Genomic DNA, 280,717 nt, shown 5'->3' with positions numbered 1-280,717 from the left:
ATCTGGGGTACTGATTCTGAAGAGTGTTGGTTGGTGGAGGACAGCACTAACTTAGCAAAAAGATAAAGCACGCTGCAAAGAACTCCCATTTCTCTATGAAGCCTTCTCTAGATCTACACAGCACCTTCCAGAGCCCAGATTACACAGGCATTTCTCTTGAAGCCGTTCTCTTCTACTGTCTTTGCAGTAAAGAGCGAGTAAGTACATTGATGTATTTTGTTTGTTTGAATACTAGTCTCTTCAATGAGCCTGAAGAGTCTATAACCAATCCATTGGAGGGCCATACTGAGTCTCAGTTATGATGACACAGTCCATTCACACCACATTTCAGGGAATCCTCATTTTCACACTGCAGATGGGTCAGTCAAACAAGTAGTGCTGGTTTGCGTGACAGGATCCCATATTCAAGTATATCACTATGTGGTAAAAAAACATAGGTGCTTACATACAGACAGCACCAGCTATTCTCTTGACAGATTGAATGAGGTAGCCATAAACATCGAACTATCCTTCTATATATCTTTCTCTGTAGCATCCTGTACATGTATTAAACATTCCTTGTTTGTGTGAACTGAAAGTTCCCTGAAGAAATGGACACATTCCTAACCGGTGACTTGACCTAACCCCATAAGGTTGGCATTGTTCATTTAGGAATGTGTTCATAACCACTTGGTTAGGTGCTGAACATGTTGTGTTCATGTAATCCAGGAATTACACAGCTGATCAAGATGCCATGATAATGATGCCCTAGTAATTTGGATCTAAAGTCCTCAAACCCTTAAATGATAGTGACTAATGCTATGACTATAGTGTTTCTTTGAGAATATAACAATACTTTCCAATAAATCCCATTGTTAGAGCTGACAGCTCGTCTTTAAACTTCTGAATATTTATGGCTTAGTTGAGTTTGGCTTGTCTGCTTTTAGCACTGTGTCATTTTCCAGGGACTTTTGCACATGATTAACAATTAACTCTGTTTGCTACCCATTGGGATGATTAATGTTCTTATATGAAACAAATTTCTGCAGAGCAAAACACCTTGTGTTTTTGCTAGGCCAAAATACAGAATGTGTGTTTGTTACAAAATGATTTATTATTGAACTTTCATCAGTGGGTTTGCTCTCTGATATTGTATCTCCCCCCATGCACACATCATCTCCTGTTATTGATTAAAACTGAATGTTGCCTACCTCACTGTTACAATGCTACTTTCCACATTTATTATCAAAAAGTACACAATTCATAGGGGATATGTTGAAGTATTTGAAATTATGTAGCATAAGAGAACGGTAGGTAATAGACAAATAAACAGGATTTTGAATAGCCTTGTAAATAACTCCAGAGAAGTCACAAGCCTGAAAAAATTATGACTATCCTGTCAGAAGCAAGAAGCCGACATTTTCATGCTGGACCATGCATGGAAATAATTTCAGATTGGTAGCTCCTGAGAAAGTTGCCACTATCAGTCGTTCTTGATAAAAAAAATTATATGCCCCAATCAAGAGACCCTTTTATGCTCAGATGTACGCACAGATCATCTGCATGTGCCAGTTGCCCAGTTGCCTTGTTCCATTAGAGGGTTCTGGTCTCGATTGTTGTGTCAACTCACACCCTGCACTTCCTCAAGGCACTTAGGGACCATGTATGGTGGCCATTTATATTTAATGGTTCTTTAACTTGTTTGGCTCTATTGTTTAGGCTGAAGTAAGTTCTCGGTGCAGTGCATACTAAAAAGAGCATGTAAAGGTCATCAGTAAAGATTTTACTCTAGGAGCTCAGCCAAGACTAGTATGAAAACTCATTTGTTCATGGATTTGGCAGCAAAGACTGACATGAGCATTTAACCATGGAGATTGTGTACATTCCTTACAGTGTGCTAAATCTCAACATACAATGCCATTCAATAGCATATTTTGTTCAATTAAGTGGATCCTTGACACTTAGTTTAATGAATGCCTTTTTATGTGTATCCAGTTATTTTTTTGATATGTTTTCCCCTTTTGCTGCAAGTTGTTAAAGCTTTGCTATGCTCAGTTCTTTTCTCTACTTCAACCCCATACCCTTCTTAAGGTTACATATATTTATTTCTAATCACAAATCTTACATCTTTAATATTAATTGTCTCTTGCTAGCTATCCTGTCCTGGAATCCCTGGGCTTGGGCATCACCAACGCAGCAGCCAAAAGAAGAGCCTGGATTTTACATACACAGTAGTATACCATGTGACACAAGAGGTCAGTAGGAACTAACCTGACAGCTGTTCTTTAGCAAGAAGGCCAAATTATCACTGCCAAAGTCTCGACATACATGCATGCTTACCCATCTGCCTATCCTGCTTCATCTCACATAGCTTTCCTCCTTAGTAGCTACTGGCCTTTTGCCTTGATTGTGTGCAGACCATCACTGCCCCCTACATGGTCTTCCAGCCATGGTCCTGTGTTCAGGCTTTCCATAGGCATAGAATGCTGAACTAGATGGGTCATTGGACTGATTCAACTGGCCATTACATTTTAATGTTGGGTTTTCCATTGGGGTTTGGGGTTGTGATGTGGTTGGGAGGATAAATATATATTCTGAGCCCAAAACAGGTGGATTCTGCATCCTGCACATTTACATATTCATAATTTATTCTGCTGCATCCAATTATGAAAAAAGGTCAAGGAGTTCTGCAGATCACTGATGTTCCCCCAAACCAGTGGAGATCTTTATTCATGATTCTTTAGCTTTCCTGATGCCTAGCTCCATAAGCCATCAAACCTACAAAGGTGTTTTGTTTTATAAACCATGTGCTCACTGGAAGGACAGATTGTGAAGCTGAGGCTCCAATACTTTGGCCACCTCATGAGAAGAGAAGACTCCCTGGAAAAGACCCTGATGTTGGGAAAGATCAGGGGACAAGAAGAAGGGGACGACAGAGGACGAGATGGTTGGACAGTGTTCTCGAAGCTACAATCATGAGTCTGACCAAACTGCGGGAGGCAGTGGAAGACAGAAGTGCCTGGCATGCTCTGGTCCATGGGGTCACGAAGAGTCGGACATGACTAAATGACTAAACAACAACAACAACCAATCAATAGCGTGCAGGATTTTCATGCTAAGGATTGCATTTGGTTCTTTTTTTCCCATGTACTTGCAAAAAATGTTGGAATACATACGACCCTCCTAAATGGGGTTCTCTGAGCATGGAACTGTCAAATATTGTAGCATTCCTATCATTTCCTTGTGCAATCATAGCAATAATGCATTTTAGTCTATAAAGCTCATGCAAGTTATATTGCCACAGATATCTAAGTGTTGCTTATCATGTTTCCTTCTGATTATTTATCAACAGTAGAGCAGTGGGTAGCAATGTCTTTTGCATTGGTAACATTAGGAATTGGAACAGAACCATTATTTTAAGCTAGGCGCGCAAACACAGTTTTGTTAAATGTGTCTATTAACTCTGCCCTGAGATAACAAGTATCCAGCTTAGGCATGACATCATTGACTGGAAAAGCAAAACCCAGACTTTCAATACAAGCTGGTCTGCAATATAAATCCTTGAAACATTCATCCTGTAGGTGATATTTTATCCTGCATGCAACCTGGATTTGTAAGGCTAGCCATCCCTTCTTGAGTCACTTCTGTACAATTTGAAAGCACTGGTGCACAGCTAACTGCTAGTGCATTGTGTTCAGTTCCAGCAGCCAGTGAATGATTTCCAGGAGTTGATTATTCTTGGATGAATTGTTTTCTGACAAAAAGTATGTGCAGGATTGCCAAACTGTATTTTGTATTTGCTGTTACAAATGTGTAACTGTTAACCAACTGTTATACTCCATTGATAAATTAGTCTACATTGGTGGACTTCATTTTGTACATTCCACTGGCTATGTTCTTTGATATTTAACAATACAGTCTTCACACTTAAATGATAGATGTGCTCTTGAAGTATTTGAATGGGGAAGGGGAGTCAGCTTGGTCAACAGGGGCAGCAGCCTCCCAAGAATCCTAGGACCCCCCCCCCCAGATCCCTGAATCTAGAAATACCCAGCCTCTCTCTTGCCCCCCACCCCACATAGTCATTAACTTTTTGCCCACTTAAGACAATCTCTCAGGGGAGACTTCTCTGTAGCTCAGAGTATCTTGCCTGCCAGCCCTTCAACCAGAACCCATAAGCCAGCACTCTCTTTCTCTCTCGCTCTATCCCTCACACACAAAATATCACTCAGATCGATCCAGTCTTTTTTCAGTCTCTGTCTCTGATGGCCAATCAGCTGCAAGTCTGGAACATATGCACCTGATGAGCTATTGTGCTGATATACCTACCAGCAGCATAGTGCTGTGGGAAAAAAATAGAATAAAATAAGTTATTGCGTTTCCCCCATCTATTCTATTGCAATTAATGAGGAAATAAACCACATTCAAAATTATCAAAGTGGAGAGAAAATGTTGCTAAATTCTCAATTTTGTTGCACTTACCTTACTTTCATGTCGTTGGGGCTGAATTTCTATATTTTGAACTAACAAGCTCATCTTCATAGCCAATAACAAAGGGTCACTTATTACTCTTCAAAATCTTCTGTATGGCACAGCCCAATAGGTACAGTTATGAGGAAGTAATGTGTGAGCTGGCTGGACATGGTTCATGGGGTGGCTAAAACGGTGCTCCTGCAATCCTGTGAGTCATTGCTGGGAACTCAGGTGACAATGTGGAATCATACAAAGAGGATAATTTATCAAGATTGCTGCTTCATGTGGAGGATTTTAGATAACATTGTTACCTTTTAGCCCGGGAAATGATTGGCAGTTTTGCCATTTGCTATATCAATGGGGCAATATAATTTGGACGTCAAGAAGCCTTCTGCCGACACAGTGTAAGCATAAGAGCCAAGTCACATTATTTGATTCATTTACAATCCTATATGTGTCTACTCAGAATGAAGTCCCATTTAACTCAATGAGGCTCACTTCTAAGTAGACATGTAGAATTTCACTGCTGGTGGTTGAATGTGGAATTGGAAAACAGATCACCTTTGACTGATGCCTTTAAGTCCTCTTACTGTCCTATACATCATTTTCTGTTCTCAGGATGGGTATATCACTATATTTTTCACATCCCCACACAACAACTTACTTTTATTATTTTTAAGCATACTTATATTTTTGTTTTCCACCTCAAAAGACTTCCTTTTTTTACTCAAAGGCATAGCTTTGAAACTTGATTGAAATTTGTTGATACATGCAATTTCCTGCCTTTATGAAACCATAGACAAACTCTGTCTGAAACAATTTTACCACTTTTTGTAGACACAGCTAAAAAAATATTAAAAATGAGAAAGGGGTTATAATCCGGAATTTAGATGGCATGAACTGGCCTGCATTAAAGAAAAACTTCAGGAAATGTGAAAATGAACCAGAACCAAGACAAAAATGGCAGATCCAAATTCCCAGTGTCAAGGGCAGAAACTATGCCTAAAGTAGGGTGTGTTCTGTTCCTAATGGGAATTTGGCAGATCTGGTATATATGTGCAAATCCATGAATTTTCATTTTATCAGTAGCCATAATGAGCACATTTGTTATTAGTTATTTTTGAATAGTATCTTATAACAAATCTTTACGGTTTTTTTTAACTGAAACAGAAATGTTCTCATATCAGATCATTTTATTTCAAAATTATGTTAACTGTTTACACCCCGGAAATTGCATAATCTTAAGCCATTTCCTTTGTGGGGGTCGACTTTCTAATTCCCATTATGAAACCATGAAGACGCAGGGTAGGCCTAAACAAATCTGGGGAGTAGGCCTACAAAGAAGGAAATACCTGCCCTTTTTTGAGATTGTTCTCATGGAAAGAAAAGTAATATATACAGAAAGATACCACAATGCAGCCAGTTAAAACAATTAGAGGCGAAAATAATTAGTTGTAGGGTTAAGGATCTTTTATTCATTGCTTTCCACATCACAGTTCAGAACAAGATGTAAATGCAGCCAAGTACAATATTGTGATTTGCACATTTATATTAATGCAAAAATGGTCATAGCTTTGCATGATGTTGATTTAATGCTCATGACACCACTGCAAGTGAAAATAAACAGCATTGTGCTCATCCTACAGAGTGAAACAGGAGAAATGAGGAGCTTTTTCCCTAGGAAGATTGAAACTCATTCCAGTAGTGACTTCTACAAAACTGCCTTCCGTTCTCTTGTGGCCTGCTCATATTCTCAGCCTGAAAACAGTTGTGGTTCTCATAATCAGGACATGTGGGAAACCAGACTGTTCCAAATAAATAATGAGTTGCCAAAATGAGCTTGGTCTTTCCCCAAATTAGGATAATGCATTTCCTGGTAGGATGATCTCCACCTGGAAATGGGTCCAATAGACCTGCAGAGTATATGGTAAGGACCCTGTGTGGGAAGGGCAATATCTTAGTGGTACAGCATCTGCTTTGCACCCAGAAGGTCCCAGGTTCAGTCTCCAGCATCTCCAAGTAAGGGCTAGAAAAAACATCTAGCTGAAGCCCTGGTGAGCTGCTGTTGGTCAAGGTCAGGCATCCCCAAACTCGGCCCTCCAGATGTTTTGGGACTACAATTCTCTGACCACTGGTTCTGTTAGCTAGGGGTGATGGGAGTTATAGTCCCAAAACATCTGGAGGGCCGAGTTTGGGGGTGCCTGGTTAAGGTAGACAATACTGAGCATGATGGTCCAATGTTCTGACAGGCAGTTTCCTATTTTCCTAGAATGGTCTGGTCAACAGCTGCTTGGTCAGTGACATAGTCCGTCTCTCAAAGGCTCTATGCACCCAATTCAAATAGTGACTCTTAGACATATTCTGCTCACTCCAAGGGAACAAAATTGTGAGGCAGTTAAGATGATAACTGGAGTGGAAATGTTAGGACACTTCTGGTAAATCTAATCAAAAAGTCTATGATGTGGTGGTATAAGAAGGTCAAGGTGTTATTTTCTCTTACCATTGTATTGTTGGTGTGTCAACTATATCTCTTCTAGGTGGTGGATGTGGTTGTTACTGCTTTCCCATTCATATCCTGAGAATGAATCATCGACAGGTCATTGTGAACATTGCTTGCCAGTCATCTGGCTGATAAAATCATCCCTATCTTGGATGCCACAATTAAGAATGAGTCCATATGTCTGGAGTGTCAGTAATGTCTGCGTTATCGTTTCTTTAGCTGATGAATTTCAGTCCTTTGCTGTCAAAGACGCGGACAGGATGCAATATGGAAGACCATATGAAGATTTTATCCATGTTTCTGTCTGTTGACTGAAGTTTCTGGAAGGACCTGCAGGACATGGTGGGTTTTTATTATTATTCAGGAAGTGTAGGATACTAGTGCTATTCACTGGAATTTAAGCTATTCTTGGTTTTCAGAAGGAATATCTTAGCTCAGGCTTCCCTAACCTGGTGCCTTCCAGGTGTTTTGGACTACAACTCCCATCATCCTTGACCATTAGCCATGGTAGCAACATCTGGAGATCAGCAGGTTGGGGAAGGCTCCCTTAGCTGCATGTTTGGTGTTCCGACTACAGTTGAAATAAAACTGAAGTGACCGTACTCATTCAGAATCTTAATTTGTATATTCAGAGTCTCATGTTTCATATGTATTCATGTTCTAGCTACAAAATTTGGGCTGGCAGCTCTTCTTACTGCCAGTCCAAATGAAGCCAGGTCATGTCTTCATCTGGACACAGCCATCTTGTGCTTGCTATGCCATGTTTGCTACACAGAAAATAATTTATAGCCATCATTTGGCTCCTGTTCAAAAATTCCCCAATGTTGGAAGACACCAAATTCTGGCTTGGAGGAACTTAGCTGCAGTCTGGCTCCTTCTTCATCAGATCATAGGCAAGCGAAAACTTGCAGGGAAAGAGTTACTCATTTAAGTGTGGTTCTCCATCTCCCGCTGATTTCGCTGGAATCCCTGTGGCAAGTATTTTTTTTCAGTCCTTAAAAGTGCTTACAATATGAATCAGCAGCAACATGCTGAGCATCTACATACTGGCAAGGGCTACAAACATCCCATGGGGTGTGGAGACTCTCCATGTGATGACGGTGCTCTCTGTGGCAAGCCTGTCTACAAGATGGGGCTCACTCACCATGAGAAGCAGGAGTCCCACTGCTTGGGTAATGAGTTTATGAGCCCTATTAATGGAGCAATGCAAGGGTTCATAGACTTCGTGCTCATCTTATTTAGTAGTTATGCTGTTTCATGCTCAATTCAAAGTAGCACACACATTCCATTGACTCCCCAGTTATAGATTCCAGGAGTAAATAAAATAGCATTATTAGCACTTAATTAGGTTCTTGCTGCACAGTGATTTATGGTGAGTGTAGCAACCTATTTGCTTCTAAGCCAGGTACAAGATTCTGGCTGCTACTATGCCAGACTCAAGGTATGTGTACTGACATCCAAAGACTTAAAAGAGCTTGGGACCCAGATACTTGGCAGAGTGCCTGCTCCTATATAGACTTGCCCCAAGTTGCTCTCTTGGCAGTGTCACCCTGTCCTCAAATTCATTAATACAGCTATGCAGGCAAGGGCATTCTCAGTGCAAACATTCCTCATGAATTTCCTTCCCCTCTCAAATAAGGCTGGCACTGACCATTATGTGCTTCGGGGTCCAGTTACAAACACTCCAATATAAACACCGACAACATTGCCCTGCAAGCACTCCAACTGGAGGTGTCATGGGCTTTGAAGACACTCAAACTCAGGACGAAAGGGAGAAATGCGCTAAGAGGAAGGCACGCTTGGCAAACCCTCACCATGTCCCGACTGTGGAAGGACGTGTGGATCCAGAATTGGCCTCCACAGGCATTTACGGACTCACTGTTAAAACCGTGATCATGGAAGACAATCTTACTTGGCTACGAGTGACCGCTAAAGAACACACACGCCAACATTTGTCAGATGAAAATGGGACATTTCTCACTCCCCCCACCCACTGACCCTCCTCAAACCCGCCCCCCATTTTTCTCTCCCCCAGCAGAGACTTTTCTATCAGAAGGAGAAGGTCAAGTGCCAGCACCATTACACCAACAGGACACAGCACACATGTCATCCTGAGAGAACCTCTTAATCCTGATATTATTTTGCTTTTTGGTAGATTGGCAAAGCAGCAAGAGTAGATGCGGAAACACAAAGCATTTTTAAAAATAAAAATCAAGACTCATTATGTTCTGCTCTGCTCTCCCTTTCTTCCCTCCCAGGGTAGCCCTGTCCTCTGCCTGCCCCTCAGAGTAGCGCATCACACGGGGCTGGGCCTCAGTGGCAGCAGCCTCTGCTCATCATCAAAGCAGGAGCCCAGCAGCAGCGGACATGGAGAGGCAATGGGATGCTTCCTTGCACCCTCCTCCCTGAGCTTGGCAACGGCAGCACTGGTGGGGGAACTAGGGGCAAATCACAAACAAGGATGGTTTTCCAAATTCCAGGACTGTCCCTGGAAGATTGGGACACTTGCGGGGGTATGCAGTTAAAACCCACCTATTTGGTCAGGCTTTTGCTCTGATGAAATTTTATTGGTTTTGTTGCTGCACATGTTATTTTATTGTTGTCTTTGAAGGATTTAATGCTGCAGCTCACGGTGGGTTGCCTTTTCAGTAATGAAGAGTGGGCTATAAATATTTTAAATAAATAAAAACCCTTTACTGCTTTTACAGAAACACAATGAATTCAATAGTTTTCACCCAATGCTACAAGACAGCTCAAGTAGCTTTTCATTATACTTCTGCATAGAAGCTGTGTATGACCATGTTGGATCTAGTTGAAACATAATTTTTCAATTCATTACTACAGGCGGTGTAAATAATATCTGGTATATGGTTTTCACATTCATAGCAGAAATGAGCAATGGAGATATTTACTGTTGCTATTCCCTTGAGCATTTTCCTCCCATATATGTGTACTTTCTCACAGTAGCCTGTCTGCACTTTATATATAAAGTGCCTCCCCAGTGTAAGGCAGGACGCAGTCATTCCCCCCCCCCCCCCACGCTGAGGTGGGAAGCTTGGTGGCTCGCCCAGAACACATCCCCACAAAGAGGTGCCCACGCCGATGTGAACCACAAGCCAAGGAATTAAGAAGAAAGTCTTGGTTTTGGGTGTGAGAAAGACCAACTGTCTTCTCAATCCTAAAGCCTACTGGTGGGCTTTGGGTAAGCTACTCTTTCTATATCCAGTCCCAATTCATCTAACCTAGGGAATTCTTGAAAGAGTAAAGGGTAGAGTCCAACACAGAACAGTAGAGACTGAAATTGTGCATTAATTTGTGGCACTAGCCTTTAAATAAAGATCTAAAACTTGGCAATGTGACTTCCTTTGTTATGCTTTCGCTTACTACACATTTTACTAATGTTTGCTTGAGAATGTAATGGAGATTGCACAACATACAGATTTTCTGATAATACTAAAAGCTGGTGCAGGATCAACTTTGCTCTATTTTAAGGCAAAGAGTATATTCTCTAATTCTGCTGATACTGAGGGATACATCTCTTCATGTGCCGAACAATGAAAGCAACTGCAAAAATGGGGCTAGTTTGTTGCATTCAAACATATGAGAGTGAGGTCACTTCTGCTCATATTTGATTTTCTGTGCTTTTTCCATGTGGCTCTAATATAGACATCTATGTAGATAATTTAATATTTGCTTTATGAGGAGAGTGTGATACTTTGATTCTCTTTTCACACATCTAGAAACATTTCATCATATTGTTACCTTTTACAAAGATACTTCCTTGACACAGCAAGTCATCTGTGAGTTCCCTGTCTCACATTATTTGAAATAAAACATATTGAGGATTTATATATTTGGTTTACAGTATAGTTTCCTTCTTATTCACAACTCTTTCAGCACATTTACACTTTTTATTAAAACATGTTAAAGCACTTCCATTATTAAACAGTGCTTGAGGGAACCAGTGAATGATAACAAAACTGGCATAAATCCCAGCGTGTTCTGGGGAGACGAAGGGCTAAGGATGCTAACTACCAAACAGAATGACAGTAATTAAAATTAATGAAAAAAATTACCACATAACACACACGGTTTTGACATACTTCCCTAGGTTATTCAATACTTTTCAGAATCTCAAGAGATAGCCATCATAGGTGAAGTTTGGGAACATCTCAACACATTTTATAAACAAAATCATAGCTAAATTAATATGTCAATAAAAACTGAGGTAAAAGTAGCTTTTTAAAAACATTAGAAAATCTGTAATTGTGAGATTGTGAAATCTCACAATCTCTTAGCCAACTAAGTTCTACGCAAAGTAGACTATTAACTTTGGTGAGTCCAGTTTGTGTAGGACTAGCATTGGATACAACCCTAAGACTACATTTGAGGCAGTGAGCTCAGTTGTTTTAGTATGTTCTAAGCTCAAACTGAAGCTGAGGCTCCAATACTTTGGCCACCTCACGAGAAGAGAAGACTCCCTGGAAAAGACCCTGATGTTGGGACGACAAGGAGAAGGAGAAGGAGACGACAGAGGACGAGATGGTTGGATAGTGTTCTCGAAGCTACCAGCATGAGTTTGACCAAACTGCGGGAGGCAGTGGAAGACAGGAGTGCCTGGCGTGCTCTGGTCCATGGGGTCATGAAGTGTTGGACATGAGTAAACGACTAAACAACAACAAAGCTCAAACATACATGCCAAGGAAGCCCGCGTAAGAACAATTTATAAAATGCCTGTGGTAGGGTTGTTAATACTACAATTCCATTCCCTCTTCCCATTAACTACAAGGAATCCAGACTTTGGGGAAAGAGATGGACACTCTTTGAGCTTGCCTTTGCCAACACACTTCCAGCCACAAGTGATCCAGGACCAATGAAGCCAAATGATGGAGGACAGATAAAAGAAAGTAGTACTTCATGCAGCACATAACTAAGTTATGGAGGCAATGGTGGCTTGGACTGCTCAGGGGAAAAGACTCAACAAATTCAGGGAGGACAAGGCTATCCATGGTACTAGTCACAATGGCTATGTTCTACCTCCACTGTCAGAGGCCTTATGCCTCTGAATAACAGATGCTGGGAATCACAGGTGGGCAGAATGCTGGAGTCCAGCTTGCAGGCTTCCCAAAGGCATCTGGTCAGTCAGTGTGAGAACAGGATGCTGGTCTAGATGGGCCATTGCCTGATCCAGCAGGTTCTTTTTATGTCTCCTTGTGAGTCAACAACAAAGACAAGACTATTGTTACCTACATTTGTCCCAGAAATCTCCAGTTAAATTGATATGCCTTGGAAGGCTTGAACATCTGTTTAATAAACATGAGGAATATAATAAAGATAGTTTCCCTTTTCCTAAGCAGATAGAGGTAGGTCTGTTTTTTTCAAAATATTAAGTTGTCTTGTAAAGGGAAAAAGGGATGCGGGTGGCGCTGTGGACTTGAGCCTAGGACTTGCTGATCAGAGCCTAGGACTTGCTGATCAGAAAGTCAGCGGTTCAAATCCCCACGATGGGATGAGCTCCCGTTGCTCGGTCCCTCCTCCTGCCAACCTAGCAGTTCGAAAGCACATCAAAAGTGCAAGTAGATAAATAGGTACCGCTCCGGTGGGAAGGTAAATGGCGTTTCTGTGCGCTGCTCTGGTTCGCCAGAAGCGGCTTAGTCATGCTGGCCACATGACCTGGAAGCTGTATGCCAGCTGCCTCAGCCAATAAAGCGAGATGAGCGCCACAACCCCAGAGTCGGTCACGACTGGACCTAATGGTCAGGGGTCCCTTTACCTTTACTGTAAAGAGAAACTGTTCTCTTGTTCAATATTACAAAAAAAAAAAAATCGGAGCACGATTTCTGTTCTCATCCTGAAGTAAAGTTCTTAACCTGAGATACTATTTATGGGTTAGCGGAGTCTGTAACCTGAAGTGTATGTAACCTGAAGCGTATGTAATCTGAGGTACCACTGTAGAGTGTTTTTGTTGTTTGGTCTCTATTTAACCAACACCTTTGGTTTCAGAAGACATGTTGGATGCCTTAAATGTTAAGGATCTATAGATTAGTAGCATTGTTGTGTCATGATTTTGTAGCTGGGATATCGCAGAACAGGTCAAGACAGTGGCATAAAATATTCTGACAACCTAAGAACGTTGCATATAAATATTGGGCATACTTTCTTAAAGAGAAACATAGAACCTAAATAGCATTAACTCATATATTTGTTTCTTATCGAGTGTCAGACATTCTTGAGGACTTGGCAGAGTTCCCTAATCCCTCAAGCTCTGGATGATTTATTGCTCTCCATAATGTTCAGTGAAGTAATGATATGCCAGCTGCACAGCCTGCTCACTGGTGGCAGTTCTCCTACTCCCTAATCCAAATCTATATGCACAGAGAGAAGATCCATGCCAGCAGCTCCATAATTATAAGTTTGTGTAAGGCTTTTATCCCTCTGAATAATGTCCTGCAGCCGGACACACACTGATCTATAGGCAGACTCCCCTTTTACACCAAAAAGAACTTGTGTATCCCTTCCTCTTCTGTGCTGGTTTTTCTAAAATGGCCTGTCCAGCCAGATTTACCTGTTTCATTGAATTATTGTTGTGTCCTGTTGTATATTTGTGCTTGCAATTCCCTGTGATAGCTACTTCACAGAAGACAGGTGGAATGTGTTTCAGGGTTTCTGGTGTTAATGGCTCTGTGGGATGTTTTTATTTCCAAATATCTGCAGCACTTGCCATTTATGTGTGAATTTAATGTGACACAATCCTATGTTACAACAGAAGAAAGATGCATAATAACACTTTCCTCCCAACATGAACTGCAGACCCACCCCAACATGGCACTTTATCATTTGGCCTTCATCATGAATGCATGGAGATGGTAGGATCAAGATCAAAAGTACCAGTTAGCATTGCTTCAAAACGTCAGAAGTGCAGGAAGACATAATCTGCATTCCTAGATATTCTCTTAACTCCCACTGGAATGCCTATTTGACTGAGGCTATACCATTTTGTAACTGTATAGTTGAGTTATTTACTATATGTCTTAAAGAGATGTCTTGGGGTGTGCAGCTATGTGTATTTTAATTGCAGCCACATGAAATTAAATACCATTAAAGTGAATTTAATTTGAATGATGCATTTGCAATTAAGCTATAGTTTAAATAATTATAGATTCATTCTAGAAATATTAGCAGAGGTAAACTGCAGACTGTAAAAGATGGCGCACATTGTAGAGAAGATAATAAAGGAAAATGAGCACTTGATAACCAAAGCCCTCATTTTCCTATTTTCTAAGTAAGTCCACAGGAACAATTAATTTTTCTCTTTCAAAGCCAGTGTGGTGTAGTGGTTAAGAGTGGTAGTCTCGTAATCTGGGGAACCGGGTTCGTGTCTCCACTCCTCCACATGCAGCTGCTGGGTGACCTTGGGCCAGTCACACTTCTTTGAAGTCTCTCAGCCCCACTCACCTCACAGAGTGTTTGTTGTGGGGGAGGAAGGGAAAGGAGATTGTTAGCTGCTTTGAGACTCCTGAAGGGGAGTGAAAGGCGGGATATCAAGTCCAAACTCTTCTTCTTCTTCAAAATTAACAACAGAACTAGCAATTCCAGTAGTTGCACACATGATCAGCCAGTCTTGTGAATGGTTCAACACAAGTTCAAAGCACGCCAGAACATGTTCTGAAAAAATGTTTTAAAAGTACAGTATTCCATGCAAGGACACCTTGTTTTGCAAACAATGCTGAACCACTGACAAGACTTCCATTGCAAATCTGAGAAAGTGCAAGGGTTTTATGAACTGGACCTAAGGAGCAAACTATGTGTGACAGATGTTATAGGACTGGGCTGAAATGACCCTCCATGCTAACTGGGTTGTGAAACAGGAAGGACCATTCAAGGTGGGGAGAACATTTCAGGGGCTGCTTATCTTTCTGACTGTCCTTTTTTCTAAGTACTCCAAGGTAGTGCTAAAGCACTCTCTCCTCACACTCTTGCGGGAGAGGGGGGCTGCCACCTTCCATTTTATTTACCCCAAAAGGAAGAGGCCCTATGTACTGCTTCTTCTGTTGTCTTCAGGAGGAAAAGCAGGTGGTGACAGCCAACAACCCTCTCTTTCAGTCTCCAGAAGAGGGTGGGGTGATTTTAATACTCTCTCTTGGGCTGCTTTCAAAAAGCTGCTAGGTAAGCCCCATGTTCTCAAAAAAGTTTCAGCCATTTCCCCTGTCCTCAAAAACATCCTTCCTTTTGATGACTATTTTGGCTCACCCCTACATTAGGCGCTTTGTTGAATTAAGTTAAATTCATGTTTGGTGGTTGACAAAGCAGCTGCAGAGAACCATCAGGACTGGAGTCATTGCACCAGGGAGAGAGGAGTTGAACCCTTCCCCACAGGCAGAGTGAGAGAGACAGAGAGAAACTAGTTCACAACTTGATCCAGTGAAGATCTCCACTATCAAAATAAAAGGGAAGGCATTTTTGTTGATAGCTCCTCCTCCTCCCTGAAGCCTCTAGCACCTCAAAAAAATCATCTCCAAAGAGCTGAGGGCCCTTCAAAGTAACATAAGAACAACCCTGCTGGATCAAGCCAGAGGCCTATCTAGTCCATCATTTTGTTCTCGCAATGGGAAGCCCAAAATAATGACCTGAGTGCAACAACCACTCTTCCACCATGTGATTCCTAGCAACTGACATTCAGAGGCATACTATCTATTACAGTGGCACCTTGGGTTACATGCGCTTCAGGTTACATACGCTTCAGGTTACATACGCTTCAGGTTACAGACTCCGCTAACCCAGAAATAGTCCAAATAATGACATGCACAGGTTGATGTTGTCAGGCAACTTTTTACAGATTAACTGATGCAGTACAACCACACAGTACTGCTTCACTACATTAATATATTCTAGCCTACAAAGGGACTAATTAATTTTGATTGCTGGCAGGCAGCTGCCGGAACTCCACCTTTCTGCAGAAGCCCCAGTGACAGTTTATATCTCGTTACTGGGCATATGTTGTTAATTTCACAACAGAGGAGTGTGAAGCCTTGGGGGAAGTGTTTTGGTGTTGCTTCGAAGATCTCATTTGCATTTCAGGGATTTCTGATGCCACTTATGCAATGTTTGCCCCTAACCTCTCCTCTGTTTGCAAAGGCCTTAAATGTACTGCTTAATAGGCTGTATGCCAAGTCGCTTGGTTTCAGTGGTTTCTGAAAACTCGTCTAAAGACCAACAGAGAGAAATAGCAAGTCACAGTTTTTCTTGTTCAGAGAAGTAAACATAAAAGCAATGTAGCGAATAATAACACAACAAGCTACCCTTAAATATTCTAGTGAAAAACGAGAGTTCAGAACTGTTCACTGTTGTGCTTATTGTGCTTATAGAGCCAGTCCTGACAGACCTGAATAATTGGCCAATACTGTATTAAAAACAGGGCCGGATCCCACTTTCAGGGGGCCCTGGCCAAAGTGTCCTCTGATGGGACCTCTCCTACATCAGTGGGTCCCCTTGGGCTTACCTGGCAGCAGTAACAGCACTCTAAAGGTGCCTGGGAGATGCCCTTTCTTTTCCTTCCACAGTGCCCAGGGCACCCAAAGTAGTGTCAGTCTGGAGTATTGTGGGAAAATTACAATTGACACTAGCAGATCTAGTCACATGGAGGCCTGAGGCAAGTGTCAGCACTGATGGGCCCCAGCAGCTGCCTTAGGAAGCCTGGAGCTGACCCCAGGCCTGATTAGGATTGGACCAAAGGACTACCTGGTCCAATATTTTGCTCCCATCAGTAGACAGGCAGGTGCTTTTAGGAGACTTACAAAGCAAGGCATGTTGAAGATAATCATCCTCTACCCTTGTCCCTGACATCTGGTAAGATGTAATCAGAGTTGTACTGCCTCTGCACATGAAACCTCCATTTTTGTCCCTCTCTTATTCAAATATTTATTTGACAAAATATTCCATAAACAACATTCTACAGATATCAAGAGTGGGATAATGATCTAAGTTCCGGAAAGAATTAGTTAATGAATAAGGCGTATGCATTTTCATGTGGATTTCTTGTGCAATCCTGTGCATGTCTACTCAGAAGCAAGTTTCCTTGAGTTCAGCGGGACTAAGTTCCAGGCTAAATGTGCATAGGGTTGCAGCCTTAGTGTGTTCAGAATCTCAGGTTTTCATCTGTCTTCTGATGTACTGAGTTGCTTGAAACTTAAATGGGAGAGTAGGGGAGAGAGATTGCAGGCCTTTAAGAGCCTGCCCTTCCAACCACACTTTCAACACCTGGCTGAGGAAGGCTTTGGTGTAACAAAGGTTGATGACAGATCCTTATGCTGACATTCTGTGTGGTGCTGCCTGTCTGTCTGTTAGCACACCGCTACTTTGTAAAAGCAGAAGCACTTTATAGCTTGCTTGTTTTGAGAACTAGAAACACATCCTTTTGAACTTAAACCCATAAACTGCAGCCTCATATTAGTCACCTTGTGACAATGAGTTTGGGAAGCAAACGATATGTTCCAAAGATAAAACAAGACTTGCAATCCTGTCATTCTCCATGAAACTGTTTTTGGACAAAAGTCTTTTTCCCCTCTCACCTTTGTAGCCTTAGAAATTTGAGGGTGAATGGGTTCAAATTCGTGATCTTTATTCACTTAAAATATAGTTAAGCAATTAGCTTAGTAGGAAACATACCCTCCAATTTTATCCAAGAGTGACTCATCTGGTTGGGCAAAGCTGCTATTCTAGGCTCATGGCAGGTGGAAGAGGCAAATGGGGAGATACTATATTGGTTCAACCACACCTAGCGAGCCATTTCTAATTTAACAGGAATGTAGTCTGTTTTACACTGGATGTAACATACGTGGTAGCTTGGATGTTCATAATGGCTTGTATTCAACATAGTGTGACGCAGTTTGTTCCAGTAGTGCAAGGATGTCCCCTTACACAGTGGAATGATGGTATAAACCCCTCGCACTAGCACTAATCCTTGCACTAGCAAGAAATGTAGTTGAATACTGCCCTATATCTATTTATTTCTACATAGGACGGTGAGCTAAGTTATACATCACCCCAAGAGAGAGAAAGCATCATCAAAAAGGGGTGGTAGTGGCTAAAGTGGAAATAGGTTTGCACAGAATTTGCCTGCGCTAGTGTATTTGCATAGCCTCGGTTTCATAGTTCTAAAAAGTGCAAGATTAAGGGATTAGACAGGGATGACACAATGCTAAAATATGCAAGTTTATGACATATAGATGTATATAGATATATGACTCCTGAATGATAGGGAAATGCATGGAACTAACTTGAGCCTCCAGAAACAACAGAACTTGCTTGCTTTCAAATCTACTGTGAAGAGCTCCTCTCTGGCATAATATAAAGAAAATTTGCCTGGTTTCATTAATGAAAAGCTGTGTGCAGGGTTGCGGATGGGGAATAACAGTACACTCCTAAACAGGTCTACTCAGAAGTAAGGCCCATCAAGTTCAATGGCTCTTACTTCCAGGTAAATGGTATAGGATTGCAGACTTAATTGACTCCTTCACAGGAATTCATACATTTATTGTCTGTGGATTATTATTGGTATTATTACTACTGCAAGAAAAAAATTATTTATAGATGGTTGAATAAATGAGATTTTCCGTTTTTATTCACCTATCTTTACTGTTTGTTTTGATTTCTTCCTCTCATGGGAGTGGTCCTTTTGTGTGAACAGTGTAGCAGGTGAGCTTAGAATCCCTCCCATATTAAAAGTATCGCCTTCCTTTATCTGAAGTTGTCCTCTGTTTGAAGGGCTGCACAATCTAGACTAAGAGCCACAAGAAGGGAGAATAGCAGGGGCCTTGATATTGCATACCCCCCAGCATCTTGAGTCCCAAAACAAGAATGCACCTCTTCCCAACCGTGTTCATGCGTGAGTCTTGTGGCCCACATGAGATTGTGGAATCCAAAAGACGCACTTTTGGGGGGGGAGGCTGTGCTCACACAGTGGATTATGTCAGCGATCAAACTAGGATATAAGGTGGTCCTTAAGATATCCTGGACCCAAGTCATTGAGATGTTGCATGTGTTACAGAGGTGTTGTATGCTGTTGGCCCTCTGCTCCCATCAGCAGCCTAGCTGCTTCATTCTGTACTTCTGGAGCTTATCAGTCAGGTCCGAGAGCAGCCCTACCTTGGCTACATGATACTAATCCAGTCACAAGGTCACCAATGCATGGATGGCCTTAGTAGACCATTTGTACCTCAGTAGGGACCCGGGTGGCACTGTGGTCTAAACCACAGAGCCTAGGGCTTGCCAATCAGAAGGTCGCGGTTCGGATCCCCACGACGGGGTGATCTCTCATTGCTTGGTCCCTGCTCCTGCCAACCTCGCAGTTCGAAAGCACGTCAAAGTGCAAGTAGATAAATAGGTACCGCTCCAGCGGGAAGGTAAACAGCACTTCTGTGCGCTGCTCTGGTTCGCCAGAAGTGGCTTAGTCATGCTGGCCACATGACCCGGAAGCTGTATGTCAGCTCCCTCGGCCAGTAAAGCGAGATGAGCACCGCAACCCCAGAGTTGTCCACGACTGGACCTAACAGTCAGGGGTCCCTTTACCTTTAGGTACAAATAATATTTTTTTATTATTATTAGTCCATAGATGCTTTCTTTTGATCATACTACTCCATGTTTCTGGAAAAGTTATCCCTCCTCTCATTTTTTAAATATCTCCTCCAAACCCCCTTTTTGCTAAACCTTTCCTTAGTCACCATATCATAACATGTCAATCCCAAAGTCTTGAAAGCCAGCATTTTGTAATGGTTAGAGTGTTGAACTTGGACTCGGGATCCACTTATCTTTGAAGCTCACTAAGGGACCTTGGGCCAATCACTACATCTCAACCTAAACTACCATTTTGTGGATAAAATGCGTAGGAAGAGAACCGTGTGCACCACATTCAACTTTTTGGAGGAAACATGGACTATATAAATTAATAAATAATGTAAATTACATTATTTGAAGTTTTATGTAACTAAACAATGCCCTCTGTTGCATGGTCCTTGTAGAAATGCCATCCCTACCTATGTGTGCAAAGTAGGGACAGCATCAAATTTTTTGCAGATTTGGTCAGAGTAACCCTATAGTGTAAAGAACTAAATGGAAAAAATGAGAGGATTGGCCAGTGGATCCAAGGTCTGTTTTATATTAATTCTAGTGTACCTGAAATCTTTTTGCCAAATTATAGACAAGACTTCAGCTTGTCTGAACTGAAGCTGCATACATTAGAGAAGATGTTCATTAAAATCTGGTTCCAGTGAGTTGTTTCATTCACGCTCTTCCTGCTGTACAATATAATGAATTCTTTAGACTTTGAAAGTGAGTTGTTGTGGCCTAAAGTAACAAATCAGTTTTGGAATGCATGCTGTCTGTTGTAAATGATTTGGGGGTAATAAATTTTCTGTTACAAAGCAATAGGCAGAGTTTTCATAATGCTGAACAGTTTGGACTTGTCTTGAAGTGAACAATGTCACTAAAGCAATGCATCGGTTCCAACTATTTGTTATTATAAAAGGTGAATTTTTTTTTTGTCCTTAAGGTAGAATCCTCATCAAATTTCATTCTTTGCTGTAACATGTTTTATTTCATATGTAGAACAAATAAAAAAATATATCTGAGTGTATTGGGTATCTGTTGCATTCTTCAATGTAAACCACCTCTGGCTACTTTGTAAAATATATTTCTTATTAATTAACAGAGAAATGTTTAATATGAGCCCTAAATCTGTTGAACGGTCCTCAAGATTACATACATTTCTAACTATACAATATAGGTAGTTTATGGCTATATGTAATAATAAGAGATTCTTCCAACGTATTTCCTCAAATTAACTTTATAATGATTTATTGGACATCTTATTTTATTTCAGTTATTTAGCACCTCTTTTAAAAATACATTTTCCCAAAGCAGCTTACAAGGAAAAGCAAAGTGACCAGAACACAAAGATTAAAAATAAATTAAAGAGAATAAATGCAAATCATAAATATATGGCCATTTTTACTGTTTGATTTAATTTCCTTTCAGAAAATGATTCTCTGCCCTAAAACTTGAAGTGTCTTTAAGAATTACAAATATTCACATGGTTTTGCTGGTACCCTCACATCACTGCTCAATCCACTCTGCTTTCCCCTTTCTTTTCTATTTGTTTGAAATGTGTGAACCACATTCACTAGAATCAATTCAGCTTGGTTTTAGGTATGCAACCACACACATGAAGGATAAGGACATAATATATGTGTAAACAGCCAGCATTATTGAAACAGCAAAAGTTGTGAGTTAAGAGGAAAGGAGAATTCTTCAACAACCTTCAAGCACCTGAACTAGTCACATTCCTTTACTGACATTTGTTTCCCAGCAAGCCCTAATACTTCAGGGCAAGTCAGCCTAGAGGAAGAAGTCAGTATACCTCTTAATTATAAACAAGACAGAATGTCTCTTTAAACTTCTTTGTCAGAGTACATCCATGCAGGTTCTTCGGGTTATTTCTGGTCAACGGGGACGGCAGCAAGTGGTCTAATTGCTAACATCTGTAAATGTATTGCAGATAATGTATTATTTTTTCACTCGTTTTGAAAAGAAAGTTATTTACATGTCAGAGATCCCACCTTCCAACAGAACTTATTTATCCAGAGGTCTTGGCTGTTTCTCACTGACAGGAAGGAATACATTAAAATATTCTCTGTCAATTGCTCTTTTGAATGTCAGTAAGATACCAAAGTTGAATCTGGAATTTTGACAGTTTCTCACCATCATTACCAGTCGCTTATTTGTGAACAATCATGTGGTGCAGGGTATAAGACTTCCCTTCACAATACCTTTAAGGCAGGATTGCCTAACCTGTAGCTCTGCAGGTGTTGCTGAGCTAAAACTCCCCAGATATCTGGCCGTGCTGCCTGGGGCTGATGGGAGTTGGAAATCCCACATCATCTTGAGAGCCACAGATTAGTCGCCCCTGCTTTAATGTGCAGCAATTGGTATTGCGTGATGGATAAGGGTTTGTCTGTGTGTGCAAACACTAGAGAGGGAGAGAAGTAACAGGTTTAGTGGCTGAGTTGAATTGCAAATAGAAAGGTTCATCACCATAAGCTCAAAGCTCCATTGCCCTCTGGCCATATCCTGAACCTTGCCTTCATCTCTCTCACCCCATGACAGAGCTACAATTCCCAGAGTTCCTTGTGAAGGAATATTTTTTGTTAAACCATCTGGGAATTGTAGCTCTGTGAGGGGAGTAGGGTCTCCTACCAACTTCAGCTCCAGCACATCGTCTGAATATTCTTTATTTTGACTTCTGCCTGACTCTTACACACTTTCTGTCTATCCTGGCCACCAAAGTTTGTGCTTTTTGTCAAATAAGCCTTGCCAACTCAGGCTAGAAATGTTCTTGTGGATTATCTCTGTGGTCAAACTGGGATACAGTGGAACCTTGGCTGTCAAACGTAATCTGTTTCAGAACACCGTTCGACTTCCAAAAGTTTCAACAACCGAGGCGCAATTGCCGGTCAGCAAAATCCATTGAAAAAATGGAGAAACACACCTTGGAAGCTGTTCAACTTCCAAGGTGCATTCTAAAATGGAAGCATTCGCTTCTGGGTTGTCGGTATTTGAAAGCCGAAACGTTTGACTTCTGAAGTGTTTGACAACCGAGGTTCCACTGTATAAGGGTTCAGGCAGTCCCCAAGGTACCCTGGACCTAAGTTGTTTGGGGCTTTGTAAATGAATGCACGGGGACACGGGTGGCGCTGTGGTCTAAACCACTGAGCCTAGGGCTTGCCGATCGGAAGGTCAGCGGTTCGAATCCCCACGACAGAGTGAGCTCCCGTTGCTCAGTCCCAGCTCCTGCCAACCTAGCAGTTCACAAGCTCATAAAAGTGCAAGTAGATAAATAGATACTGCTCCAGCGGGAAGGTAAACAGCATTTCCGTGCGCTGGTCTGGTTTTGCCAGAAGCGGCTTAGTCATGCTGGACACATGACCTGGAAAAGCAGTCTGTGGACAAATGTTGGCTCCCTCGGCCAGTAAAGCAAGATGAGCACTGCAACCCCAGAGTCGTTCGTGACTGGACATAACTGTCAGGGGTCCTTTACCTTTTTTAATTAATGCAAGGACTTTGGAAGTGGCTTGGTAATAGATGAGCAGCCAGTGCAGAGGTTTTAACAATTGTGTCACATGTTGTCGGTCATAGGTTCAGTCACTTGTTCACAACTGTCAAGCATACAGGACTCAACCTTGTCCACATCTTCAGGTTCCAAAGACAACACTTGTTTACTACAGCCAATGACCGGGTTGAAAAAGCAGCTTGTCCCTTCTGCTAGCTAATCCCTCCTCCTCAGTGGTTACAGTTGTTTAGGCTTCCCCCCACCCCACCTGCACAATGACTGCCTAACTCTGCAACCATTGTAAGCAATGGCCCAGAAAGAAAATCCCATACATTCACAGAACTCCATTTGCCATGATTATCTATTAAGTCCCATACCAGCATGTGCTCTGGATCACAGCCTGTGCATTGGGGGATTAACCCCATATCACAAAGACATGGGTTGTACTCTTGTACTCTAGACAGGGAGGATCCTAGTTCCCAGTATGCCTCCTGAAATTTGCCTGGTGAGACATGCTTCATAAATTTCGTACATGCCCATCCCAGCTGCTGTGACATAATAGTGATATTTAGGGAGAGCCTCAAGGACGTAATGTGATACAGGGAAAGGCAATTAAAATATATTAGCCTTTTACTACTGTGTTTTGGTATAACCAGACAGAATATTGGTGGCAGTCCTCTGGTGCTTGACCAAGCAAAAGCAAAGTGAATACAACTTTTAGAAGGCAGATGCTTAGGGCTCTTTGTGTGTGTGTGTGTGTGTGTGTGTGTGTGTATGTGTGTGTGTTTGTTGTTGGTGTTACTAAGGCATTGCTGATGAACTTCTGAATGCTGTAAGTCTATCATGCAGCCTTCCATTTCAAGATTCAAATTTGGCAGCTCCTTTCAGTTCTCAATGGGAATTGCTTAAGGTGATAGCAGCGCATCCACCTACATAATCAAACAACATCAAAGCTGGTGATATATACTTTATAAAAACACAAATCACTGAATGCGTAACACTCACCTGACAGCCAAAATATTTCCCTAATTATGATATTAAATTTAAAATGCCAATTAAGATTAATTAGATTAATTAGGGTATATTGTAGTATGTGTGGAAATAATAATAGTGTGGAATGTTGAAGGATTAGTCACTTAAATTGCTTACATTTTAGATCTACCAAAATAGCAAATTGAAAACTTTGTTGCATAACGTAGTCATAACGATTGCCGTTGCAGGACAATAATTTTAGGAAGTGGGGTCAGGGAGTGATTTATGAAGACCCTTTCCCTCTCCCCCTTTTGACAAGCTTTTGGAAATTGCTGTGTTCAACTGGCTCAGGAGGAATTTGTTTGTCCTCAACTTTTCAGATTGGTTAGGTTTACTCATTGGACCAAGAAATATCAGCCTCACTATAGATCAAGGATATAGAATGAATATGAACACCGAATGAAGATCCTATAATCTTCATTCATCCATTCCTCAATGATGCAGCATGCAGCCAAATCTGAGTAGCTACACAGTGTCACTGAGATTATCACATGCACTACTTAACTATAATTAGCTGATGTCACAACTAGGGAAGTCTTAACGGGGGGGGGGCAGTGTGTGGAATAGAAATATCCTGCTCACACCAAACCTCTGTGCATGAGCAGCTGCTTACACAAACGCTTCCTTTTTCAGATCTCTGCCCTGAACCTGCCAAAATCAGGGGCAGCACAGCAATAAGGATAAGTCTTATGTGTAGTTTGCCCAGAACTTCTTCCATACCTTCATGCTGCTCCTTTCTGAGGCTTAAATACTAAACTGACAACTTTCTCTTTCCTCACAAAGCTGGACTCCAAACTATTTGCTACCTTAACAACTGAACAATCTTTTTGCAACCAAACCAACTCAGTCAGTGCTTCCAGCTTTATAGCTCCAAATGAAATACAATATCAATGGTATTCGGTGATCTCACCTGTTAAGATGCTGTTTGTCATTGGTACAACCAATAATTTGGGGATAAGATTTGAATACTCGCTGTTCTGCTTCTTACAGGATTTGAGAACAAAATAGATAGGAAAGGGTGAATATTGTTTCAAGAGCCCTTATGAGGGATGCAGGTGGCGCTGTGGGTTAAACCACAGAGCCTAGGACTTGCCGATCAGAAGGTTGGCGGTTCGAATCCCCGCGACGGGGTGAGCTCCCGTTGCTCGGTTCCAGCTCCTGCTAACCTAGCAGTTCAAAAGCACGTCAAAGTGCAAGTAGATAAATAGGTACCGCTCCAGCGGGAAGGTAAACGGCGTTTCCGTGCGCTGCTCTGGTTCACCAGAAGCTGCTTAGTCATGCTGGCCACATGACCCAGAAGCTGTACGCCGGCTCCCTTGGCCAATAAAGCGAGATGAGCACTGCAACCCCAGAGTCGTCCGCAACTGGACCTAATGGCCAGGGGTCCCTTTACCTTTACCTTTTATGTGGTAATATCTGAAACTTTTAAAAGACCACATTAGGTAAGAAATATATACTTTTAGTAGGAATTAAAAAGAGGGGGAAAGATTCCTCCCTTTATAATTTATATTTTAGTACAGGCCAATAGAAAACGCTTTCCATCCAATATGTCTGACCTACATTCATTTTTAAAATGGACTTTAGAGCCTTTTTTGAATGAGAAAAAGCAGAAACCAGGATGTCACGTTGGCATTTTTGTTTCCACGTTTTCTTTATCGCCAACTGAAGAATGTGTTTTTCATTTATACCTACCTGGTACTTTACTGCAGCCTAACAAACACTTCACTGCATTTAAAGAAAAGAAGTGTCATGCTAATGATATGTTACTTTCCCCCACATGTGTGTGTGCACGCACACACATCACTTGAAGGGTAATTTAAATTGTCTTCTCAAGGCATGGTTTGCATTATTGTGCTAAAATGTGCAAGTTAAGTACTGTAAATGGGTAGTGTGGGAGGAAAAGAGTCCCCCCCAATAAGATTTAGTGGTGAATTTTTTTCCTGTTCTGTATTGAAATATAATTGCTGTCTCTCTGCTAAATCTTAAAGAATGTGTCCTGCTTTTATTAACACAGCTTTTCATATTCAAATTGAATTCTCAGCACTTCAGAATTGCTTTTTAAGAAAGTAAAGCTGAAATTATTTCTGTAATTGTTTATAGTTTGTAGCTCTTCATGAAAGCAATCCTTAATGCATTTACTAGGGAATGAGCCCTAGTGAACTCAATGGGTTCCTGAGTGAACGTGTGTATTTCATTTTTGTCATTTCCAGTGCTGGGATTTATCGCAGTGTATTTGCCCATCATATGCATTTCTTAGGATTAAAAGGCTCTAGAGCAGTCTAGGAATTAGAGGCTTTTTGGAACATTTATTTGTCTTAAATAAACTGAATTTGCTTTGTTGCAAATATGCTGAACTGTGGTCCCTAAAATGGTGTGTGTAACTGTAATGGTTATAGGGGTTGCTCGTGCGTAAGTTGCCGCCACTCCTGGCTAGGTTGCCTGGTTAAACCTTTTCTGTCTGGACAGCCCTTCACTTCGTGGCTGCTGCAGTCGCTAGCAGAATCCGTCAGTGGGCGTTTCTTGAACCTCTTCCAGCATAGAAGTTCTTTGACGCCAAGTCTCCGCCTACTCTCCCTGCGCGGAAGTCTTCTGCGCAGGGTGGGTGTGGGCAGCGGAGGACCCGTGCTCTCCCCGCTGGTCTCCGGCGAGGAGTCCTGGAGCCCTCTCGCCGATTCCCCCATCTGCCCCCTTTTCTCCCTGGTGTCACACTGATTTCCTTCCCCAGCCGATGAGCTGCCTCTCTCCCTGCTGGGCCCTTCTCCAGCATCGCTTTGGAGCCTTGCCTCCACCTCTAGCTCCGATGGCAGTTCCCTGACAGTAACTGAGGTCATAATCATGAAGTTGCTGGTTTTGAAGAACAGACATTGACTTCAGCTTGAAATTAGTCAATTAAATACTGGTACCCCATAGATGAGTGGGTTAATGGTATCGATTCTGCATTTTGAAGGAAGGTAGAAACGAAAAAGTAAGGGCACAAAAGAAGGCCAGAAGGAGGAACAGCATGAGAATCCTTTTTGGCTAGCTAGAATGTATGTGCCTCTTTAATGTGGTGCAAGCTTTACTATGAGAAAACTGAGAAACTGAGCATGGATTTGCAAAAGGTGGATTGTAAGCAGTGGTGACTGCAATTAGTCATCATGGCCAAGGAACATTTCCAGTGGAGAAAGAACATTTCCAGTGGAGCAAGAATCACAGCAATGGCCTCCTTTTTTTTTGCTTGTAAAAAAACCGGTGTATTTGAAGAGCACTTGTTAAGGATATTTCATAAAGAATATGGGAGGAAGGTTTGCCTGCATTCTCCTCAAATGGTGTTGCTGCTGCTCCTTGCCTTGTTTTCAGTAGCAGGTCCAGAAGAACGTGGCACTTTGTGGGACCATATTTCATCACTCTGTGATACATGGAAGAGAAAAGAAACAAAACAGGATTTTAAAACTAAAATAAAAACTGAGCAGTATGTTGATTTATATAGATAATCCTATACTTTCATCTCACCTTTCCTGAAAGCCGGGTAAATGTTGAGGGAAAAGATCAGGTGGGCTTGTTTTTTACTAAAACCCTTTTATTTCTTCATAAACATGAAGCCACTTGACAGGGGCTTTTAAAAGTAAACTATCTGCACATCGGCAACTGGACACTTGAGTGGCATTTCTAACCTGCACGGATGTAGCACACTGCACGGCAGACCACTTTTTGTTGTCAAAATAGGGCACTGAAGCTTTAGAAGGACACAATATTGTTAATTACTATTGAAGTGAGAGTCCACTGGCCATCAGCACTTATTTGATCCACTGAAAGGAACTGATGAAAGACTTGTTGAACCCTCTTAAGTTCTGCGTGTTTCGCTTATGATGCAATGTTTCCTTTCCAGCTGTTACTTAAAAGTCACTAAGCACACACACTTATGTGGAAGACTAAAATGTATAGGGTTATTTATATATTTGCTTTACATTGCGCAGTCCAGGGGCAAAGAAGGAAGGGGGAAATATGCCATCGCATTGCCTGTGTATTCTGTGAGGAGGCTGTATTCCTTACTGAGTATTGCGAGTAATTTCAAAATTTTATATCTGGAACTACCAAAAGGATGTCACAGGTTTGTCTCCCGTGCTGTGTCCATCGCTGGAAAAACAATGGTAGTAAATTCAGACTGACCATCTGTCCAAACACATAAGCTTTTTGTGTCTGAAGGCTATTTTACTATTTACTTCATTTGTTACTGAATATTTGTCTGTGCACCTGCAGGTTACACAGAATAGTTTTCTTTATATAAATATTTACATAGCAAGTACTTGCCCTCAGTCTCTCTTCATTTCCACGGTAGCAAAAAAAAGGGATAATGCCATTACAATGTAAAGTGACACGAGATGTATGCAGCATCTGCAACAGGTTCCTAATGGCAATGTGTTCTTCATTACCCACCACAGAAGTTGGCTTTAGGCTAATAACTTACTGCATTGAAGTTTGGCCACCGTAGAAACACACGATGGGAATGGCTTGAATTATTTCCTGCCATGATGTGGGGGGAGGGGGCGGCGGCAATGAACTCATTTAATTATCCTGGAAATCTGCAATGCTTTCTACAAAGTTACCTCCGCCCTCTCACAAAATTTTCTAATATGTTTATGATGTACTGCAGTCCTTTCCACATCTCAGCATGGTATATATCTATTTACAGAGTACTTGTTTTGAGGTCAGAAAGCTTTGTGCCCACACTGACTGAATCTGAGCAATTGTGTGTTTCCTGTAATTTTTCTACATTTTCATTCAGTAAGAAGCAGTGTTTTCAAGGACTAGTCCATTGCTTGTTCAGTATTGTGAGGATTCAGAAGTAAACTAGGCCCAAAGAAAAGCTAAGTGTTGTTTTATATTGTATTCGTCTAAGGTTTTTAGCGTGCTGTTGTTGTCTGCAGTCTATCTGAAAATTAGATCACAATCCTGTTTACAACTGGGCTTCTTTAGCCCTATTGAAATCCGTGGGGTTTATGATGTCCAACTGTAGTGCAAAACTGAAATCAAGTTCTCCACTCATAGTATAGCTCTGATAGTATAGCTTTCTCACACTTTTTCATTTTATGAATTTAGCTATTGCCTCTGACTTTGTGAAAGTAACAGGTAAATATTACATATCTTTTTATATACTGAAATAGTCTTCCACTCCAGCAAATCAGTTACAGAACTGTGTGACAGGAGTATAAAATATATTTTAACCTATATGATTTAGTGATCATATAATTGAAGTAAATTTTACTCATAATTATTTATTTTGTTAACATTTAATGCTGCACTTCTTCAATTTCACAGGATTATCAGAGCAGCTCACCATACAAAATAAATGGTCACACCAACTATGACTAGAATCCTGTTGCTTACTCTTCTCGACTAATTCTAAATGCATACTGTCCATGTTTCAATATACCTCTTTTATTCATATAAAGGTGAGACTTTCCTATTGTATTAAAACTGTCAACCTCTGACTGCCATTTTACCTTCCATTCTCTGCAATTTGTTTATAGATGATCCTTAATCTTCCCTTTTCCTCTTCCCTGTCATCTCCTCCTTATAGTGATTAGAAACCTTCCTCACCCTTGAGGAATGGCATGTCACAAACAATATATCCAGATGAAAGGGAAATACTTGACCAACATGTCTTGTCAGCTCTTTGATCTCCTTGTGGAAGGTCTGTGCATCTTCCAACATTTCCTTTTGTAAGGCGAACAAATGAAACACTGTCTTGTTTGGACAGAGAGATCTGCATGTTTTACACAGAAGGAAACACTGATCTCTTGCCACTCGCCTTATGGGAAGAAAAATTCTGAGCCTTGAGAAATGAAAGATGTGCTTGGAACAAACACTTCCAGGCAAGGGGACCAAACTGATTGCATGCTGTTTTTTACATCACCTTCTAACAAAGTATTCTAATGTTGTTATTGTCTGCTTGCTGGGACATTCCAGATATTTTAAATGTACCATATTCTCAGACTCTCTCTCTCTCTTTAATTCATTTGGAAATGCTTCAGTATGACGGCTAATGTGGTACAATAGCTAGAGAATTTGTTTGTGCTGCTACGGACAGTCTGAAGGAGGAATTTGGACTGAAAAGGAAAAGTCTCCCAAGCAGGGCAGGAATATGAGGACGATCACTCATAGTCTTTCTCTTTTCCCATCTAACAAGTGAATACCACTTATCCTGTAAGGCAGGGATTGGCAGGCTGTGGTCCTCAGATGCTGTTGACTTCCAACTCCCTGGATCTGCTGCCCGTCCCAACTGTTCCCCAATCTGCAGAGTGAGGCAACTGCCTCATGGTACCCTATGTGCAGGCCAGCCCTGCCTACCCCACACTTGATGTCATCTCTGATGTCAGGTGTAGAGCAGGTGAGCATGACTTAACTGAAATGACCTTGCAAGGCCAAGTGGGAAGGCCCAGAGGCCCTAACTAGACCCATGAGCCAAAGGTTCCCCACCATTGGTCTGGGACCAGGGTATAAAAATATGCTAGTTTAGCCCACCATCTCCAGCTATTCTTACAGAAGGGAATCCTTCCTGACATTCTTCCTAATCTTGCTGCAACACAAACCAGCAAAGATGTTCCCTGAGGGCTTCTAGTAAACTACTGATCTCTCTCTGTTTATGTTATATGAAACTCAGTCCCATTACTCTTTCTGCCTTCAGGCTAAACATACTCAGCCTTTCCACATAAGTCACTTATCCCGAACTTTAATGATCTCTATTGTTGTCTCGCTGTATCTTCCTTGAAATGGCCACCATACTTCAGGCCTAACCTGCTCCAAACAGGCATACAGCATTACCTCTTCTCTTGGTTCCCCTTTGGTTGATATGGCTGCTGCCATCTTCATAACTGTTCCCAGGAATAACTCTGAGGAAGGTGCGGTTAGGCTTTCTTGGGTGTTTACATATCACCACACCAGTTCTCCAAAGTGAGCAGCCTTTGTGGATATATGAACATGCAAGGAAGCCAAACCACAGGAGCAGAAGTTTCCATATTATTTGCAAAGTAATATGGGATCTGCAGTGAAGATGATGACCACCAGATAAGTGTGAAGGGGACTTATACAATTCCTTCCATCATAAAGCTCAAAACAGCATTTGTCATGAAGTAACATAATTACATTAATTAGGGCTATTGCAATCTCCAGGTCTTTCTCAAGACTAACAGCAATCCCTTATTCTATAGCCATACCTTTCTGTTTTCTTTTTCATTTTGTTGTTCACAGTGATACTGAATGCCACAGATTAAATTATAAATTGCTTTCATGATAAACATGGCATCAAAGTTCAGCAATAGCAGACTGAGTCTCTGAATGCTGTGTTACTTATTGTTATAGATCACTGCTGTAATACAGGAGGACAAAAAACCGAGTATAGGTTTAAGACAACCAACAAGTTCTGAAATATGAGAGAGATAAATCTTTAAAGAAGATCCGGAGGGAAATGATAGTAATAAGACATGTTAAACCCCAAAGCTGTCAGCAACTGCCAGTAATTCCCCCCGCTCTAAAAATGAAGTTAGTTAAATGTAAAATTCATTTTCGTGTTTTACTTACTGCAGTTTCATTACTAAAGAAATTGAGTTCATCTGAAAGACAAGAGCACATAATTGACAAGAATATCCCTGGCTCACACATGTTGTGGCAAGCTTTACACAACTCTGTTGTGGTAATTATGGTATCCTGCTGATCAAGAATAATTATCATTGCTATAGCAACCTCTTATGGAAGAAACTATTGGGGAGAAGGCTTGAAGAAAATAAAAAAAAAATAAGAGCACAGTTCCTGGAGAACACTGCACAGCATGTCTATTATTTTGTTTAGGAAAGCATTAAATGCTTTCCTACACTATTCACTAGTAAAAAAAATGTATTGAATCTCTCATCCATCTTGTGCTGTACATATTATTGTATGTGTTCTTAGTGCTTAAAAGAACAAGGCTGGATCACCTCCATTCTCCAGAACCACAAGTTGACTCAAGCATTAATTATTTGGCAGTAGGAGTTCTGTTCAGCAAGCTGGTGTGAGGTCTTACAGAGAATTCTGATCTCTGGGCACAGTTCAGAAGAAGTTAAGCTCACCTAAGTCGCGATGAAATCTACAGGAATTAAGCACTTAATTGCACACTTGATTTCAATGGAACTTAGGCACACCTTCCTTTTTCTGGGTTGTACCTTCCTATCTTACTGCGTTTTGACTCTTTAAAAGTTTTATATATTATTGTTGTTATTTAGTCGTTTAGTCATGTCCGACTCTTCATGACCCCATGGACCAGAGCACGCCAGGCATTCCTGTCTTATATATAGAGATATATGTAAAAAAAAAACCTTTATAAACTGATGTTTAAAAATGTATGTATGTGTGATGAGGAAACATAAACATAAGCACACAAGAACGTTTCTGCAGGAGCACCTTCTACACCCAGGGGCGGGGGAAGGGGGGCAGTGGGGGCAGATCTCTCCAGGTGTCTTTACTGGGGGGGTGACATTTGGCAGTCGCGGGCGGGTGGCGTGCCAAATGTCCATCAGCGGCTCGCTCCGCCCTGGTGGGCGGTTTGCTCCGCCCCCAGCTGCAGGGCGCGCATGCCGTTCTATGCACCAGAACGGCTATCCCGCGCCTGGGAGGGCACCCTCTGTGCCCCACCTCCCTCGGGAGTGTGCCCACCCTGGGTAGCACGGGCATATGCTCCACTGCTGCCTACACCCCAGGTGTAGTTTGTTTTTTGTTAGCACTAATTTCAAATGACTTTAGGCCCATAGATTTAAATGGGTCTACACTGAGTATGACTGAGTCAGGTACCACCCAGAGAAAATCACCAGGATCCCAAGATGCCCTTCCCTGCATGCACGGGAGGCATGCTAATTTTCATTCTGTCAGCCCCTCTAACTATGCCATTAAAATGATGCCTTAAATTTTAGGGGTGGCTTTGGATTGGGGAAAGGCATTAGTAGAAAGAGGGGTTGGAAAACTACTGTGTGCAGACAGTAGACCACATGCAGCTCTTTGGATCCCCTCCTATGTTCTTTTGCTCAGAACTGATTTATTTACGCTCTGCATCTATCTTTCTTTTCTATTCCTTTTTGCATGAACTGTAGAGCATCCCATTGTAAATATTTATTCCTTCACTTCATGACTTTAACAATAGTGCCCAGTGCTTCGGTTTGGAGAAGTGAGATAGAAATGTGTTTTTAAAGAATTAACTTAGTGAATAAATGCCTTCTTAAGAGTGAGGATGCATGATTTAATCATCACAGGTAGGATGCATGTTAGTCCTATCCTAGGGAGTATTCCATGGAACAGTGTATAATGCTTGCAGTTCAGCATGTGCAAAAATATTTGTAGCATCAAGGATGCCTCTCTTGACTCTTAAGAATGTCAAAGCAAAGACAGTTTTCATCAGAACGCTCTCTTTCCTTCATGTATGGCTATCCAGCTTCTCTTTAGTTAAACATTAACTAGTTTTTTTAAGGGACGTGGAGCCTATTTTTATAAGTGGAAGTCCCCTGTCACTTTCTGTCTTTCATTTTCCTTGTACTTAAACCTAATTCGTGGTTGATGTATGGCATGATTCACACATGCAGTTCTGTTTGTGGTTGGCTACTTGAATTGCAGCACTTCATACCTAGCTTAACAGTTCAACTTGGCAAGCTGTTTAAGCAGAGTTGCAGTGATCTCTGCTAAAGTAGGCAATGACCTGCAGCCAAGTTGTGTAGCTGCTTAATAGAAAAGTGGCTTGCTATGGTGAGCTACAGGCACGTAGCTGCAAGTCACTACAGACAGGTGGCTGTGTGTGTGAATTGGATCTGAATTTAAATATTCCCCCAAAGAAAGTAGCATTATTATGATTTTGACTTAAAATCTGAAAGGCCCCAGGTATGAATCTTGGGTAAGCTCTACTTGCCAAGAGGATTCAAGAAGTGAGCCCTGTACATTAGAGGCTCTGGGGGCATCGGTCAGTGATTCATATGCTACATGATTTGCATGAAGAACCAGTGGAATGGTCAAGGAGCTGGTGAAGAGATAGCCTCTGCTGGAGACCCACTGCCTACAATAATACTGGGCTGGACAGATGAATTATCTGACTCATTATAAGATAGCGTCACATGTCCATAAGTCAGAAGCGGGTTTAGGGTAGGTGACTGGTTCAGCTCCACAGGGCGCCACACTGCAGGGGGCAGCACAACAATGCTGTAAAATGGAGCACAAGAGGCAAGGGGTGCTGAATTTTAGCATTGCACAGAGCACTGCTGAAATTTGAGAGCCCAAAGTCTGCCACTGAATAGATCTACCTCCTATTTTCTCTGGGCTTTTCCTTTTTTAAGTTACTGATTCTGAAAAGCTCTTAGGGCTGTATCTAACCAATTTGTCCTGTTTGCACAAGTGCTTCTGCTTGCAAAGTGGAACTTCTCCTCCCCTGTGCACTCTGAAATCTGTTCTGAGGGTTCCCCCAACCCTATGGAGCAGGTGGGTGTGTAGAGAGGAGGGCATGAGAATTGGAAAGGGGGGAAGTCGCATTGAACAACTAGAAGCCCTTGGGCAAATGAGATGACTTCATTGGATACAATCCACAATACTTTTGATTAAGCTTACACTGAAGGGAAAATTTAAGTAAACTAGAAAGGACAAAATATGTGACCTCAGCTTCTGTTAGACTTACTATGGGCTGCAAGACTAATGTGCGCACTGCAGTCTTAAGGTGCTCCATTAACCATGTCTACTCAACAAAGGTCCGTATAGTTAAAGCTATGGTTTTCCCAGTAGTGATGTATGGAAGTGAAGGCTGATCGCCGAAGAATTGATGCCTTTGAATTATGGTGCTGGAGGAGACTCTTGAGAGTCCCATGAAGAAGATCAAACCTATCCATTCTTAAGGAAATCAGCCCTGAGTGCTCACTGGAAGGACAGATCATGAAGCTGAGGCTCCAATACTTTGACCACCTCATGAGAAGAGAAGACTCCCTGGAAAAGACCCTGATGTTGGGAAAGATGGAGGGCACAAGGAGAAGGGGACGACAGAGGACGAGATGGTTGGATAGTGTTCTCGAAGCTACCAGCATGAGTTTGACCAAACTGCGGGAGGCCGTGGAAGACAGAAGTGCCTGGCGTGCTCTGGTCCATGGGGTCATGAAGAGTCAGACACGACTAAAGGACTAAACAAAAACAAACTCAAAAGCAGGCCCAAATGAATTCTTGACTTACTCCTTAGGAAGAATCTTTTGGACTGCAACTTTCAGTTGGCATGACTATAAATGCGAGAGATGGAACCCATCCCTCTCCATTTTTGAAATTTTAAAATGTGGGAGAGTTAAGTGCTTCGCCCTGCTCTGGTTGTTCCTTCAGCCTTATCCTTAGTCCTTCACTCATACGTGAAAGCTGGCACATGGATATTAATATTTGTAGATGGTATTCCTACATGTGTGCCAACAGCAGATATATTTAAGGCGCTTCAAATTGCCATGCTTCAGGCTAAACAGTAAATTAGAACATTACTTTTTAAATTATCATTTGTATCTGAGCTTTCTGGCAAAGAAGGTAATTAAGAAACTGGTTGTGAGTTAATTAATACATTTTGCTAAGTGTTTTAAGCAATTATTAGATCATAACTCAAATCTAAAGTTTTGCAAGGTAGGTGTTTTTGTGTGTGTTGGAAGCCGCTGTAGTTGGAACCAGAAACCTTTAGATCTATGCTGAGCTTTCTCCTATGGTGTGTTAGTCAGGGCTGCAGAAATGGTAAGTTCTGTTGTCTGAGCAGAACTTGCTCCACAAATGCAATAAATGTTGGACTCAACCAAATAAAATTATCAATAAAGCACAGAAAAAATCTGCAAAACTTAAAAAAAGTCTACAAAATAATTATCAACAAAACACAGATAAAAGCAGTAAAACATTTAGAAGAAAATATAGAAAATAAAAATGGATGCCAAAATAGTAGAATTTTCAGCCAGCATATAAAACAACAGGGCACTATATTGTTGCATAATTTTAGATTTTGAACATGCACAGTAGGGCCTTTCTATACGTTATGTGCTTTATAAACAATGAATGTTGTTGTTGTTGTTGTGGTTATACATCAAAAAATGAGAAGAACAGCAAAGATGATTGCATTGTTTCTCACTTGGGTTTTTTCTTTTTTGTTTTTTTAATAGACAGAAGCAAAAATCTTCAAAATCCAAAACTGAAAACAGTGTTGATTGGTCTGTATTGATATATACATGTTCCAAATGTCGTCTCAGTTGTGAAAAACTGCAAGGGCCCAGGAAAGGTGAAACACATCGAGTAATGAATCACATTCATGCAATTTGACAGAAGTATGCATTATATAAATTGTACAAATAAATGTTTAGTCCCAATATACCAATTTCATCTGCTCAGCATAAAAATAAAGACATTATCATAGACATTGGTCATGCACATATATTATTTGTGTGCACTTAAACTGGGCAGATGGGATAATGAATGTGGTATATACCAGATGTTACATTTCCTGAAAATAGATATGTTAAAGGAGCTCACAAGTGGTTGTCAATGCCCCTTTCATTAGCCCATCAGTCTAAATTTATCCATTTGAAATCAACACATTACTTGGTCTGAACTACAGGTCTCACCTTAGAACCTTCTGTCACTGTACTATCAATTAACAGAAAGGAAGTACAAAGTGGCATTGTGTAAATATTGTGTAGTAACTGAGAATTTTCTGACAGGTTTAAAAGAAATTTAGTCCTGAGTAAACAGATAAAGGCAGTTTAAAACAACAGCAAAAGTCTGTATGTGGAGGATTAAATAAATATAGGGTTTCACTTTTAATGTTGTGCACATGGAAACAGCAACATCCCTAAATATAAGTTCACAGAAAATAGCCATTTATGCATTCAAATAGATAATGGATTTGGGGTATGAACCCGTGAGTCGCACAGAAAGCGGAATAATTTCCTGGGGACCATTTCATAGACCATGCTGCCTTTTGCTTCTTGCGCATTGTATGCTGAGGCAATCTCTGGGTCAGTTGGCTAGCATAATGTGCGGTGAACCACTTGAGGCTGCAAACCTCATATTCATGGGTAGGTAAACTAAGGCCCGTGGGCCAGATTAGGCCCAATTGCCTTCTGGATCCAGCCTGTAGGTGGTCTGGGAATCGCCACGTGGATCACCAGCGCACACGTTATTTCTCCCTCCCTCTCCCTCACACAGTGGCGGTGCCTCCTCCCTCCCTCCCTCCCTCCCTCCTCCTGGCTTCTCCCCGCCCTGCCTAGAGGAGGAAGGGGGCTGGGCTTTGTTGGTGCCAGCAGCAGCAGTGCTCGAGCGGCTGCCATTTAAAGCAGCCCCTCTCCAGAGCCCTTTCGTGCACTGCTCATCGTCCCACCGCCGCTGCCAGCCCCTGCCACTCGCAAGACACAGGTAAGCAGCCACTGGGGCTTGTGGTGCTCTTGCACCATTCCTCCCAAAAAAATATAGTCCGGCCCCCCACAAGGTCTGAGGGACAGTGGACCTGCTGAAGAAGTTTGCTGACCCCTGCTCTTATGAGACACACTGGTATTATTCCATCTAAGTAATTTAAAACCAGAAGACAATTGAATTTCATTTTTTTAATAATGGTCCTGTCCCCCCAATATAATTTTTTTCCTGAAATGAACTGTTTTCTTCTTGTGGTGGAATTACTATCATGGTGCTAAAATTGTGCTTAGTGGCCCTTACAGGCATATGTTTTTCTTTCTTCTACTGACAAGCATTTGAGGAGCTTTTCTCTTTTTTTAACATTAGTCAACAAGCAGCAGTTATGCATTGCCACCACTTGAAAGCACCACGAGGACTCATTGATTGTGTGGCAGGATAAACATGCACATAGGAGGCATCCTTGTCCCTTGTTTTCAGAAGACAACGAGATGAGAGGAATGCTCCGTCAAAGTTGGGAGCGGGCTATTTAAGTAAAGAGGGCTTTGAGAAGAAATGTATTTGGAGCCTAAGGAATGCACTTGTCAGCAGTTGCTTTTGTGCCAATAAGTTAGATAAGTATTACTGTTTACATACCGATTCATAGTGTTATTCAATAATCTGCATTGTAACCAGGACAACCTTGCCATCACATGGCACATTCATTATGACTGAGATATGTATCTTCAAAAAGAAAATGCACACCTACAAGGCACATCGACACCTAGAGGATCACCTGTGTTGTTTTCGGCTGCCAATCGGTTTGCAGAAAAATAAAACACAACTGTGCTGAATTTTAGGGCCGCATGCTAAGATCACTAGAATACTCAAGGGTGCTTTATTTGACTTTGGCGATTATGGGAAGAAGTTCACTGGTCCCAGGCAATAAACCAAACACTTGGGTCTGACTCAGTTACTTACATTACTATGAGTCAGAGGCTGATATGTCTAAGCAGCAGGTATCCAGGGTGATAGGGGTATCTGGCTGGCAATGTATTTTCTTCCATCCCAAACTGACAATATGGCACAAAACTGCAAGTTCAGGTTATAAGGCAAATATACATTCCTGTGGCTTGTATAAATCAGATGTGCTGAATAAAAGTATCCAGATTCTGAAAGGAGGGGAACCCTGATTATCCGTAAAGCAATGCATTAATTGACTCCATGAAGCATTTATGGAGCATAAAAGATAATCATATCACATATAAAGAGAATCAGAAGTGATTCTTGTTACGATGATGGCTGGAAAATGTGTCAGGGTTTTTTTTATGAAAATGGAAGTTGGAAAGCTTCTGCTGTATCCATGGACAACCCAGATCACACGTGACATTCTCCATGAGAATGTGTCATTGGGAATATTTGGGATGCATCAAGTGGAAAAGATTCTGAATATCTGAACTAGTCCAAAGTTTATTAAAAAAGAAGTTTCAGATAATGAATGATGATTGTAATTATGAATTTGATTGAATCCAGGGTTCCCCTAATGACCCCCGTCAGCAGAACCCCTATGCAAGGATATCTGTTTGCACAAGAAGGCTTCCTCCCTCTCTCTTCCCCAATGTGCCCACCCCCCAAAAAAATTAGCCTTGTGGGGGTCTGGAGAAATATGTGCAGGGGGAAGAGAGAGCTAAAATGCTTGCACAGACAGAATGATTGAAAGAGTACAATGTTGACTTTCACCCACAGCTTTCCTACAGGGTGAAGTTAGTTAGACATGCTTGGTATATGGTCAGCCCTGGAAATATATTTTTGAAACCAGAATGGAGCTCATATTCCTTTCACAAAAATATATCTCCCTGGTTTGACACACGGACCCTCCTTGATTTCAGAAGTCTAATTTAGGATCATTTTGTTATTGTTATTGTTTAAATATTAGGAGTCAGAAAACCCTGGTTGGTCTGCTCCAAATCTTCCCAGAGATCTATCAGTAGATTCTGATCGATCTTTATCCCACCCCAATACAGAGCAGAAAATCCACCTTCCAGTCAAACCAAAAGCAAAATATTCACTGGTTCCAAGAGTTGGAATTGTTCTCTCAGTCTGCAGCCTATCTTGACAGGCCTCTTGGAAACCTGCTCTCAGGATACACTCAAAACTGCATAGACTGAGAAGAAATATGTCTCAATGACCATTGGACCAAAGGTTAGTGAGGGAGAACTCTATAATTATTCAAGTCGGATAGTATGTCAACAACAAAGAAACAATTAGTGATGACTTCTAGTCAGTAGGTATTTCTCCTAAGTGATCCGTTTTACAGATATGTAATTAAAGCTCTGTAATAATAGGTTCTGCGTATCTCTCGCTCTCTGTCAAAAAAAAAGAAATATCCATCCTATCAATAATTGTAGGGTTGGGAATATGTCTCTTTTCCCTTCTCCATTACTCTCTCTATAATCAAATTCTTTCCTATATCTTGGTTTGCTATGGACACAGTTCCTACTGCTTTGAGGGATAGATACTTTTTAAAAAAATGAACTTGTTAACCTTTTCCAGGTATATTTTTCCTACGTGCCAACTGCATCCTGGCTAGTGCTCAAAAATATTTTTTAGCGAATCTTTGAAAATTTTATTTTTCAAGTTCCTGAATATTTTATAATCACACTGAGGCCTAAAAATTTTAATCTATTGTTTTACCAGCACACCTGTGCTGAAATTGGCTGGTGAAATCAGTGGAGGTCTCTGCAGCCCAGAACCTCAGCCTCCCGTAGGTAACTGCCCCATCACAAATACTCAAAGCAAACAAGGAAATGGATCTGGAATTGCTCCTTTGGCTCTGTACTTTGGGTGCTAATTACAGCAAAAGAAAACTAAACAGAGCTACCAAAACTATGAAAGCTGAGCTGGCAAGTTCATAAAACAAAGACAAATGGCATGTTCCCCACTCAGCTTGGCCGCTTGCCTCCATTGATTGGCTCAGGGAATGTTTCACATTTCGTTTCAAGCTGGATTTTCACATGGATACAACATTGTTCTCTTTTGTGAAATGTGCCTGCTTTAAATGCACTAACAAATTACCCCAGTTTACACAGCACTTTGCACGGGACCCATTCCATGCAAGCCTGTCAAAATTTATCCGCATCCATGTTGCTGCTTTCAATGCCAGAGAAAGAAGTCGCTTATTTCTCCTCTGCAAACACGTCCTCTGCAGAAACCCAGCAAAACAAAGTACCTGAAGACAGTAAGTTATTTAACTCCATTGATTTCAGTAGATCTGCTGGTCCTGGGTATGACTAATATTGGATATCAGGACTCCTTGGTAAACGTATGGCAGGATGTTGCACTTTTAAGTAATTACAGCCACACAGAAATTCAAGGAATGCAGGAAGTAAACCCATCTCTTCTGGTGATCATAACTGATCATAATGGGAGTTTAAAGTCCTAAATTACATAGGCCCTGAATAGCTGAAAGACCAGCTCCTTTCTTGCAGGCTTTATCAGATGTTAAGATTGGCAGGAAAGCCATCTTGGTAGTTCCACCATTTTTAGATTTTTTTTGGGGGGGCCTAAGAGAAGCCTTTCTCCGTGGCAGCCCCTAAGGTGTGAAATTCCCTCCCCAGAGACGCGCATCTGGCACCCTCATTGTATAGCTGTCAACATATGTTATACATATGTTATCCTGGCCTTTGACAACTGAGGTGAATGATTGGCTGTAAATTGCTTTAGCTGAGTTTAATGTTGTATTTCTGCATTGTTAGACTGAGCTGGAGATTATGATGAAGCGTGCGTGTGAAATTGAATTAATAATAATAATAATAATAATAATAATAATAATAATAATAAAGAATAAGGAGACTGCAACAACTAGTTGGTCGACAGCAGTCATCTTTTGAACTTTTAATTCTTTTTCATTAAAGAAAATTTCTACTCCACATTTCCAAAGGAAGTTGACAAATTAAAAACAAAAAAGACAACAAAAAACAAATATGACATAACAAGTAGTAGGAACATATGCATAACTACTCAGAATTTGGGATGCACAAATTTCATGAAAATTTCATTTTCTCTCACACACACTTTTCCAGTTTTAAGCTCACTTCTCTACATTTCCACATCAGTATGCACATATTTTTAAAGGCTTGCTGGAAAAGGTTACCAGCATTTTAGTGCCTGTTTCTTCTAAAGTAGACATTTCTGTATGCAATGTGCATAGTATACACATTTTTACAAAGCATATTTTTGTTTAGATTTTCCCCAATACAATGCATTTTTGTATGCATTATTTTCAGTAGTATGTACACTTTAAAGGTAAAGGGACCCCTGACCGTTAAGTCCAGTCGCAAGCAACTCTGGGGTTGCGGCACTCATCTCGCTTTACTGGCCGAGGGAGCTGACGTTTGTCCGCAGACAGTTTTTCCGGGTCATGTGGCCAGCGTGACTAAGCCGCTTCTGGTGAAATCAGAGCAGCGGACAGAAACGCCGTTTACCTTCCTACCAGAGTGGTACCTATTTATCTACTTGCACTTTGACGTGCTTTCGAACTGCTAGGTTGGCAGGAGCTGGGACCGAACAACGGGGGCTCACCCCATTGCGAGGATTCAAACCGCCGACCTTCCAATTGGCAAGCCCAAGGCTCAGTGGTTTACACCACAGCGCCACCTGCATCCTGTTTGCTAACTTATTAGGAGTCAAATACCACTGGTAGGTTTGCTACCTTCCTAAAACTCAGAAAAATAAGCGGGGAGCCAAACTTTTCTTTCTTTTTTTAGGGGTGCTGCTATGTGCTGCTACTGAGCAGTAAACACACCTCTAAAGAAGATAAGCCTGGGGCGAGGCCTCCTGTGTTGAATGCAGTGCACAATCAAGAGGTCCTTTGGATAACCTGAACTCAAGCACTGAAGATTGCAATATCTCAGCATGGCTGCTCATTGCACACTTGTTCAGAATGCCTGAAAATAATGAGCCCTATTTCCCCACCATCCCAATAATATTCAGCGGAATCCCTTACCTCTAGATTTGCCTGATAATAGCATGGAGAATTTGGGGAGGTCTTTTTGATTCAGCCCTAGGCACAGCTTGATTAGTTGCTTTTTGATGCTAGTTAAACTCAATTTAATGCCAGTTAAACTCTGCACTTGGAATGAAGTCATAGCTTGTTTGCAGAGCATTGTCGTTTCTAGTTCCTACCCAAGGTCTCGGAGGAAAGGAAACTGCATGACATGTGCTATCGGCTGTCGCAGTCATAGAAATGTGTGCAAAGTCCTCTGTGCTTGCACTTGTCCAAGCGTCTGTTTTCAAGGCACTTGCAAGTATTAGATCAGTGCAGACAATGAAGGCATCGTGATCAGCTTTGCCTGGGCTAACCAGGAGGGAGGGGCAACACTGCACACCTGCTGCCTCCTTCAATTGCATCAATTGTGCTTACTGGGAGGGGCAAGGTGGTGGATAAATTGGTGCAGTGTGGGCAGTGGCAGAAGTGCCCAAATGGTTCTGTTCCTGTACAGAACCTGATCTCCTTTCTCCTTCTCTCCCCACAGTAACAAGGGGGCACAGCAGCATCCCATTTTGAAGTGTGCTTTATAAATTTATTCATTTATTACCTAGAGCAGACACGTCCAACTCCCAAGAGACTGCAATCTACTCCCAGTATTAAAAAAACTGGCAGTGATCTAACCATTGTCATTGGAGGGAGGAGGACCGTGGATGGGGTGGGTGGGGTGGGTGGAAGGGGAGGACTGACCAGAGTTGCTGAGCTTTTTTGGGGGAGCATTGAAAAGAGTTGTTGAGCTTTCTTTAAGGGGAAATGCCATAAATCGCTCACCGAAAAATCAACAGCTAACAAACGCACGCACCAAAATAGACAATCATCGTATCCACAACCAACATCAACAAACGCCAAATGTCGGCCCACTTGACGCAACAGAGGAACAGAGGGGGGCGTGGAGACATTCAATCCCCTGTTTTTTCAATCCCATGATCGATAAGGATCCTGTGATCGACCAGGATCACCCAGGGATCTACCTGTCAATCGCAGTCAACTGGTTGAATATGTCTGATCTAGAGGCATGAGTGACAAAGTTTCAAGGGCAACCTTTAAAAGGCATAATGTAGAAATGAGTATCTGGTCTGATCTACCATTTTGCACATAAAAATCTAGGAGACAGCTCCAGAAAGTTATTTCTGAATTTGATTACTGGGTAACAGAATGCGAAACAATAAAGAGGCATGGTTATTTTGGGGGGATGGGATTGTAATCCTCACCTAATGTTCAAATAGATTGGTTACAAAGTGATTGTACTTATGCATGAAGAGGGGACTTAGGGGTTGGTCAACTGTAGCCCACCAGATTAGCCTTCAGGACTCTCATTGCAGTATACCCTCTCCTCAAGCTACACCCTGTCTCCCCGCCACACCACTCCATACCTTCCTCAGGTACTTTTGCCCAGCTAGAGTGTTTCCTTGAACTGTGATCATGCTTCTTTCATGCTTGGATGGAGAATTGGGCAGGAGCTATAAAAACCTCTGGCTCTTGTATGGCTGGAATGTAACTTAAGGTACAATGCTAAGAGTGAAATCCATTGATTCACCCGCCACCGACATTCGCACCCCCTGGAAGGTTTCCTAAGAAGGTTTTCCCTTGGGCTGAAAAAGGTTCCCCACCCAGGTATAATGAGTCACTGTGTTATAATACAGGAAAAAGGACAGAAGAGGCATAAAGCACTCTGATATCATTGCATAAACATTTGGTGCGGAATGTTGTGTCCTGTTTTGGTTGCCTCGTTCCGACAGTTACTGCAGAAAATTGCCCAGGGAAGGTACAGAAAGGGACAGTTAAATGTTTAGGGGTCTGAACCAGTTTGAAGTCCCTATCAGTTAAGTGGTCTGGAAAGGCAGCTGCCATGCTTCTTTACCATAATCCTTTGACCACCAGGTGCTAGGTACGAACTAAGGAGAGTGGCCAACCTCATCTTGCCCTGGTTGTGAACTTTGAGGTGTCTGGTGGGCAGTTATAGCAGGCATAAGGCAGAAATTAATACCTGGTTTGCTCCAGCATGGCAATACTGATATGCCTAATGTTTGTCCGTGGTTCTAAGAAGTGGTCAGACATTACGAGCGGCTTCCCAGTGTGACTGCAAAGTATGGCCATGTTTTGTGGTCCAGATGTGTGTATTGATTTGCAGTGTCCTTCCCTTTGGGCAGCCTCTGGAACATACAGGTTATCCAGCCCGATTTTACCTAATGGCTAAATCAACAATTGCTTCTACCTGTTATTCCTGGGTGAACGTAAGATTTGAAAAGCTGATGGGTCACAGCAAGTTTAACTTGACTGTGCGTGCCAAGTCAAACAGAATAAAAGGTGAATGCAATGGAATGTAAAAGAGAGTTGTACTTTTACTGAACAATCAGCTAAATGGCTGGCGATATAATTTATTCAAATGCTAACAACACCTGAATGATTCAGATCCTGGGTATTTTGAGAGTTATCAGGTGTCATTGGCCTTCTGCTACACTTCTTGTAACAGACAAGAATTCAGATATAACTGCAATACAAAGATATTACATAAATCCAAAGATATTCTCTCTCTTGGGACTATTTTTATCTTCTTTTTTAATATTTAACTCTAAATTCTATGCCAGAGAAATGCCCAAGATGCCTTACTCCAGATTAAGCAATGAACTGTAGGAACATCATTTAAAAGCAAGCAAATTATTATTTATCTTCAATTTAAATTGATTTCGAAATTTTGGTTAACTTATGTGAATTGGAATTTCTTTTTATGTGTGTCTCTTGGACTTCTTAATACCAAATGCAGCCTTATTCCAAGTACTTATGCTGGATATTCTTGCATTAAAGGGGAGGGAGCATTTCAAGACAAACATATTCTGAGACTGTTGATCCTCCCTCCCCTAAAGCCAAACAGCCATTTCATTTCAAGACTTAAAAAATTACCAGTCAAAAATCACCAGAAAAAACAACAACCCTATTCTCTGATCAGTGAACAGAAGAGAGACTACCTCAACTTCCATTAACATTAATAGGAGCAAGACTTATAAATCCCCCATGTATCAAGAAGAGAATAACCCCTTAAGGTAAATTTTCAAAGCAAGGCACAGTGATTTAGCTGAGTGAGTCATTGATGTTAATAGGAGTTGTGTGGCTAAATCTGCCATATATTGCTTTGAAAGTTTACCTTTATGTTTTCAAGGCTGAATACCTTTGTATATGATGGACTGCATTTGGTCAAAATATACTTCTTGAAATTAATGAACACGATCAACCTGTTTTAAACTGTTTCTAAAAAAATGACTTTGTGAGCTGTTCACTTGGCTCACTTCAATCTTTTTCCCATTATTTATGAAGAAGCCGTGCTAACTTTTAATAGGATGTAATGTCAGACACTAGAATAAGCTATGAAATAAATATAATTGATAAGTCCTTTAGAGCAGACTAGAGATAATTAACAAATGCTTGATGAGTAGCCTGATTTTCAGTAGGCTGCAATGTCGGTGTATGACAGGGATTCACCCTGCGCTAGTGTTGCACAGCCACCAAGAGGTCACCAATAGCATTACACATATGCAGATGGGGATCCAAGGAGATTTTACCCCTCAATGAATGCAGAATGGTATAATTTGGGGAAGGAAGAAGCACAGAGTGGAGCCAATTCTATGTAACTCCATATGTTAAGAATGGCCATATGTCTTTGCAATGTACTTCCTTCTACTCAGAAGTTACTGAAACAACCTAGGGATAATTTCCAAATCCCCTCTTTTATGATTGACAATGACCAATAGAATACACCATGCTGCTTCAGGGCATCCCCTGATTTAAATTTTTCAAAAGGGCTATTTTTGAATGATTGATATTGATTTGATTTGATCTGTTATATGCCATGCTGCATTTCATTCACATGAATCACAGAGCAGTTTACAAACCATAAATGGCAATGACATAAGAGGGCATCACGAACACGACATAAATCATATAGAATAATTAACAGATCTTCATTAAAACAATTACAATCTACAAAACACTATTAACAAAGCTAAACAGCACAATTACAACAAGAGTCATGCACTATTACAGGAGTCACAAAGTACTACAGCATTCATAACCTATAAAACAATATTAGCAACATTAACAAAATAGCAACCAAAACATAAACTAAGCGCTGTTGAATTAATGCACACACTTTCCCCACCCCTGTGACTCATAATCTTCCACTCTTTTCAGTTCACTAAAAGACACCTACACATCATGCCCATGGCAGCAGCTCCTTCTGAAGGCTCCTAGGGCTGGAGGGTGGGGCAAGCTAGGTGGGGAAAGCCATTGCCTGGTGGCCAGCTCAAGTCTCTCTACCATCACCTGATGTGCTGTTCTTGAAGTGAAATAAAACTTTCACATGTCTTTGGAAATATGTCTGAATCACTGTGTGTATGTTTATGTGTGGCTCCCTGCATGTTTGGTGTGTAAAAGTGTGTGTTATTGCATGTACAGTGGTACCTCTGGTTAAGTACTTAATTCGTTCCGGAGCTCCGTACTTAACCTGAAACTGTTCTTAACTTGAAGCACCACTCTAGCTAATGGGGCCTCCTGCTGCCGCCGCGCCACTGGAGCACGATTTCTGTTCTCATCCTGAAGCAAAGTTCTTAACCTGAAGCACTATTTCTGGGTTAGCGGAGTCTGTAACCTGAAGCGTATGCAACCTGAAGCGTATGTAATCAGAGGTACCACTGTATGTGTGTTTGAGACAGAGAGTGCTGTGTGCATATGCGTTTGTAGCAATGGAGGAAGGGATTTTTTATTTATTTATCTTGTCCGATTGATCACTGAAATGTGGTCCTCAGAAGGTTGGGCAAGTTCCAATCCAGACCTCGAGCTGAAACACTCTCCTTCCTCCGGTCCTCCTTCCTGCCGCCACCCCATGGGCTATACCAGATATCCCAAGCCACTCATGATACAGGTGTTTTTTAGTTTCTCAGGTAGAGAAAATACAACTTTTTATAAAAAAAACAACTTTCCAGCATACAAGCGTCATTAAAGAATATGTGACTCGTGAGCTGAAAATAGGAGCAGGAACGGGGGTGGGGATGAAAATCTTGATTGCAAGTTGAACACCTTAAGGCGTTATAAAAGACAAGGGTGTAGATGTCTTCAGTTTCCCAGGAGAGAGGCTGGGCCAAATCTGGGGGAAGGTGGGTGCGGGCTTTTTTAAAGGTTTAAAGCTTTCTTTCAGCAGGAAGCAACACCTGAAATCTTATGCATCCTAAACTGGAAGTGAACCCGTTGAATATAGTGGGACTTGCTTCCAAACTGACACAAACTTGCCTTCCAAAGCAATGTTTATCTGACTCTTAGCTGGGCTAGAATGTTTTAATCAACGTATAAGTTTTCGCCACACTTTTTCTCATAAAGGAGCAGAGCCATATTCAAATAGGATGAGAAGGAAATAGACCACTGTAAAGTTCTAACATCAAATCTGCAGTTCTATGTGTACTGGCACACATTGGTAGAATTCTTTCACTCCCAGTTTATTTCTTCTAAATGGTTCTCCTTGGATGAACTCATTAGCTACAACATTAAGATCCTCCTGAGAGCAATGTGATTGAGCTTGACTTGCCCGATGCTTGACTATAGGCAAGCTTCTATTATACAAAGGCATGAGAATAATCTCCCTGGTGTACAATATAGGGTGTACAATTTTGGTGGCAGCTAATGCAGGTGTTTTCCTTGTTTCCTACTCAGAAAATCAGCCACATCCTGAAGAGCTGAACATTTAATTTTTTCCTTCTTTTGTGATACCAAACAGCCTATTTCAATGACTCTGTACTCACTCAAGAAGCATCCAGGTCGGTTTTGTAAAAGCCGAAAATACATGTGCTATCATCTTCTCCTGGGCAAACTTTTCAGTAACAGGAAAAGTGGAAGGAGAAGTTATTATGAATAGAGGGAAGGAAGGAAGGAATAATGAGAAAAACGGGGAGAAAATGTAGAAAATGTGAGGAACTCTGCCAATAGGAGGATGTTATCTGCCTTCATAATCCATCAGAACCCAAGATTTGCCCTTTGTGAGTGTGACAAAATGGTTATTGTCTCTGTCAACCATGTTGAATTTTTACTGTTGGCATTTTCTGCTATGGAGGCTCCAGCTCAATCTGTATGGCCTTGCAATCTGTTGGGCTGCCCTAGTGAGACCTTGTCACAGTCTCTTTAAGAGGTATTTGCCCTTGAAGAATCTTCAAGAAGTCTGGCTATAATGAAGGGGGGAACTCATACTGGAAAACAGGAGCGAAGCCACAAAGAATTCTGGGAACTGTAACAAGACACAGTGGAGACCAGTCCTGTACTGTACCTGCTACTGTTGTAAGTGAAAGAAGATAGAAGAGCAGCACTGGTCCAACATGGGATGGGTCTGCCAGTGCCGCATAGCACTTAATGACAAACAGCTGTACTGGAGCCTCACCTTTCACATTTATGCAGACAGTGTAGTATCTGACATGGGGAGAGGCAAAGGCTGTATTTGATGCCTTTGCACCCTCTCTGCATTAGTTCCCCTTTGGACACTAGCTTTGATGCATGCATGGGCTTGTCAGTGCATTTTATAATGTCTGAAACCACTCGGCGTTTACACCCTAACTTCTATACTGAGATACCTCTCAAGTATGTATTATTTAGCCTTGATCACACTGAAATAACACAATTATTTGCCTTAGGGTTGGAAAACTAGAATTTGAGTCATCTCAGCGTGACTGGAGCTCATGTATATTACTGACCTAAGGGCATGCATTAACAGGCAAGAGTCAGCAAAGATGATACATTTGTTTTCTTTTTTCCTAGCATATGTGCTCAGAAAAAGTAAAAAAATCTCTGATTTAGAGGTGTATATGTAAACAGAATTAGAGGAACAGAACATATTTCAGATATCACTGATGGGTAAATCTCTCTGATATTGAGCCTTTTGCCTGGTAAGGCTCATTTTGCAGTATAGAAACTGAGTCATATGCAGAAGTAAGCCCAACTGAATATGCTGAGATCTACTTGCAAGTAAATATATATAGACTTGAATTCCAGATTAATAATAGTCACAATTTTAAAGCAAAAGAAGAAGCCCAGCATGTGGTGGCTAGCCAATGGCAGGATGAAGTGGATCGTCTACATTTCAGTCTGACTTCAAACCTGGGTATGGTACCAACAGAACCTTGATCACCATGGTTGCTTACCTTTTGGGGGAAATAGATGGGGTTGTTGATTCTACTGGTGCTTGGCAGCATTTGATGCAACTGACCATGGTATCCTCCTGTAAAGCTTGGGGGGGGATTGAGCCTATTCTGGTTCCATTCCCACTTACAGGACCACTACTAGTGTACTACTAGTGTACTACTAGTGTACTACTAGTGTACTACTAATGTTGAATGACTTCTGATCAGCCTTATGGCATTTATGCTGTGGGGTCTCACAAGATCTATCTTTTCCCCATGCTATTTAATAATGAAACAGAGGTACAGTGCAACCTCGGTTTTTGGAAGCCGAACATTTCAGTTTTTGAACACCAAAAACCAAGAAGTGAATGCTTCCATTTTTTAACGCACCTCGGAAGTCTGAGGCACGTTTCTCCATTTTCTCAGTGGAATTTGCCAATCGCCCATTGCACCTTGGTGGTCGAACGTTTTGGAAGTTGAACGGTCTTCCAGAACGGATTACATATGACAACCAAAGTATCACTGTATCATCCATGCAGATGCCACTCAACTCTATCTCTTTATTCCAAATCAATCAGGAGAGGCTATGCAAGTAATGGATCTGTGCTGCAATTGATGGGGGACAAAAAAGCTTAAACCAAATCCTAATACAACATAGGTGATGTGGACAGCTTCCAGATTCAAGAATTTGTGAGATGGCCTGTTCTCTCCACCCCAAAGTAGTAGGGGATGTGTAGCTTGGGATTATTTCTCGATTCTCAGCTGCTCTCAATGGCAATGAGTGCTCAGTTCCTGAACTAAGACAATCTGGCACCACTGACCCACATGAACTACAGGATTGGTGGCATTTGACAATTTGCTGTTAAAGGGCAGGCAGAGTCTTCTCTCCAATATTAGCAATAAGCACCACAGCACTAGGGCTGAAGATAAACTTCATCTCCAGTCTTAGTACTGTGGTGCTTGGTGCTAAGATCAGAGGTAACAGGTGTCCAAGTCTGATGGCAAAGATCTTAAGAGAACTGCTGACAGCCAGTGCCTCATAGTAGCATCCTCAATGAGGTGTCACCTTGCTTAGCAATTGAAAGCATCATGACACCTGGCTCCATGTTCTTTGCTTCATCAGTGAAAAAGAGATAATTGCAACTGCCCTCTACCAAGTGCCAGCAGATGGCATTCAAAAGATGCTATTATCTTTAGGCGGGGGAAATCTTCCTTTCTCCTGAGACCGCAGAAATCTGAGATCAAAAGATTCTTAGGTGCAAATGCCATCTTGCTGAAAGGCTGACTATCAATAATTCATCATGAGCATACAAAATGCTATTTGCTTACTTCTCCATCCAACAAAGTTTTACATAACATTTCACATTTTTAAAACTCATCAGAGTAACCTGAAGCCAGTATTTATCTTTGCAAGCTCTAAAAGGAAGCATGCTCTGAGGTTGCCTGGACCTTGGCCTTTTCGGAGCGTGGGGGAGGGGATGTGTGTGTGTAGTTTTGCTTATTGATAGTGGTACTCCAAAAAAAGAACAAAAAAGAAAGTGGGGGCAAAAAACAACGAAGTACTTTGTTATGGCTCTGCCATTCCAAATTTTTGTGTGACAACAGGTCAACAGGCTGACTGCCACTGGCTACTCTGCTTGGCTGAAAGAAAAAAGTGTTTTTTTGTTTTTTTTGGTAGCCTTATTACAAATGTCTGGGTTTAAGAAACCTCTGCTTCTCCCACATTAGCACTCTAGACAAATCTTGAACCACCTTTGTGGCAAGCCCTAACAAACTCTGTCACTTTGACCTAATCCAGTTTTCTGCACAGCTGTGGTAAAGTCACCTTTAGTTTTATCACATTTTAATGCAAACAAGGCCGGAAGGGTACTTGTTTGGATTGAAGAAGCTGTGACAATTCATCTGAATGGGAACTTCAGTAACTGGGAAGAAAAATGTGACAGGGAGCTTTATCACTGCATTGTACACAACAATCTGAAAATTATTGCTTCTTTGGGAGGCTATTCTTTTATTGAGGCCTAGCATAGTCTATGCTAAGCAGCTAGACAGAACTCTGAATGGTTTGCCAGTCCCAAAGACAGATTTTTTAATTCTATTGTTTGTGGGTATCCCTGACTTTCCTAAGAGGATTCAAAGACAGAACAAGGCAGCCAGCACAGGATTTTGCTAAGGTCCACGATATGTGCTTTTAAATTCAAACGCCAAAGTGCATTTTCCTTCATGCTTGCTTTGAAAAAAAGTAGGAACTATCTGAAATATAAAATGAGCAGTAAGAGAAGACAGTGTTTTAGATGCTGAAAGAAGATAGCAAGGCATAATCTTTACTGTAGTAAACGAAGTATTAGATAAATGTCATAATAGCATAAGATACACAGATTGCACTTGTATGTACATGTAGGCAACAGATACAATATTATGAACGAAGTCGTGATCTAAGGAATCAGCAATGGCAGCTAACCAATGCCATATTTAAAATGTGAAGTCGTTTCTGGGTTTTATCAAAACTGTTGTGTAAATGATTGGTTTGTAGAAAGCTGTAAATCTGCTGTTCAACTGTTATTTGAAAGCACATCTGTGTATCTGAAGAAGTGTGCATGCACACGAAAGCTCATACCAAGAACTAACTTAGTTGGTCTTTAAGGTGCTACTGGAAGGGGAAAATTTTTTTTTGTTTGTTTTGAAAGCACATGTTGGTATTGATGACTGTGCCAATAATCTTTGTCATTTGGTGAAGACAATGTGCATCTTTAATTGTTTGGTTCCAGGGATGCCTTATACTGGAGGAAAGGCACTTCCGCTTGTGAAAGACAGCTGCTGAATTCTCCCAATTTAGTTATTTATTTTGGCCCACTGCAGACCCCTATGCGCTATACCATGATATTCCGACACGCCCCTCAATCCTCAGTGGTGACTTGGTGGGACACGGAGTGAGGAAGCTTAGGTCACGAAGGCCCCATTGCATGAGCAAAATTTGGTTTGTGCTTCTCTGTGTCAGTTATTATATGTCCTGAAAGCATAACACAAGATTAATTTTGAATTGATTGATGAGGCAAGAGTGCCCCTGTAGTTTAGGCAAACAGCAAGAAAAGAAAAGAAAAGAAAGTTCTGCTGTCATAAGCTTCAAATTTCTATTGTTTATAAATATGGAAAAAGAACTTGAATCTTGACACATGATCTACCTGTTGAGATCTACAAATGTGCCAAATTTCAAACCAACCCTGTACAAATTGCAACCGGTATGGCACATTAAAATGTGCTCAGAATGGACACATTTATTTACTCATTTTCGTTCAGTTTTTTATACAAGCCTATCATATATTTCTTTTAAATTTTGGTGAAAACAACTAGTGTATTTTATTCAGACTTGTTGAGAAAGGCACATTTACATTGGTTTCATGGGGTTGTGAGCAGCAGTTCGAAAGTAATTCAGCTTTTCCTGGCCCCTTAAAGTCTATGACAACAACTATTGCTAAAATAATATGGGGTGGAATTAGATTTTGAAACAAGATTTCTGTCACTACTTCAGTGTTTGCAAAGGGAAGCACCTATCAGGTGATACGTATAATGTCTATTTCTTTGACGTTATGGTGAGGGGCCATCAACTTTTTTTGGATCCATGGTCACAATTGGAAACCCGAGAAACTATTGTGGGAAATAATAGTCACAAAGCAAACACAAAATTATATTTTCAAAAATACTTATAGGAAATACCCCCTGCTGCTTCTTTGGTCTTCAGGGAAACAGCTCTGAGCATGCTCAGAACCAATGTATGCCTCTGATAGGCTAATACAGGACTGTTTCACCCCTGTTAAAGTTGATGTGCTGGACAGGCTTCATAAAAACAGGTAATAGCTTTCCTGACTTTCTGGCAGCCCAGGTAGTCACATGGTTTCCCTTTATTGATAATTTGATAGTATCCTCAGAATTATGCAAGAGGCCAGTGTTCTTTCCATTTCTAGATCAAAGTCTGATTATCAAGTTCCTAATAAACAACCTCAGGGGAAACTATAAAATATATGCTAAAAATGAGTTATAAAAATCATTAAACATACCACATTGGGGGTGGGGAATCCTCTCCAGTTTGAGAATTCATCCATCACTACTACCAAATTTGTCACTGGAGACTTAAGAAAGCAACAACTTTTCATGTGACTGATTTGTATTTGTATTTGAAACTGCAGTTTGGAATGGATATAATAAGGCTTACATTGGAGTTCTGTAATTGAAAATTAATAAAAAAAAATTTAATAAAAAAGCAAGCAACAGCTTTTCAAACCTGTCCAAATCCATATACTGAAATGTGATATTTGAATTTTAAGTTTTGCATCAATTGGCTTTATGTCTATAGCAGAGTGTTCATCTTTTTGTCCCTTCTTTCTAACAATGGTCCTCCAACCAAAGCTCCACTATTTACTACTAAGCACATGCAGTAATAATATTGCCTCCAAATGGATTAATGTAGCATTTGACTGATCACACTGTATGTATAAGAGGGTCGGGAGTAGATATCTTTGCATGTTCTTGTAACAAGCCTAACCACACAGTGTTAAGACCCGTACTAGCAAATAAATACTCAAAATAGGATACGACAGGCACCAATCAGCTGTCAAATATCACTGGGTTGTGCTGCTGCTGTTAGATTGAATTTGAAACATTATATCCGGTGCAATGGTTTGCAGCTAGAGGCAGTTGCAAGCTGGATCTTTGCACCATGCACAAAGACCGTATGCGGCACAGAACATATTTTGTGTGGATAACTTTTTAAAGGATTGAACTGTTTGTTTCTCACTTCCTTAGAAATTGTCATCTGCTGAAAACAAAAATTGCAATTCACTCTGGCAAACAGGCCAGCAGAAGGAGAAATCAATAAAAAGGGGAAAGGTGTAATAGAAAACCCACACACAACGTTGTCCAGATTGCAGAAATGTATCCTTGATGTGCAGGCAGCTTTGGAGTTATTCTAATCTTAGAAGCATCCACTTAAATTTAGTCAATTTCCAGCGGGGATGGTGGGGGTGTTTGGCCCACATAGCTTTCTCAGTAATTATGTTGGGTGGACTATTAACTGCCTCTGCACAGGCTTGAGTACTACACGCTCCGTGCTGTGTAACCTTAATAAATCCACAAGGTTTCTGTACATAAACCACTGCTGTGGACCCCAGAGAAAGATAATTGACCACAAAATGAGTTATATATCCCAAACTGAAAGTACTTATTATGCAGAAGGAGACAATGAGTCTCTTGCTAACAGGTCTGCATTCTGACTGTAATCTTCTTTAAAACTTGCCATTTTTCACATTTTAAAAAGATGGAATGCTTCATTAACAGCAAACTTCAGATTAGCTTGATTGAACTCATCATTATTCATTATTCTTTTGTTAATCTGAATTTTAATTCCATCCGTCTGCAAGTCTCAGGCATTCCCTCTCTGTTTGAGGGAATGGTCTGTGAAGGAATGTTGTTGTGCCACCTTTATTTCAGCGGTGTGTGTGGAGGAGCTCCTAGCAAACAGCAGCAAAAAAAATAAAAAGAAAAAGAAATGACAATCCTGTATCACCTTGAAGACTTATAAATTCACTTATATGGCACACCTTTCTGGACCAAAGCACATGAAGTAAAATCTTATTTGACAGGTAGAATTAATATACAAGGGTGTAAAGGAGAAAAATATAAGGTGAAGTTGAACAGCAACAAGACACAGGAAATACAACCAGTGGTAATACCATCAGATCTGAAATGTATACTATATTGCTACAGCAACCAATTAGAGCAGTAGGTTGATAGTATTTTTGCTGGCATTGCTAAAAGGAAGTGTTAATACCTGTAGCGGGTCAAGAAATCACTAAATCTATTGAGACTCAAATGTCTAGAGAATGACAAGATTTATTTATGGATAGTTTTTCTGCAAAATACTAACACAGATACCCTTCAGAAAATAGATGCATCCTGCACAGATAGGGTGATATCCGATGTTAGTCATTCTCAGAGTAGACTCATTGGAATTAATCAGCTTAAGTCTATTGATTCCAGTGGGTCTCCTCTGAGTATGACTTAGTTGGACCCATAGCACCCATATTTCATAAAATGGATTTGAGGACCACAAACCAAAGAGAGCCAGGCATAGCAAAACTCCACAAATGTCAGTGAAACGTGAATATAAAGCTCGGTTGCAATTTTACACTCACTTACCTGGGAGGAAGTTCCACTGAGCTCAGTCAAGTATAATTTTAAATTGATTTGCATAGGATTATGGAACTCCATCCCAGTATAGATCTGGTTGTCCCCCATGCTGTGCACAAGCAGGCAGTAATATTTATTTGTATTGGCCTCTGGAGAACAATGAGGTTGGTCCTATTGATATATTTATTTTTTAACTGTGCTGCCGATTCTTTTTGGCTTGTGTGCATTTTATGCTAATGAATTCATTTTTTAAAGTTGTACTGATTTTACTGTGTTTCTTATTGTTTTGCTTAAATGTGTTTTCGTGTCAAAAACTGCCTTGGGCATTCAATGTCTTCAGTCCATCTCTGTTTTTTATAACACGAATGAACTCGGTATGTTTTGGGTCTTCATTCACTCTTATGGAAAGAGGGAGATAATCTCTACCTCAAAATGAACAAATTTAAACAATGGGAGTGTCAGAATGAATATTGTCCCTCACATTCTGTTGTTCTGTGGGGTAAAAAGCGTACAACAAATACATCTGAGTGGATAGCTCAGTTGGTTAGAGCATGGTGCTGATAACACCAAAGGTTCAGGTTTGATCCCTGCATGGGGCAGCTGCATATTCCTGCATTGCAGGGAGTTGCTAGATAATGATATTGAAGATGATGATGATGATTTATTCCATATACCTCACCCATCTGGCCAGGCCTCCCCAGCCACTCTGGGCGGCTCCCAACAGAATACAGTGGTACCTCCGGTTACGAACTTAATCAGTTCCGGAGGTCCGTTCTCAAGCCAAAACCACTTGTAACATGAGGTGCGTTTTCGCTAATGGCGCCTCCCGCTGCTGGCGCACAACTTCTGCTCGCATCCTGGGGTAAAGGTTGCAACCAGGAGCATCTACTTCCAGGTTAATGGAGCTCATAACCCACAACGTTCGCAGGCGGGTAGTACGTAACACGAGGTTCCACTGTATTACAAACACAATAAAACATCAGACATTAAAAACTTCCCTAAACAGGGCTGCCTTCAGAAGTCTTCTAAAAGTCAGATAGTTGTTTATTTCCTTGACATCTGATGGGAGGGCGTTCCACAGGGCGGGCACCACTACCAAGAAAGCCCTGTGCCTGGTTCCCTATAACTTTGCTTCTCACAGTGAGGGAACCACCAGAAGGCCCTCGGAGCTGGACCTCAGTATCCGGGCTGAACGATGTGGGTGGAGATGCTCCTTCTGGTATACTGGGCCAACCTGAACCTCAAGGTCCCTTCCAACTCTATGATTCTACTAAAATACATTGAGCTGAATCTAGTCCAGTCCCACTAGCAGAGAGGAGGGAGGCAACTTTTGCCAAGTGCCACCTTCCATGCTGTTCTGAAGAGTTGGAAGGCCTTCTGGAAAAATACAGGAGACGTAGCTGTATGGGAAATGGGATCTGCCAAAGTTACCTCCTCTGCTAGGGGGGTGGATCAAAAGCCTTCTGTGGACAGAGGAAGCCTTTCCATCCACAGAAGGTGGTCTGGATCCAGACAACTGTTGCTAACTACCTAAATTTAGCAGTTCACTTAACAGTATGTCATTTACGTATTCATTTTTAATGAGATACTATATTCAGTGTCATCATGTGAAAAAACCATTTAGTGCCAAGATGGTGAGTTGAAACACTGGTAAAGATGTCCATAGCTTATTAAATCATACTGAGGACCATTATCTGCTCTCCACCAAATTACTGTCGAAATCCTCTTTAAGGTGCTATGATTGTCTGTGCCAAGAATTGAAAATCAGCTGTTTTCCTGCAGTTAACGCACTGGTTGTGAAAAGTAAAAGTGCTGAAATGGACAGGCTTATAGATAAGATTCACTCTCGAAATGAACTTAGACTTGTGGCGTTGACAGAATAGAAGTGAAACCCTTTTATAGTCCACTGAAACATAAACTAGCTTTATAACCATAGGGAAGAATGTGTTTCTGTAATAGTTTATTAGAATAATTATCTTTAGTATTTTCTAACATCTCGTTGTCTGAGTGAAGCAACTTTCACTCATGCAGCAAAGCCTCCCCTCCCTCTCCTCTCATGGCACACCCATGGCGCTGCCCCAAATTTGCTCTAAAGGGTTGAGTGAAGCTCCAGTACAGATTTGGGAGGAAGTGCAGGAGATGGAAGAGATCTTCCACTGCACAAGCAGATGTTATTCCACTTGTTCAGTAACATGCACAACCCTCTATCTTCCATGCCCTTACTGCAATTCACTGGAACTGAAGTGAAACTCAATAGCCTTTCCCTGTTCAGTCTTCCATCCATGCTCACCCTTCTTCTGGTAGCAACAGGCACCTGTTCTCTAGTACTTTGTGAAGACCCAAGCACACTGATAGTACTACTTACAATAACAATGAAGGTAAGGTCATCATAGGTATCCCTTCCAAGAAAGGTTTGGAAGGTGGACCCCTTTTCAGTTGGGGTCTCTCACCTATGGGATGCTCTCCCAAAAAAGGCCCACCTGGCACTGACATTGCTATATTTTTGATGCCACCTCTGTTTCCCAGCATTTGATGGTATTTGGTGTTCTGAAAATCACAATTTCTCAGCTGAATCCTAGAATTCTAGAGCTGGAGGGGACCCCTAGTCCAACCCCCTACAATGAAGGAATCTCAGCTAAAGCATCCATGACAGATGGCCATCCAACCTCTGCTGAAAATTGTTGATTGGTTTTATGCTGGTGATATTCTGCAGGGATTTTTATTGTGTTTTAATTTGCTGTTTAAGGTTATGTTGTTGATTTTTTAAAATGACTTTATTTCTGCAACTTGCCTTGAGGCTGTGTAAGGTGCCAAACATAGTTATTTAATAATAGGGAAATTATCAGTATTCTAAATCCTAGAAATATAAAAATGCATATGGGGCAGAATGTTACTTGGTATTTAATATATATCATTGCTGTCTGTTTCAGACTGACTGTAACTATTGTGCTGCAGTCATTTCATGATAGATGTAGTTTTTCTTTCCTGCTAGTATATAGGAGAAACTGGAAACAAACAGATCCCCCTATAAATGTTATCCCTTTTTATGATATAAGGTTGCATGTCAAGAGATAAGCATGAGATTAGTGTACTCATGCAGATGATCTTTGGCTTTCTTTCCCTGACACTGAGTACAGTATATCATTCAACACCCGTGTTTAGGGATTTTAACACATGTGCAATGAATGTTAAAATGCTTTATGGTTAATATGATTGCTGATTAATATACCTCACTAGAGAGCAGTACTTCCTTATCAGCGACATCTGACATATTTATATTTGGCAGTTATAAATTGCCAGATATCTTAGACCACAGGCTCTGGGAAGGGTACGGTAGATTTGGCTGGGATGGGTTAGATTTGGAGTACAGCTTTCCAGACACTTCATTGTAGGATCTACCAGATGAATTCTCTCTTTGTTTAAAATGTAATCGATTTAAAGATAAAGAACCAAAGCAAGGAAGAGCAAGGCCTAACGCACCTGGGCAGCGAAGAGAGTGGCACACAAATCACCTGCTATTCAGAGTCTTCTCCATTAGGTTGACATACAATGTTTTTCCATTTATGTTACAGTGATTATTTCTGAGTTTGCATCACACACATAAACTAACATATATGAAGGTCACGTACCTGCGTATCCTCTTTTTGGTCATGCACTCCTACTCTTTTAGGTGATGTATAAGTGACCAATTTGGCAAGCACTGATCCACCTATTGATTGTAACTCACAGTTCGAAGTTTGTCAGTTAATATTCTATCTTTCCTCTGAAATAAATCTATGCTGTTCTTCATTCTGGTTCAGTTATCAACATTTGATACCTCATATGAAATACAGTTGTTGTTTTCAGACCTTAGAACTAATTCCCCAGAGAGATCTGCTTTGCCTTCTCTTCCTTGGACTTTCACATTAGTGTTCAAATTCTTCAGTTTAGAAAGGTCTTTGGCCTTTAAAGGCCTGCCTCTTACTACCTAGTACTTTTTTTGCTCCTGTTTTAACTTTTTATATCTAGTTCTGTTGTTTTCTTTATTTATTGTGGTGGTGTTGTTTTTAATTATATTTTTTGTATTTCACTATACTGCATTTAGTGGGACGCGGGTGGCGCTGTGGGTAAAACCTCAGCGCCTAGGGCTTGCCGATCGTCAGGTCGGCGGTTCGAATCCCCGCGGTGGGGTGCGCTCCCGCTGCTCGGTCCCAGCGCCTGCCAACCTAGCAGTTCGAAAGCACCCCCGGGTGCAAGTAGATAAATAGGGACCGCTTACTAGCGGGAAGGTAAACGGCGTTTCCGTGTGCTGTGCTGGCTCGCCATTTGCAGCTTGTCATGCTGGCCACGTGACCCGGAAGTGTCTTCGGACAGCGCTGGCCCCCGGCCTCTTAAGTGAGATGGGCGCACAACCCTAGAGTCGGACACGACTGGCCCATACGGGCAGGGGTACCTTTACCATTTTTTATACTGCATTTTGCTGTATTTTTATTTGAAGCTACTTTGAACTCATTAGGAAAGGTGGGGTATGAGTAAATAGATAAATGATTCTAACCTATTAGTCATAGAAACCCCCCATCTTTGGGGGGAAGTTGCTAGGAGCTTAAGGAGGAAATATGCATTGCATTTTTGGATCATTATAATTCATATCTCCGACACATGGGTTTTCATGAGGTTCTTATTTCTAGGTTCCTTATTTCTGTGAGAAACTCACAAGGACAGTGCATGACTTTCCCCAGCTCTGCTGCGACATGGCTTTGCGACAGGAGAACTGCCTCGGGGTTTAAGAGGGCCCTGGGTAACATCTCATCTGGTGGGTTCCCTCCTTTGTTGTTGGGCCCTGGAGGGCCTACCTGACAGTGCTGGAGTCTAACTGCAGGTGGCAACGTTCTGAGCAGCATTCGGTGACTGATAGCATCCATCTTAATTTCCCAAAATGACTCTGCCTTGGCACTGTGAGAAACTTAAATGGCAGCTAAACTCAGTTGCTTGGTGATACACAGAACATCAGTGAGTCAGAGCCACAGCAGGCACTGCTGGTGGACCCTGACTGGATGCTGGGGTCCTGGCAGCTGTACAAGGATACCTGGTGCTGACGCTGGCCCTGCCTTGAGACGTGATACACAAACCTTCAATTTGGTACTAACCTAGGGTTCCCATATTTCAATGAGTAGAGGAGACCCAAAAAGTTGTTGCCAAAGCACCACCTTTTGGAAAATGACAGCCCTAGATAACTGTCCCCTTGTCCCATACAACCACCTCTGCTTCTCCTGTGACAATAGCAAAGGTGCCTGCCCTAGCCAGAAACCAGAAGCCTGTGATGCCCTGTTTCTGGCTGGGAACTGACACGGCGGTTTCAGCTTGTCACAAGTAGCCCTGGAGTTTGTTGTGCGGCTGTCAGCCAAGCAGTATTTGGACCCGAGGTATGCAGGGCTATGCCAGTATTTACTGAACTGTACAAGCACTAGGGAGGATTGCTTGATCTTTTAGTGCTACTGTGTTTTTGACTATCATTTTTTGATGTAGCCTTCATTTACACCATTTTAATTAGGGTTGCTGCTCAAAATTCCACTCAAAAGAGAAATGGGGCAAGTTTACAATTCTCCTATGGTAGAACTGTACTGTCTGCCAAAATGTGAGAGTCAAAACTTACAGCATTCACATTGTTTCCATGGATGGTGCTCTTATTTGTTCTGCAATATTTTATTCTTCTTGTTGTTATTATTATGGTTGTTGTCGTTGTTGTTATATTAACATTTTTTGCCTGTTACCATAAAAATGTCTTGAAATTACTTACAATCATAAAAGCATAAAATATAAAAAAAACATTCTTAAAAGAACATTATATGAGTCTCATGTGATTTTGTGCACACCCACATCACTATCTAACAGTAACACCATGTTGTTTTACATGTGTGCACATTGCTATGTACAAAAACCCATGCATTTGGGGGGGGGCAGTTTAAAGAGTAGAAACTTTTGCTATCATTGTGAACAGCCAACAGTATTTCAAAAGATAGACTTACAAGTACTTCCAAATGAACTTTTAATTCTAGTTAATTTTAGAGAGAGGTGTCTAAACATAACTTGTGGAAGCAATTTTTTTTATGGTCTTAGTTTAACGAGCCGCTTTTGCTTTCTAGTATGAATTTCGTGCATAAGAGGCATTTAGTGAGATATGGATTATCCAGTCGCTTAAGCCATTATCTGCAAGAACAAAAAGAAATGCAGGCAATAGTAGTCAGGCAGATCTCTGGTTCACACAGCCTTTCAGTTCTGAAAAATCAAATGAAAAGGCACTACTTTTCCCTTTCCAGAAAAGCTACTTTGACGTCGGCAACACAGTATCTGTATGGTAGCTGAATAGTGTAACCAGAGATTAATATTCTGGAAAACCACAATTTATGATAGCTAGGATCGCACAAGTATCAGCTGACAATACTGCGTCACATTTTATTTCAAAGAAGTAGCATTAACAATGGCTTATAGTAATAACAGTAATGCTCCTTCCCCTCAGGGATAGGCAGAGAATGCTATCTTGCCACATGATCTCATTTCTTTTAAGCTTTGCACTAACCGCTGACATATCACATAAATGCCTCCTTTATTACCTGCCAGTGATTGTCTTCTGTATTGGGAATAGCCCCTGGAACCGATGTCCACATGCCAGCAAAGTGCTTCACTTACTCCATGTGAATTTCTCTCTGTTTAGTGTTCCATGAGGCCTCTTTATACACCTGACCATTCTTGCTAACTCAGGTAGCCTAAATTACACTGCCTATGAAAGGCCTTTGTTCGCCTGCCTTAGTAAAAATGGGACTGGGAGCTGGCAGAGGCTTGGGTTATGTTTCTGTATTTGCCAAGTAAGTAATTTGCCATTTTTGTCCATTTTTAGCTGTGTCCAGCACGTAATGTAGCCTGGCCACACATCTCTGCAAGGATTTCAAATCTTATCATTTCAATTGCTTTTAAACAATGGGGCCATTCAAGTTTAAGCCTGTGCTTATCATCCCTTTGGTGGATAAAATTATGGGCATTTCACATTGGCTGCACATCTCTTTCCAGTTTCAGTACGGTCACATATAGATGTGTAGGTTTGGCCTTTCTGCTATTGTCTATTAGTTATACTACTTCATAGGTCACACTTTCCATGTTAGATCAGATACAAGATGCATCAATGTTAACAAAGCCAAAAGGTAATTATTTCACAGAAAGCCTTTACGTACATACCAACATATTGGATACATGCAAAGCCAGTCCGTCTGCATCCAGTTATCAGTGTGCAAAGGACTTTAAACTCTCTGTATGAAATGGTTGTGGTTGTCCTCTACAGAGGAATTTACTTATATGCACATTTCAGAATCTACCACCGGGATGTGTTACAGACTCAGTTATAAGCTGTGCTCGTGCATCTATGACTTTAAGTCTTTTAAGACTAGGAGAAATCGTTTAGATTTTCCCTCTACTGCTGGGAAACAGGAAGAGTAAGAATCCCTGTCCTTTCTTATCCATTTTCTGGGATTATCGCCATGTAACATCAGAGGGAGTGAAAGGACCAAGCACAGGGCAGAGACTAAAAGCAACATATATCTCTGGACTGGGCAAAAGGCAGGATGTATATTATTATTATTATTATTATTATTATTATTATTATTATTATTATTATTATTTCCAAATCAAAGTCATGTTGGTGGGTCATGTCAGATTAACAATTAAAAAAAAAACTGGCCTGTATCCATGGTGCAGTTGGGTAATTGTAGATCCTGGACTTAATGGTCTTACTATGGGGTCCCCTTCCTCTGTAGATAATCATTTGTATTACTTTAAAATGACTTAAGCCAGTCCTGCTGAGTGGGATCCTGAGCACTTGCTCTGAAGTCCTGCTCCGAAGGCACAAATGCCTACCCTAATGTTTATGGAAGTTTTTAATGTTTAGTGTTTCATTGTGTTTTTCATATTCTGTTGGAAACCACCCAGAGTGGCTGGGGAGGCCCGGCCAGATGGGTGGGGTATAAGTAATAAATTGTTGTTGTTGCTGCTGTTGCTGTTGCTGTTGTTACCATTATAATCTAACAGTAAATTTCAGCCGGTTGCTGTGTATACTAAATCAGAGCATTAGGGACTTGTGCTGCAAAGAGAGGGAAAGCTGTGCGGGAGAAGTGTGCATTAAACATAGAAGTCCCCTTCCTCTTCAGGGTCTGTAGTGTGGTCTGTACCTGCATGTAGGGCTGGAGAGAGCAAAACGCAGCATTGTACAAATAATGACAGGTAGATATACCCATGCCCACTTGTCGTACATTTCCATAAGATGGCAAGAATCCATAATGTTGGGCTGTTATATCATTTACTCCAGTATCTACTCCAAAATGGGATACTGGCCTTAAATTAATTACCGCTGTTCTTGAGCCAGTGTGGTTCCCCCTAAAATTCATTAGAAAAGAAAAAAAGAAAATAAGAATATCATCAGCACCAACTCTGGAAGATCTTAATCATTTAGCCATACAAGACTTGCAGAGTTATTGATTTTACTTTATTAATTTATGAATCACCTTTCACATGAGTCGCCAAGTAATTTATAAACATAAACTAAAAATGATAATAATGTCCTTCAAAGGCTCAGCAGAAATGGATAAAGACACACACACACCTCACCCGTAAATGAAAAAGGGTTTTCCTTTTCAGTATTGTTTCTTTAGCTCAGATTATGATCAAAACTTTCTGTACAACAATCTGTTCAGTTAGTCCGTTCTTTCCCTGCTCCACGCACAGCCCTGTGGTGCACCTCTTAAATGGCCAGAAAGGAAATGGGAGATGTGTTTGGCCTGCATCTCGCCCCATTGGCAGTTTTAGCATTGGATTCTCAGGAGACAAAGATCAGGTTCCAGGTGGTTGTTGTTTTTTTTGTTTTGTTTTGTTTTTTCTTACTTCTGAGAAAGTACTCTTTTTGGCTGCTATGGCCAGTAAGCAGCAATGCAGCAACTCTAATATTCAGTTATTTTATTTGGTAAGAAAAATCTTATAGTTCTAGTGAATGAAATGTTTGACCTTAAACACTTGTTTAGGTCCTAGAACATTCTGCAGTCATGTGCCTTCTGTTGAATTAGATAGTTATATATTTAGTTCATTCTGATATATTTATAATATGTAAGAAAAAAATGTGCTAGCTTGTAACATTAGAGTACGTCATTAGAAAACAAAACTATGGTTTGGTTTTAACTATTTATTTCTGCTTTTACCTTGTATTTTTATCCTGTGAATCACCCTGTGATCCTATGATGAAGGGTGGTATAGAAGTCTAATTAATAATAATAATAATAATTTATTATTTATTTTTTATACCCCGCCCATTTGGCTGAGTTTCCCCAGCCACTCTGGGCGGCTCCCAATCAAGTGTTAAAAACAATACAGCGTTAAATATTTAAAACTTCCCTGAACAGGGCTGCCCTCAGATGTCTTTTAAAGATAGGAAAGCTGCTTATTTCCTTGACATCTGAAGGGAGGGTGTTCCACAGGGTGGGCGCCACTACCGAGAAGGCCCTCTGTCTGGTTCCCTGTAACCTCACTTCTCGCAATGAGGGAACCGCCAGAAGGCCCTCAGCGCTGGATCTCAGTAATATAATAAATTAAAGTGTGGTGAATATTTATCAGCCAATTCAGTAATAAATTAAAATAAAGTAAATGTTTACATCTCCATCTTCTAAACATATCTGCTTAGAAAAGGGGCCTCCAACTTTTTTAGGCAATGGTGCCCATTTGGAAATCCAAGTGATTATCATGACAAATTGCCTATATCACAGAAGAAGAAAAATGCTAATGCTCAGAATGCACCCAATAGCCAAAAGAGGCATAACACATACACACATCCCAAGACAAATGCAACACAGAAAAAGCAGGTCTGACCACCTGCCAAAAAACAGGCGGCACTCCCTAAACAAGCAACAAAAAAGCAAGGGGGAAAAAGTAAAAATTGGGAGGGGCAGGGGATCTTGGCAGGTGCTGAAGAAGCTGTCTGAAGGCACTGTGGGGACCCTGGACTTATAAAAAAGGACCTCTTATTTCACCAGGGAGATTATTTTCAGTCAAGTATGGTTGAGAATCTATTACGTACATGACTTTGCAACAACAGTATGGCAAGACTGGCACTTTAAAATATTTACCTTTTTAGCAAATATTAAAGCAAGCCTATTGCTAAAATGCTTTTAGTGACACAGTAGCTTTGGGGAACACGTAGAACTGAATGTTATTTCTGTGGAATGCATCTCATTTTATCCAGTCTTGTATACTAGAACAACAGGCACAAGATGCATTTTTATGCCACATTTTGAATGCAAAAATAGCATTGCTCTGCAAGCTGTCTAAACAATGGCTGTGAGGGACAGTAACAGCTAAAATGGAATATCCCTGGGAAAGTGGAATAATGCAATCTTAGAATGGGAGGTGAGGGAAATTGCCTTATTTTCTTTGCTCTAGAAATATGAACTTAGATCCCACATTTGTTTGCTTTAGTTTGCAGATTTGCCAGGTGCAATGAGACACTAGGACAGGATGCACTCAAGATATTTGTCTGGGTGATTTTCTTTCCCTGTTTTATTTTCCTTGAAATCCTCTTGCATACATTAACACATCCTCTTTTCCACATCTGGCAATAAATGATTGCAATGGCTACTTTCATTCAATACTGCTGTTGATTCACAATGTTTTGAAGGCAGGGAGTTAAAGTGTGGTGAATATTTATCAGCCAATAACATTTTTTCCCAGCTTAAATCCAAAGGTTCCTTTCTGAGTGCTTTACTCAGGTAACTGATAATCTTCCTCAATATTTTTTTTTAGAAATTGATTTTGTAAATTTCTAGCAAAGTCCTATTTTGAAGGGCTGATCAGTTAGTTGATTTGCTGTTTCGTTCAACTATCCATAATTTATTCAATAAAAACATTTCAACACTAATTTTCCTTTATCCCAAAGATACTCCATTTCCCTCAATGTTTCACAAGGACTTTTAAAATTTGTTAAGAACATCCTTTATGAATGACTGTGCTTTAATGTGATTGTATCAATATTATAATGTGTTTTCAATTACTTACACTTACATTTTTAAGTTGCTTTGAGACCTTTGTGTAAAAAGCGACAAGTCTAATAAATAAATGGCTCAGGACTGCAATACCCCAAGGACTGCCTCGCCCCATATACTGTAAACTGTCCCAGACTCTGCCTTCATCATCTGAAGTCCTTCTTCATGTGCCTCCTCCATGTGAGATTTGGAGGGTGGCGACACAAGAACAGCTCTTTTCTGCAGTGGCTCCCTGTTTGTGGAAGTTCCCCTCAGGGAGCTTCGCCTGATGCCTTCATTATTTATCTTTAGGTGCAAGACAAAAATGTTCATCTTCAACCAGGCCTTTGGCTGATTAATATTCTACAGTCTTTTAAATGTGTTTGTGGGAGGTGGGGTTACTGTTTTGTCGCTTCTGTTTTGAATATTTATTTGTGCTTTTTCCATATTTTTTTAATCTTGTGAACTGCCCTGAGCTCTTTTGTTGAAGGGCATAATAATAATAATAATAATAATAATAATAATAATAATAATAGTCTCTCTTCAGTTCCCCCTCCCCTGACAACAGTCAGCATTTCATGTGTACTGACCATGCACATCACTGGATTGTTTAGGGGGCATCCTCCTCCTACTATGGTTTTCTTTTCTTTTTTTTTCACTTCTGCAAATCTTGGCATTCCTCCACAGGGGATGTCTCTGGGTCCTCAATGTGGTGCTAAGGTCCCCTATCTCTTCCAATGAAAACAGCTAAGGAGGTTAGCTTGTGGAAGGGCTGTTTGCTTTGGGATGGTCTGCTTCTTCAAATTGTGTTGTCTGTGTTTTATTGGTTTGGGGAGGGTTGCATGCATTTTTAGTGGGGGGGGGGGAGTCTGAGCCTCACCAGTTTTTCTTCTGTGATATATGGTGCCCACATCAGTTTCTTAGATTTCCAAACATGCCCCAGCACCCCTGGCATATATACTGTTTTAATCATTTAGCAGGCAGTTGAAGTACATAAAAAAGTCCAGCTAACGATACCAAAGAACAATTGCTCAACAGATCTAACTGCTCTGGCTTCTCGTTTTCCTTATCTTTGAAATTTTTGCATTTTTATGTATAATTTGTTAACTGATAAACATGGAAAGAGAGAAGTTGACACTGACAGTTCCCAAGTTAGCATTCAAGTTGTTGGGGCTGCAGGGAGTTCGTCCACTAAGAAGTTGCTTCCCCAAGTATTATAATGCATTTAGGCTGACCTTTTCCAAAGGATGGAAAGACCTTGAAGATTAGAGCCTCTATTCCCCCTGACCTCAAACAAAAAAAGTTTCAAGGAGCATTGGCTAAAGCTGGTGGACAGAAGCCTTGAAAATTCCTCTAACTAATATATGTGGCTGCCACCGCTACATCCTCCCTTCTTTGAAAACATTTCATTCATTATGCATCTTCTGGAAGTGTGGAGACCCAAGGCTTTCTGCCAGTGTAACCCAGCACATTTCTCTCCCTGCCTCTCCTTTAATTCCCAAAAGTTGTCAAGCAACAACTCACTGAGAAAGGGAAACAAATTAAATCTGGATGCATTCAACTCCCTCCCTCCCCTGTGTGTGTGAGTGTGTGTGTGTGTGTGTGTGTGTGTGAGAGAGAGAGAGAGAGAGAGAGAGAGAGAGAGAGAGAGAGGCTGTTAAATGGAGTGCATTCTTACAAATGATGTTTCACACACTAAGGGCAGCATATAAAAAGAGAATTTCCCAACCATAGAGCTGATATTGAAAGGAGATTTAGAAAATACACACAACAGATTTACTTTCTGTGAGGCCTTTTAAGTGGTCTTAAGGAAGTGAAGACGGAAGCAGACACTGCCAGTTTTCCCACCAAAGTTGTTTGCCTTTTATTAGAATGTACTGTCAGAAAAACGCCAGCACTTCCCAGACCTCTGCAAGGACCTAGTTTTCCTTCTAATGCACATAGAGGTGTAGCTCTTGAAAATGTGTTATTAGAACTTTAGTAATAGTATTTCATTCAAAAATCCAGTTATTACAAATTGAATACAAACATGGCCCTTTCCAACTCACCACTCCAAAGCAAGCAAGGCCAGAGGCCTTGAGATTCTGCAAGTCTTCAGGAACAAACCATAGCAATTGGTCCCCTATCCCTGCAGGTGAGGAGTGCTACTACCAGATCAAGTCTCGCCTGTGTGTGCAGGGCAAATTTAAAATTTTATTTGGAGAGAAGACAGACGGGGGAATATCAACATCCTGGAGAGGCAAACCTGGAGAGGGTTTGTATTATCTAGTGTGAACAAATTAAAAGTGCAAGGAGCTGCCCAAATTAGGTAATGCTACTTATGTGGATGTGTTCTGAGCAGTTGGTTGCTTCTTCACTTTTCAGAGCCTCTAAATGTCTTTACAGTTTCCATTTCTTCAACCTTCAGCAGCAGCATGCTTCCAGGTTATGGAAAATCAACAATATTTTATGTTTTGATTGGGCTGAGTTCTTTATCCAATAGAAGGAAGAGAGATCCAGAAAGGATAGGGTGTCTCATTAGGGGTTGCAACCCCATGCAACTCATGTCTGAAAGCAATTGGGAAAGAATGATGAGGTCTTGTTGCCTCCTTGGCTTTCAAAAGGCATCACAGCATGGCCCTAAAGGGCTAAGAACAGCTCATCTAATTGCTATGAATTTATCTTCCCGGTCAGATCACCCGGATAGGCGTTTAACATTCACATCCATTACTTTGCCAAGCAACCTTTTTTTCTTTTAAAAAAACCCAAAACCTGACCTCATTTTTATTTTGTTGGTAAATTTGTGGATCTTCCCACTGATGGCCATCAGCTGCCACGTCACAGGTAGCGATGATTCAGACTACAACGTTTATCCCTGCCAACAAAGACGACAATAAAGACCACTTCCTGTTTAGTAATTAAATCTTTAAGACGTGATAGTCTGCATCGTGAGGGTTTCTGTGACACGGTTGTCTCATTTTGGAACAATAAATAGCATGAGGTTTGTCTGATTATTATTGTTTTTAACGGTCAGGGCATAATGTTGCCAGAGAAATGTGTATTCAGTGGGGCTTCCTGGTGAGTAAGACTACAACACATTTTCTCCATGAAAAAAAAGGAGATTCAGGGAATTAAAGAAAACCAAAAAAAAACCCCTAAAACCTTCCACATGTACATTTTTGTGTTTGTTTGCAGCTGTCACTGAGTTCCCACTCTGCTACTGCCCCATCTAGATTTATCTAGACACTATTCCAGCCATATTGCAAACGTAATGATATCACAACATCAAGAAGCCAATCAGATTTGGTTACAGGGCAGCATTACTTGCCGAGAGCAAAGACTTCTCATAACTCTGGAGAAGAATGGAGGAGGCAGGATGAGAGAAAATACTCCATTGCTGAGGAAGTAGATAATGTCCTCACTTTCTGCCTCTTATACCTGCCCCCTACACTATGGGTGCACCTTTTTTCTTCCTTCCAAGCCCTTTTCGGATAACTGACCAAAAGGAGGGTTTCTTTTGACACCCTCTACCTGGTTTTTCCAAACCACTCTTCAGTAGTGAACTCAGTTTGTTGAGTCCCTATCAATTTGGAAGCAATTTGGGCACAGGAACAAATTCATTAGTTCCATCCAGGCTAGATTACTGCAGCTGTACATAGGACCTTTGAAAAGTCTGTGGTCTAGATTGCAGCTGGGAGGAAATGGGTGGGTGCATGTCCATGTTACACCAATCCTGCAACAGCTGCACTGGTTGCCAATCTGCTTCTGGGCACGATTCAAAGTGTTGGTGATTACCTTTTAAGGTCCAGGATACATGACCAGTTCCTTCCATATTATCCTGCCTGGAATGGATCAGGAGAGGGTCTCTTCTGTGTCCACCTAAAGCTGAAGTTTATATGAGTAGCATAAGAGGCAGGGCCTTCTCAGTGGCTGCACCTAAGCTATGAAACCCCTTGCCTCAAAGTTTACCCCCCTACATTGCTGCATTTTACTCACTTTTCCCCTTTTCCTATTTAGTTGCTTTATCTTGTTTTTATGAAACTGTAATTTTAAATGTTGCAAGTCACTGGGAGAAGGGCACGAGAAAGAAATACATTGTAAGCAAAACATAATAATACTGGCACATCCTCTGTACTAGCATTTAAGACTGATATTATGTTACAGCTGCTATTTGAACCCAGTCGGTATTAATTCTTCAAGCAACATCACAACTTCAAGCAACTTCACAACTGGTGATGCAATGGAATGTTAGCTCAAGGAAGTAATTGCATATTATGCAGAAAAGTTAGTTTAAGTGCTAAGTAATATACTTAAGTGGTGAAGATACTTGCTGCCTTGACCCATCAGGGCATCGTAGCAGATGCTAACCTATGTCTTAGCCCCAAACAAAAGCAGCCATCATCTATGTTCAAGATAAATCATTAACTACTGTCTCATTCCAGGTGTACACAGGTACGGGGGGGCAATAGGTGATAAAATTTATGTTTGTAAATATAGCTGTCAAAGCTAATCCTGTTACTGGCAGATTAAGATGTTATCCATGGGTTGTTAGTAAGAGAATACAATATTTTCAGGAAATCATGCGCCAAGTGTGTAATTAGTTTAAAATGGCAAAGCCACACAATGCTCTATTCTTTGTATTTGACATCTTCCCACATACAAATAGCAGAAGTCTATAGGCAGATAATGAAAACCAATATCCATTGGTAGGAGCCCATACCTACAAAGACACCAAGAGATTCAACCAAGGCACCCTTCGTAAGTATTAAATGTATTAATAGCAAATGGCCTTTTAAGATGCTAAGTGAAATTCTTGTCCTCTGCATTTATATAAGAGATTTAGATTTGTCATAATTGCAACACATGAGAGTAAATGGCAAATGCCAGTCTCCTCTGCTTACTTCAACTGCAATTTGCAAAGGACCTGGGTGTGCTTCGAAAAGCAAAGTGTTATTTGCTCAAGTGAGTGAGCAACAAATACCATTTGCTTCTGTCTAGAAGACCTAACTCTGTTGTGAACACGGGCTAGCTCCAATAGTATAAGATAAATAGAAATTCTGTGCTTGCATAGCGGTTAATCGAACAGAATATGATTTTGGGAAATTAGAATGCTTTTATCCTAGGGCTATGCTGAAGTTGAGCCATGATCAGAGGGGATATTTGCCGGTATATTTTACACATTGTATACCCTCCTGGATACACATTGTATACCCTTCTGGAGACTTCCCAAGTCTAGTGAGTGGCTTCTCATTCACAGGCATAATGGAGAACTGCTGCAAGCATAAATCATACACTTGCACACAAATTTAATTCAAATTATTGCTTATCACTGGAAGCTCTGACAACTACACAGAGATTCTCTATCCCTGCCCAGAAAACCCAAAATTGTATTTTCTGCCCCCTCACCTCACATTCATTATAGCTTATTAAAATTGAGGGGGTTTCCTGGTAAGCACACCTTGTCATTACTAAACTATTAAACATGAATTTAAAAATACTTTTTACTTGTTTTGTTATTGTAATGGCATTAGGGGTTGCTTGTGCGTAAGTTACCACCGCTCTGGGCTAGGTTGCCTGGTTAAACCGTTTCTCGCTGGACAGCCATCCACTCCGTGGCTGTTCAGTCGCTGGCAGAATCCGTCAGTGGGCGTTTCTTGAACTTCTTCCAGCAAAGAAGTTCTTTGACGCCAAGTCTACGCCTACTTTCCCTGCGCAGAAGTTTTCTGCGCAGGGTGGGTGTGGGTAGCGGAGGACCTGTGCTCTCCCCGCTGGTCTCCAGTGAAGAGTCCTGGAGCCCTCTCTCCGATTCCCCCCTCCGCCCCCCTTTATCCCTGGTGTTACGCTGATTTCCTTCCCCAGCTGATGAGTCCCCTCTCTCCCTGCTTGGCCCTTCTCCAGCATCGCTTGGGAGACCTGCCTCCACTTCTGGCTCCGATGTCAGTTCCCTGACATCCACCTCCCCCCCAGGACCCCTCCACCCCCGGCCCGACCTTTTGACCCAACTTTGTCCCTTTCCTCGGCCGACGATGCGGGGAATCCCTGGAAGGAGCTGTCGCCATCCCCTGAGGATTCAAACTCCGCTTCCCACCCGCTCCGATCTCTTCCCGTGGGGTGGCCCTCCCAGTCCGATTCCTCTTCCTCTGACGCCTCTCCTCCCTCCTCTTCGGAGGCAGGAAAACCCACAAAATCCTCTTCGTCATCTGTGGTTCCAAATTGCTCCTCCCAGAATCTCACTAGTGGTTTAGGTTTATCTGGGAACAAGCTGTGGAACTCCTCCACAAGATACCCATCATTGATAGCCTCCGCTGGAACCCACGTGTTTTCTGACTCGGGTTCTCCCTCCCAAGCTACCAAGTACTCCACCTGGCGCCCTCGCCACCTTGAATCGAGTATTTCCGTGGCTTGGTCGGGGTGTTCCCTCTCCTCTACCTGCGGGTGTGTGGTGACTTCTCCCTCTCGCCCCGGGAATTCCCGCCCCTCCCTGTACGGTGAGAGTAGGGACCTATGGAACACCGGGTGTATTTTCATGCTGTCAGGCAACTTGAGCTTGAATGCCACGGGGTTCACCTGCTGTGTTACCTCAAAAGGTCCCAGCCGCCTTGGCCGCAACTTCTTACACCCTCCCTTAAATGGTAGCCCTTGTGTTGACAACCACACCCGGTCTCCCACCCGTATGGTCTCCCCTTCCCGACGGTGCTTGTCTGTCTGCCTCTTGTAAATTTCCTTGGCCCATTCCAAGTTCATCTTAAGTTGCTTAAGTTATTTCCCTATTACCCATGTTTTATTGAGATTGACTCTTTTCCTTTTTTCAGTTGCTTGGCAAGATCACAAAAGCTAGCCATGCTTCATCGACTACTTGTTAGCTGCTTTTTGGCTGGATTCACTTTCTCTGTGTTCATTATCTTCTGGCAAGGATAATAAATATTGCCTTCAGAAAATCTTGGCTTAAGATACATGGCCAGCAGACCAAAAAGGCAAAGTATTTCCTTGGATACATAGCTGTGCATTGGATTGTGGCCTAATAAATTAAGAAAAACACCACCATCTTTCACTCAATCCTCCATCCTTGCTCATTGTTCAAGGCATGCTACCACTGGCGGAGGAAGAGGAGTGCAGGGGGAGAGCACTGCCCCCCCGGCAGCGCAATCCTGGTGGGGTGCCATCGCGGCTGCCCCCCTGCCCATGCTGGCCACCACGCCCCACAGGCGGTGTGCCACCCCCCCGGACACACGCCACACCCTACGGGCAGCGCGCCATGCCCCCAGGATGCGCGCCCCCCGGTGCTGGAGCATGAAGCTCCACCACTGCTGCTACATAAAAACTCCAGCTTATAAAACCTAGATTATTCAAGGATCGTAATTGCACATGTGATTAATAATAATAATAATAATAATAATAATAATAATAATAATAATATATTATTTATACCCCGCCCATCTGGCTGAGTTTCCCCAGCCACTCTGGGCGGCTCCCAATCAAGTGTTAACAACAAATACAGCATTAAATATTAAAAACTTCCCTAAACAGGGCTGCCTTCAGATGTCTTTTAAAGATAGGATAGCTGCTTATTTCCTTCATATCTGAAGGGAGGGTGTTCCACAGGGTGGGCACCACTACCAAGAAGGCCCGCTGTCTGGTTCCCTGTAACCTCACTTCACGCAATGGCTTCAGATCACTTCTGGTTTTCAGGAATATTTGTTCATATTTATAGAAGTATTTATTTACTACCCTCTCATAAAATTTCAGGGCAGTGTGCAGCAATATAAAACCATTTAAAAAAACAACAACATAAAAAGCAGTAGAAACTGGTGGCATCAAGTAAAGAACAGAACAATTCTTCACCAGGACACAAAATGCTACAGACTTAGTTCACATCCTGACATTCCTTCACACCACCCCTCAGAAAAAGAAGAATATGCCTCAGCCCTGAGTATATCATAGCAATGCTTCCAGGCTTGCTACAGCACTGTAGTTCAACAATGTTTGGAAGGAAGCGGGTTCTGTAGACATTGTCTGTCCTTCATATTAGCAAAAGGCAAGAGTTGTTCTATGGCAACCAGCTAATGTTGGCCACATGACCTTTGTCAAGCTACAAATCCGAAAATTGTTAATTGTTGGGGAACAAAAAAGACTTATTAGCAAAGGACTGGGGGAGAGAAAAAACAAGCTCTCAGTGAACATGGAGGGCAGTGTCCATGCTTCAGGCAACAAACTTGCTCACTGGACGGTTTATTTGTTCTTTCTGTTTTAATCTCCTATCTTTTCTCTTCTCTTCTGACCTTCCTAATGAATTCTAGGGGGGTATTTTTGAATCATGGTGATATCATGGGTTCACCCCCCTCGCTTTTACTTTTTGAATGTAAATTCTTTTTTGACATTCTTACTTATTGCCCAGCATTGACTCCTTTTTGACAACAAAACCAAACGCTCTTTGGTTATGCATAGTTAACATTTTGCTAATGGGAAGCCAAGATTCTCTCAGCAGCTCAACAACATTTTCTAAAGCACACTGGCGTTGTTGTAGCAACTGGTGGCTGATCTGTGAATAAAGCAGATGTCATTGTGGCAGGATAAAGAGAGAACAATCTATCACCCAGATACTGCCACTCCTCCTGCCCAAACAAGTCATCAAAATGACAACGTTGGTGCCACAGCCATCAATTAGGGGCTCTGCATCACCTTTACTCTTCTCGTTATGAAATAAATTGGTGTTATGCGACTAATGTTAAGAATGTGCCAGCTCCCTGCCAGTGGCTTTCCCATGGAGGAGGCAAGACGTTGCCAGCTGCCCTTAGGCTTTGATTGATTCCGCACTTTCATCCAAATGGGTCTGGCCTAAATAAACACAATGTATATTCTCAGAAGTTTTCCTCTCCAGGGTTAAATCTGAATTCAGTTCATTAAACATGCAATTGGACATGGGCAAGCATTGAAATAATCTGACTGGTACCCATACTTTGTACAAAGGCAGTGAGAGAGGATAAATTGCCTTTCTAACTTCTTGTTTTTTAAAAGGCTTAATCTGTTTGGGCATTCTTTTACTCTGAGATTCTCACCACTTGTGCTTAGAGTCGCCATAGCTGATTGCCCTCACTCCACCTTGTCATTTTCCTTTTGCAGCAACAAAACACCAAACAATATTTGATGATTGCACAGAACACTCTCTGGATGGTGAATTTGAAATCTGGGCATAATTCAGAAAAAGCAAAGTGCAGGAATCGCACTGCAATCAATGAGCTTGAGGTGCCCAGTAAAGTACTTAAGTCCCAATGTTTTAAACAGAATGAAGCCATGGCTGTCTGTCAGTTTTATAGACTGTAAGGCCTTCTTTACATTAGACCTGCAGACATTAGATCTTCTGCACTCTGTTAGCATTTTCCATATTATTTAAATGCCACTAAACATCCAGGAGCAAAATCATTGCAGGATGCTGCTGTGTACCTCAGGAGGAAGAATTGCACATTAAGCATTACTCAACATTTTAAAATTATTACATTGATTTCTAAATTTAAGAGCTGACTTAACAATAGATGCATGATTATTGAATTCTGTGGCTTTTTCATGTATTATATTTTGCACTTTGGTTTCTGCCACAAGGTGAAACCTTGCATGAAAGTGGCTACTGGTCCTAATCCTAACTTTATGGGAGTCTCAAACTGTAAGTTTGTATGTTATTGCAAATATCCCTGTTGCAGGGATGAGAAATGATATGGAAATAATGCTTTGTACTCATGATGAGTGCTTCAGGCAACCACATTCACTACATGCAGAGTGGAATAAAAATATATGGTTCTGTGTAGAGTGGTTGTGTGGAACAGTGGGCCTGCAACATTAAGGTGATTAATTGGTAATGATTATCTCTTTAAAAACACACACACAACAACAACTTTTGATCAATTAAAAAGATAGTTCAATTTATCAGGCTGCACCATTTTGAAAGAGGCATTCTTGCTACCCTCAGAAGTACTCTGAATTCAACTGACGAAGACTGGGATATAAATAAATATTACTTTCTCTCTCTACCTTCCTGAATAGGGACTCTGTCTTCTCAGATGATGCTACAACACACACATGCGTTCTCTAAAAGCAAATAAAAATATTGCTTCAGAACAATGGTTTTACTGTATGCAAATTTGTGCAAGTTTGGTTGGTTAATCTGCTCAGATTTCTTTGTCAGGCGGATCTAGTTTTCATATGAAGTAAGAAGCTCACACGGGCAATTTGGGTGTTTTGGAGTGTAAGGCTTTTGTTCCCCTCCTCTCTGTTGCTCTTCTGTTTAGCAACACCACCCCACATTATCTTAATTCATCCCTGGCTACCGTTCTTCCCAAGTGGATTTAATTCTAGAGCTATGAAGGGGAGAGTGACACATCAACCACCCTTGAGAAAAAAAGTAATACACAGTCAGCCATGATTGCTGCAGTTAACAATGGCACAGGCATAAGATAGCACTGAAGAGTTTTGTGAAAGTACGGTATAGTGATTAGCTTTTCCCTCACAACCTTTCACCTTGGGCCACTTCCAGGAGTACACAGTGTACAGAAATTCCTGTTTTCACAAAGCTGCAAGTTTCATCGCTAGGCATAAACTTTCTGGTATAAAGGAATTGTCTCTGGAATGATAAGGGTGAGAGGATTGGCAGGCTGTGTGCCTTTGGCAACTTTTCTAGAAAACACAACATCCTCCCCCCCCCCCCCCCCACTTTGTAGCAAGCAAAAATAAATACCTTGGTTACACTGAGGGTAATTTGCTGCAAAACGCTAATCTTTGCTTCTAGAATGTTCTGCTTCTTCCCTGCTTTGATATTATATGCATTTAAGGGGGAAACAGTCCTTAATAGCCAATTAGGGGTCCCAGTGTTTTGAAGAGAAAGTGAGAATCCTTCACGCTAACCCAGTGCCAATAGGACCATAATGTTTGATAAAACCCAAGTATTGGGTTAAATACTGTGAGCGACATGTTGGCATGTGCTGCATATAAATGCCTGAAAGCAAACCCATTGCTAGTAGGAGTGCAGGGTAAAATCTGGCTTCCTTTCTTACTCTCATGCATACATTTTTCAGATTAGCTCTGCTCCTAAGAGCAATCATTTTTGAATACTGATAGATGAATATTCAAAGCCGAGTCTGAGAGCTGGTGCATTTTTTTAAAGTTCACAAATTGCAAAATGAGAGTGCCACATTCACTAAAGTAAATGGCTATTCAAATTCAAGGTGCTAAACTGTTTGTTTTAGATCAGGAGATCCATTTAAGATCATATGTAAGCCTATGATTTACAGGCAAGTTTACTTGCTGATTAAATACTGCTTATTAAACAATTCAAAATCAATAGCCTTGGGCTGCAATCCTGTACACACCCAAGGAGCAGTCCTAAGTTTGGGAGGCCAGTGTAATTTACACTGGTTTACAGTAAGCTAGCATAAAGTATACCAGATGGAAACTCTGTTCAGGAGTAGGGCTACTGCTGATCTAAGCCTGGCAGAGAGAAAACAAACCTTTAAAATTGAGTTTGACTTACACCACCTTTTTGTGGCATAAGTCCACTGGGTTGGCAGGTCAGGTGACTGAGCTGTGCAGATTTAGGATCCAGCAAAAGTTCCAGTCCCCCGCACTCAGTTCATCCTTCTCCTGGAACACTTATTTTTCAGGGCTTTTGCCAGCATAAGAGCCACAGGTCTTGGGATGAGGGAGTTATGCCAGCATGCCTCCAGCTGAGACAGGATGGGGGAGTTACAAAGGCACTGCCTGGCTGCATCAGGAATTGGCCAGCTGAGATGGAGGTCCTCGAGATCCAAACTTGCTCATCCTGGGAGATCCTGGGTTTCAGTTGCCCCCTTATATGGGAAAAGCTCACATTAAGCTCAACAGAGCTTACTTCAAAGTAGACATGTTCTGTAACGGCATAGCTTCAGTATCCTTGGGTTGTTTTTAGAGGTTTTCATATGTCGTGTTGGGTAGACGCTCCATTGTGTTGGTTTGCTTGCCTTTGCTCCTCCCTCATTTCTTATTATTGTTTTGAATTCTCTTAATGTGCAAGCAAGTTCTAATGCTGTAAGCAGGTGGGGTAAAATATATAGATAAATAAATAAAAGTGTGTCTTTAAGGAGGTAGTACATCATTGGGCAGGGTCCAAATTGTCCTTGAATGGTGAAATCTTCTGCAAGCTCTCTGGTGTTCAAAAGCACATTCAACCTGCACCCATACCAAATTAGTCTTCTTGTCATTATCATGTGGACAAAGTGATTCATCACATTATTCTCTCACCTTGCCTGGAGAGATCCATGACAGCCATTATCAGGAATAGACAGCATTGTTATGGGAACGTGCCACTCCAGCTGAAAGAACAGCATAGTTATTGGTGCTAAGTGTTATGGCAGCAGCATGGGAAAACCATCACATCAACCCAATTCAGGTCATAGGAAGAGCTCTGCTTGGTCATGTCAAAGGCCTAGCCAATTGTTCTGTCCCAGGCAATGGAGGGAGAGATTCCAACCACAAACCACTAGTCTCAGCTCAGACTCTAGTAAGCAATGCCAGGTCCAGCAGGTCAAAGTCAAAGTGAGGTCAAATTCCCATGAACAGGGTCAGCTGAAGTGGAGGTCTAGCTCCATTGAGGTTAGTCAACCAAAGCATAGTATAGGTCCGGATAAGCAAAGTCAGGCAAAGCAAAGGTCAAGGTCCAAAATGAGGCATGCAGCACCTTGGACAGCTCCAAGTGGACTATAGGCTAGACATCAACTGGGCCGGTTTGAATGTTGCTCCAACAAGCAGCCAATCCAGACTGCAGTTCTCTCTCAACCGCTTGCTCATCCAGAGTGGAGCCTCTACTCTTAAAGGGACCCAGGCTATTCTCAGAACCAGTCAGCATGGGGGAAGCTGAGATTCTACTATGGTCCTCAGCTGGAGCCTTCAGAGTCTGAGGAAGATGGCACACTTTCTTCAGGATGGAAAAGTGCTGGCAGGGATGTCAAGGAGTCATTCTGAGTACAAAGCCTCCTCCTGGTACAAGATGTCCCCTGTATCCTCGGTCTCTTCCCCTGAATCTGATCCCAGGCTCATGCCACCAGTCCAGCATCTCAAAGGGACCAACCAATGCCTATGGGAAGTCCACAAGGCATAAGAGCAACAGCCCTCTCACACTGTCGTTCCCCAGAGACTAATATTCAGCGGCATGGTGCTGATTCCGGAGGGAGTATATAGCCAGCATGAGTAAGCAGTGGGGAGGAGAGGTGAGTGGAGGAAGGAGGGGGATGGAGCAAGGGAATGAAAGGAGATATCCTGTCCTCCCTGCCCCTGCAATCAGTAGCATAGCAGCAGCCACAGTTGTCTCTGTTGGATTCAAAGTGGTTGAATCATAGAAGGGCAGGATCAATTATTTTCCACCTTTGATTTAATCCAAGCCAGAGGCAAACTCAGAAGTTTTAATGTTAACTTTATTTTCAAGGTGAACAGCATGAGTCACCCAATGTCATATTCTGAGCCAAGGAATTACAAAGCTCAGAAACATCTTGATCATACCTTAATGAACTTGTTCTCTACTTGTGGCTGTCTGGAATGTCTGAAATGATCTGTTATGGATTGGTATGTAAATTCTCCTTTATGGCAGGAGGGAACTGGAATTGAAAGAGGGGTTGATGCCTTTCATTTGCAGAATCCAGATGTTCTTTAACATGGTGGAATGAAAAAGCTCTCCTCATATAAGACATCTCAAAACATAGGCAAAGGTCTACAATATGAACTCATCCATCATTAATCACTATATACGATGCACTGCTGTAGGACTTACATGCATTTCTACCACCATGAAGACCTACACATTGGTGCAAGTCTCCACACCCACGTTAACCCAACTGCGTGGTTGTTTTGAGTAAATGTGTTCACCTAAACAAACATGGGTTGTCTGCAGATGCACAGCGATCTTCAGTCACCTTGGTGTTGTGCAGCCCTCTGAATGCATTCCTCTTTCACCCACCGAGTCCCACCAACAGTGAAGAGGTAGGAAACTTGCTCATATACATGTCTGGCAAAGACATTCTGCCACCCCAAGCAGCTGGTTTATGTGATCCAAGAGATGCATTCCCACATCTTTGCAACGTTGAAGAAGACATTAGGAACAACACTCAGATTATGTGCAAATATGCTCAATCTGAGTCCCAACATCTCCTGCCAAGTCACAAAAGATATTTGGAAGTGGCTCTTGGGATGCACACTGCTTCATTGGTATACCTGATAATAGGACTGGCCGAGCGAATGCTTGAGGTTTTCTGTGGAATCATCTGAGCCTATTTGCATGAAAACTCCACTGCTCTGGTCCTGAGAAACCCATATATATCCATATATATATATCCATTCCACATAGGAAAGCCCCCACCCCCAGCATTCATCCAGCAGCAAAGTTTCTCCACAGAGACCTTATGTTCCATACATTTATCGCCTGATCAGCACTGTCAGCTCTACATAACATCAAGCACCGGTAGGAAGAGGGAGAACAAGAGAGAAGTAAAGGATTGATTTGGTTCATGCATGGTCTCCCCCAATGTTTGCCCACTTAACAACTGGGTGTGAGCATGATGTCACCTGACCAGCATTTTTGGTGAATGACACTTGAGGTGGGAGCAGAGCCCACAAGCACCTCAGCAGGTGAGCAGCCTTGTGTTCTGTTTGTGAATTCCAGGACTGAGGTTCATACCTTCATTGGAGCATCTATGGCATTCGGGATCATGAATCTTGATGTATAGTAATAATCTGGATGTGAATGTAACTGGCAAAATATCATAACAACAAGGCAAATTCACTTCATTGGAAAAGCAACTATAGCTATGCTGATACAAGCCACACCATGTGCCTTTGCAGCTACACGCATCTTTAGGAATGGGTCTTCCAGTTTGTTTCCATAGTCTTTTCCCTTTGTTTTTATTTATTATTTTATTTATTATTACAACATATCATCTCATAATACTATAGGTGAATGGGTTTTTCTTTTCATTGCTGGTTATTTGTTATACTTTGAATTGCTATAGAATGGCAATGTGATTTTTGTTGTACTTTTGGTCATTTCTTCAGCCTTCAATATGATACAGTAGAAGGGTGGTACACAAATTATAAATTAAATGAAATATTTGCTTTCAAATATCCCCAGGGTACCTACAGGGACATTCACTGAACACTTTGTTCATCTGGCAAAAGCCTTTTTGAGGGGAATCCTATCATAAATTGCTATTGTGCCGATCTTTAATAAAGAAAACCCCAAGAGATGGTGAATAATAGGTTGGGGAGAGAGATAAAAAAATAGAGGTATCTCTTCTTCATGTTTATTTTTCATGCCATTGAGGCATCATCCATCTGTTGCTTCAGATGTCCTGGTTTCCCCTGACTTGTAAGATTGGACCCTGTTATCACTGTATGTCTGTTTTTAATCTGTTTGCTATAATATTTTTAATGTTTAAATCTGCATTTAGATTTTTATTTTTATTGTGTTCTATTTTTTATATTGCATAGAGATTTTCAAATATTAAGCAATGTTGGTCATTCCAAATAATTCATTTATTTAACAATTAATTCCCAATACATGGTTGATGGATCAGATTGATTTTAGTAAGAGAAGATATGGTTGGACTACCCTTTCCTCACTGCACAATTTAAAAGGACTGCTAGTTATAAAAGTTTTATTGACTTGAAATACTTCTAAGCAAGAGAGATAGTCCAAACTTTTAAAAGGTTCTGTTCAAGTTAAAGCTGATTTCTAAACCTAAATTAATGCAATATTCATGTACTTTCTCCCTAGTTATGAATTTTCTAAAAATGAATTTTCTTTGTACACACCTGCTTCTTATTGTTGCAAGTAAATCTATTTAAATAAACCAGATCTTTAGGAGTCATTGAGATAGTTATACACTGTGCATCATTAATGTAAAGATATACAGAAAGAGATAAATTATACGTAATGCTTTCGTAGAGTAAAAACATACTGCAAATGTAACGGTTGGTGCTTTCTGTAATCCACGAACAATGTCTACATTATTAAATCACATGTCCACTTCACAGACATTTAGCTAATAGTAATTAGTAGACTACGTAAAACTTTGAGAAGTTTTATTAATGCAGTGATAGAGTTAGATGTTTCTCAAATCATATTTTGTGGAGCCATAAGCTGAAAATCTACTTACTGTCAATTCATTGAACATTTCCTAACCCATAAGGTGCCATCTAAAGACATGGTTCATCCAGTGCTCCTCCTCAGTGCTCTGTAGATTGTAGCTTGAAAACTGTAGAGAATGTAATAAATGGGTGTATATAAAGTGTGACACTATTGAGCCAACCCAGCTTGCAGCTTCATTTTGGGAAGTTGCACCTGTTGCATTTATGATACAACTGTTCTAACTCATCTTAATGATGTAGATGAGCATATTCCAGGCTTTTAGTTCCATAATTCATTGGTTCTCAAATTTCTTTGGGCTCTCAAATTTGATGAAGCTAAACCACCCCCTCCACCACTCTCATTCCATTCTGGTCCCTTCCAACTCTATGATTCTACAGCATTGCTGCGGCGCCCCCTGCAGCGCGGCGCCCAGTGCGACTTCACTACTCATGCTAGCCTAAAATGGCCTCTGCTTAAACGCCACTGAGCAATTCAGCAGGTACAGTTCTCATTGCAACCCTATAACGAGAGATGCTGCACCTGAGGAACTTCTGTCTTCCTCTAGGTTATTAAATGGTGGAACTCTCTATCCCACTGAGGATATTGGTGAGCCCTAATTCCTTTTACACTTACCCACTCCGTTGTTGGAGGAAGTTGGAGGGAGGAGGCTTGCTTCCAATGCACTCTTCTGCTCTTTCACTCCAAGTGGTTGTGCCAAGGAACAATTCAAACATTACTTCAATGGTATGTCTGCTACCAAGAAATTAAGTCCTGCTCTGATCTACATGGTACCATTTGTATGAAGTGACCCCTGTGTGGTTCATGTGATTTAAATCATGACTCATAATAAAGCTGTGTTTCCTCACATTCATTTCTGATCTCCCAAATGTAGCCCTTAAGACTAATTTAGAGTGTTAATAGTTCCTAAAGAAGGTAACTACTGGGCATGTATGCATTCTTGTGATAGTTTTTAATGAGACAGGAAGACCTCACAATTTGACCACTGTCACTAAAGTCCTAGTGTGTATACTTTACCAACTTAAAATGCAGCAAGGTTGTTCCTTCTCTCGATCAAAGCTGTTTTGGGGAAACATGCATCAAAGCACAGTAAGGTAAAGGTAAAGGACCCCTGAATGGTTAAGTCCAGTCAAAGGCGACTATAGGGTTGTGACACTCATATCGCTGCAGGCCGAGGGAGTCGGCATTTGTTCACAGACAGCTTTCTGGGTCATGTGGCCAGCATGACTAAACCGCTTCTGGTGCAACGGGACACTGTGACGGAAACCAGAGTGCACGGAAACGCTGTTTACCTTCCCATCACAGCGGTACCTATCTATCTACTTGCACTGGTGTGCTTTTGAACTGCTAGGTTGGCAGGAACCGGGACAGAGCAATGGGAGGCCATCATACAGATCTGAACCGCCAACCTTCCAATCAGCAAGCCCAAGAGGCTCAGTGGTTTAGATCACAACACCACCCACTCCCCAGATCAAAGCACAATATTTCATAAGAAACAGCAGGGCAGACACGGGATAGATATGGGTTGTGGCTAACGTTATATGTACACCGGTTCCCAAACCAGCAGTGGGGGACACACTAGACACAGGACACACAGCTGTAGACACATTCATTTAGAAGTAAATCTCATTGGTTTTAAATGAAAGGTTGGAATAGTGATTGGAATAGCAGCTTTAAGGAGTTGTCATATTTGATGCAATTGATTAAAAAATGGTTTTATGTTCTACCCCTTCCTAAAGCCTTAGGTGGGGCACAATAAAGTAATGTTTATGTCTCTAACAACTAGGTCCTGTATTTCCAATACATCAGTCTGAAACACACTGCCCAGGGTTTAAATGGCAGTCTTTTCCATCACATCTTGAAAGATAGGGCACACACCAGAGCACATCTGGTGTGGCTTGAGGGGGCTGCAGCCACGAAGAGAAATGAGCAGCCCCTCCATGCATAGACACAAGTTCCTTAGGCATGGGGCTCTTTGGAGCCTTACAACCCAGAGGGCTGCATAGACAAGACAAAAAATTGTGGATGTCCAAGACTTCACATAAGCAACCTTCCTATACCTATGGGAAATAGCTTACATCAGGGATGTCCCTGGTTGATCCTGGCCGATCGTGGGACCCTGATGCCCCCCCCCAAAAAGGCTCAACAACTTTGATTAAGCTTTTTCAAAAAAGAGCTGAACAACTCTGGTCAATCCAATGGGTAGATCACTGCCGGGGTTTTTATAGTGGGAGTACATCGCAGTCTCTTGGGAGTTGGACAGCCCTGGCTTACATCATGCAACAGATTTCATGTACATTTTTTTACATTTCCTTGTATGAGTTTCTTCCATGAAAGTTTCTCTGGATATAATGTGGAAAGGGGTCCCATTAGTTTCATCTTGGAATCAGGATGTGAAATAGCAAAAGTCAATTACATATTCGGGGGAACGACTTTTCCGTGATCCTGGTGGAATGATCACAACAATTCCCCAAAAGCAAAACAATTTAATTGAACATAATTGCAGAAGAAAATCTTAGGGATAAGAAAGGAAATGCCACAGTGCAGGAACTGAACACACACAAAAAGTAGTGGGGGCCTGATTGAAAGTTTGTCTAAAATGTGACTTGATCTTTTTCACTAAGAACCTTCCGAGAGGGAAAGAGTAGGGCAAATGCCAAAAACTAGTTGGACAAAACCCGTAAGCTTTGTGTCTTATCTATGAGAATCAGTCTATGCGTGTCATGCTAGTTTTTACAGTCATAGTCTACAGTCTTGCACTGATAAAATCAAATTTGACAGTAGCACAATATAGAGGTTTAACTGACAGCACACACAGCACATTTGCTAGTCATAACGCCACAGTTTAATGACTGATGCATCTGGGAAGCTAATTCAGATTTTTTTCTGAATGGGATAAAGGAGCATCCAGTTAATACCAACCATGAATTCAAACCATGTGACAAAACTGATGCTACATACCCTGTTCTTGTTCTGCATATTCTGCAAATTGAATTGCAGGAAAAGAGCCACGTTGTACATACATCCGGAGAGAAAATTCATTCTGTATTTTGTACATCCACCAGTAACAACTGAATGCATCCAGCTTGCTACTTTCAGGTCAACAAAGTAATCAGCCTTTATCTGTTAAATAGCCTAACAATTACAAATTGTGTGCCTGTTTTGAGAAAAAGTACAGGTTATAGAATTATACAAGCAGACATAGTATAAATAAAATATTCATATAAAAATAGTCTCTTACAAAATATACTCTTTTATCCTATGGTTCATTTTCCAAAGATGGAAACTTGTCTGGAGTTTTGCATTTATGTGTGATGCATTATTTCCAACTGGATTTATGTAATGCTCCTTAAAATAAAATTAAAAAAAACTGGACAGGTTATGCACTGGTATCTATCTAGGTGAAGATGAATATCAGTTTGAGATTCCAGACAACTAGCAGCAAACAGCCAAACAAATTATAAAAGATGCCTGCTTTTGTACTTAACATCTATTATTGCAGGAAAAAAACATCCTGCAATTCCAACTAGTAGAAATATCTGAGTAAACAATAATATATACAGCTCAAGGGTGTCCCCTCCTTTCCATATCTACAAAATTATTCCACAAAAAAAGCAGGCTATCTAAATGCAGGATGGTTTTCAAAAATGTCGGTAGAGTTCTTTTTAATTAAATAAATTAATATTAGCTTTATCTGGATAAATTGTTAAATATTGCTATTATTATTATGCCCAGATGTCCCAAATCCCTGTGCTAAAATATCTGCAGCACGACAAAAAGGCAGATAAACCAGTGTTTATATGGAAAACATCAACAATCCTACTTGCAGTAGCACATTGTCTGAAAAAAACGGAAAGACAGAAGGACCAGCAGAAGCTTTTCACAAGTGTAGAAATCCCTAAATCTGCTTAATCCACTCTCTTTAAGTTGAAATTCACACTGGCGCATTGTCACCCCATCCTGTGCAAAGACCATGTTTAAGAATTGTTTGTTCCCCCAGCCCTCTCTTTATGCATGGTGCCTTTCAATCTCTCCCTCATCCAGTCCCAAAGAGCCCCTTGCCTTGGTCTGGACATGGGCTTTTTCCCTTAAGGCAGTCAATAAATTATGTTCTGAAGGCGCAGAATATCTGAGAGCATTTCCCCCCCACTTTTTTTTTTTTTTTTTGTATTAGGTGACTTGTTTGTTTCTGTTTCCTTTTTTAAAAAGTCTGATGTTGTTTTTGGACTATTTCTCTAAGTCTTTGATGGGTCTCCACTTAAGCGCTGATATATTAAGAGGGGAAGATGGGATCCATTTGCTGGTTTTCCTTTTGGAAACAGTGTGGGTCTTTGCTACAGTCGTGTGTAGGTGCACTGAGCTTATGTGCAAAAAAAAATGTGTTTATTCCAAGGCTGTAGGATCCCCCTCCCAAGCCACACTTTCATTTACAGGTGTACACTTCTGTTCTTTCACTGCACGTATTACATTTAACATAACAGCACCAATGAAATTTACAGTTGCACTGCCACACTCTTGAATACTGATGAGTATTATAACCTCGACCGCAACACATCAGGTCACAGCCATTGGTCTGCTGGGCTGTTTTGTTGCACATTCTGCCCTGTGTTCCCACACTTCCAGTGACAGGGTCCTCTTCACAGTAGTTAGGCGATTTCTCTATGTACACTAAATCTGTATCCATGGGTTTACGGTAGGAGAGTGGTTTCTTTATCTTAAGAAAAGTTGGGCGTTTATTACGACTTGCCCTCACTGGTTCAACCTGAACGGCTTCGTTGTATTTGTCCTTAAGGATGTAGCCCAGCTCCCTGAATTTAGGAAGAGTTGTCCAGCATGTCTTAGTAGTACATGATCCCGACACACCGTGGCACTTGCATTCCAACTTCATGTTCTCTTCAAGGATCTAGAGTAAAAGGAGGAGAGGGTGTTATATTTAAAACCACAAGAGAGGATGGAGAAGAAGGGTGGTGCACTTAAATCTGTTTCATAACATGCAATACTAAGCTCTAATTTCAAAAGTTCTTTATCTTCATAATTACAATGAAGAACAAATGGTAAAAACCAGGCCAGGCTTAAAACGCACAATGATGCTTATGGAGCCATTTAATCTAAAAATGCAGCAAACACAGCTTTTGTTGATAAAGGAAACATTGGTCAACCACACCTCTGCTTAATCAAAGGAGGGGTTAAGTCTTTAAAACCACTTGCAATATAGTGGGCCAGTCTAACTAGACTATTACAGGAATCCTACAGATGGATAACATCCATTTTTTATAGATGGTGTTGAGGACAATTCTGTACAAGTTTATTTGCCCTTGTTTTTCTAGCTTTACACCTTATGTAGTCATGCTACAAAGTCTGCCAACTGGTGTCTTGACCAATGTTTAGAATGTGTTGCCCTAATCTAGAGACCCCTTGTAGGGACAGGGATCCCTACAGAAACAACAAAGAGCCTCATCACACCTTCAAGCAGCTTTTAAATAACAATAAATAAATAAATAATCTTATTATTTATACCCCACCCATCTGGCTGGGTTTCTGGCTCGGTCAAGAATTGCAATATGCTTCAAAAGCTCAGCAAAAAGAAATGGGAGACAGGAGCAATCTGACATGCAGTGTACGCTTGGGTTGCGAACGTGATCCGTGCGGGAGGCACGTTTGCACCCCACAGTGTCCGCAACCCGCAGCGCCGCATCTGCAGATGCGTGGGTTGCGATTCGGTGCTTCTGCGCATGCGCAAAGCGCGATTTAGTGCCTCTGAGCATGCATGAGCACCAAAACCCAGAAGTAACCCATTCCGGTACTTCCGGGTTTCGGTGTGTCCGTAACCCGAAAACGCGCAACGTGAAGCATCTGTAACCCGGGGTATGACTGTACATCTATTTTACAATTGTCACAGACTGTACTTTTTGCATTTCATGGCCTACATTTTTTTTCTTTTCACGTGTTTGTGCTTAAATAAACCTGCCAACTGAGGATAGCACTTTATGCATCTACTCCATGATGCCTTACATAATAAGTCTTCCAGGTGCTATAAGACTCCCTCTTGTTTTTACTACAATAGTCCAGCATAGTTACATCCTCTGAAAATTAAATCTCTCTGTTTCAGGTGGTATAACTTACCCTGAAATTTAAATGCTGTTGTTTTGAATTCTAGCTAGCCGTGTGGCTTTGTTCATAGCAGTCTACACTTTTACAGCGCCCAAGTTCCAATTCAGCCCATGAACAGACAGTGACCACAGAGGGAATAAACAGCTCCATTGGAAAGAGCTGAGTAAGCTGCTGCAATGGATCAACAGCTGAAAGGACTTGTGACATGTGTTGAGCTTGCTGTTCTCTGTGATGTATCTTGATGCCAGCTGGAACCAGCTTTGAGACCTTTCTCGTCTAAAAGCGGGGCTGGGCACATGTTGCCATGCCCAAGTTTTCATTCATATCAAAGTGCGAGTCAGACTATCTTTTTTTAGGGACAGGTTATGAGTTAGAAGCAGATTTTGCATCTAGGGATTTCCAGTTAGAGGAGCTCAACTAAGTAAGTAGGAATGGGAGAGATTATTGCCTGGCACACTGGAGATCTACGAGCAGGCAAGTGTAGCTAGTTCCTTTGTAGATGGCAACTGCTCACATCTAACTTCTGTGTGTCCTCAAAACTCACTGCAATTGTTTCAAAAACACATGCTTCCTGGTCTAGCACTAGTTTACCCCTCCAGTTTTGAAGTCCTGATGTCTTCGGTGAAAACATTCCTCTCCTCTTTCCACACACCCCTCCAACCACTTCATTGTTAATATTGTCTGACAAACAATACAACAACTTTAACAAACCTTGGCATATTAGTATTCTTGTCACATTCCACAAGTTCCTCTCAGGTGCCTGTCCTCTTTTTTCAAAGTAACATAGATTACTGGTTTCCAGGCAGGTCCCAGTCCCAGTTAGCAATAGCCAAAATATACTCAAAGACTTCTGAAACCCAATTTACACTATTTCTGTTGTTTTTGTTACCATCACCACCACTGGGTTAGCTTTGTTAGTCTGTTGCAGCAAAAGCAACAGAGTATTGTGGCACCCTAAAGACTTAACACATTTAATATGGCATAAATGTTTGTCATCCAGAGTCCACGAACGCTTGGCCCATAATAAATGTGTTGGTCTTTAAAATGCTTCAAGGCTCGTTATTGTTATGCTTTTCTATTGTATCTTTCAGTGAACAAAGTGCCTTCCTGCCACCCTTTGACACAGGCTAGTCTGAGAGACACTGACTTGCTTAAGGTTACCAAGTGACCTTCATGACTGAACAGGAATGTTAAGCTGCATTTTGACCCAAATCCAAACCCAGCACCCTATTATTGCAATCTTCCTGGTCCCAGCAGAGCCTGAAAGGCTTGACTAGTTTGCCACAGGTAATAGTTCAAATTATACCAGCATATAATAATAAACACAGCAAGATGTGCAGTCTTCAAATTGCAAGCTTGCTTACACACACACACACACACACACACACACAGTTCCAGCAGCAAACCTGTGGTTTGAAAGCAAAAGGTTTAGGCTATTCTAAATGCTGATATAAGCAGTCTTTTTAACCTTGCCCACATTTTCTCTAAGCCTCTGGGATGAATTGATGGCACTTGTTAATCTATCCATCTCTTCTCCCCCCTCAACTAATTAGCATCAAAAATTTGGGTGTGTGCACTGTGTATTATCTATAAGTAGTCAAAATTGAACTATGGTATTCTATACAATGCATAGCAATTCCACACTATTTCTAATCACCATTCAGAACATACAATCAAGAGTTTAAACCCTTGATTTCTTTTCTTCTGTTGCACTCTCTACTGTACTACACTTCCACTAAGGAAAAATACATTCTGGGGATGGTGCACACATGCAAAAATGTGTATACCCAAACCACCCCCTTGGAACTGCCCCTTACATTCCAAACAAGCCAGAGAGCTTTTAAGTTTTGGGAGGCACTCGCAAGATCTCGTAGGGCCATCTGAGCTTCCACAAGATTTCTCAACAGCCTCCCCAAGCCCAGTAAGCAAGTCAGAGACTTTAAAAGTGTTTTCCACACTGGGAAAACCCAGAGCATAGGAGCTTTCAAGATCTCCACTTTGCGTGCAATTGATTTGTGGGATTTCAACCAGCCAGCTTTCAACCACGTAAGGCTGAAATGGGGCAAATTAATTGCACGCAAGACATGATTGTACTGTACATGCAAATTCCCCTCAATTGAAAGCAAATCCACGTACTTTAGGGCCTGTCTGTTAACATCAGGTTTTGTTGACAGGTAAGAGCCACTTCGGCCAAAATGGGAGTGGTGCAAAAGAAATCGCAGCCTGCTCAACAGCGAGGAAGCCATGCAGCCATATTTTGCCTTCTCTGTGCAATTTAAGGGTGTTTGAAGCTGAAAGGGCAAAGCTATACATCAGAATAAAAAATCCCCTAAAAAGTGGTGATGATGACATACTTGGCTAACATTACCACTTTCCCCAAAGAGGAAAGAACCATCAAATATTTTGTTGAAACTGGCCATCCAGGATTTCAGGACACCTTTGACACAATTATCCCTGTCCTCCTAAATTTAGGTATGGTTTTCAACTGGACTTCATCCTACTTGATTGATTGATTTGTTAAGGTGTTTTTATTCTGTATTTCACCACAACCATCACATGGAAAATAAAATACAACAAAACATAATACATAATAAAGCCGTTAAAACCAATTCACAGAGAATTAGTTGTATGCCTATTAATAATAATAATAATTTTATTGTTTATACCCCACCCATCTGGCTGGGTTTGCCCAGCCACTCTGGGTGGCTTCCAGCAAAATAATAATAAAATGTTAGACATTAAAAACTTCCCTGAACAGTGCTGCTTTCAGATGTTTTCTAAAAGTTCCCATTGCCCATGACTACGGTCAGGGGCATTGGGAATTTGCAATAATTTGTTATAAGAAGCCTACGGGTCCCCCCCCCTTTGCTATTTGCCTGTGTCATTTGACAAGAGAAAACAAGTAAAGGGATATTTTAATGTGTTGTTTGTATTTGTTGTTAACTGGATTTCTTACCTACTCTTCACCATAAGGTCCCAGTGCAGGTTACAACAATATAAACATGCAAGATTGAAATCAGTTGAAACCATTTACAATCAGAATAATATTGAGGGATATAGATAGGTGTCAATATCAGGTGTCAATAACCAGGGCAAAGATGTATGTCTTTAGTAGATTTGAATCAAAAAATGCACTCAGTACTGTTCTGCTTATACTTGGGGAAGGGTGAGAAGGTATGTTTGCCAATTCCTCCACCCCCTACAGCCCCCTGTGTATCCTGCAAAGCTTCTCAAGAGTTGAGGGTTCTTAGAGTCTAGGACAACATGGAAAGTGATGCTGTGGCATGGAGCGGGAACTATCAAAACCACTCCCTTTCTGTGAGGAACCTCTGCCGGTTCCCAGTTTCCTCTGTTAATTGAAGGAGCAAGTCTGGATCCAACCCATTACATTTATGGATACAGCATAAATTAGAAATTGAAGTTTAGCATTTAACTTTTAATAGGAATAGATTTGTTTCTTTATTTTCCAAAATCAGCTTTCAAGTTCTTAATATATGATTGCTACTGTTTGTTACTTAAGCTTGATTTATCTTTAAGCTGCTATCTGTAGTTAAAAGCTACTGCTTTGATAGTTTGTATTTAAGTCATCTTCTTCTACCGACACCAATATACATCTATCATAGATGAATCATCACATATTGCTAATAGTTTTCAGCTATGTAAACAACTCCTAGAAAAAGGTGAAGAGTTGTCTGCTATTAAATACCCACCAAGGCTAAAGTAAAAGCCAATAGGCTTATCAAGAGCAATTTTTGGACCAATCAGAATAGAAAGCCTATGAGAATAAATTACTGAAGAAGTTGTAAATCCTTTTCATTGGATATATTTTATGTTGGACAAACACACCATTATATGGATGTCTTCCCAAGGATATATCATGAGCTGCTTCCTTGGAAATGAAACTCAAAGAAATCAATGGGACTAACTTCTGAATAAATATAATTGGGGGAAAGTGTATGTTTTAAGACTTAAATGTTGAGGAGACTTTAATTGCTGTGATTCTTCTGAGAAAATTCCATTTGCAACTGCAAAACTGAAATAGCATCCTAATTCCATTTTTTATGGAGAGACCTTAAAAAGACAAAGGTCGTGGATCTATATGTCTAGGGGATAACATAGCCAGTAGCTTCTTTGACATTTGGTTTTTCTCCTCAGCAATATAAGTGGCTAGATGGGAGACTTCAAATAAACCTCTGGCTATGCAAGCAGTTCTCCAACATACACATGCCTACAGCTCCTTTGGAATGTAGCCATAAATCTCAAAAGGTTTGAAAGCAAAGATCAGCAATGCTAATCAAACAACAGCAAAGTGAAGGGGAGAAAAACAATTTTAAATGGCGAGATTAACACCTGAGCTTCAAGGCCTAGGTGGCTTTGCTGCTGATACCATAATCACTTGATTCCAGAGGTATCAGAGCAGCCTCAGTCAGTTTTTAATTATTCAACAGTAGGATGTTCTTCTAGACTTCCTGGAGTCTATGGTAATTTTCAAAAGTTCCAGACACACATTGAAAGCTTCTTTTCTTTTTCTTTTTCTGCTGGCATGACTTGAGATAGCTGAGTGCTATAGCACATATTTTTGGTTACCATGGTTGTACATCAGATTTTTTTTCTAGATAAAGCTTCTTGACTTCAAGGCCCAACTAAGAATGGCACATGCAGAAGAAGAAAAATCTTTCTCCTTGAGATTCCATCTCCACAAATACACAACACATCAGCAAAGAGACCACACGCTGTCTCTCGTTCACTTTCCCCATTGTTAAAACGGTATACACAAACACCCTAGCAGTTTGCCACGGAAATTAGAAGCACAATTCTAATGAGGAAAGATGGAGGACAAAAATACCAGTGTTGGTGGAGGTAACTTGCAATGACTAGCAAATAAGGATTGACCAGTATTCCTAGAAGGACAAAATAATAGCTGCATTACATCCACTTGCAAAACCAGTATAGGTATTTCAAGTTCTAGGAGTGGACCTTGAAAATGCAGGGGCAGCCATTGTTCTACCTGTAGAGTCATTTTGAAATTCTTTGAAAGTCAGTCCATTTATTTGAACTTTAGGTTTACCCAGTGCTTTTTTTCTATAAAAACGGTGCTGGTACTCACCATGAAGTTGTTACAGTAAGTGCCACATTTTTAACCTGTGCTTTTCTTTGAGAAAAAAGGCTGCCAGTACTTACATACCCTTGAGTACCACCAGAAAAAAAGCATGAGGTTTACCTTGTCCTTTTTATCTTGATTTGTTCTGCTGCTGCTGCTGCTGCTGCTGCTGCTGCTGCTACTACGACTAAGACTTGTGAAGCTGAATTGCACAGGAGTGCTCATCTTGACCCACAGGTTTATAGAGCAGAGAAATGTAACATGACTTGGTCAGTGGAACATGAGACTCTTAATCTCAGTGTCATGGGCTTGAGCCCAACGTTGGGCAAAAGATTCCTGCATTGCAGGGGGTTGGACTAGATGACCCTCATGGCCCCTTCTATAATTCCACGACAAAACATGTTCAAGTTCTAATTCAAGGGTGGAGGCAATGGGCAGATATTATTTAGCATGGATCTAGGGGAAAGAAGGGTGGAATATAAATTGGACCTCTATTTGAAATCCTGGTGAGCATCTCTGTCAGTTGAACAGGTAATAATGAGCTTTGTGGATCAATGGTCTAATACAGTATGAGGCTGCTTCCATGTTCAGCCACTCTCACACAATTGTTTAGAAATCAAGATACTTCCATTGACCTTGCCTTTTTCATCTCCTTTCAAATCAGTTCCTATTTCGGCGTGCTCATTTTGTAACTTATGATCTCATCTCGATCAGCTATGTAAGACTTCATTCTTTGTTGTATTTGCTCCGAACTCTTTTATACCAGAGATTTCTACTGGAGTGCTGAAGGAAAAGCAAAGTGCTCCCTGTGCAGGACATGATAGGATTACTAAGTCAGCACACCTATGTCCCTCTGTTGAAGAGACACATCAAATAAAAAGCCACCTTGATATGCCCTTGGTTGCAGGAGCCTTCTAATGCAGCCTGTGTCATGATTTATAACAATGACTCATAACACGGTGTTATATTTAATATGATGTAATGCTGATGCAAAATGCCATTCAGTGAATTTCAATGTCACAAAAGAGAAAGCGGGAGCACAATTCAATAATTTGCTTTCCACTCAGAACCAAAATGTTGTTCCTTGAAAGGTATTGGCTCTTTCTTACACCCTATCTTATTCTACAGTAACACCGTCTGAAAATGCATTTCTGTTTTTCTCTAATAAATGACAGGCTTTCCCCGCTACACTCACATGGCCTCAGTAAAAAGGAAGTTGAATTTGCTAAAGCTAATGCATGAACATTTCTCAACCACAGCATGACTTTCAAACAAGCACCTTGTGTCAGAGAACCTCTTCATCACCCATCATTCTACTCCACTGCCATTTAAATGTTCGCATAAAAAACCCCAACCCAAGGAGGCTGACATTTAAAAAATAATAATACAGAAAATAATGAATTCATGTTACATCAGGAAAATAATAATAATAAAACTATATAAAATTATAAAAGAGATTTTTTAAAAATCAGAAAAATGGCAACTAATTAAAAACATGATTACATTTTTAAAAATACAAAGCGTAGCAAAGAGCAGCAGAGAATCATGAGGTGATATCCAACTTTCTCAGAGAAGATCCACCGAAATCAACCAACATACATGACTTAAGTCTATTGATTTCAGTTTGTCTGCTCGAAGTATGGCTGCTGGATATAGTCCACAGTCATTCTGCTATCTTGGAGTTTGCTTATAATAAAGTTTTGGTGTTCGTGATGAGCTTTGTGTTCACATGCTCCACCTGCCCTCACTCAATTAACTAGCTACTTTCTCTTTAATGTAAATCATAGCTTCCCATTACATTCCAACGAGGTTTTGTGCTAAAGCGTGCTAATCATTCCTCAGCATCTATGAAATTATATTAAAAGTGCATTAAAGGCATCTTATGATATTAGAGTCACTCTGATGAAGTACTCCCAAATATCAGTGTTGATGTAGAACACAATTCCATATGTGTCCTAAGTCAAATATGTTGTAAGGGAGCAATCCTAAGCTTTTGGGAAGGGCAGCTAGGACAATGTTGGATACTGCAGATCTCCATTTCCATGGCCAGAAATGGAGGCCCACAGTTGGATGGAAAGGTCCAAGGATTAAGGTCTGCCCAGTGTGAAGTCAGAAAGTTCCACATTTACTGATCCAGCCTTAGAGTTCCACGGACTCCAAAGCTCCCTACATCTCCAGAACCAGCAAGGGAAAAGGGGGAAATAATAATAAAAACAAAAGCGTCCTCCTCACCATCTGCTGTAGTCTGTGCAAGTCCAGTCCACTGCTGTGGACTTTATCCTGCCAGCCTACATAAGATTGTTTTGTCTAAATAATCAAGAATTTGGTAGATGTTCTAGGATATGGGTCTTTTGGTGGGTTATAATAAAGGTTATACTGAGTATTTTTATTATATTTGCAAGTATGAGGTCAACTCCACGTATTAGGTGTCCCCTAGCAAATGCTTAAATTATGTGAGGATATATTTATACCACATGAAATAGCATCATTTAACACTTCTATCAATTTCTCCACTTCTCTGTAGACCTTCAGTAATACCATCCGGTCCAGTGTTGGACTACAACACCAATAGATTGCCAACAACTCCAAACAGTTCAGCAGTTCTACCCAAGGCATGCAGGAAAATATCTCCACATCAAAACAGTTTCTTTGCCTTCTGGAGAAATGGCAGGTGGCCAAAGTCACCACACACCCTATCTCTTCAGATAATACCCTCAATAAAATGAAAGCTTTCATGATCAGATTGTTGGGTGCATACGGAGTGCCTAAGAGCCAGTTCTGCCATAATGTTTTACATCTCCAGGATGCCTTTGGAATGGATTCTGTGATTTGAACACTTTTCCATGAGAATGGGTTGGGCATACATCATATTCGAATGTGACACCCTGAGCTGAAGCTCCCCCCACCCCCCATTTCTTGTTTGAAGAGCTAGTTCATTGAAGAATCTCTGAAATGACCCATTTCCAAAACGGAATTGGAATCTATATGAATGGTCCCATCAGCTAATCTGCAGATTCACAATGCTACACTAAAACTTGCACTAGCTAACAGAAACAGCAATAGGTCTGTTTACACAACTCCACTGCCACCACCACAATAGATTAGCAAATGCATGACAAGAAGTGAAATTGTCTTCACTGTGTTAACTATGTCCACTAGTGACTGCACATTTATCAATAGAAAGAAAAGTTCCGCTATATATGCTATATGTGTGCGACTCTTTTTTTACCCTATTATTATCTCTGACTCTGAATGCCCTGGGTAGCGGCAAGGTTGAGTGCATGTGGAGCCTTCTCATTCATTTCTGGGAAATTAAATTCTACTTGTCTACATAAATATTCTTCAGCAAACATATGTTAAACTCCACGAATCACAGAATAAAACCTAGAGCAAAAAGGAGGCACATCAACATTCTCACAGAGAAACTGAAGTATGCACCATATATAAGGCCTTTTAAATTCAATTTGCAACTATATTTTAGCTGCATTTGCAGATTTGAATATGACATCATTGGTGGAGGTGGGATACTGAAGATCTCAAGTGCCTTGAAATGTATTGTCCTGTCATCCAAAATATGATTGTTGCATGATCCTACCCTGAGACATACATGCAGGGACAGCCATTGGGTGAGAGTGTGTGGAAGATGCTAAAGCTATAGTTCAGAAGGATGTATGGATCCAGAATTGGCCTCCACAGTCACTTACTGACTCACTGTTAAAACTGTGTTCATGGAAGACAATCTTACTTGTCTACGAGTGATCGCCAAAGAAGAAGAAGATAGTTCAGATGAAACAGAGATGGGGGAAACACTTCCTGTCACTGCCAGCAGCATCGCATTCAAAGTCATTCTGAGTACTGTGATATTTTTGCTCCCATATTTCAGAAACCAGGTGGAACACAATCTTTAATGTACAAAGCTTGAAATACCATGCACATCTCCTTCATCCCCAGTGTTTACTTTATTAAGTAATTTGTGCCAACCACACAAGGAAATCTGCACGCTATTTTTAAGGCATTGTTTTCTTGCCAATTGGGGTGGCAGGGGGAATTACCCAGGTGCCATATAGTAGTATGGTTTAATTGCTAGATTTAATTATGTTTAATTGGTGCAACAAACCTTCAGCTTAACGAACAACACAGGCAGACTATGATGAATCTTCACACTTCAAAGAGTTCAAAACCAGGTTCCTGATCCAATGTTCAGGAGCAGTTATTAAAACTACTTTAAACCAGGAGAACCACAAATATGGTAAATGAAAACACTTAAAATGCATTCATATTTTGCCTTTGGAACCAGCTTTCAGGGATATCAGCTCTGAATACAAAGGTCAGACCAAGGTGTTTGGGCCACAGAAATAAGCCTATAATTCAAGCCCCCTTTGTGCTGGGTGTATCTCTGTGTGTGGATTGGATGGAGGTGGGCAAAGGGACACTAGTGTTGCTCTGCCAGCACAGACCCTGTTCCACCTGCTGAACATGCAGCTGGGTGGAAGTACCACTGGTGGGATCCCTGTGATAGCCTGCAGAAAAACCCAAAACAGGGTGCTGCAAGAGTGAGATGGGACTGGAAGAATGGAAGCTGCAGCCACATCCTCTTTTTCCTGCCACTTAACTGACTTGCCGGAAGGACATTACAATTTACATAAGATTGGACTTTGCCCTGGGAGCAGTGGGTTGCCCACTTCTGAACTAGAGACAGAAACAAACAAGAGGTTTCTGGGCAAGTACAGATACTAACCTGAGAATGTGCATGTTTCCCAGTGAATCTGTAAAATGCAGTCAACAGATGCACATTCCCTAAGGCCTGTTGCTGATGATGGATCTTGCCTGGAGAATGTACAAAAACCTGTTGACATATGCAGATTACTCAAGGCCTATTGTAGACTAAGCAGTTATATTGAACAGGAAATGTGTGTGTTACGTGTACGTGATCCATGAGATGTGGTGTATGTGCACAATGACCAGTTGTTATGCACATTAACCACTCTACTCACAGCATCTCTAACATACACATGGGTGTAGAGAGACAGAAATGTGAGGTCAGATGGAAATGAAATGGTGGGGGGGAGTCCTGTAGCAAATACATTAAAACTGAAATGTGTGCAAAATAACACAGTGACCATTTACAACAGCAGCAATTGATAAAACAAACATCTTAGCACTACTTGATTCATGAGCTTTTGGGAGTTGAATCCTATACATGCCCACTCAGGAGTAGCTGAACTACGTAGCTGCAGAATTGCAAACTGAGGGTCCCAACCCTTTATTTTAACACATTAGCAGCATTAGTGATTGAAAGCTATTTGCACTGCAGCCTCATCCATTCAGTTTTGAATCCCTTCCAGATGAGGCCAGAAAAAAAGCACAAAGTAAATACTGTCAGTGACAAAAGAGTCAAATGAGGGTAAGGCTTTCCTGAATAGTATTTTAGCTCTCTGAGATTTATCAGAGCTATTATGTACAGAATTGGTTAAGCAGCAATATCCATCATTAGTAAAATTGTTTTCTGAAACAAACATTTTCTAAACAGCAAATCCAACTCCTTGTCAGCTGTAATATAGCTCAGGCAACATATGCTGACTGTGGTATTGTTTTTTTAAGGGATAACTAATTTGGTGTCCTCCGGTGTTGTTGGACTCCAATTCCCATCAGTCCCAGCCAGCATGGAAGATGATAGACATAGTCCAACAGCATATGAATGGCACCATGTCAGATCCTCCAAGTGTCCCTATATTCCAGGGACAGTCCTGAATTTACAGAAGCCATCCTGGTTTCTGATTTGATCCTGGAGTGTACCAGTTTTCCTTAGGACATCCCTAATTTCATCAGAGAAATGTCGGAGGTATGGAGTTATGCAACCCCCAAACCAAGGAGATAAATAACTATACAACCTTTAGAAGACATCTGAATGTAGTCCTTTATATGGAGGTTTTTTAATGTTTAATGTTTTATCATGTGCATATATATGTGGGAAACCACCCAGAGTGGCTGGGGCAACCCCATCAGATGGGTGGGGTATAAATAATAATAAAAATGTTATTATTGTGGAATAGGACATGCCTATTTTCATTGGAGAAATGTTGGAGGTCATTCAGGAGAGGCATCCTGGATTACTGAACTTCTCCAAAAAGGAAACCCCCTTCAGTCCCATCATACCAAGTTGCCTGTCTTTTTTCTAATGATGCAGAGGTTGACATTTCTGCAAGCAAATGGCATTGCAAAAATATGGAACTCACTCCTTCTAGAAAAGGTAAACCAAGAAGGATTCCTGCAACAGATTTGTCTCTCACTCACCCCCAGGAAAGAAAGCAGTATTAGGACAGGAAGTAAGCATGCAATTAATTGGTTCTATGCGATCTGCTAGATTCAAATGTTACCAAAGCAGAGTAAGAATTGAGTTCTTACCACACCTGTATTGTAAAGGCTAGCCAAAGAAGCTGCCACATGGTGGGAGTTGCCAGACAATCTAGATTACAGCATTCATCATTTCCCTCTGTTTATTTGTATATCTACTTGCTTTCTATAAAAAGCAAGGGTGGACCTTTGTATACCCCAAATCCCCCAAATAAATAATGAGGTGGCCATATGCAATCTAGAAACTTTTAAATGCTAAAACACAGTTTGCTCCATTTTGTTCTTTCTTCCTATTTTATGACTGTAAAGCATCGAGATGCGGTAAACCTTTGACTGGCTGCTGGTCTTGTGAAGTGCAAGTTTGCATACCTTGTGGACCAGCAAGTGACATTGGCTTCAAAGCATATGCACATACGGTAAATGTTGCTGTAGACCTGAGATGGCCCTATTCAGAGGTGAGCAAAGGTGCCTACCTTTCGCCCCGCCTCGTTGTTGTGCAAATTCATGAGCGTCCTTGCATTCTGCTTAATCTCCCTCGCGTCCACAAACACTTTGGCGAATCCTATTCCGTATCGGATGTCTGCAGAGCAGCCTCCCCATTTCCATCCTTCGTCTTTGTGGTACTGTCCCTGTTTTTCCTTGTCGCAGCCGCAGTCGCTCAGGTTCCCCTGGGTGCAGGCAGCAGTGATTGCATGCGCTACTCCAGCAGCAATGATGGCGTAGGTGAAGGCTGCTTCTCTACTACCTGGAATTAGGAGACATTTCTCAGTAAAGGATAGAACATTTGGAAGAACAGGGTAGGGGGTGGGGTGGGGGTGGAAGAAACTATGCAAGTCCATGCAGTGGAAATGCTTCAAGGTTATTATTAGACATGCTGTAAATATGCAGGCATAAGCATTTCTTGACATTTCAAAGTCCTGGTCTTTTGTTGATGTTCAGGCACTCCCAACAGAATCAATACACATGCTGTAGTGAAGGCAGTGCATTTTGCCATGTCCATAAAGGTAAAGTTACCAAACCCAAAGCGAATCAATCAGTGCTTAATGATGCAGGTAAGACTGCTGTATCAGAGTGCAACCTTGAGTTCACCATGGCTTTCAAAAACCCAAGCACACAGCTTCGGATCAGGCCAACACATGGCCAACGCAAGTGCTGTGCTATGTGTATTCAGGAAACCTTGCTGGTGTTGACTTAACATTGGTCATGGTGATGAAGTTCATCCCACAGAAATCCAGAGTGTGGATCACCACTTGCATGCTATTTGCCAAGTGCTGGATGTGAAGAGCGCAGACTTCTCCGCCACACAGGTGTGCACTAGGCAGGTCTAGGACAAACTTTCCGTGAAAATAATCCAAGCTGAATTTTAAATAATGAAGCGGAGTTATTAAATGGCCTCTGTTCTGTGCTTCATCCTGTCATAGTGATTATGAAGGCTTTGGCAGCGATCACTAACATCACAGAAGTGTGTTAAAAATGTGTGTCTGCACACAAAAACGAAAATCTAGTTTTCACAGCCAAACTAGTCTGGAAATTGTATTTGTTTGAACTTGGGGATCTCACAAAACTACAGGTCCCAAGGATTTCTTGAGTGAGTTTACAACAGTAAAGTTTGGTGTACAGTATATTTGGGGTTGTGGGTGTTATTATTTTCTTTGTTTTAACCTTGGAGACATTCCAGGACCAGATTGGAGCCATGGGCTGCTATACCAAAATATAGACTAGGAGAGTATATTCTTCAGCCAAGGGTCCCTGAAGTCATTTTGGGTGAAAAGTTAAGGACAGCCAACTTTTGGTTTCAAAAATGCTAGTATCTGGGCAGTATCCAGGATAGGTCAGGGGCTATAACTTGGTAAACTGCTGCTGAGCAGGACCAACAGCATAAGCTTTATTTTTGCTCCTGTGGCTTGTGCTATGCAAGTATAGTGGCCTGAGCCAGTTAGTGTGAACAGGGCTGTCTTAAGCATATGTGGTACCGGGGTGCAAAGATCCACCTCCCCCTTCCCAGGTTGCCCAGAACTTTTTTTTAGGGCGGGTGGGCTGGCGAGGCGAGCACGGCAGAGCTGGCCTGGCTGGCCGCCTCAACAACAACAGAGGAGGCTGAGGCGGCGGCAGCAGCAGAGCAAGGCCGGGGCCAGGCGCCTGGGGGGGGGGTGGGAAAGCAGAGCCCAGTGCAACAGCAGTTAAGCCCAAGGCAGCGGCGACTGATCGCAGCCGGGTGCCTTGTGTGAGCAGTGTGCGGTGGGCAGGTCTCCCGAAGGCCCGCCAATCCCAGGCGCGCAGGAGGGCAGAGCCGGCTGGCTGCCTCAACGCCTCACTCGCCCTCAGCAGAAGAGCTGCGGCATTCTGACACGCTCTGCTCCACTTGGCAGCAGTTTTCGGCTCTTCCCAATCCCTGGACTCCAAATCTCGGCCCCAGACTCTTGGCCTGGCACCCCTGACGCACCCCTAGTGCCTATGGGTAACACAGCCCTGAGTGTGAAGGAGCTGCACAGGGATCCACAGCAGCCATAGCCCAGTTGCCATATTGCTCTCCCATCACCCATCCCACCTTAGAGAGAAGCCATGGAGGAAGCACACCAGTTGATCTTACAGCAGCATATGAAATGGAGCACTGGCTAGGCTGGACTTAGCCTGGCACCCACAGCCCATGTTTGTGAGTTACCCAGTTCAAGCATGCGCACACAGTCAAAACAATTGTGAATTTTAGTGAAAGTATGTATTGTGAATTTAGTGAAAGTATGAGTTCTATATTCGGACAAAATCTGATAAGAAATCATCATAAATAGCCCTTGTTAGTCAAAGGCAGGGATTCCACCAAATTGTGTGATACATAAACATGCACTGGAGTAAATCAAACGTCTCTGAATTCCTGCTTCAGGTACTATAAGATACTGACAAACGTTTCACAGTTTGGATCATGGCTTCCAACTCATCTCCCTCAAGGACCTTGCCAAGATTATGGGGCACTTTGATGTTTTAAATGGAAGAGCATGCTTCTAAAATATGGTGCTCTCAATTTCCATTTACTGTAGAACTATGTCTGGCCTCCACCATAATAGTGCCTTCCAGCTGTTTTAGACCACAGCTCCCATCAGCCCCAGGGAGTTCTGTGCTGGCTTTGAAGCCTCTCATGTCAGGGTGATGCACGCTGTAAGGTGATGCAGATTTGATGTCACTAGATAAATAACTTTTTTTTTCAACTTCTAAGACAGTAACTTCTGAATAAGAATATTATGGTGAGATGTTTATCAGTATTAATACGAAACCTGGCTAATACTCAAAATGGATTCAAACTGTGGATTGATATCCAACTAAGACATTCTCAGAGTAGCTCCAGTGAAAGCAATAGTTAAGTTATTTGATTTCCATGGCTCTCCTCTGAATATGACTAACATTGGATATTTACATGCAGCCAAGATATACAGTTTAGTCCAGCCAGGGTTGCCATATTTCAAAAAGTTAAAACCAGGACACCCCAGAAGTTGTTGAGCTTTTTATAGGAAGGCCCCAAAATTGTTGAGTCTTTTTTTTTTAGGAAACCCCCCAAAATGCCAAAAAAAAAAAACCCACGAATTTTCAATTGACTTGAATTACTGGAATTTCAAAGGTGGATTTGACGCCTGGGGGGAAGATCCAGGACAAAGCGCCACATTTCAAAAATTCCCCCCAGGCGTCAAATCCACCTTTGAAATTCCAGTAATGTCCAGGAAAATCCAGACGTATGGCAGCCCTAAGTCCAGCTCTCTTGCCATTTCTGATGCATGGCCTTTATGGCTGAGCAAGCTATCTTCCCCATTCTAAGTCATTGCAAACTTTAAGGACCTAAAATGTTTTGGCACAAATGTGCTATGGTTGGTACTTGAAGTTCTTTTCAAATTCTGACCTTAGATAAGTAAATCTTCATAGCTACTTCAAGATACAATCCCAAATCTCTGGTACTTGTACATTGTGATTTGTAGAACAAGCATATTTCTGATGTTTCTGTTTAAAAGAAGCACCAAACCAAAAAGAAAGACTCAGGCACTTTATTCTCAGCAGAATCACTCACCACAAGTGATCTATATATTAATGCTTGTCTCTTAGCGGTTCTTCTACTGAAAACATCTACTTCCTTATCATATGCCACAAATAGCTAGCAGCATAATGGATTCAAGGATGACATCAACAAATTCAGTTAATAGGTACCATCATGGCCACTTAGCTGCAGGATATGTATTAATAGAATTGTATATTATCCTTTTTTAATGTTTAGTTGTAGTTTTTTATCATTTATATAACTGCATGTAAACATAAGAGTTCTACAGTACTTTAGTAACAGTAAACTTTCCAAGGGGCTCCTTCGTCATGAGAATAATTTATAATTTAAACAGCTCCGAATGTATGAATTTGTACCAGCATATTTCATTTTAGCAGGATGTATTGCAGACTTTGCAGATTACAATTTAGAAGCTCAAGATTTTACCACTTACATGGGCTGTGACCTTAACTTATTTGTAGCATTGGACAAACATCAAAATGTGTTTGATGATAAATCCTGTTTATTATATCCTGTCCTTCCCACATCCCACCACAAAAGATGCAAGCAGCTTGTCTTGCCAAATGCAAGGTGGTTCTTTTGTTTGGAATTCAGAAGCAATATACAGTGGTATCTCTAGTTACGAACTTAATTCGTTCTGGAGGTCCGTTCTTAACCTGGAACTGTTCTTAACTAGAGGCGTGCTTTCGCTAATGGGGCCTCTTGCCGCCTCTGTGCCTCCGTCACATGATTTCCATTCTCATCCTGGGGAAAATTTCTCAACTCGAGGTAACTCTTCCAGGTTAGCGGAGTTTGTAACGTGAAGCGTTTGTAACCTGAGGCATTTGTAACTCGAAGTACCACTGTAAAACACAAGTGAGTGAGAAGAAGATTTTATTCCTAAACAGCAAACAATATATACATACCAGGGCCGTGCAATCTAAATCTACCAGGGGGAGTCACTTCGTTACTTCTTTGAGGGCTTCTAAGTGGCAGATAGAAGTTCATGTCCTGTATGTATATATTCCTTGCTGTTTAGGAATAAAATCTTCTTCTCACTCACTTGTGTTTTATATTACTTCTGAATTCCAAACCAAAGAACCACCTTGCATTTGGCAAGACACAGCTTCTCAGCTAATTATGTCCCACCCAGCAGAATATTGTACTCCTATTTGACTCTCCGACATCATTAGAAAACACTGAAGTGGAAGTAATAGTACTTCAGAGATAAGTAGGCCAAACATCTTAAGCTCTCTAGCAAAATTGGGATAAGCCAGTTCTAATGCTTGTGATGATGAAGCACTATTGAGGGGATGAAACTGAAGACTAATACAAGAATCATTTGACTTCTGAATCACAGCTGAAAGCAGCTCAAGCAATACAGTGGTACCTCGGGTTACATACGCTTCAGGTTAGACTCCGCTAACCCAGAAATAGTACCTCAGGTTAAGAACTTAGCTTCAGGATGAGAACAGAAATCACACGGTGGCGGCGCAGCAGCAGCGGGAGGCCCCATTAGCTAAAGTGGTGCCTCAGGTTAACAACAGTTTCAGGTTAAGAACGGACCTCCGGAACGAATTAAGTACGTAACCAGAGGTACCACTGTAGTAGCATATGCGTAATTGTGGCTTCCTGCAATCATGACATGACTTTGTTTCTTAAGCAAAAGTATACTATAGCAAAAGTATAGCAGCATTTATTCTGTATGTATATCTACAAGATTTGTTATCTAACTATAGAAGAATATCCTTAATCCATGTAAACTCTTAGATGAAAATAACCAGATGAAAATTAAATGATGGAAGCTCCATTAGAAGCATCAGCTAATACCTTCAGAGCAAACTGACAAAGTAGAATGTATGCTTGACTCCGATTAGGGACAGATAGATTCTGTCCTTTGAAAAGAATGGTAGAATCCTACACACTAAGGGTTGTAATCCTACCATGTCATACACAGAGTAGATCTAGTGAAATCAGTGAACTTACACCAGTCTGATTATGATTTCATAGGATGCAACCCTATATACATGCCACCTATCAAATCACACAGTAAAAACAATCAGAAACAAATAACAACAACAAATATTAAAAACTGTCGTTTTGGAATCACATGAGGCAACATAGGGTTTTATTTTTAGTTTCGGAAGGTGTGGCATCTGACTGCACTAAGTATTCAATGTAAGCACAAATGCCTAAGAAACAAACAGCTTCTCCTTAAGACTGGTAGTACTAGAAGCCAATCATGTTCATTTAATTCCTCTCTATAGTTTCAACAGCATGGATATTATCCTCTGAAGCATCTACTCTTGTAGGTAGCTTCATTAACAGTGGAGTCTGGGACTTGCTTCCAAGTATACATGCATAGGTTTGAATGGTCACGCCTTTCCTTCTTCTGCCCAGTATCTCTTGGTGAGTTGACTCTCCTGCTATCCTCATCTAGCCCTTCCATATGCCCTCTCGACTGCGCTCCCTCCCAACTTATGATTCCAACTCCACTCTTCTTTTCTACCATCTTCTCGCCATCAACATTGCCCTTGCTAAGATCACAGATTATCTACTTATTGCCATACTTAAAGGTCTCTACCAGGGGTGCCATCTTCAGAAGAACATTGAGGGGGCCTGACATGACATCACTCTGTGCCCAACGCTGCGTTCGGCCTCAAAAATGGGGAGGGCAGCACCCTCAAAATAAATGGAGGGGACCCAAAGAGCCTCGGCCCCCAGGAGCTGGCACCTATGGTAGTTATAGTTACTATTACTATTGTTGTTAATGAATCCATTGATGAATGAGGCACCTTGAAGAAATTTGCAGTGTAATGGCACCTATGAACCAGTTCCATATATCAAAACAATTGCATACAGAACCAATTAAAAAACAACAATTATACATGTAAAATTCATTTAAAACAACACATACTTAAAATCAACACAGATCCAGGACAGATACCAGTTGGGATAAAGACTTTAGAAGGCTTGGTTGCTGTTTTTATTTTGGTTATATATATTGTGGTTTTTATGTTCATCTTTTCTGTGAACCGCTCTGAGACCTCTGGGTATAGGGTGGTATATAAATTCAACAACAACAACTAGCATTTTTAGCAGGCGCTGAAAGGCAATAGAAGAGGTACCTGTCTGATGTGCAATTGGAGGGAGGCCTGATCCGGATATTATGTGAAACGGACCTTTTATGATAGTACAGTGGTACCTTGGGTTAAGAACTTAATTCGTTCTGGAGGTCCGTTCTTAACCTGAAACTGTTCTTAACCTGAGCTAATGGGGCCTCCCACTGCTGCTGCGCCACCGTGCGATTTCTGTTCTCATCCTGAAGCAAAGTTCTTAACCTGAGGTACTATTTCTGGGTTAGCGGAGTATGTAACCTGATGTATGTAACCTGAAGCGTATGTAACCCGAGGTACCACTGTATCTGCAAGATGCCCTTTCCTGTAGAACGCAGTGATCAGCTGGGTATGCATAGGGCTAGACTATATTTTATGCATCCTGGTACCAAGCTGATTGGGTTTTATACTCCAATACCAGCACCTTGAACAGAACCCAGCAGCTAATGGGCAGCCAGTGCCGTTCCATCAGCAGTGGCCTAAGTCAAGTGAGCAGTGAGCAATCAAGCTGCAACATTTTTGCAGCTTCCAGATCAGCTCAAAGACAGCCCCACATACAGAACATTGCAGTAATCCAATCTGGAGGATACCAGTACATGGATGACAATTGTTAGGCTACCGCAGTTCAGAAATGCCCATAGCTGTCTTGCCAACCAAAGCAGGTAAAAGGCACTCCCAGACACTGAGGTCTCCTGGGCCTCCAGTGACAGACCTGGGAGCATGCCCAGACTACAAATATGCTCCTTCAAGGGGAGAATGGCCCCATCCAAAGCAGGCAATTGCCCAGTTACCCAGACTTAGTTGACCAAACTCTCCTGCTTGCCTCTGTGCCTTAACTTTTCAAGACTTCATTCTTAACTCCTTTTCCTCCTACCTGTCTGACTGTTTATTCAACTTTTCTATTGGGGGAAAGCTCTCCTGTCTCTGTTGGGATCACTTGGTATTATGGGCTGTGTGCTTCTCCCCCTTCTCTCCTTGGGTTTCACGAAATCAGAACAGCTTTTAATACCCCTGTATGTATGCTGATGAGTCCCAGCTGTACTTGGGCCATTTCCCCTTCCAGTCTGCCTGAAATAGTCACTTGAGTGTTTCATGGACATCTCAATATGTCCAAGACCAAACTGTTCATCTTTTCTACCAAGACTTCTTCTCCTTGTTCACTCTCCATACATCCATTCACCTGGTTAAATCAACCACACAGCCATGGCTTGATCTATTATTATTTTATCTCATTTGTTCCTCACATATAATTAGTTGCCAAGTTGTGCCACCTGGGCTATAGTCTTCAGTTTTTCTATACTATTCAGTTCCCTTTGACCTGTATCCCTCTGTGTCATTGGAACCTTCCAGAATGCATGTGCTACAGGTGATACAGATGAAATTGACAAAGGGTCTTGTGCCACAAATGCATTTATTTATTTTTTTGAGTCTACAAAAAAAGCTTATACCATAACAAAATGAGAGAGTCTTCAAGGTGCTACTAAACCATTATGTGTCTGCTGCAGCAAAATAAGCAAATACAGCTACCATGCCAGAGAAGGTACAGAGGGTATCTGCATATTTATTTCTTATGAAACACTGCAGGCCCTGAAATATAACTTTGCATTGTACTGGTTTCTATTAAATTAATTCTTTGTACCAAATTTAAGCCCTTCAACTTTTGTTACCTGGGATTCTTGCAAAACAGCCTTGTTTTTATACCTGCCGTTCAGCTGACATGAGCATGAAAAGGGAAAGCTGCCTACCTTTGTGTCTGAATATTTATGGCTGCCTCATGTCAGTTAGAGAAATGTGTTCTGGAGTATGAAACTAGAGGGTTTTACCAAACCCTTTCTATGTTATAAATCTAGAATTTGAATGTTGAAGTGGTTTTAGCCTGCAAGACTGTGTGTGTGGGTGGGTATTCGCTTCTGAACTGTCAATTTCACATGTCACGATTTTGTGAGAAGATCAACATGCCCTCATCTTCCAGAGCTCAGAACAGCTCTGTGTCTTATGTTAGAGCATGGGTAGGCGAACTAAGGCCCAGGGGCCAGATCCCGGCCAATCACCTTCTAAATCCGGCCCGCAGATGGTCCGGGAATCAGCATGTTTTTACATGAGTAGAATGTGTCCTTTTATTTGAAATGCATCTCTGAGTTATTTATGGGGCACAGGAATTCGTTCATTTTTTTTTTCAAAATATAGTCCGGCCCCCCACAAGATCTGAGGGACAGTGGACCGGCCCCCTGCTGAAAAAGTTTGCTGACCCCTGTGTTAGAGATAGCAGTCCTCTATTTAAAGTGTTGTCAGAGGACAGTCCTCTATTTAAAGGGCTCTCTGGTCCAAGTCTGCCTTAAAGATAAGAATCGTGAGAAGAGAGAGCAGGAGGGACCTTGATGGTCAGCCCCCATCTTGGCATAAATTCTCGCTATGAATGACTTCTCTGCAACAAAAGTTTTTCTTTTTTTTAACATGCACACATTATATATGAACTCTCTACAAGCTGAGTTAATGGTAAATCAAATTTGCACAAAATAGTAACTAACTCCTTCAGCGAGGCCACACCTCTGAGTCAGCTCTCCAGGAACTGGCCTCCTGGGTCATAGCTGTTCCTCTTAAATGGGCCACATGCCAGCTGCTTAAATAATAGTGCATACATTACAATATGTAAAAGGTAAAGGTAAAGGGACCCCTGACAGTTAGGTCCAGTCGTGGCCAACTCTGGGGTTGCGGCGCTCATCTCGCTTTATTGGCCAAGGGAGCCAGCTTCCAGCTTCCAGGTCATGTGGCCAGCATGACTAAGCCACTTCTGGCAAACCAGAGCAGTGCACGGAAACACCATTTACCTTCCCGCCAGAGCAGTACCTATTTATCTACTTGCACTTTGACGTGCTTTCGAACTGTTAGGTTGGCAGGAGCAGGGAGCGAGCAACGGGAGCTCACCCCGCCGTGGGGATTCGAACCGCCGACCTTCTGATTGGCAAATCCTAGGCTCTGTGGTTTAACCCACAGTGCCACCCACATCCTATATTACAATATGTAAATAGATACAAATCCAGTAGGTGCCTCGTGGTTTTTCCTTTTTTCTGAAGTGCTGTTTGGTGTCTTTTATTAGCTAGACCAGGGGCACTGGCTCCAGGGGCTAATGTTGAGGGAGCGGAGGAGGCTGTGGTGATATAGTCCCTTTAAGATTAGCTTGCAGGTTGTGTGGGAATTTGTTAGAATTCCTAGAATACTGAGACTCTCATTAAGGCTTCAAGGCCAGTGTCGAACGGTAATCAAAGACACATAATGGGAGCAGGTGCCAATATTGTTGGGCAAAAGGGGTGAACGCCCATAGTCAGAGTTCCCTTAAAACTTGGGTTGGGGCAAGCATAAGGAGCTCTCAGCATGGACGGTCGGCGCCTGTTCGGATCTTAGAAGGTATTTTGCCTGCTAAGATTTATGCGTAAGTGTTTCAGTCAGCTAACTAGGATAAGATAGTTTTGTTATTTTTTAAGCCTCTGAGCAGTCTTAATTTGTGTAATCATTTGAAGCTTTTCCTTTTTGCAGAGTTTTGTTTTAATAAAGTTTCTTGTATGTTTTTATAGAAATTGGTCTTGCTTGAGTTTCTGAACCTTCCCATTTTGACTACACTTTTCAAAGTGAATCATTCATCACAGAGGCCAAGCTCGAGAGAGGAGCTGTCAGCCATTGAGGCCATGCTGTGCTCAGCTCCATGCTCTCCTCCTCCCAACCACACGACATCACGTACGTAACATCACATGTGTGCGTTGCACACACGCATAACATCACACACGTGTAACATCAAGGCCCCTCCATCTTTGGCGTAAGCTGGCACCTCTGAGCTAGACTATATTTGCATGAGGGCTGCAGTCCTAACTAGAAGTAAGCCCCACTGAATTCAGGTAAATTAAAAAATTGTCCAGTATGCACATGAAAGCTTATACCCAGAACAAACTTAGTTGGTCACTAAGGTGCTACTGGACAATCTTTTAATTTTTTAATTTATTTTGACTACGTCAGGCCAATGGGGCTACCTACCTGAATCCTGAATTCAGGTAAGTGAGGTTAGGACTGCAGCCTTAATCCTCTTCTTACAATGAATTTTAAAAACCAGTTGAATGCATTGCTCATTATTGTTCTTTTCATAAGAACATTAAGAAGAGCCCTACTGGATCAGGCCAGGCCCCTGTTCTTACAGTGGCCAACCAAATGCTTAAGGAAAGGCTAATGCTGCAGTTTTAAAAAGGACTCGTATGTGGTTAAGTGGCAGAAGTAATTCCAGCTATCCAGCACACGAAGAGCAAAATATCAGATAGGTGTTAAACTTGCCCTCCCTGATGTCTGAGTAAGGGAAGCTATATAGAATTACAAGTTTATACTGAACAGTGAAATCAGCTTACCGAGAAAGGCTACAAACCTTTCTGTTTACTTGGAGTAAGGCCCTCTGAATTCAGTGGGACTTACTTCTGCATAGACATGGTTCAAACGGCAGCCTTAGATGGCTTCGTGATTGCCCACTAGCTACTTACCGTATTTTTTGCTCTATAAGACTCACCTTTTCCCTCCTAAAAAGTAAGGGGAAATGTGTGTGCGTCTTATGGAGCGAATGCAGGCTGTGCAGCTATCCCAGAAGCCAGAACAGCAAGAGGGATTGCTGCTTTCACTGCGCAGCGATCCCTCTTGCTGTTCTGGCTTCTGAGATTCAGAATATTTTTTTTCTTGTTTTCCTCCTCCAAAAACCAGGTGCGTATTGTGGTCTGGTGCGTCTTATAGAGCGAAAAATACGGTAGTTTATTTTGTCTTTCAGGTGCTGCAGAACAACCCTGTTGTTCTTGCTGCAGAGGACGAACAAAGGAATACTACTTTATTTTACTTTTATTTGTAAACCCCATAAACGTGAAAAATGCTAAGAAATCTAGGGATTCCTGTGTGACATAAAAGCAATATCCTGAGATTAGAATTGACTCAGATTGTGTTAAATGGTACTAAATGGCACTAATCAAACCATAAGCCTTTTTCCTTCTTCTTTGCTGAAAACTGCTAGTGAATCTTCACCAGTGTTGAAGGACAGAGGGAAGGGCAGAAAACAGACAAAAATCCAAAGCAATTTACCACCCCAGAGTTATAAAAAGCTTGATGCCATATTGATGAAACATCATCCTCTTGCCTCATTAAATTTAAAAACATTGTGGTTTTCACTGATGACTCATGATCCTGAGCATGATAGTATTTGTTCTTTAGAATGTAAATGAAGTAGAAAATAGTCTGGCATCAGTGCTTGTAATTCCCTTTTCTTATTGGGTTATTTTAAGGCTCTGTTGTATCTGAGAGATTCATTTTACCCTTGAAAATTCGTTTTGCCCTGAAATAACAGTTCTGATCCAGAGCACATTTTGTGCATAAGTTCCAACACCAGCCATTGGATACAATTAGGTGAAAAAATTGTAAGAAAAACCGCAAGGGCTCACCAACTTACTATTTCATGAATCTTTGTTAACATTCTTCATACTATATCATCATTTAAACACTGCTAAAACAATTCTTGTTTAATCTGTGGCCACCAGATATGCCCTAAAAATGCTCAGACTCATGTTTTGGTGGACCATCATGAGGAAAGGAATCCCAGTGTGATAAAATGTCACCAAGAAGGTACTCTGTTACTTATACATTGCTGCTTCCACCTGCCACCAAGACGATTATCTATGAGATATGGCCATCCCAAAATACGATCAAGTACTTCCATTATCAATACAAGTCATGTTAAAAGAAACAACTGTGGAAGAAATGAAAACTAGGAATATAAGTTAGTAGTACATTCAGAACAGACAATTGAGCACTTTTCATATTTCAAATAATTAACATATGGAATTCGCTCCTCAAGAAGTGAGTCACTGCCATGGACAGCTTTAAAGAGGAATTAAACAAATTCATGAGGATTAGGTCTATCACTAGCTATTAGTCATGACAGCTAAATTGAATCTCCAATTCCAGAGACAGCATGTGCCACATGCCCACTGTTAGAGGGCAATATTAAGAGAAAACCATTGCCCTTGGGCCCTGCTTGTAGTCTTCCCAGGGAGCATCTGGTTGGCAGAATGCTGAACTATATAGGTTTTTGATCTAATTTTCTTATGTTTTCTTTGCCCATATGCAGGCCAGAGGCTACCAAGGAGGGGGCAGCAGGCCAGAGGCTACCAAGGAGGGGGTAGGTGGAGCAGGAACAGCAAAGAAAGACAAAACACCATATTGGGATTGAAGTGGCCGCAACTTTTTTATTGATTACAGATGTCAGTGGGCTTTGGCATGGGCACTGGGTATATATCCTGAATCAGCCAACCTGGTTGCTGGCTGATACTCCACCAGGGTCAATCCTGGGGTTAAGGACCCCCCCATGATGCAAATCAATGGGATAAACCTGCCTGGTTGCCACTTCTATGGCCTATTAGCCCCCATCTGGGCTTTAGGACAGAACCCAAACCCTGGACCCCTTTACCAGCATACCCTGCATTTGATCCTGGACTGAGGGGTGAGACATACACACACCCTGCTTAGACTAAGGATCCAACCCAATGCCACCTTTCCACCAAAGTTGTGGCAGTTCCTGAGGAAGAAAAAAACCCCAGACAGGCCCAATTCATCTGCAGGCAAATTCCTCCCTGGCTCTGAATATGGTGACCAATTAATTCCACAGTAAGGCTATACATATGTATAGCCCACTTACCTCCGGGCAGAGCCAGCATATACAGTGGTACCTCAGGTTACATACGCTTCAGGTTACATACGCTTCAGGTTACAGAAATAGTGCTTCAGGTTAAGAACTTTGCTTCAGGATGAGAACAGAAATCGGGCTCCGGCAGCGTGGCAGCAGCGGGAGGCCCCATTAGCTAAAGTGGTGCTTCAGGTTAAGAACAGTTTCAGGTTAAGTACGGACCTCCGGAACAAATTAAGTACTTAACCTGAGGTACCACTGTACAGGGTGGGTCGGATGTCTGATTTTCGACCACGCTCCCTATTTGCAGAGTGGCTGGCTTTTATGCTCTGGAAGTGACCCAACAGAAAACTGGCTCTGTCAGGGAACTGACATCGGAGCCAGAGGTGGCGGCAAGGCTCCCAAGCGATGCTGGAGAAGGGCCCAGCAGGGAGAGAGGGAGCTCATCGGCTGGGGAAGGAAATCAGCGTAACACCAGGGATAAAGGGGGCCAGATGGGGGAATCGGCGAGGGGGCTCCAGGACTCCTCGCCGGAAACCAGCGGGGAGAGCACGGGTCCTCCGCTACCCACACCCACCCTGCGCAGAAGACTTCCACGCAGGGAAAGTAGGCGTAGACTTGGCGGCAAAGAACTTCTTTGCTGGAAGAAGTTCAAGAAATGCCCACTGACAGATTCTGCTAGCGACTGAATCAGCCACGAAGTGAAGGGCTGTCCAGCCAGAAAAAGGTTTAACCAGGCAACCTAGCCAGGAGTGGCAGCAACTTACGCACGAGCAACCCCATATAACCATTACAGGCTCTGACAGGTCTGCCGCCAGAGCAAGAGCCCTGATTGGCCCACAGAATTCAGAAAGTCGCAGGCATGTCCCAGCAGCCCTAATGACTGGCCAAGGCCAACAATGGTGTCAACCGGTCATGCGGGCATGACTCTTTCCCCCTCTCTAGTTCTCCCATGGCTGCTCTGGGCAACAACTGCTCATTTCTTACCAGATTTGTCAACTGACATGTGGGGGTATGACGCAGCTAAAGTTACACTGAGAAATAGTGACTGACACAAAGTCATCTCGTGAATTTCATGGCTGACCGGGGAGTATTAAGCACCACTCAAAGTTACAGCAACAAATATTTAAGAATCCATGCAATACATTTTATTTATTAAAATAGGTACAGAGTGAACTTGCAGGCTCCACTGTATTCCATGGGCCTTGGTTTCAAGTAAGTGTGCATAGGATTGCAGTCTCAATAACTTGAACTTGTCTGCATTTTTATGTCTATATATTCATTCAACCTTGTATACTTATTTGTGTGTATGGGCGGAAGCAAACTAAACCACTGCATGCACAGAACAATTTCTGTGAGCACAAGAAAACTTTTCCTCTCCTGTGTGCACCCCCAAAACCTCTGGGTTTCCCCCCAACCCTCCAGAGCAAATGTGGCGGCAATGCAGGGATACAAAGGGAAGTTGTTCCAGATGCACAATAATTAAGTTGGCTACCACCTTTTGTATTGATAACGAAGTAAATTAATGCATGAGCTAATATTATTCAAAAATGCCGCATTAGTACATGCCAAACATCATTTTCCCCTAAGAACTTGTTATCCGGTTGTCTGCTTTTCCTTAAGACAGATGATCAGTTTCACCATAACTGTTGCTCCCCTGTTCTTAAAAGATTTGTATCCCACTTTATCTGAATGCTCGAGGCGGCTACATGAGCAGCTTCCCTTCCCCTTCTTCCATTTTCATGTGAATCTGTACAATGCAAAAGAAAAAAGAAGCCTTGAAGAATACAGCCCAGAAAGCTAAGTTAGAATAATGAATAGTAAATGGTGATACTTAAAGAGGGGATTGTTGCGCCTGCCTGAACAGGGGTTGAAGATTGGTTACAAACTGCTTTCAGTCATTGTGTTTACAGGATTAGTTGGAAATGTGAAGTCCTACCAGAAAGCACAAAACAAGGTATCTTATGCTGCACTCAAAAGAGTCAATTTCTATTAATTCAATCATGGAACTATTAATTTTGGCTGGTTAAGATTTGGCTGGTTCTGATGGTTACTAAAATCAATAGGAGAATAGGAGAGCAGTCCATACCACATTCAATCCATAGAGTAGGAAAGCTTGCTTTGTGGCCAATTGCTTGTTATTGGTTCGTGTTCTGCATCTGTACAAAGACAACTGGAGTAGCAGTGCTACTGTCACAAAAAGCTGACTGATGTGAATGGGTGAAAATAAATGACATCAGTCATTCATACTGGGTGCCATGCATGTGATGTTTCTAACACTGTGTAAGAGCAGTGGTACACGCCCTCTCTTGAAAAAGCATGCAATACTTTATCAGTGGGGGCGGGGGGAGGGAATACGATAAATATATTGGGATGGATGGAATAAGGAGCAGCTTTCTTTCAAAGAGTTTTATATTTTTCATAAATGTAGGTTAAAGTATTTACAGAAAGTTCCTATGCCCTAATAAAACTCATTGTTACTTTGGACAAGAGATTTACAAACAGTATTCATATTTGCTTTCATATACCCCCCCATGGACATCAGTGAGACTTAGGGGATAAATCACATTGAATTCTGGGAGTTACTTATGATAGTTCAGTCTGTAGAGCATGAGACTCTTAATCTCAGGTTCATGAGTTTGAGCCCCACATTGGGTGAAGGATACCTGTACTGCAGAGGGTCGGCCATAATGGCCCCTTCCAATTATACAATTCTATGAGGTAAATATACATAGGTTTGACTGTTAAAAATCCTCACTTCAGCCCTGCACTCAGTAGTCTCAAGGAAGTAAAGAGAAAGGAAGGAGTTTCCTCTGTAGAACAACTCCTATCGTAGTGGACATTGGGCTCCGAAAATGTTTAGAACCACCAAACCAGCTGTGCCATAAATTAGGTATTCTAGGAAATAAAAAAGACAAATTTGTATTAATCTCCCTGGAAAACATACGTTGCATTTTCTGCTATTTAAAGCCAAGAGGTCAGGGAGGGAGTTATCTGAAGAGACATGTGTTGAATTATATGTTGATTGTGAAAATATAAAGATGGAAAATACAGCAGAGCTTGCCAATTATGTGCCATAAGCTGCATTATTTCACATCTCTATAGAAGTCATAATTCATAGGCAGCAAATTGGAGACGAGGACCCATCTTTTCCCCGATTAGCTGGATCTGCCTCCTTCTATTCCATCATTCACTGCAGACATGACCATTAAACAAAACCCTTGCAATGAAAAATGGTGGCCTTGAAAGTTATATAAGATACCCATTGCTCTGATAAATAGCTAGATCCTGCAAGATGCAGAACACCCACCACATTTCACTGGTGTTATTCGATTGGGCCTGGGGAGGAGACTATTCTTCAGCTTGTGGAATCAAGTAGAAAAATGCCGCCCAAAGCATACTGCCTTTGAAACGTGTTAGCTATGAAACAGTTGCCAACTTCATGGACCGGAATGCATGAATGGATTTTTTGCCTGCTTTGTTATGTTTCAGAAAGAGGAGCAAAGCAAGTGAGAGAGGAAATGCAAGGAATAACAAAAAACCTCCATAACTCACAAGCCCAGCTGAAAGTTGTGTTTAGTACTGAACTTTCTACCCAACTTAGAAAGCTAAAACATCATAGAAGCATAAAATGGTAGAGTTGGAAGGGAGCCGGAGAGGCATCTAGTCCAACCTCCTGCAGTGCAGAAGTAGCCTTGTCTCATATCAATTTGTCCACATATTAAGATTATTAAGAGGCACTCCTGAGACTTCCTGGCAGGAGCTTGTGAAAGGGCCTTTTTGGTAGTGGCTCAGAGTCCATGGCATGATCTCCCCACTGAAGGTCACCATGACTCAAGTTTACATTCTTTTAAATGCCAGATGACAACTCGCTTTTTGTCAGGCTTTTAGAGGTTGGTGGGTTAAGTCATTTTAATGATGATGCTATGTTATTAACGTAATTTATGAGAATCACATTTCATTTTTAACAAAACAAAAAAATTCCTTCCAGTAGCACCTTGTTGTTTAGTCGTTTAGTCGTGTCCGACTCTTCGTGACCCCATGGACCAGAGCATGCCAGGCACTCCTCTCTTCCACTGCCTCCCACAGTTTGGTCAAACTCATGCTGGTAGCTTCGACAACACTGTCCTGGAACAGGAACCGCCAAGCCACTCCAATATCCCTGCCAAGAAAACCCCATGGACAAAGACAACAGTAGCACCATAGAGACCAACTAAGTTTGTTATTGGTATGAGCTTTTGTGTGCATGCACACTTCTTCAGATCTGAAGAAGGTCTCTAAGGCGCTACTGGAAGGAATTTTTTTTATTTTGTTTCAACTACAGCAGACCAACACAGCTACCTACCTGTAACTAGAACTATGGAAGGCATTTTATTTTTAGTTTATTGTGTTTTCTATTACCACATTTTTTTGTAAATTGGCCTGTGAACATGTTTGGTGAAGGGAGGTAAAAAAATAACTAAGTAACTGAACACAGGTTTACACATACTTTAGTCCATTCATCATGGGAGCCAACGTTTAGGGGCTGTGGGGGCTTCTGCCTCCACAATAAAATATTTGAGGGCACCCACATAGTTCATGGTGTGAGTGCACTGCATCATGTGATAGATTATGTGGGGCAGGCCTTACCTGGGCCCAACAATATTTTATTCAAGTTGATACCCCTGGCATTCATTTTATTGTGCACTCCTAAAAGCACTTATTAGGGAGGAAGCTCCATTCAACACAGTGAGACTAACTTCTGAGTAAGTAGGTTTAGGATTATGCTGTAAATGCACCTAATTTTGTGCTGGATTTCAGCCCAAATACTTTAGTGGTGTGTTTTGTTTTGTTTTTAAAAAGGATGCACTCTACATTCCCCAAACATGTAAAATCACAAAATCATTATTTCACTGCACGTAAACATCTTTTTTCAATGCAGAGGGATTGCTTTTTTCCTTGTGTACCAAACTTTTATATGACATTGTGACATAATTTTTTTTTGTTCTCTTTTAGAGAAAGTTATAAGCAGAACTTTAGTAAACGTTAAGATATCCTACCCCTCTAACATACTGTAATGTAATCTTTTTGTTTCTTCTCCCAAACATGTACTCACAAGATACATTTGAAGGCAGGTATGAAATGAGAATTCCTGCAAAAGTGACCTTGGGGCAATGTTTTTTATCTTACTATGACAGTCACTGCCTAGAAAGATTGACTCTCTGGCATAAAGCATTGTGCTGGTTTTTAAATACTCAGTGCCAGATTTCCAACCTGGCTTCTGTTTTTGCAAGAATACTTTTCTAGCTGCCTCCAAAGGGGGAAAAAACTCCCAATAACTCTGTCCCTGTGTCTTTACAGTTATAAAATGTCATGTACACAAATTATTTACATACATATATTGATCCCAATGAAGTCAAAACAAAATTATCACTCATTTCCTGAAGAGGCAGTAGTTCATTAACCCAGTACAGATGTTCCTAATCTCTGTAAAAAAACTGATCACACACATGTTCCATCTAAGTGAGGAGCCTTACTTGGGAAGAGCAAATTCACACAATATTTTCCTTTCCCTGTCATGAACAGGAAAATGGCAACTTGTGGCTTTTCCTGTTCACAGAAGAGGACCAGTAGTCTCACACACTAAAGCTCTCACACCATGAGAGTAGATCACTCTTATGAACAGGTATTTTAAGAGAAAAGGTGCTACAGCTCCAGTAGCATCTGCATTGGCTCTCAGTTGTTTGACCATCATGTTGAAGACTCATTGACACTGTGTGGAGAAGAAAGTCTGCACGGTGCATGTTATTTGCGTGTTCAGACCCAGAGACCTCCCCCCTAAATAAACACACATTTGACTCAAATTTTAGTTTTGGTTTTTGGCAGAATTTAGGCCACAACTTTCTTGATAACAGAAAAGTGAGTGGTTGCATAGGCTCTGGTTCGACTAGCTCCCTACACCCTTGCAGGTAGCACTGACCCAGAGCTCTATCATAGTCAGCCAAGGGTGAAGACCTGAGGAAGGTGAAAAGGCTGGGAGCAGACACTATTCACTCCCCAGATGCTCCCCTGGATTCAGGCATGGGCACAACCCCTTTTCGGGGGTTGGCCAAACCAAGTTGAGTCCCTGGATTCCTTTAACGGAATACCCTTCACATAGGGATGGTGAGACTGTTCTCCCATCCCTGTCACATGAACCAGTGCCCATCCGCAACCTTACAAGTTGTGACAAATTGCTACATGGCAGGTGAAAACCCAAATGGCCACAGCCAATCAGCCAAGTGGGGAAAATTCCTGCTGTGCCCCTGTCCCAACAACAGACGACACACGACGGCATAGCAAGGTCAATCGCAAAAGGCCCTAAAGTTAGGGAGAGGTGGGCGGGTGTTCCGATGCACGAGCCGAAAGAGGAAGCTCTGGGACACGTGCATGGGTTTATATAGGTCCCTCAATCCATTTAGACTGCACCCCATTGGCCAGATTACACCCAGCAATGAGGGACCTACCAATCAGGTGTTGTGGCTATCCAATAGGCCCACCCACAACCAGGAGGTCAGTCTCCAGGTCTCTTTTAGGGAGGACACACTATATAGGAGACAGTTTTGCCATCCTGCAGCAAATTTCTGCAGTCTCATTGGATGGAGTGCCGACTGGGTCTCAGTTTTGTGATGGATACAAGACATATTTGGTTCTTCCTAATCTGTTTGTCCTTGCCCGTATTACAATGCACAAATGGAGGTAAAGTATGGGGTTCCTTAATAAAATCTATATGCCTTGCCTTGAATCTCATATCAAATTTAGCCAAATCATGCACCACTCATAGCCCTCTGAAAACGGTAGCTAAGGAGACAGTCACAAAAGATAAGGGCCTCGGTTGGCAGGTGGGTGGAGGGACTCTTTTAAAATTCTACTTCTTTTTTTAAAACTATGTTCCAAATAAGGATAGGAAACATATTGAAAGGAAGGGAAGGCAGTTGCAAGCCCATCTAAAATGAATATCAAAAGCAGTCATTAGGAATATTTCCCCTTCATATCTTTGAAAGTTCCTTTACAGTGATCCAGGACCAAATATTGCTTTACAGACAATATCAGATGAATGTTATATTGCCCTGATGTAAATGGGGATGTTAGGGGCATATCCAAAGTACAAGCATAGACTATTTTTTATTCCCAAAGAATCATGGGAATTGTAGTTTGTTGAGGTGATTATTAGAAACTCTTAATTACAATTTTCAGGATTTCCCATCAAGAAGGAATGACCGTCTTGTAGACCTGCTCTAGTTCAGTTTACTTTGGGTTTTACAAATAACTTCATTTTTGCAAAGAATTTTAGACTCAGAAGATATTGTTTTCACTAATGAACAAGTTATGATGTTGTTGGCTACTGGAAAAGAATGCGGCATGAGCACAGAGACATGAACATCCTAACCCAGCTCACTGAATCACTGAGCATCTCTGACTGAGATTCTTTCAGTATTGGCCTAAGGCTCATTTTACACTTCTGCTCATTTAAACCCCATGTCAAAGTAAAGCATGTCACAACGCAGCATCATACCTTAACGATCAGGTGCTTTCCTGAGTACACCTCAACATATGCGGAAATTCTACAGCCCCAATTAAAAATGAAAGTGCTGTATGGAGCAAGTGGCATTCTAGCTCTTTCTAGCTCAGCATCTGGTCTCTGAAATTACGTTCACTGAAGTGGTCATGCAGCCACCTTAGACTTTGGCAATGCCAGGGCTATTGGCCCAGTGGAGGTATTGAATAATATACTATTTTATTCATGGTATGCATAAGGCAGTTATGCCTTAAAACATAAAAGAAAACAAAATTTGATAACTATGACAATGGAATACAATGCAGCAGAAAACTTGTAAACTGGGGGATACTAAGGGAACCAGACAGAGGGCCTTCTCGGTGGTGGCGCCCACCCTGGGGAACGCCCTCCCATCAGATGTCAAGGAAATAAACAACTATCTGACTTTTAGAAGACATCTGAAGGCAGCCCTGTCTAGGGAAGTTTTTAATGTTTGATATCGTGTTTTAAATTCTGTTGGGAGCTGCCCAGAGTGGATGGGGAAACCCAGCAGGTGGGCAGGGTATAAATAATATAGTATTATTATTATTATTATTATTATTATTATTATTATTATTATTAACTAAAACAGTAGTAACAGGCTGAAAGGAGGTGGGAAAAGCAATACTATCATAGGCACCAACTCCCAAAATATATTGGGATGGAGCTAAGCGCCCCCCAATCTTGAGGGGCCAGACCCTGTCAGGCCTCACTATGAGCGGCCCAGTGGGCCTCCTCACAGCCATGGCGGCAGGCCGCAAAGTTGGGCGGAACCCAGCACCTATAAATCCTATTGTGGGTGTGTGGGTGTTGGGCAGGGGAGAATCCTTTCAGAACTACTGCCACATCCTAAGTTCTGATGACTAGCTAAGGGGCAGGTATAAAGTGGGACACATCTGCCTTTTCCTATTCCCCCCCCCCCAACCATCTCTGCTCATCCCATTGACTGTAATGAGAGGGAATTAACCATATCAGCAGCAGGGCTACCTGGAGGGCCTGTTTGGGGTGTGGATCCATGGCCTCCCCCGACATATCCCTGGAACATGTATTTGGGTCAATGAGACAACAATTCCTTTTATGCAGGCGTCCTTAGATATGGAATAGTGTTTCTCATACCAGTCAATCAGCTTTTGGTGGGTAAGCCAATTTTGTGAGTCATCCAAAGTGGCATGCAATTCTGCCATGCTGAGTGACAAGCACAATTATGATTTTCTTAATAAATGAGTCATTTGATCACATCATCAGTCAGGCATGCTAATAAAATTAGTTGTCCATGTCCATTCAAATTGTAATGGGATTATCATCTAGTATTCTGTTGAAAGGATTTGAGTGTATAAATTTCAAGATATAATATAAAATGGACTTTTAATGAATTGGGCCAGATCCTTGCCTGTACCAAGTTGGTATGGCTTCTTTAAAACCCACAGAGTCCTTTACAACAGGAGAACATCTAATCCATTGTTAGTTTAACGAATGTGTACTGGTCTTCTCATATATTTTGATGAACACTTTTTCCAAAAGAGCAAATTGAAAGAGTGAAGATCATTACATTACATTTCACCAGATGATGATAGGCTGTGATCCAGGATGTTGCATGGACACACAGATTTCAGTTTTAGCTATCCACGTTCTTCAATACTTGAATTCAAAGCCATCTATAGCCACAGTGCATCAGCTAAACTGGATTTGGACTCGGTCTAAAAATCTCTTTGGAGTTCAAGGACATTATGCATTATAGGAGCATTACCTTACAATCAGTGATATTCTTGCTTAGATCTTGAGCATCCTTCATTGAAACCAAATTATAGGGTTGGGTCCCAAAGAGAACCACCACCAGAAGACTAAAGCATGATTACATTCATTCTTGAATGTACTGGGACCAGCATACATCAAATATCCTTTTCTAAGTCCCATGCTGATCTCCTCGAGAACAGCTTCTGAATTATTCTGTATAACAGAGGAAGCTACCTTATTCTAGGTGGTAGCATTTGTCCATTTAGTCCATTTGCTCATCTAGTCCCTTCCAACTCTACAATTCTATATGAGTCTACTCTGAATAGTAGCTGTTCTTTGGGATCTCAGATTGGAGCCTTATTCATCATCTGCTTCCTGATCCTTTTTTAAACTGAAGTTGATGCCAGGGATTAAATGTGGGACCTTCTGCATGCAAAGCATATTCTCTACCTTTCCTGGGCAGAGCATCTCCTTTGCCCTGATACTAACCTTTCAGATGCAGATAAGATTTTAGGATTTGCTTTGCTTAGCCTGATTTTAAAAATGTGTGTATCTTGTAATCCATACTTAGATCTAGGGATGGACTTATCTGGAAGGCTTTGTTAAAAGGAATCAAACTGATGTATCTTATCAGCTATGCTCATTTTGTTTGTTTGAACTGAATTGGTTAAAAAATGTAATTTTCATAGATGGATGGGAAATGGATTTATGAATGAATACATGTGAAATGGACACCGTGAGAAATAAACTGACCCACCCATTCATATGCAATACACATTTTGATATGATCAGCAGTGTTTCAGTATTCAAAGTAGATCACTTTGCCCTCTTGTGCAACAGGGATGGTACTGAATCCCCATTCACAGTGCAGTCCTATAGATATATAATTGGAACTAAGCCCTATTGAGTTCAACAGAGGTTGCTTCCTTGCAGTCTTTCTCCAGCGTTTCCAGAAGGAGCTGACCTGATATTTCTGGATGTTCATAAGCAAGGGAGAACATAAAAGTGATGCTCTTTCCACCTTCTATGTTACCAGCAACTGATTCCCAGTAGTATATGGGTTCAGAAAAAAGGGTGTTCCATTTAAGTATCATGACTAGTAACTGTTAATAGGACTATTCTCCCTTAATTTATCCAATCCTTCTCCCTTCCCCTTTTAAAACACTTTAAGCTTCTAGAGTTTACCATTTCTAGTGAATCCTTTAATTTAATTATGTGTGTTTTCTTTTTATCTACACTGAACTTACAACTTCCATTGGGAGTATCAGAATTGTTCCAGCAACAAGAAATGAGGAACATTTCTCTCTCTTTCCTCTCTCAAATCTGCTCATATTATAAAATAGATTGAAATGAAGCCAGTAGAGCTTACTTTCAAGGAAAGATGCCTAGGAAATATGTACCATTTGTATTCAAGGTGACCTGCCTTCGACGATATATATACACACAGCTTCTATTAGCATACAGGTTATGTTGGTGCATCTTCACAAACTCAAGAGCAAAATATTATTCAATGTGATTAGGATACCTACACATTTGTTGCAGTAATAGAACAGAATAATGGTATTACAGCGATACAATGCAGTAAAATCTTTTCATTGTTGTTTGTCTGATTTCATCTTGGGTTACTTTAGAGTCTCAGTGAAATCACTGAACATTTGTGCTTCTCTGATTTGTGGCCTAATGGCTTTATTGAAAATTGGAGTGGTAGACCGCTGGTTTCCTGTAGCCTCCTGAAACAGCTAGACTAAGAAAAACAATCAATCTACACACATTAGGTAATGTTCATAGTTCTTTTTTTTAATCATAGTTAAGTGGCACTGATAAGGTCAGAACTGGAGGAACTAAAGCAATACGGCAAATGCTGAAACTGACACAAGCACACTTTTTAAATAAAAAAAAACCCTTGACTTTAATTTAGGGATGGGGAAAATTTGATTCAGTTTGCATTTAAGGATGAACATAACTAATCACAAACAATATGGGGATCAAAACACAGTCATCCTTTGAAATTTGCCCATCTCTGAATTTTGCAATGCAATTCACCAGCCAAGTAATGTGTACAAAAATGCATACCCTGGGGTAAAATGTGCATCAGAATGCATACTTCGGTAAAAAATAGCATGCAAATGTGCATTATATTAGGAGAAATTGCTTGGAAAATGTTTGTGTTAAGGGAAACTGCATATAAAAATATGTTTGTAGGAGCAACTTGCACTAAAGTGTGGATACAGTTTTATGAGGATATATTTTTACAACAAATTGGGATGGAAATGTGGAGAACTGAATTTAAGATTAGGAAAATGAGAAACTGACAGATTTGTCCATCCCTAATGTATACAAACTAGTCCACAGTTGAGCATATCAGAGGCATTGGGGCCACTTCTGTACTGGGAAGTTATCTGCAAGTCTTACAGCAATGAATGGAAGCTGCAAAAGACACCATGCTCATGTGAAACTCCTATGCATTTCAATGGAACATCTGCGAGAAAAATTGCAGATAAATTGAATCCTTCCTTTCTCAATTGCAACACACACACACACACACTTTGTGGGAGGAAATCCTCCTCATGGGCCCTTGAACCGAAGTTTACTTTCCCTTGCCAGTGCAGAATTGGGACTGCACTTTAAGACTCCCAGATGTGCATTGGCAATTGCATCTCTACCTGCCTCACACCTGACATCACATGTGGCATCAGGTGTGGGGCATGGGGGTGTGGTTTGGGAGAAATTACTTTGTGGATCAAATCTGAACCCTTGGCAGGCCAAGTAAATATGTTAAATGTTTTTAGGTATTCTAAATCTTTGTGAATGTTTTTGATGCGGGTGATGCTGTCGTCTAAACCACTGAGCCTCTTGGGCTTGCCGGTCAGAAGGTCAGCGGTTCAAATCCCCACGACTGAGTGAGCTCCCGTTGCTCTGTCTCAGCTCCTGCCAACCTAGCAGTTCGAAAGCACACCAGTGCAAGCAAATAAATAGGTACCGCTGTGGTGGAAAGGTAAATGGCGTTTCCGTGTGCTCTAGCTTACATCACGGTATTTCGTTGCACCAGAAGCAGTTTAGTCATGCTGACCACATGACCCGGAAAGCTGTCTGTGGACAAACGTCAGCTCCCTCGGCCTGAAAGCGAGATGAGCGCCACAACCCCAGAGTCACCTTTGACTGGACTTAACTGTCCAGGGGTCCTTTATCTTTACCTAAATGTTTTAGATTCCCCCCCAATGTTTTTTAAATGTTTTTATTTTTAATTGTACTGTTTTAACTTTTTGAATTGGGCTTCTTTGGGAGAAGGGCAGGATACCAATTCAATTAATAAATAAATATTTCAATTTCATGTGTGTTCATGCACCCTTCCTTCCCATGTTTACATCAGTCTGCCTAAACGAAGTCTGAATCCATACGGCCATCTGTATTTAAAAGATACATATTTAAAATGTGTATTTTATCTCATTTTTAAATGTTTTTTCATCTAAAGTACTATTATTAAAAGCATCTTGGTATATTACTGTTATCATACAGGAGTCAGAAACCTGCAGCTCTCCAGATGTTGCTGAGCTCCATTTCCCACCAGCCTTTGCAAACCTGGCCTGTTGGCAGGGATGATGGAGTCTAGCAACATCGGGAGGAGCACAGGTCCCTCCAACCTGGTTCAGTAAATTCAAAAAACTGTGAACTCCAAAGGATAATTGCATTAACTGTGTATTAGTCTGAGAGGTACAAATGAAGTCAGTTCACTTTAAAAAGGGGATCAAACAAAATTATCCTGCGACCTACAATGGGACATAAGAATGTAGCCTTGAAACACTGCTGTAGGATTCTCTTCATTATAATCAAGGAAGCACATTGAATTATGCCCAGTAGGCTAATGCAGGCACCACAACACTGGTATAATATGCTTCATGCTCTGCCGTCAATCAGTAGAGCAAGCCCAATGCTTTTTGCCATTTCAGATATGACAGAACAAGAACAAACTGATGAGCACCTCAGATCCCTTTATAATCTTCAGTGGGTTTTGGAGAACACTCTCAGTTTCTCTTGAAAGCCATCCATGTTTGAGGTTGCATAAGGGATCCTGCTTGTCCACTGATGCCATCGAGGAAGAGATCCCTTTAATTTTGACACCCTCGCCAGCTACCTAGTCTGCCTGCTGCATTGTCGCTCCAAGCATGCCTGCCTGGAGGGCCTCTGTAAGCAATGACTCAACTTTCAAACAAGCCTTCAAGGGCAGCCATCCAACTCTTCAGCGTCAGGGTAAGGCACAAACGAGGACAGTTGCCAGGTTTGAATCTGAGAAAGTGCTGCTAAGTGTTGTGAACTCGGAGGGAGTTAATGAATTGTGATCCTGGCACCTGCATGGCTTGGATGCCCAAGAACAGCCCGGGATTTTGAGTTTGAGTGTGCCAGAAGATCCCGTTCAGCAACTAAGCTGGAGACAGATGCAATAGGTTTGGAAGGTGGCATGCTGTGGAAGAGTTTAAGGTAATTCAAAAAGAGGACCCCCTGCTCATGGTCTGCATGCATAGGGGTGGTCTGCCCATAGGCGCCTGCGTGCTTGGGGTACCCTGCACTTTCACCATTTGCAAACAGGTTTTGCAACATTTTTATGTTGTTTCAAACACCAGCCAACCCTGTTTGACCAGAAGCGACATTACGACAAAAAGTGTGTGTGTGTGTGTGTACCATGGGAAGTGAAGCCTTTCTCAAACTACTTCCAAATCTCTTAGAAACTATTCCCATTTCCATCTCCAACCTCAATGAAGCTACTTCCTTCCACGCTGCCCTGGCCTCCTTCAAGAGGAAGGGTGGGATATAAATTGAATAAACAATAGTAAGTCAGAAGAGCTGCCCAGTGCATTTGCTTTCGCTTGGCCCGGATTCAACTCGAGTCAAGTCACAGGATTCCTATCCAATTTAGGTGGACTTCCAAGCAAGTGTGAGCCCGACAGACCAATCTGTGGACCTGGGTTTCCCCAGCCTCTACCTCTTCAGCAGCAGCATTCTCTGAACTCCCAGCATGTTTCGTTTCAAAACTCCCCTGAGGCAGAAGTGGCTTTTGTAGCTCAGCACAGAAAACCACTGGAAAGTCAGATCTGCAAGTGGTGTTTTTTGGATGTGTCCAAAGCAGAAATCCTATGAGAATGAGCCCTGCTGAACTGGCTGGACTGGCTTCTGAGTAAAGATGCATTGGGTAGGACCAACAGCAACGGAGGTGGGCAGTGGCATGTTGTACATTACATGCCATTCTTAAAGAGATAGGAAAGCTTACTGAGTATATATGCCTCTTCTAAAAGCATGTCTGTGAAACTGCTGAGAGGATAAACTGGGAACAGATAAGAATGGCAGAATGAATGAAGCAAGGGGAAATTTTAAGGGCCAGCAGGTACAAATACTATTTGTATGTATGACTTTGTGCACACACTTGTGTGCACCTGTGCTTGTGTGTCCCAGGCAAACTCATAGCACAGCACACTCCTAGTTCCAACAGGTCATCTTGTCAGATGTCAGTGGGTGTGAGGACAGATCTTGGGGATGGCAGACAACCTGACCTGCTCTTGAAGAGGCTCAGGTTTGCAAGGAGGAGGAGGAGGAGGAGAATGCTGTCAATTTCTTGAAAGGGCCTACTCCAGATTACCTTTAAGGTCCCTGCCAAGGGTTCCTTAAAACAGAGATCCATTCAATTGTTTATATAATCTGTTTTTACTGTTTAAAGTCCTCCATATTTTAAAGTAGGGTTGTGGTTTTTTCCTTTATTTTACTGTATTATCTTCAAGCTTTCTTTTTGTTTGTTTGTTTATTTTACAAAAAAGCTGTGTATAAATTTTATAAAATAAATGTCACTCTCTGTTTAGAACCAGTGAGCTAACCACAGACATATGAATAAGCACACGTGGTCTGAAGTACAAGGGACAATCTTCTGCCCATTGCCCCTGTGTTTTGATTTATTGGAAGCCGTCCAGTGTGGCTGGGGTAACCCAGTCAGGTGGGCAGCATACAAATAATTTGTTGTTGTTGTTAAAAAAAACCGGAAAAGGATCCGTGGACGGTTAGGTCCAGCCAAATTAGACTATAGAGTATGGTGCTCATCTCTGCATTCAGGCCGAGGGAGCCGGTGTTTGTCCGCAGACAGCTTTCCAGGTCATGTGGCCAGCATAACTAACCCGCTTATTACTATTATTCTGAAGATAATTGTCCTTAAAATATGACAATAAGGTTAGACCAACACCACTGAAGCTGAGGTGACAATGTTCTCCCTCCATTTCCCAATATTCTCCCTCCTCATATTCTGCGTATCTGCTGTTGAATAAACAACTTGAAAGTGCCTGAGTTGCAGGGATTCTGAAGATCCCACCATTCCATTGACATTTGGAGCATTTTAAGAAGAAATATCTTACTATCTGACTAAACTGAACTTGGAGGGGGAAAGCATCAGGACATCAGCCAATGTAGTGATTAAAGCAGGCTTCCTCAACCTCGGCCCTCCAGATGTTTTTGGGACTACAACTCCCATGATCCCTCGCTAACAGGACCAGTGGTCAGGGATGATGGGAACTGTAGTCCCAAAACATCTGGAGGGCTGAGTTTGCCTATGCCTGGATTGAAGTGTTGGAGAAGGGCCTGGGATACCTGGGTTCAAATCCCCACTTAGCCATGAATCTCACCGGGCAACCTTTACGCCAGTCACTGCCTCTCAGCCTAACTTATCTCACAAGGTTGTTCTGAGGATGAAATGGGGAGCGGGGAGGACCATGTGTACCCCGCTGAGGTCCTTGGAGGAAAAGGTAGACTATAAATGTTCAAGGTTGCTCTCTCGACTGCATTGGCTTTGATTCACAGCTAAACACTGGTGGATTAAGATTAAATGGGGTTGGATAACCACTCCTGACAAATAAAGAGTCCGGATGCCCCTTGAGCATACCAGCCTCCTCATTCACAAGCCCCTTAGGCTGCCGCAGGACTCTGTCAATGCTCTTTCTCCTCAAGAATCTTTGCACTTTGACTGGCTCCATTCCAGCAATCCATAGGTCCGGAGTCATAGGTGCCCGCATGCCGCCTCTGAAAGCGGAATTTGTGTCATTATGTGCTACAGTTTTGATGGCAGATTAAAAGTACCTCACAATCACAGGCCTGGAACTCTGCCCTTAATATGTCTCATTGTGTTCAGAAATGGCTTGGTACTACAGACTAAACGCTGAAAGTTTCATCCAGAGCGAAGCCATCATGAAATCACATTTTTCACAAGACTAAACTGTGTGGGTGGTGGCTATAAAATTTCTATAAAAGCAAAGTCAATATTTAACCATGTGCTTATAGGGGCTCCCAGTCAATATCGTTGGGCTTGCTGTCTATTACACTTACGTGAGAGAAAAGTGGATGAAAATCATGGGTAGCAAGATAGTTATTACATTGCACATTTGGAGAGAAAGCAACACAACTTCTGACAAATAACTCCTTACCTCAGATGCACCCCAAGGGAGCTTTGTTATACAAGCACAAAAATAAGATAACATATTAATAATGTTAATTTGTTTTTGTTTTTATTGTTAATTGTTGTGGAAGACATTCAGTTTGTATTATTTATTTCCCCGATTTTGATTACTCATTTATCCAAACACGATAGCACCAAGGCACATCCTTATATACCATATGTGTGCATTTGATAAGTGAATTGCTAGGACATTTTTGAGTAAATAAACTAACAATGAATAAAACAGCTGAATTTCAAATGCAACGCAAAAGTGATTGACCACAGTCCAAAACAAACTGCTATTATCCATGGCGCAATAATCAAACAATAAAACACAGATACCCCACATCTGAGAGCTCAGCATGGAATGTATATATCATTCCGATCTAGTTCACATTTCTGGATAGCTCAGTCGGTAGAGCATGAGATTCTTTATCTCGGGGTCGTGGGTTCAAGCCCCACATTGGGAACAAAGTTCCCTGCATTGCAGGGGGTAGGACTAGATGACCCTCATGGTCCCTTCCAACTCTACAATTCTATGATTCTATATGTAAAAATCAGTAAGAAAAAAACCATAACTGCAGGGAAACTGATGTAATCAATCATCAATGACGATATTATTATTGTCGTTCATTGATTAAAAACAATGACAGTGGCTCTGTGTTTTTTAAGCCACACACTATGGTTCCCAAATTGTGGTTATCTAGGGTCTTCCTCTTTATTCCAAGCCTAAATATAACAGTGAAGCTCTAATAATCTGACCTGAACCTAGTTTTGACACCTTGGAAACATAACCCCTTCCAGATACAGTGAGCCCACATACCATGTTTCCACCATAGCTGTGAACTTTTCCCTCTTCTTGTGAGGAATCCTATTCGGAATAAGGGAATTTCTCTTTAAAAAAGGGAAACATTGACAGCTATGGTTTCCACAGCTCATTAGTAGGTCCAGACTGCTGAACCATGGTTCAGGAATCACTGCCACAGAAGACACCATTCCTAGTCACCATCAAATGCTAATCTAAAAGACTTCTGAGCTGGAAGAATAGGAACAGATGTCTTTGTAAACCCAGAAAAGTAGAATAGTTAAGAAGCTAAGTGAGCTTCTCAGATGTGTAGGACCTGTCTTAGACCACACTACTGTACAATGTGCTAATTAGACCAAAATCAGTTCTGCCAAGACAATCCACACTTTTGCCACTCTATAACCACCTTGCCTCCGACTAAAACAAGTTGTTTTAAAAAGTGTCAAAAAGCAGTTACTGTAATCCATTTTACATGATCATGGGGTTTAGAGCATTTCCATACCTCATTCTTAAACCAGTTTTGGTAATGCAAATGTAAAAGCTGTATTGGCTAGAATGAACGTTTGATTTTAAAAGAGTTATCCCCCACATTTCATCAACATTCTCCCATATACAGTAGTGCATGGGAGGTTCTCTGACAGGTCATGTGCAAGAGTGTTTTCTTGCGTTTTCACATCCAGAGCTTACACCTTTCCTACCGCCACCTTAAACTGCTCTGAAACATGATTGTAAAACCTAGACACACACTGGAAACCACCTCAGCTTTTAAAAATGGCTTTCCATCCCACAAGCACCATATTTGCACATTGCACAATAAACTGTGAAACAGACTTAAGAGCATATTCTTGTGCTATGGGTTGAAAGGCCTAAATAGCATGTTGTTGGGCATCTTAACTCAGAAGCCCCACTGAGTCCAGGGAAATCTATTCCCTAGTAATTGGGTTTAGACTTGAAACCCAATCCTAAACAAATCTGGATTTCAATTAGACATTTCTTAGGAAGTGTATTGAGGGTTGCAGCCTTACAGTAGAAACAGTTGTGGTATGCGTGGGGGTTGGGGGGGGGCGTGGATAACATAAAAACATAACGAAAGCCCCACTCAATCAGGCCAGAGTTTTATATAATCCAACAACCACAGACAGACAGTGGGATGAGGTGCTATTACTCACCTGACCTCCAGTAGGTCACTTGCTGCTGCTTACTGGGAGTTAGAGCGGGAGGGGCGAGGCGGCAGGGAGTTTGGTGCAGTGAAAATGCACCAATAGGAGGGCTGGATTGGCTCTGCTGCTCCATTTGCACCCTGCTGACCTCACCACTGCCTTGCCCTCTACCACCCAGTAAACAGCAATGATGCAGCTGACTAGAGGTCAAGTATTTGGCATTGCCCCACCATGCAATCCACTGCTGTCTGACATCCTGTTCTCACTGTGGCCAACCAAAGGCATATGAGAAGCCTTCAAGCAGCAGTGGTGGACCTTGGGGTCTCAAGATTTCAGCAGCGCCAAAATTCAGTGCCCCTCCCCGCCTCTCATGCTCCATTCTAAATCATAGTTGTGGCATCCCCTGGGGCGCCCCAGAAGCTCCACATCCGGTGCAAGCAAACCGGCCGCGTTCCCCTAAATCCACCTCTGCAAGCAGGACCTGAGTGCAACAGCACCCTCTCTCCCCACTTGTGATTTGCAGCAACTGGTAGGCAGAGGCATACTGCCTCCCACAGGGGAGTAGGCCTGTGAGTGGAGTAACGGCTATATACCTAGTGAGGATGAGTATACATCAGGGCTTTGCATATCCCTGCTGAAGCCAGTTCTCCTAAGCAGCCTCCTGCAGATGCCATCACACCCTTTGCCTATCACACACACACATTTCTTTTGGTAACTCTTCGGTGGACTCGAGGCTCCACCTTGCCACAGCTTTTATAGTAAAGCGGTAACATACCCACTTTCAGCTCTTTTCCAAAGACCGTCCTTTCGCCTAGGGCAGAGCAATTCCACCGTCCATTGCGAAACTGAAACTGGCACTCGTTGATGCCCATTTGGGAGCCTTCTCCGATCACTATGATGGCATCAGGCCTGCTCTGGCAGATCGCCCTCTGTCGAGGAGCTAGGCCCGGGATCTTGTTGCAGATGATGCTGGCCCCCAGAGCCACGACGGAAGAGAAGCCCCTAGGACGAGAAAAAAGAGAGAGAAGGTAGAGGCTGGAAGGAGCTCGGCAGCAGCACCAGGTCTGGGTCACAGTCGATCGTTTAAACACGCCTTCTGGAGGAGCTAGATGTGGCAGGTCTTTCCAGCTTCTAAGTACTACGTGGATGCCTTTAAAGCCCTCTTCAGCCCCTGGTCTGCCCTTCGAAACGTGGCAGCAGCTGATGCTACACAGTGTTAACTTTTCACCAAGCTAAGCGCTTAGCAGTTTGTTTAGTACGATTCCCTCTCCTTCCGCCTCCAGCCCCCCAAAAACCAACACATACACACACGGGTTAAGTAAGGGGCGTCGAACCAGAGCGAACGTGCCCGTCTCCCTTTTCTCTCTCCCAGGCATTTTCACGTAGCATTTTCGCTCCAACCCTTCCGGGTGCTGTTTGCTAATGTCAACTGGCAGGTTGCGGCACATACTCGAGCAGAACCGAAAACATCATTTTGCTCAACCAGCCCGTGGCCAAGACAAGCCCGACGCGGCTCGGCTTGCCTTGCCCGCCCCAGCAGTCCCCCGGGGAGCCTGCGGGTGAAAAGAGTCAAAGGAGCGATTTGGGTCAATAATTAGATCGAGATCTCGGGAGATAAGAGTGTTAAACAGGGATAAGGAGGAGCACGTGGGCTTTTCCCAGAGCGCAATCCAACTTCCTGATATATAAATTAAAGCGCACAGACTCGGGATCAAGAAGCTTTCACCGTTTGAAACGGTGCGTTTCTGTCTAGAAACTAAGCTCCCCACCCGAGCGGCCTTGCTCGCACACGCCTTCCAACATCATCTCGCAAAGTGCCCGTGAGCGCTGCGTTGGGGAGCCTGGTCGTGTGTAGCTTGGCGCGCGCACGCGCGCACTCACGTGCAGTTAGACACTCACGGGTATAAAGCACCTACTAGTTTCCAAGCAGGGCCAAACCTACCTGAGAATCCAGTAATGGGCTAACTCTCACCAGCTCATAAGCCAGATCTGAACTGTACGTCATTTCCGTGGTTCTTTGAATACAAATACCATATCTCAGGCGCGCTGTCCGGATTGGGGGAACGCGACTGCCCTGCGTCAACCTGCGCGCTAAGAGCCCTCATCATTCGGAAGCAAGTTCCGATGTAATGAATGAGACCCGTCTGCAGGTCCGTCTGCTTAGGATCGCGCGTCCTCCTAGACATCACTTTCTGCGCGGTACCAAGCGGCGGGCTGCAGCAGCGCCGACTTTTTGCGCTGACGGTGGTGTTGACGGAGGAGTTGGGGTGTCTGCGATCCCACAGGCCAGTGGTCCCGAGATAGGGCTGAACAAAGAGTTTGTGCGACCGGAGTTTGTCCTGGGCCGGAGGGATTTAGGAGCTCAAGGGAATCCCAAAACGCGGACGAAGTTCACAAACTTAGCTCCGGAACTTGTCTTCCAGCCCTGGAAGATATTGTGCTGCCGAGCATGTGCAGAGCGCGTTTGCTTCCTTTCCCCACGTAACCCATCGATCCGGGATCAGGCGGAGGTTTTGAACCCAGCCAACTCACCCTAGCCCTCACCCCAAATATAAACACTTTAAATAAATTTGCTCTGGGTCTGCCCAAGAAAAGAGGGAGGCTGAAGCAGGTAGCGCGCGCTCTCTCTCTCTGCCTGTCTCGCCTGAGCTCATTCAAGCGCTCCTCGCCGCGCATTAGAAAGCAAAGCCTGGATGGATTTCAGCGGGCAGCGGAGATCCAGCCCTCGGCAGCAGCGGAGATCTCCCCGCCGCCTCTTGCCATTCTGGTCATGCCTCTCGCACATCCACAGCAAGTGTTTTCTCTCTCCCCAACACGCCCCCCCCCCCCGCGAGCCACACACTTAGAATATAATGTGGGAACAACAGCAGCAGAAATCATATTCTTACCCTGGCTTTAAATAAAAGGGAAGAACCGCTTGCAGACTCAACTCCCCCCCACCCCCGCCAGTTGAATGCTAACAGGTCCGGGCAGGTTTGGCACGATGTGTTTGCGTTTAAGGGGGGGGGGGAGAGACGGGGGGCGGCGACTTACCCAATTTTGATATAGACAATCCCTAGGCTCAGAAAGATGTGGAATATCCAGCGCCTGGTTTTCCTGTTCATATTCCTCGTTGGTTGTTGGGTTTCAGATCAACATGCGAAATTATGTCTTTTTTTTCTTATTATAATAATAATAATAAAAGCAGCAGCAGCAGCAGCAGTAGTAATAGTAGTAGTAATTCCTCCCTCACACTCTTTGCGCGCTGGTTAACTTCTCGGTGCCTCAGACAGTGCAACGCCAGGTCAAAGTAGTGCAGACAAAACAGTCCAGCCCTCCTGAGATCGGAGCCACCCGGAGCGAGCGGTGGGTGTTTGTAAATCCCAAGAGACAATCACCATCGCCCTCTCCGCTGGGTCTCTCTCTCTCTCTCTCTCTCTCTCTCTCTCTCTCTCTCACTCTCTCTCTCTCCCTTCACTCCTTCTCTATCCCGGATTTGTATGCCTGTCACACGTAACACTTTAGAGCGCGCTGGGGGAAGAGAAGAAGGGGAGAGGTGGGGGGAGAGAACACCCCACACCACATGTATAGGCTCCAATAATCTCTCTCCCTCTCGCAGCGCGCAGCAGCTCTGGAGGATTTCCCCTCAGGTTCAATGTTACTATCTCTCTCTCTCTCTCTCTCTCTCTCTCTCTCTCTCTCTTCTTCAGCCTACTTGGGCGTGTTCTCCAAAGGAGGGAGTAGTCCAGCCCGGGTGGGGGTGGGAAGGGAAAGAAGTGTACGGTTTGGGATGGGGACGAAACGGGACGGCGGGAGGAGGGGGTGGGAATAAAGAATCGCACGCAGAAAGAGATCACCTGTTTGCCAAAAGAGAGGAGGAGGAGGAGAAGAAATCCCTCCAGGAGCTGACTGGCTTCTCCCCCACCCCGCTGATAGAAGGAGGGTTTACAGCAGGCAAACCTCCCGCGATTTGAATGGCAGTCCGGAGCGCAGGATCAATTCCTGATCAATTCCCACTTGGTTCGATTGGGAAGGCTCCCTTGACGGAGAGGCTCGCCAGGGCAGCCGCCGCCTCTTATTCGGTTCCCTTGCCTCCCTGTTCTGACGCTCCGCTTCCCTCGTTGCTCCTGTTTTTCCTCTCTGCCCGTTCAGGTCGGCGTGTGTGGTTTTTTTCCGCCTCCCCCGTCCCCAAACCTGATCGATGATTTCGCGCGCTGTCAGGGAGGGAGCGGAGCGGAACTTTCCTGCTGGCGCGCGTGGGGAGGGGTCGTTCGCGCAGGAGCGCGCTTGGCCCGCAGCACACACCTCGGCGTCCCACACCTGTCTAGCCCAAAGCAGGTCCCGCGCAGTTCCCAGGTCAAGGGGGGCGGAGGGGGCAGGATCGGAGCCTACGTTCCCCTTGGGTCTGACAGGGTGCTTGACATACCGATCCCTAAATAAGACTCACAGAATCACAGAGTAGGAAGGGACCCTGAGGATCATCTAGTCCAACCCCCTGCAACGCAGGAATATGCAACTGTCCCTTGCGGGGATCGAACCTGCAACCACAGTGTTATCAGTGCCACGCTCTAGCCAACTGAGCTATTCAGCTAATTCCCCTCTTATTCTCCAGAGGGCTTTTCTGAGGTGCCTACCCAACTTCCTTTCCTTCCATCCAGCCCCCCCCCCCCGGCGTGTTTGTTTTGTGTCTGCCTCGGGATGAGCCGACTGCCCCAGACGCAGAAGCCACCACCCTCGCCTCTCCGCCCCAGCAGGAGCAACATCTCCCAGCTAAACGGGATACCGAGAAGGGAGGGAGGGAGGGGACGCTCCATCGGCGGCAGGGGCAGCAAGAGGCTGCCGAGGAAATAGATCTCTGTTTTGTTCAGCACCAGTAGCGAAAGCCTCGAGCCCAGGACAATTTAGATCCTATCGGCCGCTATTGACGGCGAGGCTAGACTCTCAGACAGCAGCCCCCGAAAGAAAAAGACCATTGTTGCCTCGCCACTTTTGCCTATATGCTTGGCTTGCCTTCCACCCCGCGCCCCTCCCCGCTCGCGCCGCCACTTCTTTCGGATCGATTTATTCCGGGACGAAAGAGGGGCGGGGGAGGCCGAGCTGCTCACCCCGTGCTCAGGCAGGTGCCCTGCAGCTTCAAGGAGGGGGGGGGGCGTTGTGTGTGGCAAGGCCCGGGGGAGGCAAGCGGGGGGGGGGGAATTGTTGCTGGGTGCTTTTAAGTTGCTTGGTTGTTTCATCCTCCACCTCTCCCCTTCCCAGTCGGGAGAAAGTGCCGAGCGAAGGTCTGGAGGGAGAGACGATTCCGAGCGAGGGCACCTTCTCCTCTGGATTCCATGTGCTGCGGGATCTCTCCTCCTCCTCCAACCTGGATCTTGCCCCTCTGCCTCGCCCCCCACCCATGGCCTGGCAGCCTTCGTCAAGTTGGTGCCTTGAGCACCTGCCTCGTGGGATTCCCCCCTTACACACACGCCAGCTTTGTTGCAGAGGGCTTTTGTGTGATCCTAACAGCGGGACTTGACACTGCCGGGGGGCCGCGGGTGGGGTGACGGCTTTATTATGATCCCCTTATCACACTCGCACAAGGGAGGACTCGTCCACTGATAACAGCAGGGGTGGGGTGGCGGTGCTGGAAACGGCGCAGCAGCAGCAGCAGCTTTGGGTTTCAATAATAATCATCATCGTGATGGTGCCGGTGATACTAGAACAATCATAATAAACGTAAAAGGCATGAAAAAAAGAGCGCTGCTGCTGTTGTCTCATGTGCCCTGCACAAACAGGTGATCCGAAATATCACTTAGCACATTTGACAGAGTTATGAGTAGAAAAGCAATTTGCAAATACTTCTAATTCCACTGATCTGACAAAACGCCCGAGCGCGGTGCTGTATCCCTCGAGGGCAATACGAGCTGTTTACTACAGTAGAAATCCACATTCCAAAACCGGAGGCTTATGAAACGGCAGGTCGGTCCCCCGCCCGCCCCGCCCCGCGCTCCCGTCTCCTCGGAAAGGAGCCACCTCCTTCCGAGGGGGACAGTGGGCGCTCGTCCCACGTGCATTAAACGCTGTCCAATATATATTTATATATCTTATGCGCGCGGGAGGGTATAAATTTATTCTACCCCCTCCCCCTCTCCCAATACAAATTTATTTCAGGCGACAATCCAAACCCCACATTTTGCCGGAGAGTGTGAGGTGTGGGGCGATCACGCCTTCCGAAGAGAAATCCCACGTGGGATTAAAACAAAACAAAAACTGGCCAGGTAGTCCAGGAAGGGGCAGATCAGGCGCCCGAAAGTTTGCTCTGTTTTCTTTGTCAATGCGCCATCTAGTGGTAGGCGAGATCCACGGCAGTAAACGGGGGATGAACTAATAATGGTCGAATTGACCTTTGGGTGAACGCCGTCATCACAGAAAAGAGGGTGGATTGGTTGGTGGATGAGCTCATGCCTCGAATTATAAACCCTTAGCACGTAGAACTCTGGTTTTTTGTGCCTGTTTTGGGAAACATTTAATTATCTGTTTCGAGCCATGGTTAATAGAAAGGTAAACTAGATAGCAGTAGTAATAATAATAATAATAATTTATTAATTATACACCGTCCATCTGGCTGTTGTCCTTCCTCTCCCTCCCCCCACCCCCAGTTAAAAGCTCACTTGAAGAGGATTTTTAAAAGCTGTAGTTTACACAGAAGGAAGCAGAAAAGTAACCGGAGGGAAGATAGTCTGCTTAAGACAAGGGCAGAAAATGCTTAAATATAACATGGGAAATACTAGGCTAGATAGCAGAGCTGGGAGGGGGAGGTCCGGGTGGATAATGAAGTAAAACGTGATCTTGCGGTCCAAAAAGCTAATGGAGCCACCATTTTAGGTTGCATCAATGGAAGGGTTGTTTCCACAGCCTGCGAAGCAGCGATGCAATAAGGTAATTTTAGACTCTGGACTTAATGGTCTTTGGAGGGGGCTCTTTAGGTGGTAGTATTACGCCACTTAGTTCCAGATGTAGTAAGGCAGGCCTGCTGCATTTCGGGGCCCTCCTGCTCAGTCTGTGAATGGGGCTCTGTGCGCCTGCCCCAAAGTCTGGCCCCGATGACTCCGCTCTTGGGAGGTTGTAGCACTGCTCTGCTTAGCACCGTGGAGAAGGGGGGTGGGAATCCCGCTTTGAGTTATGTGTTCATCTCTGGGCATCATAGTCCAAAAAGGATGTTGCCTTGTTGGAAAGGATTCAAGAGAGAATTAGGAGGACACAAAGCATTTTGGAATTCAAATGGCACCCTCAAAGGAAACTGCTTTATACTGAGTAGAATCATTGGCCCATCTTCTAGCTCAATGTTGTCATAACCACCAGTGTTTTTCAGAGTTCCAGACAAGAGCCTTTTTTTGTCCAGCCCTACCTGAATTAAACATGCATACAAACCTAAGACAAGCCCTGTCAATTCATGCTACTGGCCCCTCTAGTTCACACAGCCGCCACCCAGATGCTGATGGGAAGCCTGCAAGCTGGACTTGAGCACAAAGCTTTGCCGCTGGGCTATGCCCTTCCAGAAGCATGTGTTCATTTCAAGGGCACTTGCACCAGAGAACTTCCTGGTCAGTATTGCCCAAGGCCCCAATATCTGGAAATCTAATAACGACTTAGAATCATAATCGTGTAACAGTGGAAGAGGATGCAATCATCATCATCATCGTTTATTATCTATACCCCGCCCATCTGGCTGGGTTTCCCCAACCACTCTCGGCAGCTCCCAACAGAGGACTAAAAACAGAATAAAACTTCAAACATTAAAAACTTCCCTAAATAGGGCTGCCTTCAGATGTCTTCTAAAAGTCAGATTTATTTATTTCCTTGACATCTGATGGAAGGGCATTCCACAGGGCAGGTGCCACTACCGAGAAGGCCCTCTGCCTGGTTCCCTGTAACCTCACTTCTCGCAAGGAGGGAACCGCCAGAAGGTCCTCAGAGCTGGACCTCAGGCTGGACGATGGGGGTGGAGAAGCTCCTTCAGGTATACTGAGCCAAGGCCATTTAGGGTGTTAAAGGTCAGCACCAACATTTTGCATTGTGCTCAAAAATGTACTGGGAGCCAATGCTGGTCTTTCGGGACTGCTGCTATATAGTCTTGGTGCCCACTCCCAGTCATACTGTCAGAGGCTTCAGGTTCTTACAGTGGTGCAAATCTCACTGTGTCTGATCCAGTTCAAAGTTAAACACATATTTAACCCATGGAAATCACAAGGACTTAAAACTCAGCTGGGGAACCTGTGGCCCTTAAGATGCTGCCAGACTACAACTCCCATTATTCCTGACTATCGGCCACGCTGACTGGGGCTGATGGGATTTGGAGCCCAGCAGCCTCCAAATGACCATATGCTTCCCATCCCTGCCATGGTGGTGGTCTTGTACCTATTTATGGCGGGGGGTGGGGAGCATTTGCTGAGAGAAAATTTTGAAGATCAGGTTGTTAGGAAATTTTGCTCAAGACCACTGAAAGAGCCAGCAATGTAGAACACAAGGGCAATTCATTTGTTTTGCCCTCCCATATGTTTATTCGTCTTAAAAAGCAGATGGGCTGCAAAGGAGAGCAACAGTTTCTTCCTAATGTGAGATATTCATTCTCACCAGATGCTAACCGGAGAAGGCTGCCTTTCCATCTCTTTATTTAGCAGCAGCAATCTTCTCCTGAACAAAGATAGCAGGCTGAAGCTACACCCAAAAAGCCATTTGTCATTTGTTTCCACATTTGTATTCCTATTGTTAATTGTCTATCAGGGTTGTCTTTGCAGCAAGGCTGGGCAACAGTTTAGTGCCCGGTTAGGTCAGCATCGAATGATGCGGTTTAATTATGAGTTATATATTGGAAGATACAAAAGAGGTCTCCGCAAAGTCCACTTCAGAACCGGAAAACTAGCCTGCAAGAGACGGTCTGCCGCTCCACTTTCACTGAGAGTCAGTTTTGCTTTCAGTGTCAAGATTCAAATCCACTGGTAGCACGAAGCAAGGAAACTTACACAATGCCTCCACACACAATGGTTGGCTCTGGTCAGGGTTATTAATGTCTCATTTTTCATATGTATAAAGGGTTACTCAAGCAATAGCAACAACACCAACCCCCTCCGCCCCGTCCCAAAACAAGGCTTCAGCAACGCTAGCCTCTCGCAATTTGAATTCAAATGTTAAAAGCCCATTTTGTAACTAGATCCTAGACATACATGCCATCAATAGCCCTCCCTTTTATCAAGCTAATCATAGCTGCTCTGTTTTGTTGTCAAAACACCTCAACAGCCACCCTTGAAAGTCTTTTCAATGGCAGGATTTGAGAAGATATCAGTGTTTGAACCATTTCACCACTAACACCTATCTAAACCCAAATTACATACTTTCAAACAGAGATTCAATTCCATATTTGATTCTATACCAGCAAAATGCAAGAACCAAAACTCAGGGAAGCTGCATCGTGATTTGCATAAGTGCGTGTGTGCTCTCCGAAGAACGCCAGTCCGGTTTTGAGATTTTTGAAATGCAAATGAGAAGAACAAATCTGATGGGTCTTTTCCTTGTATGGATATGTTTTGTTACTTGAAATTAAAAATCATTCTTTTATTTAAAAAAAATCTTACAGGTCTGTTAATGTCTCTGTAACATAGCTCTGAAGAGACTAGATCAAGCCAAACTTTCCTCATTGCAGGACAGAAGGAAGAGAAAAGTGGGAAATAATCCATGAGAAGATAGTATGAAATCTAGAGGTGGAGCTCCAGAGCGTGACAGGAGGGAAGCTGATCAGAAATGTATCTTGAAAGGCCTAACTGTAAACCAGCGATGGGAAAACTGGCCTGTGGGTCGAATCAGCGCATGAGGCCAATCTGGTCATGCCACAGCCACCTGCCCAACACCTGGTGTTGGGTCTTATCATTGTGCATGGTGCCTTGCAGGGTCCGGTGATCAGCTGATTGCTGGGGCTTGCAGATTGCTGTGCTTTAACCTGCACTGCTTTGAGTTCAACCTACCCAGGCAAAAACTGGTCATCTGATGTCATTGTGATGTCAGGTGACTGACAGGTGGGTGGCCGCACCCACCTGCAAAACATGGGCCAGGGGGAATGAGGAGATAAGCTGACTGCTAGGATCCCAGCTCTGATATAGAAAGTAAATTGCCACAAGACCATAGAAGAAAGGGGAGCGTTTTGTAAAACTTATTCAAATAGTGCAGTATATGTAAATACCTTTTGCAGAAAAAATATTCCAAAAGTCTTCACACATGTACATACTTACTGCCATTTAATCATTAGAGGTATTGTCACATTACATTTGTGTTATTGTTGCTAGCTGCTTTGGACATTTAAAAAAAAAGGAAAAGTGGGCATAAGTGTAGCAAATAAAAATGAGAGATCTAATATAACATGAGTTGGTGTTTGCTGGCATAACAAGGCTTCTGCTTCTTCTTCATCCCCCTCCCCCCTTAAAAAATCCGCTCTGGAAGGTCCCACAATGCTTTGGCACTGATTTTGGAGAGGGTGCATGGGAGATTGGAGAGATGAGAAGTGAAACCAGAAATCATGTTGTGCAAGTAGGCAGACATCTTTGGATATCACCCAATAAGCTGATGTTCATCCATGAAAAATTGTTGGCCCGGGCCAAAGACCCAGCTCCCATATAATTCTTTCTTCCAAATATTTGGACATATGGTACAAATATGCACATGCAGTTGAGTTCTAAGTGATCTAGCTCTACCAGCCACTAGAGACAATCAAAATAAGTTTTTATCCGTATGTCTGGTATAAAAGGAGCACTCTGTATTTTTGTATAATTGAACGCTTATGCCATGATGTAAGGAAAATGAGCATCTTGCTTTAATGGAAGCAAGTCTTGCTGAGTCATCGAAGTATGTGTGTCTTGGAACTTCTGGACGAAGCTATGAAGCTAATTTTTGTTTATGCCAAGTGTGACTTGTGTAGACACTTAGTTTGCATCTGTTTGCAAAAGGCATATTTCCAAACTATAATTTAGGAGTAAATGAAAGGAAAGGCATCACACCTATCATTGTGAACGCTGTCAAGTTTAATGCCATATTTAGAAAATAGACCAAGTACTGGCATGTCCCCTTTGTGGTTCAGAGAACATTTTAAGTTCAGAGAAAGCAAGGAAGGTTAACCAGTTATCAGGATACAAAGGTGTCATATTTTGATGCCTCATGTCAAGACTGTCAAACAGCAAAATACTGGCAGACAGCCTCTAACTTCAACACTGGAGAGCTTTCCTTCATGTCAGTGAAACTATGCCTGTGAAACATATTACACAGGAAAAGCTTCTCATGAAGCCTATGCAATACTTCTTTACAGCAAAAACACATCCTGGGCAGACACCAAAAAGTCTGAAGAAATTGGAATATTTAGAGAAAGGAAATGAAAAGAACAAAGGGGAAACGGAATAGGATGAATGAGGAGACTTGGGGGCTAGTATTTCAATTTATTTATTCCTCCTCTGATCACTTTAAATAATGTTGCTTTTTCCCATACATCTCAAGAACAATCTGGGCTTTTGCTTGCAAAGATTTCAGGTTTACACTACCGCACCCGCCTAAACCAAACTATAGTGTTTGCTCTGGAATCCATCTCTCACTGAGGAGGGGATACTTAAGGCACTTCTCAACAGCATGTTTACTGAGCATTCGTCCTGATTTGTTTTCAGGGAAGCTAGATTACGGCTATTTCATGAGCGCTCACTCTGATTTGTTTGCAAACAGGCTAGACAATATCAGGGCCGGATCTACACATTTGGCTACTCGCTCTCCTGCAGGGTCATGTGGCAGAGGGGCAGGGGCAGGGTGGAATATGTCTGAATCTACAGACTCTTCTTATGTTCTTATGTATATTAAGTGCTTTGGGCAACATCAGGCTTTTATTCACCTGATCACCTTCCAATGCCGTTCATGCAATCATCTGCCAGCATTCCCTTCCTGCATTCTGCATAGGAGAAGCAGGTCAGTCCTTACCTAAAAGAATAAAATGGATGTACAATTCTGGCATTAGAAACAGTAATGTTCAAAAGCAAGTAGGGAGAACATTTCAACCTTCTAAGACATTCTGTAAGCATAGCTATCCTCTGGAAACTATTACTAGTACTAGTATTGTTTTTAGAGCACCATTTTTATAATGGGTAACTTTTTTATTTCTACTGAGATTGATAGTATAATAGCTGTTTTAATTGGCCTGAGTTTTACCATGTTGGTAATTCAAAATTTGGAGTGTGTGTATTTATGATGTGCCGGATGCCTCGAATAACCAACCTGTTAAAGTGACTCTAAAAATAAATAGCAAAATATACCATAGTACAAACTTAGCCACTTTACTACTCACCCCTAACTCTAGATCATTTATGAACAGGTCCGAATACTGATTCTGGGGCCAGGAGGCAGGGAGGACTCCACTTTCTACAACCTTCCATTCAGAAAACTGTCCAAGTATTCCTGCCTTCAGCTTTCGGCTGCTTAACCATTTTATATATCCTGTCCTTCTTCCAAGAAGTTTAAGGTGGCCCATATGTTTCTTCCACCTCTCTTAGCATCTGAAAAATCCCATGAGGTAAACCAGGAGGAAGGAAGTCAGTCTGGTGACAGTCAGTATAGCTGAATAGGGATATGAACCTGGATCTTCCTGTGCCTAACCCCTACCTCACACTGTCTCTCACAGAGGCAGTTTTCTCTTAAATCATAATAAATAAAGCTTTTCTACCTCGTGCCTGAGGAATCTACCCACAGTGCTCCTGCATGAATCATTTATGGTTGCAACCCCGCTAAGGGCAGGTAATTCTGCCACAATCTCTGCACAAGTCACTGAATGATCCAGACACAACAAAATTACTCAACCAGGGGAAGCTGATTGGAAGGAAACCAGGAAAGAATCTAAAGAGGACAGCCTCCGACAAGGGCTTCTGGAGGCCTTTATTGATTTGATTTTTCAAGGTACTTCATTGTGGCAAAAAATGCACCTACCTCCTGACAATGCTCTGCATTTAAAGGGAGCTAATAGTTGGAAGGATTTTAAGACACAAGCATTTGCACTGATATACAGTGGGTTACATACGCTTCAGGTTACATACGCTTCAGGTTACAGACTCCGCTAACCCAGAAATAGTACCTCGGGTTAAGGACTTTGCTTCAGGATGAGAACAGAAATCGTGGGGGGCCACTGGGGCGCATTGGAAGATGGCCGACAATAACATCTCTCCGACCCACACGAGGTAATTAAGAGGCTGTGATGGGAGTAAGCAGTCTCCCTGCCCCCCCAAGGGAATGGGTGGGGACTGCCCTTGCCTGCTGTGCCCTATACCACCCCCGAATTTGAGGGGGTGGGGGCACTAGGCAGAAAGCCCTTGTGTGGACTTCGGCTCTCCTGGACGCTGTCTCTGATTCGTGCCGCTAGCTGCAGCAACTTGAAAAGAAACAATTAGGAATGAAGCAAATGCACATATTTCAAGGAAGAATGGGGGGTAAAGACTGCTAATTGAAGAGATCTCTGAAAAAGAAGACGGGTCGGATAAACAGGAATATACCATGAGAAGACACACCAAGGCTCGGTATGTCGGCAACGGGACTGGATGGGGGGGGGGGACTTTCCTTTCTTTTTTCTGTGTGATTAACCAAGAATCCCCCCAACACAAGTCAGAAATGCCGCTTAAATGACTTAAGCTGGATGATTTAAGACTGTGTGGAGATAATTTCTAACCAAAAGCATGTTTTAAGGAGATCGTGGAAAATATAAGAGCTTTGGGATGACGCAGTAAAAAATAGTGTCACCATTTTGGCAAGTTCTGTCAAAAGATTTTCGTCTGGGAGGAGGAATGGATCTGTTTTCATATTGTGGGCGAGTCTCCTCAGAGGACTAAAGAAGGCAACAGATTTGCGAAGATTAATGATGGAAAGAGTGCTTTTATTTATGGAAGTGATGACATATGGAAACCATCTCGATATGGTGATTGGACGAACGGAAAAATTCACACAGGATCACAACTGGTGTTTACCTGCTTAAGGAGATTATTAGAAGAGATCACAAAGAAAAAAGAAAAATATATGAATAAGATGAGATGTGGGAACAGCAAGATAGGACTGGATAGAATTATGAACATTATTTGGACAGATTTGTGGACATTAATGCAGCAGCAAGAAGATGATCGGAATCCCCTTCGGAACTTGAAATATGGGTACCCCCAACAAAAATTTAAAATTTGGCTTTGTAATTCGGAATTTATGTGATGTGATTTGATTTGACTTGATTGGTCGGTTAATAAAAATTATTTTTTAAAAAAGAGAACAGAAATTGTGCTCCGGCGGCGCAGCAGCAGCTGGAGGCCCCATTAGCTAAAGTGGTGCTTCAGGTTAAGAACAGTTTCAGGTTAAGAACCGACCTCCGGAACGAATTAAGTACTTAACCCGAGGTACCACTGTAGTAGCTGTTCGTCTGACTTCATCATGGAAGCCAAAGCAGGTGACTGGCTAGGATAGCCCATTTTGACATCTATGCCTAGGACAAGACCAGAAACAAGCGGTACAGAGTTTCAAATTTTGGTATGCCTAAATGCTGACCTAAACCCTAACAGGATCAGCATTTGAGCATACAAAAATTTGGAGATGCTTAGCCTCTTATTTCTGTTGTTCCTTTTCTGACAAAGCTGGGAGAAGGCAGACAACAGGACAATAACTGCACTGGAAAGAAAAATGACGTCTCTTGGAATAACATAGTGCAAGATAAATTAAATTACATTCTTTCGGATGAAATTTAATTTCCAAGACTCGACACAGTATTTTTAATGAAAATTATGAGAACTGCTGTAATACCCTGATATATCCTCCTGTCTTACCTTATCTTACTCATATTAATCATTGCATTAATGGTAGCTACAGTTGACTAATTCTGTTGGACTTTTACTTTGTATTTGTTATATTCACAACTGGTTCTTACATTATTATTGTAATGCTGTTGGGGATACACATAAATTGCAATATTTGTTATTTTATCTAATAGAAGGGGGGGGGCAACAACAAAATGCTGCCAGCCTATCTCCCAGTTATTGCATGCCTCAGCTTTGAAATCCTGACTTGGCCTTAAAGAACTTGAAATGCAAGTGTTTGGTTGTTAAGTTACTTCACTCCTAAGACTCCCCTACGCATGCTTTCAGCGGGGGCAGGTGGAAGAGAAATCATCCTTGAGATTCGACCTTATCTAAGACCATCATGCACATTCAGGAATTCTCAACAGCTTTGCTTTGCCAAAAGTTAAATAGTGGTAATAGCTTATTTCCTGCCATTATAGCAAGTGCCTCTCTTATTTATTTTTACTCTGTGCAAGGTCCTAAAAATACTCTTTTAGCTTTCTGTACACAATTCCAAGCAGCAATCACTTCTTAACTTTATATGAATTATGAGGGCTTCCAGAGAACTTCTCTACTTTTAAATACCCTCCCATTAATATCTACAGTAGCACATGAATTTTGGCTTTCCAGCAGTTCAAGGGAGTTGACAGATCACAATGTTACCTTGTAAGGGCACTTATCACCGTAAATCCACCCACAAAAGGTTTTTCCTCAGGATAATGGCTGTTTTGGTGATTCATCTTACAGACCCTGCCCTTCCTTATTTGCACAAAATATCCTACACCCAGCAATAATTTCTGGGTCAGGCTCATGCCACACATGTGATTTCCTTTTGGACACAGAGACAAGAAAAGATTAAGTGAAATGCTTAGACCTCCCTAGGTGAACCTCCCCCACTTCAGCTGCTAGGTCATTGCAAGTGCTACTAATAGGATGTTATCAGATTCAGTGAATATTCTCAGGGGCGCAGCTGATTGTCTGTGCCAGGCAGAGTTTACTGTTGTCTCACTGAGGGAGGAGAGGGGAAAATAGTACTGCTGTTGTGCTGGAAAATTTCACTGTTTCTGTCTCTAGTGGAAAACAGTTATCACTAACACATCCTGGCATGTAATTTGCCTCATTTATTATTGTCTAGCACTGGCTTAGAAATGCACAATAAGCACTAAGGTACTTCCAGAGAGTTGCAGTTATTTAAGGAAACTTTATGCTGGGATGCCAAGAACTTTCAGATTCCCGCCCCCCAAAACATTCAGACTGAGCCACACCTTCAAGACTTTGAAAAAATATAGCTCAAATAAAACTTACACTGACAAAGAGGATGACTAAGTGCAATAAAAAATCAGTAGACATTGATTCTGTTCCTGTTTCCATCACATATCACTATAGAAAGGGGAAAAATAATACAGGTTTTAATGTTATAGCCTTTAATACAGTGAATAGGGTTGCTTACTTTACAGGGCAATCATACATGTGTTTACTCAGAAGTAATTCTTGCTAAGTTCAATCAAATTTATTCCCTAGTGAGCGGGGTTATATTGCAACGTAAAAATAAATAAATCGATAGTTAATTATAACTTTGGTAACATTAAATTGTTCTCCAATGTGGAGTTTGGCAAAAAGGACCAGGTCCATCATCTGTGACTCTGAAACGACCCACCACTAAGCAATTTGCACACACGTGTGGTGTCCCATCTCCGGGGTCAAACTGGACGGGGAAAAAATATTTAAAATATTACTTTTCTCGTCAATTTGTAGCCAAAGTTAGCAGACTGCGTGCCATTCAGGAAAAAGGCAATGGCTCTTTCCTGTAATTAAATATAGAGCCGTACAAAAAAATCACTGGCACGTGTCAGTTCTAAGTGGAAATACAGCACTAGGTGGGGATGCAAAATTGTTCCACGTGTAACTCCATTGCCAGGGACGCCTTATATTAAAATAGCTTACTGGCACCTAGCTCTGAAAGCTACCGAGAAAGGGGAGCAGGTCGTCGAAGCACCCAAGCAAACACTCAAGGCTCCCCAAGAGCGAAATGTTTACAGTAATTCCATATGTAGGATCCCCACATCTCGGTGAGGGAAGCAGCGCCACGACTCGGCAAAGAACTACACTTCCCATGATGCTCTGCGAACACGGAGAATGCTCGTCGGGCCTCGGTGATTCGAAAAGTCGAAAGAGACGCTAATCCCTTGTCTGCGGGGGAGAGGAAAGGGAGGCCGCGTAGAGGCGCAAACGCAGAGGCACCGCCTCAATGCTTGTGTTGCGATGCTTCCGGTTCCCGGGTGCAGTTCGCAAGCTTCTCTGCGCGCGGGGCGAAAGAGCGCAGGGGAGGCGGGGTGATCCCGCTTGTTTACTCGGGACATTGCCCAGAGTTCAGACGATCGCTAAATCTCCCGTGCTGGTTCTAAGCTGCTTCTTGGTCGTTTATGGTGCTGCTTTGTTGTATTAGAATCGTAGAGTTGGAAACGATCCCAAAGAGCTCATCTGATCCAACCCCTGCAGTGCGGTATTTTGGGCATCATTAATTGTATCTCATGCCTTTTGTTTACCGCCGTAGTAGCTGTATCGAAAAGCGTAAAGTATGCTGCATCAGGAAGATTTGGGAGCATCAGGTGGCAGGACAGAGTCTCAAACAATGATGTTCTCCATAGTGTGTAGAGCGATCGTCTTCAGCTGCTGGGGCGGGGCCCACTAGTGGGCTGCGGCCTGATCCAAGGTGGATCGCCACAAGAGCAAACACGTGGTAAAAGATTAAGAAATAAAGTCCCCAAATGCATGTTTGGGTTAAAAATAGTGCCTAGGTCTGAAAAGGTTGAAGATACCTGGAACAGAGAATGTCTACGAATGTAAAACCCTCTGAACAAACACATCAGCAGATTTATCTCTGATTGGCTTAAATTACCAACTAAGTTCAAGCTTTTTTATTATTGTGCGAGGCAGTTACAGTGAATTGTATAGTCTCTCCCCTGCAGAGTGAGACTTGCTTCCAATTAACCATTCAGAGGAAGTTGATCCAACGCGATCCTATGCGTGTCTAGAAAAGACTGGGAGCTTCTGAGTTCTATGAGATGTACAGCTCAGTCTTACTCAAAAGTCCCACTTTTTAAAAACTGACTTTATTCCTAGAGAAGTGTGTAGAGCAGACATAGGGACCCTGGGATAATGTTGGGCTACAACTCCCATCATCCCTGCGCGTTGAGCTTGCTGGCCTCGTGTATATATAGGAGTTAAACCTCCTCGAGTATTAACCTTCCACGTTCACTATACAATAAATTCCATGGATTTTTAAAAAACTGATACTTGCTTCCTTGACGTGCGCGCGGATGCCAGGGGTTCTATTGCCCAGAATCAACAAATGCCTCTTGATCCGGGACAAAAACAGCGGAGCAGCGTTGAGATCTGCCAGCTTTTAAGTATTGACAAGCAGCCCCGCCAGGCCAGCAGCGACAGAACGTGACGCCCTCGCCCCGCCTTCGCTACCAGGCTGACCAGACAGGGGCGGGGAGGGAAGAGGAGCGTCCGGACTCCGCTTGTGCGCGGCGGGGGATCTCGGAGGGAAGATGAGCGCTGAGACGCTGACCCTGGACTGCATCATCCACCTGTTCTCATACCTGGAGCCACCGGATCTACTCAGAGCAGCCCAAGTGAATAAGGTGCGTTGCAGCGCCGGTTGCAAGTGCCCCCAAAATCGCCCGTGCGCCACTGGTGGAGAGAACATCTTTCTCCACTTCGATCGCGGGAAGTGGGGAAAGAGGGCTTCCCTTAACGACCTCTCCAAGCCAAATGCGCCAGTAGCAGGCGCGCTTGCTCCAAGTTTCTCTCGACCTCTTCAGATACGTGGAGCGCGATCTTCCTGTTTTAATAGATGTATAACGTCCCAAATCACTGCAAGCCTTTTCTCCCCAGCTTCCTCTTCTTCTTCTTCCCCGTTGTACAATTTTGCCCGCCCCCCCCCCTTTGCTTTTATTAACGAGCGAACTTAAGAGGGCGAGATCCGGATTCCGGACGTCCCATTCTGACAGCGTGTCCCCGTCCAGCGTTGTGACACAGTAGTCATTAAAAGTGGGGGAGAAGATCCTGCAGCAACACACTGGATTCAGTAAAGCGCGCAACAGTATCCCTGGCCACCGTGGAAATCCCCCGAACAAGACAGGCGCCTGCGCCTGCGCTCTTCCTGGAAACTTTGCTTTCTGTTTTCAAGCCGGCCCCACCCTCGATGTTTCTGCAGTGCTGGCAATGCAGTCAGTAAGACCGCAAACCGCTGATCCAAGCGATGGTCCTTCTGGCGCTTCTGTTTCTGCAGATGTTAATGGGAAGCTTCTAGGATTGCAAACTTCCCTAGCGATGCTTCGGGGCCTCTTGCCACCTGTGTGACAAGCAGACGTTAAGCTGACAAAAGTTTTCCCCATCATTGTATTTGCATGACAGGAAAAACATCACCTGTTGAATGAATATCACTTTTATGATTGCTTAAAACAGAACTCTTTTTTCTTTTTTGTACAAACGCTTAAATGTCCAACTTAGTACTTTGAAATAAGACGTGCCTAAGGCTGCAATCTGAGGCCCAGTAAGCCGCATTGCTCTGTTTTATATTTATTGCTTGTTACTGTGGTGTGTTGGGTATTTTATTACATTTATTGTAAGTCACCCTGGGACTTTGAGGTAAGATAAATAACAGACTGGCTGAACGAATAAATGAAACTGCAGGCACTGTGCTCAGGTGCGCTGCTATGTGACTCAGTCCCCTGAATCTTGAAGAACTTCCTCTAAAACCTGTCTTGCTTTCCCGTTTTAGACATGGAATGAAGCTGCAGAGACCTCTTCTCTTTGGAGGTTAGTACACTTCTTATCTATTTTAATATTTGGGTTTGGTGCATTCAGCTTACTTATTACTGAGAACACAGCACCATTCGCGAACATGGAACAGCAGAGTTCGATAAGGACAACATAGCCAAGTCCCCTCTGGTGATCGCAACGGACATGGCTAGAAGACAGAAAGAGATCTGGGGGAAAGTCAAAACAAGGGTGGCAAGCAATGGATGTGAGGAACTTCGTTACAGCTGAGAATGATGATTAATAGACACCATGCATTTAATGCACATTCAAAGAGCACACACACACACCTCAATCTTGGAAACTATAGCTTGCCCTTCCCAAGGTTACAGCCATGATTCTTGGGATGGGGACATGCTTAAAATGTGCTTTAAATGTATAGTGTGTACATAGCTACAGAAAACATGGGTTGGGAGGACAAGATACATAGCAGGGTCAGTGAGGGATCGGGCTTGGGGAGAGGGGTGGGTAGGTCTGGGGAGGCTTGGAGGGCTGCATTTGACCCCCCACCTGAGGTTCTCTGCCACTGCATTAAACTTGCAGACAAGAGTTTGTGCTAGATATGAAAGAGATAAATTATTTGGCAGCAGAATTCTGTATTGAGGAGAAAGGACTGGAGAGGATGTAGGAAAGCTCAAAATGAGGAAGGCTGGAATCAGAATTTTAGATGAGAGGTGATGGGGAGGAAGGAGCAGATTTTTGCAATGGCGTACATTGTAAAAATATGTAAATGAATGAAATCCAGCTGAAGACTTTGTAGCCAATTGCTTTTTATCTAATGACGGCAGATGATGGTTGTCATTCATTTCTGCCTCATTCAGTGAAACTGCTCTGGAGGAAGGATTTTAAAATTTCAAGATAAATCTGCCACTCTTTAAATTTATAGAAATATGTGTCTAAGACGATGGGCCTTCTGCAATATCTCAGTGATCCCAGGAATGCAGACATGGAAAAAGTACTATCTGCACCGCTCTAATCTTGAGCATAAAAAGATATCTGGACGGCCTTCAGTTGACTACACATGTAAAGCGATGAGAGGACATACAGGTAGGCCAAGTGTGGTAAAAACTCATAATTTAATTTCCTGGAATAGGAAACACATATCACTCCCTCTCTACTTATTTTTATATTCATTGAAAATAACTACCATAATGGAGTGGATGAAAAAGATCTGATATGCAGTAATGATGCCTAACCTTACTAATCTGACAGAGGAGGTGAAGTGGGTGGGGGGAAGATTTGGACGAAAAACATGGTCCCTCTTTGTGATGTGCATATGGAGCAAGTATTTAAAATAAATCCCTTTTCACTGCTGAAATCAGAAATACTTGAGTTTAATGAAGCAGAGTTATGAAAATATATGACTGGATGGAATAATGATGGTATACTAAAAGAATTATTATATGCAGCTTGTCTTCTATTTTTATTTGGGGAGAAATAAAATGAACAGTGCATTTGAATAGTACATTTTATTCTCAGGGTGCTATTTTAGAGTTATGTGATAGACCGATGTTTCTGTTTGGTATATTGCATGTGCCTGAACGCTTTTGTAATTGAAGATTAGGCAACGGTGTTTACATTTTTGGCATATACTGAAGTCCTTTTTGTTCATCCAGCCATTTCTAGATTCTTTTATGATCTTGTTTTATGTTGCTTTTATTATCTATTGCATTGTTTTACTTTTTTACATTGTTTGGAGTATATATTTATTGCATGCTTTGAGGTTTTTTCTTTAAAAATATAAAGTGGTATAGAGATATACATGCATGTGTGTGTGTGTGTGTTTATAAGATTTTAAATAAATAAAATTATGTTGAGTGTTTATTGCAGATTTATAATATGCCACGTTTCTGCAGCATCAGAAAACACACCAGACTAATGGTTGTTTTCATAATGAAATTCTGCTCAATTTTTAAAAAATTCCAAATAAAATTCTGCTCATGTTGTTATAGGAACGATAACTGGTATGGCTTACCTATCAGAGAACGAGCACACATTTGCAACAGGAAATGTCAAGTCTGTTGTGTGTACCACTTCTTCTGATGGCACAGTCAGGGCATGGAACGTCCAAGAGGTAGGACAAAAGAACTTGTAAAAGATGAATGGTGGATTTTAGTAAGGAAGGAAAATCACACGACAACAAAGATCACCATAGCTAATCACAAACAAACAACCATACCCTAGGCCAGCTCCAACCTCTTTCACCACCAAAGAAACACAAATGAACAGCAGAGAACCTGCATGAGCAATGCTGACACCAAACCCTACATACATTAAGCAAAATAGAAACATCGCCACCCGACCCCACCCCATCCCCACCCATCTTTCCCCCCTCCACCCCTTATTTCCCCCTGATGTCTCAACAAATGAAACCGATTTGTAAAAATGTTACATGGAAAAAATATGAGAGACATTACACATACTTCTGTAAAACAAGAAAATCGTTAATAAAATAAAAAAATAATAAAGGAAAATATTTCTGATTGGTGCCAAGGGGTGATCACACTTATATTCAGAATTACTTCAAAGAGGAAAAGGAAGGAAAGCCCAGGCAGCTCAAATTGTTTGTTTTTGTTTGTTTGTTTGTTTAGTTACAACATTTATCTGCCACCTTTCAAGGCAGTTGCTGTTTGTTTGAGATATTTAAAGAGAGATGGGTAGAAAACGGATTATCCTGTTGGAGAAAGGGCTAAAAGGGAACCTGCAGTCAGGAAAAGCATTTCTAGCACGGACGTAGCCAGGATTTATTTTAAGGGGGCAGAATCGAGTTATCTGCGACACAATTGGTCATTTAGTTAAATATTTCTATTTATTTCCTTGATTACCTGTACCCCCTGGCTATGCCCATGACTTCTAGGAGTGCAGGAGGCAGGGGGAGTATGGTTGAAAACCAGTGGGAGCCCCCTCTGCTGAATCTCAACCCCTTTCCTGGAAGAAGCCCTTCTGTCCACAGGAGGACAAAGCTGGGTGCAGCCCAATGAAAGTAGAAAGGAAGAAAACTAAAATTCCAGAAATTGACATGGCATTTTTTAAAAGACTGTTGGCATGACGTTGATGGCAATATAGAGGACAAAAGTCTGATACCAAGGAAGCATCCATTTATTTGAAATGAATTCTGTTAGAATATTTTTGGCTGCACATCAGGACTTTGAAATACAATGGAGACTGACTCATTATGTTCTGATGTGCACATAAATCAAGTGAACATGTTTCAACAAGGTAAAGGTGAAAGCAAGCAACAAATACGCCAACTTTTCTACAGCATGTGTTCGTTTCCTTTTTTTCTTACCGACTCCACACCGAAAAAAGTTGGCGTATAGAACATACTTGAAAATACACCATCAGAGAAATCTGTATAGTTGGGTCTTAGGCAACATACACACCAGACTGTTAAAGTACCCCCTGCTCCACACACACAGAATTCTGAGAGTTGGGTTTAAGGGTGCTCGGAAGTATGGGTCTGTAGAAGTAAACTACAGTTCCCAGAATTCTCAGGTGGGGGTGTGTGCTTTAAAGGTTTGAAGCATATCTAGCCTTGGTCTTGGGTGAATGGGGTTAGGACTGCATGCCATGCATAACACAGATGTGTTAAGTGAAATAGTCTGAAGATAATAGAGAATTGGAAATAAGTGAGGCACGAATGGCACCATTTTGTGTTTTTTAAACAGGGTACACAGATTTGGTCAAGTCCCCAGCAGGAAAATGGACTGCAAAACATTGCCACGTTTCCTTCAGATAAATTGGTGGCTACAGTAGACTGTCATGGGATAATCAAACTCTGGCATGGAGAGACAGGGGAAGAGCTTGCAACGTTTTCAGTATCATCCTCATCATGTTCTGTGGCTGCCTACACAATAAACAGCAAGCCATTCTTAACGGTAAGTGCAGCACGACTGACAGTTTGAAACAAACTTCCTGTTAGCCTGCCGAAAGCCTGCTTAAAAATGTGGAATAGTAGTTTTTTAAGTTGTTGCAACTCAGGGCTGGATCAGAGCTATTCCTTTGTTTTTGCAAGAAATCCAGCAATCGGTGACTCAACAGAAATTGGTAATCCACAGTTGAATTTTTTGCATGTCACTGCGAAGGAATCATTAACTATATTTTCTGTGCTTCCTTCCTTGGTTTAGGTAGGCACTGGAGGAGGTAAACTCTATACGTTAGTAGCTGCCGATTTAAGCCAAATTTCATCCACACAACTGTTCCAAAACTGTGGCATAAATTCATTACTTTGTTCACCCGATGGTCTATGGATAGTTGCTCGCCCTACAGATAATGCTTTACCACCAAAGGTACTGTTATGCTGCAGCATTTGAGCATTTGTTGAGACTAACGTCAACTTCAGGGTTGTGGTGGGGATTCAGTTGGGATTGTGGTGCAGGAGAAAGTGTTAAATTCCTCCTTCCCTGCATGCTGCAGTCTTGATTTCCTCCCATTCCACATGGCTATTTCAAACGGAAACAACCTGTAACGCTGAATGCAATTTTGGATTTAACCCATCATCTTTAGACTTAAGACTGTTACAAACTGTAAACTACTTTGGTGTGTCAACACTTTGCCTAGTATTTGTGTCCTTCCCTCCCCCTCTCCATGAGGTTACACCTTTAGGCTTCCCATCTAGCCTAAAGAGTTCTGGAGAGCTTGAAAACTTGCTCACTGTGTTGTGGCATTTAGTTGGTCCTAGCAAAGTTACCACTATTTTGTGGCTTCTTTTTTTCTCATAAACTTGCAATTGTTGTCAACAAAATTCCACTCAAATCTCCATGCCACATAACGAGCAATCTTTACTTGGGCAAAAGAAAAATGTCCCGTTAACAGAGCTTCCCCTTCCTGCCTCTCCAGAGATATGGGGAGTGGGAGAGGCTGAACCTTGTATGACTTGATCCACAATGGCTAAGTCATTCCCCCTCACAACCCTGTGGCAAGACACTTGGAGGGCCTGTAGGGATGCAACCCTGAAGGAAGTATCAAACACCATTTGTGATGTGCCATGAAGCTCTGTAATTCAAAGTTCAAAATAATTTTTTGCATAAAATTCAAAGTGAAAATCCTCACTTGGGCTATCCAAGTATACCATAAGCAGCTCTTTGGATCCCAGCTATTGTGTGTTAATGCTTGTTTTTGTATATGTAACAGGTGGTTTATACACATTCTGCAACTAATTCTGTAGATGATGAACTCTTATCTAGTCCTCTTCCGATCGGAGGTCAGTGCCTTGACACTTGCTGGTTACCAGCAGAACCCGCAAGAGTAGCTGTGCTGCATGATGAAGAGAGAAATTTTCACATTGTGAGCTTAGATATACACATTGAGAAGAAGTCTAAATATAAAATGAGTATTACAGGTAAGTTTCTTCGAACTGTTGTCTAGCAGAAGGTAATTTATCCTTTTATTCAGCAGCAATCCAGAAAACACCCTGAACTGAATTGCTATTGAAAAGGAAATGAATTGTCAGGTGGACCTTTCTTGTATAGGTGAAGAGGAACAGCATATTTGTTTTGAAATGTTGGTTGCAATTCCAACCCACTTATGTGCAAATAAGCTCACTAAATTCAATGGGGCTTATTTCTGAATAGATGCGGAAGGGATTTCAGCCTTTGTCTTTCTGTGCATGGTAAGCCATAAAAGCAGGGACTTGGCTGCACTGTGTCAAAGCTGAATAACAAAATGCATGGGAAAGGACAGTTCAGTACTAGAGCATGTGCTGTAGTAGGAAGTAGAAGGTCCAGGTTCAGTCTCTAACTTCTCCACATAGGTTTGGCAGAGACAACTGCCTGAAAATCTGGAGAAATGCTGCCAGCCAGTGTTGACGACACTGAACTAGACAGACCAATGGCCTTCCTATGTCCCTAATTTTATATAGTGGTGTTTTGTCAAGCTCAGCAGATAATACCCAATTGACAAATTTATTTCTTTAGTCAACTTGTTTTCTTAATCAGTGTTCCCTATCTGTTTTCATTCCTGTCCATAGCAGCACAATAGACAGAACTGCTAGCTTGGGTCTGAATCAGCATGATGTTCTCAATACACAATATGTAGCTCAAAATTCAGAGAATCGTGACCTGACTAATATACTGGTGAGCACTGTTGCAGTACTCTTCACAGTAAACAGAGCAGAAATTTCGGTGCTAAAATGGTTTTTATGCAAAAGCTCGGCAGGTTGCAGACTTCACATTACCAGCACAACTACGGATTGGAGAGACGATTATGAAAGGATTTGGCAAACAAACTATTCTTTTAGCAACTGGACCAGAGCTGAAACTATACACTCTGTCAGGAACTGAATTAATGGCTTTCAAAGATCACCACAATTCTATTACATCAATCTGGGTGGTATATACAGTTACTATTACTTACTACTACTATTATTTATTTCTGTTCTGTACACTAAATATTCTTTAACTAAAAGGCTTTAATTTGCATCCACCCACCCCCAACCAGGATCCTTTTCACGTTGTCACATCATCCATGGACCTCTCACTTCGTGTGTACTCCTGGAAAAATGACAACAAATCATCTTTGCTGAACGGTCGCTACCACTTACTAGGAGGATCCCACAGATGGTCAAAGTAAGTTTGAAACATTTTGCAAATTGCAGTTAAGATGAGAGCACCTATCACTTTCTTGCTAAATACAACTATATTAGAAGGCAGATTTGAGAATAAAAGCACATCTGTGACCCCAAATGCTAGTTTGAACTGTATTTATATGGAAGACTTCAGTTCAATTGTTTTCTGAAAATCAGTCTAAAGTATAGTGATACTAGATCATAGGAGCTATGGGGCAGGGTTTAAAGACAGTGATATGTGAATTATACAAAGGCTCTGGGGATTGCTTTGCTTTCCCTTATGACTGGACCCCTTGACACAAAGTCCCATTCAACATCCCCTTTCCCCCATTTAGGACCATGAGGGGTAGATAAAAGCTATGTGCACTGTTTTTTGCCTGTGCCATCCATGGCTTTCCTCATCCCCCAATTTAATCTTTGCAAGCAGTGAAGCTTACAGCCAAGGGATAAACCAATTCTGTTGTAATGAACACAGAACTAACCTACTACTCAGGTTTAAAAAAGATGGTAGTAACTCAGCTTTGAAACAGGGCAAAACTGGGGCTATGCTTAGCAGGGCAACATAAAAAACCCACTGCAAAATCTCAAAAACCTGCAATTTAACTTCTCGTACTAAAACAGAACGAGTTTGTTTCAATATGTCGAAGTAGTTAAATGTAAGTACTAGATTGTGCCAAGTACTGTGAGCCATATATTTTTTCCTCTTCTAGTGGCTTTAGAAGTGTGGCTTGTGACGATGTGAGCATTGTTGGTGTGGTGGCTGGAAATGGAGACATCTTAAGAGCATACTCCTTTAACTTGTAAGACTTAATGTTTCTCTCATTTTACAGTCGTGTTAGTTTTGTCTGCCTGTCAATTAACTCTAAAGTGAATTCATCATCACATGATGCAGCCCATGTGTAATCTAGAGACAAAATGTCAGTATGATTTATAACATTTCATGCCACTTGAAAACAAAAGCATGCAGTGAAATCCAAGCTTTGATGTTTTTAGATCAACAATAAACTACTGAAGTGGTTGTCAGTTATCTTTTTCCTTGCTCTATAAAAATACACGACTTTCATGAAATTCCATCTCAGTCTGGAAAAAGGCAGTAATTTTATTAAATGCTGAGATATAATGTGAGTGTACAATGGACCAGATTAGTAAATATTTTCTGAAGTTTTTTTTGCGGGGAGAAGTAACATGGGTTCAATCTACCATAGTGTACACCTCAGTTCAGTTTCTAAGATAAAGCACTCAAGGTCATGTCCAACATTGCTGCTCTGAAAAACTGAACGTTTCCCTCCAGCCCCCTTGCATCAGAGGCAGATTAAGGGCGCCTAGCGGGGCACCGCAACTATGAAGTAGTGAGTTGATCAGAATTGAAGGCTAGAGGTGGGGCGCCAAATTTTGGCCTGGCACAGGGCACTGCTGAAATTTGAAATACCGAAGTGCTTGTACACTCTCAATCTGCTCCAGATGAGATTTTGAGAGTGCAGCAGGAGAGCAAGGGATCTCCAGTTGCCTGAGCAAAACTCCATAGGTGCAGCATTGGACAAAACCCTCATTCAAAGTTGGTTTCACAGCTAAACAATGCAGACATGTGAGAACTCCTAAATGTGGGGGTAGGACCACACAATTTCTAAGGCCCTAGTAAGACCAGCACAGCTTATGTAGAACAGCTGCTTCAAGGAGAATTACACAGTCTTACCAAAATGCCATGTTCAAAAATTGGACACATATGAACTCTACAGTTAGATAATCAATATTGTTCATTAAAATCTCATTTTTCAGTTTTATCTACTGGGGTGTTGGAGAAAGGCAACATAAGACAGGAAACAGAATGTACTACTACAAAGCAGTTTATTGAGCAGCCTAGTTTACTTAAGTACTTCTTAAACATATGACACTTTGGAGCCTTAAGAGTTTAAACCATTACACCATTCTCTTTTCTACTCAGTTTGGATGGAATACTTTGTACCACAGAATTCTCTTAGCAAAAAAGCCAAGGATACATTCTGAAGGCTAAAAGGTAGCTCAAGGTTTCCCCACATTTTTTGGCTTACTCAGTGAACAAAACTTTTCTAGCCAGTCTTCCAAACCTTAAACCACAACCTAGTGGAGGAAGATTTAAAACTGAGCCAATATTATCCTGTTGTAATATTAAAGCCCTAAGAAAGGCAGCAGGTTGTATAGTTAACTCCTTGCGGGCAAAACCACTGCCCTAAAACTATGCAACCTACTACCTCTTCCTAGGAACCCACCACTTCTTCAGCAATCCTTCAAAAAAGAAAAGAAAAAGATTAGCTGTAGTGAAATACAAACTTTATATAACAAAAGGTAAGATGTTGTATCACAAATGTATGTGTTCAGTTACTATAGAAGGTGAACCACTTCTACATAAGTACAAAGCCATTCACTGTTAGTCCTTTGTTATATCATTGATAGTATACACACTTAATATCCTCCCAATTAAACTTAAACAAAACACTTGTTTTTTTAATCCAACTCAGATCAAACCAAGTGGCACATATTTTCAAGATACAGATACCTGAAACAATCAAATTAATGCTGAAAAATAGAGTTGCATTTAGTTACAGATCTTCTGTGCAAATCATTGCATTTATTTTCCATTAAGAGAGGTCCCACCAAGGTTGCTGGTAAACTCAGCAAAAACACTGCAGAATTTTTACTCCTCAAGGAAGGCAATAGATTGTATAGTTATCTCCTGAAGAGGGCAAAATAACTGCCCTACAACTATACAATCTACTACCTCAACCTGATAAGAGAAATAGATTTAGAAGGGTTCTATTTCCAGTTAATTTGTTCTGAGTCTACCTGCCCATGGACTGGATCCTGAGACTTACTTGCAGATGGGGACATCTTTCATCTTCTCTCACCTGTGCTTCACAAAAAGCCTTTCTGGAAGGATATCCTAAACAGTGCGGAATAGGGCACCAGTGGGCCAGCCCAATACAATTTGCTGCCCTAGACAAATGATGATACAGTTCCATTTCATATAAAGATCCAGCTGGACTGGCAGGCACATCTTACTTCAGTATTGTTGCTGGAACTGTTTCCTCTATTTCGCCCAGGGCAGCAGACTAGCTTGGGAGAATGAGGTGGGGGCTGCCTCCTGAGAAGGATGCCTCAACTTTGCCTATTAGCCCTGGCTCAGAGAAAGAAAAACAAAATCATTGGATAAAGGCACACTTTGCACAAGGTACCTCTGGCCAATTCAGGTCTGCTCCCCACATTACAGTTCACACCTTTCAGAAGGCTCCCTGACTCTAAGGAGGAACAGATGGTGAGGAGATGATAGAAGTCCCTTTCCTCAAGCTTCTTTCCATTCATGTTCCTCAGGATCCAACTCTCTGCGTCCACATTTCCTTGACAAGTGTGTCCGATTAGCCATCATTATAGCCTCCCAGTTGTAATTGAATAGCCAGTAACAAAGCCATACAGATATCACTGATGATTGTCTGCCTCTTTAGGAAAGACAGTAGACTGTATAGTTATCTCCCAGTGGTGGGTATGACCCTAAAAACTATACAACCTACTACCTCATCCCACAGCGCAGGTATCTTCACTTAAGGTATGTTGATTATGTTCTTAAAAAGAACAAGTTTATCTGAATGCTTCTAATAGGTCAAGTCATTTAAATACTTTTTAACACACACACACAACAAATAGCTGATGGATAAAAGAATGGTTAAACTGTAGACACTTCTCTGGATAGCAAGATTCAGTAGACTGTAAATGTTCAAGCAAAGGAACTACAATACAATATTCTTCTTCCTGTTCCCCACTCAAACCTGAAAGGAGGAAGAAAGGTTAATGAAAAACCTTCCAAAAAAATATAAACTTCAACTATATGGTAAGTGTCATAGTATTACACAAGTAGTGCAGGAAATCAATCCTCAAGCTTATTCTAAAGGAAGATGCAGTTCAGAAATCAATACTGCCTATACTCAAAGAATTTGACAAGCGAGTTTTGGAATGTAATTAAATGCAACAAGTTTTTGTGGTTTTTTTTTTAGTTTCCTATTTTTGGAACTCAAGAACATTCTTACTCCTTTACTGGAAGAAGCCAAAAATCTCTATGATGTAGTCAGCTTTTGAATATTAAAAAAAAAATCTGATTGCTATATGAAGCTCTTCATGACATACCAAGGAAGGCTTCGGAGGAAACTGGTTTCTGTTCAATGTAGTCAGGGATAAGCTATTAGGAAATATCATCCCACATTTTTCTAATGGCTAAATCATACCAGCACAAAAAGAAGGTATAATTTGGTTTAATTTTTCTTTACTGCTGAAAATAGAATGACGTTGCCATCTTATTTGTGGGGGGTTTTATTAGTTATAATGGCTTGAATCCAAAGTTCCCATTAGTGGAACTCTATCCACAGGATACACCCACTGGAAGATGAGGGGGCAAGATGATTTTTTACTATTCCTTCTCCTCTCCGAAATTCTGGTTTTCAGAGAGCTTCTGGAACAGTAGAAGAGGTGGTGCAAGGTTACAAAGACTCAACAAAAAATTACCTCCTCTTTCTTCTTTGGGAGCCTTCTCTGGATATTCATCCCTTGCACTAATGTAAGGAGTTCTCCCATTCACAGAAGAAACAGAGGCAACCCACTACCCTCAAAGCAAGGAAATATAACATACATTTTAAAATAAAATTTCTAGAGCATTATATCACAGCAATATCTAAATCTCTAAAAGCCTACTCCATATAAGTAGTACTTGGAACAAAAATAATTGGAAGCATTTATCATATGCAGTTAAATTGACTTTTAAAATGATTATTTTACAGTATGATTCAATCACATCTCCTTACCGAACAACTGCTTTTTAAATTAAAACATCTACAATTTCTTGTGCATTTTCTTAAATTATTCTCATTAGACATGCACAGAAATTGAAGCACTGGGCCCTGATGATGACTCAAATAATAGTACCTAAAATATTTTAAAGCAATTCTGTATTATTGTGTGGATAGCAATAAAATTTTTCACATCTCCCTCTGCAGGTGGAGAGGGAGGCCCATTCCCAGAATAAAAGTCCCATCTTAGCTGTTATGAAGAGGACTATCAGTATTAGGCCTCCACTGTGAGTACTCTAAAGGCAGAGAGGAAAATGGGGGAGTGTTCGCAGGGCAGATGAGACCTAAAAAAGCCTCCTGCCATCCCCACATGCCCTGGGAAGAAGATGGGGGAAGTATACCAATGGAGACACACCCAAAACAGGTTTACTGGCAGTAGCAGTGGAATAATCTAAAGTGGCTGTGAAACACTGAGCATTTGGAGTTCCCACAGTACCCTAATGTGTTACTCCAAGAAATTTAACAGCAGTAAGAACCAGGCTGGGAGAAACAGTAGATGCAGCACTGGCGTCATAATCTATGAGTTCTCAGGCAGATGCCCAAAGTCTAGACTAAACCCAACTCACATTAATTCATGTTAAAATCAAAAGTAACCATTTGGCCCTAGTTTGCCTTGCAAAGTTTTACCCTGCTTTGCACTAGTTTATTATTTCTTGAAACACACATAATTTAATGACCCAACTACTACTGTGAAAGCTGCTATACAAACTTTGTTCTCCAGTCTTCTGTTTAGCTTCTTGTCAGTTCCAACCCTGCTTAGTCAGAGATGGAATTGTCTCAAGCACCCTATATTCAGTTTTGCAAGTTCTAAAACTGAATGAACGTCTCCAGCATCAAAGCCAATTTTATTATGTTTACATAGATCAGCACTTGCATCTTAGGAAAATACAAATTTTACTGCAGTGTAGCACTACAGCAGCCTTCCCCAGCCCAGTGTCCTTCAAGATTTTTTGGACTCTCAATGAACATTGCCCCCAAACAGCACACTCATTAGTCAGGGACAATGAGTTATAGCTGTTACAGTTGGAACACATGGAGAACATCAGGTTGGTGGAGGACTGTACTACAAAACGCATCAAGTATATAAAAGATATATCACTAGCTCCTCTATACTGTTTATCAATGCCATTCATAAACTCAATTTTATCTGACCTAACGTTAAGCACAGATTACACTTTCAACTGATTAATGTCCATCAATGAAATGTAGTTTGGTAATAACAATTTTATCAACTAAATATATATCAAATTCTAAAGAAATAAATTGCTTCTAACAATCTACAGTATGTTTATTCAAGTATCCCAGAAGGCAGTTGTTTCCTGAAGTCTATCATCTCTGAGCTTCCTTCCCTTCTCCTGAAACTTTGTGCTTTCTGTCTTTCCACTTTCCCACACACAAGACAGCTGGAGAAGTTCAGCAAACTGCTTAACAAACCAACTACCCCCAAGGATTTACAAACCCCATAAAACTGTTTCCAAGTACTTTCCTTTATCATCTTCAATGCCAAGTCCAGTCACCACATCTGAGGCTAATATTTCTCCTTCCTCAACTGTAAAGAAGCAGATATTATTACAGACTGTCAATCTATATGATCATATTTTCCTACCAATGCAATTTATGTTTTGCCAGAGAAAGCAAATGAGTCGCTTTGCAACGTTTCTACCTACCCACAAACGGGATATAACAAGGAATGCAGCCCAGCAGCAGAATTGCAAGGGACAAAACACATCCACCCCATATCGGGAAGAGGTCTGAAGCTTTCGAACATGTAGCTCTAACAACTGCCATAAGCCACTATCTAAAATTGGGAATTCGAGGATTAAGCTGTGCCAGAGGTGCCACCTTCCAAAACCGTCCTACCCTTTCTCCCTCCTAACCATCAGCAACTCGGTGGTAAAACAAAGAGAGTCAGCGGCCACAGCATGGGAAAGCCACTCACCTTCCCCGATTTCCAAAGTTAACATACATACCGGTACATACACACACATACAAAGTTAATGCAGCCTTCCAGCCCCCAAGGACATGCAGGAGACCACCCCGCAGTCCCGCCCTACTCTGCTGCCAGTCTCAGAACGAGCATTTGATGCCGAAGGAAGAGCTATTGAGGCCCTAGGACGGCGGCTTACTCGGAGGTAAGCCGGCGGGCGCACGATCCTTGCCCTCAGCCTGCGATGCCAGGCACAAGGGAGGGAGGAGAACGCGCGGGAAGAAGAGGCGGCGCGCCTCGTGGTAAGGGAGCCGCTTGCCAAGAAACAGCCCACCTCCTGCTCCTCCTCCCCTGCCTCCCTTCCTCCCTCCCGTCCACCGTAGAATGCCCCGGGGGGGGGGGGGCGCCCGCCTCGCAGGCCTTTCTTCGCCTAGGGGCTCTCGGGGCCCAACGTTCCAGCCAATGGGAGGGAGGGAGGGAACGTTGAAGCGGCGAGGGGGGGCGCGCAGGAGGATGAGCGCGAGAAGGAAGCAGCGACGGTTTTCGGCCGGCAGTAGGCGGGAAAAAGGGGTGCCGAGAGGGAGAGAGACGGGGCGGGGCTTTCCCCCATCTTACTCGGGAGTCCCCGCCGCAGCATCACCTCGCGCCCCACCCACTTTCTCTCTTCCCTTCCATCCCGCCCTCACACAAGCCAAGGTCTCTCTCTCTCTCTCGCCCACCGCGAACTTGCTACGGGAAGTGACGCGACACGTACAAGCCAAGCGCCCTCGGCCAACAGCAACCGAGGGTGACCGCCGAGCAGCCAATCGGCGGTCGCTTAGTGGGCGGGGTTTCCCGGAGCCTCAGGTTTGTCAGGGAAGGCGCGGCGGCAATGGGAGGGGTGGAGGGGGAGAGAGAATGGAAGAGAGCGGGGAAGCGGGCTAGAGAAGCTGACGGGGAAGGAGGAGGCGGAGAGGGTCTGTGACTGGAACGCGGAGAGGGAAAGCGGAGGTTCTGTCCCACTCCTCCGCAGCGGGGAGCTTGGGGGTAACCTGAGGGGCTCTTCCCTCTCCCGCGCGCACGAGAACAGCGCCGGCTCCCTCAGTGGAAAGACCGCTGCTGCTTCTTCCCTCAGCGCTCCCTCCCTTATTCCCCCATCTCTCTCACACACACACACACCGGTACCTGCAGAAGGATGACCCAGCGCCACCCAAGACCCGGATGGAAGAACCGCCGTCGATGGTGCTGCTCCTGCAGCAGCGCTACCGCCTTTCCCCGCAGTGGATCACGGGAAAAAAAGACTGGTGACGCCGCCCCCCCCCCACCTCGGAAGAATGGAAGAACTCCGCCCCCGCGGCGTGTGCCGAGTTAAGGGAAGGAGCGTGACCCGTCCGTCACCCACGCTTGCCCGCTGTCATTGGAGCACGCAGCCCGTGTCCCCGCCCTAGTGCAAGATCGTGTCTTCTGATTGGAGGAGTGCGGGCTCCTGTGTCAGCCTACCCTACCTGGTTGGTGCTCAAATTCCTTGGCCCCTGCTCCGCCCTCTCCTAATGGGAGAGCGCCCTCGGCTTTGCCCACTCGGAGGGAACGAGGACTGGCCGGCGAGTCACGTACTGCCTTCTCGCCGTCCTCTCTGCGTCCTTCCTCGGAGCTAAAACCCGCCCACCTTCCTCTCAAGTCTGCAGGAGCCAGAATTGATAGCTGCCGCGGCTTTGGTCTCACTCTGACAAAGGCTGCTGGCAGCCGGCTGTGCTGAGGAGGAGTTAGAAGCAGCCGAGGAGTCTCGTGGAGCCTTGACCAGGGCATCGTTAATAGACACGACCCTGTGCATGTTTCCTCAGAAGTGCAGTGAAGAGATGCAGTTTTAAATTTGTTAGCCTTTCGGGTAGTGCAAGATGCTTAGGCTGCCGTCAGTGAGGAATCTAAATGGTCAGAGGTGATGAGGGTTGCACGCCAACAGCGTCTGGTTTTCCCATCTCTTCTGTTGTAACTTGCCTAAGGATAAACTCTTTTCCACTTGCCTAATCTGTAAGGCAGTGGCAAGGGGTGGGGAGGGTGCCAGCTCTGCCAGTGTATTGCAGGAGAATAATCAGAGAATACTTTGCACTTTCATACGTGATACATTTTGAGGAGGATTTCTGTTGTGTCCATTCTTTGCACCTGGTATTAAAAGATATACAGCACCACCTACAGCTTACCTAATACATGGCAAATTCGGAGATTGTAAAGACACTCTGCATATGCAGGGTGTACCACATTTATGGGCTCAATTCTCATGGTTAGTCTAAAAGTTGGTGCTCTTCCCATCCTCAAACTGCATGACTTTTGCGCTTTATATTTCATGCTTCCTGCCAGTGCTCTACTTCATGCAACAGTTAAGGGCAAAAGAAACCAACATTATTTCTTAGTTCCAAGCTCACTTCTCAGAATATGGGATTTTGACTGCAACCTCATGAAATACCAAGATTGCTGTAGCACATGTTGTGGGCAGGGAAGCAGAAGTTCACATGAGGGAACACAAACTATTGTGGTTGGGCTTCCTTGATTTACCTCCTTCCCCTTTTTTTGCAAAGTGCATTCCTCCACCCCATATATTAAATTCCGTTTTCCCTCTGCCTTACTTTAAGTTAATTAGTCGTTAAAGTGAAACCTTGTAGCCTGGCATTATTATCTGGTTATGGAGAGCTGAACTGCACCTGTCATTTCCATGTGAAGCTCAATGTGCCCCATCCATCTTGCCAGCAGTTCTGTGGCATTTTCTGTTATTGATTATGAGGTGTTGGCTCACTACTGCAGAATTGTTGAGAGAACAGAGTTCTGAGAATTGCAGAAAAGAAGAATATAGAATCGGGAACAGAAAACATTGGATTGACAGCAGGATTTAGTTTAGGACTAGGACTGGATTTGAGCTCAGGCCAAGACATGGACCAGACAAGAAAAAGACATTAAAAAGGCCACTTATGTAAACACTGAGAACTTCAGGATGATTTACTATTCTCAGCATCTTTTAACATATACTTAATAGCCTCAACCCTTGAGGATAGATGCAAGAATCAGCAGGCAAAACGAACTTCTCTGAAATAGCTCCTAGGGGTAGCATACAAGGCAAGAGAGAACAAAACTAGTATGAGGGCTCTGTGATCCACAATAGGTGTGAGGTCTGCCTCCTCAGATCAAGTAGTTGGGCAACTACTTGCCCAAAGAGCAAGGAGTATGGCTACCTAACCATCCTGAGATAATTTAATACAAATTGTTACCTTCATTCTTGTGCCTTGGGTGAGACTCTGGACTGGTTCAAATGCGTAAGCCGCACTCTTGTGTCCCTGCTGGGACCATTTCATTACATGAACTGCTGTGTCAGTGCAGGAGTGGGTTAAACTACAGTACTCTGAATTGTTGGAAAGCAAGGTAGTGCAACTACAGTTCTGTTTTCTATCACAAGAGGGAGCATGAGTCCCATATTGCTGAAGAGGTGTGTAGCTGCATGTATTATGCTTGCATGTAGAGAAGAGCTTGTTCATTAAGGATCATGCCTTGGATCAATTGGGTTAGATGTGATGAGCTTCTGGTCCATAGCTGTCAATGTTTCCCTTTTTTAAAGGGAAACTCCCTTATTCCGAGTAGGATTCCTCGCAAGAAAAGGGAAAAGTTGACAGCTATGTTCTGGTCATTTCAGCTGAATGATTCTGATTCAGACTTGAAACTTGAACCTTACCCTAATAAGAACTATAAACACCTACATGCAGAAATATTCTCATTTGCACCTAATTTTGGAGATATATATTTAAGACGAAATAAATGCCCCTGTAAACTTCGTTGCCAGAATGAGAAGAGATAATGCTTTATATACTAAGCAATATCATTTTACTTCACGTTAGTAAATTTTGCTGCTAGTATAAGCCAAATTATCTTTTGGCTATGAAATTATAGCATTGGTGACAAATTGGTACAATAGGAAAATGGTTTCCTGTTGCCATATCACATGCTGAACTAGAGAAAAATAATTTTTAATAGAGTAACAGGTAACAGTATATTTTTGGAGTGGAATATTTTTGTTCACTGAATATATTAGTTTGAGCCTATCAATAGATGAATGGAAGCTGACTCAACAAGGAGTGACAATTAGTCACTATTGAATTAATAGAACCTCTATTTCTGTTGTATATACACCATTGTTCTGTACCTTGCCCAGTCATAAAGTAATCTGCAGTAGTAATGCTTTCGTTCTAAAATATAGTTGCTCATATAATTTAATGGGTTTTACTAAACTGTCAGTAATTTAAAAATAAATATTTGAAATAAGTTGTTTTTAAAACTGCTTGGTTCGTTTTTATCAAACAGCAGACTGTGTACTGTACTAACACAGCAGAACACAGATTAATACATGGAATCTGCTGTTCTGGCAGAGTGGATTGTCCAAAACCTAGGCTACTCTTTCTCTCTCTCTCTCAATATGGATACTTGCCACTGTTATGACTAATTGCTTAACAAGCACTTTATAGTTGTTTTGCAGCTGTTACAGCAATGTTTGTAATAATCTCTCAGGTGATCACTTTACACATAGAGGACCAAGGATTCTTTTTCAAAAAGGAAGAAACCCTATATCATTTTAATCCTCTCAATCCAGTATTTTTATGCCCTAGGCCACACCACTGCTACCTAAACTTATCTGTAATTTTGATATTTTTCCATTGCTCTTCTTGCAATCCATAGATATTTCAGCCTTACAGCAGTCTAGTGAAGTAGATCAGTACTCTGTTGTAGAGGGTGGAGAATTGAAGTGGAAGAATGGCTTGGATCCCCAGGATCTGGTTGGGGAGGGATTGGGGCAGGGGGCTGCGACAGTAAGGGGCAGAAGGGAAAGTCCTGTTCTGTGAACATGAACTGTGTTACATTCATAGAAGGTATATTAAGAACCAAACCAATGATGTGTCCATTGCCATAGATAAGGTAGGTTTTATAACTAGGCTTTTCAGCTTTAAGTATAAAATGCTAGCTAAAAGATCAGGTTTACTGTCAACAGTAACTTCCATTCATTCTGCCACACTTTGGAAATAAGAGTTGTGTCTTATCATGACCAGCATATTTTTCATGAATAACACACTTACATATAAACCACAACTTCTAGTTTTGAGATGCATGCAAGTAGTAATCAAGAAAATATAAATTGCATTTTAAATGGAAAATTAATTTATGGATGTCTGCAGCATTCATGTATTTGAAAAGGAGACCCAGCTCTGGAAGGCACAAATAAAACAAAGCTTGATTTACGAAATATATACGCTATATCTGATGTGTACAATTGTGCACACACAAAAACAGTCCCCTCTCCCCCCCCCCCCGAAAATTATTACGCTGTGGTTAAGAAAGAACTAAGACCAAGTGTTTTTCATACAATGCTCAGAAATACTTCAGTTTTTCAAATTGTGGTTTCATTTTGTGAAATACAGGACATCTGTAAGAATAACCATCAGGAACATTTTTGTGACTGCAGCTATGCCTCAAAATGTGTCATTTGCACCTGAAAACCTTGGCACCATGTGTTTGAGACAATAATGAGTTGGCTCACTACAATTTCAATGTTCCCTTCACCAGTAAATCACTACATCTGTCTCACTGAAGACGTAAACTCACTAACAGAAAACCATTTTGTTGCCTCAGATCACCCAAAGGGAGATAGGCAGCAAATGTTGAAATGCTGAAAATGTTGTGTGGCTATGATGTTGCAGCATATGACTGACTTGTCTATTTCTTTTGGAGCTGATTTTATCTGGCATTCTACAGTTGCTGCTAATGATGAGTATTTAATCACTTTGTGGTGAGAATAAAAAGTCTATACTGACCCAAACGTATATTTTAATTTTGATCATCTCTTCCACTTTGCATTCCACGTTAAGATCACACTGAGTCTTGTGTGGAAATGTCCTAAAGCATATGTGAAATGAATTCTCTTTACTCAAATTTATCTGTCAAAATCAGTTTTCTAGAAGCTTCAAGGTCATAGTCCTGGCTATAGAAGGTTCTTCTAAGCAAAGTAAACTGGAGTTGTAGAGAGTTTGGGTTTCTAACAATTAGTCTACAAGTTAACTAGTAAGGCCAGATGACAGCAATATTAAAAGTACAATCCTGTAGCCATTATTTAAGCATTGTTGTATCCTCTTGAATTTTACCGGTGACCTTTTTTTCCAAACTTTCAAATAATTATGTAAGGGTGATGATGATTAATTAGCAGGGCCCAACACAATATGTGTCAAATGCCATGCCATGTGGTTGCATCTATAAATATTTTATTTGCTAATGAGTAGTGAAAATCGATTAGAAGAACATTTGTTTGTTTCTTTTTTTAATAAATTATTTTGCTCTTGGTGGTCTTGTTTCTAAAGCTTTACCTATTCCATGGCTTGCCTTGATATTGATTCTGTTTCCAATTAGATGTCATTCCTATTTGGTGTACTATTGTTATCCCTATGGGAGACATTTTGATTAAGATCTTGCTTTGTTTCGTTTGCTTTTTGGAAAAAATCCATTAATTTTTCGTAGAAGGACTCATTAGACATTTCTTCAGAAAAAGAAAATGTGGGACATTCTGGCCTGAACACATCAGGGAGCTCATCTGACCTTGTAGGTGTTTCATCGGAATTAGAGGAGACATAGTTGTTGATATGGGTGGCTTTGATCAAGTCTTTAAAATATTGCCCAACGGAAATATGGTAATCTTTTTTGTTTGGGTATAAGGAATTTCCTTTTGCAAGTTTCTCTATTTTGCTTCTGAGTATTTTATCCTCTTGGAGAAAATGCACTGAATTTGAATGCTGTTCCAAGAGAGTTTTCATTTCTTGATAAAGGTTTCTTGGGACTTCAAGCTCATTTGCCAGCTGCTGAAGGTTTTCTACTTTCATAGAATACTCTTTGCCTAATATTGCTTTGAGTTCAGTCATTCTCCGCCGGATCCCTTTCAGTAAGCCTGCTCCAGTGGCATCGATAACAACCTTGACTTCAGCAGCAGTATCCGTAAGTTCATTGATCAGCATTTCAATTTCCTGTTGAAGTATGATATAGAATTTCTTAGTAATGCCCAGAAAGTACAATTTAAACATTTTTAAAACTACTTCAGCTTCATTATTCAAAGCAATTATTGGTAAATAGTAATCCCCAGATACATTGCAAAGAAAGCCCTTTGGCTTATATCAAGGATATAATAGCATAATCTTTTCGGGAGGCATCTATGAGTCTCTAAAAGACTGTGCACTCAAATTCTGCTGCTGAAAAGGCAGCATGCTGTTCTTTAACAAAACAATCACGAGTTAGCTTAGAAGTTATACTCTCTAGCCACCTACAGTCAACTGTGACTTTGTGCAGTCTGCCTATGTGGTTGCCCATATATGGGAATGGCATACGGTGACAGAAAATGTATAACATCTTCACAAAAGGAGAAGGAAAAGTTGCCAATATTTGAGAAATCTTAACTTTATGCCACTGTTATTGTCCTCTAACTCAAAGACCAGAATAGTCAGAGAAGATGAAGAGAAGAAGTATGTTTTGCTGCCTTCTAGGAAGAATCCCTGGACTCGCAGGGCTGGGCCAGCGAGATGGATGCAGGCGGGTATGCCTCACCCACCAATCCCTATTCATATCCAGTCCCAAGAAAATCCAGAAAGGGACTTGGGTTGTGCTTCCTGACAGCTGCCCAAGTGTCCAAGAGCTTTTATTTATCCCCTTCCCTTGTAACACTCAATGAGTTGACTGCCAAGGTGTTGCCTGGCAGTGACATTGCTGCCTTGCCAGTTTGGTTTGGTTTTTGCTTCGAGCCTCCTCCAACTTTGCAGATGCTGCTGTTTTGCTTCTCTCACGTGGGGTGGTCTGAGGTAAGGGGGCAGCAGCAATGCAATTACATTTCTCATGGGTTGATATTTTGCCATAACAAAACTCCAAATGGCTTTTAATGAAGGCGCTATGACACTATATCTGAAAAGGGGGGAAACATCACTTTTCTGGCCCAAAGTAAACCACAAATGTGGTAATGTACACTGCCCCTATTACTAGAACAATATGGTCATGTTCGTAGTTTCACAAACAGACACCCAGTTTCTTCCACATCCAGTTTCACCAGTTCCTCCTCTCCTAACTAATCTTAAGAGTTGTAGTCAATTTCATTCTTTCATTCAAAAGATGTTTCCCCCACTCTTCAGCTGGAAAAGTTTCCAGAGCAGATTGCAAATCAATTTTGAAAAACAGAATAGCACAGTCTCTGCCCCCAGGCCTACAGACTAAAAAGACATGACACAGAGAGGTTGGAGAGGGGAGACAAAAACTAGCAAGCTCGGGCACTAAATGGTGTTGGCAAGTTCTTTCAATGGCCAGTTTTCAGTGGACATGGATGAGGCACTGGGAGTTCCGAAAATAGGTCAGCACTGGACTGGGTGAGGGCTACAAGTGAATCTCAGTCCAGACACAAAAGGAGCACTATGTGGATATGACAACACACCCAACCCCAATTACGATCAAATTCACAGGGGTGGTGTTAGTTCTGGTCATTGCTCTAAATGGCCAGGTGGCAGCCATGGTTTTCCAACAACTTAGGCCAATAACCTACTTGTGGCCTTAGAGAAATCTTGGCCACATTTACCTATACTCTGGGTAGACTACTATATGTGATGTCTTTGAAGGTAACTTCTCTCTTATGGACAGATTAAAATCTGTTCTTATAAATAGCCAGGACAATTTTACCCAGCACACTAAAATTAACTTGTTAACCTGGTATCTGTGACGAGTATCCATTCAGAGGCGTTAAAAGTGTGACCTTTTGGAAAAGAACAAATAGCATACTAGCTATAGCTAACACTGAAAGTCCTATAAGTCAGGGCCAAACCAGAAAGACTATCAAATTATTATTGCCTTGTTGGAAATGTAAAGGGGGAAAAAATCACTCAGCATGAAAATTAAAAATTGTTTTTGTTAATGCAGGTAAGATTTAAAAAAAATATATCAAGCTTCTTTTACTGCACCTTCTTAGCTTGTTCAGCATGTTCAGATTGTTGGTTTACCCATTCTAAATCTTTGATCAATCTCTTTTTCCTCTCTGAGTAAACTTCAGATAGTTTTGCTACATTGTGGGACTCATGCTCTCCAAAGAGTTTGCAGGTGGCGCATATCGGCTTATCATCAGTCAGGCATACCTTGATGAGAATGGGTCACATATGTCATGTCATTGTCCAGCACAGCAAAAAATTTACACCACTTTTTAAGCATCTAAATAAGACATTGCCTCAGAGCTGTCAGCTAACTGTATCTTAGGCTGCAATCCTTACATACTAACCTGGGAATAAGTCCTACTGAACTTAATGGAGCTTTCTTCTGTTTCTGTTGTTAAAATTAAAAAGACTCATATTTTATTTTCATTTACTCTTGCACCAGTCTAGTACTCACTGAATTATATCCTGTAATCTAGCTGCAGGAAGATACTGATTATTATTATTTTTTAAAGCACAAATGTTTGAACATGGAAGCACATATAGTTCAAATAAAGAGCTGTCTCCAACCAAGTCATATTGAGAAAAGACCCGTTGAAATAAAGTGATTTAGGTTAGCCAGGTCCATTGATTTCAGCGGGTCTACTCTGATTATGGCTTAGCTGAATACAACCCTCTCTTCTTTTTTTAAGCAAATCAATTGTTAAATGAGGTGATTTTGCTGCAAGGGAAGGGGATGCAGATAACACTGGTGCTTGTTGCTTTCCCCCTTTTTCCATTAAATGTGTTGATTAGGATCTGGTCTTGTACCTGGGTGCTACAAAGGCATTTGCAGAAATGCAATAGACCACAACTGAAGCAATTCCTCGGTGCCTGGATGATGTTCAGCAGAGAACACTTTCCCCAGCCTGATGCGTTTTGCATAGTGTTGTAAAGTTAAAGGGACCCCTGACCATTAGGTCCAGTCGTGGATGACTCTGGGGTTGCGGCGCTCATCTCGCTTTATTGGTCGAGGGAGCCGGCGTACAGCTTCCAGGTCATGTGGCCAGCATGACTAAGCTGCTTCTGGTGAACCAGAGCAGCGCATAGTGCCTTACTCTTACCCAATCTAGAGGATCATGTAAATTTCCATCATATTGGAAGGGGCAGGGGGAGAGCCCTCACTTTTAGCGTTAATCAGGGCTGGGCCCCACTATTAGAGTGAGGTGACTGTCTCAGGCAGCAGAAGCTGGGGGACAGTGCTGACAGGCCCAGCTGTGCCCCGAAAGTCACCTTCTCTTCTGTAAAATTGTACGGCGCCATAATGTCTTTTGCCTCAGGCAGCAGAATATCTTGAGTTTGCCCTGAAGTAAATGTGCCTTTTAATCAGCTAGCATCAGATTTCTCTTTAAAGAATTGCTTTTCTCTTTTTATCTGATGTGTTGTTATTGTTATACACTGGTGCGGTATTTTGCAATGTTTAGCAGTTTATACATATTCCAAATTAACAATTGAAAATAAAGTAAACCACTGCAGTTAAGTTAGTTTCATTAAGGAATAGGAAAAAAAGGAGTGGTGGAATTATACCAAATTCATACGCTCTCCATGTTCTTCGCATATTTGGGACAATTGGTCTTGTTCTTTGGCATGCACATTTTCAAGCTCATACTTATATTTTTCCAAAATACTCTCCACCAGAATATTTCTTGGCAAGCCAATGATTCCTCTCCCTCTCAAGGGTATGATCTGAAAGTGAGATGAAATCATCAAATGCATCCTGTAACATTTTGCTTTGAAGGTTTAATGTGGGGAAATGACGTAATTGTTCTGTACCCAGATTTTCTATCGATCAACATAATGTGAAGGTAAATTAAATGCTGCAACTATGCGGTATGCATATCAGTTTCTTTTTAGTACTACTGTATGTGTTTCCTTCTGGGTTGCCAATTCTTGTGAGCTAAAATGTTCCTTATAAATGATTGGAGATGTCAATTTAAAGGTAATAGAGATAAACTCCTGATCTACATGATAGTGGGAGCAATAATAGAAATTGCAAAACACAGGAAAACCAAGTGAAGTTCCATATTTACAGGAGCAGCTACACAAAATATTTTATGCCATGATAGGGAACAAGGTAGGGAGTAATGACACACTCTCAACTGGGCCGATTAAGGGCAATTCCAGTTTGTCTTTTGCAAATAGACTATTTGAATGATAGATTTTTAAAATGTAATGTTAAAATGTGGCCATTGGCGTATGTATTACAGTGGTACCTTGGGTTACAAACACCTCGGGTTACAAACAGTTCGGGTTACAGACTCCACTAACCCGGAAGTAGTACCTCGGGTTAAGAACTTTACCTCAGGATGAGAACAGAAATCGCGTGGCAGCAGTTGGAGGCCCCATTAGCTAAAGTGGTACCTCAGGTTAAGAACAGTTTCAGGTTAAGAACGGACCTCTGGAACAAATTAAGTTCTTAATCAGAGGTACTACTGTAGTTAAAACAAGCTTGTTGGGCATGCAAAGTGGGGAGATAAATGTGATTCTATTTTTGGTCCTTTCTTGCCTGTGGTTATATATTTTGTACATGCAATTTGTAAATGTTGGGTTGTATCCACTGCAGCATATGCCCAAGGGGGGTCTCCTGTCCCCTGCTCCCTACAGTGGCTCTTGCTGTTACCGCACCGAGTTTACAGTGCAGCTCTAGAACTGCTACATGAGGAATGTCGCTATCTGCAGAGGCAGTATGTTTCTTGCGATAGTGCTATTGCTATATACGTCTGCCCAGTTGCTATACCTCTAACTGCCGGCTTCTGCTTTAATATTTCGCTGTTCATCTTGTAGCGTGAATGTGGGCAGTCGGAAACCCACTCGTACTATCGGAGAGGGCAATCTGTAAGCAGATTGCAGAGGGCAAAACAAAGCTCTCTCTAACTTACTTTTCTGCACATTGGGCAGGAGAACTGTCCATTGACATGGCTACAGTTCTGGCTGATGAGGATCTTCTCCAGGCACTTCTTGCAGAAATTGTGAGCGCAGGATAGGACCAGCACGGGGGGAGTGAACAACTCTAAGCACACCGAACATGAAAGCACCTGTGCTAATGCCTCCATGACATGGCTGCACTCAAAAGAACGGAGCCTCAACTTGCCTTCTCTTCTAGCAGCATTCTCATTTAAGTTCTAGAATGGCACTGAAGGCCTTTCCAGAGGCATGTCACAGCAGCTCCATAGTAACATAAACTCAACAGTTTCACACTTTTGCAGAAGACCTTTGAGAATTGTGGTCTGTCATTGCCAAACCATGGAAACACAAAATTCTCAGTATTTATGGTCGCATCCAATGCTGTTCCCACTCAAAGTAAAGCTATTGAAATTATGGACAGGACTTAGGTTCATTCGTTCCAATGGGTCTACTCGGAGTAGGACTTCATTGGCTATAACCCTGTTTTCAAATTTATTAACTTAAAAGAACAAGATTGGCTTATATTCATCATGTGGCGTTGACCATTGCTGTGGGCCTGAAACTGACTTTGAAAAGCAGCTTTTGAGTGTTGCACTATTGTTTGAAAGTGCCAGCACAGTCTTGACCAAAAAGTCCCAGAAATGCAGGTTCGTGTTTTGAGAGCTCATTTGCAGATCGTACCAAATATATTTCTTTAATAAGGAGTTTGCAACTTAAGCTCAGGTTTTAAGTTTCCTAGCTTTTTGCAGTTGTCTGGCTAATGTTTCAATATTTCAGATAGTTGATTCAAACTATCCTCATTCCCATACTGGAGCAAATGCTTGCAAGCTGCTATTATAACAGAATTGTCTCTCCCTGAATCTGTTTTCCAATTCGTGAGTGCAACGGTCAATAACACTGTTATAAGGCCTTCTCACTAAGGTTCATTTTCACTACTTCCTTCAAAATTAATAGCATCACTGTTAACAATAGTGTCAGAAAACCTCTGTGAGAATTAACAAAGTCGTTCTGATGGTAGTGCTTCATGTTCAGCAGATTCATATGCTTCAACAAAAAAGTGCTGAAAACAATTATTTCACATTTCTTGCAAATACCTCCCAATCCATTTAAATGCTGTCTCAATATTCATATTCTCCTGGTGCAGTAGTGATGTTACAAGTTTAATATATTCCCAGGACGTTTAGCATAATTTCAGTAAGAAATACTGTAAAGGACTACAGAACCAATCAAACAATCCAATAGTTTGTATTTATTTGGCCAAAGTTTTTACAAGGGAAGGATGCACTGATCAATTTGCAGTTTTAAATTCACCTCAGTATCTCAGTAAAGCCAGATGAATTTCTTGTTAACATCTTGGTGGTACATTGTGGGGGTCAGGTGGGATAGCTATGAGGAATTATGAAAAATGAAGCAAGCTATTGTGTCAGCAATGAAAGCATTGCTTTGACTGGGTTTGAGCCATTGACAATAATTTCTGATAGCAATCCCACCTGACTCCCACAGTGCATTCTCTTTCCAAAGCAGCAGTGGGCCTGCTGACAGATGAAGGGTTAGATTCAGTGCTGTTTTTGTCTGGTAAAAGCACTACCACATTGCCTCTGACAGGAGTTGCTGTTCTAGATTTATTTCCTGCTCAAATACAGCCGCAACACGTGGCTAATGAATATACTAAATGTGCTATTATTAGTAGTAGAATGTCATCCAAAATTTACAATTCAGTAACTTCAAAATAATATATATATCAGTCCATAACCAAGTAGTCAATGAAATGAATTGCTGGTGGGGAACACCACAACGTCTTTCAATGGATGATGTCCAAGACAGTATATCCAGATTGAATCAACTGTTTCGAAGATGAATCTTCATCAGCAAATAGTTTTCGATAGAATATCCATACAGGTAAATGTAATACTTGTGGATCAGAACTCACTAACCAGTGTAGCTAACCAGCAATTCATTTCATTTTGGATGACATTCTACTACTAATAATAACACATTTACTATATTCATTAGCCATTAGCAGATTATTCTGTATTGCAACACAGGGGTTTGTTTTTGTCACTAGATTTATTTCCAGCAGAGAAACTTACAATTGATGTTTGCTTTGAAGTCCTGATGATGATGATGATGATGATGATGATAATAATAATAATAATAATAATAATAATAATAATAATAATAATAATAGTGGTGGTGGTGAACTGAAGATCTGCATTTCCTCCCAGCCAGGGGAAGATATAACTCAATCTATCTCCTGCCCCCCACCCCCTGTCTAGCAAGGCATAGAATCACACACCGTAGCCAAGAGTTGAAAAAATACAATTTGCTTATGAGGTAACTGACTGCTTCAGTTAATTGACTTATTCCGATCCACAGCAAGCAGAGACTACTGAATCCCACCTCACCACTAGTGATTGCTCTGGATGGATATCATAGCAATGGATAGCATAGCCATCGGGTCTGTTTGCTATTTCATCAGCCAGATAGGACAGTTGTGTTTGAGCTCGAGTCCCTGATTGGTAAATTTAGATACATAAGAACACACCAGGCCTGATAATATTCTCTCCATTTTAATTTCTGCCTGCTGACCCTTCTCACATGATTTTTCATGGTAAGCAAATTCCACTGCAGCAGCAACACCCCCACCCCCACCCCCAAGTAAAATAGCATGGAAACACAAGTGGCAGTTTTAAAAGCTTCTCAAAATGATCTCCTTTTTTTAAAAAAAATCTATTCATTTCTCCCCACAATATAGTCAAATTACAACTACAAAAAAACCGGAGGTGGATTGAATAAGTAGAATAGAGTCTTCTCTTAAAAGTAATTCTTAGTCCTTACTACCCTCAGTAGCTCCTCCCAGCTCACCTGGGATCTTTCCTTTCTCATCCCAGCTTCTCATACTGGGAAACCAACCTTTTCCTATCTCTTCCCCAGGGTCCTCCATCAACCATCTACCACCCCCCAAACATTGGACTCCAAAGAAAGAAAAAGAAGAGAAACGAAGATGGGAAACAGAAAACGGAATGGGACAATAAAAAGGAGAGGGAGAGAGCAAGAGAAAGAAACATTAGAAAAAGATGCAAAAAGAAAACTTGATTTTCCATCTGCCGGTTTCATAATTTTTTTTTTTAAATATTACTTAAAACTTTTAGTCCATGTTAATATCCATCTTCTGTTAAACAATATTTCTTTTAAGTAAAGGTGTCAGAACTTCTCAAAATCTCAAGCAGCAATCTAACCCTAGGAAGACAGATAAAACTGTCCGTATCTTATTCTGCCTCAACAAGGTCTGAATGAGATGATATTTTGCAATATTCCAGTTTTAAGGCTCTGGATATATTGATTGATTTGATTTGTATGTTCACAAAATACAATTTTTTTCTTAAGAGTCACGAGCAACACTCACCACCTCCCCAGTCAATAACACTGGTCAACAACAAATTTGTTGTCTGCGTTTTTTCAGTTGATTTAGGACGAATCTGATGCGCTGAATGCAAAAATCACATTGGTTTTGCTCAATCAGGTCAAGTTTTTGAGCTACGGCCACATGTTGTTTTTTTACGTTTTTGTTCACATGTACGCTTGTGTGGAGCATTTTAGAAGAAGTTGGTGGGGGTAAAATGCCATGTCGAATAATTGTTTTGATTGGAAATGATTATTTTAATGACAAGAAGTATTCAGGTCCGATAGTTCTGGGTGATTATGTCGAAAAGGGATCAGTTTGAAGTCATAAAACCTCGAAATCTTCCATAAATTGGTGCGGCAAAGCATAAAGTTGGGGGATCAAAACTAAGTTAATGGGGCAGCCGCCCCACGAAGTATCCTGATCTTCAATCAGCACGTCGTCCTGTAGCTCATTGTGATGAAATTCCAGTGCCTGTCTTCGGAGAACTTCCTGACATTAGTGACGAAGATGCCTCCAGTGTTGAAGGACATGAAGAAGAAGTGGTTCTTGAAGATGATGCTCCACATCCATTTTCCCAAAAGGAGTTGAATGATCTAGTTCACGACCTCAGCTTGTCAAAGGACTCTGCCGAACTGTTGGCATCCAGATTGAAGGGAAAAAAACCTCCTCTCTGACAGTGCTCGCATTAGCTTCTTCCGCAACAGGCATCAAGAGTACCTCTATTTTTTCTCGGAAGAGAAGGACTTGGTGTACTGTGCAGATATTGCGCAGCTTCTGCTCAAGCTTGGAGTGCCACAGTACGAACCCAAAGATTGGAGACTGTTCATTGACAGCAGCAAGCGATCACTGAAATGTGTTCTGCTACACAGCGGCAACCAGTTTGCCTCTATACCCCTGGCTCACTCGAGTACACTGAAGGAGAACTATGAAGCGGTGAAGTATGTACTGGAGAAAATTGGTTATGATCAGCATAAGTGGTTTATTTGTGTTGACCTGAAGACGGTGAACTTTTTGTTGGGACAACAGTCTGGCTTCATCAAGTACCCATGTTTCCTGTGCATGTGGGATAGTAGGGTCCGTGCTCAGTGTTACACGAAGGAGGACTGGCCTGTGCGGGAGGAATTGGTGCCTTGCAAAGAAAGGAACGTCATCAATGACCCTCTGGTGGACAGAGACAGAATACTCTTCCCACCGCTGCACATCAAGCTCGGCTTAATCAAGCAGTTCACCAAGGCTCTGGACAAGGGTGGTGACTGCTTCACTTACTTGTGCCAGGCTTTTCCAGGATTGACCATGGAGAAGTTGAAAGCTGGCATCTTTGACGGTCCTCAGATCCGTCAGCTCATCACAGATCCAGAGTTCGGAAACTCAATGAACGAAGTGGAACTGGAAGCGTGGAAGGCATTTGTTCTGGTAGTGAAGAACTTTATTGGCAACAATAAGGCCAGAAACTACGCAGAACTTGTCAACAACATGCTGACTGCTTTCAGAAACCTGGGCTGCAACATGAGCGTCAAGATGCACTACCTATTTTCACATATGGACCGGTTTCCTGAGAACCTGGGTTCAATGAGTGACGAGCAGGGGGAGAGATTCCATCAGGACATGAAAGAGATGGAGACCAGGTATCAGGGTTGCTGGAACGCAGTCATGATGGCTGACTACTGTTGGACTCTGAAGAGAGACCTCCCTGCCGCTGAGCATTCCAGGAGTTCCAAGAAATGGAAGTTCAAGCCTTGAAGTTTGAAAAATGGTGAAGCAACATGCAATTTACGTGTACTTACCTTTATCAATACCCACCATTCAGTTTACAGTAAACCTGACCTGATGGAGAGAAACAAATGCCATTTCCTGATTCAGCAGTGCAAAAATACCCTAAATCAGTTGTAGAAATCTAGACAACATTCAAAAAGTAAAAAATTGTTGCCCAGTGTAATCTATGTAGGAAATGAAGAGACTTTAAAACAATAACTTTCTTTTTTTATTTATCTTCTGGTCTCCATGACACTATAATACAGGTCTCACATTTCAGTTTTCCCAACAAATGTGAGAATTATAAATTTATATGGTGTTATAAAGTCAAAATTCTCAATTTTCTAAAAAGGATCTATGAGCAATTGATTGCCTATCTTGGTGCTGCACGTCAAGTTTCTATTTCCCCCTACATGTTTGTTTTGGCATTACAGAGGAAAAGCTGTACATTTGTACAACAGTCATTAATAGAAGCCAATGTTTACTCACCACAAAATAAAATGTAATACCATTGTCGTAAACTTCATCTTGTATACTTAGTGTTAATATGCAAACATTTAACGGAATAAACCATTGCGTATCATGGCACTGAAATTATGGCAATAGCTCAGTGTGAAAAAAATAGCTTATTAATGATAAACTTTCTAAAATCAATAAATTAAATACAAAATGCCACAGTACAGACACAAAATGGCAACTCATTAAATATTAACTTATGTACAGAGCCAGATAGAATTAGTTGTGGTTATTTAATAACCAACGTTATTAGTTAACATGAACCAAGGAATACAAAATATAACAATGGATGGTAAAGGAAAGATAGTCTTGGAAAGCTGCAGAAAACTAGCTTAGCATGTAAACATCAAAAGAGGGTTTCTGTTTGGTCTCTGGAGTATTGTCTTTGGTGTTCCAGTATCTGTTTAAAAATATTCTTCAGAATGCTGTAAATGTCCAATCCACCTTCCGAATCAGAACTCACCTGCCGGAAGCAAACTTAAAGTTAATAAAATTATAACACATACATATCAGGCTTTATCGAAAGACAGTACTGTCTAATTCAAAACACAATGGTGTCTACAGAAAATGAAATATAAATCCTACATATAGAATCCTGCATATACAAATTCAGAGTGTCTCATTTCACCTAGTACTAGAATAATATCTGAAGTTTACCACTTGAACTACAATGGCTATTAGATGTAGTTTATAAAATGGAGTAGCAGGAGCTAAATAGAGAACAGTGCTTGCAAAATTAGCTGTTCAAATCTATTGTGAACTGCTATGGATGCAGTTTTGTCAAAAAGTAAATTATTACATCTGCGGTTGTCCCCCCCCCCCCCGGACTACTCCCATAATAGTGAGTGAGTGAGTGAGTGAGTGAGTAAACAAACAAACAAACAAACAAACAAACAAACAAACTTTATTTTCACTATACCACCTGTGCGCAGTGAAATTAAACGAGCCCCCCCCCCACATACACTCAGTCTTGTCCGTGCTCTGTGTGCTTGTCGGAAGTCAATCACACCACTATTTTTTTCCATTCAGCAGCCCAACAGCCCATGGATAAAAACTGTTCTTTAACCTGTTGGTGTGGCTGACTATACTTCTGTATCTCCTGCCCGAAGGTAGGAGATTAAAGTGGTGCTGGCCAGGGTGTGAGTCGTCCCTAAGAATTTTCCTCACTCTCCTGAGGCAAAGGTCTCCCGCGATGTCATTTAGCAAACTCCGGGGACAGCCCATGATATCATGCGCTGTGTTCACCACCCTCTGTAGGGACTGTGGCTGTCAAACCAGCATACTACACTGTAATACAGTATGAAAGGACACTTTCTACTGTGGCCTGGTAAAAGCAGATCATCAATTTTTGTTTGACATTGTTCTTTCGCAAGACCCTGAGGAAATGGAGTCTCTGTTGGGCCTTCCTAACCACCTGGGTTGTATTGATTTTCCAAGTGAGGTCTTCAAGGTAAACTCCCAGGAATTTAAAGGAAGAGACTCTCTCCACACAGCCCCCCCCCCCGATATACAACGGGGCTAGTTCCCCTCTCTTCCTCCGAAAGTCCAACACCATCTCCTTTGTCTTGCTGATATTTAATAATAATAATAATTTATTATTTGTACCCCACCTATCTGGCTGGGTTTCCCCAGCCACTCTGGGCGGCTTCCAACAAAGATTAAAAATTAGATGCAAGGTGTTCTCTAGGCACCATGTGGAGACTTTCTGAACCTCCTCCCTATACGCTAATTCATCTCCACCTGTAATTAGACCCATTATGGTGGTATCATCTGCAAACTTAATAATTGCAGTGGATGGATCAGATGAAATACAGTCATATGTATACAACGAGTACAGGTAGGGACTCAGCACACATCCCTGTGGGGTGCCAGTGCTGAGCTTCAGAGAGGTAGATGTAACAGGCCCAATCCTCACTATTGGTGTGCAATCCCTCAGAAAGTCTTTAATCCAATCACAGATGGTAGGGGAAAGGTCCAGGTCCTTCAGCTTTTTAATAAGAATGTCCGGAAGGATGGTATTAAAAGCCGAGCTATAATCAGTACAGTGGTACCTCAGGTTAAGTACTTAATTCGTTCTGGAGGTCCGTACTTAACCTGAAACTGTTCTTAACCTGAAGCACCACTTTAGCTAATGGGGCCTCCTGCTGCTGCTGTGCTGCCAGAGCACGATTTCTGTTCTCATCCTGAAGCAAAGTTCTTAACTGAAGCACTATTTCTGGGTTAGCGGAGTCTGTAACCTGAAGTGTATGTAACCCGAGGTACCACTGTAAACAGCATTCTGACATAATTCCCCGGTCTATCCAGATGACTCGCTGCAAGGTGAAAAGCTGTGGCTATGGCATCATCTGTTGACCTATTTCTCCTATAAGCGAACTGGTGTTCATCAAAATCCGGCGGAAAACATGTCCTAAGGTGTTGAAGAACCAATCTCTCAAAGCATAGGGAGACACAGAGCTTCATTTCCCCCCCAAAGCAAGGTTGTAATTGGGAGCAGAGGCCAAGTGGGTGGCTTCTGAAGCAGTCAGAGCTGAATCAGTTTGCTTTCCAAATCGCCAGATCAAGGTCCAAAACAAATCTTGTTTTGTGGTGCCCACCCCTAGCAAGCAAGCAAGCTCCGTGTGGACACTGATTGACACCAGAATTCTATAGCCCTCTGTAGGTGTGCACCCACACATTAATTGGTTCCAGCGTACAGTACATTTGGTTCAGATTCTTTGCATGAAGTGCAATGTTGGAAATAGTTTACCATCAGGTTAATTATGGTCAGCGTTCTAGGCTAGTCTGTGAGTTACAAAAGATCACAATTTCACATTCCACTTGCCTTTGTAAATGCTTTAATGGCACGATCAAGGAGAAGGTCCTCCACGTACATTGGTATGGTCTGCAATTGCACCACGCAGTTTAAAATGCACAGTATAGTGTGATATTTTCCCTGATGGGGAGCGGAAAGACATTGTTAGGTAGGAAATATTTTAAAGACACCAACGTGGAGGAGATACCGACCACAATCCAACAGCATTTGGCATGCTTGAAGCTATACGATTCTATAAAGAGAGCGTGAACTCTTTCCTTCACAATCACCTTTGTGATTTCCACTAGTGAAAGAGCAAACTACACCTGCTGAAATGCCCTCTTCTGCATAAGCACAAAATGTCCTCTATAAAAGGGTGGAGAATCTGTGGCCCTTTGGAGGATGCTGGATTCCAGTTCGTATCAGCCCTAACCAGCATGGCCAATGATCAGAGATGATGGAAACTGTAGTCCAGGAATGTCTGCAGAGCCACAGGTGCTCCTCCCCTTTAAGCCTGTTAAAGTCAGTGGCATTTATCAACAGTATTCACTCATAGCAAATGTAGGCAGGTCTGGATTAACCATAAAGCAAAAATAAGCACATGCTTAGGGCATCAAGGGAAGGGGGGCACCACAGAAAATTCCCAACTGCCAGATTTACCACCTGAACAAAAATAAACATTATTTATACAAATATAGAAAACTAAGCATTATTTTCCATCCTACTGTAGGTTCCATTTCATTTTGAAAAATAAATTTTTATTTTATGGTTTACTGTGGTTTATATTTTGAATTTGATATAAATGGGGGCACCAAAATCTCTTAAGTGCTTAGGGCCTCTAAGGATCTTAATCCAGCCCTGAATATAGGCTACTCAGTAAATTATGTCCACTTGAATGATGTATTCAAATGCAACAAACAAAAAGGTTTCCCATCAAAAATTTACAAATTCTGAGCACAGGTGACTAGCATACATGGAAAAGAACATTTCTCTTAAATACTGCCCCACTAACATTTGCCACCCAGTAGACTGGACAAAAAATAGTTTTTATAAGACCTCTAGATCGGTAGCAAAAAAAAAGGTAAGTGATATGTAATACAGCATGCACTTATAGGGCTCTCCCACCCAGCCATTATAAGTTACCAAGAAAAGAAAGTAAAAGCTATTAGTAAAAGGAGAACATGAACATGTTTAAAAGCAGAGAGTGACATGGTATAGGAGGCAAAATGAAGGGTGGACATATTTTCATAGCGGTGTAGACATACACAGGAGGGGGGGAAATGCAAACTTAAGGGTCATGCAAAAGATAAATAACAAAGGAACCCACATAATATGAAAGAGGGAATGCAGAAACGTAGGGACAGATACAAGTACCATGAAAGAAGAGGCCTTAGTGAATGTACATTTGTTAAGCTGTACTTTTTGTGATAAGGAAAGTGACAGGAAAATGCACTGGGAAGTATAGGGTAACTATTTATGCAACATTGTATAACCTCTGAACAAACATATTAGAATGAATGCTCAATAAATAGCTGACATCACAAACTCCCTGCAAACTATGTGCAAATAAATCATGACGTCTGGAAGCAACCAAAGGCAAGGAGATGTGTATGCCGCATTTGTGTCATCTTATGCAAAATGCTTTGTGAGGTCTTCCTGAAAAGTGGTATATAACTGTCTTAATACATTAAATGCTTACCTTGTCTAATAATTTAAGTGCTTCTTGAGGGTCTACGTTGTTTTTTGCTAACACATCTACATCATTTTTGGTTAGAAGAGGTTCTTTAAGTTGCTCTATCCAGGACCACATCAAACTACTGAGGATAAAAGGATCTGTCTCACCGCATATCCTATCCCAGGCTCCATTCTGAGAATTCAGTTCTTTCTAAAGATAAAAAAGAAAGAAATCCTTGTCAACTTTCTATAAATTGTCTTTGCTTTAGTAACATTAGGGTAGAATTCTATAAACACAGACCCCTTTTGGTATAATCACACAGAGGAAGGAAGAAAGGCAATTTTATCCCATTCCCAAATCCCTGCCTGCCATACATGCATGGGGGATGAAATGTCTGAAGAGCATTTGTTCCATTTGTGATTTAGCACTCTATGTGACCGTGGTCTTCGGGGAGGGGGGTTGTTGGGAATGTGACAGGAGCAGCAGAGGCAGACCTGCTCTCTTTCTCCATGCATTTACAATTGTATGGAAAATAATACCTTCAGGCAGCTTATGTTTTCTCTCTCTCTCTCTCTCTCTCTCTCTCTCTGTGTGTGTGTGTGTGTGTGTGTGAGAGAGAGAGAGAGAGAGAGAGAGAGAGAGAGAGAGAAGATAATGGGGATATGGGGCAGACAGCATTTGTTGGGGACCGTCAAACTAGTTTCCCCAAAGCCTTCCACTTTCTGGGTCCAGTTTAGAAGCAAACAGATTCAACACCCCTGGATGCATTTGTGGTGCCAGCTCCAGGATCTGGGCCCCCTTCAGCCAATGCATTCCTCATAGGCTTCCTTGACCTGGATGAGACAAGTCATGTAAGACCAAGGGCGCAGTGCCCTTGACCTTCTTGGGTAAAAGATAAAGGTAAAGGACCCCTGACAGTCAAGTCCAGTTGCAAACGACTCTGGGGTTGCGGCGCTCATCTCACTTTACTGGCTGAGGGAGCCGACGTTTGTCCGCAGTTTTTCTGGGTCATGTGGCCAGCATGACTAAGCCACATCTGGCGAAACCAGAGCAGAGCATGGAAACACCGTTTACCTTCCTGCCAGAGTGGTACCTATTTATCTACTTGAACTTTGATATGCTTTCTGCTAGGTTGGCAGGCGCTGGGACCAAGCAACAGGAGCTCACCCTGTCGCGGGGATTCAAACCGTCGACCTTCTGATCGGCAAGCCCTAGGCTCAGTGGTTTAGACCACAGCGCCACCCACATCCCTAACTTCTTGGGTACCCCATGCAAAGAGCCCACGACTGGCCTTCAATCCCTACCTCGCTGCCCAGGACAACTGCAAGGGGGGAATGGCTGGGAGGTATGTGTTAAAGCACCTGCTGCTTCAAACACAGTCTTTCTTACAAATGCCTTGCTCTTGTTTTAGGATTTAATGTAAGCAGAGGGTTTAGGACCCTGTGTTGACTCATAAGCAGGAAGTTTGCCCTTAGACTGCATCACATTCATACAAAAATCAAAGGGTTTGTCACTGCTTAAAACCTTTTGCAATTGCATGCCCATTTTGGTTTCAGGCTGTGTTTTGGTAAAGAGCTGATTCCCATGTTCCTCAAAATATCTGCTCAAGTATTATGAAGGAGCACTGAAGGGGAGTGTGCACCAATTTGATGAAGTACTCACTTTGCCGCAACTGAAAGAGGAGCAGTAGTCTTTTTACAGATGCCATAAGTCTGGTTCTAGAGCCCAGCTTTGCACGTTAATTGCATGTGTACAACAAGAACACCTGCTTGTCCCTAGATTAAGCAAATACAACAAAGCTAGTGGCTACAGCGTCTTATCGTTGAAGGGCATGAAGTAGGGCATAGTAAGCACCCCTGAGTATGTTCTCTTTATAGAAGAAGAGTTTGGATTTGATATCCCGCTTTATCACTACCTGAAGGAGTCTCAAAGCGGCTGACAATCTCCTTTTCCCTTCCTCCCCCACAACAAACACTCTGTGAAGTGAGTGGGGCTGAGAGACTTCAAAGAAGTGTGACTAGCCCAAGGTCACCCAGCAGCTGCATGTGGAGGAGCGGAGACGCGAACCCAGTTCCCCAGATTACGAGTCCACTACTCTTAACCACTACACCACACTGGCTCTCTATATATAGCTTTATATTTTTGATAGCATAAGCTTCAGTAGGAAGAATGGCCTTTACTGGTATGACTTTATGCTCTCTGAAAGCAAAGATGTTATAGGATTCCCGCCTCTCTCCCTCCCCTTCCTGGAGGTGCTCTCCTGACACATGTGCAACATTTACAAAATGAAAATACCTGCCACATCTCCACTTTTTTCTCTTTTTCTTCTGATCCCATAAACTCATTCACATCTGCCAGGGCCTTGGCTGCCAACGTTCTTCGTGCCTCCAGAGTTAGTTCTGATTGCACAACGATATGGGGGATTGATTCACAGAGATCCCGAATATTGCGGATCTCATGCTCTGCTTTCGAAGCGTCCGAGTCCTCAGAGGACCACATTTTTTTGCCATAGCTATTAGCTTTTCTGCCACAATTATAGTTTAGTGCTTTTAGCTCTTCTTCGTCTTCCTCCGCCTCCTCTTCCTTCCGATCACTCGAAAGGCCCGAAGAAAAGGTTTGGCTACGCTGCACTTCTCCGGGATACCTGCTTTTATGGAAAAATGGAGAATTAGCTTCTTTTCCATCTAAAGGCGTCCTGTCCTGACACGAGAAAGTAAATGTACTACGGATTAAGAGTTCTTGGGTTAAATCAACCTTGAGAGTCTGGCAATTGTTCGGCGGGTTTGTTTTGCTGCAGAGTGGCACTTGCACAGGCACCGACCAGGGGGTCTCTCCTTGCTCACAGACAAACACCGCTCTTCTCAAATCTGAGTCGCTGTAGCTCAGGCGCCTTTTTGCACGAGCCAGAGGCTGAAGGCAATCAATGTTCCTCCTCTTCCAAAGAGGATCACATTCATGTTCATTGGGATGAAGAGGATTGGCTCCCGAGAGAGAAAACGGCTCTGAAGCACTACTGTCTTGCCTTGTCAGTTCTTTATCAAGCTGCGTAGAAGCTAGCTGAGAAACAGTCTCTTCAATCTCAGCGGACAGGTCTGGAAGGTCCACAAGTTCCTCTATCACGTGCCGGTTTTCAGCCAAGTCCAAGAGCAATTTGCAAACCAGATGAATAAGCTTTGGCACATACTTGAGGTTTCTGCTCTCATAACCGTGGAGCAAATGCCGCTGCCGGATCAGGTACTGGGAAAGAGTGACAGCGTGTGCTTTGGGTTCACAGGATGCAAAAACATTCCTGAGAGGAATCAAGAACTGGGAAAACTCCCGTACACACAACAGCTGTCCTCTGGTTTGGATAGAGTTAGGCCTTTTCGCCCTGACAAAAAGGATTGCTTGGTCTGCTGTCATTCGTGTGGCAAAAACCAAGTAACAAGCTATTAAAACACCTGGAAGGTAAGTAAAGGACAAAAAAGAAGGAGGAAATGTTAAATTTGTTAGGTGAAAACAAAAATGTAATTATCAAAATAGCACAGAGCGTATGGATGCAGGTTCATGTTCCTTCCAATAGAGCAGGCTAGCTGAAGCTGCCGCCAGTTATGAAAATCAATTCTGCCTTGTAGGAGCTCCTCCAAATTATTTCCCCCCCACTGCACCATACTTGTTTATTTATATAAAGAATTGCACATTTACTTGCTATAGAAACATAGAACAGCTTCCAGAACAAAAAATTATTAGAAACCAACAACCTTGAAACATCTACACTGAGTAGGCGGCAACAAATTGACTTAAGGATTACATCATCACCCAAAACGGGAGATGAAAAAATTGGGAAATTGTTTTGGAAACCAATAGGTCTTTACTAGCGGATGAATGGAGGTCAGGGAAGGCACATACTGAGCTTTTCTAGCAGTGCTTCCCCTGATTTAGAGGAATGAGAAAGCAGTTCTTAACAATAATAAAGCAAAATAGCTGCAAAAATTACAAGGCATTGGTGCCTATAAGGGGAAGGAAGGAGTGGCCTTGTTCCTGTTACCACATTTTGGGTTTTTTACAAAAAGGGCTAGATGAATACACTTATGCCTCAGGGATACTTTGGAAGAGAATTAAGTAGGGTTTTTTAAGTATGAGCATGGAAAGTGGGATGGTGTTGAAAAGGCACTTCATGGATATGGCACAAAAGCTTCTTAAATAGCAAGTGCCTCTAGAAATGCTATCCCCACCTCCGATTTCCCCTTTACAAAAGCTCTCATGCCAAATCCTTTGAACACAAAGACCAGTTTGGGAGTTGTGTGGCGCATCTGAGAAGAAAATTGTGAAAAATGCATGCATGCAGCCTTTGAAACAATGAGGGCGTTGTGCTAGCATTTCTATCAGAATAGACTTCATTATATGAATGTATCAAGGAATCTACAAAGGAATCAAGGAATCTAAATTATCATTATTTTGCATTTTATAACAATACATTCTCAGTGAATTTATAGTTGAGCATTTTTACCTGTTCTGCCAAGTCCTGCATGACAATGAATAGCTACTCTCCCTTCCTGTAAGGCAAAAGTCATCACTTTTACCATATCGAGGATAGTAGTGAGAGAAGCCACACCATAATCCTTCCATCCAAAGTTATAAAAATAAACTAGAAAAAACAGTTTAGAACATCATTATTATCAAAAGACCATACACAGCTCATTGTATTCATATTGCAACAAAAATATTCGGATCTGTTTTAAGAAAGCTTTTCAGAATTTTTAGCCTGTATTTGTCTTCCTCCATTTTAGTATATCGTCTTATGAGAACTGCAAATGCCACATTGCAAATTAGTCAAGGCATTTCACACAAAACATGGCATATCAAACCTGTAACAAGTAAGGATTTTGCTGTGTGTGTGTGTGCGTGCACACACACACACAATGTAACATAATGTTTTGGGAAGTAACAGAATCCCCACTTTCTTAGCAGCTGTCAATCTTACTGAAATGAGCAACAGTGTCTTTTCGTTGGAAGGGAAAGTCTTTTGATTGCAGCGAAGGCAATAAAAGCCACATGCAAATCTATTGCTTTGCCAATGTGCGAAATGCACAGCTGCAGATACTAAACACAGCTATCCACTCTCAGCTGCTTATTTTATGGCTGTTTATGAGATTTAGTATCTATAATGCTCCATAGTGGAGCTGTGTATTTCTTCAACTTTCTCATTAGCTGCAAGTTATTTTCTTTGGCAAACATTTCTCAGCTAGCTGCGACCAAGAAGTAGGTGGCAGAAACAGCCTGTAAGCACCACACTTTATAATTAACAAGGAACAACAGCAGGAGCAAACTTACTTCCCGCCTCCATGAAAGCTTCAGGAAGGTAGGTGAAACCACTCTCTTGTTCCAGTGGATTCCCGCAGCTAGCGTGTTCTCCAGGACGCTGAAGGTTAATTACTGTTTTTATGCCACATCTTAGGCAAAGAAAAAGAAGGCACATTATTGAGCTGTGCATGCTTTTCCACAATCAATATCCCCACCAACGTTCCTTCTTACTTCAGAATTGTTATGAACAGTTCCAAACCAACGCAGAAAAGAAATAATAGGTCAGCTTTACAGCTGTAAGAACTGCAATAATTCATTACCAGTCTATTTCTTTTACCTTTGAAACTGCTCGATAATATTATATTTTTCAATAAGTTCTGTTGATGGTCGAGACATGGCTAAAATGTTATCTGTTATCCTGGAAAGGAGCAGGAAGAGAAGAAGTGAGCAGTTATGGGTTAAAATACTTCCTAGCTGGTGTTCAGCTGTAATTTTCTAATAACAAACCATGCCACCTTAGATAACTGTGTGCTTTTAAACCATTTAATGTCTATTATCTCTAGTTGAAAAACGTTATGTAACAAAATTACATTATGGTGCAAGATACTGTGATAAGAATATTCAGATAGCACAGAATATTCAGATTTCTATTTCTATATCCATGCACAAAATAACTATACATTTCTTTAAAATGTTCTTTTAACAGCTTTATAAAATAGCACTCTAGTGCTTGAGAATGCTATCATTACATCTAAATCTTACTATTCAATTCTAAAATTTCAATTAAATTAAAATATGGTTTGTGGTAAAAAAATTCTGAAATTAAAACCATGCTACAAAAAGCAAAAGCCTATGCTACCAACAGAATTTTAACATACACATTTTGAGCATAAGTCAAAGACACAGAATTCAAAAGGAACCTTACCTGTTTCACATATGTAGTTCATGTAAAATATGATTACTAGCACTGTATTTAAGCTGGTCTGCACATCTAAAACATAAAGTATCTAAATCTATATAAAACTAGTTCTCTTTCACTGACTGTGGAGCCTGATTCTAAACTTGTTTACTCAGAAGTTCAATGGAATTCAATGTGACTTGCTCACAAGTAACTCTGGGTAACCTTTGACATATAAAAGCAACATTTTTAGAAATCTAGTAGAAGCTAATTGCTTCACATTACCAGGAAGAGTAAAGCCCTTTCACAGCCTGTTCTTGGTCACTCCACCGAGTTGGATTTTCATATTTGCAAGCACGACCACCGCATGCCATAGAACACTGCATATGACCAGGAATGACATGGCGAAGACGTTCTCCAACTTTTGTGTATTTCGCAGTCGGACGCCTAGACCTTCCTGCAACACAAAAGGCAAGACCAAGTAAAATCTTTCATCATACAACTTTTGTGAATCATATAAAAACAAATGTATGCAGTATATATTTCAAAGCAGGCAAAGCAATCAGGATCATTAAAACATTTACTGAAAACTGGCTTCTGTCTTAACGTTTCCCTCTCAAGGGTCTTTGTATGTAGCAGCTCCTGAATAAAGTAATTGTCAGTCATTATCTAGAAGCAGCAAATGCTATTTTCTCAACTAAAGTTCCATGAAAAATAACATTGAGCTTTTATGATGGTATAAAATGATAAGTAAAGAGTCAAGAACTTAATCTATTATTAGTTATGAGAACAAGATTAGACACATTGCCATAAAACCCAAGTCCAGTTTATATAAAGGAAATTGCCAATACTTTACTTTTTTTCTCATGGAAAGCAGCATTTAGTTCCTCGGGGCTTACAGAGGAAATGGCCACCATAACTCTATGCGTAGAAGTCGAGAGGACCTCTACAACAGAGCTCCGTCGCCTTTGGAGTATGCGGAGAAGAGGATCAGAGGAGGAATGTCTCCGGCCCTGAAAAAAGTTGCTAAAAATATTCACTGTCAAGCGTCTTCTGGGTGAGCCTTGCATGGTCACCCACTACTTGGAGCAGTTTAGAAATGCTGTAGGAAGTCAAACTGAATGAGAAGTCTGACTTGCTCAGTACTGAACTTGCACAGAGACATGCATCTTTCTGTATGATCTAATAGCTGTTCAGGATAGGCTGCTCTGTCTCCATAGAAACCAACAATGAACTCACTAGTGGCAGCTACCCTTTTGGCAGCTGAATTCTATATACATTGATTCTGTGTGGGACAAACTGTTCCACTGCCGATGAGGATTAGAATCACTTGAAGCAGATCATTCCAAACTGCAGCAGGACTCCCAAATAATTTACTATGAACAGGAAAGGTTTCTGGAATTTGAAGTACAGACCTCAACAGCCTGGACAAGAAGAGGCTTCTTCTTTAAAAACAAAACCCTCAGATATTAATACAATTCAAGAAATCGTGACTAAGGTGTCAACGAACATCCCATGCCGGATTGGAAGATGAAAATCAGAAGTGCGTGGAGAGCCTTATGTAAAAGGATGAAAAGGGGAATTAACCTTTTCTTGGAGAGAAATTATATAACACACTCATTTCCCCAGCAAAATAACTATCATGCCTTTGAATTTTAATGCTAGTGTAGAAATAAAGCTTTCTAAAGAAACACTAAGATCTGTAAAGTATTTTATCAGCAGGAATAAAAAGCAACACTACTCTTAAAAAAATAAATTATCCTGCTATTTTATGAGATCTGTAAAAGAATGTATAGATACTACTTGAAGGGTGAAGGAAACAGATGAGGGGTAAAATAATTCCTCATAGTATGAACAACAACAAAGCAATCCAAAGCGGTCCTGCCAGTATCTGGGAGCACTTTACATCAAAGAATATGTCAGCAATCCAAAAATGGATTTATTCATTTGCTTACTTAGTCTCCAGCAGGAATTTCTACACCGCGACTTCCCAATGCATAAGCAGATACACAACAGACTGCACTCTTAAGTACATGCCTGTCACAGCACATTGCACCACCAGAGAATTTCTGTGAATATACCTTACAATTTCCACCAGAAACCACTAGAAGTCACTCATATTCTTTCAGTCCAACTGAGGTTCTTAACTATAATTTAATGGCAAAACAGGACAAGTCTTTTAATTCACTTTAAAAGGTGTTGGACTACATCACAAATGGAGTTACTGGAAATCTTGTAGCTGTGCCAACTGGTTCACATAGCTTTCAACTTCCTTTTTGTCTACACCCCAGTTTATACATTTCCCAACCCAAATGGCCCTCTCAGCACAGCCATGTGTAGGAAGTCATGCATAACCTGGAGCAGTCATACTGGTGCCCAATCCTCAGGAGCTCGTACTTATGTCATTTCTCCCCCTGCCCATCCTTTTTGAAGGAATAGAAATCAGGTGAAACAAGAAATGAAGAAACCCAAAAGGTACAGACTTCTCCACAGAATCGAAACAATCTCTCTCATTAAAAAAAAAAAGTAAAACATTTAATTGTAATATTTAGTGGTGCCCAGAACCTGGCATGATATTGCTGAATCAACAGCAAATAGTGATCACAGTGCTATCCAAAGTAGCTCCCTGTGGTAGCAAGGTGGAGAGAGTTCTTATCCCAGGTCTCCGATCAATATTTTTTTTTGGACAATTAGGGACATGAGATTCGGACATGAGAAAAAAGGCCTAATCATATTCTGCAACTTTTGTTTTCTTAATTCACTGACCTTAAAAGCACTCTGCCAAAATGATGAATCAGAATTACAAGTCATGACAATGGTCATTTGTTATCCTGCATTGTCAATATCCTCCCTCTGTTGCATTCTGCTATTATTCCAGCACTGCTTCTGGGGCAGCTGCTGATTTTCCACCCTAGTCCCTCCTATGAAGTGTACTGGAGGAGAAACAGGGGGAACCTCTTCCATTGGGTAATATCTATATCTCTAAACTTGCACAAAACCAGAAAACTGCAGAAACAAATTTACAATTGCTTGACTGCGTACTTTTACACAATTCTTGGGCAGGTTTTTTTAAAAACAACAACAACAACACAGGTTCAACAGATTAGAATCAACAAATTTAAAAGCAGGGAAAACACAAACAGGAACATCTATGGGAAAGACCAATGTTGCTCCTTATATACAAATCCAAATTATGTGTGGGTGTGGGACTAGGGCTGGGAGATATCTGGTTTTCAACATCACAATTTGCAAGAATAGCCTGGGTTTTTTTCATTGTTTTATCCCACATTTTAATTTACTAAAAGTAACTCCTCCCCCCAAAAAGCCCACTTACCTGAACTCATGGTTGCAAGATATGCACTGCTTGATACCAGAGAACAGTAGGGTAATTCATTTTCCAACAGGACTCCTGCAGCCATCGCAGTACCTGTTGAAACATTTGCCACATTAACCTTAGTTGTGGTTTGTTGCATATCTTCAAAAATAGCCAGAGGAGGAAAGCCAAGGTAGAATGTACTGTTGCACACCACCCCAATCTCTGAGCAGCTGGAAGGACAGACCCTGAAGCTGAGGCTCCAATACTTTGGCCACCTCATGAGAAGAGAAGACTCCCTGGAAAAGACCCTGATATTGGGAAATGTGGAGGGCACAAGGAGAAGGGGATGACAGAGGACAAGATGGTTGGACAGTGTTCTCGAAGCTACCAGCATGAGTTTGACCAAACTGCGGGAGGCAGTGGAAGACAGAAGTGCCTGGCGTGCTCTGGTCCATGGGGTCACGAAGAGTCGGACACGACTAAACGACTAAACAACAACATGATTGTGGGTGTATGGCATCTACAAACTCATATCAATACTATAAGCAAAAGATGGTGCAATGTGTAGAAACTGCTGAGTGAAACCACGTAAATGAATTGCGTTAAGGGAAGAAGTATTTTCTTAGTCCTGAATCTATTGCCAATGAATTTAATGTAGTAGATGACCACTCTGTCCCTTCTTAAACTCTTAAGAAGCACTTTTGTGCTAGTTCAGAAAGTGTGAGGTTTGAGCTGCGATTCCAAATTAAATATGGTAAGGCACAATAAAGTCTCTTAACTAAAGAAGGCAAATTTTATGCCAATTTTAGATCTGATCTAGATGCATCTAAAAAAGGTCCTGTCACCTGAAACATCACATCCCCAGAGGATTTGCACATGGAAGCTTTTCCCACAGCAGAGAACACAGTCAATTGCTCTCTACTGAAAGAGTCACATTATATTGCAACAAGTTTGCAGACTCTCTTTAAGAGCAGCTCTGTCACGTTTACATACATGTGAGAACAAACAAGAGGCACTTGAAAGCTCCTCTGGAGGAAAGGAAGGATGAACATGTGATTAAAAAAGCATAAAGTCAGTAGAAGTACCCAGAATAGTATTTAATGTGCATTTCTCAGTGCTGACTACTAGTTCCATGAAAAAATACACCTATGATTAAAGAGTTTTAGTATGTTTGTTCTCTAATGGGTTGGAAAGATAATTACACATTTTACATTGGCCTGATTTGCACAACACATTAAGCCAAACTATGGTTTCTTCTTGATGGCAGCTCATGGTTAGGAGAGAGATTAACCAAAAACCCTGGTTCAGACAACTCGCTACAGTCTCAGCATGGCTAGGTGGAAAAAGGATTGGAAAAATGTTTAAAATATCTTTCAGCAAAAAAACAGAGGCTTACCTACTGGGAATCACAGATTCGGATATCCCTAAAAGAAGCAAAGGAACGTTTTCCTTATGCTACGGTTGCAGCAAGAATACTCATTGCGACAAACTGGAAAAGCGAAGAAGTCCCTTCTAGATCAGAGTAGACTCAAAAAATGATTGAATATGCGGAATTAGATAACTTATCAGAAAGAATAAAAAATAAATCAAAGGAAGTATTTATCTCAAAATGGGAAGTTTTTAAAATTTATCTGAAAAATAGTAATGACAGTTTGAAGTCTGTAGCAGCATTTGAATAACTTCAGCAGGAGTTTTAAGTTTGATGGAAAACCGATAGAATAAATAATATCAAAACCAAAACCTGTTATAATATGGCAGTGAATAATTGATAAGAAATAGAAGTAAGGAGTAGAATGGAATTCAGTTATATAGAAAAAAAGTCACTTTTATGTTAAACATATTATGAGCACTATTTAATGTGTTGTTATTGTTGTTTTTCCTTTCTTTCTTTTTTAGTTGCTAGGAGGTGATGGATATTTGTTTATTTCTATATTTCTTTTTGTGTGTGTGAAATAATAAAAAAATGAAAAAGAAAAAGGATGGGGGGGGGAGCAAAGTTTCTATGAGCGCCCTTCCAGGAGCCTACACATCTGTGTGGCCCCATTATGTAAAAGGAGACATACCGGGTCATGCAAACTAGGCCTATGTATTGTTTGCCACTTTGGAAATGCAGGGGATAAATAAATAAGATTTACAGAAATTTGGATTTATTTTCTTCCACCCTCACTCCTAAATATGCATTTTCTTTTATACAGACAATGCTATTTAACGGCTTCCAGAAACCTACAAAGTTTTGGTTAATATATATATATAGAGAGAGAGAGAGATGAATTTACTGTCAAACCAGTTCCAATTTCTGTACTATGAGTAATGCTCAACCTCTGCATTTATATGAGAAAGGAAAGTGTGATGACTAATTACAACGGAAAACAAGAGCTCTTTAGAACTTCACTTGCATATCCACATCAAAAATTGTCAGGAAACACAATTCCCCCCTCTTGTAGCATTGCTCAGTTATTATCTATATATAAAGATGTTTCATCCTCACTAACAGTTGTCAAAGATGCTACATTTCTTCAAACACGCATAGCTGAAATATAATACATGTGTTATCAAAAAACCCTGATGGGTAGTAAAGTCTGAGAGGGGTATTTTTTATTTCTTGAGATGGAGAACATGAAGGCTCAGGGGCAGGCCGTGTTATGCTATCTCAGACAGCACTGTGGCAGTAGTGGCAAGTCAAAGATCCAGGCAGGAACCAGTGCCTGAATGGTGCAGCAAGACTTTGCAAAGTGTTAGCCCTAATAGGAGAGGCACCATTTGGACTCAGCTTCATGCAGCAAAATATCCTGGGCTAACACAATAACACTAACTAACAGCCTCTACTACAGGGCAATACAAGGGAAGACTGATGTGGGGGACATACAGCTTACTGTCCAGGTAGCTCTCGTTTTGAATACCTAAATGGCCAGGTACATGATGATGGGAAAGGCTTGTGCAGGAGACCTTGGGAAGCCACTGCTTGTCAGAATGCAGCTAGAAAAACCAGTAGTCTGACTCTGCATAAGACAACGTAAACCAAGACTTATGAGGAGCCATTGAAGGAGCTGGGTATATTTAGTCTGGAAAAGGAGAGACTGAGAGGAGATATGTAAGGGGCTGCCACATGGAAGATTGAGCAGGCTTGATTTCCCCCACTTGAACAAATGGATTTAAGTTACAAGAAAGGAGATTCTGACTAAACATCGGGAATAACTTTCTGACAGTAAGAGCTGTTTGACAGTAGAACAGATTCCCACAAGAGGTGGTGAACCCTCCTTCAGTGGAGGTTTTTAAGCAGAGGTTGGATGGCCATCTGTCATAGATGCTTTAGTTGAGATTTGGGAATTACATGGGGCTGGACTAGGTGGCCCGTGGGGTGTCTTCCAGCACTACAATTCTATGAACGTCATACAGTGGCTGGAAAATGGACTGTGCCAGCCCAATCTCAGAAATGGAGGAGTGATGGTTTTCTTGGGGCGGCCAGGAAGGTATCAATGAAAGTTGCATTTATTTATTATTATAAAATGAAGTATCTTTTTTTATGTTACAAAAAGTCTTTTTTTTTCTTGAACAGAAAGAGTATAAACAGATATTATTTATATTTACCAACAAAAGGTTTGCATCAACAAATGTTTCATTACGTATTTATGTAAATAATTTTGGAAGGTATTGAATAATTAGACAACAATGTTCCATGTTATTTCAGGCCATGTTCCTAATTCTCCTGCAGAGCTAATAAAGCCACATGGCTCTAGATAGTCAGGTTATTGGACTAATCAGATCAACTACATTTATCCATGCAACATGCACCTCCATTGCCATGACAGTTAAGAAACATTAATCTCGGGAGCATGGTTAAATAGAAACGTGTCACCTCACTTTGAACTACACCCTCCCCACATTGTTGATTTAACACATGTAATGGAAATAAAGCATACAAATACATATATGCATTACCTATTTACCTCATGAACAAACACATCACTTATGGTCAGGGCACCTATTGTGCTATTCTTAAGAAACAGCATACTATCAAATGGTTTGTAATAGAACATTATTCCACTGCTTGTGTCTAGCTACCATTCAGCAAACATTTCACTAACATGCTGCTCTCTTCCTTGGAACTAATTAATGGGACATATTAATGGACAGAATTTGTATCGGGTGGCTGTTCTCCCTCTTGGACAATCTAGTCTTCAGATTATTTTCATCATTCTTGAAGTTATCCAAACAAGATAAAGATTACAGCACTGGTATTGCTCTTATTACTTCATTACAACATAATGAACTCACTACTCCTTGTTTTGTTTTTAACAATTGGTCTTAAACTTTAATGCCTAGCCAGATAATTTCCTGGTTTTGCATAGGCTGCTGGGCTAAACTAATGATTCACTCCTATAATTAAAGAGGTTATATGTTAAATCCTAGATTACCCCTGCTTCTGTGGCAAATGATGCTGAGAGGTTCCTATATATTAAGGCAAGAGTCTCTGAGCAGGGGCACAAGTGGCCAACTGTTCTAATCCTACTTCTTTACTGATAGCACTTCCTTCTTTATCCCTCATCCATTTAGTGAACAATTTTGAGAGTATTTTTTGAAAGAGCAGAGTCAGAAATCAAAATTCAAGACTCAATTGCTTAATGGAAACTCCGCTTCAGTCTTTATAAATTGAGAGATTACCGTATTTTACCAAGGCTGTAACCTTGCTCTATTTATTTCAATCAAAGCAGGTCCACATGTGTCCCAGTTCTCTGATCTAACAGAATCTGCAAGGAGCAGCCGAATTGTGCCTTTATAGACGAAGTTCCACTGATCTGCTGTTAAGCACGGAAAGAGGGAACTTTCAACAACCCATTGACCTGATCAGTAGAATTGTGGTTATTTGAAAGGGCTACATACATTGCTCTGCTGTTAGACTGGGCGGGCTGCAAATGCAATCCAAAACCATGATCTGCTGGGTTAGAATGCATGCGGATGGAGTGGAGGTCTCCCTCCACCTAGCCCAGGATTACTGCACTGCTCCCTGCTCCACATTCCAGCCGCTGCTCTGATGTCTGGCAGGCTTCCCACTGGCAGTAGCCCATGGAAAGCTCCAGGGATGGGGCTGAACTGGTATGGGCTTTCCTGGATCCCCAACCAGCCTCACTGCCCTCACCCAACAGCACCAGGCCCAGTGACTATGCCAACTCCAGACTGGTGTTGTCCAGAGCAGGCTTTTGCCTACCCTGCCTTCCACCCGGGTCAACATGAGCAGTGCAGCTGTGGATGCTGTGGTGGTCATGCCACTGCATCATCTCCCACCCCTGCCTGGCTGGGGTTTGAATTCCTCTGCCACAAGCACAATTCTTGTCAGGCTTCAGGAAATCAAATCCCTCCCACGGTGGCAGCCAAGAAGCAGATAAACAAGAAGAGTTCTTACCAAATATTTTATTCAATATTCACAGAGAGACGAAGAAAAGCAGTTTCTCTTAGATAATGGCGTTACTCCAAGTAAAGTCACACCCCCTCAATCTCTTCTATTCTGCGTCATCCCTGCGTCGGCTGATCTGAGTTTTCTGCCTCTGAGCTTTCTGTTCTACTACTCTCAATGCCTGCCTGGTCCCGGGGGAGGGGGGCAGGAATATTTCTAAAGACACTGAGTCTGTCAGCTGTCTCTCCCCTGGTGCATCCTCTTCCTGCTGTTCCTCTCTCATTATTTCCCAGCTTCTCCCCTCTGCAGTCTCTGAACTATGACCTTCTGCAAAACACTGTTATAAATCTATACTGTCCTCCTGTTCTTGGGAAGGTTTGGGGAGGGGGCGATCCCCACCATTCCTCCTCAGTCCAGCTGCTGACAACTCTATCTTACAAGGGATGCACAACACAGAAGTCTGCTTCCACAAGCATGGAGCACCTGGCTGGATTGGCGCACAAGGAGAGTGCTAGTTAGCAGGCAAAAGGCATCTGAGTCAGAATTTACCCTCCCAAAATGGAACTGGTGAAAAATTACTGAATTTATTTTCAGTTACCTACTGATTATCTCAACAAATTATAAATCCACAATGTATCAATCCGTATCCATATATCTAACATTTTGGGTAATGATAATAGAGATGTTATATAACAGACAATAATCATGATGTTCTCAGGGTATGGTATGGCACCTTGCTGAAGCCACACAGGACTGAGTTTGGGCAGTGCCTGGTTGGGAGACTACCTCAAAACCACACAGACTTTATCTTGGGTTGCATGATGGAAGAAAGGTCAGAAATAAATGTAAGAAAATAAAACAATAAATAAATCACATTACCGCTTTCTTTTTTTACTCATCCATGGTTGGGTCAAGTCTACACACCTCCACTTACTCTCAGTGATTCATATAGACAGTATAAAAAAATGCTTACACACAATCTTAGAAATCAAAATAGGTCATATGGGATACTATTTAAAACACAAGAAAGTAATTTATTTTGCTTTTTTATTGAAAAATTATTAAAAGGAAATAAAAGGAAAACAATACAATAACTTTCAATACACCCATATTAGTTTACACATATAGCTCAATATAAGCCATCCAAATAGGTAGCAAGGATATGAAGGTCTTCCCGCCACTGCGTAATAAATGGTGGGTATTTATCCTCCAAGGCTCTTCTTTATTACTGCAAGAATTCACAAAATCCATTTTTGTTGTCTTACCATTAATACCCATATAATTTAATTAACTCTCCAAATATCTATTTTATACATTTTATTTGTTAGCACTAAGCAGGAGTATCCTTGCTGTTAATATAGCTAGGCAACAAAACAGTACAGCCTTATCATACAAGTCATATCATGGGATGCAAGTCTCACCGGCTACAGTCCAGCACAGAGTTAAGCCTGCTTAAGCTGACTGATTTCAATGGGCTTAAAGTGTGCTTAACTGTACTGGCCAGTCCATAGTCACAGCTATTTATTTTCACTTTCAGTTCCAGACTTCTAAAATCAGAAACTGGTTGAATTCTTTGCATCTGTTTTCACTGCAGAAAACGTAGGCCAGATTCTTGTGCCTGAACTGAAGCAAACAGTGGTAAGCAGTTCTCACCTTACCAATAAATTAAAAATGAACAAATCCTCAGAGTTCTTAAAGTAACACGTCCCTAAGATCAGCTTCCATACCTGAGGATTGGAAAGTGGCCAATATAGAACCATTTTTTGAAAAAGGGATCCAGGGAAGATCCAGGAAATGACAGGCTGTTCCTGGTAAAATAGCGGAAAGCATTATCAAACAGATAATAACCCAAGCATATAGAAGAACAAGTAACACAGGGAACTGCCTTTTACTGAGTTGGGCAATTGGTCCACTGCTTTATTTCTATTGTAGATTAGGGCCGCTTATTTCTTTAGAGTATGGATGTGTTAAGACATTGGTTCAAAAACACCTGTGATTTTATATTTATGCTGCACCGTTATTTCTTTTGTTGTTTATATAATAAATGGATGCTTCTCTTTAGCATCAAAGAAACCTTTGGTGTGGTATGAATGAACTGTTCAAACAGATCTTTTGAACGGCACTCAGTTGTGACTCCTGCAAAAGGTTACAGAGAACCAGACAGAGGACCTTCTCAATAGTGGTGCCCGCCCTGTGGAACGCCCTCCCATCAGATGTCAAGGAAATAAGCAGATATCCTATTTTTAAAAGACATCTGAAGGCAGCCCTGTCTAGGGAAGTGTTTAATATTTAATGCTGTATTGTTTTTAACACTCGATTGGGAGCCGCCCAGAGTGGCTGGGGAAACTCAGCCAGATTGGCAGAGTATAAATAATAAACTATTCTTAAATTATTATAAAAGTCCCCATCTCTCAAAGCATGTGTTAGGGTCATGTGTGAAGAACACACAAACTCTACACGTGTAACAGCATGTTGTAGATAAAGTGGCATTTCAAATGAAATCATTAATCCCACTGATTGGGACCAAACAGAAGATCCCTGGGTCCATATTGAACTTGCCCCAGCCGTGCCAGCATTCTGAGCACTTCCCTTCTTTAAATTATTAGATTCGGTGATAAAGGGAATTGAATCCTTTTTAAAAAACTACAATCTTGACATGGAAAAATCAAAGGAAAATGTTGGCCTCTGGAACGTCCCCATTACGGTAACTCCCTTTCTAGACCATCCTGCCTTTTATCAAGGCAGATAAATTTATCTGCCATTTATCAATAAGATAAATATTGGCATACAAAGAATGAAAAAACAGAGGCTTATACTCACTTTATAAAGGCAAAGCAATAGGTAAAGAAAGGTTAAAGGAAAATCTAAATGATCTGCACCCCAACTGGTTCCAGATTCTCCAATATTGTTCATTTGCAGTTGTTTGTTCTCTTATGACATTTGAAACAAGGTGTATTGAATCCCACTGTGATATGAAAGGTGTGGTTTCATTGATTTATTGTGTGCTCATGGAATATTACATTGGGAATGAAAAAGGTTTGCACGTAGTATGAGAGACTGAAATAGGCAAAGAAATCAATGATAATGAGTCGGAAGGCATATGGAGGACCCCACCTTTAAGAACCATTTCATCTCACCTTCAAGAAGCTTCTTTGAAGGTCGTCCTCAGGTGGCATTGGACTCTGGTTCGCTTAGCAAAAATCAACAAATCCTTATCCCCTCTTTGTGGGAGGGGATGTGGGAATAGGAGAACATATTTTCATGCTTGGTGGGAATGTAAATTTGTCCACACATTTTAGACAAAGGTCTTCGGTATCATTTCTAAAATTGCTACACCTCTCTCGCCAAATCTAGCTTTAGCTCTGCTCTCATTAAATCTAGATTCTGATCTCACTATTCAACATAAAGATCTAATTTTCTTTTTCCTGACGGCTGCACATTTAGTGATAGCGTATTTTTGGAAATTCCAGGCTGAGCTACCCCTTGAAGTTTGATTCAAAAATATCTGGAATGTGGCTATTTCAGAGCGATTAACTGGGCTTAGAAGGGTAGCAAAAGGTGTTATAATGATGAAACCTGGTCCCCCCTCTTTTCTTATGTAAGGAAAGTTGATAGCAAATCTCTCCCACTAATTTCACAAACATGTCTGTAGAGAGCCTATACTGACCATTAATGCTCTAAGGTTATGTAAAATGATGTTATTTATTATTTATTGAATTTATATACCTCCCTATACCCGGAGGTCTCAGGACAGTTCAGAGAATAATGCGATAGTTGTTTATTTTGTGTGTGTATACTGTATTGAGTAAAATAAAGGAAGACACAAATGGGAAGAGTGCTATGGGGCTCTTAACCTGCTTGCAGGTTTCCATAGGCATCTGGTCCATCACTGTAGCAACAGGCTGCTAGACCAGATGGGGCTTTGGTCTTGCGATGCTTTTGTTAAATATCTCAGGAGAACCACTGCTTGGAAGTGATGAAGTTCCAAGGAATGCAATTTAAAATCCAGCTGCACTGCTTCAGATAGTGGTTTTACTGATATTGCAGCCTGAGCAACTGACTACTTGTCATCTGTTTCACAAATGGTACTGACAGGAAGTGGGAAAGGAACTTATGCATTATGTGATCACATAAAAGAGTTGTTTTCTGACTTCCTGCCAGCGCCATTTTCCATTTGGTAGCGGAGCACCCAGACGGCTACTACTACCACTTTCCTAGAGAAAAGTGTGGTCAGCTGCTCCATTCACCAGTTGGGTAGACAAGCAGAGCAGGAAAGGGCAGTTACACTGAAACAATGGCAAATGGGGAGAAGCAAAGCCATGGCAGCAGAAGGAGGAAGCCACCATAAGGCATCTCGCCAGGGCTGCCTCAAACCACTGCTGCAGGCAATGGGAAGCCAGTGCCAGAGTCCATGGGTGCCTTTTCTCACCCCAGCAACTTATTTTTTTCCTTCTGGCAGAAGTCTCTCAAGTTGCTCTGGAGGACCTTCCAAAGGAAAGAGTTTTAGGGGGACACAGTACTCTGCTGCCAGAGAGATTCGCTGAAAAGATATTAGCTAATACAGCTAGTTAAGATATTAGCTAATATTAGCTAATACAGCTGCAACTGATGGAAAGAACAGATGGTGATACATCTATAGCAACAGCAGTTTAAATAAGGCAAGTGCCAAAGGTGCACGCTTGCAATGCTGCCTGCCAGCTGTTAAAGTGAGCTTAAGAATCATAGCTGGCTCAATACTGGCCAAAAGGTCACTAGGACACACGTAAATGGAACGTGAACTTCCTGAGTCCTTTTCTTGGCTTGCTAATAGTTGTTGTGCCACATCTGTCAGAGAAATCCATTTCTAGAGCAGAAATATTGGTGTATTGAGGTGAGGGTCAGCAAAAGAACCATTGTGCCCAAGCTCTATATACACAGCTATAGCCCCTCAGTCTCACAATTACAAAACTGGAAGTACATAAACTACAATTCTTGAAGCTTATGTACCCAACTTTTTTTTAAAAAGGAACATTCCAGCCACAGTACAATCCCTATCCTAAGATGAAAGACAAGGTACAAGACTAAATATCTAAGTTAATCATGTGAGATGGTGGCAGAAAAATAATCACTATGTGTAAGACAAGGACCAGAAGAAAAGTTGAAAATTGTCTTTGATTTGCTGAAAAACCATTCACCATCTGTTTTAGTCACAACTGATTTTCACTTAATCAGTAAGCACCATGTTTAGGTAGAGCCAGGGCTGCTTATATGCACCAAATGCAGACAAAAGGAATAAAGACATGCAATTTAATTGGTGATACGTGGTGTTCTATGATAGTTCAGTGTTTCAAACTGCCATGTATTAATGGCAAGAACTTGAATGCTAAATGACAGAAATTAATTAGCAGTAAGTAATCCACTGTCAGTATCATTATGGTAGGACGCAACGTAACAATTTTCAAATATTTTACAGTATCTTGAACAGGCTTCCAGCCAGTAATTAACACAGAAAACTGTAATAAAAGAGTGTGGAAAACTGAATACATTAACTGCTTCAAAAACAAACAAAAAAAGCTGACATTTTCCACCTTTTCCAGTTTTATATGGGAATTAGAATCATTATGTTCTACAATTAAATGAATTAAATAGCTTTATCATAAAACTAGTTTTAGAACTGCCCTCTATGCTTACAGTTCTCTTGTATTTGAACATTTCAAATGCCCAGAATTAAAGTTAACCTCTTATTTTACAAGCAGACCATTCACAGTAATTGCAGCTTGCTAGCCTTACCTGTAACCCAGTAAAAAGAATTGGTAATAGTTGATCCTTTCATTACTACCAGTTTTGACCAATCACAAGAACAGCACAGTGTAGAAATACAGAAGGGTTCTGCTGGGTGCTGCAGTTTCTGCTGTTGTTAATTGGATTTGTAAATGGTAATCTGGGAGGAGCCAGTAGCAGCCTACTTTCTCTTCAACCTACATGCGGAACACTAAATGTGCTATGTAGATAATTATCCCAAATAATGCTTTCTTGGGCCTGGCCTATATTATAAATAGGTTTTAAACAAACAGGTCATAGTAAGCCATTGCAATGCAGTATTCTTCCTTGTTATTTTTGAAGTTAATTAATTCAAAACTGCCAGTTAAGATACACACCTTAATTCAGTAATTTTAGGTATCCTACAAGCATTTCTTGATGAACCCTTATATTAAAAGTTAATTATGAAAAGGAAAATGAAGTTAACCATTTTGAAATAAGAATGCCTTTCTTATCTAGAAAGCACCCCTTTATTCTTAAGAGGTAACTGAAGTTTATCACTTTGGAACAGTGATTATAGTTTCACACTCTAATATTTATACCATAATATTTATATTAAAACAGATTATGTTTTCGTACTACCTCTCTAGACTGTTTTGCTTCCTCCTGTGACTTTTTAAACACAGAATTTGGAAGATAAAGCTAAGTTAACTAGGCTACGCATGGTAAAAGCAACCTTGTATATATCCCTAAAAATGTTACTTGCCTGTTGGGGGCTGGCACAGGAGCGATGGAGAGCTCAGACCCTCTTCCAGCAGTCTGTTGGGCATTAAAAAGGGTCCTCCCTTTTCCACTAACCCACTCACTCACCTCATGGCTCCTAGGCAGCTGCTTAAATAACAGGCTGGTATTTTGTTTTGTTTTTAAAAACTGCAGCTGCCAGCATCTGATAAGGCAAGTTTGTAAGGCATCCCTTTGGTAAATTCATTAATTCATTCTCTTCTATTTTAAAAACATTTGTATACTGCCCTTCATTCAATACATTCCTGGGTGGTATAAGAAATAAAGCAGTAAAATATACAATAAAACCAAAACGTCACCAGTAATATAAGGCAGCAGATAAAACACAGTGCAGGTATTAGCCAAATCAGCGTCAGAGAACAGAAATGTCTGCATGCATACATACATAGTTTTATTTGTATGCCGCCTTTCCATAGTTCAACCCATGCTCAAGACAGCTTACAACGTGAAAAAATAAATAATCACAACATAATAAACTAGTCATAAACACTAAATAAATATAAATTACACAACCAAACCAAACAATTTCCACATAAATCATAAGATCTAAAATAAAGATACAAATAATTAACAGCAATAGCTGAAAAAACCCCCCACAAAACTCCCTAACACCCCCCCCCCCCCGCCCAAGAGTCTGTTCAATAGCCTCAGGTTTTGTAGCTGGAATCAGTCAGGGCCCTGCTCTCCCAGGCCAGGTGGGAAAAGGCCTGCAAGGCATGGAGCGGGTCTTCCAGGACTCACAGCCAAGATGGTCCAAGTTTTAGACCAAGATGGTCCAAGACGATGCATGTTTTAAATATGTTTTTATTTTGTTGTTAATTTTCTTTTTATTAGTGTCTGCTGCCCTGGGCAGTAAAATAAGCTAGTGGTTGGCTCAAGGAAACTCAGAAAGAGCTTAATGGCACAGTGGGGATTTTAACTTGCGTCTCCCTAGTCCTAGTCTGAACTCCTACAACACACTGGCTGAAATTGTGACTCTTCTACACAGTACAGAAGTGAACTTTACTGCACTGTTTTATTTGACCTTCCGGTTCCTCCTTTTCTACAGCTGATACAGCACATAGTTGCCACTGTATTCACCCTAGCTTACTCTTTTTGGAATACAGTAACGTATATTCACAGAACTTTAGGAGGAGATATCTACAGTGGTACCTTGGGTTACATACGCTTCAGGTTACACACTCCACTAAGCCAGAAATAGTGCTTCAGGTTAAGAACTTTGCTTCAGGATAAGAACAGAAATCGGTCTCCGGCGGCGCGGCGGCAGCAGGAGGCCCCATTAGCTAAAGTGGTGCTTCAGGTTAAGAACAGTTTCTGGTTAAGTACGGAACTCCAGAACGAATTAAGAACTTAACCCGAGGTACCACTGTATTTGATTTATGCAAGCAAGAAAGCTCTAGAGGCAACTCCTGCCCAAGACCTAAGCCTGAATAGCAAATAAGCCTGGAAAATAGTGTTTCAGCTAAATCCTTATATTTGACCAGCCAGCAAAGGCACTGGGATTATAAACAACTGAAATTATTGGGTCATTGCATATATTACACTTATACCTAAACGGGATAGTGATCAAATATCAGTCTCTCTCTTTTTCTTTCTTTTTCTTTCACTTTTTTCTTTTATTTTATACCAACTCCACCTGGTACGCAGGCTGAGACCCTACCTGCCCGCGGACTGTCTCGCCAGAGTGGTGCATGCTCTGGTTATCTCCCGCTTGGACTACTGCAATGCGCTCTACGTGGGGCTACCTTTGAAGGTGACTCGGAAACTACAACTAATCCAGAATGCGGCAGCTAGACTGGTGACTGGGGGCGGCCGCCGAGACCACATAACACCGGTCTTGAAAGACCTACATTGGCTCCCAGTACGTTTCCGAGCACAATTCAAAGTGCTGGTGTTGACCTTTAAAGCCCTAAACGGCCTCGGCCCAGTATACCTGAAGGAGCGTCTCCACCCCCATCGTTCTGCCCGGATGCTGAGGTCCAGCGCCGAGGGCCTTCTGGCGGTTCCCTCATTGCGAGAAGCAAAGCTACAGGGAACCAGGCAGAGGGCCTTCTCGGTAGTGGCGCCTGCCCTGTGGAACGCCCTCCCATCGGATGTCAAAGCGATAAATAACTACCTGACATTCAGAAGACATCTTAAGGCAGCCCTGTTCAGGGAAGTTTTTAATCTGTGATATTTTAGTGTATTTTTGGTTTTCTATGGAAGCCGCCCAGAGTGGCTGGGGAAACCCAGCCAGATGGGCGGGGTACAAATAATAAATTATTATTATTATTATTATTATTATTATTATTATTATTATTCAGTTCTGTATTCTGTACTTTATAAATAAAATTTTAAAAAAGAAATCTCTTTGAGATAATTATGCAGTTCAAAGATATTAAAATGAGAACAGTCAACTGCATACAGAAATAACCTGCAACTTTTTAAAAAATGGATTAAAAAGAGAGAGCTAACAATGCGCTTCAGAACTTTGGTTGCATCCAGCCAATTCTGAAATTTGAAGCATTGCGTCACTTGTTTATATATTCCCTTGCTACCATAAAGGACTTTACAGAAACTGTTGATAAGAGAAAGAAGGGAAAGAAAATTGCTTCAAAAGCAATTGTATGTATCACCTTATATATATTGCTTGTATATATCACCCTGGGATTAATTATCCCACAGGCCTGGGGCCCAATTTTTACTAACTGAGATGAAAGCTTGCTAGAAACAATAAGTTCTTTCTAAGCACCAAGAGTCAAGGGAACAGTGCAGAAGAAAAAAATAATTAGCTCCACATAATCAGCTAGGAAGCTAATCAGTTTTATTGCTGTTATTATGTGAATAACAGTTAAAAAAAAATCAAGGCAGGAACTAAAACCAGATAAATATTTTTTTAATTAATTAGTAAAAACAATGTATATGTGAAAACACTCACTTTTTATTTATTTTCTAATAGCTCTGTCAAACAGAACTAGGTTAAGTAAGCACAACATTTAGCCTCAAGAGCTCTAATACCACAAGCACAAACACAAATATCAACGAATGAAAAACATGTTTTTTTCCAGAGCAAAGGATTCAAGAAGAAAAGTTATTATGTAATAACACCGCATATGCTTACCCAAGATGTGTACTCCCTGTGTCTTAGGTCATAGCTACTTATTTGAGTAAGCACAATACTTCAGTGCTGCTAAATCCCACCAGTGCAGTCACTAACCCTATTGGGAGGCCGTGGTAACTCATCGTTAAAATTGTCAAACAGTGGTACAATTCTATCCAGATTGAGCATTTCTAAATCTAATTTATCTCAACATGAGAACAAAATGTATGCTTATCTCCCACTGAAATCATGGGACTTTTAACATGTCTAATGTTAGCACGATTGGTTCTGAAGTTAAAAAGCTTCTGCTAGACTACAGGAAAAATTACTGGCAGAATTGGGCAGATGCAAGTTGTTTTTAAAAGCACAAGTATAATCAGTGAACATGTAAAGGAAAAGCTTTAACTTAAGCAGAACACACGTCCTATAGCCATTAGTGAGATACAAATAAAATCAGGCTTTTGACACTGCCAGTAAAGCTGTGAGCTGTCAAATACGCAAAAGTAAAAACTGATCTTGTTTGAATCAATTCCCTTACCTAAGCCCATTTCCTTCATAAACTGTAAAAAAAATAGTTAAATTATCAGAGCTGATGAAAAACCACAAACACAAAGAGTTGTCTATAGCTTTTAGATGACTTTAAATTGCTAGCATGTAAGAAATAACTCCCAAGTATGTCCAAGGGCTTCTCAACAGCTACCTGGAGGATCATCTTGTTCCTTGCAAGCCTGTCTAGGCATTGAGATCTTCTAGAGAGGTCCTTCTCTCTGTCCTGCTGACAAATAACTTAAGTGCAGATGAAAACCACTGAAATTAATGAATATTGACTAAGGTCGATTAATTTCTTTAGGGCTACTCTGAGCAGGGCTACTTCATTGAATACAACCCATTGTTTTTCATTAGTGGCCACTATTAGCTGCCTCTGTATACCAATATATATCATCTGTACAAAAATATACCAGTTTCCAGACCCTCTCTTTCTAAAGTCTGTGGAAATACCAAATGAGGGGAAGGGAATAGTTTGCACACTAGTTTGAAAACATGTACAGACAACACAGATAGGAGCTGTCATTTTAGATGACACTATCACAGGAAGGTGTGTACAATTGCAAACCACTATGTATAAAGGAACACTGTAAGAAAATGAGCCCTGTGATTCGCAAATGCTACATTGTACATGGCCTCCGAGTAGACTGAAATTAATCAAGTCCATTAATTTCAATAGGTCTATTTTGAGTATGACTTAGTTGGATATCACCCATAACATTTATCTTGGCTTCTCTAGAAATGCATAGGTGTTAAAGTTTAAGAAATAGTAATTATCAGTTATTTTTTTCAAGGCAGTTATAGGTTTTCTACTCCAACAAAATTCTTAGAACTGCATGTTTTTATGAGAATAAACTAGTCTACTGCAGAAAGGTAAATTTATATTTGTTACTCTGCCCATTACCAGCACAAGAGCCTCACCCATGAGGGGAGGGAACCCTCATGCTCAAAAAGGTTCCCCACCCTGCCTTAGAGTGCACTGCATATTCAGTGCTTGGATGTTTTGCAAGTAATACAAAAAGGTACCCCCCCCCATTATTTCATCACATAAAGGATTACACAGCATTTTTATTTGTCCATAGAAAACATCCCCTAAATACCTAGGTTATCCACACTAGATGGATTTAATGCAAGTTTAATGCAAGTTACATCCCTTGCATCTTGACAAAGGCAGGTGACAAAGTACCTTCCGATCAGACAAGAGACAGTATTTTAGTAGTGCTAAGTTGTCTGAAAAGGTTTTTGCTTTCCACAGCTTCTATCTTTCCACTGTCATCTGGTGGCCAATTCTCTGAAACACCACAAAAAGTCTGAGGCACCCGATTGCCAAAGTGCCTGAGTCCAAGCAGCCACCGTGCCTCTTTAGAAGGAGAGGAGAGGAACCCTCATCCTCTTGTCTCCAGATTTCCCGATTTAGTTTGGGTTTGTTTCCCCCCACCCCCCAAGCTTTTTTGAGCATATCACTGAAGGGGCGAAGGCTCGCCTGTTTGGAGTGAAACGCTGCCTAGGAACTAAAGGTAAACCCTACCTATGTGGGGAAGCAGCCTGGAAGATGAGTGGGTGGGTCATGGAATCATAAGCATCGTAGAGTTTGAAAGGGAACCCCCAGGGTCATCTAGTCCAACCCCCTGCAATGAAGGAATCTCAACCCGAGCGTCCATGGCAGGTGGCCAGCCAGCGTCTGAGTGACCCACACAGCAGCATCCCTGAAGGCCACCTGAGAAGCGCACAGGGGCAGCGGAGGAAGCGTCTGTGGGGTGGGAGAAAAGCTTATAGGTGGGTGGGGGGAGAGGTGCAACTCAGGGCTCCGAAAACCGAGGAAGCGGAACCGGGGGGGCTGCGAGGCTGGCTGGGGAGAGCCTCGCCTCGGGGAGCCGCCCCCTCCGGTTGTGGGGGGGGGTAGACGCCGCGGGAGTATATCCTGCGAAGCGGCGGAAGCGAACCCACCTCGTCACGGTCGGCTTCTGAGGCGGCGGCGGCGGGGCGGAGAAACCCCCCCATCCGGCGCTCCCGGACCTCCTCTCCGCGCCGGGCCCAGCCGGCATTGGGGAAGGCCCGAGGGATGGGAGGGCCCGTCCCGCCTTCCAGGCGGCGGCTTCTTGAAAAGGCGAGGCGAAGCGAAGAGGAGCGGCCTCCGAACAAAAAAAAAGCGCCGCGGGTGCGCCTGCGCCGCCCGCCAGGCCAGGCCTCGCTTGGGCTTGTTGCCATGGTGACAGGCCGGCGGGAAAAATGAAACCGGGGAGGGAGGGGCGGAAGGAGGCCTTTCCTTCAGCGCCAGATGCTGGCCGCCCGTGCTCTGTTGGCACGGGGGGGGGGGGGCTGTTGGGGTTTGGTTGACCGTCTCCCGCTTCGTCCAGCGGTGCTTTGTAGCTTCAAGGCAAAAAGTAAGAGCGCTCTTAAGTTTAAACTGGGCCTCGTTGCCCTTAGAATCAAAGAATTTGGAAGGGACCTCCGAGGGTCATCTAGTCCAACCCCCTGCAATGTAGGAATCTCAACTGAAGCATTATGACAGGTGGCCACCCAGCCTCTGCTTAAAAACCTCGAAGGATGGAGAGGGAGTTCATTCCACTGTCAAAACAGCTCTCACCATTATCAACATCATCACCATCATTATAGGCTGGATATCCCACAGCATCGAGGCTCCATGAGGCTTGGCATTCCTGTGCAACAGATCCACTTTCTGCCATCAAAATGCAGTTCTAGTCGCTACCTTCCATGCATTCACATACCCATGGTTCATTTAGTTTCCTTTTCTGTCGGTATTTGTATACAAACTACATATATTGTCACCAGATCCTGTTTCATAACATATTTTGCAGAATCTTGTATAACCTTTTTTTAAAAAAATTAATCAAAGGTATATGTGTTTGTGTGTATATAAACTCAGGTTGTGCTATTAAAAGATTATTTATCATTGTTGCATGAAAATGTGCTTCCCTCATCACACAAAAATCGGACCCTTTTTTGCAATAATGAAAGTGATGAGAAAAAGGACTGGGGAGTGTGGGGTACAAATTTGCTTGATGCAACGTCATATAATTATGTGGCAAATCAGAAAGCTCAATAAGTAACTGATGCTGTTTAATCTCCCTGAAAATTTGTGTGTGCAAATCAGTTTTCATCCTTGTTCATTTGCCATTTGCAGGAACATTAAACAACACTGGATGTTTGCAGACTATTGATTTTATGTTTTTACTGCTGTAAACTGCTTAGATATATTTTTATGATATTGCAGTATACAAATATTTTATATAAATTCTTATTTTGCTTATGGTTGAGTTTAATTGTTTTTGAATGTTTTAATTATCTGTTTTAACTGTCTATTACTGATATATTTAATGTGTGGTGTGTTTGGAATTTTTTGCTTGGAGGTTTTAGTACAATAAGTGGTATATATTTTTTATTTATTATTTATCAACTAATAATAAATCTGATGTTGAAATTCCCTGAGTCAAGAAAAGAGAAAGAAACCCAATAGCCCCAATAAATATGCCAAAGAATTACAAGTTTTTCTCCTTCTGGGAGACTTTATTGTTGTCCTCAGCCCAGTAGCAAGCAGGTCAGAAGGGAAGGGAGAGAATAGGGTCCCATTGTACCATGCCAAGCTTTAAGGTCTTCTAGGGATACAAAATGTTACTGGAATACTGAATTGCTCCATTGTTCTTCTACAGTGCAAGTCAACACAAGAGATGAAGAAAGAACACTGCTTTCTTTATTCCATCAGTTAAAATTAGGGTTTCCGAGCCGGTACTCTGTCTCTTGGGTCAATTTATGTTCTAAACGGTATCTGCCAATATGTGTAACAAACCCAAATATATTTTCTTTTCCTTACCGCTTCGGGAATGGAGAATCAGCTGGGGTATTAAATTCATTCCAATCCTCGCCTAACACTTCACTCCAAATTCACCTCTAAGCTGCCTCTTCGTGCCGGGTTCCAACTGTGTTTTTGCAGCTATTTATTCTGAACCCCACTTTTCAGACTATTATCATATCCCAAGCGACTCATATCAATTAACAGGGAGAGAGAGAGAGAAAGCACTGTCATCAGCCTTATAAAGAAACAGAAAGGAAGGGGAAAGGCAAAAGAAGGAGAACAGTTGAAGGCCAGATCTAAGCAAAAAAAAGTGTTGGTTATTTATACCCAGTTCAGGCCCACCTGATCTTCCCCTCCTGATAATAGCTGTTGGTGGCATATGTGGTCAGTGGATAGGATCAGAGTGTTTTTTTGCTTCATTTAATGGTGGGCTGTGTGAATTCACTCTCACCAGATGCAGTAATGGGCACTAAATTGAGTGGTTTTCAAGGAGGGTTAGACGAATTTATGGAGGATAAGGCTATTAGCAAGGATACCGATACCTGTGTTCCACCTCTAATGTCAGAGGCATTTGTGGATGGAGAGGATCTGACTCTGCTTCCTGGTGACCCAGCAACCAGTGGGAGCTGGCCAGTCCATTGGGCAATCAGGAAACAGAATTTAAGTTAACAGTCAGATAGGGGCTACCTGAGAGAGCACAGGCAGAGATTGTGAGTTAGACAGGGATCTGGGATTAGAGAGAGAAACATTCTGTCTGGGTGGGCAGAAGGCTTGTCTGGCTATCTGAGCAGACTCAAATAAGGATTATTTGTCAGCGGGGACAGCAAATTGGCTCTCTGTTAAAGATAGGAATTGTCTGTGGGCAAAGTTCTAACTACCTGGTGAAGTTTAGGGCTCTAGAAGGTGCTGGGAATGTTTTACAGGTAGTGCAAGGCAGTAGTCATCCTAGAAATAATTAATCTGTCCAGTGACAGGTTTAAAGCATGAAGTTAAGGAATATCCTAAATATCTCTGTAAAGTTGTTTTTTAAAACAAGAAACAAAGTGTTAAAAAACTTCTCACTAAACAATAATTTCTTTGAGCATAAACAAAATTCTTGTTTTGTTCTAAAAGCGCCTCATCCTTACTCTGGGTGACGATTCAGCAGTCACAGGTTCCCCTCCACCTAACTAATACTTTGCTGCTGGATCAACATAAATGCTACCGCAAAGAGTTAATTGGGAACGTCTGCTGTGGCAATGGAGGGTGAGATTTATCTAATAATACACCTAAAAAAGCAATTATCAGGGCTGCCCACTTGAGTAAAATATTGTGGGCGCCCAGGTAAGTCCTCCTCCACGTGATCGATCACATGACGCAGTGCACACACACCATTTGAATGGAAATGGCCATCAACTTTGTGGGGGCCTGGCCCCCTAAAATAGTTTATTGTGGGAGCCAAACCCCCCATGGCCCCTAGGAGATGGTTCCTTTGGCAACCATGTTACCCAGCACCCTACTTGTGAGGGTGTCCATTATGCCTCCGAATACCAGTTGCTGGGAAACACAATGGGGAAGTACTGCTCATTTTCTTATGTTATCTTAAGCCCAACAGAGACAGAAAGACAGACAGAGATGCATCAAAAGGAACAATTTGGAGCTCAGAAGCAGAGGGGGAATCTTTCCCCCTCCCAGCCACTTCTACAATCCAAATAACTCCCCCCCAGATGCTTTTCTTTCCATAGATGTGTAGCCCAGGGGGGCTGCAGTGCTAAAGAAAGCACATTCTTTCCTCACTTTTGTGTTTAACACTTGGTGAATCTCATGACAAGGAGTGGGAAGTTTCTCCAGCAACTATCCCCAGATATCCCAAGAAGTTCTACCTAGTTCTGTGAAGTTTGTGCTGGGTCTACAAATGTAGCAGGATGAGGCTGGCAAGATTTGAGGAGATTAAATGGGATGGGCCACTTAAGATTGCAGGCATCACTTTTTAAGACGCTCCTATAAGTAAAGCATGTATGTAGGAAACAGGGTGACTGTTGACACTTATGCTAAACATTCCTTTCGGATTTCTTCTGGCATGTTTTTGTTTTGACTAACTTGGGGAAAACACTGAAAAGCAAGTGGTTACAGCGACAATTACCACCTCAAAATGTGAGTACCTCATTCCTATTCATTACAGGCCTGTTTCAGAAAGGTGTTATAATTGGACACTGGTATACATCTCTGTTTTGGAAATAAACACTTCAGCTCCAACCCTGTGAATGCTCTAATTGAATGTATAAGACTGAGTGAAGGAATGCTGTATTTGGCTTCAATCCAACAAGTGGGTGCTAAGCTCTGCACATATGATGGTACTTTTGAGTCCTTCCATGAGCTGCTCTTACGCCATTTGACCAGCCAAACCCTCCTCCCCAAATTAACTTGGAGTAGCTTGAAACATCCTTACCCAAAATATAAGGAATTGTTTTGTGGTGCAGGGAAAGGTAACATGTCTCAAGGTGTATAAGCCTTGGTACTCCTAAAAGGGCTTTTTGGGTCTTATTTTACCTTGCCTCTGATCTGGGATCTCTGAAATCTTGATGAGTTTCTTGAATAAGTATCTTCATATTAGCTCAGCCACCATGGTATAACTGGCAAGTAATTAATATGAATATGATTTTCAGGTATGTTAAGTGATGCTTCTTATTATAGATCAGGGGTTCAAACATAAGGCTTCTTAGGGATTTTGCCTTTCTCCCCCCAAAAAAACCACTGTTTGGCGCTAAATCAGAGCAAATAGCAATGCATGGAAAAGCCTGTTTGTTCTGATTCAGCACTAAACACTGAATTTTCTTGGGTGAAAGCAGTGGGACAAGTGTGGAGGAGCCCTTCAAGGGAAGTAAATGTACCAAGTCACTATGTACCTGTATTTCAACTGCAGAACAATATATCCTTAATACTGGAAGGGTTAAGATGCAACTCAGCTTGCACTGAAGGCTGATGTGTCTGCATGGGGGAAAGTAGATAGAGGAATCTCCAAGTTATCTAGACTATCATTTCTGAGCTAACCAGTGCTGACCTCCTATCAGATGCTAGACTCAACTATACAGCTGCAAATAAAATGGTTTAAATGTGTTGTAAAGTTCTATATACAAATGTGACACTAGATGGAGATGGTGAGCTATGCCAAATTCAATGTATTTTTCAAAACTTTTTTTAAAAAAGCATTTCACAGCATTTTTATATGTGTGTAGATTCCACCTTATATCCTTAGGGCTACTGATCTCACTTCCTACACCTTCATCCTCATATTGGGAGAGGAGACATCTTCCTTTGTCTTTCCTGCTGAGTAAGCATGGCTCATTGCATTTCCACCTTAGTTAGATGGGTCTTTCCTATCAAGCATGTATTTCCTACAATAAATGTAGCTTTCTTATTTTCCCAAAGCATGCACCAGAGTCTTGGTGTGACTATATCCAGGGTAAATTGTGCTCCTCCAGCAGGGATTCAGTATCTAGTTAAGTTTCTGCCAGCATTTTAATTCCAAATGTCAACACACAATTCATTCTGGCTCTGTTATGAACATTATTTACATCCTTTTCTGGCTGTTTCTTCTTTAATTCTGTTTATCACTAGCAATAGTTATGTATCTCTGCTCTTTACCTAAGTGAATAGAGCCTTTCCAGAGACAACATTGCTTCTCACTAGAGGCCTCTCGCTTACCCTGTTTACATAGATGCATCACACATTATACAATAACTGTCTTGTTTGTGACAGAACTGAGAACGGAACAAAAGAAGGCTAGTCAGCCGTTACAGCAAGGCACAGCCTATGATAGGCAGCAACACTGGCTGATTATGATATGCCATTCCTACAGAAACTGTATAATAAATATTTCTGTAATATTGTAGGACTCTACCACAAAGTACCACACTCTTCTTATTTAAAATAATCATATACTCTGTCTGTGAATGAATAATCCCCAAACACTCCCCCTTCCTTTGTTTGGTCACATCAGATTCATTTTTACCTTTTCAGCAGTTGCTGATTTATTTATTTTTAAAGCTGAATGCAAAGAAACAAACTGGTACTATATTACCATTTATGAACTGCAATCCAAAGGTTTGGGAGGCAATCCGCAAATCTACCATGTTTTCAATAAATCTGCTTATGAGTGAACGTTTTGTAAATTCACAGCACTTAATATTTTAACCCTCTGAGGCCAAATCAACCATTGTTGCAAGTATTAAAAAAAATGCTTTCATGAGAACCAAACCATCTGTAGCGTCACAATGTTTTAATAATATCATGCTATCTTCTTTATCACTATGGGAGTGTACACAGGGTATTTGGTGTGTGCCAAAGCACACCCTAATGTTTAAAAATCAAAAACAGGGATTGTGGAGACAGGAAAGAGTACAGAGTACCTGACTTTCTCAGCTGCCGTGACCCTCAGGGAATCAACAATGGGGAAGAGACAAAGGCGAAAGGCAAGAGGAGAGTGTGACGTTAACATAGGAGAGTGCTGGAGGTGAAATAGTTAAACAAGTTACCCAATCAGAACCCGGGGGTGGAGTCAGAGGGACTATAAAACCAGCTCTGGGAGGGGCGAAGGGGGAGTTAGTTGGGAGGTTGGTTGGAGTGGGAGTGTATTGGGATAGAGTCTGTGGGTAGGTTGAGTCATAGCTGTCAAGTGTCCCTTATTTGAAGGGACAGTCCCTTATTCCAGCGCCATGTCCCGCTGCTGTCCCTTATTGATGGATGTCCCTTAAATGTCCCTTAAATGATGTCCCTTAAATTTCAAAGGAAGCAGCTCCTCTCCGTCCCTCCCTGCCAGCCAGGGAGGAAGGAGGCTCCAACTGTGTTGCTTGGCTGTGTTGCTCACCCAATAAGAAGTCTAAGAACAACTGGGGGGGGGGTGGAGCTTGCATGCCTTGTGTGTGGCTAGTTAATGCAAGCTGAGGGGGTTTTTGAATGCTGGACGCCATTTTGTTGCACGTGCTGCTGCAAACTTTGCAGTGCAAAGCCAGACCGGGGAGCCATCTTAAGTTGAGGCTGCATAGGCCTTGTGGTGCATGTGATTCAGATTCTAGTCAGTTGAACCTCTGGTTACAAAGTTGATTGGACAGTGTTCTCGAAGCTACCAGCATGAGTTTGACCAGACTGCAGGAGGACAGGAAGACTGGAGTGCCTGGAACAGGTGAGGCTGCAGGTCCCTTATTTTGGCTGCTGGTCCCTTATTTTCAAGGCTGCTGGTCCCTTATTTTCAAATCTGTAAGTTGACAGCTATGGGTTGAGTTAGTGTAGCGAAATAAGCTGAGTCAGGAACAGTTAGGAGCTAGGAAGACAAATAAATATCTGAGAGGTGGTTTAGTGAGTGAGAGCAGGTAGCGGAAGTTATAGGTCTGGATAGGCACCCTATGATTGTAATTGACCGATACCGTTTATGAAACCACACGCTTGTTAAACTGCAATAAATAAACAGAAGTTTATGTTCCAATTTAAACCTGACTGGACTCAGTATTGTACCAGGTAGGGTCTGGGTGGTGGCAGCGAGAAATCAAGTGGTGGCACAGGGATCAATAGACGGTGAAACGTCCGGGGACCCTGTGTGATCGCCACAGAGAGAAACTGAAGAAAGAGATGCAAGCAGAAGAAAAAGGATGGTGCTTCTGCCTGCACCTGTCTCTGGAAGCACCAGTCCTGCCAATCACCCCCTGCCACTTCCAGAGACAGGTGCAGGCAAAAGCTGTTGATCTATTCTGGGCGTTTTCTCCTGCCTGCATTGCCCAGTCCCATGACTCTTGATGTTTCCTATTTTCTTCACACAACAGAAACTTTCCTTCCTCTCATATAGTCCAGCTATTGTGCCTCCTGTCCAGCTATGGAGACTTTAGGTTGGTTCACATAGGCAAGCTGAGCGTTTATTTTCTCTTGGGTACAGCAGCACATAAAGAAGTATCAGAATGAGCTGGGCTGCACAAAGGTATAGGCACTGCCACCATTTGTACGGCTGCAATGGCATCTTTCTCCATACATCTGAGTTGTATTTTTTAAAAAAGAAAGAAAGAACAGAAGCTAGCTCAGCCTTGTGATGCAACCCCTTAGATCTCCTTAAACTAGGCAATAATTTCATATGCACGAAACCAGAGCCCAAATCATGTCAAAATGGTGTTACATTAGGTGTGTGGTTGCCACCCAAGCCAGCATGTGTTCAGCAACCACTCTCTCCCACCACACAGGGCTGGTTCTACCATTAGGCAGAATGAGGCAGCCACCTCAAGCAGCTGATTTTGAGTCTCATAAAAGGGCAGGAAAATGAATTTAATATTGTTGCATTTTAACTCCCATGGAGACCCTGATGGAATTTTCTGTCTCAGGAGCAAAAATAACTTGGCTAGCCATGAACTACTATGCACCTTGATTGGACCGGGCCGGGGAGAGCACCACTTGCTGCTCTGTCTCAGGAGGTAAAGTATGGACGGTGGAGGGATCCTCCACACACAGCTGCGGTGGCGCGATGGCGGTGGCTCTTGCTGCCGCTCCTGGGTCAGCGGGGTGAGCCCCCTGCAGGGTGCCTTCTTGTCACCCCTCTAGCAATGGCACCCAGGGCAGACTGCCCCTCGCCTCTCTTCTTCCACCACTGCCTATATGTTTTGGAGGCAGAGAGGAGAATCAAATGTTTGAGTGGCACCATGTTTAATTCAAGTTCAGTTTCTTTGGTTTTCAGGCCATGAAGATAAAAACAGTGTAGGGTTAACAAGACAACCACAGCAAACAAGAAACATGATGTACATACATGAACACATGAGAATAAATGAGAGTAGTACAAAATTATAAAAAAATTATAAAAATAGTTAAAGTTACAGACAATTTTAACTCACAGCTCATCTTCTCTTTAATATTTATGGCCTATTTCTGATGGCTGCACTATGGAACTTGGATTTAGTCCCTGCGATCATTGGGTTAGAATCTGTCGTTAAAACTGAGACAAAAAATTCATCTGGGTTCCCCAAATGTAGGGAAAGGGCTGGGGAGCACATTTAATGTCATGTGTAGTTTGTTCTCATCTCAGGGACAACATTCAGAACGAGACTGTCAACTGGTTATGGTAGGTTCTAGGACATTTCCTGTGAAAAACAGCTGGAAGAGATACAGAACTACAGATACAGAGAACGACAAAGAGCCAGGCACTGTGATTTGAAAACATCGTGTTCCACCGATGTTGTACTTCCAAAGGGAGATGCCAAACCAGTCTATCACTTTGAAGCTTCAGTCGCTGCACTTGATTTCGTGTTGCAAGGCAACACTGTCAACAGTTAATTATGTTATCACTCAGCATGCTTTCCGGAGGTGGGTAGCTGCGTGAAGCCATTGTGTCTACAAAGGTCACTTGCACATTTGCTTAAATGTCATCCCAAATTATTTTTAACCAAAGTCAACACTAGACTGTGTTTACCTGAGCGCCATAGAGCTCTGCATGAGTGTGCAGTTTCCCTGAGGAAGGGGGCCAAGGAGAAAAAGGACAGGACCCCTGCAACAGTTGTGCCGAAAGTGGGCATGTCAGCTGGTGCAGATTGCATATGTGTCGCATGATGCCAAATGATGTGGGAAAGATAGAATAGTCAAACTCCACATTTGCACTCTAGAAAGAGCATTTCAAAGCCTACACAAAGACCTTTGTTAAAGCAGCTTTTACTGTAAATGAGGGGGGAAATGACTTTTCCCCAGCATATAATACCATTGCAAGACTATCATTTCTCCTGCACCTGGCCTTGAAGCTTTTGTGTTAGTTTTCCATTTTCTCTCCCCCACAACCCAAACTTCTGACTCCCCTGGCAACGCTTGCCAAGACTGCCCAGAACTGTAACTGTAGTTACGTTTTCACTTAACCCCTGTTTTCCCCAAGGCAACTAGTCTCATGGAATACCTTAAAACCAAAACAGGCACATTAAACACCACAAAACATGAAAATACATACATTATCTGCCACACGTGAAAAGCTACACCTGCAGAAATATCCTCTTCTCCACAGAGATTCAGGCACTCATTCACCTGGCTGTCCCAACTGGGATTTCTGGCTCTCATCCGGAGGGATCTTCACAGCACAAACCTCTGTATGCCAACTCAGAAGTATGCCCTACTGGGTTCAATAGGGCTCACTCTCAGGTAATGAGGTATAGGGTATTGACCTCACAGAGCTACAATGCCCAGCATCCATAAGAAACGACAGGATTTTCCCACAAGCAGCCATTAATGTGGTATCAATGTATGGTGTGGGTGTGGACTTATACCGCTGTGGTGCTGTGGTGCTAGATCATACTACTTGATCTAGACTGGGGAAACCTGGGTTCAAATCTCCTGCTCAGCACCAAAGCTCCCAGGAGTCAGTGTCATTCGTTCTCTCTTGCGCAAGTATGAATGTGTGTTGGAATAGCATGCCCTGGGAGAGATAAAAATGGAATAATATAAATACTGTTTTTGTCTGATGGAACAATGCAGTGCATGGAGGAGAAGGTGGACAAACCATTGCAACAACCAAAAAGCTGTTTAAAAAATATTATTCTGGATATTTTAAGCAGGTGCCCCCAATATATTGTTTTAGATTTCTACTGAAATTCAAAGTGTTGGTGCTGACCTGTAACGTAAGGTTACCAGGCGTCCCCATTTCCCAGGGACAGTCCCCGGATTTACAAATCAGTCCCCTGACAAAATCCATTGAAGTTGGATTCATTGAAAAAAATCTGGTAACCTTACTTTAAAGCCCTAAACAGCCTCAGTCCTGTATATCTGAAGGAGCATCTCCACCCCCATTGTTCAGTCCGGACACTGAAGTCCAGCGCCGAAGGCCTTATGGTGGTTCCCTCACTGCGAGAAGCCAAGTTACAGGGAACCAGGCAGAGGGCCTTCTCGGTAGTTGCGCCCTCCCTGTGGAACACCCTCCCATCAGATGTCAAGGAAATAAGCAACTAGCTGACTTTTAGAAGGTATCTGAAGGCAGCCCTGTTTAGGGAAGTTTTTAATGTTTGATGTTTTATCGTGTTTTTAATATTCTGTTGGGAGCTGCCCAGAGTGGCTGGGGAAACCCAGCCAGATGAGCGGGGTATAAATAAATTATTATTATTATTATTATTATTATTATTATTATTATTATTATTATTAATTATTATTATTATTATTATTATTATTATTATTATTATTATTTCCAGTGAACCTATTCATAGGTTAGTTATGTATTTTTACTTTTATATTTTAACTGACTTAATCCATGATAATTATTATATATCATTCTTGTAGAGATTCTTTTAAATGGAAGCAATTTATATTTTTGTTCTAAATAAAGAAATAAAGAAGAGCAGCCTGTCTGTAAGCCTGTGGATTAGTTAGGTTTGGTCCATACTGGGGCACTTTGTGAATACAGTAATGTTGAATCCTGGATGTTTTTAATGGAACAGGAGGAGGTGTGTGGGAACAGTCTACAGTGGTACTTCGGGTTACAGACGCTTCAGGTTACAGACGCTTCAGGTTACAGACTCCGCTAACCCAGAAATAGTATCTCGAGTTAAGAACTTTGCTTCAGGATGAGAACAGAAATCGTGCTCCGACGGCGTGGTGGCAGCGGGAGGCCCCATTAGCTAAAGTGGTACCTCAGGTTAAGAACGGACCTCCAAAACAAATTAAGTTCTTAACCCGAGGTACCACTGTACTTTATTTGTGTTCCCTTTGCCATTCCACTGTGTTCTGTAGCCCTCTTCTGGCCACAGTTGTTATTTCTCTAGTGCAACCTGAAAGGCTTCACAGATGCACCTTGGCATTTCTGTGTCTGACTGCACATTATTTATCCCAGGCAGCTAAGGGAGATAAAATGTTAGATGGCATATATGCCTTCCTTATATCTATGTGTGAACAAAATAAATAGAAGAAGCAAGATAATTTGGGTATGTTCTTTTGGGAAAGGAAATCCCGCCACTTCCATAAAGTAGTACACTCAACATGCAAGCCTGTTGGTTTTGGAAGTTAGCATCACAGTCTCCCATGCCCTTTTGGAGAGGTGAGCCATTTCCTTAGCTGCCTTGCCAAAATGCTTGTCCAGCTCAGCATCGACAGAGAGGTTGCTGGTTATGGTGGAGCCCAGGCTGACAAAATTGTCTACCACCTCAAGTATGTGTCGAGTGATAGCAGCACAGAGTCTCATCCCAAGCCCACATGTCCAGCATGTTCACACTTCTGTCTCAGTGACATTTATGCTGGCTTGGTCATATACACAGAATGGAAGATGGCAGGATTCCCAGGGATGGGAAGCTGGCTTCAGGCGGACCAACTCTACAAAGATGTCTGCAAATGTGATATAAAGACTGGCAACATTAAGCCCACTGCATGGGAATCCCTTGCAGATGATCACAGTCAGGGGTGCCAACTTGCCCTCAGGATTGTGGGTGCCCACCGCCCAGGGGCATACAAAGTGGGGGCGGAGGGGGCGGTGTGCCCTGGGTGCCACTCTTGGGGAGGTGACAAGATGGCCCCTGCCTCCCCCCAGCTGTAGAGCTGCTGAGGGCGCACGCAGTCAGTATGGGCGCCACTTGCACGGCGTCCATACGGGCTGCCGCTCTCACATGCCATCCATACAGGCATCTGTACGGGCTGCCGCTCTCATGCACCATCCATACGGGTGTCTGTACAGGCTGCTGCTCGTGCGGAATACCGCACATGTGCACTCAGTACGGGCTGCCGCTCTCGCGCATCGTCCATATGGACTGCTGCGCGTGCACAGTCCGTACGGACGCTGCATGTGCGCCACTGGGCGGTTCGCCCCGCCCCCTGGCGTCCTGCCCCGGGTGCCGGAGAGGGTTCCTCCACCACTGCCACCGCCGCAACATGGACATGTGACATCCCATGCACACGCCTGCATGTAGTGTGTGTGTTGTCACATGCACTACATGCAGGCATGTGCGTGCGACGTTGCACGTCCACATTGCGGCAGCCGGTGGCAGCTCTATTCACATAATCTAAATCACTTAGCACACATTCACACACAGATTTCCTTGCTTCAAACAGGATGCTGGAGAGAGCATCTACAGAAAGGTCAGGTGATCTTTCCTGACCTTTGAACTCAATGGTACTTACTTCTGAGTAGATGTGAATAGGATTGTTCTATCCAAAGTCTCATGGCAAATCACAGTTTCACACAATTTAGAATAGTTATTTGTTCCAAAGTCCAGCTGTAAAAAAAATACAAAAATCCCATTGCCTTCATCCATTCCTCACAATAAGGAAACCACTGATATCCAAGTGTCAAGTTTGGCTGAATTGGACCAGGTTTAAGGCATTTGAGGAGCACAGTCTAAGAATTCTCTATATAAATATGTCAACAAATAAATAAGTATAGCAATACATTTCAAATATTCCTGAGACTGGAAAACTATACATAAAGAAATCTGTGGAAGGCAATATCTGTATCACTTGCAAGCACTTCCGTAACTAAACAAAATTCTTTGTAATTCTTTGAGTGCTAAAGCATATCAAAGCCAGCAGAGGACAGTATTGCCTATGGAAAAAAGTCTGATGCTAGTTCTGCTAACCCTGAGTGCTTTGGTTCATTGGTCCTACGCGTGCACATACTAATAACAGAAACAGAAAGCTGTTTTGTTATTTTGCCACACCACTCTCATACTGCACCTTGCACTTAATAAGGTCAGCACCAGGCAGGCGTGTTCTGGGGGAGCAGTCTATAATGAGGACACCACCAGTAAGAAATCCTGCTACTTGTCACCACCCACTTGACCTCAGAAGGTGTGGCACCCAGAAGATGAGGCAGGTGGTCATCTACACACCCTGGTCCGAAACTATCGGGGTATGAGTTTATCTCCATCACATCACACTTACAAGCTTCCCAGTTGCAGCTTGGTGGCTGCTATTCCAAATAAAGATCTTTCTGCAAGTAGCCTGGGGAAATGTGCTTCTAAGCATCTGATTCTACTTTCTTTCTTTCTTTCTTTCTTTCTTTCTTTCTTTCTTTCTTTCTTTCTTTCTTTCCTTCCTTCCTAACCACATTAAGGCTCCCTACATCTGGGTAGAGGGGGTGAGCCATGTAAGAGATATGTGTCTTCCCAGCAACCTGGGATTTGATATTCTTTCGTTCATTCATTTATATATAACAGTGACAGTGAGATCATATGCATGCTATTCAGAAGAAGTACATCTCATTGAGTTCAATAGAGTTTAATCCCAGGCAAGTGGGTACGCTGATTTGCAAGACATTTCTCCCTATTCAGCTGAAGTTAGTTGCGACTGAAAGCAATTGGACTTGTTCACTCTGTTGGGACACAGAATCTTAGGCATGCTTACTGGGAAGAACGTTCCACTGTGTTCAGTAGGGCTTACTCCCATGTAACTGCCCCTTGGGCCGCTACAGCTCCAGTCACTTTATAATTAAGTTAGATCATTCTTGAATTCTGCTCTAAGTAGTGTTTTAATGACCTCTTAGGCAGGTAATGCGCAGTGGCGGAGCTTCATGCTCCGGCACCGGGGGGCGGGGGGGCGGAGAGCAAGCGGGGGCAGAGCTGGTGCACTTCCTGGGGTGCGCTCCCCCCCACTCTTCTTCCTCCTCCTCCAGTGGTAATGCTTTGTCCAGTGGGTTGGAGAGCAGCTTTGAGGGAGAGGCTGGGAGATGGTTAGAGACTAAAGGTCAGGAACGGATTTTCCCCTGGGCCAGATCCTGACACCAAAAAGGAACTTTCTCCCACCCCTTCCCCAGTTGCCTATCTAGAGGTGAAAAATCTGCAACAACACAATACGGGAAGCATTATACCAGATCAGACTACTTGTCTCAGTGTTCTTCAACCTTGGTTGCCCAGATGTTGGTACACTACAATTCCCATTGTCCCTGACCATTAGCTAAGCTGGCTGGAGATGAAGGGACTTGCAGTCCAAGAACATCTAGGGATCCAGGGTTGAACAACACTGGTCTAGACCAGCTCCGACTGTCTCTGACAGACATCTGTCCCATCACTAGTGACCTAATCTTTTTAACTGGAGATTGTGGGGAGTAAAGGGGGGGACTTTTAGCTGTAAAATATATATTCTACCACTGTGTTGTGGTTTTTTCCCAACAGAATTTGCTGATGGGCTGTTTCAGGGGATGAGGAATTGGCCCACCATCATTTTACTTCCACCTCCAAGTAGCTCTGTAAGAAACCTGTTGCTGGCCAGCACTGTAGATGTGCAAAAAATAAATTTTAAAAATTTATTTATTTATTTATTTATTTATTTATATTTATTTATTTATTTATATTTATTTATTTTGCAGTAAAGGATACAAACTGCATGTGAGCGAGCAATAAGTAATTGCTGTTGAGAAAATGCAGCTCACGGGGAGTGGGTGAATGTCTCCACCCTCAGATTGTGAACTTGGTCTGTGATCAGAGATTGAGAGTAATCTCTAATGCTCCTGCAACATGGAATCTGATATGAATATGAGTGTACTGATCAATTTAATAGCAACACTGCTGCGACTACTTGTTCCAGCCAATCTTTTGAATTACCTGCAAATGAGGTTCATAATGTAATAGCCAAACAGCAGTCCCATTCATTCAAAATTTCATGTTTTTTTCTAAATATTTTATCTGAACAAAGGCAGCTCATTATACTAATATCACATTTGTATTATGATTTATGTAGACAGAGAGCATTCCACCTCCACCATACTAGCTTATAAAGGTTATAATTTCTTGCACGAGGCAAAATCAACAATTAGTGAAGCTACTGTTTATATTTCCTATGACACAAACAATATTCTCCCATCATATCAATAGCTTTCCATGAATCTGAAATAATCTCAGGTTATCAGGTTATTGTGTGTTTTAGTATGTTCTATGGAACTTTTATGTGCCTTCATTGACCTGTGCATAAATTCAGTAACGGGCATTGACTTTGGTTCCATGAGAAATATGTATGTCAGGAAATATCCACGCACATGAGGTGAGTAACTGCAGTGTTCAAGGACAAGAGCTTATTACCTTGCATAATTGTCCCTTCACCACAAGCCCTGGTTAATGGGTTTACATCATTAGTATAGCTTTGTTGCACTCGTTCTATTTTTGAGCTGGCAGAAATGGTGTGTGTGAATTTCTTTCATTTTGCAAATTGTTTTACTCGTGGTCTGCAGGCTGCAGCCTTCCTGGGTGACCTCACTTCCATCAAAGCCCAGGGGGAGGTATCACAAAGTTGCTCCTCCTTATAGGGCTTGTTCAGACCAGAAAGCACAAGCAGATGGGGAGGCTGCAGGGTGCTAGATAACAGTTAACATGAAAGAAAGATATATACACTACCGATGAATGCCTTGCAATGATAAATTAAACTACACACACACACACACACACACACACACACACACACACAATTTTAAAGAAATTCTAAAGTGCCCTGAGAATGAGGCAGAAAAGCAAAAGTAGAATCAAATGTTGATGCTGCAAAAGCTTTTAGACGTGGGTGGTTCTGGGCCTTTTACAGCTATGGAAATCTGTAGAAGGAACTGAGCCTTCTTTATTTGGAGTGTCTGGAAAGGAAGATGGTGGTGAAAAGGTGATCCATTTTAATTGGAGAGGAAATCACAGGATCAGAGTGCAGTCGGATGTAGCTCACATGGCATGCCAATTACGTGATCTCACTGCACGTTTTCAAAGATAGCCTCATGTTGCAACTGCCTGAGATGGCCAGGTGCTTGCAGAAAAATCATTTGGGGAAGAGGGCCACATGTTTCGGAGCTGACGAAATTTCACTCAGCCATGAAATGCTGCGTATTACTCAGGCCCAAATTATGCCTTCAACAGCCCTGGTGCTTTGTACAAATGAGAGCATGATTTCACATGCTCCGTGCCTTTCCTGAATGTTTGAGTACAGTAACCAGCAAGGAAGGTAGAAATCAGAGCAGCTGATCTCCCCTTTGCAGTTACTTTGCTGCAGAGGGAGAGGCAAGAGGCTGTGTCCTTTGCAAGGCATGAAGGTCTCCACCAAATACAAGCATCTGGAGGTTAACAGGAAGAAGCTGGTCCTGGTCCTGTCCCACCCAGGGAACCCATTATATAACACAAGAAGCAACATACTGGGCTTTACCCTTAAAGGGGGCAAGCGGAACTCAACCCATGCAAGTTCTGAATGCACATCCCACAGAAATAATGGCAGATGAGGTGTTCAGGATCAGATCCAGCTGGTTGCTGTCAAGGGAGGAATTTAACCTAAGTCAAACAGTACTATGTGTTGCTGCAACTCAAGCATATGGGGAGAGATCACCAGGTGGGTCTGATGATCTAAGAGAACCTTTCTTGACCTTGAGGACATGTTTTTTGACAGCAGCTCCCATCAGTGCCAGTCAGCATGGCTGTTCTGGCTTGTGGGACTTTTATTTGGGAAAGCAATGCTGTCCTGGCTGCACCACTGGGTTAAATGTGCGGCTCAAGCGCTGGTCATGGGGGTCCCTTTTCTCCTCTTTGCACCTTCCATTGAGCAGAAGGATGAAATCTGCTGTTCCTTAAAGAACTCTCTCTGATCAGGGCCAACCCCTTAAGGATGGCAAACAAAACAAAACAAAGGAGAAGATCAGGAGCTTGACAGCTAGGTTTTTCAAAGTCTCAAGGTTGCTGCTTTTAAAAGTTGTTCTGACTGGTTCTCCCTTGCTCAATAATTGACTCCCTCCCCCATCCTGTCACCCTAACATTTCATTAATAATTCTCATTAAATAAATGGTGTGTAACACTGTTAAATTCAGAACAAAACTGATCTGTAAAGGCAAGTTTTTAAAAGATCAGCTTTACGTTATTCGGTACCATAAGCAGTAAGCATTTGTTAAAAATCATTTTAAAATATTTTGCTGCAAAATATTAAAGTGAAGGGCTGCATCACTGCAACAAGTTTGAGAACCTGTGTTCTAGACAGTGCTTGGGTATACTCCTGAAAACGCAAAACCCCAAGGTCTGCCAGCTTCTGCACCAAGAAAAATAACCTGTTTCAATTATTCAACTTGGATGCAACGTGTGTATGCAACTTAATCTTTTTCAAGAACAAATTGCTATGCAGAGATCCTGCAATCACCTCTAAAGCCACATGTACACTCCCCCTATATTGAAACTGGCAGGATGAAACCACAACAAATGCTGAGGAAGTGGAGGGCTAATGTGATTGCTGCAAGCATCAGCCTGAAGCAAAGGGTACGCTTTGAGTGACATATCACAACAGTGCCCCCTCCTGCACCTGACCTTGAAGCTTCCGTGTTTGTTTTCGCTTCCTAACTATCCCACATAGGCTTCTGCTGCCAATCCCCAATGAGGCTTCCTTTGTATTCCTTGTACTCAACAAGTTAAGGTACAACAATGCCCTAGTCCGTCCTGTTGAACTTCTGAGCAGGCATGTATAGGATTAGAAGTTCATTCAGCCATCAGATTGCATACTTTTTAGTATGGTACGACTTCTTCTTCTTTGGTGATCACTCGTAGCCGAGTAAGATTGTCTTCCATAAACACGGTTTTAACAACAAGTCTGTAAGTGACTGTTGAGGCCAGTTCTGGATCCACACGTCCTTCCACAGTGCGGACATTGGTTTCCGGGCAGGGGTTGATCACGGTGTGGATTTGCCAAGCAAATCTATTCTTAGCACGTTTCTCCCTTGCATCCTGAGTTTGAGTGTCTTCAAAGCCCATGACACCTTAGGTAAAGGCTGTTCTCCAACTGGAGCGCTCACAGGCCAGTGTTTCCCAGTTGTCAGTGTTTATACTACATTTTTAAAGATTTGCCTTGAGACAGTCTTTAAACCTCTTTTGTTTAAAAAGCATTACACTTTCCATTTTTAAGTTCGGAATAGAGTAGTTGCTTTGGAAGACAATCAGCAGGCATCTGTACAACATGACCAGTCCAACAAAGTTGATGTTGAAGAACCATTGCTTCAACACTGGTAATCTTTGCTTCCTCTAGTACACTGATATTAGTTCACCTGTCTTCCCAAGTGATGTGTAAAATTTTTCGGAGACACCGTTGATGGAATCTTTCGAGGAGTTGGAGATGGCATTTATAAGTAGTCCATGTTTCACAAGCATATAGTAAGGTTGCTAGTAGAGTTTACCCCCATGTAATATTTTTGAAGCTGTTACCCTGATTAAAGGGCCTCAATCAAATCATTTCAGGGCGAGTTTTTGGTTGATTCAGTAATTAATTACAGTGAGTTGTCTCCCACTCAGTTATACTCGGAGTAGACCCATTGAAATTAATGGGACTATGTTAGTCACCTCCATCATTTTCAACGAGTCTGCTCTGGGTAAGACTAACATTGGCTACAAGCCAGTTACATATATTTTCATATTTAGTGTAGTGTAATAGCTACAATAGCTTAGTTGGTTACAGCACGGTGCTGATAATGCCAAGGTTGCAGGTTCAATCCTTATATGGGACAGCTGCACATTCCTGCATTGCAGGAAATTGGACTAGATGATCCTCAGGTTCCTTTCATAGAATCATAGAGTTGGATGGGACCTCAATGGTCATCTAGTCCAACCCCCTGCAATGCAGGAATCTCAGCTAAAGCATCCATGACAGGTGGCCATCCAACCTCTGTTTAAAAACCTCCAAGGAAGAGGAATCTGCCACCTCCTGAGGGAGTCCATTCCACTGTTAACAGCTCTTCCTGTCAGAAAGTTTTTCCAAATGTTTAGCCAGAATCTCCTTTCTTGTAACTTGAAGCCATTGGTTCGAATCCTACCCTCCAGAGCAGGAGAAAACAAGCATGCTCCCTCCTCCATGTGGCAGCGCTTGAGATGTTTGAAGATGGCTATCATATATCCTCTCAGTTTCCTCTTTTCCAGGCTAAACATACCCAGCTCCTTCAAGCGCTCCTCATAAGGCTTAGTTTCCAGACCCTTGATCATCTTGGTTGCTGTCCTCTGCACACGTTCCAGCTTGTCAACATCCTTCTTAAATTGTGGTGCCCAGAATTGGACACAGTATTCCACGTGTGGTCTGACTAAGGCAGAATAGAGTGGTACTATTACTTCCCTTGATCTGAACACTATACTTCTGTTGATGCAGCCTAGAGTAGCATTAGCTGCTGCTTCTTTTTACTGCTGCATCACACTGTTGACTCACGTTAAGCTTGTGGCCCACCAAGACCCCTAGATCCTTTTCACATGTACTGCAAGTAAGCCAGGTGTCCCCCATCCTGTATTTGTGCATCTGATGCTTCCTGCCTAAGTGCAGAACCTTGCATTTGTCCCTATAGAAATTCATTCTGTCAGCTTGCGCCCGGTTCTCCAATCTGTTAAGGTCATTTTGAATTCTGATTCTGTCTTCTGTGGCATTAGCTATCCCTCCCAGTTTGGTGTCATCTGCAAATCTGATGAGCATCCCCTCAATTCCTTCTTCCAAGTCATTTATAAAGATGTTGAATGAACTCTACAATTCTATGAATCTAAGATAAGGACAGGGCTGAGTTCCATGGGCCAATGGGCCAACTCAGAGTAAGGCAGCTTCCTATGTTCCAATCCGCATCTGTATGTGGAATGGGGAGGGCACCATCTTCTCCTTCCCCCTCAGAGAGCAAAATGTCCTTTCCTTCTTGCCTGCACCTTCTAGCCATTCCATTCTAGAAGTTCTGGCTGTCTGGGTCTCCAGGAGCTTTAGGCTCCAAGTTCCTCCACCCACCCCTGCCACTTTGCTGACAGGGTCTTCTCTTTCTCACACTTCCTATTCCTGATCCTGACAATCAGAAGAAGAAAAGCCACACAAAGTGCTGAGATGGAAAGATCCATTTCAGCTGCTGCAGTTGCTGCAGCAAAACTATCTTCTCTTAAGGAATCTTCTTGGATGGCTTCCTAGTAGCGCAGCTGGTCATGATCTTAAATGTGGCACATTCAGCTCTGCCACTAGCAAGCAGTCAACAGTGTGATGCAGCAGTAAAAAGAAGCAGCAGCTAATGCTACCACTCAGTGGATTTGTAACTGGCTGACTGACCGAACCCAAAGGGTGCTCATCAATGGTTCCTCTTCATCCTGGAGAAGAGTGACTAGTGGGGTGCCACAGGGTTCTGTCTTGGGCCCGGTCTTATTCAACATCTTTATCAACGACTTGGATGATGGACTCAAGGGCATCCTGATCAAATTTGCAGATGACACCAAACTGGGAGGGGTGGCTAACACCCCAGAGGACAGGATCACACTTCAAAACGACCTTGACAGATTAGAGAACTGGGCCAAAACAAACAAGATGAATTTTAACAGGGAGAAATGTAAAGTATTGCACTTGGGCAAAAAAAATGAGAGGCACAAATACAAGATGGGTGACACCTGGCTTGAGAGCAGTACATGTGAAAAGGATCTAGGAGTCTTGGTTGACCACAAACTTGACATGAGCCAACAGTGTGACGCGGCAGCTAAAAAAGCCAATGCAATTCTGGGCTGCATCAATAGGAGTATAGCATCTAGATCAAGGGAAGTAATAGTGCCACTGTATTCTGCTCTGGTCAGACCTCACCTGGAGTACTGTGTCCAGTTCTGGGCACCACAGTTCAAGAAGGACACTGACAAACTGGAACGTGTCCAGAGGAGGGCAACCAAAATGGTCAAAGGCCTGGAAACGATGCCTTATGAGGAACGGCTAAGGGAGCTGGGCATGTTTAGCCTGGAGAAGAGGAGATTAAGGGGTGATATGATAGCCATGTTCAAATATATAAAAGGATGTCACATAGAGGAGGGAGAAAGGTTGTTTTCTGCTGCTCCAGAGAAGCGGACACGGAGCAATGAATCCAAACTACAAGAAAGAAGATTCCACCTAAACATTAGGAAGAACTTCCTGACAGTAAGAGCTGTTCGACAGTGGAATTTGCTGCCAAGGAGTGTGGTGGAGTCTCCTTCTTTGGAGGTCTTTAAGCAGAGGCTTGACAACCATATGTCAGGAGTGCTCTGATGGTGTTTCCTGCTTGGCAGGGGGTTGGACTCGATGGCCCTTGTGGTCTCTTCCAACTCTATGATTCTATGATTCTATGATTCTAAGAAGCTTCGTGGATGACAGAGTTTGGGGCTATGCTCTGCTTCTCCAAAAAGGCAGGTGCCATCTCTGAAAGTCAGGCTCTCTGATCCTAGAGGGTCTTGCCCTTTCCCCTATCCTCACAATGGGAAGGGTGACTGTGGTTTCTCCTGGGGAAGAAAAAGCTTTCTGCACATGCTCAGTCTCCTCCTACTCAGTTCACATGCTGCAAAGCTGACTCAGCCCAGGAACCACAAACAAGAGACACCAGTCTGTGGGGCCCATGGATGCATTTGCAAACTGTCCTGGGAAGTTATGTTGGCTACCTGATCTATTGGGGGCACTCAAATGCTCCTTTCAAGCCTAATTTCAGCAAGGGAAGGGAGCCCTAGGGGCACTCACAAGCACTGTGTAAGGGACCCCTGGGTTACGCATTTAAACCCAAACTCATAGGAAGTCCTGATTGCCAGAAATATTATTATAGAGTCTTTCTGGGGATACCACAAGTCTAATGAAGTATCATGGCAAAAACAAGGGAATTTGGGCAGAAACAGTTTCACCCAGGTTGTTGTCAGCATATAGGTAAAGGACCCTGGATGGTTAAGTCCAGTCAAAGGAGACTATGAGGTGCGGCACTCATCTCGCTTTCAGGCCGATGGAGCCAGCGTTTGTCCACAGACAGTTGTCCGGGTCATGTGGCTGGCATGACTAAACCGCTTCTGGTGCAACAGAACACTGTGACGGAAGCCAGTGCACACGGAAACGCCGTTTACCTTCCCACTGGAGTGGTACCTATTTATCTACTTGCACTGGCATGCTTTCAAACTGCTAGGTTGCCAGCATATGGGGCAGGTTGTCTAGGAAGAGAGAGAGAAGGTGTTACTGCAGCTCACAGACCATCTCTTTCCTATTGAACGGGGTGATCAAATAAATGATACTTGGGGCTGAGGAGCAGGGAGAGGCCCCATGATCTCTCTGCATGCACACACTGGCCTATCTTGTTGGTATCATGCTCATATACTCTGAATGGCTTTAAAAGAAGACAGAGCATGTGGCTGTGGAATCATTTCAGTGGGAAATCCCTGGGTTTGGTGAGATATTAAGACAGGAAAGCTTCCTGGTTGAGGATGACTAATGATTAACACATCTGGAATTCTACAGTTAAGATGATATGCCTGAGGAATCTCCCAGTCCAATCAACACTGATTGGGGAAGCCCCCTCTCTGCTTACTGGAATGTGAAGTAAGTGTGTGTGTGTGTGTGTGTGTGTGTGTGTGTGTACTGACAAGAGTGGCTAAAGTGTGGTTAAAACCACAGTTTTGAATGACTGAGGTTGGGGGTTGGAGCCAGTTTGGGCGGAATATCTGGAACTCTTGGCTAGCAGTCCCCCTCCATTAGCAGCAGAGCATAGGAGATGGTGTGGGCATGAGGTTAGACAGGGCAAAGGGAAGGTTAATATTGCTGCTGGTACGAAACCAGCAGGCTGCTGATTATTCCTGACTGATTAAGAGGATAGGCATGTAATCAAGTGTTTGCAATTTACTTCCACTGTTCGCCCAATTATACAGATCTTCTTTTAGCTGTAATATCCCAGCCTCAAGAGACGCGGGTGGCCCTGTGGGTTAAACTACAGGGCCTAGGAATTGCCAATCAGAAGGTTGACGGTTCGAATCCCTGCGACGGGGTGAGCTCCTGTTTCCCAGTCCCTGCTCCTGCCAACCTAGCAGTTCGAAAGCACAAAGTGCAAGTAGATAAATAGGTACCGCTCCAGCGGGAAGGTAAACGGCGTTTCTGTGCACTGCTCTGGTTCACCAGAAGCGGCTTCGTCATGCTGGCCACATGACCTGGAAGCTATACGCCAGCTCCCTCGGCCAATAAAGCGAGATGAGCGCCACAACCCCAGAGTCGGCCACAACTGGACCTAATGGTCAGGGGTCCCTTTACCTTTACCTTTATCCCAGCCTTGGCGTAGCTGATACTATGTATAAAAGTCTAAGTGTGGGGGGATGGGGATGGGGGATGGGACCTATGCTGCTTGTATGCTGCTCTTCCCGACTGGCAAGTTCCACAGAGATCCACTCCCCTAGGAAGTGTGTTTAGGACCATAGGAAGCTGCCCATGGGTGCACCTAGTTCACTACTGCCTACTCTGACAGGCAGCTGCTCTCCAGAATTTCAGGCAGGAATCTCTCCCCTCCCAAGCTGGAGATGCCAGAGATTGAACCTGGTACCATTCACATGCAGAACAGACACTTTGCCTACTGAGCTAGGTAGGTCCCTTCCCTGAGGGGCCCCTCACAGACTCACTGGATTCAATGGATTTGTCATTGGATTCAGGGCTCTTTAAAAAAAATTGTGATATTCAATTTTATACATTTCAATAATTTTACAATCATTTTAACATTTTAGAACTCGACTTCCTTCCCCCTCTTTCTGTGATTCCTTAAATTTATTTATTTTTATATTTTCTACATATTCCAAGTTAACTTAATCATCTACTCATCTACTTTAAATGTATACTCTTATAAAACTGCAGGCTATTACAATAAGGTTCTTATCTGTTTGCAGTTTGTTTGTAAATATTCAATAAATCATTTCCATTCTTTTATAAAAAGTTCATTGATTTCTTATTTTTCCGGTAAGTTTTGCCATTTCTGCATAGTCCATAAGTTTTTGTATCCATTCTTCTTTCATCAGAACTTTTGGGCAAATAACATTCTTGCCTCTGTAGTTGCATACATGGATAAATTTCTATACAGTTTGCAGGGGCGTCTTACCCTTAGAGGCTAGTGGTGCGGGGCGCTGGGGCGCCAAGTTCTGGAGGGCGCAGGGAAGAGGCGTAGGCTAGATGCAGCGCCTCCCAGCATCAGCTCTCTGCCCTCGCCTGCCTCCGCCATGCCGCACCAAAGCAGCACCGCGCCTGGAGCCTCCATCTGCCATGGCCACCACAGCAGAAATCAGGCAGCTGAGCCAGGAGGCACCGCATCCATCCTCCACCTCTTCCCCGCCAGAGGAGCAGCCCTCCAGCCTCTGCCCGCCTCCTCCAACCCCGCCGGCAGCGCCGTCCTCCCTAAAAAACTCTGGGAAATGGGGAACTTTGCACCACAGCACTAGATATACTTAAGATGGCCCTGATAGTTTGGGTAGTTCTGCCCTTATAATTCCCAAAAGGAAACCTTCTGGGGTGTTGTGGTGTGTTTTTTTACAAATGTTATTTTAAACATCTTTTTCAGTTCATTATATGTCACTTCCCAGTAAGCTTTAACCTTACTACAAGACCACCACATATCATTGGATTCAGGATTCTAGGCCCCACTAGGCCTTGAAGCTCACTGGATGACCTGGGGCCAATCACAGTTTCTCAGCCTGTCCTAGCTCACAAGGTTGCTGTTGTAAGGGTTAAAAGGAGTGGGGAGGACAAGGCACAAAGGTGGGGTAGAGATGTAAGAATAATAAATAAGCAAATAAGCAAATAAATAAAGGCTCTTTCAGGTTTGTATCAGCCAACCGTGGATTGAGGCCCATAGATAAAAGTCCAGTGGGCGCTTTGACGGGCAAACTTGCAGAAGTTTGCCTAGATGAGGGTTCATCTCCCTTCTGTTAAGATCAGGGATGCCAATCCTGCTCCCTTATCCTTTAAATTAAAAAGGAGGCAATGCTGTTGTTGTTGCTGCTGTTGCAGATTCCGCCCACTTATCCATCTTTCACCCCTGCTGGACAGCCCCTCCGTTTCCTCCCTGAAGGGCCGGTTACAAAGCAAAAATCCAGGCTGCAACTTTCCCCACCTCCTTCCCGGGGCCCAGGAGTTGGCCATTTGCTCTGTGCAGGGAAAAGTGAGAAGTTAATGGAACATTCTTTGATTATGAACTCTTGCCCACTTTGGGGTCCCTTCTCCCGCAACCAGCTGATGTCAGGGGTACAAGGCTGAGCTTTTAATCGAGCGACCTCGAGCTTACAGAGCACGTCGACCGATTCCTGCCCTGATTTCTTTGTTCTCTGGAAATCTCTAGGGTGCAGGAAGGGACGGGGGGCGGAGTTCAGCTAGTGACCTGGTGGCTTTCTAGACTGCTAGCTCAGGTGATCACTCAATTCGGATCCTCTTAATTCGGATTCAGTGAATACGGAGTAAGGCACACGTCTGAGTTTTCTAGTCACGCTGACGTACGCAGTTTTAAGAGCCACCCATCCATTTACAAGGTTGCCCTGAAAGAATATGAGCACGGATCCGCCCTGTTAGCACTGCCAGAACAGGCGGGCAGTAAGCGTAAAGGAGCGCGCGTGAGAGGGAAAACCGGATCTTGCTTTCTGGGTCTTAAGCACGCGCTGCAGTTTGCGGTGAGGTCCCCACTGAAATCTGCAAAGGCTCATTCTCAATGCGTATAACTAAGAATGGAGCACCTTCAACCCTTCAAATGTGGTTTTATAATAAAATAAAATGGGGGGGAATATTGTGCGTTGCTATGGTTCTACACCATGGTTCATCGGTCTTTTAAGCACTGATGTTGCTGGGGATAAGACAGGCAGATCACTCTTCTGTAGGGCCCCTTGGCCATTAACTCTGCCTAATGTTTATGTCAATTGTCGCGACATTACGATCTTGTGAATCGTTGCACTAAGTTCCTCGTCGTGGCGAGACCTGACCTGCCTCATCTCCTACGGGACCAGTTCTATAAAAGTCTGTAAAATGTAAAGCAGCAAGAAGCACTGTGTCCGCTTGTTGTTGTTTTTTAAAGGGGACACACGAGATATAATCGGAGACATAAAAATATCAAGAGTGTAAGATGCGTGGTGTGATTCTCTGTCGCTAAATGGTGCAAGCGCAGCTCGGAAGAAGCAACGGGGAAAGGAACTGAGCGCTCGATAGGAGCTACATCTTTTTCTGTAACAAAATGGCAACGATCCAGCCAAAGTCCAGCACTTTAAAGAATCTCACTGTTTTCGACCTGAGCTATTTAAATACTGTGTATGGTGAGCTATCTTGTTAACCAGCAGGGTTTAGAAATGGCTTAATTCTGGCCGGTTCCGCCTCGCTGAAATGCACCAGGAGCGGCGGCGAGGTGTCTTGGTGGGGAAGGTGAGGACATCTCCCCCCGCCCCGCATTTCTCACTTGCTCCGTTTTTCCCCGACGGTAATCTGGCGCAATCACCTTCGCTGGAAGTGAAGCGAGTTGGGGCAGATTCCTCTTCTTAGAGGCCAGATCTCGTCGGGCAATTCCTCCCCGTCTGGACTCCGTCGAGCCTCCGCCCCAGACCCGTACCCACAATCTTGCACGCTTTACTCGGAAGCAATTTCCCCTGGTTTCCATGGAGCCAGGACTCCCTTGCCAGGAAGTGGGGCTGCTGGCCACCCGCAGGATCACCACCTCCTCCTCCTCCTCAAGAAGAGCGCCCGACTTCTCCAGCGCACGCTCCTCCTGCCTTGCATCTGCAAAGGATTTTCAGGAAGGCTGCAAATTGCTCCCTTTTGTTCCAAATGGGCCATTTTCATCAGGCGCACGGGGCGTCGTTGGGGAGCAGTTTGGGGGCCAGTCCAAAGACGGGTGTGTCATCCGGAGGAGGCGTCCCCAGCACAACAGCCCTCTGGGAGAAGAAGGAGAAAAAGAGGGAGTGTGTGAAAAGCAATCTCGCAATTGTCCGGCCGGATTTTGTGGCTGTTAAGGAGCAGAAGAAGAAGTGAGTCCGGATTAGCATCTCCCGCCTCTCCAACAGCCGCTGGGGTGAAATCGACGAGGACGTCAAGGGACTGCCAGCGGGCTGAGCTCGCTCTTCTCTGCAAAGGCTGGAGGGTCGGATCCTGAGCGCTCTCTCTCTCTCTCTCTCGGGAATTCGAGTTTCTTAGCTTCAGTGAAAAGCGGCGCGCAGCCTAGGTCGGTTCCACTTGACAGCGCTCCAGCTCTGCCTTAAGCTTTGTGCTTTTTTCAGATACAGTAAATCGCAGGATGTGGAGCGGTTTCTGATGAGAAAACCAGGCACGCTTCCTTGGCAAGAAATGGACAGATCCAGATAATGGGGAAGGAGAAAAATACGAGCCCACGTTTCGGTTCCAAAATTCAGCAAAGGCAGCAAAAAGGGCGAGGCTCAGATAATTACTTCTGAGTTCTTAGTAAAAAGGCTAGAAAAGTGATATATATTAAAGAAAGAGAAGCGTGGTCCCATTCTGATAGGAATTCATTTACATACGCACAGCCCCAGTGGGAAAAGAGAGGATTCTGCAGGCACTGTGCGACGCCAACCTGTGCGCATTTACTCTGAAGGACTTGCGCTGCACAGTGAGTGCGCACAGGACCTCAGCCTTCGATAATGCCTGGTTTTGCTTTGCATTAGAATCCTGCCTAAAAGGGGCTCGAAACTTCATAGTTGTGAAAAGTTGAAATAGGCTCCTTGTTTTTCTTCCAAAAAAAACACCAAAAAAACACTCGTGTCGAATTTTATTCTAGCGTTGGGTTTGAGGGACAAAGAAAAACAGTGGAGAAGCAGGAAGGAAGTGTTTTCTCGAAAGGAATAAATCTGTTAAAGACGTCTGGTTTTCACCCTTACGGAGATTAAACGTCTCCCGATTAACTTTTGCCTTTTTCTGACCTGAACTCCTCCAGCCACGGAGGGCACAGGACGCAGGATAGAAAGTGACGCGTGGGCCGGGGGAAGTTTCGGGTGTGTCATTTCAATTAGCCTTCTATTATCGATCACCGGCTTTGGGGCTCGTTGCGCTTGCACTTCAGCCGGCCAAGTGGAGTCAAACCGGTTTTGTCTGGGAGGATCGATAGTAGCACATTCCAAAGTCGCTGGATACGAGTTTCCATCCAAAGGAATGCCCTGAAAAACCTGGCTGCGTTAGTACCCGGACGGCCCAATCCTAAATGTGCGTGCTCAAAATGAAGCCCCTCATAAAGCAATAAAGCAGTAGGACTTGACTCTGACACAGTAGGCATGCCTCAGGATCGGTCTGCACACTGGATTATGCGTGCGTGAAAAAACGCGCACCCAGATCTTATGCACGTTTACTCGGATGGAAAATCCGCTGAGTTCAACAGAGTATGGGTTAGTTTAGTCAGACCTCCAAATGATTTGTCTTTTATTTTATTTTCAGAGACATACTTCTTATTTTCTTTTTTCTAACGCAACAGCAATACCAGTGAAAAAAACAACCCAAAAAAAAACCCCCAACCAAAAACGATAAGGAGAAAATGCAGTTAGATGTTTGTGAAGGAGATGGAATAATCGCCCTGTGTTGAAAGGCTCCGCAGCTAAAAGGCTGCTAAAATTGTAAAGGTAAAGTAAAGGGACCCCTGACCATTAGGTCCAGTCGCGGATGACTCTGGAGTTGCGGCGCTCATCTCGCTTTATTGGCTGAGGGAGCCGGCGTTTGTCCACAGATAGCTTCCGGGTCATGTGGCCAGTACAAATTGCCTTGAGAGTAGGACAGGAGAATGACGCCTGATGAAAACACGGGTAGGAAATAGTTGAGAGCCTAAGCAAGCATGCAGTAAGTCTCAGTGTGTCCCAAGAGACTTAGTTTTCACTCTTTATTTTATTTTTAACTTAAGTTGTTGTTTTTAAACTCATCTTACCCCATTCCTGCCTCAGTCATTTGCGCTTCTGCCTGGGACCCAGCGAGACTTATTTCTGGGTAGGCATGTCGCTAGACGACGCTTTCTCCTTTAAAAAAAAAAAATTATCAAAGCGGCTTACGTGGAAGAGGGGCCGATTAAATAATAATAATAATAATAGTTAATAACGATGCAAAACACAGATTACTTGAACACAGTCAACATTGCAACGCATTGGAACTCTCAATGGAGTTCAATATTCCCTCTGATTTCCAGTAAAAGGTGCCCAAGGCTAGTTTTAAGCATACGGAGTTAGGTCGCCTCGCCCATCTCCTTTTTCCAAGTGCAAAAAGTGTCGCCGAATTCCTCTTACTCCTTTAAAGCTTCCGTTTCTTACACGCTTCCCCCTCCTTTTCACCTCCAGGGTGTCTCTGTGTCTCCCAAAGGGTGGGCAGAAGGTGGATCGGGGCCTACTGGTAGATCTCTGGGTGAGTACAGTCGATCTAGGCGGGTTTCTGACTCCCAGTTCAGGACCATAAAACAACTTTCCCAGCTTAAATGAGGCTGCTGGAGTGAAGAAAGTTAATGTTTTTGGGGCTGTGAACTCGGTTCAGTTCCGGTCCTGTGGGCGAATTCTTGGAAACAGAGCAGAGAGGAAGGACCTTTCTCAGTCCGAGGGCCGCATTTCCTTCTGTGCAGCTTCCGGGGGCCACATGCCCGTGGTGGGCGGGGCCGAAGACGAAAGCAGGAAGAACAAAGAACATTAAATGTCTCTTTTCTAGTGGAGGTTGGTTTCCACCAGCACTCTCACCGCCTCCTCTGTCCGGCAGCCAGACAAAGGAGAGGCATTCTCAGAGTTCAAACACAATTTTCAAACACGCAAAAACATTCAAGGGAGATGCGAAGGAGAGCCAATCAGAGGTATTACCTGTGGGATGGGAGGTGTGTTGTAGGGAGAGGGTCTGAGGGCCGGATAGGGAGCCTTGGAGGGCCACATTTGCCTTGGAGCCTGAGATTCCCAAGGATTCGAATGTGCTTAGAGGGGACCCCCCCTTTAATTATATAATGTATGTATTTTTTCCCACCTGGCTCTGGTTGGTAAATCTTTGGTTTTTAGTTTTGAAAACACGCACAGAGAGAAGTAGGTCTGGCAAGGCTGACACCTGGGCTGCCCCTGGCCCGGAAGACAGCGACAGTTCTTCCTGGCTTCCTTCAGTGCTTTTCCTTGGCACCTCCTTGAGGTTGCTCAGTTGGGTAGAGCGTGGTGCTGATAATGCCAAGGTCGCAGGTTCGATCCCTGGGTGGGACAGCTGCATATATTCCTGCATTGCAGAGGATTGGACTAGATGAGATCTGCAGGGTCCCTTCCAATTCTATGAGATGATCTGGCTTGGACTTCTGCGCAGCGCAAGAGGCCACTCTCGACCCCCGAAGCCGCAAGATAGACGGCTATGGATGCTCGCCTAGAAGTAAGCCCCGCTTTACCCTCTCCCAGAAAAGCCTGCGCATAACGAAACGCCACGGTCAGCTTGTAAGGCTCTCCGGCCCTATTGGCGCCCTTGCCTGTTGTTTTATTCCTGATTTACGGCCCTCCATTCCTCTAAGTGTCTCTCCCCAAAGAAAACCTGCCATTTCCCCGGCTGATCTTCAACGAGAACATAGGAAAGTGCCTTAAGCCGAGTAAAATGGTCCATTTAGCTCAGTACTGTCACTGACTGACAGCTGGAGAAGGAGGCAGGAGAAGCCTGGGACTGAACCTGGGACCTTCTGAATGTCAAACGGGTCCTCTGCCGCTGAGCTACAGAGCTGAGGGATCGGCCGACTGCCAAACCAGGATAAATACATAACTGTGAGGAAGTGAAAGACAACAATAGTCCTCCATGAGCGCACGAATGTTCTTCGGACAATCTTTTTGTGTTATCAGATTGTGGTTAATTATCCTTATCAGGTGCTCACACAGCCCCTGAGAGTGAATCCTAAGGTTGTCCTCAACAAAAAAAAAGGATGCAGTTTTGTAATACTAATACTAATGATAATATCATTTATCTCTGTGTGTTTGCATCTCATTTCAGATGAACAACAACAAAAAAAAAGGAAGAAAAGAAAAAAGGAAGGGAAGGGAAGAAGACTAGAATTTCCTGGGGGTTGACGGCGTTGTTTGCTATTCCCTGTTGATGTGATATTTAGCACTCTCGCTCGAAAGTAAATTTCACGACAACCAATGGCGTTTAACTTCTAAGTCCATTCGTTGATCGTCGGGGTGCTTGGATATTTGATCAGAAGTTCAGGAGGCCATGAAGAGCGATGAGTTAGGAGTAAGTCCAGGTTTAGCGAGGCTTACTTCCCACTGAAGGCGTGACTAAACTTTGACATTCTGACAATCTCTATCCCCAACTCACATTCTCCAGAGTGAGTTACGTTAATTTCAATGAACCTGCCCAGATCAGCAGATCTCAAGGCGAAACTCAGTTGCACTTCCTAAAGTGTGCAGTTTACTAAGAAGTAAGCGCCAGGGATTACCGTGGACCCTGTTTCCAAGGGAAATGCGCTTAGGATCGAGTTGCTAGACTGTATATGCATGACAATCTCTCGCCGCTAATGGAAAGTAGACTCGGTTAGGAAACTGAAATCGGTGGATTTCTCCCTTGACTGGTTTCGAGGTTAACCACATAGTACTCGGGCGCTATTCTGCTCTCCCTGCCCACTTTTCTTGCTCAAATCCTGGTCTAGACATTGATGGAGGCACCGGGAGGTGGCGTGGCCACGACCTCCAGAGGACATCTGTGGCGAATCTGCAGTCGCTTCTACCTAGTCCCCAAAGTTCTCTGGCTGTGGTTTGTGACTCAGGAGGGAGGAAATATCTCCGGGAATTCCATTTGTAATAAATCTGAGATTCTTTATATCCCGTCCCGCTGTGGATATTCTCGGAAGGTGTTGTTGTTTTGTATATATAATGTGCGTAAAGCAAAGTGAAGTTTGTCACCGGCCTATTTTGATTACGAAACGAAACTGGTTCTAAATGGTGCTTCTGTCTGGATTGTTTGAGTTGATGGTTCATTGTATTTACATGTTATTGATTTTAATCCGCGAAGCGCCTAGAGGACGTGGCTAATGCCCAAGATAAACATGAAGTCAGATAAATAGATGGAGATGAAGGATCTGTGAAATAATCTCTCTCTCCAAAGCGACTGTGGGTCTCAGTCCTGCCACAGGCAAGCGTCAGTTATGCCTCCCCCTCTCCCAGTTTGGTTCACACACTAGTCGATAGCGGAAGAGTTGCCCCCCCACAAAAAAGTGGAATCTAGACTAATTCTAATCGCAATTCATGTCTGTATGCACCTTGCTCCAAATATCTGCCCAACCATATTCTGTCTTTCTAGATATGTGTTACCTTGGTGAACAACGGGCGAGCCGAGGTATCCAGGCCAACAGAACCGAAGTTTTGGGAATGGCACTCGCTTAAATTCCGTCGAACTAAACATGCATCGACTCGGTTGAAACTGATGTCTGTCCTCCTCGCCGGTGAACTCTTGGTGCCAGTGGGGACTCCCTCCGCTCATGGTCCGCCCTGTGGGAACAGCGGCTTCTTTGCGCTGGGAAAAGCGTTGGGTTCCCTATCCTAAGGAGTTTCCAAGTCAAGAGCGTGTTCCCCTCTGCTTGTGTGGAGCAGTTTGAGGCGGACTTGCGTCGGCCCCCAGACCTTACGACTCCACTGGGAAGCCTCTGAGCCTTCCTTAATTCGGTTTCCTCTCCCCTGTGCTTCCTATCCACGCCGCGTTTGCTTTGTACACCCGCTACATCTCACTGCGTGGGGGTGGGGGGGGATGTGCATAATGTTGTCACCTTCCTATTTAAGAAATAGTAGTCGATTCTTTAATTGTATGATTCGAGGGGTCGATTGCGTTTGCGCGTGACACCAAACGGCAGTTCGGAAGCAAGGAGCCTCCTTTGTTGTCCGATGAGTCGGGCAGGTCCTCCTCGCAGCCGCCTTGGAGGTGCAGGAATCCCGAGAAGCCGATGTTACAGGTGTAGGAATGTATTTAGGCACTAGGAGAGTATCTATTATTTAGCTATATCCATTCCTACAAAAGGCATATTCGTAGCTCACATCTGACTCCCCAACCCTTCTGAAGTTCAGGGTGAATCCAGACGACCATATATCATCACCAGGTAAAACGGTCGTCTGGATCCACCCCAAATCTTCGCTATGTTGAGTGTACTGCTATGGACTTCTAGACCTGGCTGCCATCCATGACCGCTTTACTCCGAAGTAGTCGCATTCGAGTTAGTGGACCAAGCCAGGAAACGGTGCCTTTGGAGCGTGGTAGCTCACGAGTGGCAGTTCCAAGAAGCCATTCCCTTGAGTGCAAAACTGCAGTCTTATGCACACTTTCCGGACGTCAAGATCCATTGAACTCCGTGGGACTTACTGCTCAGTAGATATGCATAAGATTGCAGTGTAATGTCTGCAAGCCTAGAGGAGAGTCAGAGGTAAACGGAGTCCCTTCAAATGCGATCTACATATGAGTATAGTAACCGGGGACGAAGCTGCAGTGCCAGAGAGAGGAAATCGTAATACCTATATCTATATCTATATCCACAATGTTTCCCTATATCCACCACTATTCCCTCTTTTCCATCAGGCCTAACGCCGGTGAGCACACACACACCACCCAAATTATTGAGCGTCATTGTCTTTCATGCTTAAGGCCCCGAAGAGTTATGCCCCTTCCTCTGCCAGCTCCCATCACCCCTAAACATTGGCAGTGCTGACCCAGGGGTTGATGGGAAGAGGAGAGCATATCTGGAGACCACATCTGGAAAGCACCGCGTTGGTTACCCTTGATGTAGAGCTGCGTGAGATGAACTAATGTTTTGGCCAAGGCAGCGTATGAACTGATGGCGACGAGGAAGGAAACTGCATCTGACTGCCCTGTGGAAGGTCTGTCTGCGGTGTTGCATCTGCGACGGCCCCTTCAGAGGGGAAGGGCCCTGGCTCAGGTCATAGGTTCGACCCCCAGCATCTCCGGGCTAGCAGAGACCGTGGCCAGCCGCTGCCAGACAGTGCAGACAACAGTGGGCTAGATTGACTAAATACATACACCTCCTGGTTGTGTAAACAAAACAAAACCTCTGTAAGAAGGCAGGTCCTTGTGTCCTTGACACCAGGTAAGGAGCACACCTGTATGAACCGGCCCCAGGTCACTCGTAGGGTTGGTTTCCCATAACTTGGATGAGGTAGGAATACAAATCTGGACATCCTTTCTTTCCCAAGTTCAAGGAGAGGCGCCCACGAGCGCCCTTGCCAATCAAACAGAGGCCACTGGTTGGACAGCTTGGTGCCATTCAGTACCGATAAGGAAACAGAGACGTATCGGCATTACGTCCTGGTTCATTTTCGCTAGTATTATTATTCTTTATTGACTTTTTAAGTTTCACTACGCGCAACAGCCACAAACAAAACTACCCGCCTCCCCCAAAATAGGAAAGGCGGAAAAAACCCAGTAAAGTCCTACTCCACTTGCGAAATAAGGACATGATCCAACCAACATTAAACACTTTTTTGAAGCGTTGCTGGAGAGATTTAGAAGTAAGTCCCACTGACAGGTCAACAGGGCGGTATCCCAAGTAAGCATGGCCGCTTTGAGCACTTGCTGAAATCCCCCTGTTAAAATGGCCAGAACTTTAAATCAGCCAGTTGTTGCTGGGCAATGCCTTAAGTATCCTATTTTCTTTTGCAAAACTATTAGACGTCGTGCTTATTTTGGCGGGACACAGCCGCCTATTAACCTGGACGCTGTCGAACCGGAGTCATTGGAGTTCAGATATACTGTATATCCGGCCAGCTGCAATTCCCCATACGTTCACAAGGTCCAGGGGCTCTCGACGGTTTTCGGTGCTGGCTCCAAATCATGTTGGAAGCCCAAGCCACAGAGGGGGTCACTTCGATCTTCCACGTCTGTATTTAGAAAACGTCTGCAGACTCTTGGTAAACTCTCTTAATCGCTCAGTTGACTAAAGGTCTTTCCAATAAGGCAACAGTAAAGATATACAGTCAAGTGTTTTATGGATATGAACGTGATATTCTTATTTGGCACGTCTCGTCTAAACGAACCACTGGCTCATCCTGCTCCGATTACTCCGAAGTAAGGCCGAATGAATTCCTTGGGGATTTCTTTCAAGGGCGGATGATTCCGCCATTGCTGCAACTGGAGAGGGGCTTGGTCGGCCTCATCTGCGGAATTCTCCCGGCAAACTCAGGAAACGGTCTTCTACTGAATCAGATCATTGGTCCATGGAATTCAGTATCGTCTGTACTGACTGGCAGCGGCTCTCCAGGGTTATAGACAGCGACTATTCCCTGCGGTGCTTGGAGATGCTTTTCTACTGAGCTACGGCCTTTGGACGCATTTAATTATGGGGGCCTACTCAGTTTTGCTTTTTTGCAAGACTCGACCGTGCAAACTTCTAGCGCCTACTGAGAAGTCAACCCCCACTGAGAGAAATGGAACTTTCTCCCGGACAAGTGAGCCCAAGACTGCAGTTTAGCAATTCCTAAGCCCGTCTGCTCCGAGGCAAGTCGTTCTAAGGACTGCAGCTCCACACTGTCTTCACCCGAGTAACGATTTCCAGTGGGTTAGCTGTGTCAGTTTGTTGCTGCTGCAGCAGCGAATGAGCAAAGAATGAGCGTAGCATCCTAAGCATTAACCCATTTCCGAGGGCACGAGCATCCACTTAATCAGATGCTGCTTTTGCTTCTAGGATAGGCACGCATAAAATTGCACGGGCAGTTACCTAACCGGCCTTTTGCCTATTGCTAAGGAATACAGAAAATGGATTGCTTGCAAGTGAACTTTAATACATTCGGTATATAAGATCTGTATTAAGTTGATCACTCTTCCAGCAGCCCTTACTGAGGTCCTATAATTCCTATTTACAGAAATATTAAAGGTCTAAATCATTATGTGTGAGCCCAGCATTTTCGAGAGCCACATATACGCCTTGCTTTGTGTTTCTTTCAGAATCAGAGACTCAGCAAAGGGCTCTGGTTGCTATTTTGATTGAAGCTGTCGTTAAAATCTCCTTTATTGGGATGACAATTCTTCTGCAGTGTAATCCTAGCCAGGGGTCTTCAGAAGAGCAAATCCCGCCGAGCTGAATGACGTTTACGCCCAGGCAAATGCGGTATAAGGACGGCAGCAGCCTACATATATCGACCAGATATGGAATCAAGAAGAAACCATTGCAACAAGACCCAAAAGCAAACGCCTTTTGCTGTGTCTGATAATGAGTGGGAATGAGGATGGGCTGCTTGCTGGCTTCAGGGTTACTGTAGATGCTTTATTTCCTTTATTCCTATACCCTTTGGCCCTCAGGTGGGAACCTGGAAAATGCTTTAGCTCACTGGTTCTCAAACTTTTCTCTCTGGGCCACACTTTCAGAATGAAAATTTGCTGGCGCCACACCGAATTTTTAATTGAGGAAAAATACCTTGGGTGGGTGGGTGGGTGGGAGAAACACCTTCTAGCAGTGCTTGATTTTGAAAATACATGTCTCTCTATCCATATTCTGCAGTTTTCTTTTTTAAAAATCTTCCCTCCACATTTGCCAGCCCCTCCTGCCACACCCTTTGAGAACCGATGCCTTAGCTCCATAAAGGCAAAAGCGTTGGACAGGGACCGTCGCCGCCTTGTCCGGCTTTGCTGCCCTGCGCAGGCTGCGGTCCTGGATCAAATGCCTGCGAGTAACCATGCTCCCAGCCACTGTGAAGATACCACTGCGAGGCAGCCTTGGGTCCAGCGTGCTCCCAGAATAGGGGTGTGTTTGTCACACACACACACAGAGAGAGAGAGAGAGAGAGAGAGAGAGAGAGAGAGAGAGAGAGAGAGAGAGAGAGAGGAGAGGGAGAGGGAGAGGGAGAGAGAGAATCGTTTCCAATTCGGGCGGAGTTGGCCCCCAAAGTAGGGCAGATGCACCTTTTTTCGTGGCTGCACAGGGAGGGGGCGGGAGGACGGCTTGGATTTCTCCAGCCGTCCAGCGTGGAGACTAATTTGCTTGCATTGGCGCAGGATCCAGCGCTCCTTCCCAGGTACCCGCCCCTCCTCATCTCGGGCATCTCTCTCTCTCCCCTCCCCTCCGCGCTCCAGCCCGCGTCAGCCCTATAATAGGCTGTTGTCTGCAGCGGCGCTGGGGCGGAGAAAGGAGAAGGGGCTCCTCGGAGGAGGCCGCGCCTTCGAGCAAGCGGACGCGGCGCGCTCGGCTGCCTGGCCTCACTCCGCAGGGAGGTCCTCGGCGGCGACTGCGGCCAGACGCGCGGGCGGCCCTCGGGGGAGACCGGCCGCGCCCCGCCTCGCTTCCTTCCGAGGGGGATTCGAAGAAGGGGCTTGGCGCCCCGAGGCCGCCAGGATGGTCTCTGCCTCCGCCAGGCCTGCGCGCGTCCGGGAAGGAGAGGCGTCCGGGGAGAGGTCGCGCTGAGGGTTGCGCAGCGGAGCCGGGCCGAGAAGGGACCAGGCTCCCGGGGGCCGCGCAGAGCGATGCAGCACCCGCTGGAGCTGGGCGCAGCCGCGCACTATTTCCCCGCCGACCCCTTCGTCGACCACCGATCGCACCGCTACCGGAGTTTTATGATCGAGGAGATCCTGACGGACCACCCGGACGCCAAGGGCTCTGCCCCGGCAGGAGAGCTGCTCAAGTTCGGCGTGAAAGCGCTGCTCTCGGCGCGGCCCTACCACAGCCCCCTAGGTAGGTCTGTGGGCAGGTGGGTGAACCGAATCCCGTCCCTCCCCAGATCGAGCTGTTTGTGGGGCGTCGGGGGGGGGGGCGGGAGAGCTCGGCTGCCCCCCTGGAGAGGGAAGGTGGGGACTGAAACGGAAATAAATAGACGTGGACCTTCTTTTGTCCGCGCGCAAAGAGCTGCTTGGACGCTGCTTTTCCCCCTTTCCCTGCTCAAGGTCAACTCTCCCCGCCTGGAAGCTCCACCGATCTGCTTCTCCTTCTATCTTTGGCCGAGGGGGCGGCGGGTGCCTTGGGGGCAGGGAGGTGGCGCGCGAGGGACAGTGAAACTCTGCTCTCGGGGGAGTTTCAGCACTCCGACCAGTATGGAGAAGTCGAGGCAAGTCCCACCTCTTTCAAAGGGAGCAGATCTCCGTCGAACATGGCTAAGGCTTCACGGATCAGGGCCTCGGGTAATCTTTGGCTGCGATCCCCAAAGACACGCGCGCCTTTCGTTCCGTGGAAATCTAGGCGACCCGCTCCCCAAAGGGCTGGCACGCCAGAGCTGTAGCTCAAGAAATGGACGGGCCTGTGACACAGCAAAGTCTTACGTTAGTGGGGATTTTTCCCGAGTAAGACTGCAGTAAGACATAACGACTGCCGTCCTTGATACACTAAACTAGGGAGTAATCTCCCGTAAGCTTCGTGGTGCTGATTCGTTTTACTTAATTAACTTTCCCCCAGAAACGGAGATGCAAGTTTGTTGTCTTTGAGAGGGTCAGCGTGTCCCACCACCCATACCCGTAAATAACACAATTCGGAAGATTCCTATTCCGATCCATGTAGATCGGTTTGAATAAGTAAGTTCAGAGTTTTGGCGTGCGCGCGTGTGCTGGGTCCAGGCAAGGCGAAAGGAAACAACCCGATCCACAACCCATTTAATTTGATGCCTTTAGGCAAGCAGTTGTTTCCACTGGCATGGCATCAAAGGAAAGGGAATGGATTTAAGGCTGCAGTCTTGTGTTCCCTGAGCTTTTGGGGCTGTGGGGGTGCAGGGGGGAGGACACGCGTTTTGGTTTATGAAGGCCCGTTGAGGTCGGTGACACTTACTTCGGAGTAAACTGGGACGGGATCGGGCCTCTCTTTGACACCCCCGCCCCCTCCCTTGTGCCCAGATGAATCTACTGCTGGCGGAGATAGCAGAGCCGGTGTTATGGGTGGGTCTTGCAATAAAAAGATCCCAAGATCCTGCGGAATGGCATGGAGGGGTAGAGTCGAGGCTTGCACCGCGAGAGCCGCGGCCTGGAAGCGAGGGGCGAAGGGGAAAGGTATTGAACTCTAGTTGCTCCGAACTAACTCCCTTGTGGTCTAGGACCTCTTCCTCCCGGGTAACCGGCGGAGGGAGCCAGTTTGGGCGCTGGGTGGGTGCTCCGCTTCGCTTCACGCCCGATTGGACCAACCCCAAGCTTTCGATGAAGGACGGCTCAGTCGTCAACCTCCAGAGCACCAAAAACTGGGAAGGATTCTTCCAAAAATGGGGTCCTCGCGTGGCAGCGCACTGCTCCCTAAGAGAGCGACCCTGAACCCCCTACAATGCAAGTGGGGAGTGAAACGGACCTTCTTGCGAGGGAGAGCCGTTTCAGGCCCACCCCAACCCCCCACCCCGCTCTCCTCAGCAGCATTAGATCAACCGCCCATGTTTCTACGAGTGGTATTGCTTTGTTTTGTTTTGTTTTCAAAGTAACCGTATCCAAATGCGTAAAATGTTTCCTTTGCGTGCCATTCCGTCTTGTAGAGCGGGCCTTTGGACCTTGCAGTCTTGCTCTCGCCTTCCGGTATCTCTTTGCTGTGCCCCAAACTTGAAATGGCGCCTCCATGACAAACGTGTGTGTGATATTTCTCTGTAGGAGAAGAGCCCTTTTCATCCGAGGACGAGTTTTCTTGCCCCTGGTTCCCCACCCGGGCCTTCTAGAACCAAACTTACTCTCCTTTTGCAATCTGCTTGGAAACCAGGTGGGGCTAGACGCGTAAACCTTACAGTTTATTGGCGGAGCTCTGTGTGTGAGAGAGAGGCCTGCACAGACCAGGCTCTCAAGCCGGAAGGATTCCGAGAGAGTCTTTCCCTTCCCTCTTCAGTGCAAAACGGTTCCCTTTTCGGACTCCAGCGCCGAACAAATTTGCATCCCTCCCCGAGCGCCTAGCTGACGCGGGACCAAGCCCATCGATTTCAAAGGCCTTTCATGGGGCTGCGTTTGGCCGAGCCTCTTTTGCTTTTTTAAAAAATCCTGAATTGACATGCAATAGCAGAGCGATCGGTGGGAAAATGTATAATATATCTTATCTGTATTTCCCATGACTTCAGGGAAGGGGAAGGGATAGGCCACAAAATGTTAACGAGGATCCGAGGGCGCACAAAAAGCAGATTAACAGCATAACCCTCTGCACATTTACAGAGTACATCAGCCCAGCGGGGCTTGTATGCAAAGGATCATAGCCTTATAAATCCAGCTATTTTCTCTTAGCCTGGTAGTGCTTCGCATGATGCCTACGATTAAGACAAGCATAACACGATCGCCAACGGGTCTCCAAAACAGAGTCAGGAGATAGCAACGGAATTGCCAAAAAGAAAAGTTTACATAAGTGTTCTGCGCGCTGAATTCACACGCCCTCCCCTTTTCTATTTGAATATGTCTGTCTTCAAACACTGGCCACAGAAATTATCATTTAGGTCTCATTTTATGCCAGGAGTGGAATTCGGATCCGATACAGCTCCCCCGGCCATCAGAGGGTCATCTGCGGTTGGAGTTTTTTTGCCTAGGGATAGCTCTTTCTCCGACTCTGTAGGAGCAAATTGTCCCACCGTTAGAGAAAGCAGCCCAGGATGGGCTTTCTAAAACAAAACCAAGAGACCCCTCCCTGTGGGACATGCTGGCCCGGTAAACGGTGCGCATTTGAGCCCACGTCGGCTGTTTATTTTGGGGTCTCTTCCGCGGGGACCAGATCCTTGTAAACGCTGCGCGCAAACGCCTAACAAGCCAGTGGTGGCAGCCGGCGCGTTTCGATCTGTTCGTCCTCCCTGCGGGGTGATTCGATTGCCTCCAAGGCCCTTCGACCTACTGAACTACCAACAAAGGCGGCGGAATGGGTTCGGTTTGCCAAGCAGGAAGCCGCTGCGCCTCGATTTAAGCCGAAGTAGGGTGGGTCCGAGAGTCCCTTTTGGAGAGAAACATCGTGGATGTTCCAAAAGAGAGACGCGAGGATTCTCTCGCTTCCGCGCCAGGACTCGGAGCGCGCGCTACGGATTCGCCCTTTAGAGTGAAGCGCCACACTCTTGACACCTTTCAGGATCGAAGGCTGAAGAAAATAGGAGCGCGGAGAGGGGCCCGTGGGTCCAAGAGAGCTGCTCACATGGCACTCATTGGGGAGCCTCTTTCTACTCTACCAAGGAAAGAAATCTGAAATTATAAACGATTTGCGTCTTAGTCTATTTTTAACTGATCCCCCCCCCCCGTAGCCTGTATGCATTGGCTCTCGAACGCTGCCAGCACCTTTCCCCTCCCCGCCCCAAAGTATGCGGAGTGCGGATGAATTTGTAACTCTCAGGCGGATGCAAATGTACCGCCGCCTTTAGAGTTTGCTCAGCAAGATGAAAAAGTACCCCAAAAATGACCTCCTGCCTGGATGGAGCGAATAAAAATTCCTCCACGCTTTTGCGAGGAAATCACTGAAGGCGGCAGGTCTCTTCTGCATGCTTGATAGGGAAGGTAGTTTCATTGAACTCAATGGGGGCTGCTTCTGAGTAAACGTGCATAGGAAGGTGCTGTACAGATATAGATGGATGCGGTGAGTGGAACACTGCATGCCATTACTTTTAATGGGTGAAGATTTAAGCATATGTTGAATTCTCTCCACTCAGTGCTTAATTATGTTTGGATCCTGTCCCTGGTTTGGTTTAGTTTGGGTGTTTTTTTGGGGGGGGTGTAAGCTATGATGTTTTTGCATTAAACAATGGTTGTCTCAAATCTAGGAAAAGTTGTTTACATCTTTTCATTATTCTATTTTCACTTTTTCATTATGGAGGAAAATGCTGGCATTGTCTTAGAAGCTTGATTGACACGCCCTTTAATGTATTTGCATGCAAATTAATGTGTATGTTATGTACAGCTCAGTCCTACACATGTCTACTCAGACGTAAGTTCCATTGACTTCAGTAGCATTTACTCCTAGATAAGTGTGTTTTGAGAATCTAGCTTTAATCTAAATATCGGGTTACATTTCCATTGCCTTGAGAATCGGCCTATGAAAGTGGAATAAATTTAGATTTCATTTAAAATCCTATTCATAAGCTGCTAGACAAAAGACTTTCCAAAATCAGAGCAGTAGGCTATATATCAATCTCTATTTATTACCTGTTTTATGGGAAATACTGAGTTACTGCTTCACTAAATAGATTTCCACAAACATGGAAATAGTTTTTGAGCAACAGTATATACAGACTGCATGTAGTGTCTTGAATTCTTTTAAGAAAAGGTTTTCACCCGTTTGCTAGACGCATTGCTTGAAAGTAAATTTCGGTAAAATCGAAGGGACTTGTTTTGTCTAATATTGTGCTTCCAATGTTATTTATTTATTTATTTTTTAAAAAACTATTCCTGATGCTTATATGATTCGAAAATACTGTAAATATTTTAGCAGCAGCAATTTTTCCTTTCTTTCCAAACGATAGAATATGTTCTACTGCTCTTCAGGGAAAACTAAATATAAAATATGATCACTGGGAGCAGAATGCTAGATACACAAGCTGCTGAATAAAACGGCAACATTTTCAAAGAAGTCAATTTATGCCGCTGTCTTAAAGCTTTACAGTGGTAGTGCCATCCTAAAAACATGCAAACAAGCACAACTTGCGAGTAAGTCCCATAATCGAAGTATTACCAAATAGGACGTTACCTAAATTCGACTGACGTCATCGACGTCTATTTACAGCACAGGAAGCGCCTAATTCACCTTCGTCATAATCAATGGAAGTTTCGATTTAATTTGTTTACGATTGAAATGGCAAAACCACTGAAGTCACCAGGGCGCTAGTTTCCTTGGAAATGGCTTTCGGATAAATACAGCAGCTGGGGATCGAAAGTTAAACCAGTTTAGTTATGGAAAATTGGCAGGATGGCTGATGGGACTTACAGGAAAGGAATCCTTCCCTGTCGATCTCTCCTGCTCTCACCCCCCACCTCCACTTTCGATTCGCTTTGGATCTAGACGCACTTTAAGAGGCGCTCTCATTACTCGGCTCTCCTTCCCAGCGCCCTCCAGTAAACCTCCGAGTGGCTGGATTGGGCTGCGGGAGTATCGCTAGCCATTGCGCGAGAAATCGTGCAACCTGCCCCTATTCACCTTTAAGCCAGAATCAGACACGCTTAGACTTAATCCTAAATCAGCCTGGAAGGAAAAGATCGCGCTGCACGATTTCCCGCGCTCCTGCAGTCTAATCCCAACCTTGTTTACTCGGAAGTAATGCAGTTTAGTTAAATGCGTCTTAACTGCCAAGTAAATATGTTCATTATTATAAACCCCAGCTGCTCCTATTTCCACCCACTGCCTCCTCCTGGCTGGCACTCGGACACCTCCTAGCTAAGAGACTCCCCGTTTCACATCCAGCTTCGTCCTGCCAGATGGAGTTGAAGGGAGAGCAGGAGGAGGAGCAGCGCAACCGTAGACCTCAAGGTTCTGAGTACAGGTCCCGCTCCTCCCCGAGGCTTCCTCGGTGATCTGGAGGCAGCGACTCTAATATTCTACCTCACCTGGGTGGGGAGATGAAATGCGGGACCTACCTGCCACGCAGGTCACCCAGAGCTCCCTTGAGAAAAGCTGACATGCAAATAAAGGAAATACATATATAGATCAAGCGATTCGAGATCTCAGCGGGTTCTTAGCTTCTTTACCACCTTAGAGGCCTGTCTTGGGACTCTATTAATAATCAGCCAGCCACATGATGGGAGTTGTAACCTAGCGAGGTCTTAGAAGAGCACTGTCTGCCCCCGCGCAGTCCCTGCAGTAAAGATCTTTGTGGAGAGCAGATTTATAGTGATCCAAGTGGTGTGCCCGAATACCAGTTTCTGGGCGTCCCAAGCGGGGCGAGTGCTGCTGCTGTACTCAGGTCCTGCTCGTGGTTAAGGCGACTCTGGGTACAGGATGCTAGCTGCACTATCTGGGCCTTCGGCCTGATCCGGCAGGACTCTTCCTGTGACAATACCTCTGTGCGCCATTGCGCCACGGGAAGCCATAATTCATCTGCTCCCCTTTAAAGCGCCACAAGGCTTCTTTTGTCTGTGGGTAAGGAAAAATCCCCTGAAGAGTGGCCGGAGAGTACCGAGTCTACGAATCTGCCAGGCGCAACAACAAACTTTCTTCCCCGGGATCTTTGTCCTGACGCTTTCCTGCTTCCAAACGCTGCTATCTCGGAAGTGGGGGGCGGGCAAGGGTGCTAGACCTAGGATTCTCACACCCCCCGCCCCGCTGTTGACTCTCAATCTCTCTCTCTTTGTTTTCAGCGGTGCTGAAGGCTGAGCAGGCGGCGGTTTTCAAGTTCCCGCTGGCGCCTCTGGGCTGCTCAGGCCTGAGCTCGGCGCTGCTAGCGGCGGGCTCCGGGCTCCAGGGCGGCTCGGGGCCTCCTCACCTGCCCCTCGAGCTGCACCTCCGCGGGAAGTTGGAGCCGGGGACTCCGGAGGCGGGAGGCAAAGCCAAGAAAGGCCGTCGGAGCCGCACCGTCTTCACCGAGCTGCAGCTGATGGGCCTGGAGAAGCGCTTCGAGAAGCAGAAATACCTCTCCACGCCCGACAGGTGGGCCCTCGCCCAGGGAGAGGGAGGAAACGGGAGCCCTGGGAGTGGGAGTTAGAGGCCCCCCCCCGGACAGTACACGGTGGTAGGGATCGTTGTGGGGTGGGTGAGGGGAGTCCTATCGGCTTGCCTTCCTGCCAAAAGAGAGAGGGAGAGCGCACGTCGAGAAAGCCAGCCCGGGAAATCTTCCCCGCGGATTCTTACAGGTGTCAGGATCAGTTCCCCCAGTCCCCACCAGAGCGCAAAGTCCGCAAAGGTAATGGGGCAGGCCCTCCGCGAACGACCCCACCTGGGCAAGCCTCCGACCCCCGCTGAACCCTTCTTCCCCACAATGGGGATGGGGGTCCAAACCCGGAATGAGTCCATTCTTCCTTTGGCCGCCGTTTCTCCAGCAGGACAGCACCGAGGGTGGTTTCCCACATCCCTGCAAGATTTAATTGTGTGCGCAGGAGGGTACTGAGGCCCCCAGCTTGCAAATATGGCTCATTTTGGATTTGCTTATTGGTGATGCACCAAACATTGCAGTGTGGAATACTAGATAGGTATATATAACCTTTCTTTCTGAAAAGGACAACATAACTAATCATTCATGAAGCTCCCTGGACGGACCTGATAAATTGCTTATTTATTTCTTTTCTTTAGCGAGCCAACCTCTCAGGGTCTTCATATTTGCTCACTTTATATACGAAATGCTGCGCTCCCAGAACTAGAGGTCCCGACCCTATTAAAGAGGGTGGGTGGTGGACGCAGAGGGAAAGGGATGGTGAGTGGATAGCGGCGCAGTTTGCGCGCAAGGGAAGGAGGATCTGGAGATAGAGATCTCGAGCCACGTGCGCCCTCTCTTCTCTTCCCTGTAGGATAGATTTGGCGGAATCCCTGGGCCTGAGTCAACTGCAGGTGAAAACTTGGTACCAAAATAGGCGAATGAAATGGAAGAAAATAGTAAGTGTGCTTTCTGGAAGTTCAACCATTTAAATCGGTGTGTCCCCCCCCCTTCACCCCATGTACTTAGTTAGGCAACCGCTGAAAAACACACTGTCCCAGCCAAATGGCTTTTCTTGACCTCCTAGGAAAGGGAGAAAGAAGGCGCCAGTACCGTTCATCTTTATATAATGGCAGAGGTTTGTTTTCTCTCCTCCTGCCTGTCTCCAAGTACCGGTGTGACCTGGATGCATCCACCCCAGCCGTAAAGGAAAGAAAATGCTAGTCATTTGCAACCCTTTCCTCTGCAGGAAAAGTAATACGCCCCCCAACCCACAGATTTCCTAAGGCTGCAGACAGAAAAGGCTCCTTCCAGGGGTGGAGAACCTCGATCCACCAGACGTTTTAGACCACAACTCCTATCAGTTCCAGGCAGCATGGCTAATGATCAGGAATAATGCGAGTTGTAGTCCAACTCGGACTGTAGTATACAGCGCCCGGAACAAGCACTACGGAAAGCGATAGGGCCCATCTCATTGGACTGTGGCACAGTCAAAGATTGTACCTTTGCCACTGGTCCAACCCGACTCAAATCTTCAGGGCTTCCCCGGGCAAAACGTACTCTTGGCAGGGAAGAGCCAGTCGACCCCACTTCCACGGTCCCATGATGTATAAGAAGGACTCAGGATTCAAAGCTGATCCTCCTCACTGCGCCCCCCTCCCATTGCTGGCAGAAAGCCTGACACTGGTGATCTGTGGGATTGATAGACCCATGGATTACTCCTGGATTTCAATGTGGCGTTCTAACAGGATGGTAATCGGTGCAGCTTTGTCCACACCGATGCCTTCAACCTGCTGTTATCCCAGAACAAGACCTTGCCTGGGATATTCAAGGGACGGAGAGGCTGTCCTGTTCTTCACGTGGAACGTGAACGAGATGATGTCAGATTGAATTTGGGCTGTTTAAGACCAGTCTCTCCTACTCTGATCCTGACCGCAACTTTAAAGTCCAGATAGATAGTTGATCGATCTTACTTACACCCCGATTCTCACAACAGGAATGTGGGAAACAAACTCATTGAAGTAAGTGGGGCCTGACACACATTCACGGTGATTTATTATTAGTCTTATTCCATCGGTGTGCACGGAGCACTACAAAGGAACATTAGACAACTTGGGGAGACACCCAGAGGAAAGGAAAAGCTGGAGAGGCAAGTGTAAAGGAATAATAATAATAATAATAATCATTAATTGTGTTTGTATACTGCCCTTCCTATTGAAAGAGCGCAGGGCAATGCGCAGCGTTTTAGAAAAACCTCACCTTTAAATCGAATCAGTCAATTAAATAAATATTAATCCCACTCTTTCCTCCCAAAGGAACCCAAAGTAGTCAAAACACCCGGACAGTGCAGAACTTAAACCATAGTATGGAAAAGCAGCACCAAACTAACATGGCTGATATGCGCAAACACAGTTAGTACTGGCAGTGCACATTGTAATTGCATTTGCGCGCAGTAGTTATGAAGAAAGCGGCAGCCTTGTACGCCTTCCAGGGCTCATAGGACTCCAACTCCCATCAGCCCCCGTCAGCATGGCCAATGGCCAGGAATGATGGGAATTGTAGTCCAGCGACCTCTGGCAAGCCACAGGTCCACCATCCCGGAAATTCTACTGGCAAGAAATCCTGTGGATCCTGTACAGTATTGCAGTGCGGTTGTCTTTTACGGAGTGAGCGTCTCTTCCTTGTCGTGGCCTCCAGCATCCGTCAGACACCATCTGGCAAAAACAGGGGGGCGTTTTGCAGCGTCCTTTAGGCGGAAATCCTGTGCTTGTTCACCCGGGGCTTATTTTAGAGCAGGCATACCTAGGAATGTGATGCGGAGGGCCACAGGTTAGGCACCCCTGATCTAAACTCCTGGAGAAGCTCCAATTGTAAGCAGAAGTACTCCTATAAAACAAACCAGCATGGATCTTTCCTGGTTAGGAACTGGTGCTCTGAGTGAGTGCACAGATCCAGCAGCCAAGGCGATCCTCTCTGTTAGCCTCGCTCCTCTGCAGCAGGAGAGTGACCCTTACTTGCTGCCTGAAGATGGCCGCCGGTTTCAGACAAGACTGGTGCTTCTTTAACAGCTGCGCAAGGTAGAAACCCAACAGGTGAGGCGATCTTCTGCGTGGAGAACAACTTGCTGGAGAAAGGCTCGCCCGCTGGATTTCTGCCTGCCAGGATTCTGTCAAAAGCGCAGGATTTCTGCAGGAAAAAACCAAACCCAGACAGTCCTAGTTGACCCACTGGATCGCGCAAGCCAGGTGGAGGGTCAGGGTCGGTGTTAAAATCCTGGGGAACCGATGCTTATTAGAAATCAGGAGCTTTTTTTTTACTTTGAATTTCCCTTTTAAAAAAATAAATAAAAAGGACGGGTTCCTTATAAGCCTGTAATTCCCCGCCCCCCAGCTGATTAAATTCTCTGGGCCTTCTTGCTTTCTTCTCCCGATCCCTCCCCCTTTTTTTCTTTTTTGCAGGTTCTGCAAGGCGGAGGGCTCGAATCTCCCACGAAGCCCAAAGGCCGCCCGAAGAAAAACTCCATTCCTACCAGCGAGCAGCTGACCGAGCAAGAGCGAGCGAAGGAAGCAGAGAAACAAGCGGAAAGCCTGGGCTCCCCCTGCCAAGTCAGCCAAGAGGAATAACGGCGCGCCGCAGGCTGAGGCCTCTTGGCGGGAGTGCCTTGCAACACAGAGACTTACGGTACTGCAAAGGCGGCCGCGGCCGAAGCGCCTTGCTTCTCCATTGAGTGGCCTAAGAGGCTGGATCCGCGACGCCTTCGAAATCCTCCCTCTCGCATCCGCGCGCGCCCTGTTGGAACCTCCAGCCATTACGGCTTGAACTGCAGGCTTGTGCGCCTTGCCAATCGACTAGTCCTTGCTGAGGCGCTCGCTTGCGCGTATGTGGTTTCTTTAAAAACCAAGTGGATTCCCTGACGCGTAAAGAGGAGTAGGCGCACAAAACAGACGAGGGGCGCGCTACTGACTTTGTTTTTCAGAAGCTGCAGAGTGGAAGAAGATGGGTGGCAAAATGGTTAGTGGACTATTATTCTCAGTTGAATCCGTTGTATTTACTGCGCGTTTGAACTGCCCCCGCCTCCGTCCCTGTTGTGCACACGTAAGAAAAACGTCGCCTTCGCGCTGGGTGGGCGTTGGGTGAGAAGGATTTGGGCAGAAGGGGGGCTCTTTTTCTTCTTTCGCTGTCTCAGACACGGGGTGGGGTGGGGTTGGGGGTCCCGCAAATTATTCGACAGACAGACGCCTTTTACAATCGGTTTTCATTAACATGAAGATATTGATTTTATTTCAATAAAGTATTTTATGGACGACTGGCCTGAGCAATGTCATGCGTTCATTTCCTCAGAACCGTCGAGGCCAGGAATGGGAAACCTAGGCGCCTCCCCGCCCCCCCATAGGAGTCAATGGGGCTTCACCCCCCATAAAATATTTGAGGGGTCCTCCGCCAAGTTGATGGACATTTCAATTCAAGTGGTGTGCGTGACCACATATGATTGATTATGCGGGGCGGGGCTAACCTGGGCCCCCAAATATTTAATTCTAGTTGGCCCATGGGTATGACCAGAATTTTTGGTTGGGGGGCAGGCTTTTGTTAAGGGGGGGCAGAACATAATTTGATGGAATGATTGATTGATTGGAAGCAGCTGCCCCCTGCCCCCCTTGGCTACACCCATGCCCCTGCCGCCCCCCCACCAGATGTTGCGCAACTTAAATTTCCCAGCAGCCCCAGAAAGCGTGGGAGTTGGATTCCAGCAGCAATGGGGCTAGCCCAATAGGAGGATTCCGGAGAGTCAATGGACAACTCACGTTCCCCCGAGAGTAATCCTCTCCCTGTTCAATGGGACTAACTCCCAGGGACCTGTGCAAAGGCAGATTTCCTGGGAGCAACTCTCAGGCCACTAATTCGAGGCAATCAGCTGCAGGAAAGACAGTCAAATTCTTAACAGTGTTCGTAGATCAGTTTTCGCAAGAATACAAACCTCCCATTGTTAATACTGTAACGTTAATTGCCACTCTCTGTGCTTTCTGCATTTCCTTTCGCTTAGATCTCAGGATTTACGATCAGGGCCCCACACTTCATGCATCTGGTGAAGTGGACCGGAGTCTAGGAAAGTTTACGCCGCAATAAATGCGTTAGTCCTTAAGGTGCCACATGGCTCTTCGTTGCTCTCTTGCGGCAAGACAGACTAATGGGGCTGCCCTCTTCGAATGAGTTATTGCTCCTGTTTTCCCTTCCTTGTCAGCGCAGCTTCCCAGCTAGAAAGGCTCGTTGCGTTGTTTTTGACCTTCTGTGGTATCAAGCGAAGCGTAAGCTTGACTAAATATAGAGAGCCAAGATCCCTTATAAAGCGAAGCATTTTCTTGGGCTTTTCCTTCAAGGCAACAGTATGCAAACCTTTAAGGCACACAGATGTTTCCACCCGCTTGCCGCAGGCTTCTGTGATACCCTGAAGCTGGCATACTTTGACACCAAGAAACGAGAGAGCCCAGTCAAAGCTATCATTTAATAGCTGACACTTTAGGCTATGGTCTTAATTAGGCATGTCTGAAGCATGCTCTGTGAACTTCTGTTCACAGAAATCTGTGCACCAAATCTTGCAGAACTTCTCAAGTGAGCGCAAATTAAGCACCCGCTGGACACTCGCGGGTTGAACTTTGCGGTACTGCCATGTGCTGAACTTTGGCTAAAATTTGATCTTGCACTGCTAGTCATTATTTAAAGGTGCTTAATGCTCTCTGTGTTATTCCTGCATTGCAGGGGGTTGGACTAAATGATCCTTCCTTGGGGTCCCTTCCGACTCTACGATTCTATGATTTTATGTTACCTTGTCCTAGTTTTGACGGGGGCTACGTGGAGCTTATTGCCCCAGGAAATGTGGTGCGTGTAGGATCACCTGGCCAGCGTGACAACTGCTGCCCCTGCTTAAAGAATTCTCCGCTCTAGCTTGCACACACTTTAAGCTCTGTAGGACTGTCACCTCAGAGCTTCTCCCAAAGCAGTCTACGCAGGTTTGGAAACTGACGTAGGTTTCGAGTTGCCCGCCAGCTATGTGGCGCTACGGGCTGCTCCGGCTGTCGGATCCAGCGGAGGATGGAGGCCGGGTGCGCAATCCGAGCCGCGTTTTCCAACAGCAGCCCGCTGCCTTAGGACTGGAGGCTGGCTGGCAGGGCATGTATGGAGTTGCAGGATGAGCCGCTTTCCCCGTCGCTTGTTCCCACCTGCTGGAAGCCGAGCTCTGTGGAGAGGGGCTCTAATCCAGTTCTGAAGTACATCGGGACTTCTCGCAGCTAAAGGCGGGCGGCGGGCGGGGGAAGCAGAGGCTGCGATCCTTAAAAAAACCTCTTTCCTGAGAGTGAGCCCAGTTATCCGTGTACAATCGGGCTGCTCAGACCTGTACTACTTTTAGTGCCCGTTTTTAATTCTACTTGTAAACAATATTTCCTCCAAGGAGTGCCTCCTCCCCTCAGGTTATCCTTAGGACCACCCTGCGAGGTAGGCTAGCCCGAAAGAATGGCCCAGTGAGTTTTATGGTTGAGGAGGGATTTGAATCTGGTTCTTTCCTATCTCTGATCTAACCACTCCGCTGCTTCTCCCTAACAGCCTGAACCCAAAGCTCTGATGCCAGCCGCCGCCATCTCAATAGGGCGCTGCCAACCGAGCGCATGTGGGATTCAGCCTGGCCTGCAGTTAAATCTTGTCAGCCAAATGAAACTGGGTGGCGGTGGCCACCCTGCACATACGTGTTTATTCGGAAGCCGGTCGGTGTTTGGCGAGGCTTATTCCCAAGGAAGCGTGCCTAGTAGGATTGAGACTGGTCGGCGCTGGGCTGCCCGGCCCTGTCATTGGGCAGAGGGAGGGAGCGGCCTTAGGTGAACTGCAGAAAAATGCTGGAGGGCGGAGCGGTGTGCCTCGCAACCTGCCTGCCCTGCTTCTCCTCGAGCTGGCCTCCTGCCCCACAGGAAGATTTCAGTGCCAGTGTGGGGTGGGCGCGGATGGGGGAGGGTGGTATTGCCCTTCGCCTCAACATTCATGGTAAGTGTGTCGGAATAGACTTGTTCATAGGAGCCTAGCCTTCAGGCACACCCGGAAGGAGAAGTACTTCAGGCACAAGAGCGACTTAAAGCCAGGACTTTTGATCAGAGTGGTCGGTGGAGATATAAAAGTAATTAAGACCCGCCCCGCCTCACTACTGCTGCAGCCCCACCCGCCATCAATGCTCTGTTCATCTCCTGACTTCAGCCTTGACTCCTGAAGTCCTTGGTTATAAATTAAAAGTACAGGTGTCTAGGACTGCGGCAGTCGCTCCTGGCCCTCGTATTCGTGTCTATTCGGGAGTTCCCATTGGGATCACTCACAGCCTGACGATGCCTTTCCCTCTGCAATTTTATGATTATTGTATTTAGTATATTTATATCCCGCCTTTCTCCCAAGTTGGGATTCAAGGCGGCTTACAACATTTAAAAACGTCGTTGTAAAATACAGAATGAGAAAAACAAACTCGTTAAGAACAATAAGAACACCGGAAGACATTTAAAACCAGCTGCCAAAATAGTTTGCCCCCAACAGCACTAAGTTCCGCAGAGTTTAATGGGACTTACTACTAGGGAAGTGTGCACAGGTCAGATTAGTGCTCCTCTTTTAGGTGACTTTTACATAGGCGAGGCTTCCGGTGCTGAATGGGAAACCGCAATTCCGTGACTCTACAGCCCGAGTCCTCCAGCATATTTTACTCGGAAGTCCCATTTAGTTCAGCGGAAAGGGCGCTTCGGAAGAAGATTAAGCTCCTCCAGAGAAATAAATACTTCTAAAATCAGCACATCTGGATTTTAATTAAAACTAGTGCCCCAATCCAGCGCATATTTTGGGGGAAACTAAATGCTGCCAGCAGCTGATTACAGCAGGAGGATTCCGCCGCTTTAAAATGTGATGGAATCCGAGCTGAATGCGAGGACTTTCTTTGGTTTGAATGGGGCCACCAGCCTTGATTCGTGGCCCTTGGAAGGAGAAGGTGAAAAACCAGGGCCGGCTCCTGTCATGTCGGACAGCATCGTCTTCTGAGGAGAGTGGGTGATGGCTTTCAAAAACGATGCCAACCTGATCAGAACAGGTGAAAGCAGTGGTGGAGCTCAGGTTGGATCTCGCGGATTTCGTAAAGAGTAAAAATGGAACAGCGGCAGTAATATAACGGCTTTCTTGGAACTAACGGAAAATTAGGGAGCAGTGTTTTCGAGTTTCACAGATCTCTTCGTCAAAACTGGACATTGAACCACCACCCAAAAACCAAAAGCAGCTGATGGTGGAGAAGAAGAAGACAAAGGTGAAGAGCCCGGTGAGGCCTTGTCTGTAATATGTTAGGTCCTATAATGTGATCCGGGAAGTGTCTTGCGGGTTCATTAAGTTAGTTTGTGCCCAGCGCAAAAAGGGGTCCAAGTTCTATGCGATTGATCTGTCTTTTTAGCATTGCGCAGCGAGGCACCGAGCAGAGTTTAACAGAAACGTTAAAAATCTGGGATAGAGTCAGCAGAAGTCCAAGGGAGTGCTAGTCATAACTAGCGCAGCGGTGGCTATCTTTTTCTTTTAAGAGAGAGAGGGAGACGCGTCTGTTGATCTGCGGAGATCAAGTAAGAAGAGAGGTTGTTATCTCCCACATTCCGCTTCTCCGAGGGGCCATCCGACGGAAGGGAAGGGGGCGATGTGCGCCTCGCCACTATGCTCGCTTAAAAACAAAAATATTGTAGCCGCCACCGCCCAAATCGGTGGACTTTGTTGGGGCGGGGAGTCTGGTGGGCTGAATCAGGGGTTGGCCACAGCTGACCCGCTGTTTGGAGATTTTGTTTTCTTCTTAGGCAAAGACCTCACGTTAGATGGTAGAAAGTAAATCTTCCAGTTTTGGGGTCCCCATGTGGCTCTGTTCTCCAAAGGAATGGAGACAAAAGTGCAGTGTTGGTCCTTGGACGGGTGTGTGTAAAACCCGAAGAGTAACATAAGCAATAATACCTTGCTTGTGATCCAAAGTACTTACTTGCAGTTCACAAGTGCTAGTTTGACAGAACTCTTCCTCATTTTTGTCCAGCCTAAGGAAGAATTCTGTGAAACGGGAAACTTTTGAAATTAAGCCAGGCCTTGGCAAAGCACTGAGATGCAGTTGACGCTTATTTTGTTGTGAATGGACCAATAGATTGCTTCTGCTTTTGGGTCTTGAGACAGGACTGCTGAAAAACTCTGTGGGGGAAGGAGAAAGAATCTCCCCGGAGTTCTTCGGAGTGTCCAGGCCTTTAATTGTGAGGGTGTCCACTCAAGGTTCGTACTTAGCGCGGATTAGGGAGCCCTAACACTTTAACCTGCCTATCATACTCAGCTGTATTTGGGAGAAGGAGGAACCTAACTAGCCTTCGCTTTGGGAACGACACGTCTTCCCTGTTGAAAAAGGAATAAAAATAACGTGACCTGTTGTGCGTGGGCACGTAGTCTTTCCCTGAGGGATAGGACTTCAGGCGGAGAGGCTGGGCGAGTGCGCAGTGGCGGGTCGTTCCACAGGCGACTTCTTTCCAAGCATTTTCTCCCGGCCACTCTATTCAAAACAACCGCTTCTGTGCTCAGGACTTATTCCTGCGCTGCAAAGACTGCCACTCCTCGAATCCACTATATCTCGGCCGTTTGCTCATCTCCAAATCCATTTCAACGATTTAGTGCCTCTTTTTCACCTGGAGCAGAAAAAAAGTGGTTCAAGTCGCAGTCCTAGATAGAAGGAGCGGATTTCAGGGAAGTCAAGGAGGGCTTCTTTCGGATTGCGCTGGGGGTGTCTTTGGAGAGAGGCGCCCCACAGTCATGGAGTTGGCGCGAACTCCTCTAAGCATTTCTTCGATTGTTCAAACCACTTTGGGGGAAAAGCGCCAGTGAGCCGCACATTTTTTTTCAAGGCTATTTCAACGAACTCTTCCATGAACTCAGTGGAATATTTGCACCAGCTGTTGACAGATTCCGGCTGCAGGTCTATTAGGTATATTTTGGCACCCGGACCAAAACCCGTTTACTGGAAGTCTGGTTGGCTTCCACTGAAATTCACTGCGGCTGCGCGTTGGTAGGCAGCAATTTTTTTTAACTGTCTCAAATCACCTTCCACACCAGGGTCGTGGCTGAAGTATAAAGCTGAATCCCTACTCTGCCTGGAAGTTCTTTTTTAATGGTGAAATTCTTTCCCAACCCATGAACTTCCCTTTTCACACGTGCCATCCAAGAAACCAGGTCGGCTCGGTGCCTGGACTTGAGTCTTGCTTTCGGATGAGCTGGAAAAGTAATGAAAAAGGAGAGCAAGACCTTGAAACTTGGTTCTCCCGAACTTTTGATAAAACTAAACAGCGAAGGAAGTCTCAACTCCCAGGCGGGAAAAACGCAAAGGAAAGGAGGCGAGGGAGAGCCAACCCATTATTTCAAAGCTCGATTTTATTTGCCTTGGTTTTTATTATTCATCCTGTCCTAGATTTTTCCTTAGAACAACAAACAGAGGCATCAGAAGTCGCTTTAAAACCTTGGAACTCAAAAATAAATGAACAGCAAGATCTTAACCCTGTCTGCTAGGAAGTTAGGTCCTCTGAGCTCAACGGGGGTTGCTCCCTGATAAGTGAGTACAGGCCAACCCCGCTTCCCTGGGAGCAAACCCCATTGATTCCAATAGGTCTTATCTGGTTTAGGGTTGCTGTAAACTGCAGAGGACCTCCTTTCGGAACCAGCGTCCATTTCTGGAACATGTGAACTGATTCCCCCAGCGCTGAGTACCCTCATCCTCGTCCCAGTTTTCAGGTCAGAGGATCCTCTTTCTGGGTAGCTTTGAACCTATTACCCCGCCTATTCCGGACGTGATTGAGGCCTATGATAGGTGGGTGTAGTAGGCAAGAGGAGAGACTGGCGCTTATTCTTCGTGTGCCAAACCGGCGTCCTCCTGAACCAGACACACCTTTCCTTTGCCCATCCCCTTGCAGTTCCCCGGCTGCTGTTGCTCCCTTACCCCGGGGAAGAGAGACCTCTGGCCCTCCAAATGCAGTTAGACTCCATCTCCCATCCGACGCAGCCAAGCTTGCCAATGGTCCCCTAGGAGAGACTTCAGCCGCAGCCAAGCTCGCCAATAATAAATAATAATAATAATAATAATAATAATTAAAAATAATAAATTTTATTTATATCCCGCCCTCCCCAGCCGAAGCTGGGCTCAGGGCGGCTAACAACAATCAAAATAATCCAACATTCTAAAAGCATTCATTATAAAATTAATTAAAATCAAATTGATGGCAACCATTAAGCAAAATTCTGTGCAGATTGCCAAAGGAGGGAGTCAGGCTGCGCCCTGACCAAAGGCCTGGTGGAACAGCTCTGTCTTGTAGGCCCTGCGGAAAGATGTCAGGTCCCGCAGGGCCCTAGTCTCTTGTGACAGAGCGTTCCACCAGATTGGAGCCGCGGCCGAGAAAGCCCTGGCTCTAGTTGAGGCCAGCCTAACCTCTCTGTGGCCTGGGATCTTCAGGATGTTTTTATTTGCAGACCTTAAATTTCTCTGTGGGACATACCAGGAGAGGCGGTCCCTAGGTACGAGTGTCCTAGGCCGTATAGGGCTTTAAAGGTTAAAACCAGCACCTTAAACCTGATCCTGTACTCCACCGGGAGCCAGTGCAACTGGTATAGTACCGGATGAATATGATCTCGCAGCGAAGGCCCCATAAGGAGTCTCGCCGCGGCATTCTGCACCCGCTGGAGTTTCTGGGTCAGTCTCAAGGGCAGCCCCACGTAGAGCGAGTTACAATAATCCAGTCTGGAGGTGACCGTCGCATGGATCACAGTGGCTAGGTCAGGGCGAGAGAGATAAGGAGCCAACTGCTTAGCTTGGCGGAGATGAAAAAATGCCGCCTTTGTTATAGCTGTAATCTGCGCCTCCATAGAGAGGGAGGTATGGAAGATTACACCCAAACTCTTAACGGACGATGCTGGCACTAATTGCACCCCCGCAAGAGATGGGAGTTGCCCCCTCAATCCCATATCGTCCCGTCCCAGCCAGAGGACCTCTGTCTTCGAAGGATTTAACTTCAACCGGCTCCCACGTAACCATCCAGCCACAGCTTCCAGACATCTGGTCAGTGTGTCTGGGGCCGAGTCAGGATGGCCATCCATCAACAGATAGAGTTGGGTGTCATCGGCATACTGATGGTCCCCTAGGAGAGACTTCCGCCTTCCTGTCCTGAGCACGGTGGGTTGGGAAGGAAGGAGGGAAGGGAAGGTGGCTTTGCTTTGGAATTGATTTCAGCTTCATCTCCACAGTAGAGCTCGGCGCCAGAATGCAGGCCTATCCCATCCTTGCCAAATCTGGACTTGCATACTGGAGCTATCAACGCGCCTGTATTATTTCCGTCTGCCTGATCCGCCGCCCAGATTGATCCGATTTGCACCTCCTCCATAATATGCAGGGGTTTCTCGGTGGTGGTATCAATGGGGTTGCCTTCCAAGTCATGACCGCCAGGCGAACCAGGAGTTCAGTCAGCCTTAGCTGGTGGCTGTTTTATTTACCATTAATAATAATAATTAATTTGCTTACATCCAAGAATTCATTTGCGCAGAGAGATCTTTGCAAAACCAGCTCCAACTTCTCAGGCTAGAACCGAAGGGCTCTCTGCGCGCTCGCGCTCCTTTGCGCGCGATGCTCGTTTCGCTGCGTTCCCTCCCAGGCCCCACTCGCAAAAAAACTCCCACCCCACAGGCCGACTTTGTGGCCCAGAGTTCAAGCACGTCCCTGCCGAGGAGTCTAGTCAAAAAGCTAACGCAAGTTGGTTGTTTTTGTTGTTATTTGGAGTGTTTCAGAAAGGTGCACAATTTGATCAGACACGGAGGGGCGGACAATATAAAATACATAAGATACTGTATGAGCATTGCAAGGTAGGTGGCACAGGACCCCTTTAACATGCAAGCCCTTCCTTTTCCTTCCTTTCTTCCTTCCTTTCCAAAACAAACACACGAAACTGATTGTCTTCACCCTCCGGTGGCCGACGAAATCTCCAGCTGTCCACGAAGGTATTCCAACGTTGACTTTTTGGTGCGTTTCTGTGTGTGGACTTGTGTTACTTTTTTCCCTCCACCACTTCTGTTCCCATATCAAATTACCGAGTGGCTGAGGAAGCAGGCAATTATATTCCTTGTTCGAGGAAGAAACAAAAACAAAAATAGAACAGAAATCCACTCATTTGGGAAGAGCGAGTGGGCGAGGGGAAGCTCAAAAAGGCTTCCCTTCTCTTCTGGATACCGGAAAGGGACGAATTTCTGCCTTTTCTCTGTCTGCCTTTTCTCTCTCCTTCCTGCCTGTTTCTTCTTCTGAAAATTAGTGCAGCACAATCCCGCGCAAATGTACACGGCAACATTTCTCAGTGACTTCAGTAGGACTTATTGGGGTTCACCCAATGCAGCCCAATCGCAGCAGCAAGTTCAATGATTCTTTACTTCCCAGGACTGCGGGTGTTTCTGTTTACGCGCGAGTTCCGCCCCATTGTGCTCCGCGAGAAGCTCATCTTGGCGTAAGCAGGCATAGCGGGATCGCTGCTTTAAGGCGCACATTCTCCACCCCAGGGATTTTGCTTTGCTGTCTGGTGAATTGGCTGCCTTTAATGAAAGGGCTGGTGCCCTGCTGCTTTTATTGTAATGATCATGGGCGTAGCGAGGATTTTGGTTGAGGGAGGGCAGAACCTCAGATTTGTATTGCATTGTGTTCTTAGCCGTTTGTAAGCCGCCTTGCGTCCCCATAAGGGAAAAAAGGGGGGATATAATAAAAACAACAGTAATAGGAATAACGTCAGTAATATTAAGTGCCTGGGAGGGAGCGTGCATAAGGAAGACGCCTGTCATATGTTACTGATAGGTACTGTCGAACATCTAATATGCATTGGGACATTTTTAGGACTTGCAATAGTGGGTGGAGAGTTTTAAAGTTTCCTGACCGAAGCTGCAGGAGTGATGCTGAATAATGAAAAGCCCCTTCCTCGTGGTTCCTCGGGGAAGCGCGCCCTTCCGCAGGCGCTTTCATTGCCGAAGTAGCTTTGAAATCCCACGAACTCTTCCCACCGAAATTGACAGCTGCCTCTCCTCCTCTTGGTTTCAGCGACAGGGCTACAACAAATCCCAGTAGCCACTCGCGGTCCTGGGAATAATCAGCGCAGAATGTTCTGGTGGTGCCTGTTATGGCCTCACCAAAGGAACAGAAGCGAAGCAAAAGCGCACCTTCTCTTTCCATGTTTCCTCCCTGCCAAAAAAGCAAAAACAAAGCCAGAGAGGTCTGCTGGAGGAGGCTCCTTCTCCCTCCCTTCCTCCCCACTCGCTTTCGTTTTTTGTTTTCAGGTTTAAGGCTGTAATCCACAAATACACACTGAACCTGAGAGAAAGTCCAGTTGAAGCCGCTGGACGGAAGAAAATCGTAGGGTTGAGCTTCCTTTAACGCAGAGAGGGTCTTGCAAAAAGTTAACGATGTTGACAATCTGATCTTTGCTGGTGCGCAGAGGCATTTGCAATGCCGATGAGCTGCTTAAATAACGGGTGCCTCACGATCGTTATTTTACACTGCCCCATAGCTCTCATTTTTATTAAAAACATACCCAAGACTGCCGATGTCGCTGGACTACAACTCCCATCATCCACTGGGGCCTGGGATGGAAGGAGCCTAATTACATTTAGAGGACTGTCAACGTCAAAGGTTGCTGCCTCGGGTATGTTTTTATAGGAAAGAGAAGCGACGATGGAAGATGGAAAAACAATAACAGCTAAACACGACACCTTCTTGCCCAAGCTGCTCACTGGCACCACAAAAGGCTCTTTCCAAAGGTCCTTTCCTCCCCAGCTGAGATCAGATTGGAGCAGCTTTAATTTGCGGAACCCGCCTGCTCTGGAAGATGCGCTGCTCTCTGCTTGGACCATCTCGTTACATCCCAGTTTTTCTCACTCAGGACCTTGCTTGGCCGCCTCGTGTAATGTGTGTGAGCGCAGGTTTAGGATGGGACTTCTCCAGCTGCGGAGGAGGCGCTTTCTCTTTCTCATTCTAACACCGCTTGCCATGGGATGTCTTTGAGGGCCAGTTTTTTCCGTTGCGTAAAGCCACCTGTCCCGCAGGTGAGCTCCCGGGACGGAGGCCTGCGGGGTCGGGGAGGGAGGCGGTTTGCGGAGGTCTTCAATGCTGCAGAAAGATTCTGCAGAAACGAGCCAGGGAGATCCCGCAGAGAGGTACCTGCTGGCACAAGGTGGCCCAGCCTGGACTCACCTGGCGCGACCGGGCGGCGCCCTCCTTCTCTCACCTGACGTCTCCACCAGGCCGGGCGGGGTTCCTTGTTGCTGTTGCTCCGAGTTTGTTGTTTGGTTTGCTTAAAGAATCTATCAACTGCCCACCGTTTAAAAACGCCCTGGCACCGTAAAAAAGCAAAGAAAAAGCAAATACCAACAAAATGCAAAGCTAAATAAGAATACATTAAATCCATCGGTAAAACCAACAGAAACCATTTTGAGCAGGAATGTCAACATTGCCTTGGCCAGATGGAGTGCTGGATTTTCAAACTTCTTTCTAGCTTACATTAAGGAACATTGATATAGTTTGAACCCAAAAGGTGTAGGTGTTTGTGGGTGTTTACGGGAGCACAATGATATTTTTATAGTGCACTTCTATACAGGTCTACTCAGAAGTATGCTTTATTGAGTTCAATGCTCCCAAGTAATTGTGTATAGTCTTTGGTGAACATAATAATAATAATAATTAATAATTTATATAGTCATCCAAAGATCATAGGGTGATTTACAAGTTCTATAAAATTATAGGGTTTCTTGAATAGATTACCGGTATTTTGCACTGAAAAGGTCCTCAAACCATTTACAACCAAAGTAAAAAATAAAATAATAAAATCACATGAACATTATTAAAACAGATTTAACAGTATAATATATATTTATTTTTATTGGGTTTTATAAACAAGAATAATGTTATACAAACAACTATACCAAGTTTTCTCATGTTATTTGTATATCACAAAAATAGCATAATAAATGTGGCTATGCTTCTTTTATTCTACTTAGTGGGGAGGGGTTGTGTCATTGTTACTTGTAAGGGTTCTATTACTATTCACTTGTTGTTTTTCCTTGGTGGTGAGAGAGGTTGGAGGTGGCTTAGGGTGTGGTTGGTTGTCTTTGGTTGGCTGTAGTGAGAATTGTTTTTGTGTGTAAGCAGGGTGTGAGTGTGTATTTTTGAATCAGGTTAGCCAGATTGATTTGTATGCTGTCGGGGGATTCTTCTTGTTGTCTTGTTGGGCTGTGCATGTGATATCGTGCTGGAGCACAAGGAAACAAAAATATATTTGGCAGAGCCAGTCTTGTGCTCCTGCTGGTGCGTTTGCACTGAGCCAACCTCCTTGTGTCTTGCCCCTCTTGGTAAGCCGCAAGGAAACTGGTGATTGGTCAGGTGAGTACGACCTCCTTACCTTGCTAACTGTTGTTGCTCCTCCCGCTAGATTGACTTGAGTGCAGATGGGTTGGACTTTCAAATGTTCAAAAACTGAAACACCTTTTGCACATTAAGTTAGAGCAGGGAATCCTGTCTTGGATGCAAATGTTTGTTTTCCCAACCCCATCAGCCACAGAAATGTGTCAGCCCTACACACCCCTACAATATTTTGTTGTGGAGCATTTCTTGTACAAGGCTGCTCCACAATGCTGCAACCTGGAAAGCTGTTTAAAGAAGTTCGTTGATTTATACTGAAGATTATGTTGGGGAATGCCACTGGAAAAGTCCGTAACAGATAATGTTAGGGATGTCTGGAGCAGAAATGTGTAAGTTTATCTTGGTCTTTCCTCTCTTTTCCCCCTCCCAAGGGATCTCTAAGCACCACTTATGAGAAGAATTATGGATTCAATGTCAAAAATTAATTTCTCTCCAAATTGTTTCCATTCTGACTACACACCAGGTCTAAAATATGCTTGGTGGAGCGTCCCAAACCTCATACAAATTCTGCCAAGATAAAAAGAAACAAAAGTAAACAAAGCTGATCAAGGAAAGTTCAGATGACTAATACTTATTCGCAAAGTTAAAAAAAAATCACACACAAAAAATCTAGGCTCATTCACTAACTATGAGTTCCAGCATAGTCCCATTGATTTACATAGACCTACACCATTGTAAGTAGTCAATGAGTCACTCTATTAGAATGCTTCATTAAACCTCTAGGTTTTCTTCTTTCTTCCAGGCACGTAACATGTATTCCCAAATGCCTCACAATTTAAATGAATGCTTTCATGACCGCAACCTTCTTGCATGAATTATGTCTTTCAAAGTCTTCAGTCTCTCCAATAATACACATATATAGATGTGCAACTGTTATGCAGGCTGCATATAAATCTTCAGGCAGGGTCAGAAAAGATGAAAAATAGGGTTCAATCAGACAGTAAAGAAACTACTTATCTTCTCCAGTCTCCAAACTTCTAATTCATTTGGAGAAAGCTATGCAAGTTCAAAGTTGCCCATTCAGTTTGACCTTATATTTCCCCCTTTGCCTGCTAACCCCACAAATAAGGCCTGTGGATTCAACACATCCAGACACCAGACATCCAAGGGTTATTGATCCTTCAGACCTGCCAATAAATGAGTTTTGGGAGTATCAGGTTGCTTTGAAACATCTCCCACAGTTTTATAGACATCCTGATCACTCTGTTCTTACTTCTGTACTTTGAAGGAGCAGTTTACCAGATTTTCATATTTTTAAAGAAAGCAGACAAAAAGCCACAAGTTGCTTGCACACCCCAGCCTGCCTTCTGCCTCTGCAAATTGTATCAAAAGGAACTGAGCGAGTAATTCACCCAGTAGTTCGTGCTATCAATTTGAATACAATCTGCACGTGTTAATTAATTTTTTAAAATAATTTGCTAAAAATTCTGCACCACCAACATGAAGAAGAACCTTGTATAATAATAATAATAATAATAATAATAATAATAATAATAATAATAATAATAATTTATTATTTATACCCCGCCCATCTGGCTGGGCCTCCCCAGCCACTCTGGGCGGCTTCCATAAAAACCAAAAATACAGTAAAATATCACACGTTAAAAACTTCCCTGAACAGGGCTGCCTTAAGATGTCTTCTGAATGTCAGGTAGTTGTTTATTGCTTTCACATCTGCTGGAAGGGCGTTCCACAGGGCGGGCGCCACTACCGAGAAGGCCCTCTGTCTGGTTCCCTGTAGCTTTGCTTCTCGCAATGAGGGAACCGCCAGAAGGCCCTCGGCGCTGGACCTCAGCGTCCGGGCAGAATGATGGGGGTGGAGACGCTCCTTCAGGTATACTGGACCGAGGCCGTTTAGGGCTTTAAAGGTCAGCACCAACACTTTGAATTGTGCTCGGAAATGTACTGGGAGCCAATGTAGGTCTTTCAAGACCGGTGTTATATGGTCTCGGCGGCCGCCCCCAGTCACCAGTCTAGCTGCCGCATTCTGGATTAGTTGTAGTTTCCGAGTCACCTTCAAAGGTAGCCCCACGTAGAGTGCATTGCAGTAGTCCAAGCGGGAGATAACCAGAGCATGCACCACTCTGGTGAGACAGTCCGCAGGCAGATAGGGTCTCAGCCTACGTACCAGATGGAGCTGGTAAACAGCTGCCCTGGACACAGATTTGACCTGTGCCTCCATGGACAGCTGTGAGTCCAAAATGACTCCCAGGCTGCGCACCTGGTCCTTCAGGGGCACAGTTACCCCATTCAGGACCAGGGAATCCTCCACACCTGCCCGCCTCCTGTCCCCCAAAAACAGTACTTCTGTCTTGTCAGGATTCAACCTCAATCTGTTAGCCGCCATCCATCCTCCAACCGCATCCAGACACTCACACAGGACCTTCACCGCCCTCACTGGTTCTGATTTAAAAGAGAGGTAGAGCTGGGTATCATCCGCATACTGATGAACACCCAGCCCAAACCTCCTGATGATCTCTCCCAGCGGCTGCATGTAAATGTTGAAAAGCATGGGGGAGAGGACAGAACCCTGAGGCACCCCACAAGTGAGAGCCCAGGGGTCTGAACACTCATCCCCCACCACCACTTTCTGAACACGGCCCAGGAGGAAGGAGCGGAACCACTGTATGACAGTGCCTCCAGCTCCCAGCCCCTGAAGACAGTCCAGAAGGATGTTATGGTCAATGGTATCAAACGCCGCTGAGAGATCCAGCAGAACTAGGAAACAGCTCTCACCTTTGTCCCTAGCCCGCCGGAGATCATCAACCAGTGCGACCAAGGCAGTTTCAGTCCCATGATGAGGCCTGAATCCCGACTGGAAGGGATCCAAATGGTCCGCTTCTTCCAGGCGTGCCTGGAGTTGTTCGGCAACCGCTCGCTCAATCACCTTGCCCAAGAATGGAAGATTTGAGACTGGGCGATAGTTGACCATCGTGGCCGCATCTAAAGATGGTTTTTTAAGAAGCGGTTTAATAACCGCCTCTTTCAGTGGGTCTGGGAAGGCTCCCTCACGGAGGGAAGCATTCACCACCCCACGAAGCCCATCGCCCAGTCCTTCCCGGCTAGCTTTTATAAGCCAGGATGGGCAAGGATCCAGGAGACAGGTGGTTGGTTTCACTCGTCCAAGCAGCTTGTCCACATCCTCGGAGGTAACAGATTGGAGTTGATCCCACTCAACTTGACTAGACAGAACTCTAGCACTCTCCCGCCCCGGCCCTGCTCCCATGGTGGAGTCTACTTCTTCCCGAATCTGAGCGATTTTATCTGCAAAAAACTTTGCAAAATCATTGCAGGAGAACATGTGGCCGTGTATGATAAGCAGGAATCAGCTTAATGTCACACATGGGGCCAATATATATGGAAAACCTTTTGTGGGGGGTCCAGAATATAAGGGACTGTTACATGGTCTTTATTCACTGTTCCAAGCAGAAAGCCAGAATCCTCAGTGGCTGGTGAGACTGTTCACTGATAAGAATTGCTCATGCCTGCTATAGAATGATGATCAAGTCTGAAGTGGGAGGAGATATCTGAGATGACAAGGGAAGAAGCTTAGCAGCACAGAAACACATGTCTGTTGACTATCTAGAAGCCCTTCGCATGGGCCACTAGAGGCAGTTAGTTAACAACCATGCAAAACTATGCCCCACAGTCATGGCCATAATTTTCACCTGTGAACAGCCTTGCCAATTACCGGCAGCCCAGATGGCCAGCATAATAATAAGAGACAGCTATGGAAGCCTTCTCTGGGATGCGGGTGGCGCTGTGGTCTAAACCACTGAGCCTAGGGCTTGCCAATTGGAAGGTCGGCGGTTCAAATACCCGCAACAGGGTGAGCTTCCCTGCTCCTGCCAACCTAGCAGTTCAAAAACACGTCAAAGTGCAAATAGATAAATAGGTACCGCTCTGGCAGGAAGGTAAATGGCGTTTCCATGAGCTGCTCTGGTTCCGCCAGAAGCGGCTTTGTCATGCTGGCCACATGACCCAAAAAAACTGTGTGCAGACAAACGTTGGCTCCCTCGGCCAGTTAGGTGAGATGAGCGCCGCAACCCCAGAGTTGTTCACGACTGGACTTAACTGTCAGGGGTCCTTTACCTTTATCTTTTATGCAAGCCTTATCGGCGACTTTGAGTGGGGAAGTGGCGT

The 280,717-nt window shown here is 43.2% G+C and overlaps 5 protein-coding genes and 1 long non-coding RNA gene across 16 annotated transcripts; 2 read left to right on the top strand and 4 right to left on the bottom strand.

Moving 5' to 3' along the window:
* Positions 1-85,819: 85,819 nt before the first annotated feature.
* Positions 85,820-137,321, bottom strand: WNT7A (Wnt family member 7A). Of its 5 annotated transcripts, XM_083603096.1 has the most exons (5): positions 136,565-137,321; positions 136,141-136,528; positions 133,883-134,109; positions 101,037-101,308; positions 85,820-87,900 (listed from the first exon to the last, which is right to left on the bottom strand). In XM_083603096.1, the coding sequence occupies exons 2-5, from the start codon at positions 136,209-136,211 to the stop codon at positions 87,421-87,423; spliced, it is 1,050 nt and encodes a 349-aa protein (XP_083459222.1). In that variant the 5' UTR covers positions 136,212-136,528; positions 136,565-137,321; the 3' UTR covers positions 85,820-87,420. The 5 variants fall into 5 exon arrangements, with proteins under 5 accessions (XP_083459222.1, XP_083459223.1, XP_083459220.1 ...); XM_083603097.1 differs by lacking the exons at positions 136,141-136,528; positions 136,565-137,321 and adding an exon at positions 135,050-135,868; XM_083603094.1 differs by lacking the exons at positions 136,141-136,528; positions 136,565-137,321 and adding an exon at positions 134,413-134,570.
* A 6,905-nt stretch (positions 137,322-144,226) lies between these two features.
* On the bottom strand, positions 144,227-150,006 carry LOC310757689. Its single transcript, XR_014545414.1, has 3 exons — positions 149,889-150,006; positions 149,250-149,324; positions 144,227-145,068 (listed from the first exon to the last, which is right to left on the bottom strand). It is a non-coding gene; the product is annotated as an uncharacterized lncRNA (long non-coding RNA).
* Positions 150,007-150,190: 184 nt separating this feature from the next.
* FBXW12 (F-box and WD repeat domain containing 12) lies at positions 150,191-160,357 on the top strand. 2 transcript variants are annotated; one of them, XM_083603089.1, is made up of 11 exons: positions 150,206-150,272; positions 151,356-151,594; positions 152,737-152,774; positions 153,661-153,821; positions 154,727-154,848; positions 156,443-156,652; positions 156,902-157,063; positions 157,908-158,115; positions 158,923-159,104; positions 159,213-159,340; positions 160,050-160,357. In XM_083603089.1, the coding sequence occupies exons 2-11, from the start codon at positions 151,502-151,504 to the stop codon at positions 160,141-160,143; spliced, it is 1,398 nt and encodes a 465-aa protein (XP_083459215.1). In that variant the 5' UTR covers positions 150,206-150,272; positions 151,356-151,501; the 3' UTR covers positions 160,144-160,357. The 2 variants fall into 2 exon arrangements, with proteins under 2 accessions (XP_083459214.1, XP_083459215.1); XM_083603088.1 differs by having other exon boundaries at positions 150,191-151,594.
* An 810-nt stretch (positions 160,358-161,167) lies between these two features.
* LOC310757642 (tripartite motif-containing protein 54-like) lies at positions 161,168-178,227 on the bottom strand. 3 transcript variants are annotated; one of them, XM_083603114.1, is made up of 7 exons: positions 178,001-178,227; positions 176,649-176,807; positions 175,119-175,289; positions 167,299-173,153; positions 165,489-165,756; positions 163,867-163,965; positions 161,168-163,136 (listed from the first exon to the last, which is right to left on the bottom strand). In XM_083603114.1, the coding sequence occupies exons 1-4, from the start codon at positions 178,172-178,174 to the stop codon at positions 172,542-172,544; spliced, it is 1,116 nt and encodes a 371-aa protein (XP_083459240.1). In that variant the 5' UTR covers positions 178,175-178,227; the 3' UTR covers positions 161,168-163,136; positions 163,867-163,965; positions 165,489-165,756; positions 167,299-172,541. The 3 variants fall into 3 exon arrangements, with proteins under 3 accessions (XP_083459240.1, XP_083459239.1, XP_083459241.1); XM_083603113.1 differs by having other exon boundaries at positions 163,867-163,960; XM_083603115.1 differs by lacking the exon at positions 176,649-176,807 and having other exon boundaries at positions 163,867-163,960; positions 178,001-178,222.
* Positions 178,228-183,389: 5,162 nt separating this feature from the next.
* On the bottom strand, positions 183,390-215,420 carry PTPDC1 (protein tyrosine phosphatase domain containing 1). 4 transcript variants are annotated; one of them, XM_083603026.1, is made up of 11 exons: positions 215,167-215,386; positions 214,406-214,510; positions 197,681-197,773; positions 194,632-194,803; positions 193,786-193,866; positions 193,479-193,597; positions 192,655-192,792; positions 190,461-191,605; positions 188,190-188,375; positions 186,521-186,631; positions 183,390-184,162 (listed from the first exon to the last, which is right to left on the bottom strand). In XM_083603026.1, exons 3-11 carry the CDS (start codon positions 197,763-197,765, stop codon positions 184,046-184,048), a joined length of 2,154 nt encoding a protein of 717 aa, XP_083459152.1. In that variant the 5' UTR covers positions 197,766-197,773; positions 214,406-214,510; positions 215,167-215,386; the 3' UTR covers positions 183,390-184,045. The 4 variants fall into 4 exon arrangements, with proteins under 4 accessions (XP_083459152.1, XP_083459151.1, XP_083459150.1 ...); XM_083603025.1 differs by lacking the exon at positions 214,406-214,510 and having other exon boundaries at positions 215,167-215,420; XM_083603024.1 differs by lacking the exons at positions 214,406-214,510; positions 215,167-215,386 and adding an exon at positions 208,824-208,922.
* A 37,316-nt stretch (positions 215,421-252,736) lies between these two features.
* Positions 252,737-264,381, top strand: BARX1 (BARX homeobox 1). Its single transcript, XM_083599101.1, has 4 exons — positions 252,737-253,283; positions 259,808-260,096; positions 260,951-261,035; positions 263,535-264,381. Exons 1-4 carry the CDS (start codon positions 253,076-253,078, stop codon positions 263,697-263,699), a joined length of 747 nt encoding a protein of 248 aa, XP_083455227.1. The 5' UTR covers positions 252,737-253,075; the 3' UTR covers positions 263,700-264,381.
* Positions 264,382-280,717: the final 16,336 nt, after the last annotated feature.

This window comes from Podarcis filfolensis (assembly GCF_964270895.1).
Source record: "Podarcis filfolensis genome assembly, chromosome: 2".
In the NCBI taxonomy this organism is placed as follows: domain Eukaryota; kingdom Metazoa; phylum Chordata; class Lepidosauria; order Squamata; family Lacertidae; genus Podarcis; species Podarcis filfolensis.
Note: the sequence above shows the minus strand (reverse complement) of the source record. Positions and strands in the feature narration are given on the sequence as shown.

Bases quoted from the DNA above. Each gene is read 5' to 3' on its own strand.
- WNT7A (XM_083603094.1), bottom strand. From the start codon at position 134,555: ATGTGCCGCAACCTGCCAGTTGACATTAGCAAACAGCACCCGGAAGGG. The intron at 134,110-134,412 runs GTATGTGTTGGT...TTCTCGTCCTAG, and splicing joins CCCTTACTTAACCCGTGTGT to GGGCTTCTCTTCCGTCGTGG. The intron at 101,309-133,882 runs GTATGTTACCGC...TCCTAATTCCAG, and splicing joins TGGAAAAGAGCTGAAAGTGG to GTAGTAGAGAAGCAGCCTTC.
- FBXW12 (XM_083603088.1), top strand. From the start codon at position 151,502: ATGAGCGCTGAGACGCTGACCCTGGACTGCATCATCCACCTGTTCTCA. The intron at 151,595-152,736 runs GTGCGTTGCAGC...TTCCCGTTTTAG, and splicing joins GAGCAGCCCAAGTGAATAAG to ACATGGAATGAAGCTGCAGA. The intron at 153,822-154,726 runs GTAGGCCAAGTG...ATGTTGTTATAG, and splicing joins AGCGATGAGAGGACATACAG to GAACGATAACTGGTATGGCT.
- LOC310757642 (XM_083603114.1), bottom strand. From the start codon at position 178,174: ATGGAGGCATTAGCACAGGTGCTTTCATGTTCGGTGTGCTTAGAGTTG. The intron at 176,808-178,000 runs GTAAGTTAGAGA...TCTCACTTTCAG, and splicing joins CCTGCCCAATGTGCAGAAAA to ATCATACCCTTGAGAGGGAG. The intron at 175,290-176,648 runs GTATAATTCCAC...ATTCTCATCAAG, and splicing joins ATGGAGAGCGTATGAATTTG to GTATGCCTGACTGATGATAA.
- PTPDC1 (XM_083603023.1), bottom strand. From the start codon at position 195,416: ATGCAAGGCTCACCCAGAAGACGCTTGACAGTGAATATTTTTAGCAAC. The intron at 188,376-190,460 runs GTATTTTCATTT...TTTTATCTTTAG, and splicing joins AAAAAGTGGAGATGTGGCAG to AAAGAACTGAATTCTCAGAA. The intron at 184,163-186,520 runs GCAAGTGGAATG...TGCTTCCGGCAG, and splicing joins CCATTAAAGCATTTACAAAG to GTGAGTTCTGATTCGGAAGG.
- BARX1 (XM_083599101.1), top strand. From the start codon at position 253,076: ATGCAGCACCCGCTGGAGCTGGGCGCAGCCGCGCACTATTTCCCCGCC. The intron at 260,097-260,950 runs GTGGGCCCTCGC...TCTTCCCTGTAG, and splicing joins TACCTCTCCACGCCCGACAG to GATAGATTTGGCGGAATCCC. The intron at 261,036-263,534 runs GTAAGTGTGCTT...TCTTTTTTGCAG, and splicing joins GAATGAAATGGAAGAAAATA to GTTCTGCAAGGCGGAGGGCT.